We start from the raw sequence: 288,358 nt of genomic DNA on the forward strand, positions 1-288,358 counted from the left end.
AGTGTGGGCCAGCATTTCTTTTAGCACAGCAGTAGGTAAAAATGTTTATCTGTTAGTGGGATTACTTAGCTCTGTCAGGGTTAATATCTTTGTTTTTAAAGGCTTGTTTCTTGAGGTACACTGTAGATATATTTCATGGCTTCTCACACCATCTGATCTTTAAAGGTAGTGACTTTCAATTGAACTCTTTGCCAAAACTTCTGCAAGGGATTCTCTTTTATTATGAGGACAACCCTAAGATTCTCAAAAAACTGTAGCTTTGATTTTCTTACCGATCATATTCTGTCAGCCAGTCTCTGCTCTACCCTCTCAAAAAGGTACATTTTGTTCCTGCACATCCTCTTAAGCCTGGAAAAAGTAGCAAATCTGTATTTCAAATAGAAAGAGTTCTTTACTCTTCTTCATGTCGTGAGCAGTCTACAAAGACATGGCATAAGGTAAAAATGCAAACGCCTGTACTTGAAATCAAAGATTTGGGGAGTATCTGTGCTTCCTTTTCAAATACCAAAAATACTAAATACATAGTTAAAACTAGCCCTAGTAAAAGTGAAACCGTTATGCTAAAAGCTCAGTTCTAACTCGCTGCTGCCCAACTTGCAATCCGTTTAGATGGGTGGAATGATTGTGACTGACTTAATTAGGAAGCTTTAAAAGTGAGCCATTATTTAATCACACTATCCTAGAAGGAAAAAAGAGAATTAAAAGAAGAAGAAAAAATAGAATTACGGGAAGATGTAAAAATATTCTTTAAGGTGATGTGTGAGGAAGATTTAAATTTGTTCGCCTGTTAATTTATGTTGTTTATTTTTGAATTTCTAATCAACTTCAGTCTTCAAGAATTTCTTAGGTAAAAGTCCAGCCATAGATCTCCAAAAGAATTTCTTATTTACTGTTGTGTTCACACTGACTAGCTTCAAGCTTTATTGTGTATTATCCAAAATATAAATTTGGTTGAGGAGTGGAAAGAGCTATAAATCTTACTTTGCATAGCACATAAACCACCAGCTTCCTTTCCAGTGGATGGGAACACACCTGAGGATGGATAGTCACCAATATCAATAAACTATTTGCTGCAATAGGTGTGTGGAAAGCATTGGCACTTCTAAATAGTAATTTAACTTTCCTTTCGGTAATCCACACAAGACTAAAGAGTCCTTCTGTCTTACTCAGGTAGCTGATGAGGATGCAGGCTGTGAGTAGGATTGATGAAATTCCCTATGTGTCTTCTCTTCCAAGAGCTACTTCCTATTTGTTGTAGTGAGCTTGGATGTAAAGAAGCCATGTGGAGTGTACTGAGGGTGCTGATGAAAGATGGTCAGACAGTTTAGATGATCAATAATGTTTATGTTTGCAACAAAGATGTGCCTTTCCTAATTGGAGCCTAAACATTGCAGCATTTATGTGGAGATTATTCACCAAAAAAGAGATTCCTGTACAGCTCTGGAAGTTCAATTCTTAAATGTCATATTATCACCATACGTCCATTTCCTCAAATGCAGAATAAGGAGTATCTGAAACCAAAAACTGAGAAGCATCTAGAAGGGCTATAACTTGCTGTCAGTACTGGCATCTACCCAGAGGAAGCCATTGCAGATTCACTTTTCAATGACAGGTTTCAATTCATACTCACACTATTTAGGAAAAAAATAGTTAAAGATGCACAAACTGTGTATGTTTAAGTATATACACAAAAGGATGAAGATGATGTTATACATTTTAATTACATAAATTGCCCACAGTGTTGTCTGTTATCAGTTTTACTGATAGAAATAAATTGAAGTAAATGAAACCACGGTTGTCTAGAAGAGGCCATTTTTCATCTCAATAAGCATTTTCTACGTATGATACAAGAGGGAATTCAGTTTGATTCCCAGACAGAATAAAAAATCTTTAGGGATCAAGTTAGTAATCTCTTTACTGAAGAGTTGAGGATGTTGTGCCCTGTTGATAGAGGTTCAAAGAAAATCTCAGGAGTGGTGATTTGCATGCAATTTTGTTCTAAGTTTGCTACATATCCTTTTACTGTGTTTCTCCTCTCCTTTGAAGTCTCAGTCTTGTCTCTTACTTTCAATTTTGCAGCCTTTAGTAGAAAAAGTTCCCCAAATTTTCTGGATAAGCAATAGCAGCATTCAATGTAGATGTTAGCACTGGTTTTGATATTCTTTAGAAATAGCCCCACAAACCAATAGAAATCCTGGTAATTATCCTGATTTCTCTCTCCTCTTCCCTACCGCTCCCTGAACTATACTTTGTGAAATGTGGAAATTGTAGGAAAATGTGTTGATTTGAACTTTCCTGTGCTAGCTTAGTCAATCTAATTTAGATACATTACTCAGAAAGAAAGGTGTACACCCAGGTTTCACTCTTGCAGCTTTCAATTGTTGTCAAGTCACTCTGCTGGAATATCCAATGGACAAAACAAACTGGTCATTGCAGTAGGAACCTACAGAAGATAATGGGTCAATGTTCCCCAAGAAAAGTAAACCTGAATCTGCCCTTCTTGAAATCATTTGAATTTTTGCAATTATTTAACAAAAACATGGTTGAAGTTGTGTGTGAATTGCTTGGAATAGACTTTAAAATACTGGAACAGTACAGTATTGGTAACTGGTAATCCTTCCCCCCTCCTCACAGCATTCTGATTATTTCTGTATCTGGTTTTGATTTTTTGGTTCATTTTTAATGCAGTGAGAGCATTACATTTCAGTCAATTATATGAGTATGTATTTTGTTTCCTTCTAATGGTTTCTCATATCTTTCCAGTGCACAGTAGCTATATGATATCTCTTAATTGCTCGAGGTCAGAGGCATACAATACCAAGACAGACAGGCAGAACTTCACATAAAAAATCTGAATTACACACATCCACATGAAACAACCTAGAAAAGGCAGATCTGATTTCTAAGATGCATCATAGTTGTCCTCTACCCCTTCTTTGTTCTATTAAGACTTTTATGTGCTGATAATGCAGAGATGCTGAGAAAACAGGAAGAGATCAAATAATTTCATAGTCACAATTTACCATTTCTTTCAAACTTTCATATTCTACAGATGTGAAAATAGGTTTAACTCCTGTTTTACATATAAGGTCATGTTTAATCTTCAGTGAAATGAATAAGAGGCTTCATATTAGTTTCAACACACATTGGATCAGATTATCAGATATTTGACACATGACATTCAAAATGGACGCAATAAGATTGCGTGCTAAAATAAAATTATAAAAATTATCATACATTCTGCCAGAAACATCAGGAAAAAAATAAAAATGAAAGTAGCAGACATGCTTTTGTAATACACATACAGTCTTAAATGCTACAAATTATGACAACCTTGAAGGTTGTGCTTTTGGAGATAATTAATATATTCAGGGAAATGCTAAACTTCAAAAGCAGCATATTTTCAGGGTAAATAATTAGCATGTGTACATCACATATACCACAGTATTGTCTTAGACAACAAGAATATCTCAAAACATTAAATAAGTAACTTTTACAGGAGATTAAGCATTCTAATTATTGGAATTCTGAGTTACAGTCAGTGATGTTCTGTTTATTTTGCATATGTCTTATGGGAGCTCAAGGTCTTACAAGGAGAAGAAAATTTTGAATCATAAGTTATCACCACTAGAAAGATGTATTTATTCCTTTGGTTTTTAAAAACATCAAAGATTTCCTTTTGCAGTGACATACTATAATGATGTCAAGATCTTAAATAAAGACCAGGATATTAATGAGGCAGAAAGCTGGTTCAATGGATGAACTGTTGATAAAATGTCATTCTCACACAGCAAGTAATTTTTTTAAAGATATTAGGAGGCACTAATGCCTCAGGTGTTTGCTCATGTAGACATAACTCTAAAAAAAATCTGAAACACTACAAGTTTTTTATTGTTACCTGTGAAATATGAGAAGTGACCAGCTCATTAATTACTGTAATTCACTCACTGCACTCAAGAGTGATGACAGGGTTTTAGATTAAAAAAAATTTTGAATAAATGCAACTTGATATATTAAAAGCCTTTAAAATGAACAATCTTGTAAAAAAAAAAGATATTACAGACAGGCTGTTCACTTTGATGGACAGAGTACTGTATATAATGAGACTTTACAAATATCCAGCAATGTCTAAAGGGGCTCACTTTAAGAAGTAGCCCAGCGTTGAAGAAAGTTGGCAAATGAATGAAATCTGAAGTCACAATGATTTGTAGTTTGATCTCTACTAATATTTGCAAAGGCAAGGAGTCCTTTTAGAAATAGTTGAAGGAGGAAATGGAGATAATTGATTTAGAAGGTTTAGTCTGAGGTTGTCATATGTAGAAAGATTCAGTTGAGGGAGTTGAGAGGCCTGATAGGTGTTCTTTTGAAATCACCAGTATTTTCCTCATTTGCTGCCTACTGGGAATACCACAGGACAGGGGCTTTTCCTCCACAGGGAAGCTCTTCCATGCCCACCAGACCTTGATCAAACATCATCTCTGTAATTTCTGTGTTTTTCTCTTGCACTGAGCAAGGATTTCAGGGTTTCACACACTAGCACCATGCCCAGCACCACCCCACAGAGGAGATAAAAATGCAGGTGTCTGTGCAGTAGCTCTCAGCAAAGAAAGATCTCCAGCAGCTAAAAAGTACTTGGACTGACACTGTTTAAAAAAGTAAGCCTATCACTGTGTTTTGTTAGTTCTTGACCTAGTTTCAAGTCTAAAACAAATGCTTGTTTTAGGCTGGTGGGCAGAAAGAGGAAGTTATTCATATATTTTAAAACCTAAAAAGAATAACAAATCAAGCTCAATTAAAAAAAATCATCTGGGATGTGAAGAAAAAAGACTTCAACTTAATTTAAACTTTATTTGCCTTAGAAGGGATGAAAATCCCTGTTCCACTGCAGACAAGTAGGATGTTCTTCTCCTTTCTTATTTATCTTAAGTGCCAGAAAGAGTAGGATCACTGAGAGGTAAATAGGTCTATTGGAAGAAAAAGAATATAAAAGCTGAAAAATTCCTTGAAGAAACAGAGAATTTAGTCAAAAAGTAATATGCAAGTGCTGCTTCTGTAGAGTTACATTATGGAATAATTTCATCATTCATTTGCAAAGTATCACAAAATTTTCAGTGCTCATTTGGAATTTATTAATTACCCTAATTTTCTTATTTATGAATTATAATACTGAGTCCTTCAAAACTTTTACAGTACATTTCTAACTTGATCTGCTGCCCTAGGTTTTAGCTTTTATATTTTTCAGATTCTGTGCTGCTTTAGTGTGTAGTTCTAAGCTTCATATTAAGGGATTGTAAGATCTCTTCCCAGAGTAGGTAGACAGAACAATTCCTTCTATAGCTTGGGATCAAGGACAATCAATACAAATCTCAGGCCCAAGAGCGTAAACAATGGTGAACTGAAGAAAGGAAACAAGGATGGGACTTCATAATCTAAAGCTATATCTGGACAATTAACTCCTCTATGCAAATGGACCAGAACTTACAAAAGTGGGAGACACTGTGACCAGTTGTGCATTTTGTGACCATTTTGAGTTCAGGTTGGGTGTAGCCCTGGCTGGGCTCTTGTACTTCCCAAGGTGTCTCCATTAAGGCCTTCTAATAAATACCTACTTTATTCTTTAACTCTGTCCAGCCTCTGTTCTAGGTCAGCAAATCTGTTTGGAATTCTACAAAGCTTAGTTTTAATTATTAATTTGTGGGGTAGTCATACATGTTTAAGAACACTTGCAACACATCTTTAGTGTATTTTACTCCAAATCATGGACATCTATGTTTGTCCCACCTTTTACTTTAGCACAGTTTTGACTCCTTTTAACTGTATCAAGTCATCCTGCATTTTGCCTGGCTAGATTTTCTCTTCCTCCTGAACTGTATTGCATCCATAGGCATGCCCACCAAATGGGGGTAACTAGGATATACATGATCTATGCCTGGTAAGTCTTTTATTTCTGTGCAGGGTTGGGTTTTAACTCTGGGATGTTGCTGAGTTGCCAGCACAGTGTGAATTCAGTCCTACCTGAGACACACATAGGGAGCACAGTGTTCTCCTGATCTGTGAGGGTGTGGAGGCTGCCACCCAGTCTTTGCCAGAAGTGGAACTCAGCTTTGGTTTCAGTCCCACTGGGGAGAAATAAGAGATTACAATTGCTTTAGAAGAGACTGTTCTACACAGTAGGATTTGGAGTCAAATATTTATCCTTTAGAATACTGAATAAATAACTTTTTGTTACAGTGAATTAAAAGCATTGAAGGAAAAATTACCTTAACTGAAAAATTGTAATGCAGTATAGTTACAGCAGTTCTCTCTTTTAATTTTATCAGAGGCCTGAAGCTTCAATGTTACTAAGATTTGTCTGGAATTGAGTGTTAAGTATCTTCAATTAGAAAATTTTAATTCATTGCAATTTGTAAAAGATTTAGCAGATTTTGGATTCCTTCTGTATAAATTCATTTCCTGATGAGTCAGTGTGGTCATTTTGGGAAGGATACATTGTAATTTTCATGCTTATCAAAATATAGAGACAATTTTAACTGCAGCTCTGAAACAAGTTAGTTATAGAGCTATCTACAACCTTCCTGTACTCTGGAATGTGTTTAAAGAGATTATAAATTCTTCAGTTTCTGCTTACTGTTATTTTTTACTGGAAGTTTTATAACTTTCTAATATACCTGGTAAACAAGTAAGCATTTTATTATTTTCTGGGATTGACAAATTCTTGCCCCTAACTTCCAAAGATACGTATAGCCCTTCTATTCTCCTGTAAGTTTATGTGTATCCAGATAAAAACTGTTTTCCAGCTGTATATGCATTGTCCATATGGCTAAAAAGCTGTTAAATGTCTGGAAGATTATCCAGAGCAGCAGTGCAGTTAAGCTTTATGTTCAGTGAAGTGTCATTATTTTTCAGGATAGTAAAAATCAGGGAATATTAAATGGAAACAGATAAAAAGGTGTTATTACAACAGCCCCTTAATTTGCCAGTTTGATTTCCCTTTTGATCTTTTCAATTAGCTAATAAACTATCTTTTAAGTTATGTTATTGGGCAAGTACGTCATGGAAAATCATTTATTTGAAAGGATTTTAACAAACTCTCATCCATTTTTACAAATGTAAATGTTCTGTAACCCTTAGCCAACTGACTAAGTAGCCATCTGCTGTATAGCTGATCACTCTGATTATGTGCAAAAACAGCAGGTCTCTACTGTAGACTTTATTTTATTTATAAGGCAATGTACATTGGCTTCCATTCTAATTAGATTTTGCACAGCTATAGTAATGTAGGAGGTGCTTTAATAAATGCTCAACAGTATCTATGACTCTGCCAACTTGGCTTAATATAATGAGATGTCCTTTACAGAAGTGTTCCAGAAGGGATTGTAAAGGGATTGTAAAGGGATTGTTTACCACTTGGTCTTACAAGGAGTTAACCAGGATTTGCTAACAGCAGAGGCTTGTGGATGAAAATCACAGGCTGAATTTCAACCTACATTGCACTATAAAAGTCACATAAAACAAACCTGTGCTGATACATGACTTTACATATTAATCATCCCTGCACAGAACTTCTTTTCTCAGATAACACCATCTCAGATTAATTGCAATAGGACCCTAAAAAATATTTTTGAATGCTCAACTAACAGCTATAGGACTGTTTCAACCCTTTTGATGCTCTGGAGGTATGTGATTCAAATCTCCAGAAATCACAACTGCAAGACTGCAGTTGCAGGGAGAGCAGTTTTGATGAATATACACTGAAATTGCAATGATTGTTCTGTGTCAAAGTTAATAAGCTTAAACTTCTTGTTTCTGTTTAGCTGCCTTTCATGCTGGAAATTCTGATTCCTAATGAGAACAATTCATCCATTAACTGGAGTAATTATACAGTTTTGAGACCTCTGTCAAAGAGATTAGTTGTTAAAGAGACACTATCAATAGGCTGAGGACCTACATGCCAGTTTCATTAGATGGAAAATTTTCCAGAATGTTTGTTATTCCACTGCAAGCCATGCTTATAATTTTTGCTAAATGTCATTGAAAATTTCAGTGAGGAAAACATCGTGCTTCTGAGAGGGAAGAAGAAAATTCAGTTGCACATAAAAATGGGTAACTGACCTGACAGAGTGAAATGGCCAAAAGAAAAAGTGTGCTGCACTTTTTATGTCCTATTGGTTTTAGTAAGTAAAGATGAAATTTGCTAGTGTGCCAAAGAAAGGCAGCACCACTTCCACTTCCACAATGAGATTTTCTTGAGTGAATACTTTATAATAACTCACCACAAAGATATTACTGACAATAATAAAACCATTCATATAATTGAATGACTTGTTTTCCCTAAAATTACAGGGGGAAAAAAAGGTCAAAGGAAAATACGCACAAGCCTAGTAATGAGAGGTAGATAGTAAACACAATCAAATCTCCAGTCTGAATAATACTAGTCAAGTTGAACATGTCTAGGTATTAGGTAATAGCTCTAATTTGCATTAGAATAGGTTTAAAAACTGCATTACAAAACTACTGCATGATAATGTCATGTAGATTGTCAAACAGGGAATAAAAAGGTTTAGGAGGTTTACAACTTATTTATAACTAGCTAAATGGCAGCATATTTAGCTTGCCAAGAGGGAAGCAACACTACACACATGTGATACAGTATGATAGGGTGTAATCACAGCTGAGACAAAATGTAAGCCTCTTAAAGTAACAAATACCTGATTGGTTTAGCATTGCTGCCAAAAATAAAGATGGTATGGGCTGCTGGGTAATCTGGATGTGCAAGCAATGAAAAAAGAAATGAAAAAAAATGGTGCAACTGTTCAAAATGGTGCCTCACTGTTACATTTAAAAAAAAAACATTATATTGATTCAAATACTTTTTCCCCTTCACTTTTCATTGTCTTGCCTTTCAAAACTATAATTTTGCAATAATCTTTCCAATTAAATTACTTCTTTGTGTAATTATGCCTTCTCCACTGCCAGAGTTTGACAGTCTCTCTCTAGAGTGATGCATTATGTTGGAGATATATGAAGAGGGAGAGCCTGCTGAACTCTTCCATGTGGTAACAGGTTTGGCATAGCATGATGGCAGCGTGTAGGGTGCAGTCCATGGCCTTAGACTCTCACAGCCTGCTCAAAGGCAAGCCCTTCATTTTACTGCTGTATTAGTTTAATAGGCAGGTTGAGGCTGGGGAAGGAAAGAGCTGGGGAAGTAAGAGCTGTCCTTTATGCTCAAACAGCTTTCCAGGAGAGAAATATTTCCCTAGAGATACATTTTATTTTTTTAAGATTCTTTAGCTTAATTGTTTCTGTAAGACACCAACAGACAGTTTCAACTTGCACACAACACCTCTGTTATCTTTTGCTTTTTCCCCCCTAGGTCTGTATCCTCACTTTCTAACTCACATACCTCTTCAGCTAGAAATGCTACCACGCTACCATTCAATGAGGCAATTGAAAGTAACATCTGATATTTAACTGCTTTCTGGGAATAGGCAGAAAATTAATAGGGTGAGTAAGTATGTTTCAAAGAACAAAAGAGGGAAATAGCATTTTCCAAATCCCAGAAGCTGAGTGCAATTGCTTATATTATTTCAGCTGAATGGGGGTGGGGCGAGGTGGCGGGTGGTCTGTGTGTGTTTGTGTGTGTAATTGCAGCAGTACTATTAAGTGCTTATGATTCATTTTTTCTGTTTACTGATGTGTCTCTAAACCTAGCATAATTAGCTCCACTTCTGACATGAAACTCAAAAACTCCTTGGAAAGACAGACTCAAATGTGGGCAGCATGCTCTCATCTTTCAGAGACAGCAAATATTTCATCTGTGAATCTTTAGGGTGACAAAATCAGAGATTTTTTATGACCATTAGAAAACCCTGTGTGTTTTCCATAAGTAGCATGAACTATTGTGCTGGAGGCCTGTTTTTCAGAAGTGCTCAAAACAGGATTTTATTTGCGGTTGGTGGGAGTTGCAAGCATTTAGACCTTCTGAAGACTGGCCCCGGGGTTTTATTCTTGGGAAATAACAGGAAAACTGAAGGAAAAATAAAGTCCTCATATAACAGAAACACAGCATTTTCAGAATAGAATGTGTTAATAATTTCTGCAGTACCTTGTTATTATCAATGGAAACCTAACACATGAATCAAACATTCCATGTGTTCAGTTACTTTATAAAAACTCTTCACAATAGCTGTCTCCACAGTGAAGTTATCAATGCACAAATAGAGAGCTGGCTGAAAACCACTGAAGGTTTTGGCACTTGATTATCAAACTAGCTTTTGCAAATGACAGCCTGAGACATGAAGGACAGCCTTAAGAGGCTCTGAGGAATGGCAATAAAATTCCCCATTGAAATTATTTAATGAACTGCTGAAATGATGCAAATTCTAAAGGAGTGGAAAACTATGGACACTCTACAATAAAATACTTTCAGTGAGCACCCCAGTGACTTTTTCTTGCCCTCTTAAGGTATTTAGTGCTAGATTTTTACCCAAGGTCAATTGGTTTTTATTAAAAACTGGTGAAGACTCATGGGGCTACAACATTAGTACAATATAGAGTCAAAATATTTTTATATACTGGAAATTATGTGAGAAACAACTACTGTAAGCTTGAGGTTTTAAAGCACTATTCTTACTGACTCTTTTCCCTTAGTATAGAAAATGTCCCAATTGTCAGGTAGTGAGTTGATACATCTGAGCAGACCTTACAATTTCAGCTGAGTTTTAAATGTAAGAAATTTACCATTTCATGTTTTAGTTCTAAAACCACAGTGGAAAGTACATAAAAGAACACTCCATTTTCTAACATGACTGAGATGGGCATGAATACATAAACTGGTTGGGATTTTCTGTCCTCATGTTTTTGATTTCTCTGCTTGTCTTTCCTTTTAAAGAGAAAAAGAAAGAATATACTAGGATATGAATATTGCAGGACAGTTTTTAACCAAATTGAAATTCCTGATGTATAGCAATGTTGAAAGCAAGAAAATAGCCCTCTATCCATTTTGGTGAGTTCAAAGCCATTTTGCAGATTACTGATTATTTCTCTTGATTTATCACGTATGTGTTACTCAATTTTGATGTCTTTTATAGCATAAATTACCATATATAGCATAAAAATAAATATACATTAAAAAAACAACCCAACATTTTCCTCTTTTTAACTTTGTGTCAGTAATTGGTCAGGTAAGTCTGTGGGCAGATTTTTGTCTTACAACAAACTTTGTAAGACACTTAGAATCTAAACATTGTTTCTGAGGCTTCTTAGCTACCAAAGAATTCATTTCTTCTGAAGTGAATGTGCTGTCCTCATGTACGTGTAGTCCCTGGCAAACATCCTGGATAGATTCTGGGAAAATGTGATTGCACTTCACAAAGTCAAATATGAATATAAAGGGTATTAATAACGACACATTTGGGAACATTCTGAAAAAACTATTGGTTTAAGTGTATTCTCAGCTCTGAGATAATGTTAAAAATGTAACTTTGAACCCATTCATGGATTATATAAAGAAGAAAGCTAAACCATGATAATAGAAAATGTGATACTTCTCAGCTACAGGCTTTTATGAGTCACTACTGAGAAAACAGATAATGATCTCTGTCTCCAAGGTGCAGAGATTTGTCCACAAGAAAGGGAACTCATTTACATAGTTATCTGTAAAACAGAAAAATAGCAGTGTCTAACCACACAGCAGCGATCTGTGCACTTAAATGAAAGATTTGCACATTTAAATAACAAGAATTTTTAGTTTTGCTTCCTTATCTCAGTTTGACAGTAAGTGTATCTGAACTGTAACACCTCAATTATAATGATGACACCTCATGGTTTCCTTACTTTGACCTAGAATATCATTCAACAAAAGACTTGATAGGTCATTCTTCCAGCCATGCAGAACAGAGTTGATTCTCAGTAATTCACACTTACACTGATTAAGTAAAATGAATGTGAAAAAGTTGTCACAAAACCAATCTGTGATTGAATCTCTCAGCTCTGCATTTTCTCTTTAGTTTCATGTCCTTTTTTCCCTGTTACAAATAATTTTGCTTGTCAAACACGTCAATCATAAACATCTTACAGCAGCTTAATAATGGAATGGAAGCCTCACTTTCTGTAAAGGTAGACCAGGGAAAAGGAAACTAAAATTTGCAGAAATGGTAGGCTTGACCCCTCACCTTGGTCTCATTAACACAGAGTTTCATTTAGTGCATCAACACTCTCTCCTCTGTCCTTCCAGTGCTGGGGGAATTAAGTTCCCAAATCAGCAATTTCTTTTGGACAGCATTACCAGGCTTTTCTCATCTACGTAACATTTTATGTAGTCTCTTTAGGATCATCTATTAATGGAAAGTGGCTGGCACAGTGATGCATCAGAAGAAACAAGACTAATAGCTATTACTTCACATCTTGTGCTTTAAAGCCCTTTTACATTTTGGCACAGCAGACAGGTGATTTTCAAGTGAAGATGTGATGGATTGGTAGAAATTCTACCTGATGTAGCATATATAAACTTCATTTTTCTCTATAAACATGAATTAATATAAAAAAGCCGTAGGTTTTCATTTTCCTCTCCATATAAGTATTTCATTTTGGATAATGTATAGCCTTGCATTACCACTGTTACACAAATAAATGATAAGTCACAAGTAATAAGCTTCAATTATTTAAGCTTTTGTAAAACCCTTACCAAAGTATTTCCAGATGACTCATACTGTATGAAATTGTCTCAGTAGTTGCTCATCTGTTACTGATAAGGGAGGCACAAAATAAATCACAGCAATATGATTTGGGTAAAATTTTCTAATACACATAAAAGGTAGAAGATCTAATTTTAGGGGCTTGGAGCTATGCATCTATGCAGTCAGACATTGACTAGAATGTAAATGCAGATTCCAGTGGGATTTAGAACTTTATCTTCTTACAAGCATCTGAAAATTCTGGGATCCTTTCTCTGCAATTTTTAAACATTTAAATATTTTCAAAAGTCATGGACTGTAGAAGTCAAAGGGTAAAGAAAGTAAAGATCTGCACTATTGGAGAGTATACAGTTTGATCCAAGTAGAATTGAGGGACCGAGATTTATGGTTAAAATAACTGAGATATCTAAAACCCCCAAAATGTTATGGCTAGGATTTCCCTAAGTTCCTAATGTTCCAAATGCACAGATGATCTCAATCTTATACGAAGCAGTTAAGGTCTTATCTTTTTCTTAAGCAGTCTTATTTTTTATCTGCATGATATCAAGGAACCTAAAACATAAATCCATTCATTCCCTTGGGTTTTATTTCAGGCTGCATTTCCTCTGGTTGTTTACAGTCTCCTTTCATAGTAAAGCTATCACAGATCCTGATTACAAGAGTATGTTTTGTTTATTTATAAGCTTTCAAAAGCTGCTCATCGTTATTTTTCTCATCTCATTTTGGCATTAATGAGCGCTGCTTTAATACACTTTGGAAAGGGAGTAGAAAAATATTCTCCTGGTTCTGAAGATGAAATGAGGTACTAAGAGTTGAAGGATTTGTTCTAGTCACACAGCCAGGCACCACATCAACAGATTATGAGCCAGACGTTTCCATGGCCCTCACCAATGCGATACCTGAGCACCTGACCACCTTCAGTGCACTTAAAACAACCCTATGAGATGAGAAATTACTATAATTCTCACTGTCAAAATGAAGAACTGAATTACAGGAAAGCTAAGGGTGCAGTACTAAATGCACTTGGACATTTATTGAAATTTTCCAAAAACAATATAGGAAAGAAATAGCTGAAGCAGGGAATTAAACCTGTCTCCTAAGTCTTGAGCTAAAGCTGAAACTGCTGAATAACCATCCTCTTTCTCCCTGGAAAACTCCTGCTACTCCATATCCACAATCTGGGTCATATCCCAGCTAAGCTTGTTTCTTTTGTCTCCTGGCATGCTGCTCAGATACGTGTGCACAGACTGTTAGCTGATTTAAGGAAACTGATTTATTGGGATCATCTGCAAAGGTTAATTCTCACATAGGGAATGCCATTAACAGGTTGGCCATTGACTGTCTAGATGGTCATGGGGATTTCTATAACAGACATTTTGTGACACCTTCTTTGCATGTGTCATCTGAGACTCCCTGAAATGCTGGCCCATGAATTATTGTAATTCAGCTGACCACAGCCAGCATGGCCACTCTGTGGTCTACTGGCTACCTCAAGCCACATACCAAACTAACCTTATGGAAACATATTATGTTGTGAATACATAACAAGCATCTACAAAACTGCATCTCAGCATTAAACAGAACTGCAAATAGAGTTCTCCATCAGGGAGTTTCTGTCAGCCAGCTGATGCTGATGTCTGTGTGAGGCCAGGACAGCCTAGCTGGTGTCCTTTTTCTATTTATAACAAATCTGACCTGGGAAGAAATAGGCTGGGGAGCAATTGTTTCTGTCCTACCAAGGAGAGAGAATGAGTGTGCATGTGTATGTGTGTGTGTGTAGGTACAGCTCTTACACCCACCGGCATTATTGTCAAAAAGAAGTTATAGCAGTTAAATCCAGTATAGCAGTTAAATCCAGTGTGCACCAACATACGTATTTTTACCTTTTTTTGTCCTTTAAAAATATCCACATTCCTATCCCCGGTGTTGCAGGGGTTTATGTCAGCCATTTCTTTACTTGAGCAAAAGGACTGCTCAGAAGGTTCTTTCTGGGAAGCACTATCTCTGCAGAGCCCAGGTTTTCAGTGGCGCCCCTGAGAGCAGCAGCACCTGTTCTTTTGGCAAAAGGGATATATGGAGGGAATGATCAGAAAGAAAGCATTGTTTTCTACTTTCTTTCCCCTCATGTTATTGTTTCCAGATGAGTCAAATAAACAGAAAAGATTCTGGAATAACTGACTTGTATGTGGTTTTGCATATGCCTTAATGTATATTGCTGGAGAGAGGAATCAAGTTTTGTGCCAGGGTTTTGCAACACAATCTTTTGTTGTTCTTGTTTTTCTGTTCAGCATATTTTATTAGGAGGAAAAAAAAGTGCTAAATTGAGCTCATTACTCGTCAGACATCAGAAATTGTTCTGTTTTCCTGAACCAGAAACTGAGTAAGAACTTCAGAACTGGGCCTAATGGTTCTGTAATTATAATGTCATATTATCACTATGTTCTTTAAAATGTCAACATGAGGAGAAAAAAGGCTATAGGCTATTATTTTCTCCTTATTGCGGTGTTCCTTTGAATACTGTAAAAAACATCAAACACATATTTAGAAACAAAGGCAGACTGAGTAAATGAGATCATGCTGAGGCCTTTGTTGCTCTGGCTAGATTGTTTTTGATGTCTGAGCTAGCTCAGTAACTGGCTTTATCTTTATCTGGGACCACAATGCAGCCTGCAGCATCAACACACCCGGCCAGACAGCCAATAACCGTGGCTGAGGTTCTGACCTTTTCAGATTTCCTCACAACTAATAAGTAGCTATGTGAGAACCCTTTTTTGTCTTTTTCTCTCTGGAAGACACTTCTCATACAAAGCAAAACACTACAAGTGTTATGTTTATGCAAAATTCAACTACAGCTCCATTTGAATTTTCTTCTTCAGAAACTCCATTATGGGAATCACCTGTGTGTGTGAAGAAGCCCTACTTGTTCAGCTGCTTTTCCCAAACCTCAGGCATATTTGCCTCACTTCTCTGCATTACAGATTGGCCTTTGCAAACGAAATACAAAGCTTTTCAAAAGCATTTTAGTAATTTTTCAGTGTTCTTTCTTAGTGTAGAATATAGGTGTCCAGTAGTGTCATATTCACTGAGAATTATCTGAATTGGGTCACAAGGACCAATATATAGTATTTTCAAGGCAAACTGATTAACCTATTTACTCTGGTTGCTGCACTCCTGGTGAATAATTGTCACTTATTTGCTGTGGCTTTCAAGGGTATCATATGTCAGCAATTTGGTCTCTCTGATGGCTTTTAGGTTGGAGAACATCTGTCTTTGATTCGTTAGGATCCCACTTTGAGCCCTGCATCCTTAAACATTTGTAAATCTATTCCCAGTAATATTAGGCCTCCAGGGTTCTTGCTTTCCTAACTGATAAGGTCCACTTTAGAGTCTTGTAAAGTATGTCTTGTATATAGACAAAATAGTCTGGCCAGAGCTAAAATGATTCACTGGATGTTATATGATGCCTTGAGTGTTGTAGGCCTGGAGATAAAAAAAGTAAAACCTGGTATGCTTGATTTCAACATGAGAACTGAGAAAATGCATTCAAAACCTTTAACAAAGGAGACTTGTCCAATTGCATAAGGAAACATTTCTCACGTGTTTAATTCTCAGGTAACAACTTGCAAGTTTACAATGACTTCACATTTAAAACTGCCTATCAAATGCTTTATTTAAAATCTGAAATTTCATAACTAAAATACAAGTATTCTTTTCCAACATTATCAACAATAATCACCCCAGAAAATGGCAAAAAACCCTTAGTATTGTATTCCAGTGACTGCAGCTGGACCTGCATATGAGAATGATGCATAAGTAATAAGATATTTTCTTCAAAACTTTTTATAATCTGTGATTGTTTATGACTCAGGTGAGATTTCTTAGGCCTTTCTTTAATTGGATCAAATACTTCACTGAATAAAGCAAGAAACTGAAATGCATAAAGCAATTTTCTTCCAGCACCATGTATTTTTAAATACTTCCAGACTTTTTTTGAAAATGCTCATCTTTTACGAATTTAAAATTATTTTAATTTATTTCCAAGAATTATTCCTTGGAAATGGAATTTTTTTTTCTCTGCTTTTGTTGCTTGCTGATGAAGCTTAGATGTGCACAGTTCTGGATGTGCCTAAACATTGTTGTTCAATATGGAGAAACTCTTCCTTGAACAGAATTGAGTGACTTCAGCTGAAGGAGGAGAAGGGGAAATAGTGGAAGATGTTTTGCATCCAGCCCAGTGACTTTGGATGTCTGCAGAGACTGGGATGTAGTGCAAGTGGCTGGGACTTCACTGGAGTAGCAGTTAAGGTACAAAACTGAAAGAGTGACAAACTTGCCCTCCTTCTCTGTGTTTATCCTTTGCACACACTTCTTGTCTCTTGCTGCAAGGTAAACTTGCAGCAGCTACATCGAAGTAAATACTGTCAACTGAGGTCAGGAGTTCAGCAGCCATTAGTGATGCAGGAGCTCTACATCCTTCATTTTGACCAGGAAGACCAATCCCAGTTTTTCATCCAACTGCTTTTTTCCTTCCTAAAAACTATAATTAAGGGAAATAGAGAGGAAAGGGGGAGAAAAAGAGAGGGAAGGGCTTACTTCTGCATTCTTTTTGACAAATATTATCCCTTCTGACAGTGATTGACAGTGAGACAGAATTATAAATAAAACTTTCACAGAGAATGTGGGGGTTTTTTTTTCCCTTTCTGTCTCACTTTCTTGAGACCTTATCTTCTAACTTGAGAACCAGCTGTGGCAACTCTACAGGATCATTCTAATACCCCTGGCCACCTGTTGAACATGTGCCTAGCTCCTCCGAGTGATGATAATGGAAATGGAAATTTAGAGGGGGCAATATGGAACCTTTCCACCAAGTCTCAGAATAATTTTGCAGTTACAATGTTACTCTTGTTCACTCCAGGGATATTATTTGACTATATTTTTTTGCCTCTTAAATCAAGAGGCACTGGCTATGCACATTCCCACAGAGTTCCTTTGTGCAAAGAGATATTTGATGAAAATGATGTTTGCACACATGGGCAGTGCAGGGTGGTTTGCAGATGCACACAGAGTTTATCACAAATATCAGCATCTTTCTTTATGAAGTAAATATGATTGCAAGTTCAAGAACAGGTCTGGTAGAAGCAACTTGCCTATTCTGAATTTGTGGATTAAGAACGATGGGATGTTCAGCTCAGTTGTTTAGAGCATGGTGCTAATAATGCCAGGCTTTGGAGTTGGATCTCTGTGCACCATTCACTTAAGAGCTGGACTTGATTATCCTTGAGGGTCCCTTCCAACTCAGAATATCCTGGGATTCTATGGAATAGGCTGGGCTGGGATGAAGCATAGTGATTACAAAAAGCTAGCTATTATATAATATACACGTTCCTGAGTGTGTCTAGGTATGTAAATATTTTATATTAGGATTGAATGCATATTTTAATTAGACAGCAATGATACCCTTGGGGATACAAGTACTAACACTGCTTAGAGATGATCTCCTTTAACACTATCCAGCTGTGTTGTAGGAGTTTCCTGTACAACAATCGACAAGCTTTTGAATTAGCTGTAATTGCAAGTCATTTTATGGACAGAATATAACATCAAAACATGGTGTTCACATTGTTGTCATTAAATAAAGAGTAGAAATTATTTTGTTTATCTCTTTCAGAGGAATTATTTTCTGGGTTGGACAGTCAATACAAGGTGGAGCTGAGTATTCCAGACTGTGTTGCCATAAAGGCAGGCTGCTGTTTTCTGTAACTGCTTTCATGTCTATCACAGAATGATTAAAGGTTTGAGCCTCTGGTTTTGATTAGGCCTTTTCTTCTACCTAGGAAGGGTCCTTGCTGACTATTTGTTGAGTGAACCTCAGCAATGAGGCACCAGAATCAGCTGTACACTGACAACTTAACTGTGCTGTGAGCTAATTCCAGCTCTAGATATACTTTCAAACACCACATACCATTTATCCCCTCTATGGCTGGGTTAGATTTTTTCTGCAAGGGAGTAGTGTCAATGTTACTGCCTAGAGAAAATGATGCCAGAGACAAATATAGTGGTGGTTCTAAAATATAGATGTATTTCAAAGTCTGGCCAAATTCTGTGTTGTTATTGTGTCCATCCAGTAGATCATCTAATCTCTATTATGAGAAAAACTCATTTGCACTTCTTAGAGATCCATCCCCTGGTTTTTTGGGGTTTTTTTCTTTGAAAGAAGATGATTAAAGATTTATTGGGTTTTATGGTTTAATGCCAAGATAAGAAGACAGCTTTTTAACTTCCTTCTTCTCCCACAACTCTTCTCCCTCATCTGAGTGTCTGCAGTGTAAAATGCCAGTTGTTTTAACCTTGTGTAATAAGACACTTCCGATAACAGTGCTAAAGACACAGAAATGTTTCCCTTGGAAGTGTAATTTTCTTTTAGAACAAAAATTAACACTACAGAAGACATGTTTTCTGGCTGGCTGGCAGCAATTAGTCAGAAACTCCTGAATACTAATTCATTGGAATAATTTTGGAGTGTGTTATCTGATTTATTTCTCATTGAGTGATCAGACTTAATTTCTTTGCACAGATAAAGTTACTAATGCTTCCTGTTAATTTTCTTTAGTTTGAAGAATAGCATTTTTAGCATTGGTGGGTTTTCTTTTTGCATTTTGAGCTGGTTTTTTGTTGTGTTTTTTTTTTTCTCTATCAATTCTATCATTGAGGTTCATGGACTGCTGCAGCTAGGAAGGAGAAATAGTCTCTTTTCCTGCTTGCAGCATTCCAGACCAGGCAGCTTTGCCCCGAGTCTAATTCTGTTCCCCTGCCAATCCTCCCTAACATGAATGGGAGGAATCACTTTCTGCCTCCCTTGGCTCTGTCTTTATCAGCACCGATGCTTTGAGGGCAGTAATAAAGAAGCACTATCTTAATGACATCAGGAATGACCTTAATGGACAGGGAGATTGTTAGGAGGAACTGTTGGTGATTAGTTTTGGACTAAGAGTAGGGGATCTCATGTGCACAGCAGAGAATAAGCCAGGGAATTGGTAACTCTCTAGAGGAGGGAGCACAGGGAAGGGAGAGTGAAAGGATTCAATAGAGCCTTAGGGAAAACAGCTTACTTGAATCAATCAAAATGTGTTAATTCTCTTGAAACTTCAGGCTGTTTTGTAGGTACTACATGTGCAAGTTGGAGAATGAAGACAAATGTTACAGGAGATCTTGACTGATTTTGCTAGTCCCAATTGATTTTGTAAGTGCTATTTTGGTTTTTACAGTAGAAAAAGATTCTTTTTTTTTTTTCACCTGATAATTGCTTTACTCAGGTTCTCAAGATCCTTTATGGCATCTTTTACACAGTACACATACAGGAATTTTTAGTTCCCCTGACCAAACCTCTTCTAAACATCTAGATCCTGTGCTGATAATGAATTCTTTAAGTTATATGAATATGTGAAAAATAATATCCAGTCTAGCAATAGATCCAGCTCTCCAGGAGTTTATATTTCCACTTTTTCTTATAATAGAAGAGCTTTAGGTTGTCATTACCTCAATTATCCCCCAGCTTACAAACAGGTATAGGCCTAATAGGCCTAATTATTTTGCATCTGGTATATGATTATTAGAAATCCTGACTTGATGACAAGATTAAAAAAAATTAAAAATGGTAATGCCTAAGCCATCCACTTTATTCTTTTCCTATCTAAGCTTTAGTGATATTGTGCTCTCACAAAGTAGATAAAATATCAAGGAGAAGAAGAACAGCATTTCAGAACCTCTAGTTTCCCTTTTTAAAAAATAAATAATTACAGACAAAAAAAAAAAGCGTCCTTCAGTATAAAGTTGGGTGACTTAGGCATTTTAAAGTGTAGACATTAGTTTAGTTTTGCAAGTCTAGATCTGGCCCAGTGTGACGGCAACTGAAGATAAGCTTTGGGCTGGCCTGTATGAAACAAATTAGTGCTGTTAGCTTTGTCCTTATGGCTGAAATGCTTCTAATCAAGAGCCATGATTACAAGTGCTCTTGTTCATCAGAGCATTGAGAGGGCCACTGACAATTGCGAGTTGAGTGTGAACTATGTTCTTCCTCTTGGAAGAAACCTCTTGGCCACAACAGAGGAGACAAATGTGTGGGTCACTGTGAGGGGACAGCTGCATAAACTCTGTCTGTGGGTGAGGAAGGGACATAAATTTCCAAAGATCCAGTCTGGCACCTGGCCTAGCCATTCCATCCACTTGATATTAAGAACTATGTGTGGGTTTGGAAATAAGGTATCTTCTCTTTACCAGAGCTGCCACTCCAGTGAAAAGCATTGTACCCTGTCTGTATTGTTCACTGAAATAGTTATAGTGGGCTGAGGGAGGGAGTAGGAATATGCTTGATGATTAAACTTATTGCTAGGTCTGAAAAATCCTAGACATTTTCCCTGCTGACCTATTTGTCTGGGAATTTATATATATTTATTTTGGGTAGCAGTGTGTTTTAGAAGGATATTGTTTGGGAGAGCTATCACATGGTCTCTTTCAGTCTGTCATGGGGATACACAGTCTTACTCATTTGGATATATAGTCCTGTAACTGCTTTTTCCATAACCTTTGCATATCACCTTGAAATGTGGCCAACAGACTTGTGTGTAACCTAGAAAAGAGGTTACATCCTGAATTAATACTCAGCTAATGGTAGCTGTTACATCATCCCACACGCTGAGAAGGTTCCCGGCTGCACTGTGTGAGACCACGAACACTTGGACAATAGGTGACCAAGGAAAGCTGTCACAGTGCAGGAAGGGGCTTAGCATCACCAATTCTGACACTATAAATGGTCTACTATATTAAATCTTGCCTTCTTCCCTCTGAAAGCATGGATTGCACAGAGTCTGATTCCCATACTTGCCTGTATTTCTCCTTTTTTTAAAGCTGGGTTTTCAGAAGCGACAAGCGTAACCCCCAGTGCTGTAAGTAGGTCTAGAAAGTATTCCATCTCTCTGAAAACAAGATTTTACTTTTTAAGTAATAACCTTTTATCAGCAGGAAAAAAACTGATCTGAAAAACAAGGTGTTTTTTTTTTTTTTTTTGCTAGATCACCTCCTTACTGCACTGACTGTTTTGAAGCTAGCTTTTATTTCACATTGAATCTGGTTCAAACAGAAAGGCATTCATTATTATCTGGCAGCATTATAGTTGACATCTAAACCTGAAGAATCATAATTTGTCTTTGACATCAAATAATCCACAATTCAGAATTAAAGACCTTAATCAGGTGATCAGGTGTGGGGTTTTTTGTTTGGTTTTTGGTTTTGTTGTTGTTGTTGTTTTTCCTGTTTGTTTTTGGTTTTTTTGGTTTGGTGTTTTTTTGTTTTTATTGTTGTTGTTGTTGTTGTTGTTGTTGTTGTTGTTGAATTTTTTTCCCTATAACCTGTCATTTGCTTTTGAAACAAGAACAGTTACATCTGTAAGAAAATGGACATACATTTTGCACATATTTTGTATCTTTGGATTCACTGGATGAAATTGCAATCACAAAAAATTTTTGATGAGGTTAAGACTTCTCAATCCTTAATGAAAACCAAATTGATTTTGTTCTAAGCAACTATTTGAAGGCAGCACCTAGGTACAAAAGAAATTAAATTATGACCAAATTATTCAGCTCCTTCCTTACCTTGGCTGAGATTTATCAAACTTTAATGGTTCCCTAGAGCCCAAAACCTTGTACTTGTGTTAACAGTTTGCACTTTAGAGACTGAGATGCTCTCCCTCATGCTAAGCAGCTGTACACATTAGGCCTTTTTTCAGGATTACTCCATGGAGTAAAAGAACACAGCATGAACAAGAGGCTTTGAGGAGACTGGAACAAAACCACCTGGTTTTATTTTGTGGGTATTTTTTATTAAAAAATAAACTTAGTGTAGGTGCTTAAGCATGTATCAAATTTTTCTCCTGTTCTGAGATCCTTAATAGCCAGTGGGCTCATTGTTCTTCTCCCTGGCAGGGCATTGACCATCCACGGCCGCACAGCTGCCTATGATATTTAAACTTGTGCAACTTCATTTCTCCTTGAAACCTTTCATGTTTGGAAAGGTTAAGCTGAAATTGGTCTGTGAGTTAAAAACACACACATCCAAATGCAGACAAGTGTGGACATGCACACACACAACACACATGACCATGTCAGCCTGTTGAAGTCAGAAATGGGTAATGGAAGAAGACAGGAAGGGCAGAGAAAAGATTCTAGCTGAAAAGTTCTGGGCTAACTTCAGTCCTTATCTTTTTTTAGCTGTCAGACTGTAGAGAGTCTGAAAGTGTTTCAGTCACGCTGACTACGAAGTTACTCTGTTTTTACTCACTCTCTCTCTCTCCTGGACAGGACTGACCACCTACTGCAGTGATATCTCCCTTCTGATCCCCACTGTGATTGTGCCTCACTTGGCAGAGGCTTACATGGCTTTTCTTTTTCCAATGAAATTGCTCTCTGAACAGCATGTTCCCCAGCATGGGTACAGATTTCTGAATTTTGTCTTCAGTGCTCTCTTCTTACTGACATCATTGCTTTAATTTTCATTTTTTCATTTGGGAAAGTGCCACACAAGATGGTCTCAGGAACTGCCCTGAAAGTTAGTAGGAAAAACACTCCTCCTGGGTAACATTAAAGAGAACACACACATCCAGTTCTGTGTGGCTTAACATCAAAGACACTGGAAATCATCAAAAGCCTTTTCCACCTTCTTTAGCCTTAGGGACTCTTCCTGGGCTGCCTGTGAGCTTTGGCAGAAGTTGCTAGCATTACCCTGAATGGTCTTCCTCATACTTGCCAAATTATTTGGAGTTTAGTAATATAATATCACTGTTGGCCATATGCAAATTTTCTTGCTGTCATCTCAAGGCTAAAGTTACTGGAAACAGAGGCTATAGCACTCTTTAAACCAAATATCTCCTGCTGTTTTCAGGGTTGTTGTTTCTGAATGTTGTGAATTGCTGGGTTTTGGGGTTTTTTTTGCCTTAGATCTGTTTAGCTCTGGAAAAAAATGAAACAATTCAAATTTGATACACAAAAGCTGTAATTCTATATTTGCTTGCTATCCAATTTAGGATAGAGTTCTGTGGCAGGTACAGAAAGGGTTCCAGGGGTCAGACGTGATAACAGCTGTGACTGAAACCAATAAAAGTAGAATGAAGGATTTATTCACTGATAGGTCACTTTTCTTCAAAATAAGATTATCCAAAACCTTTATCTGTTGGAGCAAAGAATTGATTTCATAGATGAGATATTAATAAATGCTGTGTTGTAGCATGAACAGTTTTTTGTTACAAGTTTATTCAAATCTGCTTGAGGATCTCTACCCAAAATTCTAAGATTTGGTAAGTAAACAGATGGAAGTTACATTGCAACTTATCAGTGGTTCTGTGATTTTTATCTGCTTTTAACTGTTTCATTCTACTTAATTGATACCTAAAACAACATATATTGCTACTTCCATTCCTATGAAAGAACACATGAAGAGATTAAGCTTTATCTTTTGTCCAGAATTTTTCCCAACCTGATAACAAGATGGATGGACAAGGTTTTACAGAAATGTCAATTTAAATTATCTGTAGGCAATTCAATGTCGTTTTCTTTTTTCTTCATTATTACATTTATTATAGCCTTCCCCACTGCATTGTATTTTGTTTCATTACTGCAGTAGACATCCAACTGGTGACCCACTCTGTGCATGGAAGTACTGCACAAGCAAAGCAATTGTGAGCTGAGCTATGGGATCTGAGGAGTGGGAGACATGGAAAAGTGATAGAATTGAGCTAAAATATGGTACTTCAGGTAGGATATTCACTTATTTACAATTACTCCCCACTGCCTCCCTTTATTTTAGGGAGTTTTTTACTCCTTGCGTTCATCTGGGCACCAACCACACCTACTCAAATCACTCGTCTATGTATATGGACTGCTCTGAAGAGCAAGACTTCAATCCAGATCAGAAACAAGGTATATGCATGACTAAGCAGTATTTTCAGACTAGTTGAGCTCCACTGCAGTTCCCCACTGAACCTGTATTTATTGAGGTGTAGGAACCTGCTTGGCAGAAGTTTTGAAGTCATCCTAAAAGAAAGGAAAAAAAACAAAACATCAGGCAGCCTCCGATGAAAGAAGGAGGAGATGAAAGGAAGCAAGGAGAGTGAGCACATTTCTGCTTAAATGAGCAGTGCTAAAATGGGGTGAGGACAATGACATGACCTACAGCTCTGTAGTAATGAGAACATCCTTCATGTGCTCTGTGTGTTTTGCCTGTTCTGGGCTGAAGTCAAGCATTGCCTCAGTAGGCTTTTAGTGCCCTGGCTGTCGTACAGAACAGAGAGGGTGGGTAATGTGCAAAGTGTTCGATTTCTGAAGGGACTGCGCTTCAGGTAAGTGCACAGGAGGATGAAACATGGGATTGCCAAACAGAACTATTGATTTAAATAGCTATGGATTTAATTTTCATGTCCTGCCCAATTTTCATTGCTGATGTTTGGTGTACAACAAGTTTCCCATATAGGCCAGAAATCCCATGCAAGAAATTTGGGAGTGTCAAAACAAGACTTTTATATCAAAACAACTGGCAGATCACATCATGTTATGCCTGCTGGTGAGTTGTAATAGGAATGTTCTGTGGAGCATTAGGCACCTGTGCTGAAGCAGGGATGGAGAAGCCCAGTGCATTTTTAATTTCTGAGAAGGTTACTGATGCCCTGTTCAGCCATGTGACCTTGCAGTGGTAAAAAAAAAGCTCCTTGTACCCCTTCCCCTTGTTGCATCACTGTGAAGCAAAGGCATGGTTCATACAAAGTGTCCAGAATTTAGAAGACACAATGACAGACCTAGTGCATCATCCTGCTGCAGTGTCACCATGGTGATTTTGAGTCAAATAAATATTAGTCTGATTTTTTCATGGTTCATTCTTTTCTGCTTGCTTGCCTGTATGGAGATTTCATAGCTCCTCAAAAGAAGCCCCGGGGCTACACATTAATGTGAACATAATGTTCTTCAGAATGTTTTTAGTCATTGAAGGAAACTAGGCAGGGGAAGTAGTTCATGTCAAGTATCTTAGCCAGCAATACTGAGTGGCTTTATGCAGCCACTTGAATAAAGTGGCTCCCTGCTGCACTGCTGCAAAAGGCCCCTGGAACGAGTCTTCTCTAAGTCAGGGCTCAGGACCTCTCCAAAATTGCTAATTAAAGCTGGCTAAATCTATTTTGGGCTATATCATCTGCACTCTTCTACCAGTGGGTCACATGCCAGTACAATCCGGGATGTATGGAGGGAAAGCAGAGAAACAGCTGGACTAACTGACTGACTACCTGCCGGGTTTGCTCTATTTGTTTCTGCCTGTAAAACACCCATGTGTTTCTTGCCCTGGCTGTCATACGTGAACCTGAATGAACAAAACTGATTCTTAAATTTGGGACACCCAGACTTCATTCACAGCGACCAGATATAATTCAAACAGTACAGCTATGGACCTTTTAGCCGATTGGATTTATTTTTGAAGTTTGGGGTTTTTGCATAGTAATGTTGCCAGCTTGCTTCTTGCCAGTGTTTGTTACTGCTGCTGTTGCTGTTTTTATTCAGTGGTGCAGTTTCTACCTGATATTTGGGAGAAGCGACCTATTTGAGTATGAGTTTTAAAATGAAACCCAGCCTTTCCAATAGAAGAGAGGAGACAGACAAGAAGTAACAGGCCTCAAGGCCTAGGGTCCTTCAGGGCTATTTGCAGGATGTACAACTTGCTCCATAGCACTCACAAAACACAGCTATTAAAATAAATCATTCCTTGGGTTGTTCTTTTGCCCATTATACAGCATCCAGTCTTCCATTTTTTTCTCCTCTGTATTTAACTTAAGACCTCTGTGACTCATTAAAATTTTTCTCCATGTCTACAGACATTGCCAAATATATCTCCAGAGACACTGATTGCATTTTTAATTCATTTTAGTAATGCCACTTATCTTTGGAAACTCTTGTGCAGATACCACACACTGGCTTTTCTCTGAACAGAAGGCCTATTTGCTTTATACACTCATTATGTGGAGGAATATGACAGAGCCCATGATGGTTTTAGAGGTTAATAGTCAGAGATGTCTATAAATAAAAAGCCCTTGCAAGTAATATGGAAGCTCATTGCTTATCCTGCCAAGTAAAAGGCCACACTGTGATGAACACTATTTACAGAACAATAAGATCAGGAGGTAGTCGTGTATTAAAGCCTCAGCTAACAGCTTTTCAGGCTTTTATCAGACCCTTGATCTTTCTTGCTGACTTATGATGTAGGCTACTACAGGTTTCACATGGAAAGGATTTCTGACCTTTCCATGCATTAAATAGTGACCACAAAATGTTTTATTGTAGTTAAATTGAACTATTAATGCATGTCAATTCAAACAATGTAGTTCCCTGCTAACACTTTTATAAGCAGTTGCTTCCCCTGTGTCTACATCATATCTATAAAAAAATTGACTCTCCTACAAAAAGCAGCCCTAAGCCTGCTCAGCACTTCAGAGGCAGATTTCAGGTGTTGCTTTAAGCAAGGTACTTCTTTACCTGAATTTGTGTGCTGTGCAGATGTTTAACAAGTCTCTGGACACTAGAGCAGTGTTTCTGCATGTGTTCCTGACATATCAGTCAGATATGTCAGATTCCTTCAGATCAGTAAGATCTGAAGTTACTTGATTGCATTTATTCTGTTCCATTAGTACAAAAAGCTAATTACAGAAAAGTAACAGAAAGCATCAGTCTTCACTTCTGTCCTATGTGTGAGCTGTGAGTAAGGGTGCTGCTGCCTAGAAGAGAAGGGTTGATAGTAATTAATTAATTTTACAAATCTAGCTAGAGGTGGAACAAAAGCACTCATTTAGCTACCTGTCGAACCACTAACACAACACTTGCTAAAATGGCTCCAAAAATGCTTTCCAACAGGCACTGTTAGAGAGATATTCCAGCTCAAGTCCCTGAGCAGACACACAGATACATTTTGTGTGCTATTTCTAAAGAACCATTCTGTGAATGTTAACTTGGATGTGGTGCCATTCTTAGCATCTTGTAGAAGTGCAGTTATTAGAGATATCCAAACATAAAAACATGAAAGCTATGGGAAAGGACAATGCATGTTTTCAACATTGATTATAAAATTTAAAGATAAAAATTTAAATTTTAAATGGTTTGGTTGGACACAGCCCTTGTAATAAGTAAGGGCAAGTAACAGGGCTTACAGTGGTGGAAATGCTGTTATTGGTTCTACATCACTTTTTTTTCCCCTATTATATTCTAGCCTTTTTGAGATTATAATTCCAAACCCATTTCACAGGGAGTCATATATATTTAACTGCCAGTCGTAGAGGTCAAGAAAGGAGCAAAACAGAGGCAAGATCTGAAGTTACAAATCAGATAAAGAGCCCAGAAAACCTCTGGCTCTCTAGATTCACTCTTGGATTCTTCTGCATTGATCTTGGGTGTCTGTTGGTGAAAGCCAGCACAGTGTGCAGATATGATTTACAGTGTTCCCTTATGAAATTTTCTCTCTCTTGGGCCTCTTTTTTTTCCTCTGCGGCAGGCAGAAAAACATAGCAAAATTGGGATGTCTCCAGTACTGAGCTAGCAACTGGAGAGAGCTGAAATCGAATTTGTGGCAAGATCCTACCACTTCCTAATTCTATTTAGGCCAGAACTATTGATGCAATAGCCTGTCTTGAGGTCTTTATGAAATTCCATTTCCTGATGAAAAAAAAGTCAGAAAGTAAGATAACAAATTAAAGTAGCAATAAGAAAGAAGCCAAAATCCCAGAGTTCACCAAAGGATAGCAAGACTTCCATGTAATAGAGAGCAGGATAAAAACTGGAAGTTGAGCTGGAATTTTTCAACAGGGGCTTGAAACAGCCCTGGATTCACATATTGCGTAGATCAGTTTCTCAAGTGGAGTGAACAAGCACAATCCCTATGTCCTCAGTTGAGCTGTAGCAGTGTGTCACTCTGTTTTTACCTGTTTGATCCTCACAGTGCTGTTCCAGAGTTGTTTTCTCCAATTTATTGTGGTCTATAGTTAATGAACCTTGTGTGGGAACCAGTTCAACACATGAGTTTGGAGCAGCCCCCTAATTCACTACACTAAAAACCAGCTAAGTCATAAACACTTTTGAAAGAGCTTGTTAGGTGCTGGGGGGGTTTGGGTACTTTTTTTTTAAAATAAAAATTAAAATTTCACATTTTAGACATCTCAGGTACTAATTAAATTGTACTGCTTCTTGATGTGCTCAATACATTTGTACCATGAAAGTTCTTTTTATTATGTATCAAAAAATAACCCATTAATCTTTACAGTACAAATGTATTCATTAGTAAGGAAAAAAAAATCATCAGAAATCTGAGGAGCATTGACTCCTTTTCATCTTCAACTAAGTAGTTGTTGTCTAAAATTTCTGAAATAGTTTAACTGATTTGTCAGTTCCACCAGTGACTTTTGACAGGGCATATTGACCATTGTGGTTGAAGAGGAAATAGGTGAAAAGGGTGACATTTTTCTGCAGTCGGCCTTGTCAACAATTTCACAAAAAATAAAACGGTCAAATGAGGGATCCTTTGGTGACAACCAGTCAAGCAACAAGCAATAAACCCTCAAGAAAGTCATCATGAGGAACTGACTATCTATGAGGACTTTGTTCAGCCTCAAGGGTAAATCAATGTTAATACGAATTCTGGCACTGGAGAGTGGATAACATGACATCAGTTTTTAGAGATAGGCTCTCTAAGAGAGACTCATCAAATCATGGCAATCTGCCTGAAGTCAATAGTGAGATAATTCAGCATCTCTGTACTAGCTCACCTTCCCAATGGATCCAGGTCTCACTGGGAGAAGAAATTAAATAAGACTTTTTTTCCCCCTCTGTCCTAAAAGGACATAAATGTTTTGTATTTTATTGTATTTACTTACTGATTTAGGTTTTCTGAGTACATTTTATTTTCAGTAACCTAAAAATTCACAAACACAGATAATTTGCCAAGAAACTTGACAGACCTGGAAAAATATCTGCAAAACTCCTTCTTTTAATTATTTTATTTTTTATTTTTTAGGAAGTTGTTCATAGCAACTTTGGCATACTTCTGCCAAGAGCTTCAAGTATTAAAAGCATGCTGTTTTGGAGAATATCGTTGATATTCACTGATATATTTTGACATATCAAAGGGTACTGTAAACTTTGCTTCATGTCAAGAGCATATTTTCTTCTAACAGACTCCTTTTGAAATGCTGCGCTAGATATGCATGCAGGAGAGTTTTCCAACTGAAAACAAAAAATGCCTGAGAAGATTTGACCTAAAAAAGAAGCACCTGCCTTGCTGAGATCTGCCTGGCCTTCAGCCAGCAGTGCAGTGCACTGCTGAAGAAATGGGGCCTTTCCTAAGGGGAGGCAGGGGTGCCTGATGCCTGAAGAGCTGGGGATGGGGTTCATCACCCTCTCAGCGTCCACAGGGCTCTGGTGGGAGAAAACAAGGAGTGTGTGTGACACAGAGCTTCGACTGTACTGCTCACATCTCTTGCTACAGCATGTGGGAAACTGCTTGGTTGGGCAGGGGAATGGGAGAGGAGAAGATGAATGTGTCCTGACAAAGCAGTGTTGTTTTGGCAGTGTGCAGCCTGTAGGCTCCCAGATGCTCAGAAGTCACTTCCTGCACCCCTGCTGAAGGGCTCTGTTTCTCAGCTGCTCTGTAATGACTTATAGCTACGGAGTGCCATCTTCCCTTAGATCCCTAATTGTAGGAATGCTGCCTCTCAAATTTGAGCTCATACTAATTAACTTACCAATAGAAGTTTTTTAAAATGTGACTGTAAATCAGGCATGTGATCCTTTCTTCCATTTATTTTTGTTTCTTTTGTTATTGTTTCAAAAGCATCTGTGTGAGAATGCATGTTTAGCTGCTAATTAAATGCTCAGTGTCTGATATTGTTACAAACTGCTAAATAGCAGATGGAAATGGCAGTGGTGTAACAACATTCTGAAAATGGAGTATCAATGACCAGAAACAATATAGGAAATTTTTAGTGTACGAGGCACATGGAGTTGCTGTGAAAAGCACCTTAGTTTTCAGGCTGTCTCATGTTAATAAAGAGAGGACTAGAGAGAGTTAATCACCGTTTTTCTCTTCCCTTTGGTTGAGAGTGCACTGGCTCCAGTGGTGGCTGCACAGGCGCAGCATCAGAGTGGGTTCATTTAAAAATTCAAATTAAAACAAAATGTATACATTATTCACTTGGCCCTAGTTGTTACCCAGTTCTGCACAGGAGGAAGAGCCCTGAAAGGAGGTTTTGCCAGTTTTCTAAATCTTGGACTTTTCTCATGTTTATCTGTTTACTGAGTACACAAAAGGATGCTGTCATGCCACACAGGCACAGCCCAGCCCCAGCTCTACAATTAGGTGGAGGGGCTGTGGGCAGAGAACACTAAATCAAGGCTGTCTGGGACATGGACTGCAGAGACCAGGCTGGGTGTGACCCTTGTGAGGGCTGAGGGGGGCTTCCATCCACAGGGTTTTTGTGTCTGATTTCATTCTGCTCACCATTCCATTCTATGGCGTGAATCTGGATGTAGCATCATTTTAAAAGTTATTCTTTTGTCTTTCAAATATAAATATTGCACTGAGTGAAAGCAACAGATTCTCATCTCCACTCTTTAGTGGGCAGAGGTGATGAAATATTTGTGCACCATGCAGCATAGAGCTTTAAACAATTGTACTACATGTCATAACCTACATTTTGTTGCTTGCAGTGATGAAAAATATTTTTTCTCAACAATTTATCAAAAATATGCCTGATCATGAACTCTTAAATCTTCTGAGCCATTAACTACTGACTACCACCACAGAATGGTAGGAAAATACAGAACTTGAAGCTGGTTGCTAAGCTTTATTATTGAATTAAATTTACTTGAGTATCATTGAGACAATATTTAGAATTTCTGGTTGGCACAATAGGTAATTTTAGAGCAGACACATGCTTACTGATGTATTATACGAAGCTACACCACAACCTCAGGCTCCAGAATACCCCATACAATGTTCTGGGCATCCTTAATCCCTTCAGCCATGGGATCTTTCCTAGAAATCACAAACCATGGGATGAGTGATTAGCAAGAAACATTTATTTAATGTGCCGTGGTTAAAAACATAGTGAACCTTGCCAATAGGATGCAAGTCTGTGAACACATTTCCAAGTAACACCCATTTAATGATACAGAGATTTCAAGAAATGTTAAGGTTTGGGTTTTTTTCCTGTAGCTCACTGTGAAGTATCAACAAAAGAAGACATTAAATGTGTCACAGATTTCTGTAAACTGAAAATATAAATGTTTCATTTCATTTCATTATTTAATTTGCAATTAAATAATTGCAAATTATTTAATTTTAAACTCAAGCTTTTTCTTTCTCATTTCAGTCTCTCTAAAGAAGGTTCATGTCTAATTAATTATTCTTCCAGGTTTTCATCTTGAAAATGTAAAAACAGGCTGGTTTGCCTGTTTACAACTCCTTCCTCAGACAAACAGAAATTTAAAGTAATGAAATTTATCAAAAGAGCTGAGATCTGAACACTTCTTAGTTCCAAAAAGCTGACTTTTTTTCAGTGTAAAAAACTTTAAACAGCTTGTAACCAAGACACATAATGTTCCTTGCACTCTCCAAATTCTGTTGCTGTGAATTCTGTGTTATTGTCACTAAAATTAGATTCAAATTGGAGTGAAAGAATCCTATGTCTTTAGAACTGGTGCAGTTTATTATGTCAGGGCATTTGAAGGCCTATACTTATTCTAGCCATACCTGTTCAATGGAGCACAGCAGCAATACAAAATAAGTTCTGAAAAAGCTAGAATTTAGTAGGTAGAATCAGCAGTAAAAAAGAAAGCATTCCTTGGATTTGTTGTGTTGTGATGATGTTTTCCAGTGCCTAAATGATATTGACTGTTGTTCTTATTGAAGAGGAAATAAGTATGTGCTCTGAGCTACTCAGACAACTATTCATCATTCTCTCTGGCAACAGAAAGAATCCCCATGCCAGGATGCAAAATCCAGCAGCAGCTACAGCTGCAGAATATCAGAAGCCTGTATTAAAAAACTCACAGGCAAATCAGAACCCAATTTCCAGGCAGGATGCACTTCTTCAGAAGCATTGCTTTAGGACATAACTCAGTTCTCAGAACACCACAGTCTGCAACTTAATTCAAGTATTTAGGGGGAAATAAGGGTCTTTGAAATATAAATAATGCATAAAAAAGAACATATTTTGTTCTTTATTGCTTCCTAGTGAAGCCTTGCTGGAGTGCTGTAGTGAATAATGATAACATTTGTTCTTAAAATCTGATGCTGACTTAATAATAATAGCAAATTAGGATGTGGAGCCCTGCTGTGAGAGGTGATGAAAACATAATTTTTTATAAGATAATAGTGAATATTGTTGCTTGGTAAACCCACTGTTAATATCTGTAGGGGTAAATGACTCTTGCTTGGTTACTTTAATTTGTTGTGAATCATGTCAGTTCATAACCACTGACTTAAACCTGACTGCTGGTACAAAGCAATAGGTTAAAACCTTTGTCACCAAATTAGTTGCTTTATTTGGAGTCAGATGGAAAAATTGACAATAAGGAACAAAGGAAAGGTGCAGACTGGCAGATTGAGTCTCAAGGGTGTCCAGGCTGTCAAAGCTTGCACAGAAGCTCAGAGCATCTCAACAAGCTCTCAGGATGCAGAGAAGATAGAAAACATCCTAAACTACATTCTGGCCACACCTCGATTTATATCTACTTGGCAGCACATGGAATATGGCTCCTCTTGTCTTAAGTTAGCATATTTCTATTTACTCCCAAAAAGAGACAAACCAGCAAAGGTTAAATGAACACAAATCTTGGACAAGAGCCTTCTTCCTTGACCATTGAAAGTAGAGTAACTTAACTCTTAGTTAACTTATTAACTCTTATTATCTCTTAATAGGGCTAAGATTAGCACCAATGTTACAGAGTACAGTTTCTGTCATGGTGGCTCAACATCTCATTCATTTTTCATAGACTTCTATTATTTGAATTTTCTAATGGGAAACACTGTTTCTACAAGATAGTGCCAAAATGAAAACAATAAAAGAAAGTAACCATTAAACTATTTTATTCTTAACTGGATTTGAAAGCGCTGTAAAATACTTGTCATTGCTAGTTTTCATATATTATTAAAAGCTTCCTATTCTTATTGTAATGACTATAGAAAATGTACAACCTAATCTGAGTTCAATAGAACCCTGGAAAAACAAAAGCTTTATCAAGAAAAATGAAAGCACTGCTCGGAAACAAAAGCTAATTAAAAATATTCTTAAAATTGCCCTGGAGAGAGACAAATGTACAGATAATAGTCGCAGTCTGTTTAATACTGGCAAGTATGTCTAACATGGCAGCACATTCAAACCAGCCTTTGCCTGTACAATCTAGCATCTAGCACAGTTATAATGATTAAACTTCATAACATTTGTTAGAAATCTTAGGCCTATTAAATTATATATAAAACCATATCATCTTGAAGTATTATTGTTATTCATATTTATTGATCAATGTCTCACAAATGCATTCATTTGTTGGTTTAATGTGTTTAATCTCACATTAATTTGTGAGAGCATTTAAGAGATACAACATTTAGGCAGCATACTTCTGTAAAGAAACACAGGCCTTTATTGGTCCTTCTTGAAAAAGTACTTAAAAATAACTGGGTTAGTGTGAATGGTTAACATTGCTAAAGTTGAAAGAAAAATTATTTTTTATTCAAATTTTAGGGCTTCTCCAATAATATTATATAATAATATACAAAATCACTCTATGGATCTGTATGAAATATATTAGCATGGTAACTTATGGCTTACTATCTCCAGGATTTTATATCCAAATGTGGAATAATATTGTTAATATTTTTTTCCATCTCTATCCATCATTGTTGGGTTAGTAGATGTAATAGCATGCCATATTTTGTGTCTCTAACAAAACAGGTTTTCCTTTGCCAAAATACCACCTACAAGTTGTCTGCAGCCACCATGACAAAAATCAAATCTGTGCAGTTTTTCTCATTCCCCTTCTGCAGAAAAACAAGTCCTTTGTAGAAAAGGAGTGAACATATTCTGTAGTTTATGTATGGCCTCCCACACAGTAAAACAACACATCAAATCCCATTGTCTCCGGCTCGGTCTCACAGCAACACTGGCAAAAGCAGGGCTCTAAAGGCAAACAAACTTTCTGCCAAGTGACCAAACCAAACGTTCTACCCTGAGTGCGTTCATGAGCTTTAATTGCCGTGATCAGCCACACCTGTGCCACCCCACATTCACCTCCTCTGCCCCCAGCCTGAGCTCTACCTAAGCTTAACCTGAGGCTGGTGCCCCCTTGAGCTGGGGCTCATCCAGAGGAAAGGGTTTCTGTTTGACTGTGGACCTTATGAGCTGGGCTCTGAGTTGGACGTGGCCACTCTTCCCAGGGTATAGCCCCTGGCTGGAGCTGGCATGAAATTCCCTCTGGCAGGAATTCCCTCTGCTCCAGGCTCCCCCTGCTCAGGGAGCACTGCTGCCCTGGCTGCTCCCTGGCACACCAAACTGACCTCCTCTGACATGGAAGGGGGGGACAGGCGCTGGGCTTGAGCATGCTGGCAGGGACATGCAAGAGGTAATTTTATGTTCTTTTAATCTTCCTGTTGTCAAAGATGTATTAATAATTAGGTTGGCAATGGGTCCAAAGCAAAGCTGGGAAACACATTTCTTTACTTGTATGCCTTGAAAATACTTAACTCTAATTATTTTAGCTCTTTTTTATGTATTAGGAGAGAAAATTTTCTGCCCCTCGCCATGTATCCAATCTGAATCCCAGAATTGGTCTGTTCTGTTCTAAAGATTATTATTTTACTTTGGAGTACCTTTACCTACCTTCATAGAAGGAGAGGTAGATGCATTTCTACTTGAGTCCCTATTTCTGAATATCTTTGCATTTTTACATCTAACAAAACCTGCTCTTAAGTAACTGTACAGAATAAAGTTCTTTATTGTTAGTATTGTTTTATGTTGAAGACCTTGTAAGGAAATTGCATCTGACTTGGAAATTACAGGGTTTTTTTGAAGTTTAATGCTGATGAACACACATCATATACAACATACAATGCTACATTTATTTGGGACTTCTCTCTACTGCTAATTACTGAAACCCATAAAATTTATTATTGGCAATTTCTTGTGCCAGTCAATTGGTTTTCAAGCTTTCAATGAGCTTAAAGTGCTCCAAAAATACAACCTGGTTAGTGACAGAAGTTAAAAACAAACACTGAAGTTATTTCAGACCCTTAAAACTTCAGTGTATTTATACTCATGATATTGCATGCTGTCCAGTCTTGCTGGTTAGCAAAAGACTTCTCTGTCCAGACTATCAAAGTCTCCTCTGAGGGCAATTAATACAATTTTTATTCTTTTAATTTGCTGTTTGTCGAAGTATTAAAAAACAATAGAGCAAAATGAAAGGTTTTTACTTCAGAGCCAGATATATGCAGCAAAGAAGGAAAATGGTGAAACTGAAATTACTGTGATGAACTTAATTATCATCATGGGTTCTGGAGTCTTACTCATAGAAGAGGGTAAAGAAAAGGAAACTGGAAAAGAAAAAAAATTTACTTTTCAAGGTAAAAACTTGTTTTCAAATTCTCTGTTTAATCTGCTTCCTGTACTTGAGGAAACAGCTCAGCTATAAAAGTGTTGCTGTAGCGCAGCAGTGCTGCAGACAGCTGTCTGTGCACACTTCATGTCACCTAGCAATGACATGTGCAGACTGTGCCACTAGCCCAAGTGGGTTTTGTTTAGTTTTAACAGAAGTACAATACTATTATAACTTAGTGATTGGAAATAAATCCTCTGTGCTTTATCCAGTCCCTCTCCTTTCAATGAAGGAAAGTGAAATGCACTCCCAAACTTCACTTTTCCTTTTATGTCTGAATATTAAGCTTAGGCTTTTGCACTGAGAATTGTGGTTACACTGCTAGCAGCTGAAAGTGGTGCAGGGAACAGAAAGCTCTGATTCCAAGCTGTAGCCTTTCTTCCTTGTAGTTCTGAGGCAGGTGGAAAAAAAGGAGTGAGCAATAAGAGGTCACAAATTCAAATCAGATTTCACTAATCTGTGCGCTGTATTCTCAGTGCAACATTGTGACCTGTAAATAATAAAAAGAAAAGATTTCGATTCCTAAGTCAAATTAGTTTATTTCATGTTTTATCAAACATTTCAATAGGCTTCTTTGCCCCTTAAGAGAATACATTTAGCATCACAAAGGTTATATTCTCATCCTGGTAAGGAATTCCTTCACAATCTCAGACTGAGAGGCTGGGAACAGTCTTGATCCTTCAAGGCATGAAAGTAAAAGGAAAGTCACCACCAGTACAGTTCCAAACAGCTTATTCTGAGAATTAACTTTGCAGTCACATGCAAGTTGGATGCATGTTGTCCAAGATTTGGCCTTGTTTTTGCTGAGTACTTCCTTTCTGTGTCATGTAGGAATGTGGTTGTCAGTCATCTGTACCTTTGATTAACTTTACTATGGAATGTACTTCTGGTGGTTACAAATAATCTTTGACTAGGCAGGCTACTCCAGGTAGTACCTAAGGTCCAGCAAAACCATTCCAACTTTCAGTTCAACATGGAATGGTCAAGTCTGTAATAACCTTATGGATAACTCTTGACATATCATTGGTCTGTCACTTTGTGTTTCTTTGCACTTTCCTTTCCAAGATTGTCTGTCTAGAGTAAAGTTTGACAATAAAGTGCTATGTATCACAGGTGATTGCAGTTACCCTTTGAAGCTTTGACTAATACTGGGGGCCTAGGCAATATCTATTTATGTCCAGGTGTTATTAGTTTAATGAATAGCAGAAGCAAACAGGTGGATCCCTCCAAAATTCTGCATACTTTTTAAAAAAGAGATAAATATTTCAGAAATATGATCTTCCCTCCCTGCTTCTAGTCTTCTTTCTGTCACTAATAGTCATTAAAATGTCAGATTTCTTCTGCAGGTAGAATGATAATGTTCACAAAACAGGGAAAAATATATTTTGAAAGGCAATGGATAAATTTAAGTCCTGTCAAGAAGCTGGATGTTGTCAATATTTAAAATAACCTGCAATGACTTGGCAAGCTACCACTGCCATTTGTATTCACTACTTCAGCTCCTTGTAAAACCAAACAGCAACAAACCATTTCAGGCAAAATGAGCCTTAAACACAGGAACTGCTTGTGTTCCCCATCACTAGTAATTAGTAGAAGAAAGTGGAAAGTAAGCACTGATAATTATTAGAAGAGGAAAAAAACCCAAGCAAGAAACAAAAACCCAAGCAAGAAACCTTTTATTCTCCTTTCTCTTTGCTTGCTTGGGTCAATCTCATAGGTTTTTTAATAGGTGCAACCATGTTTCACTCATCTTAGATTTTTTAATTCCAAATATTGGACAGAAGAAGACACCTGAAGGGGAAGATGGAAGGTCCAGTAGCAACGCTGGCTATAAGCTTGACTCCTTTAAGCACTAATCAGCAAAGAGTTACTTTACTCCAGATTAAAAGAAAACCAAACTGAATTATGTTAACAGCCAAGGACACCTAATAATGTGTAGCCTTTGTTTTTCTTACTGAGGGTATTTTTGGTGACATACATGACAAGTAGTTTTATTTGAGTGTCTTCTGTTTGTGCCCTAGGAATGGCTCTGGTGAATAACAATGGTGTGGATGGCATGAATGCATTCTGAAAAACGAGGTAGGTGTTTACACTCTGCTTTTAAAGGATGTAAAATATTCTTTATGGAACATTACTGAATTGGTGCTTTTGGAAACTGAGTGTGATTCAATATGCCACGTGATGTATTTCATTTTAAGCTGCTTATAAACATAATAGTCCTCATGTTCAGTTATATTTATGCTTTAACTTCTCAAATAATTGGAGCTTTTACCTCCAGTCATCATTGACTTTTAACATTTATGTTAATCTTTCTAAGGTAAAAGTATTAAGCATTATTACTGATGTATTGAATTTTTAACATTTTTGAAGAGTAAGCTGTTCTTTTTGAGGGACTGCCCCTGATATTTTGAAATAGTTATATATATATGAAGCTTTTGCTAGCTTGTACACAGATGAGGTTTATAAGGCAAGCCACGCATTTGTAGAAAAATAAAAACTAAATTCCTTTATTTAGATATCTCTGTAGATACTTCACAGGAGAGGGGAAAAAAAGGACAAAAGATAAAAGCAGAGAGATTAATTCTGCAGATTGGTACTGAAAATACAACCCTGTATTTTCTACACAGATTTATAAACAGCAGTGGAAACCTGGGGTTTAGTGCTGCATTCCTCCATGTTCTTAACTGGCATTAGCTCTTTAAGTCAGGAAGCAGATACCAGAATGTGCAATTGCTTTATCAAGCCTTAGAGTTTCACAATAAGAATGTTTGATTATATTTCTGAAATAATTTACTCATCAAACAGTGCTATTAAATGCAGGATACCTTTACAACACTGTTTCTATTGTTGTTTTCACATTCTATTTTGCTGGCAATAAATCATTTTGAAGCAATTCATTTTTTACACATTGAGAGATAGACAGCAGATCCTGAACTCAGCAGATGACACATTAAATTCAGAAACATGTCAGTCACATTTAAAGCATGTGGCCGACTCCTACAGCAGATCATTCCAGTGGAAAAACCAGTTTCTCTGCAGTTCTCTATCCATGTCAAGCTGAAATAGAATTTTATTCTTGTTCACCTGGATAAAGAATTTTTAATGCATGTACCGTACTTTGTCACAGAGTAGTAATAAAAGAATAACCAGTATCCAGATCAAAAATACAGAGCTCATAGCCAAAAGACCAGAATTTTAACCAACACCACCAGGGTTATCCTGTGTTTCCCAATTAGATATATTTGACAAATAAAAATGAAGAACATTATTTCTTATTATGGTAAGGAAACATAATATTTCAGACATTGGCGTTCACCTTTGGCTATCAACTAGGATTTTGAGGATAAACTTCAGAAGCCTTCAGTCTGAGAAAATGCAGGCAAACAGGAGCTAGCCTGGAGCTCTGCTCTCCTGCAGACTGTAACACTCACTGCTGAACAGGACTGACACCTCCAGCACTGCTCCTCGGGGCCAGATTTGTTTGTAGGAATTTGCTTGTTTTGATAAAACATACATAACTAAGACTATTTAATGAAGTAGGAAAATCCCATCAAAGATAAGCTATCCTTGACAAACACTGATGTTTGTGTTTCTTGGCACATCAGAAAGTTTGCTGCATCTTCATTTTTACACGTTTAAGGATCTGTTTCTGTGCTATGGTGTTCAAGCCTGACTTACTGGTGATGTTCAGTATCTTTTTGTTGTTTTTCAGTGCAGCCAAATGCACTGAATTTTAGCTTTGGGCTGTCCCAAGCAGTCAATGTTAAGTGTTAATTTTGCACCTTGGCCTGTAAGGGCTGCTAAGCAATGTCTGCAGTAATTGTGTATGTTTCTGCTGTCTGTTATTTCGTGTTGAAGTTTGGATTGTCCAACTCTGAAAAATTTCTCTGGATTTTTTGCATCTACTATTTCAGCTAATAGTTTTAAAGAGAAACCTTATAGTATGACATGTTTAAGGGCATCACTTTGGGAGTTTTTATGGGTGTTAGGCAAAAATGCCACACATTGCTGAGAAGCAGTGTGTTGTGAAGCTCAAGTGCTGTTTGCTACGCATCAAAGATGTTCAGATTTTCATAGGTAATGTCCTCAGTATTTCTTTTGTTATAATTACTATTCTGGTGGGAGTGAGCTTTTTTTCTCTAATGCAGCCTCTCTCTGCTGGAAAATTTGTGATGAATGTATTTCCTTTCTTTGATGCTCATAGTTAAATATAACTGTAAATGGAGTGAAAATGGACACAAATGTGACAGATGTGACTTTCTAAATTGACATTTGTGCTAGAAGCTCTTTGCACGTTTTTTCTAACAACACCACCAGCATTTCCCTTAAGTAGCACTATGGCTCTTGTCAAACACTTTCCCAAAAGGTCACTTATTTAGGCCATAGCTCTTGCTCTCCCTGGCTGCTGCTGCACTGTTCTAATCACCAGGTGACATTACTGAGAAGACAGCACTAAAAAGCCCTTTAAGAGAGAGGGGATGGGACTTAAAGCAGGCTTTTTTGGCATATAAAGAAATTCCCAGGATGCTTTCCTTTATGCAGAAAGTGTGTCTGCCTCTCTCTAAAATCTCTGCAATGTGCAGCATGTATTCTTTAACCAGGTGTAATAATTGAGGTATTGTCATGTGCTGACAATTTGTATTTCTTGGGGTGTATTTCTAATGCTTTCAGTTAAAGGACATTAAAAAATAAACATAAATCAGAAAAAAAGCTTGTATCTATAATACTTTTAGAAGCTTTATTTTATTATGTGTTTTTTAAATGTTATACATACCAAACCTCTGCATAATTTCCATCTTCTGTTCCTCCATGAAGTAAAACTGTGCAGGACCTGGAGACAAGTGGGAAGGGAAAGCAAGAAAGTTTTGTTGTTAAGCTTTTTGCATATTATATTATAAGTGGGGGCTAAATGTCTCTGGTTTGAAAAGTACTTTACTTGTGGACCTGAAGAAAAGTGCTTGTAATTCTACTAGAGGGATGTGAGAGATTTTGCAGAGTAACAAAATTGTACAACCTTTTGTCAGATGTTCAGAGAGAAAGTAAAGCTAATGCAGTCAAGCAAGAGAATCAAGGACATTTCTTAAGCTCTGGAAGTAGAGTATGATACTTGGAGAGATTTCTAACTGCAGACTTGAGAACTACACATGGATGCATATATATCCAGTTTTTGTGATTTATGTTGACAGGTCATATGCTACCAATGCTGGGAATTATTTTTTCTTGACATAAAGGTCTCTCAATAATTGAAATTTGACCTGAATGTGAGGGATTGGTTGGGGTAGCTCAGTATTATCAAATTTTCCATAAATTTCTTGAATGGATTGACCTTTAGCATCTTTTTAAAACTCTAATGTTTCCCACTGCATCTCTGTGATGGCCTGAATTTATAACTCTCTCTCTCTAGCAGGAGATGGGGATTAAATGTGTGCTTATGCTTTTCCTCTCTTCCCCTCTACCCTCCTGCCAAGTTCTGGAAGCATTGGTCATAGGTGACAGTTTTCAGCTCCTTTAACAAAGGAATTGGTGAGGTGAGTTCCATCTAATGCACTGACATTTTATGATGAATAAATCTTCGTTTACTCTCTGAATCCTTAAATGATTGAGCTTTTTTTGGTGAGGATATTGATCTCTTCCCTTCCTTTTTTTCATTATTGTTGTTGTACTGAGGTGTTTTTGCTTTTAATTGTTACAAATCTGTTGCATGCATGCACAAAATTTCAGTACAGTGCATCTCCATTTTGGGACTTCATGATCGAAATAGTCAAAAGGGGTCAATATATGGATCAGGAATTTCTCCCACTGATTGCTGTTTTTCCATGAGCGTGTGCATCCCATATTTGCCCTCATAATTTTTTTTGTGAGCTTTTCTGTAGACCAGAAATCTGAGTTTACTTTTGTAGAATTGGTACTTTAGGTACTGAGTGTCTTCCCCTTCAATGTTGATCATTGCTGGCTGTTACTGCAAACCTTTAATTTCAGCTGTATTTTTAAAGAATGAAGAGTTTGTACCTTTGAAAGCATTTCAGCAGGCTCCTATTGGTTCAGACTCACAGGGATCTCTAGTCTGATTGTTTCTCTGGGGTTTCCCACTTCTTGAGGCGTGCCTGTGTGTAAGAGCCGAAATGAGAGATGTGGGACTTGAGGTGGCTCTCCAAAATGCAGTTTATTCCATCCAAGAGGTTACTGCAGTCCAGGGTCGTGGGCAACAGAGCCTGTGCCTACAGCTGTCAGCTGGAGACCCTTAGTTTAGGTTACAAATGCATTATGTACTTTTCTTTGCTGAGCATATTAATACAGTAGAACCAATCTAAGCCTTAACTATTATCTATAGCCTATCATAACTACTATAATTACCATATTCATGTTACTGTTCTCCAATCAGTAAAAGTTAGTACATTACAGTTTAAGCTAGAAGTTGTTTTTCAGTTTTCTTGCAGTGGAAAATTCTGAGACCTTTTTTCTACTTGCAACATCTATGGGCTTGTTTGCCTGTGCTATCTATCTGCTTGGTAAAAGCATCATCTTGTTTGATGTGGGTTTATCCTTTGCTCTAAGTCATAAAAACCCACTTCTAACTAACACACCCTGTGCCACCCTGGTTAGCCAGTAAGGCTGGCTCAGCAATTCTTCTATATCAAAACTTGCTTCCATCTCTATTCTTTCTTCAGATTCTATATTCAAAAATCTTTCTGCTAAGCATACATATCTGTGAGACTTCCTTGTCAAATTTTGATCCTTCCCAACACCTATGGACACCTGCTCTCTGTTAGTTACTTGCCACAAGTACATTCTGCCTTCAGTTATCCTTGCAGCCTCTGGCTCTGGTGATATCAGGGCTGTAGGAATGGTGTGTTGGACACCACTTGAAATGCAAATATATATATATATGTTTTATTTTTTTAAGCATAGCATGTTTGAGAAGGGTAGAAACAGCTATGAAACCAAGCATCTGGAGGAGAGAATTGAGTCAAAAAAATGAGAATGGTAACAGGGAACCCTTTAAGACAACTTGCTGTAGATAATGATGTGTGTTTTTTAAAGCCTTAACAAAAGAGTAATACATACATGTTCTTGTTTATTGTTTCTGGCAATGTTCAGTGCACTTCTGGCAGATTTATATATTTGTAATTTTGAGCAGTGAAATACAATTTTTTTTAATTGTATCTTCTTTAAGCAAATATACTACAATGCAATTTTGCCTAAACATATGTAAAAGTTGATTTTCTTATCTCTGAACATATCTGTTGAAGTGGTGGAATTCCTTGGTAAAAATATTTGTGAAACTTAATGACCATGTGTTGTATATTGTATATCTGGACTACTGGGGGCCTTTGGCATGGCAGAAGACATCCAGTGTAGCCATTTGTAACTGTATCAGGGGTTTGTCCAGAATGTTTTTCAGCAAACATTTTGGTGTAATTTTACCATGTAAATCTTTTAAATCTGGTATTATTTGCTTAATATGAACTGCAATACACAGTTATTATAAAACGCAGTTTTATTAACTGTAAATATTAGTTGAATGTGGGCCCCTCCTAGAGAAATAACTTTTTTGGCAACTATAGTCAGGACTTTTGGCTTGTGTTTTGGTTTTTTCTTTTTTTTTCTTTTTTTTTTTTTTTTTTTGGATCACCTTGATTTACTTGGTAAAACAAAATTATTTTTTGTATCGGTGATCAAAAGTGCATTAATGGAGATTTACAAACTTTTCATTTTATCTTTTCTCCAGAATTGACTTGGAGAAGAAATAAAAATAAGAAACTCTTGACAGTTCTCTCCCTGATGGTTTTTATGCAGGATAATGATCCAATCAGCATATTTCAGTTTTAGTTTGAAGTATTCTGTGTTTTTCTGGCAAATTATCGGAAATAATAGCAAAAGTTATTCAGATTACCCACCCCAAGGCCCCCTAGAGAATTTGGCAAGAATTATTTAACCACTTGCCTACAGACTGCTGTTCAGACAAGCCATTCATTTGCTGAAAACATTTTTTTTCAAACCAATACACAATTAATTTATTTTTGTTTCTTATGCATTTCTTTTGTCATTTTGTATTTCTGTAGATACAAACCCACTCATTTCAAAGCAGAAAAAAACTGTTAAGATTAATTTTTAACTGTAATCCACACCAGCTTTCTTTTCTTCAAAGACTTTTCCGGTACAGTGTGGTTGTTTTCACTGTTTGGTTTCTTGTACTTTTTTGCTTTTATAATCCTTTTATGTGGGGTGTTTGTATTTGCCTTGGAATTGTCTTTTTTCCTCTCTTATCTGCTCTTGTGAGGTATTGCCTTCATTTTTTCTGTACTGCACAATGCATTTTTTTCAGCTTGCATTATTCCCTCTTCCTTCTAGGTATCTTTTATCCTATTCAAAAGAAAAGAAAAAATACCTGTATTGCATTGTTATACTATGCTATAACTTCTTTGATATGGGAAGGACTCTAACTAAATCTACTCTCCCTAGCCCAATAAATCTCTCTAATATACACAAAAAGCCAGCTAGGCTTCTAGGCTCAAGTCAGAGCAAGACTTCTTGCCAAAATGGAAATAAACTTCATAATGGAAATACCATTTCATCAAAGGGTTTAATGTAGGAGTTTGTCTATATCCTGTAGATCTGAAAAACTACTGTTTCCTCCATTGTGGAAAATATTACTAGTTGTTTACTGATTTTTTTTTTTGGAGGGGAAAGAAAAGGCAAAAAGAAAAGCAGATACTATCATCAATACGATCATGACCAAACATATGGCTTTGCCAGTGCAGTATATCCCATGATGGACTTGGTCATAAATAAAATATTTGTATGTGCAAGTCTCTTAAATGTGTTGAACTGGGAAGAGCAGAGGGCAGTGACAGCCTGTGTCACTCTTTCCTGTGTCTCAGAACAACCCAAAAATCTCATTCAGAGTACCCAGTTTTCTGTTTAATCCCCTTTAACATCTGTGGCCCACCACGTCAACACAGGGTTTGATGGAAAGCATTCCAACAGTAATGAATGAGAAAAGATCTTTGAATTTATGTTCTTCTGAAGAACTGGTAGTAAGTTAAAAGCAGATAGCTCAACCAATTCCTTCCATAATTTAAATAATGTAACATCTCCACTTTCATAGACTTGTTGAGTGCTTAGTTCTATATTTCAAAGTTTATTGAATTTTTTGAGATATATTGAAAAATATGAATAATTGATATTTGAAATTATTACTATTTCTCAGGAAAAGTTGTTTCTACTAGGAATTTCTATAATCTGAAATGAAATACATTATATTTTTTATATAACCCTTCCAAAACAGATTTTGCTATGCAAAATGCTTTTTAGAAGATTAAGCCAGAATGTCACCTATCTAGTCTTGTGACCCTCTGACATGTGTTAATTTAGATTTATTCCTATGATCTCATGATTTTACTAGTCTATAAATGCAAGTTATTATCATTGTACAAATTCAGAATAGTAGCACTTAGTCTTATGTAATGATCTATCATTTATTTTTTTCCACATTCCACACGCTGCTTCACAAGGTTTCAGTGCAGAAGAACAGTGCTATTAAAACCCAATTTATAGGTAGGTAAACTGGGGCATGGATTTTCAGGGTTTTGCCAGCCAGCTGACAGCCAGTCAGCTTTAATGAGGGATAGATTGGCTCAGAGTGTCTGGATTTTTAGTTGGCTGACATATATTATCCCATCAGTTGAATGTAGTTCACACGAATTTGAAGGCACACAGCTAAATGAAACTCTCCTGTGCTGCTCTGTGTATGTGAAAAATTGGTGTATTCTCAAAATTGATGTTTTTTTCCACTACAGTGAAGGAAGTCATGGCTTAGCTGTGCAAGGCACTCCACTGAAAAATTAGGAACTTTTACTTTCATAGATGTTAGATGTAACACATTATATAGTACTCTTCAGTCTTGATGGTAATGATTTTTCTCCCTTCTTTATTAAGGTAAATTATCTTCCACTAATCTCAGTCGTGCTCCATTTAAAGCATTGTTGGTATATTGGTAAAATGTCTTGGTTTGGTTTTTATAAAGGTCTCCCTGTCATCTGCACACTGCCCAATTTTCTAGGTCACTGAAATTTTCTTGTGAAAAAATTCCCTAACTTTTGTATGCATAAGATTTCAGAGCAACAGAAGTGTTTACAAACCTATGGAAGTCTTGATGACAAGTTGTTTTTTATAAAGGAAATTATAGAATTGCTGGATAAGGTTGAAGTTTTAGCTGAAGTCTTCCACAAAGCAGAACAGCTTTTAGAACAGGGACAAACCCATACTGCATTATTTTCCTCTGAGAATAATAAATAAGGAGTAGCACTTTTGGCCACTAAATAGAAATGCTTCTGAGTTGGTTGTACTATACTTCTCTACCATAAAATATCTGAATGTTTGTTCTTGAACAATTTTTGATTTGAAACTCTTCACAAAATATTGTCCAGGTTTCTTTGGTGTACTGTCCACAAGTTAAAAGAAAAAGGACATGCCTTATTAGTTTTAGTAGCTTTTTTCAATAGGCTATTTTATGATCACATTCGTACTACCTGTGATTTGCCTCATCAACCAAAAATCTTGTTCTTGCTGCCCTAGTTATTATGGAAGTGAAACAGATAATATTTTCATTCCTTGGGTCAATAAATGCCATCTCAGGTCTGCCTCACTTGGAGCTGGTACTGCTATCAGAACTGGGCTCGTCAGAAATTCTCTTTTCATCTGCCTGAAACTTATTTTTTATAGATGTATTATGAATGTTAATGGTTCAAAGCTACTTAAGGAAATATTTCTCGAAAAAGAGCTTAGGAAGTTGGCTCTCCATCTTTGCTTGGAGATACTCTCCTTATTCATTTGGCCATATCATCCCAGGATGCTTTTTCTAACACCTCTGATTTGAGAAAAATATATTTATAATAGCTCCCTTGTGACTTGCACCTTTCTACCAGCAAACTCAATGCTTGTAAAAGACGTTATTTATGGCATTTTACTCTTGCCTTTGGAGAGTATTGTCTTTGCTGCTTATATTTTTGATTTTGGTTGTTTGGTTTGTTGTTGTTGTGGATTTTTTTGTTTATGTCTTTATTTGTTGTTTTGTTGGCTTTTGGTATGTTGAAGCTTTTGGTGTGGTTTTCTGCAGAAGTCTTATACTTATTTCTTGTGTCAGTTATAGCCTCTCTTTTTCTTAGCTCAGTCAATACCCATGTTTTCTGAACTAACCTTCACTCAGAATCAGAGTTGCATGGCTGATAACGTCATAACCTCTGAAAATGTTATTCAGTTCTTGTTGTGTTCCTCTTTTTTTTCTGATAGCAAAATCAAAACATGAGGTTGTTCAGTAGTATCTCTTATCCAGGATTTTTATTGCCTCTGAACCCCACCATGGTTATGCATTTCTCTAGTGCATTACTTGTTATTTTGAATGCTCACTGAGTTTTAGAAGTGTTTCACAGAATCGGACAAATATTGCATCTCTCCCCTTCTCATTGTTTGAATTAATGACTGTCCTGCAGCTATCCATATTTATCTTCAGTATTCTGACTCCAGTGAAGCATTCCCTTTTGTTTTTGTTTTGTTTATTTGTCCATGTTGGGGTTTTGTCAGGACATTTTCTTTTCATCCCAGTGAGAACTGTTCAAGGGCATGACCATTCAAATTTCTGACAGAAGAATAACTGTTAGAATGGACCTCAAATGTGGTTGAATCCTAGAGACAATTAAAGGTTTTGGGTGGACAGTTTTGTATCCTGAATATATGTGGGGAAAACTGAAGCCAGTAAGGAACTTAGTGTGGCAGTTCTGCATGAGTCAAATCTATTCAGTGATTTGTAGGGACTCTTGGTGATGAGCAAAGCCCATGGAAAATGTAGATCCATATTGCCCAGCATCAGCTGGAATAGGCCAGTTGTATGAATGCATTAGCTACTTAGCTAGTAGCTGGTTTTTTTTCTGTAGATAGGAACTAACTTGTAATTTTCTTATAATGTATTCTCCATTCGTGTCTTTTCTCTTTGCCACTTAATTAGTCTGCATGCTCCAGGCATGTTAAGAAGAGTGAATGTTTTAAGCCATCCTGTAAACCTAAATTCAGAGAGATAAGGTCCTTCTGCTCTTGGATTCATAGCTCATATAGTTAAATTCCTGTAGTTAATTCACTTACCTGTTGGTGTGTCATCAGAGCCGAGAGAGCAGGCTGTGAGCCTTCCTCCACAGGTGCATTCTCCATCTTTTTTTGGTGATAGAGGAGAGAAACAAAGAAAGACTGGGAATTAAAAACATGACTGTGCAAGTCTGAACAAAGTTTTATATGCCCTCCATGCCCTTAAATTAGTAGACAGCAATAACTGCAAAGGAGGTTGCTGAAGTTCTAATTGGTATTCCTACTACTGTCCATTAAGGTAAACAAAGTACATTATTTTCCTGCTGCTGACACAAAAAGGTCATTTGCAAGAGCCACTGACTTCAAAAGCATGTCACCACTAATGGAAAGAAAAAAAGATGATACTCGGGTATATTTTAATAGCTTTCCTCAAATTCTGTAGGCAGCTGAAATTACATTACTTATTCTAAACTTCTGAATCTCCAATAATGTTTGTAGAGGCAATTAAGGATTTTCAAAAGCAGAGCTTGAGGCAGGATGGACACAGTTTCAGATTTCTCTGACAAAGTGCCATTTGAACTCTTCAGGCATGTTTCAGTATTTGGTAGTAGTAAGATCCTGTAAAGAAGAAAACACTGCCTAATGAAATCTGTGTTTTATTTCTGTCTTTATAAGGCACCCCATGGATCTAAACATTTTGATATATTATTAAACATATAAAACTGAAAGTAGAATTCAAGCTCAGTAATTATAAAACACTCCCTTATCTCTACACAGCTCTAAGTCTGTAGTAGGATAAACATTTAAGAGAATCTTTCATCTTCAGCACAACAGACAATTTAATTTCAGTCTTGTATGATATATTTTCCTACCCATGGAGTGCTAAAGTGCTTTACAAGACAATCAAGTAAGTACAAAAGTGAATATATGGACAAACAGCAATTTGTATCATGTTCAGCAAAGCTAAATCATAGTTTCACTGCAAAAAGTGGATAAAGTTATTTGTACTCAGTGCAAATAGAAGTCATGGACTACAATTCTCTTTGGTTGACTTTGAGCTATTCTTTCTTGCTATGACACAGAAGAGTCTCGGTTTTTTGCAGAGTTTGAAACAAAGATGCAAGAAGCAGAAATCAAAAGGCTGATAGCTTGATAGCTGTCTATTTTGCAATGCAGTACTAGGCTTATTCACAGCATCTACAAATTTTAAATGTACAACAAGTTAAACAATTATAACTTTTACCACATTTTCCACTGGAAAACAAGAACAGCAGTTATGAGGCTTATGGTCCACCATTATTGGCTCTCAATTCTTTCTTCAGAGACTGTAAGATTGCTTTGTAATTTTGAATCCCTTTAAAACATAAATGGATATTCACTTTCCATCTATTCAGCTGCAAAGAGAAAGGAAAAAGGAAGTGCGGTACTGGAAACAATAGGACTGTTGAGTGAGATACTGGTATGTTCATGAATCTTTGTGCTTAGAGAAGAGAGTGGTAGCAATTAAATCCTCTGAAAGGGAAGGGAGACCAACCTCAAATGTATTCATTATGCTGTAGGTACTCTTGCAGTTGCAGAAGAAGTCATAATCTTCTAAAGTCTGTAGTCCAAACTCCAGATTTGCTAGACATGAATGTAACTTCAGAAGAACTGCTTGTTGCCTTTATATAGGATTGTGCAATAAACTGCACCAGTAGGGAAAAGCCTGTTTCTAACAGATTGTTCTGTTTGACGTGGAGAACTGTAGGCTTGCAAATGCAACTCTGCAAGTCAACCACTTGAGATGGTTGGGACAATTCAGTCTGTGCATTTTCTTGCTGTGCTGCAGTTGCTGCTACAAAACAGCAAAATGCACAAGACTATCCTCAAAACCAAGACTTTTTAAATGAGTTGTCATGAAAAGCCTTGATCTAAAAGAATAATGTTCTCAGTGTGTCGTTCTCAGGGAAAAATATTCTGTTGGGTGAATAAACAGAACAATCAAACCAGACACATTTACCACACAAACACTTTTTACCACAATTTTGCAAAGCTCTTTGGTCTGAAAGGACTTGGATCTATTGAGATCCTAGTTCATGGTGACTATCAGGTTCAGGTAGCACCCACAACACAGGGCTTGATTATTACTGAACTGTTCTACCTATGTAACTGATGAAATGGAGTTTTTCATACCTTGGTTAGCCAAACCTTAAAGTTATTGAATTTCATGTTGGCTTTTTTTTCTTTGAAACCACAAAATCATTATATTGTTTTATTTGGTTGTTATATTGTTTATTTGGTTTATATGAAATCCTAACTGTCTCTTCTGTTGGCTATGCATGTGCAGCGCACCATAGGAGAAAAGAAAAAGTAAAGGGAGTATATTGCTGATTTTTATCTGTATTGCAGATATAGATTACCACTCTCCTTTTGAAATACAGCCCACATGTGAAATAAGAAACACTGCTAACATGATATTGCTTTATTTTGGCACTGACCTTGTTGTAAGACCCCCCCTATACTCTGTCTATTGTCTGATGGGCAATTGTAGAGCAGCCCTAAAACTGTGATGGAAAAATGATCTAAGCTTCATATAAAATTTCACGTGGTGCCACTTTTCTGAGGCTGTCTGATTTTTGGTCCATGTGTATTTTTTGTCTAGAAACCTCTGGGAACATTTTTACAAAGGTTTACGGGATGTGAATAAATAAAATTTGACCTGAGGGTTTTAAAGATTAAAACTAATGGAAAATTATTAATAAAGTCATTTTATGGAGGAGATTTTTACCCACTCAGCACTATTTGAAAGACATTTTCATATAATGAGCAAACTGCATGTACTTTTGAAAATAGATAACAGGAAAAGGTTGGATCCTTTACAAAGGAAACCTAGTATCTCACCTGGCAACTCAGAAATGTGCCTTGTCATTCTTCTAAATATGTTAGGTAGAATCACTTACTCTGCTTGTCACTTTTTAAAATACTTTGAAAGCTACTGCTGTTCAGAGAGAGGATAAGGATATGAAAATAGAGTTAATTATGAACCACGATCTGATCAATGCTGCAACAAGGAAAAGTGCCCTGCTTCTAGGGCAGGTGGTGTAAATTTAAATAGCTTGGCTTCAAATTTCAAAATATCAGTTAGTGATTTTTAGATACTCAGCTATAGTATCCAGAGGTGGATGCTGAAGTGTCTCATGTCTTTCACAATACACTCTGGTCTTCAGTGAAATCACTGCTCATTTTGACATCTTAAACCCTACTGAGTCAATAATCACTGTCCAGTGCTATAAATATAACAACTTTTGCTCTTCTGGAAATGTTTCGCTCCTATACAGAATTTTTAAGTGTTCCAGCCTGATTTATATTCTTTTATGATTTCTGCAAATGCTTAGTGGGCTAAACTGCAGTCACAATACCTGTTTCTATTTCATGCTATATCATATGTGAAAACAAGTTGTTCTTTAAGGCAAAACAGGAATTTATTTATGTGTTTTAGTAACTAAACATGAATTATTTCTTTGAACACTGTTTGCTGTCAATGTTGATAGCTTTCTAACAAATTCTCAGTGTCCACAGGTTGACTTTTCCTAATGGGCATCAATTAGACAGCATGGCACAGTACAAGAAGCAAAACAGCAATTCCAAGTTGTAGGAATAAAATATGAAGTAACATGCAGTTGGCCTGCCATATACTAAATGATGGTGCTGACAGAATGTGCCATTTCTGAACCACTCTTGGGGGAGAAAAAGCTGCTTTTTTTCTCCTTTGCACTACCTACTGTGTTCATGGTAATATGAACTTCTCTGCAGGATAAATTACTATAAACCCAGTTTCACTACATTAATTTTTAAAATGTTTATTGTTCATATTTGAAATGAAATATAAGTCCTAGGCTACATCTCAGCCTTTGTGTACTGGCATTCAGATATAGCATATAGCTTTTATAGCACTACTGTTGTATCTATTAATTAATGATGTATTTTTAAAAGCATTTAATACATTAATTCTTTATTTTCCATCAAAACCTCCTTCAGTAATTTCCTGGAGAAGTAATTGTGTAAGCACCTCAGCAATTACAGTTACACTACACAGTAATTAATACTGCATAAGAGGTCAGATTAGCTGCTATTATTTTTTCTTGCTTCTGAGTTTTCTAAATATTTCCTGATTTTCAGCTTTGCAGTGTTTTAATTAATCTGTCTGCAATACTCTATATTGCATCCTTTGTGAAACTGTACTTTTCTTCCAAGAAGTTCAGTGAATATTAAGTAGGTAGCAAATGTTTTTGTCTCTTAAATTAAGGTGCAGAGAAAAGTTTGTCCCATTTTTGTGTTTTGTTTAAAATCCTGAAAATATAATAAATCAGCTTTTTTAAAATATATGGCTTTAGGATGAAAAGTCCTGAATTATTGAAGGTGACCCTTCCTGACATCTCTAGAATTATAAATCGAGCTATCTTACCCTTGGCTTTTTATGGAGTCTGTGTTTTCTAATAGCAGCAAGTATAGAAGTAGGAAGGGAACTTTCTGTTGTCTTATCAGAGGAACAAAGCTGCTGGTAGACAAAAATCTGTGCAAATGCAAGCCCTCCCCTTCAATAATTAAATAGTAGGAATAACTTGAAAACAGCTCCACAAGAAATAGGATCCCTGTGGAGTTTCTACCTGTTCCGACTTTAAATTTTTGTTTAGGAAAGTTGTTTCCGGTATGATGTGAAACTGACTTCTCAGCACAAGCAGTACTGTAATTTGGAGTGAAACAATCACTAAAATGTAGAAGAAGACATCCATCCATACATATTTAAAACTTCCAGCCAGTGTGAGGGGAAGTATATGTCAATAGAAATGGAAAATGAATGCTTACAAGCAAACATAGCCATAAAACATATGCTACAAAAGCCATAGTTTGGGGTGGTTTTTTTTTAATACAGAAAGAAATCACATCAGTTCAAAATCAATACTTATTGCTGCTGGATTCAAGTGTAGTGAACTGTACATTCTTAATCATGAGTCTAAATCCTCACTGCCAAAAGTATGCATGTGATGGGTGCTGTGCAGCTTGACAGGAGTTGCCTTTTAACATTTGCAAATGACCATGCACTTAAGAGAAAAGTTGCAATTATTCTTCTTAATTACAAAAGCACTGTCTGCCAGGTAGAGAAGAGAATCTTGTTTCTATGTGCTGCCATGTTATTTTCATAAACTATTCATTGCTTGCCATTATATTGACATGGATTTATGATTCAGTGGAGTCAAAGCAAAGTGCCACTTTAATCTGATGTTTTTTTGGTCTTGTCAGCTAGGTATATTCTTTTTTTGAAATCCATGTTAGTGTATACACAAGTATGATAGTCTCAAAATATTGCATGACGTTCTCATTAATTCTCTAGTGTATGTATCTCATGACATCACTGGGGAATACATTTTGTTGAGATTTTATCTCAACTATTTTAAAAGTATTGGTTTGATTGGTTGGAGCTCTTTAACTCAATTCTTTTCTTCTCAAATATATATTATATATTTACCCATATATATGTGCATGCCAACTGCATGCCAACAACTATCATTACTGCAAGGGTCCAATATTTCTTGTTTAATAAATAAAACATAAATCAGAAGTTTATCATTTTATGGTTTTGGATGATACTATTTGCAGCAGGTCATCCTGAGGAATTTCAGTCCACCAACCTCCAGTTTGAATGGTTTGGTTTCTTTTCAACCTGGCATTTTTGCCAATGTGAGTGCTTTGAAGTGTGTTCTAAAATACTTGTTTGTTCATGATTGCAAATGAGATTCTAGAAGAGAAAGGGAATGTGAAAGGCAAAAGTTAAAATAAAAAATCATGACCAGCAGAAATCTTGACTCTGTTGTTGGCAGCCTGAAAACACTTTTGTTGAATGCAATTATTCTATTAAAAAACTACTTTGCTGTAGTTCACAGGTCATGGGATGATTAATGAGAAAACTTGGCCCAAAAAAAAGGGCAGTTGGATATTTTTTATTTTTACAATTGGTTTGTGAATTGTGCTTATGCTTTCAGGTGCTTTACACCTAAAAGAGCTGAAAGGTCATTGTGTTAAAACGTCGCATGGTGAATTTGCAAGAGCAATGCAACAACGGCAAAATGTTGTGTGTGATATGCTAAGGCAATGCCTCATATCCTCAACCAGTGGGGTAAAATGCCAGGCTCTCTACATTAACCTGTTTAGTCTTTGACACTTTGCTCTAGTGGGGACCTCAGAATTGAGCAACAGTGTAATCCTTGTGACAGAGTCTCCAAGAAAGTGATATAATTTCATCTTCTCTCCTTTCTGTGTACTTCTACTGTAGCCTTTATTTCTGTTTCTCAAACCTTTCTGCTGGAGTATTTTTTTAGAAAGTAAATAGTACTTTTCTCTCCTAGGCTAATGGCTATGGATAGAATAGTCAAAATTATTCTCTGATCCATCATTATGCAATCCAAATACGTAGACCATTAAAGACCTGCTGCTAATGAAAGTCTTGTTACTCTTTCCATGAGATCTAGGGGTCAGCTCACCCAGGGGACTCCATCTGCTGCACATGCAGGAGCCCAGGTTTCTACATCCTCTAGCACAGTCCTCTAAATAGTGGTGTCTATTAGCATTTGGTCTGACCCTCCAGGTTCCCTACTGCTATTTTCTTCTGCATTTCTCCAGATACTATGAAATCCTGTGCCTTCACACCCCCTGCTGTTGTGTGCCTCTGCACACCAGCACAGCCTTTAGTCATGTCTTCAGCAATTCACGGTATCTTTTGTCCTTCAGCTTTCATTTTGTTGCCCCAAGACCTGTGCTTTGATCTTTTATGGATTTTTTTTCCACATTTGTCACCCTGGGAACCTGTCTGTCAAATTGTGTTCTCCTGGTTTCCCTCCCCTTCACTTCTGCCCTATGTCTGCAGGCAGATGTGCACGCCCTGCCTCTAACTCAGGTGTCCAAAAGTACTGTTCCCACTGGGGCTGTGACAGTCTGGGCACATGTGAGGGGAGCACACAGCTGAGGCAAATTCATGCTGAGGGACAGCAAGTTGCTCTGAATGCCTCTGCTGTAGTAACCACCCCAGGGCAGGTTTCTGCACTTTGTAGCCTCTGCTCCTTCCTCCTGTCATGGACCCAACAGGTGACCTTGGCTAAATCTCTTAATCTCCATGCACATTCTTTTCCCTCTCTGTGAAATCTGGGTAATGCTATCAAATTGCTTGGAAAGCTCTCTTAAGATCTAGTCAGAGGTAGACAGTATAAGAGTTAGATTTTCCTAATTCATCATTGCTTTCCTGTCACTCACTACATGTGTCTTTGGGGTTCGCTTTCTCTGTTTCTCTGAAGCTGATTACTTTACTGGTATCTTGCATTTCTGTAGCTCTATCTTTAGATCTTAGTGCATGCTCAGTCTCTAAATGTAAACACAGGCCTACTGCCATTACTTTTTAGAATAATCTTCAAGTATTTGTTGTCTGTCTAATGACTTCTATAACCTCTGTGGTTCCTAAAGATGCCAATTTTCAATATAAAACTGGGCACAGAAATATTATGTTGAATGTCTGCATAAATTTTAGAGCATGTCTTCATTTTGTTTTTTTAAGAGCTTGCCCTACAAGATGGTGAACAATCTTATCCTGATGGTTTCAAATTAACTGTTCATGTATTTAAGTGTTAATGAGATAAATATGTGCTTTGTTGCATTGGCTTCTACTGGACAAAACCCATTAAAATTTAAGTCTTTTGCCACACTGAGATAAAATTCCTTTCATCCTGAAGATAATGACTGAAGTCACTGGGGGCAGAATTTAAACATTTGCAAAATGATACATTTCACTTGTATCTATCTAACCTTTTGAAACATAGGAGATATTGTGTCACAGTATTTTTTTTTTGGGGGGGGGGGGAATTATTTGCTTGGGGCTTTTTGAAAGATTATCATCTGCAATTACCAGAGAATGTGCTTAGGATTTTTTTTTCTTTTCTATGAACAGTCACCCACCTTACATGTATTATTTTAGCCTAACACTAATTTTTACTTCTCATGGAAAAATAGAGGTTTGTAGCACAACTGCTGACATCCTTAACTATAGTATGCTACTAGGGTGCTGCCATAATACAGTACATATTTCTTTGTGAAAGAAATGAAAGCTGCAATAATAAAGCTTAACTTTATGGTATTGAAATTTGCTGTGTTTGTACCTCCAGGGAGAAAAACAATTAGAGAAAGACAATCTACCTAAATAGGCTGGGAAACTGAATTGCTCTGTCTATGCTTCATTACCCTCCCTCTTTCTCATCTCACACTTTCCACAAACAGCATGATTATGTTTACCTGACATCTTCATGCTTCCCTGCTGAGCAGGCTGAGGAAGCCTTGCAGCTGAGATCAGCAGTGCTTTCTATGGGGAATGACTGAGATTTTTTTTGTTTAAAGGATACAAGTCTTGAGCTATTTCAGCAAAGAACTTGAGTGTCTCTGGATTCTGGTAGGGAGCAGAATAAATGAAGTGCCAGTGGGCATTTTTTTTTTAAATGGTTTTTAGAAGTACTATCTTAGCTGATGTTAATGCATCCTTAGTTGCCTGATAAAGGCATGGCCTGAGATGCTGAACATCATCTTGGTGACCTTCATAACTGATAGAAAGCCTGACAAATTTTTCATGAAGATTCCTTTGAGCACCAAAACAACAGTCAGCCCTAAGAGTGGCACTGAAATAAAATGCCCTTTTACAGATAAAAGCCTTAATAGAGAGAGAAAAGATCTAGGATGAGGCATGCTGAGAATGTTACCAAAGGGCTTTTCATTGACTCCCTTGAAGAACTGAATCATAAATCTAGGAAAAGACTTGGGAAGTATACAGGTTGTCTTTATAAGGAACAGGTATTTTATTTTTCGGGCTTCCCAGGTAACAGCGAATTCAGCACTTTCCTGTTCTGAGTTGCCAAGTTATAAATTTAAATAAATAAACTGCAGATAAATGGACACAATTCCTCAAATTAGAAACCAATATTATGTGTAATAATGACATTTCATTATGCATTACCACCTACACTAATAAACTATGACTGTATTAGTCTTAGCAGCAGCAGCAGCATACAAACCATTTTTTCTTGTAGCCTTTGGAATCTTGTTCTAAATCTATTTTTAATCTAATGCTGCATGAGCTGCAGAATAACTGAATTTGAATTCATTTGCATTTTAGTTTGAAGCACTCAACCTCTCAGTCTAAACAATATTGTGAGACAGCTAGATACCTATGTATCTATGTATAAACTCTGAGACTATATTATATAGGCTTAATATCAGTAGCCTAAAACCCTGCTACTCCATTTGAGTTCAAAATGCTTGGAAAGATGTTGACTAGAGCAAGGTTTTTTTTGTCTTTCTGGTTTTCTGTCTGAGTCTTACAGTGCACATGACCTGAACTTGCTCTTCAGGTGCCAAAAGCTGCTTCTGATCTCCGAGTCCTGAATGACTAGAATTAAAGCTTTTTTCTACACTTTACAAAATGTCATCAAACTGAAAGTGTGGAATTAATAAGCACCCTGGCTTTTCTGCCCTTTCACTTGTACTTTCCCTTGCTTGTTACAGTTAAATGACTAGGCAGCTGTCCTGAACTATCCTTAAAACGTGGACTATGTTAAATTGAAATCTGCAGGTTTGTGAGTGTAGGGTTTGGGGGAATGTTTCTGTTGAGAGTGTGTTTGTTTTGATGAGCAGCAATATAATGGATCCCACCCTCACATTAGGGAAAAATCTAAGCCATGATAGTTCAGATCAGGATTATTAACCTGGATGAAGGCAGGATTCCCTTTCTGACTGCCTCCAAATTCATGCTCCATCCTCTCAAAGCTAAAACCTCCTGCAAACTTACAATATGTTGCTGATATTATTGGCCAACAATCCTGGATCTGTTAGCAGTCCTGCATTAATCATTTTGGGTGTCACATTGTTATGAAAGGTGTGCACAGACAGGCAGATACCTTACGGTTCATATATCAAAGGATCCTGGAACTGATTTATTTTAGGATAAACTCTGCAGGACCTATGCAACAATCACGGTCTTTTTGGACCTCAGGCAGCAGTAGTGACAGTGCGGTTCCCACCTCCAGAAACTCATAAGGAATTATGTCTCAGCATACCTGGAAATATCAGCAAGATAGTTACAATTCATTTCATGTGCAATGACCAAAATCAGGCCATTGACCCCCTATGTGTGTTACAGCAAGGGAGCAAAGGGCAGCTATGGCAATTTAATAAACTAATGTCACACAATGTGCTCTCATTCAGTGACAATACCTGGAGCTCTATGCATTTTATATCACACTGGTCTAGGGTCAGATCCTTCAATTACTAATTCAAGTAAAGAATGTAACACAGAGCAGTATTATTGCAGTTTAAATTTTAAAACACTCGTGTAACTGTGTAGCTTATACAAGTAGTCTTTGATATATTTCTATAAACAACACAGAACAATTCAAGGGCCCAGACTATCAGCTGTGATTTGTATGTCTGTGGCTTCTCTATTCTTAGAGCTGCTATAAACAATAATAATCGGTTTCAGTTTCAAGGGGTTTTCATGCCAACACTACCTGGAACAGAGTGACTCTTTGGACTTATGCCCTGTCTCCTGTCTACTCTTTTTGCTTCCTAGTGCCAAGAAAGTATTGATAGGAGCCAGAATTGCCTTTCACAGATCACTATAGGCCTTGGGAACAAACCACTTAAACAATTTTGTTACCCTTTCCCCTGGTTTGTTTCCTGTGCAGTGCAGTTTTGCCTGTGGGAAGTGTGGACTTAAATTTTTTGTTCTCTGGTGCAGCTAAAGTTATCATATTCCTATCGTGGGGTTTGACAGCATTTAACTTACTCTACCTTCTTATTATCCTATAAAAAAATAGAGGTTTTTTGTAAATGGAGTTAACTTGTGAGTGGGACTTAATGTTCAACTGTGCACAGAATAATCAGCTGAGGATCTAGACCTTAAGGTGGGAGGGTGAGTACTGTGCAGAGGCATGACCTAGCTCTGACACAACGACCTCTAGAGCTACAAACCACATGGCTGCCTTCAGGGGTGCTTTGCTGACCCAGTTAGTCTTGGCAGAAGGCAACACTGATGTAATTTCACTGCTTTTAGAAACCAACCTGACGCTTCTCTGTAGTGAAGTGCTCTGCCAAGTGGCACTACCAGGTCATTCAGAGGTAGATTGAAGAGCTCTGTGTTGCAGCACATTTTACAGTGAGGGGTTTACCTGGGGAGTCCTTCTCAAACAGTGTGTACTGTGAGTTAAAGTAGGGATTGGTTAGATGCATTGGATGCTTAAGGTTTTTAATAGTATTAAAGAGAAATGAGAGGGTAAAAATAAAAAAGGGAGAGAGGGAAGAAGTACAACTTGCCAACCCTGTTTTTTGAGATATAGTAACAAAGAAGTCCATTATTAATAACTCGGTAAAAAACTGTTCTGCACTATATATATTGAGTCAGCTTTGTGATGCATGTCCATTTGCCTAGTTCCACTGATTAAAGGAAAAGTGCAGTGATTTACACCTGTGTTGATTCAGCACACTTACCCTTGTAAGTAGCCTGTGACAAAATAGGTAAATAAATAATATAAAAGCACAAATCCTGTACTCTACAGACATTACCTAAATAGTTCATTATAGCTGCAGGGATAGAAGTAAATACAAAGAAAACTGCTTGCCTTTTGAAATACTAGCTAGAGCAAAATCTTTTATTTTTTTCCTGTTTGGGGTAGCTCATATTTTCTTCCTATATACTCTTCAAGAACTTATAAAAGTACAAACCTCTTTAGGTTCTCATTCATTTATGCAGTAAAACTGACATAATGTCATAGATCCAAACACTGTCCACATCTCCTAGTACTGAAACCAAGTGTGGCTGTGCAGCTCATTAAACTGCAGTTCATTTATTAAGCCAGAGAATAGCTCTGTGCTCTTAAACCCTTGTCCAGCTTCTCAGTGATGACTCTCTGTTGTCAGGTTGCTCTGATTGCTTTAGTGCTGTGATGGAGCCGTATCACAAATGTGGTCCTTGCACCACCTGGGTTGTGCTGTGTGGCTCTTAAGGGCAATGCAGACTTCATGTTAAATGGTTACTGTCTATTGAGTAGTGAAATAGAGAGGAACAGGAAAAGGGTAAGAAAATGACCAGGCTGTGTTTATGTGCACCCCATTTTCAGAAACAAATTTTCAGCTAAATAGAAACCTGTCATCTGCATGGTGCTGCTAGGTGGGTGAACCACCCATTGCCAAAATGAAGTATTAATTTTTGTCCTTGTAAAAACAGTGGAAAATATTTTAAAGGTTTAAATATGTCCAGAATAGTAGTGTCTAAGAAGTCTAAATTGGTATAATTTATGTATGAAAACATAAAGAAGGTGTGAAATTCCATAGTTCAATAGCTGCCATACTGGTTTAGAGCAGCAATCTCTGGTCTAAAATGCCTGTACTCTGCCTGGTGTCCAAGGTGAGCAGAAGCCAAGCACCCAGGATACTGAGCTGAGCTTAGCTGAGGATAGCAGAGCTGTTGAGCCTTAACACCCTGCTCCCATCATCACCCAGCCCTTGAGGTTGGGCTGAGCTGTACTGAGAGGGTGGGATGTGGGCAGAGCTGCTCTCTCCTTGTAGCTGCCTGCAGCAACTTTTGTTGCTGTAGGCTGAGATTATCTGCAATCAGACAAGCTGTGCCAACAAAATGCTGGGGCATTTTCCAATGTGAAAGTAGTTTCAGTGCAGTGAAGTATAAGTCCTTAAACTCAGAAAACTATTAGGCCCCTGAATCAAGGCTGTTGAGTCTGATAGGAAAGTATTCCAAGCACTGGCTTTTTTGTCTCCCCCTGTTTCTCCCTTTACTGTTGTAACGGCAGTACACCTAAATAACAGATGTGAAATCTCAACCACATTCAAGTAAAAGAAAAAGTATTTACTGACTTGACTTTGGCTGGGATTTACCTGAGGATATTTATTACTTTTTTCCATATTTCCACTTATAAGATCTGCTGTAAAAGAACAGCACTGTGCTGCCCATGGTCACAGTAGCTGTAAGTAGTATCTTTTTCCAACCCCTAATACATGCTACCTGTAAATAATTACTGAAGAAGATTTGCTTCTTGTTCTAGGATATCTGCCCTTTCCTCCTCTGGTAGTGTTGCTGCCAGCATCTTTCTTCATTTTTGTTTCTCTGACTTGCTGTCTAATAGGATTGCAAAAAGCAGCTGGGAAAGTGGCCCCACTTATCTGTCCCAGTAGCCACTGGAGGAATGAAGATTTAGATGTAGGAAGCCTATAGTCTTCATTGTAAACATGGTTTCATTTTAAAATGGTGCAGTATCCACAACATGGAAGATGTTTTCTTCCTGCCAGGTGGCAATGATATTTCCATGTGCATAACACGCAGTGGAACCTTTCCAGTCCTCAGAAAAGGAAGGCAAAGGCATGGCAAGGCAGCAAAGATGGACAGATGGCTCAAGGATAAATGCTGTGAGGAAAGTCTGAGGAGTTCTGACCATTAGGAAGCATTCATGGAACAGGAGTTCCTTGGGACTGATGGACTCCACTGGAATAGCTGGGCCAGTATCTTTCTGGGGGTGAGCTAGGCATGGCTGGTAAATATACTTAAACAAGCAGAGGTAGCAAAATAAACATATAACAAAGGACAAAAGATACTGGTGAGTAGAGGGATGATCTGGAAAAAGCTGTAGTTCTTGTGTGTCATGATGAGATAGATGCAGTGAAGGAGAATTAAGAGCTGTTCCTTTACTGGGTTTCAAAACCAACTGAAATGTTTTTGTAATGATGCAAGACAAATGGGCAAAAAGGTGGAAGAAAGAGATTTGCTGGTGGAAAATGTGAAATTGAGAGTCACAGGATAGCAGAAATATGGATTCACAGTACATGTAGTGTAGGGTACCTTATATAAAGGAAAGAGAAAAATAAAGATGGAGATCCTGTTGTGTGTTAATGCAAGAACAGATTGTCAGCAATACCACCCATCTGGGTCAAAATCACTTGCAGCAAGGAGAAGATGAGAGCATTACAGGAGTTTGACTCTAAAAATTATAGAGACGCAAATTATGTAGGTGACAAAGACAAATCAACTAAATTTAGCATGACTTTGAGAAGAGTTGATATTTCCTGGAGCCTGTAAAGTCTGTTGCAAACAAAGAGGCTCTAGTCTTCACGACAGCATAGAGAGATATTAAATGAAAACAGAAAGCTTACAAAAAGCATATAATGGGAAATAAATCTATGGTTTTTTGAAGAGCACACATCTAATGAGATCTGCTCTAGGTCTAACTTATGGAGGAAATTAAAACAGGCAGTGAAAGACACCTGTGTGGAAAAGAAGGGGTAATGACTAGAGGTAAGAGTTTGATATGACTCCAAAACTAAGTGAACCAGTTGCCTAGGAAATCTGTGAGCATGATTGATGAGAATGTTGTAGCACATGGATTAGGAAATTAGCACTACTAAATCAAAAGTGAAACTGCAGAAGTTGACACCATCCAGTTCATGAGAAACCTACACAATCTTCATTCTAGAACTGGGACACAAAAACATGTAAAATCATCCAAAAAAAATGCATTTCTCCCAGCCTTCCTCTTTGGATTTGGTTCTGTGTAGTACCTTGCTACATGGGCTTTCAATGGAGTTTACTTTCACCAGCTGATCTATTTTCCTTTAACTCAAAAGGAGCAAAGCCTGTGGGTTATGTAAAATGCCTTTTATTTAACATCTCCTGGATTATACTTCAAGAACAGCAATATGAAAAATAACCAACCTTCCTTGAAACCAATATCTGATTTCAAAGCATTATCTAACAGTGGAGTTCATAGACTTTGAGAGCTTTTGAACACGATGCCTGTTTCAACATAATTTTGTCTTTAGAGATGTAGTTTCAGCCTAGATTCAGTTATGCAGCTTTAATATATCCCTTCTCATTCTCAGACATATCTTGATCAATCTAAGCAAGCCTGACTTAAATCTCTGCTCTTTCCTTCTCTGGGTATTATGATACATTGTACTTCACTGTTCTTGAACTACCAGAGTCATACCCATGGCAAAACATTTCCTAACCAAGAGTATCTCCTTTGTCAGAGTTAACATGACCACCCCCAGGCCAGCAGAGTGGCAGAAGTTCTATTTTGTAAGTGTCTCTCATTTGGACTGAAATTTACTCTTTCCTAAAAGGCAAGTTCAAGCCTTTTAGGCTTGTGTAACCAATTTGAAGTGTGTTGGGTTTGGGCTGACCCTCTGGAATATTTCCCTCTCTGTCTTTCAAGCAGTGACTATACATGTTTTTTCTTGCATATGCACTGTATGTCTCACACACATTTCCTGGTACTGGTTACTGTTACTGGAATATGAAATGTCATAATATCCCTGTTCCATGCAGGACAGGGTTAATTTCTGCAGTATCCAGAAGGGGCATGGCTAGGACACATAGGTTATTCTGTACTATCTATCCTCATTGCCAGCAGGTAGTGGGGGAAGGGGTCCCTTCCAGTCACATAACAGGGTAGTGCCAGTTCCAGGACGAGCAACTGTGTGTGAATTGCTTGCCTCTCTCACACCCTTTGTTATTGATACTGCAGCTACTACTGTTCATTTTATTGTTCTGTTGCTGTTTCCAGTAAATCGTTCTTAACCCGTGATCTTTACCTTTTGTGCAGGGGAGGGGAGTGGGGGAGTCAGGGGGTGGCATGAGATTTGGAGTTTTTTGGCAGGAATACTAAATTGAGGAATGCCATTCCTAAGTCACAACACAATGATGCAGCACTTTATGCATAGGGGGTCTTCTCAGTCATTGAAGGTGGGACAACACTTGACATTTCTGATGGAAGAATGGGTTTTGACACCAAAAATACCTCTGAGACCGTAAAGATATGGGTCTCCAAAACAAATGTATTGACTTTATCTATGCTGATAAGGTCATGGCATAGGTCATGGAGTGAGCTAGGTTGGTGTCCCTCATGGCCACACTGTGTATTCCAGGATTTACTTAAGAAAACATTTACTTGCACTCTATCAACTTCCTCGTGTTCAACTGCATTCTTGTAAATATTTGTCAAAACCTTTTTATTTTGTGGTTGAAGCATTTGAAGTTACACAGCAATTTTTACAATTTAGGGTGCCATTTTCATAGAGAGCTGCATAAAAGTTCATTAGCAGTTTAAGTCACTTAACTGGGGATAAACCAGTGTGTGGTACTTAAAAAAAAAAACAGTAAGGTATGTTTGGCTAAAACATTGTCAGGCTCTTCTGCTGCCTCTACCTCTTCTCAGACAATGGCACATAAGCATGTGCCCACATGCCTGGATATGAGAGGCAGAAAGATAAAGGTACTTCCTTTGTATTTTGGCTGAAATCCAATGTTTTATCCCCAGGAAGTGTAGACCGGGGGAAAAAAAGAGCAGAGGTTTTTTCAACAGCAAAAAGGCAAAATACAAAATGTTATTTTCAATTTTTACATCTGAAAATAAGTCTCCTTCTGGACCCTACAGACTGTGTGCGCGTTTCCACATTTATCCCCATCTCTCAGATCTTTTTTCAGAACTGTTTTGTAGAAATGATGTGGAAATGCCCGAAAGCTCTGCTGGGTCAGGAGCTGCCACAGCTATGGAGGGAGGGAATCAAGCAGGCAAATTTATGACAGTTTGACATTTCAGATAATAGAGGTCAGCCCTTCAAGTCGCAGTCCCCCTGAGATGAGTGGGTTTCTGCCGGTGAATGTGGGAAGAGCTGGTACCGTTAAATTGTCCCTTTGCTGCAAGTGAAGCGTGTGGTGATAGGCTGGAAGAAAAGAATTCCTTTCATTATTTCCAGGCAAATTCTGCTCACTTTCTGATGTGGGTGAATGATCCCATTCATTGTAGTTGTTGTACCTGCTGCTGGAAAAGGAACAGGATTTGAATTCCTGGAATAAGGCGTAATGTTGTGAATGAGCTGGAATGGGATGTATTCATGCATCAATATGCGAGGCTTCCCCTCCTTGCACTCTCCCAGCTAAGATCTTGATGGACTCCTTACTATGAATACTGTTTGGGGCATCTGAGACCAAATAAATTTAGTCCACTTATTAACTGGTTTTATTTTTCAAATGAAGATTTGATACTGCTTAGAGTTTAGAAGTACTGATGAGCCCTGTCCCCGCTAAGTTGTTGCATCTCTCTGCCTCAGGCATTTTTGCTGGCAATTGCAGGAGCTAATAGGATGCAGTGTGATAACAGCATTGGTGTGAGGTTTATAGTGTAATATTTGCTAAGTGTTTTGAAACTGGGACTTGGGAGTTGCTCTGGAAGAGCAAATAAATTAGTGTTTGTGTAGTCATTTTCATTAAATGTTATGAGAGGCTTTTTATAATTGTATGATAATATCAAATTTAATAAACTATGCTGGCCTTTTTTTCAGAACTGGGGATAAAGGCCCCAAATAAACAAACTAATGACAGTTCTCAAATTAGAAATATGGCTTTATTCGTTTGGGTTTAGTTAATTAAAAGTAGATATGTTTTTTTCATTTCAGTTTCTTCTTGGAACTTCTTCCCCTAAAAGTATTCTAATTAAAATGTCAACAGCTACTCAACTTACTGCTGTTTAAGTGTGAACTGCCATATTTCTTAAATATCTATTTTTGAATCAACAGTGGAGAAAATAGAAGCCTAATATCTGTAGAAAAAGAGGTGAAAATTAAGTCTATATTCCCTTGACCTTCTTGATATCTGGACTGAAATCTTTGTTCCACAGGGAGCTAAGAAACAACATAAAAGCTTGCCTGTGATGTAACACAGTTGTAACTTGCTATAAAGAAGCAAGAAGAGAAAGGGGGGGGGGAAATGTGATTTACATGAAGCTGAACTGTAGCATCAGCTACAATAGCTCCTCCTGCAAAAATATGGAATGATTGATTGCCCTGGTCTTTGAATTTCTATAGATGGTAATCGTTAAATTTAAACACGTCAGGATTGAATCTAGAGGAAATTGCCAACCTCTTTTCCAACTGAAGACAAAACATTTCATAAATCTTGTAAGCTTTTCTTTCTAAAAATGAAACTTCCATGTACAAACCTCTGTTTAATGTGCCACTTCCTTTGTGATTCCTTATGAGAAGCAGTCTTCTGCTTAGTTAGATTCTATGCCTGGGAGCCAAGAATGTGCCTGCAGTAGCTAAAATATGTGCCTGCAAGATAAAAGTGAGAGACTCTTGCCTAATTTCTTCTGGAAAATATGGGAAAATAAAAAGTGTGTATGTGAGATAAATAGACAATAGTTACATTGTGTACATGTTTACATACTGTGTGTAGCTGTGTGACACCTCCTTCCATGTATCATGAAAGATACATGGAAGTCTCTGAACATGCTTGCAAACATGGTGACTCAGGGAAAAGAATACTGAATTTTCTTTCTTACTGGACTGTGAATCCTCAAGGTCAAATAGCCCCACCACAATTCTGCGGATATCTAAGTCTTTAGACTTCCTGTGTTAGTCTGGGCAAAATTGACTCTTACCATAAATATGGACTTCTCTTCAACCTGGGAGGAAAAGTATGGAGTTGTTCTCCAAACTCCCAATTCACACATGTACTTTTATATTGTAGAAGGTTTGTTTGCTACATTGTACCCTACTTGTACACACACTTTTAACTTGTGTCATCACTCTAAAAATTATTTTCTCTCTCCTCTTGGTCTTGGGGAAAAAAAAGAGAAGAAATATGATGTTCAGGTGATGAAATGGAAGAGCTATGGAAAGAAAAACATTTCAGGGAGCTCCCTTCTTTCCCTACCACCCTCTAGTGTGAGTGTCCCAGGTGTGAGTCCTTGCACAGCAGCCATGTCATCCAGCCCTCACAGCCTCCTGAAGAACACAGCTCCTGGGAACAATGAACACCATGAACAATACCCAGTGTTTCATTCATTATTTTGTTGGATCATCATTGTTTTCAGGGCAAATTAAAATTGTCAGGAGTTCTCGGCATTTTCTAGAAAGGGGTGGTAAGGGTGGAAGGAATAAAGCCAGGAATTAGGGAATCTGGAGATCTTGTATTTTGTAAACATCTTCAGATGACATCCCAATACTGTCTTAATGGCTACATGTCAGGAATTTCCTATGGGAGACTTAAGTAAAATTATAGACTCTTCAAAACTCAGCCTTGAAAAAATACAAAATTAGCATGAGAAAGGGAAAAGCTTAGAAGAACTTGATGTTTCTTATGAAGGGCTATGTGATTCCAAAGCAAAGCCACAAAAATCTCTTTAGATTAGCTGCTATCTATGGGTTACTAATGTCTGTCAGTCTGTGTAACATTCTTTTCCTTTTATCCACTTCAGTGTAGGGTTAAGGTTTGTTTTTCTTATAATACCCTCATAACAATTATTTGTTGAACATGTTCTTTACTATAAATATTGTTCCTGTAGCTCTACTGCTTTTAAAGGCAAGGGTTTGTGATGGACAATCAGAATCTCAGTGATGGACTCTTTCTTTTGCAGTTCTTGAGAAATTTTTTCCTTGTTATATGTCTCTGCCTGATCATCTCTGTAATTAATGTCTGTACTTATTAAAAGTTTATTACCAGAACACTCGTATATTACAGCCACAGTTCTGCCTTGTTGCCTTGGTAGTCCTTCCATTACATTTTCTTTTTTGAAATGGGGCATGCATGATATCCTATGTGTGCTTACGCTGAAAAAAGATTTCAAAGAGAAGAGAGAAAAAACATTATGTATTTGCTTTCAGTTGTTAAAGTGGAACTACAAATAAAAGTGAAAAATTGTAATTTTGTATAAGAATATTGTTAAATCTCACAAAAACACTGATACATCATTTGTGTGTTTGTACAAAAGGGAATTAAATTAGTCTGACATACATTTCTTTTGCTCAAAAAATCCAGCAATATTGGGATCAAAAGTTTAAAATTCAGGCCTTATCCACAGCTCAGATGAGTTTTCTTATTGGCCATAGTACTGGCTGGATGAGGCTTAGTCAGGCTCTTTTTCAATTGTAATTGATTTCTACCTCTTCCAGCCAAAAAGAGGGAACTTAATTGTTTTTGTAAATAAATATTACCTTGTTGATTTGAGTCTGTAAACTCTCTGCAGGAAAAAGATATTTTAGAAATCAGTTTAATTAATCTGGGGAACTGGAGATGGAGAGCTACGCTGTAGTTCCAAGCTCCAGACTCTGATGCCATATTATACAGTATCAAAGGCTGGTGACCAACATCTTCTGTGCTGTGATAATACTGATTACACAAGCAAATTCATTTATTCCTTAAATATTTTTATTTATTTTCTTTAACCCAAGCCCAAATTTTCACTTCGTCATATAACGTTCATATTTGTTGCAGCCAGATTTTTCTGGAAAATGGTGTATCTCTTTGCTGTCCTGGCTTTGTGTTGCAGTACTGCTATCACTTTGTTTGGTATTTGGGTGTAGTATACACAAACCATATTTATTTTTTCAAATATTTATGTAAATATGTAAATATTTAGATATATTTATGGTATCAATTACCAAAGGCTTTCTACTCAAGCAGAATTATTTACATTAACTGAAAATCTGCTTGTTAATTTCAAAATATTATGCTGTACATAATATTTATTGTGGTTTCCTGCTTTGGAAGCCATCACAAAAGGAAGATCCCTTATTCAGAGTTGTGTTTTGGTATGGATTGCACTGTTCACTTCAGCAAAGTAGTAATTCATCAAACTGACTGGAAACAAGAGGTTTCACAGCACCTTAAAGTGTGGATGATGACAGGCTGTATCTTAGGTATGTTGTTCTGACTTCAGGGCGTATGAGAAATCCTGAGATTCCCATGTGAAGTTCATGAAAAAAAATCTTCAGTGAAATTTGGCTGTTAGAGTATGCAAAAAGATACAATTATGTTAAAAATATAATAGCAGCTGTTTAATTTAGCCACCTGAAATCTTGAGAATAACCCATTTTCTATCCTCTGGCCAGGGTACTAAATGAGGCATGCTCAGTAATTACTGAATTATCCCTTTCAGCAGGGGAAAAGCAACATGGGTGCTGGTCCTTTGTTATTTTACATTCACCCCCATTAGTGTTACTTGCTGTACCTAATAGGCTGATAAATGGGATATTGCAACTGTCAGTGGCTAAATGGCACTTAATATTCCATTTTGAAGTTCAGGAAATCAGAAGTAGGAGGAGAGGCTTTTGATGGCCATTTGCTCAGTGACACAGACTTATAATCAAGTAAATTGATGTTGAAGGTTCAATTACGTGGATCTTACCACAAAATGGAGCTGTAAATTTGTACAGTTGACGCAACGGGCTTTGACAATATAACCCCTCACCTTGTTAAGATTGCTCCCAAAAACACTACTAAAAATTAGAAGTAGACCTCAGTCTCTCATTCCTGCAGCATTGCTTCAGTGTAGGTAATGAAAAGAAGAGGGTTTTGAGCCGAGTGCTGCACTTTATTGCAAAATATAGCAGGCCACTGAAGAGATTCTAAGGTGACAGTTCCTACTGTGAGGTGCTCAAAAGGCTGTTAGCAGGCACCTTTGCTCAGGAAAGGGCAAGGATAACATCTTGAAATATTCACGCCCATGGCTTCTGTGGACTGCTCTTAGACAAATAATCTGCAGTTGTTAAAGCCCATACACATTCAATAAATCAATTATAACTTAGCAGTTGTTATCCCTAGGTATAGTTTTCTCTATGTAGTAGCCTAGATAACACACTGGACACAAGAAACAACAAGTCCAAGAAATTTTGCTGTTTGGTCAGAAGAAAAAGCCACTCTGAAGAAAAGAAATTCAGATCCAGGCAAGGAGAGCTTGCACAGCTGGATCTGGATGAGAGTCTGGGTTTTAAACAATTTTCAGACTTGTTTCTATTTGGACAGCTGTTTCTGACCTTTTCTTATCCTCCCACATAGGAACATACTGTCCATTGATTCATGAGCAAAAGGTGCTGTCGCAAGCAGCTTAACAGTAGGCAGAGAGTGACCACTGTAATGTACAGGCTGAGATTTTAAAGTCTGAGAGAAGCAGCTTGGCCTCTGCTGAGTCACTGAAGTTCTCCTCTTGGGCTGTGACCTCTTTTCTGGTCCAAACATAATCACAGGTTTAGGTGGGTTCCATGTCTCTGTGCCCACCTTACCACTGATGCTCTCTCTAGGTCCGAATTTCTCAAGTGTTTTGAGAGCCACCTTCTCTGCAGCCTCTACCATCTGGAATAGCTTCACTGTGGCTCTCTGCCTCATTGACTCTTTTCTTCATTTCAAATCTCAGTTGACCATTTATCTTTTCCACCTTGCCACCTTGCCAGTTTCTTTTAATTTCCCTGTCCATCTGCTTCATCTATTTAACTCGGTGAAAGCTTTTAGATTACATTTTTTATAGTAGATGCATGGGGAAATGCTAGTGTATTATATATGAACAACTGCCTCAGCTTGAGCAAGCATGCTGGTAGCATCCACTGCAAAATCCTACATCTCCCCAATGTGCTCAGTGTTACACTTCAAAAAAGTTAGAGGGGGATGTTGAGCTTGTGCTGACAGCCAAAAGAAAAAAAAAAAACTGCTTTCCTAGGGCTGCAGCAAGTAGAGCAGATGGTATTTTCCCCCACTTCACATCACTCTCTGTCCTTTCCTTCCTCATGCCCCATTGTTCATTTTCCACACTTCTCTGTCGCTTTGGTTTGGATTCAACACCCACTGAAGTCAATGGAGAGTCTCCCACTGACTTTATTTGGCTTTGCCTCGTGCTCCCTGCCATCTCCCCTCCCTTCAGGTATGCCTGGACTCAAATTCCGGCACCGACCTCTCAACAGTCCAGATCCTGTCTGTGCATCATCTCTCCTCTCACTTCTGCACTTTGCCAAGAGCCTTAGCAGGGCAGGTCTGGGGAAAGCTGTGTGGAAGGGTACCGCTTGGGTCAGTAGCTCAAAAGAAAACCTGTCAGAAATTTTTGGTTTGGATTACTCTGAAACAACATTTTCTCTAGTTTTTCCCTCACTTAGCCAGAAAATAAAACAGGAACATAATCTTGCATTAAATATTATGGGAATGAAAGTGAAATGTTTTGTTTTACTTGGGTTTTAGTTTTTAATTAAAATGAAAAATCATGTCAAAACAGAAGTTAAGCCTCCCTCTTTTGGAACTATCATAGTGAAATATTTCATCTTCCAGGAAATAAGATAGGCAGTTTTCTAGAAATCTTTTTCCCAGATCATTAGTTATGTTAATAACCCCAAAACGTATTTTTCTATTGTGGTGAATTAATTACTCAGTTATTTGATGCTATTTCCTCTCATGCTTTTTCTCTGTATTCCAAAACACTAGCTACCCCCTTTCTCACTGAGATCCTTCCCAATCATCCATTTCTTTTGTAGATGTGGAAACAAAAAAGAAAAGACAGGGTTGCTGCTGCTCTACCATTGAATTTTGGGGTATTTTTGGACAGGATGTTTATTCCCTTGATATTTCAGTCTAATACTGGAAAATTGTTATAGCCTTCTCCAAATAATGCTTCTGCACCCCATTGCCCTTGAGACCACCATCATGTGACCTCCTGCAGAGCATCTCATGTCAGTAATGAATTTCACCAAACTTTCTGTGATATTCTCCCATAACAAGAAACCAAGTTCTGTGCTCTTTTTCTGAATGTTCTCTTTCTAAGGACACAACAATTACCCCAATGAAGTCAAATGAAAATTTCCATCAACTTCATGTAGTCACAATGGCTCCTTGTACATCAAACAATCTCTGTGACTTTGCTCTTAAATCACTCCAAGAACAAAAAAAAATTAAAGAAATATTATGATTATCATAAGTACCTCAAAAGCAACTCTCTGTACTTTTCTAGACCTGGGAAATGGTGTGAGTTTTAATTGACATTCCTAGGAGTTGTGAGAATTCTCAGCAACTTGCAGGGTTTAGCCCTAATAGTATTTACAGTAATTAAGCACACTAATTAAATAACAAAACAACTAATGACAAATTGATTCAATGCCAAATCAAGGATTCAAATAAATGCTTCATTAAAGATGCTAATAAAATCCCCTTCAGCCTTTACAGTCCACTCCCCAGGGCTAAAGATGACTTTGTACCTCAGAAATCTTTATAGCCCTTTACAACACCAGTCTCTAGGGTTACTGCCTTTTTTAACCTCTGGATTAAATGCTTGTTAGCTAAGCACTGTATAAACCCATTTAAAAACTATCAAAATGATTAAGTTGGATCCAGAACACTCTGTGTCTTCCAGATACGCTACACCATGACATTCCCATCTGCATGGATGTTCCCTTTCACTAGAGGATGCAAGGTTGTGTCTAACTGAGCACCTGGGCAGCAGGACAAATGCCTGACCATCAGAGTCCTTAAGGCAACGGCACAAACCACTGCTTAAATTGAGACTGACTACCTTGTAGAGCCAAAGTCAAAATGAGAAAGAGCACAACTATAATGCAGCTCAGTTTAGGCAGAGTGAGACAGCTGTTTTCTAATTCATTATTGATCCTGTTAAACTCTGTTATTTATCACCAAAGTAAAGCCTGGTAATAAAAATATATTTTAAAAAATAAATATGTTGGAGAATAGAGCTGCTGTAAAAAAATGGCTATTAAGCAGCACTCAGAGAGAAGAGAGTTCTTTAAGTTAGTATTCAATATTTCTTTCATGTGCCAGGAATCTCTGTCACCCTGGCAGATAGCCACATTAGATACTTCCCTCCTTATCTGACCTCACAGCTTTTTACTTTTTGTGTCAATAATGATTAAACAAATGCTTATGGAAGTAGAAAATGATGAGCCATTTCCCAGCCTTTGTAGAAGGTTTGCAGAAGAACTTATGAGCAGACAGATCACTTGGTAGCCAATGTATAGTGCACAGCAGCCCTTTCCACTTTCATCTGCCATGCTGTTTTGTGATGGGATTGCTGTTTTTGGCATTGCTAGCAGTTAGTCAGTCTCAAAGTTCTCCTTTCTCCCTCTGATGTTGCACCATTTCACCTGATCTCATGTAACAAGCTGGTGTGATTTCAGATAACACTGTATGTGTTTAACTTCAGAAGAAGCTCTGAGCCCAGCTTGGGTATCTCTTATCACCTTTGGTACTACCCAGCTCTGAATCTGGGGCAGATGGAAGTAAACGGGATGTTAGTGAGATGGAAGGAATTCCTCATGCTTGTGTAAACTGCCTTTATCTCTGTGCTATTTGCTTATAAAAGAAAGCAGGTTGTGCAGCCTATGAGGAAATTATTACACTGATCTGAGTCATATAATTTGGATTCTCTTGGAAATATATGCCACGTTTAATTGTGGGGGAGGGTGAAGACTGGAAATTGAGAAAGAGCTCATTGACATGCAGGTGCTGCTTGCAGTGTGCTAAATTACCTGTTGGATACCTGAGTACTTGCAAATAACTTGCATTTATCCCTCTGGAAACCCAAGAGAAAGTGCTTACATAGCTGGCAAGTTAAGAAGTATGAAAACAAATGAACATAAGAGGCTTAAGAAAGAAGTGGCAAAACAAGACACAAAACCCTGAAGTGTTAAAAGAATAGAAATAGAATTAAGAGCCTTAACTGAAACAGACTTGCTCTAGCCACTGATCTTTCTACACTGCACCACTCTACATCTTCCAATTATGTCCACATGCTGCTTTCCATCAAGAAGAAAGAAAAAATCCAATCTTCCAGGCAACAGTGTTTGAAAAGATTCATCACATCCTGTAATAGTGTACTACAGTGTCAGATTGGTGTTATGCTAAGTCACGTTCTGACCCATCAAAGTCACTTTTATTTCCTCAGCCTTGTTTGCTTCTGACCTCTAAAATATCTGCTCTTTCTTTGTTTATATCTTCAGTAACTTTAGTTGGCTGCTCATTTGTGTCATACTGAGATTTGTATTTCCCACTGTCATCCTTCAGCACTTACTACAGGATCAGGGTTTGGATTGGTTTTTTTAGGCATTATGTTGGGTATTTTAGTCACTTTATGTCTATTTTTCAGACTTTATGAAGGGCCCAAAATCTTCTCCAGTAATTTTCAAACTCTTAGCAACTCTTCAGAGAAAATATGCTACTTATGCCTAGAGTCTTTTATTGTTTATAGCCTTAGACCATTGTGACTACAGCAGCAGGACTGCAGAGCATTTTAAAACCCACTTATTATTGTTAAAGACACCATGAAAGACGGAGAACAAAAACATAGCTCTGAGTCATGGTTTGTATCTGCTAAAACATATAATTAACTTCATTTCTCTCAAAGTTTGTAAAGTAAAAGAACAACAGCAGCAGATCTTTGCCAGAAATGTGTTTTGCCAGAACAGAAACATGGGGATCATTGAAAAGCTCAAATGCAAGGGATTCTTCTGGAGTGCTGTGTCTCTGTCTGTAGGAGTTTTGTCCTTGGTTGTTTGAGATACAGTTCTGCAGAGTGAAATGGGGAGTTCAAAGCCAAACAGAGACAAAGCTGATGGAAACAGAGCATTTGCTAATATTTGTCTGTGTGTGTCTCTCTCTGTCCTTTGTTATTGCTGCTGATGACAATAGTGATGTCTGTTGAGCTACAAGCAGCTTCATTCACATCCCTGGAGTGAAAGGGCCTTCATTCCTTTACACAGCCTTGGGAGAAGCTGAAATACAATTCCAAATCCTAAGTCTTTGAGCAATTATCTGAATTGTTCTCAATATCATGCAGTATTTCCATGGCTAGCTTGACGACCTGTTCTGTTATCACTCCAGGAAGTAGACTAGAAGGGAAATGCTGCTCTGTAATACACAAGATGCTGTCTGGCATAGCTGTACTGAGATGAAAAAGGGGAAAAAAATCACCGTACAGTTCAACAGTGCTTTAAAGAAGCAAAATGATTTCAATCTGAACAAAATGTCATGGTTGTTCCCAGAAGTGTCACAACACAGGAGCATGGGAGTACAAGATAAAGCTCTGCTGAAAATTGTTATGTCTTTTGATAGCTTTAGTCAGCTGTGGCAGGGAAAACAAAGGCATTTCTTGCTGTGCTGCAAAAATGTATAGTGGGCAGTAATAAAGGAATAAATCTAAGAAGTCACACTCACATAACAATGCAATGCAAATTTCATTGGTTTCAGTAAAAGCATAACGAATTCTTTGTATCCTATAATAATTTCAGTTATTCTTTTAATGGCAATAAGTCAAGATTCTTCTGTTGAAGAATAAGTTGCAACAGTTTGAAAGGTGGAAAATTTATCATCACTGCATAAGAATATGAAGTTTGTCAATAAAAGAAAAAAACTCCTTTAGTTTCAAAAACATTGGAATTAATGGCATAGAATAGCTAAATATTTTACTGGAAAAAGAAGTAAGAGGTTGAGAAGGACATTTTCAACAAATGCAGGTCTGCAGCCATTATTTTCATAACAGATGTCATTTTGATTTTCAAAATTCAGAATATTTGGAAAACATTACTTTAAAAAGAGGAGATACAGATTAGTACTAAAAATCTAAATTGAATACATCCACAAAGAAAATGGTTAAAATGCCCTGAACAGGGACGGGGAAGTTTGCCAGGAGACTTTACCTAGTCTGATTTCTCAAGGATGTATCATGGAGTTTTACTGTTTAATGCTGGTGTGTAAGTTGATATAACATTTGTTAGAACTAATGCTAGGGCTTTGCAGGGTCTGGTAGTGTGAAAGTCTGGTAGTTGCTGGTGTCACAGTCCAAAAGATATCAGTAGAGGGAAGAAAGTGGGTATTTTTCAGGAATAACCAGGTGACCTAGGTGATAATCATAAAAGCAAAGGTTAGAAACTCAGTAATGTATAAGCAGAATTTATCCTTCATCGTGGGCACTCACTCCTTGGTCAGGAATTGAGGAGAAGGATGTGCACCTAGCAGTTGCTCACAGAGAAATTAGGAGCTGTTCCTACCATTAAAAGGATGCCATTAAAAAGGCGAAAGCAATTCTAAAATACTTTAGACAAGCCATTTTCATGAGAGCTAGTAATGCCAGGGAATGGTTCATCTGAGACACTGTGTGTGTCATTCTGTGTATCTGCATACTGGAAAAAAAAGAATTTAATCTTAATTAAAGAAGGAGATCAGAATAGCGAATAACAATAATGTAATATTTTTATGTGAATTAATTGAGAAACCAAGTACTAAAGCACATTTAAAGTTAGAAAAAAAAAAAAGAGGTCACAAGAAAAATGTCATTGAATAATAAAAATATGAAGTTTAAAAATCCTAACATTTGAGTTCCAGATTGTCCCCCAATCAAAAGATAAAAAAACAATTCGTATTGTTAAGGTGAAGCTCTAATCAGCTCTAATCAGTTTATTAATGGGTTGGAGTCAGCAGCAGATGCTTGGCCTAGATGGAAATTGTGGGTGCATCTATTGTACCATTTTAGTTGGAACCAGAAATGCACTGTTTTGAAGTAGGCTCTGCAGCATCCCCGTGGCTGTGCTTTGTCTCAGTAGAGCAGTCTCACTCTGCACTGTTTCCTTTCAGCTGGGGTTGAACTGGAAGCTGCAGTCTGGAGCTGCATTTGGTGCTGCATCTGCTGATGGCTTCTCAGTTGACAGAAGCAGGCTAGAGCTGCTAGGAAGTAAAATCCTGGGAAGTGCATATGCTATGGATGTCAGGCTCTTAGAACAGCTGTCACTGTCTCTGTCTGCTACTGCTCCTGTAACTTGACTGAAAAGGAAAATGCTGAGTTTGATTCAGTTTCTGTTGGATTTCTTACTCATAATTCAGGAAGCCCAAAAAAAAAAAATCTATCTTAATGCAAAAAAATTATTAATTATTTTGGCATTTATATATATGATGTTAGTGGTTTATTGGTGTTTGAAGAGTAGGACCAAAGTCCTTAATGCTTTCTAGGAAGAATTGTCTTTATATATAATTATACACACGCAGTGCATACAGATATATACACATTTACATGCACGGAATCTTGCAAAGCAAAGTTCTTTGTCACACTATGACGTCATGAAAGAACAGACCATTCATGTAGTCTTATTATTAACTTTTTCTTTTGCTTACAGTGCTTACTGCCTGCCAGTGTACTACATTAATTACAGGGACTTAGCCCTCATTTGCTACATTAAGAGAAAACAACCTATATAGTCTTGGACCCCAACTAGCTTATTGACTTCCAGAATAAAATACCCTGCTTAATTATTTTTAGTTTAGTTAATTATTCAATAGTTTGAAAGGTGGAAAATTTATCAAGGCATAAGAATATGAAGATTAAGTTTTGTCAATAAGGAAGAAAAAAGAAGTTCTTTAGTTTCAAAAATATTTTGATTAATGGCATGGAATAGCTATTTTTTTTTCTGGAAAAAGGAGAAATAAGAGGTTGAGAAAGACCTATTCAATAAATGCATAATTAAAGCAAAATTTGGCTTGCTATGGACACATGGTCCGCAGAGATAAAGAAAATCACCTTACACACATGTATAGCATGAATGATTGGTGTTTATGGGGTGCCTGGTCACATGATCTGCACTTAAACATCTCACTGTCCTAATGTTCCAAGGTACACTCAGTAATTGTTAAAATAGTGATTGATTTAGCTAGATAAGATGCAAGGTTGCTAATGTTCAGTAAGTATTTTACTGCTGATGCAAGAGAATGCTGGGAGGCTGTGAAATGTGAGAAGTCTGTGAGAGGCAGGTGTATACATCCAGTAAAATTTCACTCTTTGAAAATTTAAGAGCCATGTGATGCCTTTTCTAGATGAGGAGCACTGTGCAAGCATTCCCACTCCTAGGTCAGTGCTGTTAATAGTGGGATGGTACAACAAGCTCTAAACAGGGGCACCCAGGGCAGGGGGAGACCAGCTGCAGGGTTCTACTTGGCATCAACCCACTGCAGAGCTTCTGTTCCTCCAACTCTCTTGCTGGGCCTGCTTTCTGCAAACTCCTCAGGCTGACTGGCTCCCTGAATCCATCATGGGTGGGAGGATGGGATCCCACCCATCAGCATCTTTGTTACCACTGAACAAACAGCTTCTGCAAAGTGAAGCCTTGCAGGACCGTGTAGCTGAATACACAAGTGCTCTTGGTGGCACAAAATCTTTCTTATGGGGTTTTATTCAATAGAGGCAGACAAGTAAATTGAAGTACTTGGGCAGCTAGACAATTTATCCCCTACAATGTCTATAATTACTTCTAAGAGGAGCCTTGTGTTTCTGTCAACAATTGATTTTAAGCATTATTTCTGTCTTGAAGATTATCAGACTTCACGCTTCTTCTGGGAAGAAGTCAGTAACACAGGCAACCACAGATGACTTTTATTTTTAGTAAAACTTTCCTGGCTCATTCAGATACTGTTCAGTTTTGTTAGGGTTGTTGTTGTTTTGTCTTTTTTCAAAGAATCAAGAGCCTGTCACATTTAATTCCCTTGCTTTCAACTCTGATGTGTTAAAAGTGCTCTGGGTTTGATGGCATATGGTCAGTGCTGTGTTGTGCTATTTTTAATTCTTCTGTTTCTACTTGGGCTATTTCATACTTTTGTGATGGGCAAATAATTTGCTGAGGATTGCTGAATATTGCAGTGGTAAACTGCATTCAGTCTCCCAAATATTTCCAGTATTAATTGCAATGCAAGGTCATTGCAATTGCTCTGAAAGCTGTCAGAGCTCCCAGAGCTCACATCAAGCTCTGACAGACTTGGGGACTGTGGCTTGCACTGCAGCACCAAGGCATGCGCTGTGTTACTGACCAGGGTTGCTGGAGAAGGTCATTAACAGACTTCATAAAATCACCAGTGTTTCCTTTCTTTTCCCACCTTCAGGCAAGATGGTAATTGGCTTTTCTCTGCTATTTGCAGGTGAGAGAGCCCCTGTGATAAGGAGACATTTTGTTGTATAGGGGACCATTTAGAGTGGGCAGTCTGATACCACCACATGACAGGGTCAAGAGTGACTTTATTTTAGAGCTTCAATTCAGAGACAGGTTATGCTCACAAGGGAAGGGGGATAAATGAGTCATTTTGAATCCTGGTCTAGCAAGACACTGACTGAACATAGACTTCATTCATACATCCTCTGTAACTCAGTCACAGAGTTACAGAGGATGGCAGGGCTTGGAAATTTGAGGGTTTAATAAATGCTTCTAGTATTTAAGGAATTATTTTCCTCTTTGTCAAATTAGCATCCTACACTCATACACTACATTTTGGTGCTTTAGCAGCATTTTGGAGGCTTGTAAGTGCTTTGAATTGTTGATTTGATAAGAAATATGTGTTAACTCCTCAGAATTACTCCTCAGTGTGGTAAACACTTATAAGAACAAAATGAGAAAAGATACTGTTTGTGGCTGAAGACAATTTTCATGACTGTAGCACGCTGTCCAAATTTATCCCTTAGCTAGCTTTGACTCAGCCAAAGAATGACAGATGTGTCCTGCCAGGATTCCGCTCTGTGGTTCTTAACTCCAGGCTCTAATGTTTATCTTACCTGCATTCATAGTTGCTGAAGTATGTAGATAGATGTAGAGAAGGGTTGAAGATCTTAGGTTATGCTCTGTTTTCATCCTCAACCAGGTGAAGCCTCTTTTTCACAGCTTGTCCTTGAACGAAGAATTATCTGTCATAAAATCAGTACTGGGGGGAATATTGCTGTTCCTTACCTCCTAGCAGTAGGAACATCTCCTCCTAGAGTCCATCTTCTCCTTGTCTGTTTCAAAACCAGTATGAACCAGTAAACCACCTCTGAGACTAGTCTTCAGCAACTTTAGAAGTTCCATGTAACTTTATTGTTCTTCGACAAATTCCACTGAATCAGTTCAAATGCACAATCACTTCAGATATTCTAAAACTACACCTAGAAAGTGATAGGTACCAACTTATGATTGTGCAGACAATTTCTGAGAATAATTAAAACCAAACACATTTCAAATGCTCCCCAGCACATTTTGTAACTGCTTAGATTTACTGAAATAGCAAGAAATAAAACTTTTCATCCATTTCCAACACACTCTTCCAAAAATGTGCATACAACATAAAATAAAAATCTATCAATATAATGTCCATGTTGAGACAGGCTAGAATTGTTATATATATTGTTCCTTGATAGCCTTCCCTTGAGCCTTTTCCCTGCACAGACTTGCACAAAAGTACCCCTGACATGGTAAGCTTCAAGTGTAAATGGGAAAAATGCTGGTTTCAGACTTGTGTGTGCACCAGGCCGGTTATGGAGAGACACCTTAACCCCAACTTGTGCATGCAGAAAGGGGATATGTAATCTCTCCAGGTGTAAAGAGAACTTTAATGGAGCAGCCAAGGGGAGAAAGGAAGATAAAGCCTGGAAACAGGCAAAGCTAATTTGTTTACTTACCTCCTTATTTATAGGGATATAAGTTTGCATAAAACAGCCAAGTGCTGGGAGGAGCCAAAACTGAACTTGAATCACCGCTGAAGAAGCATTTCCAATCTTGAAACTTTCAATGAGTCTCTAACTGCATGGCATGGGTGTACAGGATTTTTCATCCAATAAACAAAGCAACTGATGGTGTCAATAAAAACACTTTGGTCCATCTCTGTGAAGATTCTCCACATCATACTGGGTTCTGGTTTACTGCTTACTGTTCTTTCATCTGTTATATAAACAAGTAGTCAAAGACATAGCAAACTGTGATATCCTCCCTTACAAAGATAAATAAAGATCAATCTTTTCTGACATTTTGCCTAATAAAAAAAAGCTACAAACAAAGCAGAGAAAGAAAGCAAACAAAAATGTTTTCAAAAGGGAGAATAGGAAATAGGGATCAACTGTCTGGAAAGATATATGTTCTTCATGAAAAAAAACCCAACAAACAAACAAAAAAGGCTGAAACTGACAGCTCTATTTGAAAGACATTGAAAATATTTATTTTCTTGTGACTTTCAACATATAATGTCCCAATTTTCATCCCCTCTGTTTAGCTGTCTGCTTTAAAACCAAAAATCATATCAGTACCAGCATTCTGCATTAAAGCAGATGAATTCACAGATGACTTTTTTTAAATAGGAAAATAAATTTCAAAAAGTTAGCATTTCTTTCTCAAGTGATTAATAGTCAGCTTTTCACTTCCTACAGTTTGGTATATATCTTGATAAATGTATGTTGAAATAGGATTAAAAATAACTTGTGAATATTAATTGATGAATTAAATTCCCAATTGAAAAACTTTTAAAATTTGGGAGAAAATGTTTGTGTGATTTAAAACTACCCTAGGTACTTTTCTGAATGCCCAACAAGAATTCATTTCATAAATCAGTTTGACCTTGTGAGAATTAAAATAATGTTGGTAATAATCTTTTATAAAGGGATTGCTCAGTAAATGCTGAAATTAATCTGTCTGCATAGTACTCCTGTTTTTATCTGTTAATATTCTCTTTCTTTTTGGTTGTGAATTCCTCATTTTCCACATACTCTTAGGTCATGTCCCAGCGATGAACTCATTTTCAAAAAGCTAAGTAGTACCACACTACATTATTAAAATGATCATCCTTTTGAGGTAATCACCAAATGTATTTAATCAGTAAAGGTAGTGCATTGCATAATGGGAATTATGCAAACTAATATTTCATGTGGCAAACGCTGGAGCACACACGTAGTTTTTTCTCACATAAGTAAATCCACACACATGCTTAGGGGTTTGCAAAAGCTGACGTTGTGTTGATGCCTTGTGAAGGTTGACCTAGAACAGAGGCTAGATGGAGTTAAAGAATAAAGTAGGCATTTATTAAAAGGCCTCAATGGAGACACCTTGGGCAGCACAAGAGCCCAGCCAGGGCTACACCCCGGTGAACCCAAAATGGACGACCGGCCATGAGGTCTCTCACTTTCATAAGTTCTGGTCCATTAGCATATTGGAGTTAATTGTTCAATTACAGCTTCAGATTATGAAGTCCTATCCTTCTTGTTTTCTCTCCTCAGTCCACCATTGTTTATGTTCTTGGGCCTGCAACTTGGCTCATTTGTCCTTGGTCCCCAGCTAGAGAAGGAATTGTTTTGTCTGCCTGCTCTGTGAGAAGAGGCTACCATCCCCTAATATGAAGCTCAGAACTACACACTAAAGCAGCACAGAATCTGAAAAATATAAAAGCTAAAACCTGAGGCATCAATGTCACGGACCTTATCTTGGATTGAATTCCCGTAGATCTTAGACAAGGAGAGCAGAGGAATCAACAGGCAGGGTCAGTGGCTATTCCTTTTGGAACATTGTGAAAGCATTGCTAAAATGACTGAGCCTTGGGAGAAGGGTGTTGATATCCAACCCATGGAAAAGCAGGAATTCAAATATCTTCTATCGTATCTAATTGCCAAAGTTCCCATCAGAATGATTTCGTATCAGTGACATTTAATTGTTTAACGGATCTTCTAAAGCAATGGGATTTTCTGGCTTTTTTTTTTTAATTAAAATTTTAATAAATAAATTAGAAAGAGATGAATTCTGAAGAACTTTTCCTATCTTTTTTCATCCGTTTTTGTTATACCGAGATACTGCTTTTTTATAGAAAAATAATTTCAGCATCATCAAATTCCAAACTGAAAAGATATTTATGTCAATTTCCACTTTTAAAGTGAGAAAAGTATCTTTTTAGATGTCCATGAAAATAAAACCCCATCATATCATGAAAGATACTGGCTTTATCTGTTACTTACCTAATTCTCAAAATGGCATAGAATGCCATGAAACTTGGAGATAAAAAGTAAAATAATGATAAAAGTGCTATTGACTACATAAACCTGCTGGCTCCTTTGAACCAGAATTTAATGCAAATTTGTCTTGATCTCCAAGTTACACAACAAATAAATTTGCCAAGTATGCTTTCTTTTCTTCAATGTTTCAATTAACAGGTTTATATTTCAGCTAGATTTTTCTATAGAATAAGTATTCTGTCATAGAATGGGAGGAAATAAACTTCAGTTATTGAAAAATATAAAATCATAAGATTGTACAAGGCCCTTTTTCTAGCATTTGTGAGAATATTTTTGTATATATTCCCCACATAATTGTAGCTTTTCTAAACTAACTCTTTAATTACATTACAGATGAAACATCCTGGATGAAATCCTGATTCCAATAAAAGCATTTATTTTCTTGATTACAAAATCACCCAACCAATTTCTATGAGACCTGAAAGCCTGAAGCTATAAATTAGTCTTAAATAACACTGTGAGATGGAGAAGGAAAAATGTGAAAGAATTTGAGCTTCAAATTGGAGACTAACTTTAATGTTCTTTGGGGACAGCATCCAAAATTCTGTTCTCATGGTATGTTTTTCAGTAACTGCTTGGCACAGTATTTCTAGCATAAAATGCTGTTAGGGATGACTTTCGTAGGCTTTAGAAAATTGCATCTGCAGGAGAATTGTGCTGGTTTTCCTAGTCAAAACTAGGATGTAAAAACTCTAATTTACAGTTTGTGAGCTGCCTCTTTTTTTTACTTATTTTAGAAAATTGCTTTTAACATTTTGTGCAAAATCCTTAAGCTTCCATGAAATGCATCAAGCAACAATGTCTACCTCAGACCCTTGCTTTAAAGGAAGATGGTATTGTAATTGGTATTGATAGATGCTATTTCCATTCTTTTGCATTAAGCAAACGTAAATCCATACCATCAAAAAGAAGGCAATTAATAAGTTGCTTAGATCAGACTAAAACAAGCAATGGAAGAAGAAAATGTAATTTTCCAGCTTGTGTTTTCATTATTCTTCTGGCGTTTGTTGTTAATAAAACATGGCAATACAGAACAAGGTAACACAACTCATAGAGTGCTTTATTATCAAGTATCCTCTAGGCACTTGAAAATAACATCAAAAAGGAGACCAAAAGACAATAGCTCATCTGTATGAGAGGCTTAAAGCTTTTGTTTAAAATGTAATGAGTTGGGGTCCCATCAACTTCAAAAGAACTTTGTTTAGGGCTATGCCTCCCTCTTTCTTTTATTGGTTTGTGTTTGTTTTGCTTCCTGTACTTCACAGGAGGAATAGTTGCAGAAGCAGCAGGGGGGAAATAGCTCTTGTACCCATGATCTGCTGGGCAGTGTTTGCAGAGTCCTGGAAAGAGGAGTTTAGAGGGAGTTCCATGACAGTCCATTGCTGTCTGCATGCAGGAAGGAGGCCCAGGTTGTCACTTAGTACGCATTGTTTGTGGGTACTTCATTCCAGAGCTGCCCTAGATGGTGTACATAATTTCATAAGAGGACACAGTTTCAGGGAGCCACCAAACCCAGCAATTCTGATAGATGGAAGGCAGCTGCAGGTTAGTGCTGCAGGTCCAAGCACTGGTGAGACTGAGCATGAAATCCCAACAGGTACACTGCAGACAGGTGTCAAATGCAAATACACATCAGGCCACACAGATGAACTATGCAGTATTCACATAGAAATGAGCTGTCCCAGCAGTCTCCTCCTGATCCCCATTCTGCTGATCAGAATTAAGAGCTGTTCCTTTAGCACCCCACACACAGGGACCTCAGTCCAGCTGCTGACACTTAGACTTCCATGTATATGCATGTACATAGATTAGGGATTTTCCTCATCCAGGAAAAGAGAGTTTAAGACAGAACTGACTGTGCAGATCAGGTGCAGGGTATAGCCAAACAAATGTGCTGACATGCTTGTAAATAACATGCTTATAAATAACTTCCCCTTTTTTCCTCTTATCCTCATTTTCTGCACTTGTTCTGTAATAAATGCCATCCCCAAATGGTCTTGCCTGCATCCCATAATGTGCTCCAAACCTCTCAGATCCTGAGGTGCTCCAGGCAGCCTCTCCCACAGACCTGTGGTGCTGGGCTTCCCAGCTGGACTGCTGGCTGTCCTGGGACAGCCCTGGGGCTGCGTGGGCAGGGGCTCTCCTGCAGAAGTTCCTCCCCCTGCCAGGTTCCTTGTTGTATGGGCTGATGCTCCCCTGTGATGGCCCTGGGTGGTGCCAGAGCAGGTTTATTTACAGGTTCCACACCTCCAGTTGTACCTCTGCTCCTTGCTGCTGCTGCAGATGGGTTATTTTTCACACAGCCTAAAGCCAAGGAGCTTGTATTTTAGAGATTTATTGGTGCTGAATAGGAACACAAATAAGGAGGCAGGGGAGCAGGCCCAAGGTGCCACCCAAATTCATACATCTGTATTAGCTGTACACAGTACAAAACTGCAGTCCAAGCTGTTCTGCATGTTAGAGCTCCAGGATTAATGATGATGCTGCAACTGCTGTCACCACTGCAGCTCAGTTAAAATATACATAAGCTGTACTTAAATTAGCTGCAGTCTCACAAAAGTTGCCCACAATGATGGTTAAACTCATAACTACTTAACTAATGCTGCTGATGACCTTGAGTACTGATGCCACACCGACGTAGTAAGGCTGCTAAAATTTTCACTGAAGCCCATGCTGTAATGTGACATCTCCACCATGTCAACTGGGGATAACTGCACTGGCTAATGCATTCATTTAGCCACAAATGACATGAAGTGATTTGTGGGTTACCAAGGGCTTAGACCTCGTTTTCCATCACTCAGGGAAGCTAATATAGAGGCTTTGGCAAACTAATATCACAGAAAGGAAACATCACTGGAATAATTTTAAACATATTTTCATGGAACAGAAAGTGTGGATAGATTTTCAAGAGACTCAGGTCCAGATTGCCAGTGTAATAAATTCTTAACAGTTAGCCAAATCACAATGGAGGATATAAACCACATTTTACTAGGCACAGGCACATTTAGTCAAAATATTGTTGACATGGGGACAGTAGTGTTTCAATAAATGAGACCAAAAGACAAAACACTTTCTATTTAACTAATGCCTCAGAAGAAGACAGAAGATTTTGCACCCCTTATGTCTTTTTCACACCCCTTAATTACTCTTAGTCAAGTTTATCCAGAATTTTAAGCTGGGCTCTGCATTAGATGTCTAAGAGAAATCTAATGCTAAGTATGGAGGCTGACACTGTCATATGGTTTGGACAAGGGTAAAATGCCTAGCTGCTCTCTTTTAGCCAAAATTTCAAGTGCCAATGAGATCAACTTGAGGGTACACAGCATAAATGAACATAAAATGTACCAATGAATTAGTCAGAATGCACAGACCAGAGAATTTTGCTAGTGCCTTTAGCTAAGAGCCTGTCAGAATTTTTTTATTCCAAATTTCTGTTCCAGGGCCTTATTATATAAAAGAAACTCTCTTGGGTAATTTATAAAATTTGATATAATTTTTTTTGACAATATACTTTCCATGAGTACAAAAAGAAGAGAGAAAATTTGAGGTCACTTTGGTGCATGTGCAAACTTAGTTTACTTCATTATGTTTTCCATGACCAGCAGAAAACAGTGTGGATGAGACATGTCTAAAACTTAATGGAAAAGCTGCTTTGATTTGCTCTGGGACATAAGGGATCGAGCACATTTTGTCAGGTGAAGCCAAGGGATGAAAGTCAATATGACTCAGTTTTAGAGGAGTCACGGCTTTTCTGTCCTTCAATTTATCCACCTATAAAATGGAAATAATGGGGAATGGTAAAAATAGTAGTTTGTGGAGATTTAAAGAGTGTTTAGATAACGGTGTATAAAGTTTGTTGGATTGCAAATGGTAAGGATTTCCATTATGGCAGAAGTACTGCCTGTGGTGATGCTAGGCAAGGACTTTTTTGGCATTTACCAGCACTGTGTTCCCATAGGAGGCCGGAAGGAAAGGAATCTTTTTCAAAGTCAACCATAAACCAGCTCAGAGCATGCTACTTAGTCCTGAGTTTATCTACTCGCTTACTGGTGCCATCTTATCATTGACAAATTTCAAACACATTTGTTAAAAAGGGGTGGAGCCCATTAAAAAATATCTCAGAAGCTTTGATACTTAATGATGGGTGTCTCATCAGATGTGACTAATGCTTCCTTCATTACAAAACTTGTGATGTCCTTCTGTATAAAGGTCCTATGTCACTGGTCTCAGGCATTCAGCTTCCAAGGTTTTCTTTGGATTAGTATATTCAGACAGACCTCTTGTAAGCTGATAATGAAGCTGAATTAGTAGAAGAAAGTAACAAGCTTTTGGTGCACTTTTGTAAAGTGTTACTTGGGAAATAACTTTGCATTTATCTAGATTATGTAAGGCTGAAACAGGCCAGCCTCATGAATTGAAACAAAACATTTTGATAAGGTAACATTATGAATCAGCTGTCACCTTTTCATGAGATGGATAGGCAGTAGAGAAAGCAGAAAATGAGTCATATTTATGAGGCATGTTGCAGGGCCATTTCGTCAAATTATGGAGGACTTGAGACATGTAGTCAGAGCCAACTTAAAAATAAGAGAAAAAATTCGGTTCTGAGCATTGCAGGTAATATTCCCAAACAATAATTAAATCTTTGTTCTCCCCTATCAGAATTTTTCATAATGTCCCACTAAATGAGTCTCTTTGTAAGCCTTATTTTCCAACTTTCTTTGCTAATTAAGGCATTTTCCAACAAAGCCTGCTTTTATTTTGGCCAAGCTGAATGCAGGTTTTCTGGAGCCTGCAGGCTAGAAGGCACTGCTCTGAGATGAGAAGGAAGCCAAAGTCTTGCACTGGCATTATCAGATTCAGGTACAAAGCCATTATCTCAGTTGAGCAAAGGGTAGTGGTTACTCTCCAAAACAACAACAACAAAAAATCTTGGAAGGGACCAACTTAAGAACAGATGCTGTCTAATGACATTGAGGATTCTAGATAAACTTCAGTGAAATTTATGTTACTTAAAAATGTGTTGACTTGTGAGAATGAGAGTGACTAATACATGGTGCTTAATGATGAGATTGTTCAATATTTACACCTAAATCTGACATTTCCCAAACCATGCTAGAAAGACGATCTATATGAACATTTCTGTGCTCTCAGGAGGAGAGCACGGAGCCTGTGGCCTTCTTTTTTAAACTTTGTACTTCAAAAGGAGAGTTTCCTGTTGAGGAAGAAACAGAGCTTCTCAAAATGGTTGTGCTTTCTTTCTGTATTCCTCGGTTAGCTACACTTAACTCTGTAGCTAGATTGGTGGGGGATTAGTGAATATTTTAGAATCCTTAAATAATTAATTTGCACCCTAACCTTGCTCAGGTTAGGTTCCTATGTATCAGTCCCAGATTTTCAAACTTTATCAGTCCCCTGAAGGGCAAGAAATTCTCCCTGTCAGCTTTTTTCATGAATCCAGCCAGACCCTTCTCCTCCCACACCTTTCTGCTCTGTTCAGGTGGCGTTCTCCTCTGAAGTGTTTATTTTTGCACCGCATTTTCAATTCTTTCAGGCCCTAAGGTTTGTGTATTAGATCAGGCCAAACTAAAACTTTTACTTTATCGCTTCCCTGTAGGAGTGTTTTATATCTCACTGTGCCACAAGAAAAAATTTAAACCCTACCTCAGCTTTAACTTTGCAGCATTATCGACATTCTACCATAGATGAAGTTACTCAAATCCCCAAAGCACACTGTGAACTAAATTAATGATTTGAAGTTCTCCCATTTAATGTTAAGTATCTTTACAATTTTGAAGGTACCAGTTGAATGCACTCCATAATAGCTTTTTGAGCCCAGTTCTTAATTTCTGCATATTATGAAATTTTCACCACATTTTTATCAATTGCTCCTTTTCTTTAGCTCAGCCACATAATAGAGTAGTTGAAATAGTTCACTAGCATGTAACCACTTTGCATTAAATGATACTAATGATAACACTTCACACTTATTAAGGAACCTTTTCTTTCCCTTCAAAGTCACAGGGCTCTACATATTAGATTCAAAGTCTGCTCCAAGTGGGCAATTGTTTTACATCGGGTCCTTAAGTTGCAGAGCTTAATATGAATAACTTTACATACAATTTCTCAATATAATTCCATTTAAATGATTGTGTAATTCAGTGTAACTACATAAAGATGACCATATAGCTGCTTCCCAATTACATAATAGTTACAGAGTAGTCAGTGTTATAGTTTAAAGTGTAATTGATTCTTAATTATTCCACTTTGGAAGAAAGGACACTGATTATAATTTCATTAGAGAGAAAGAAATGACTCTGCAAAAGGAAAGAATCAGCCACATATATTACATGCTTATTTTCTCTTTGCAAAGTACTGTTGATACTTCTGTTTTTCCAGACCAGGGTTGTAGAATACTACTGCATTTTGAAGTTTCAGCACTATCCATATCAGAAAAGGAGTTTCAGGGCTATTGCCTCATGTTTCATTTTTGTTTTTTTTTTAATTTGATATGCTCTGATTTTCTATCCCAGATGCAAACTGAGGATAAAGCAGTATTGTTAGGCAAGTTATTTCAGGACAAGTAACAATGTGCAGTTACAACAAATAAGCAGCCAGAGTTAATTCTTATTGTTATCAACTCACTCAACCAGCAGAATTGGGCTATCCATACTGCAATTAATCAACTAATTGTGCAACCTTCTTGTCCTCCTCTCCCATGGACCCTGCTCCCTTTGCCCTGAGGTTAAAGCACACAGAGTATCTGAGGGCACAGCTACAGCAGAGTGTTGAAGATGGCTGGGCCACTGTGTGAGTCAGGGCTCTTGAATTATTTGGCTTTTGATACAAGTGAAGAGTCAAGCACTGCCCATCTGCCCTGCCTGATAGTAGCTTCCTGCAGAAGGGCAGTTTTCTTGTAATCTTCACCACCATTGTGGGAGTTTTTCATTCCATAGGCTTGATAAATGCAGCCTTTTGCCTATGGGATACAATTATTCTCCATGGTGGAAGCTAGGTCAGTTCTGAAGATACCTTCTACAATGCTTAGAATAGCATAAAAATATTTTGAGTTATTAGTCTGCATTTATAGTGAAAATGTGCCATAGTAACTGTCATCAATAGGATTATTCAGCTATGGACACTGTTCAGATTACAGGACATTTATTCAAATGAAAAATTTCATTCTTCTGTGCAGTCAGGTTTCTATCTTTCTCTTACTTCCACAACAGAAAATAATTTTAAAGGCCACCAGCACAAGGTTAACAAAAGAGAGTTGTCAGGTGAAACACTCCTCCATGGAAATGAAATACATTTAAACAATAAGTGAACATCCTCAAGGAGAAGTGGCCTTCATGGATGGTTGCCTAGTGATGAGATCATCTCGTGCAGGGCTGACTGACTGGCAGCTCAGATCTGGAAGGCAGTAAAAAGTCAGGGTTTTTTTCTAATTTGGGACAGGGATCTATATAGGAAATGTTTTCATTAGCTCAAAGTGAAGGAACCTTCTGGGTGGTATGGGAATCCATTCCATCTACATACAGAACCTCCTGTAAGAGCTCCCTGAAGCTGGCTGGGGCAGTAGTGGAGGGGACCACTATGCCTAGAACTCTTTGTCTTCATTTTTCTAGCTTTACCATTTACATAAGTTTGGAGATTCATTGCAAAATTTGTTTCAGGCCATAGTTAACCCTTCACTGAAGCTTATGTAGAAATCATGGTTCTTCTGCTTAAACACATGATTTACAATCATTTCTTCACACAAAAACACATGTGCATGAGAAAGACAGCACGGTTAAGTAGGAGGAAGGGGTCTGAAGTGATATTTAGTATGGTGGGGAAGGGCAATTTTTGGACTTGGAGGGCTTGTTGTAGATGAAAATGGCTCTGTAATTAAGGTCCCATTGTGTTTGCATATACATCGTGACCCAAATAGGAAAAACATAAACCCCCAAATAACCAGGTGAGTTGTGTTCAGAGAAATGTGTGTGTTTTTCAGAGGATGGGTATTTTGGTTATTGTCCCAGCTCATAAAATAACCTGGAAGGTCTTCTGCATCCACTGACCCTGGTGGTCGCTGCTCTGTTTATATTACCAGGAGTGAAAATCCCTCTAGTCTCATTTGAAGGAGTGTCAAAGTCAAACACAAAGAAGTTAAATGACCTGTGAAATATTACATGATATTTTATTTTGTGTTGAACCAAATATTTTAGATTGAACACAGATCAAATTTCTACTCCTTTTCTTTTGACAAAAAACCCCATATCCAAACATTTTACCCCCAATCTAAGCATATCTAAGCGTACTTTCCACAGTAGGGTCTACATCTATATTTTGATGTTCTAGAATTACATTTATGGTGATGTATTCAGCTTTATAGAATCACAGAATGATTTGGCTTGGAAGGGACTGTCATAGATCTTTTAGTTCCACCCCCTTTGCCATGGGCTGTCTTCATAGGAGAGGTGTTCTGCTCCCTGATCATTGTCATAATCCTCTTCTGAGCCCACTCTTAACAAGTCCATGTCCTTCTTATGCTCCTGAGCCCCAGAGCTCAGTATATCACTCCAGGTGATGTACTGAGAATCTTTGGTGAAATACTTTAAGAACAAAGGTGCATCAACCCTGTTTTGGAATTATAGGTATTATGTGTTCCTGTGGCAGACCGGTCTGTAAAAACTGGCAATGACCCTCAATTCCAGTTAGAGAAATGCAGGCTGTTCAACCAATTTCACTGATGCCTTTTTAGCTCTCATCTATTTTCTTTTGTTTATTTGATACCTTAGCACCTTAAAAGGTATTACTGCAGGTAGTAGACCAAAAAGCTTTCACCCATTCAAAGCAAATCTCTACTCTTTTTGCATCTAAAAAAATCACGGAATGAAGCAAAACCAACTTGCATAATGTCTGTCAAATTGTTTTGGTTGTACAAAAACTTGTGAATTGTACTGGCAGATTAAAAAAAAAAGCCAACCAAAACCAAGCAACAAAATGAAAACCAAAGATGGGGGAAAATGGCTCTACTTACATAATTGAGACATAGAAATCTGATGCCTTGACACATGAGATATGACTTTGTTTGCCCATGTGAAAGCTGGTGGAGTTGTCACCTCTGATTATCCAATGAAATTTCTGCTCGGTTCCTTACAGAACCCGCTTACAGTGCTAACCTTGCTCTCACCCACAGTGACTTAGCTTGCCCTCTTCCCTGTCCAGTTCAGTCTGCAGATGACTGCTGTTGCCCTCTCATCATGTCAGCTTGTCTCCTGCATCTTTTATCATGTTTTGGTTCCTGATGATGCTTTCTTCAAGATACCCTGACCATTCCCAGACCTGATCTGGTCTGTCAGATAGTGGTGATGGTATTAAGTAGAGTGCCTGATGTGTGGTTGCTGATAACACACACTTATTGCTGTTAGTTCACCAGCATGTGTGAGGCTGGCAGTTTTCCATGGAGCAGGCAAATCAGGCTGTCTCACCATAGCAAGTTGGTGGTCACTCACCAGTGATGAATCCTGCCAATAAGCAGCTCCCAAAAGAGGAGTGGCCCTCTAGAGAGAAATAAGCCAAGGGCGTCGTGTGACACAGAACATCCATGGATACAACAAGACTGTCATGATTCTCCTTTATCATTCCTGTTGCACTGGAATCAGATCTGGAAAAAAGGCTCTGGCTATCCTGAGCTATAAAGTGCTGTACTTTGAAGGCCAGTACGTTTCCAAGTTGTTGTCTAAACATAGAATACAAGAGAAATAGTTTTCTGTAATTTCAAATTTCTTGTTTAATTTTTCTGGCAGTATAGCTAAGGCAGCTATTGGGCAGCAGTGTTCTGAGTAGGCTTTTTGCCACCTACTGCCTGATATCCCCAAGTGACAGAGAGTACCACATAAGGCAGGGCTTAGAGCAAGTCAGAGATGGGACTATCCCTGGACAAGTATCAAACCCACCATTACTGCAATTAGAACTAACTGTGGCTGCTTTTGTTGGCAAAATCAGCAGTGGATAAGAACTATGGTGGTGGGTCTCCTGCTTGTGTTACTGGTGTCACCCCAAGGGCAGTGCTCCCATGTCATACCTGTGCTGTGAGGACAGGCAGAGAAGAGGCTCTGCTTCAGGTTCTGTCATGTTAACGTGTAAGCTGTCAGTTGTCAGACAAATTGAAGGAATGAATGTCCTTTCATCCCAGAAACCTTGAAAAGGGATAAACAGTATAAAATCTTTTCTTGTATCAGAAGAGTCATTCTTTTTCAAGCACATGTTCCAGAGCAGTCCTTTCATTTGGGAGTGATGTGTTCATTTTTGGGTAGGTGCCCAGACTACTTAAAATAATTTCATCCTTTATTTGCATCTTTATGCAATTTATTGTTTATCAAAACATTTTTTCATTCAGATAAAAACAGAGGATAACAATCTGAACCTTAAATGAAGGAAGTCATACTTCGTAACTGTAATTTTATTTTCTGGTTTAAGCATTTATGAATCACACATATTAATTTATCCAGGACGTAATCAGTACAGTGCAGATATCTGCCACAACCTTTGAGATTCAACAGTTTTTTACAGCTACTTTGCTCTCGTGGTCACATATGCCAGTGCTTGTCTACTCCATACACTGTACCAAATGAGCACATAGGCAAACAAATCCATATTTCAATATAAAAATGCAGAAGGGATTTTACTTGGAAACTTTTCATATATTTCAGGCTTGTGGGTTTTTTTGAAAAAGCAACCCTGCTCAAATACCTTGTGTAGTGGGGAACTTGTGTACACTAAAGGAGTAATGAACTTGCTCACTTTGCTGCTGCAGAACCCCTGTTCCCACCTGCTGGCAGCTCAAAGCCCCCTGCAAAAGTCCTTGTATGCAAGGTACACATGGTGCTATATTACCTGTGTGTCAGCTGCAACATAAGGTGCAGGGCAGCCAGCAAGTGGTTTTAAGCATTTTTCCATCCAGCCCTTCAGCAGGTGAGACTGGAAGGGTTTTGTGAGCTCTCAGGACAGGCAGAGATGGGTCTCGCTGCAAGGCAGATCTCCCGAGCATGGAGAGAGGAAGCCACGGGGGATCAGCCAGCAGTCTGAGAGCCCAGTTCATAGCTCATCGTGCTGCTGGGGAAAGGGTGAACACAAAAGGAGCACTGTGCAATGGAAACAGTTTAAAATTTTAGGATTATATTTGTTTCCTAAGTCATTGTGTTTAACTCCAGCTGGCAACTAAGTGCCACTTACCATCTGCTTGCTCAATTTCCCCTCACTGCTAGGGAGAAGAATTGGGAAGGAATGGAGACAGTAAGGACAGTTCAGAACAAAATCTTGGAGTTGTACTGCTTTTTGCTCTGTTCTGTTGTGGATGCTTTTGCTTTTGCTTTTTCTTTTCCTCTTTCAAACAGATTTTAGCAGGAGAAATTCAAGCATGGCAGAATGTCTGCAAGAGCAAGTAGCATAGCGGTGGCTGTAACTTCTGATGGTATTTGTGTAAGTTTAAAAAATTCAGCTGTAGCATACTGTCCATATCAGTAAGATATGAAGGGACTTTACTTCACCATCACAAGCTGCCAATTCTGCCTGTCATGTAATTTGCAGTTTTTATGTGCTTTATCTCAATTAAGTTCCATCTCTAGAGCACATTGCTCTGCTGCACATTACTGCTCTCTAATGAAGCGATAGCTACATGGCATTTCCTTCTGATTCCAGCAAATACACAATAAGCAGAAGTCAAACATTCCCTTGAAAAATTGTGTGAGCATGGCTCTCATTTCTATACAGGAAAGAAGCTGTTAAGCTAAGAGGAGAGAATGTCTAAGTTACTGCATATCTCAGCTCTGAGACTGTTGGTCTTGTCTGCTTTGCTGGTGAATGATTCCAAATTCCAAAGGAATTGAGGAGCTCTTCTAGAACCCATAAAATACCAGGAGGTATAGAGATGGCACCTGACAGAACAGGTCATCCCAGGCCCTATGAAGAACCAGAAAGTGGCTCCTGCAGATAGTGCAGCCATTGTCCAGGGCAAGAGGGTGAGGAGAATGGTGATCTGCTGGTAGTGCACACTCTGGCACTGGACATGGAGCTCAGGTTTGGTTGGAAGAAAGGTGACAGCATTAGAAACAAAATTTCTAATAAACTTTTTCTTTTGCTGTTCTCTGCTGCCAGCTCCTGATTCAAGCATATATTGTTTTCTTTCACTTTCCAATGACGCTGAATGCTGATGAGCTAATACTTGGCTTAACACCAGCAAGTAATTTCCTGGTAATTAATTTGTTTTCTCTATACCTGACCTGCATTTCTTTCAGGTAATTTGCAGGTTGGGTAACCCATCAGAATCAAACAATTTTAGGGGGTAGCCAGGAGTACAATGAGTAATGGTTATTTTGAGTTTGTCTTCCCTCAGACTCTTTCTCACTCTCTCTCAGCATTAGGGTTTCATTGCTATTATAGCACTTTGCATATAATTACCAACAGCTTTAGGTTATAATTATATTGTCATTTAGTACATTTGCAATGGGGAAAGAGTGAACAAAGCAGTGAATTAAATATGCAATGACTGTTGATGTTTTGTGCTTTTGCTTTCTTAACAGCTTCATTAATATTTTGCAATGTTTATGAGGAGCTACCTGGAAAAACAGCCAATGCATGTGTTTAAATGTGTCACAACTCTAGGAACTGAAAGGAAAAAATAAGCAGGATGAGCAGATACCCTTTAGAATTTAGAGTTTTTAATATGGACTTTAAAAATTACTGCAATCATTTGCATATTTATTGCACATGACATTTTCAAAAGCCAGCAGCAGTGGGCTAATGCTGCAGTAAGTGTTAGAACTCCTGTTGACCTGAGTAAGAGCAGATGTAAATAGGTACCATTCACTCAAGAAAATGTCATGAGGTGGTCACTGTTTGTAAAACAGTGCAAAAGTTAAAGCCCATAGAGTCTCTGCCATTGTCCTTGAGATAAAAGCCAAACACACTCTCTGTTCAGTATTTTCTCTGCAGGTGACCAACATGAAATATAGTTGAACAAGTACATTTTGCCACCATGTACATGGAACAATCTTATGGTCGTCTCTAAGAAATCTATAAAGGCTCCAGTTTACAAACAAACATGAGGCCAAACATCATACATGCTTGATAATATTGCATAATTGTGCATGTCTGTAGACCTAAAAGTGCACTCAGTTGTATGTGGCTTTGCTTTTTTAATTAATCATGCCACAGTGCCAGGCTTAGCTGTCTCCCTCTCTCCGTACTCTAGCTAAAGAATACTGGCAGCAAGATATTATTGAATATATGAGATAGGATTGTAAAACATAAAATATACCAGAGCCATTGAAATCATCTGCTATAAACTCTCAGTGCCAAATAAGCTTGGTTAAAACACACTTTTCCTGACTAAATTAATTGAGCTTGTAGTTATCAATAAAGATGATAAGTATTTAGTAAAATAGCTGGTGCTTGTGACATATTTCAAGTCAGTATGAGAGATTAGAATTTGACAGTGTGGATGAAGATGTTTCTAAAGATTGATCTTTCTAGTGATTTAATTTCTAGATAGCATCTCTGTGTAGTACAAACAGGGATTTTGCAAGTGAAATACACACGTTGATTTGTGAGCAAAAGACAATTCACAGAGAAGTAGAATTTATTTCGTTTAGTTTAGAATTTGTTCAGTTTAGAAATAAGTAAATCAAGTAAGATTAATTAGTGATAGAAGAAATCTACAATTTTTTAGTACCTACACATATTTGGGAATAAATGTTTTACAATGTAATCTTCATATCTTTGCCTAGTGCAGGTGAAGGTTTGAAGGTAGCAGCAGCCAAATAAATAGAAACACTGGTTGATGTTTCTTAAATATTATAATAATGACTTTTTTCTCAAATGTTTCACATGAATGCAAGAGTATTAAAAGGAAAATGCATCACATCTTCTGTCTTTTCCTGGCAGGAACTAGGAGTTGAGATCACTATGGGTAAGTAGGAATCATAGTATTTTGTTCTATATAGAAGTCATAACACTCCCTTCGCAAAAAGAATATTTCCTTCCAAAAGATGGAATAAGACCATCTTTGAATTGGAAAGCCAAGCTGTCCACCATCAGAAAATGCCACAATTAAGTTTGTAAGCATGTACTTCAAAATTATTCCACCAAGTCATTTACTGCCTAGGCTTTCTCAGTGCAAAAAGGCACAAGGATATTTTTTTAAAAGGAGAAAGCATTTGCTGCCATTTCTGAGAACTGCTGAAACAGTAAAAGCCAAGGAAGTATCCTGCAAAATTATAGGTCGGGTCAGTGAATTGAAATGTGTCAAAATTCTATGTGCAAATGAAATATTGTAGTAAGAGAATCTCCCTCATTTTTTCATGCTTAACTGTCTTAAAGGATCTGGCCCAGGGACTTAAGCCTAAATGGCAACTTAAATTTCTAACATTATATCACCATCAGAAAGATTTGTCCCTGAGGTGGCAAACATCCTGCACAAGCTCTGGCAAATGCCAGCCTGCTAAGTGCTGGACCTGATGCCATAACCCTAGCAGGATCTCCAGTGCTGAGGTTGCTTTGTGAATCTTTTCTGGGAAACTTTAGGAAGTAAGATTTTCTGATTGGGTGGAGTCCCTGTGAAAATAATGATAACAAGCCACCAAGTAATGTATTGCTTAGAATAATATGAGAGTGTGGTGGTCTGCAATTCAAAACTTACTACCTAAATTTGAAAGCTGGCTCTAGGTGTGAGTCTGAATACAAAATAAGCATCCAGAGCAAGGCTGAAAAATGCTTCTCTTGACAATCTAGTTATAAAATTGTTCACACTTTTTCCTCTTTCTGGATCAATGAATACATAGTACTTTAATGTGATATAAATTATTCTACGTTTCAAGATCACTGTTATTAATTAATCAAAGCTTTGTTGGCTTGGATTTTTTTTAACAGAAAGGGGAATGAACCGAAAGTTTTTGAGCAATGTTCTTCTCATGAACAGAGATTAGGCAAGTCATTATCTTATGACCACTCTTTACCAGCTAAAAGGCAAATGATATGAGTTTTCATATTTCAAATTTTATGTATAAGCCACAAAATTCATTGAGAGCAGCAATATTCTGCCAGCATGGTCCCTTAGAAAACAAGCTTTCAGAAAAACTGTGATAGATAAAGTATCTGATAGATAAATGAATGCCATGAAAGCTAATGCTCTGCTTAATGGATGCACAACTTCACCAGCATCCATTAATTTGTGTATGAATAACCTGTAAGTGTAGGTGGTGCTTGAGACAATTACACTTCAGCTAAGCATGACATGAAGAGCACACAATGAAACAGCCTCCTTGAGGCTGCCATAATGGTGAACAACAGGACAGATAATCATGAAGGATTATCTTACTGGCTCATAAATCTAGACCAATTCTGACAAGGTTCAGCTCTGGAGATGACAAACCTCCTCTTTCTCCCGTCATGTTGACTCTCAGATGCCAGGCTAATGATCGTACTCCATTAAGGTTTTTCTAGTGCCATCATTTGATGGAGTCTTGTTTGAATGTTTATGTTCATCTTCTTTCAACTTACAAGATGACTTTTCAGGCCTTGGTACATCTGACAAAAGTAGTTCTGCAAACTCTTTTCCCAGTGAGAAATCTGAATTTATAGACTTACTATTGTTTCTAGAATATTCTACCTAGTCAATAAACAGTCATTCCATTCTCTTCAGAGGCAAAAGTTGTGTGTTTAGTTAGGAATAATTAAAATACAATAACAAATCAAAATGGAGCCCCACTCCCAAGTGTTATTGACATTCCAGAAAGATGTTTAATATTATTTTAAATTTATCTAACTGATTACTTTTTATATTAATAGGACTCAGAGTAAGACTTCTAAGAGTTGTTTTTCTTATGCTTTCTTCTTGATAGATTTTTAACAGAAGTTTTGTCTAATGATCAGATTACTATAAAAAGTTTCAGAAGGGATTTTCAATTTCTCATGTATAAAATCTATGTATCTGAATATTCCATATCCTCTTATCCATGCATATTGCATCTATTTAAAGAGAGAATGTTATCAAACATAATATTAAAGGTAGAGGAACCCTGCCATGTCACTTGTTAGTAATGATTTTACAGATCATTCCTACCTTAATAATGTGGCTAGATAGTCTGCATTTTATCATTTGTTCTGTGCTGCCCTTCATTTTTTCACCAGTGAATTTCATTTCTCCTTGCACTGCCAAACTGCCTGCCTTTGATAGGCCTTTCAGCAGTACCTTCCTGCCATCCCTCTTTTGCCTAATCAAAGTAACTTGAATATGTATATATTGTCGTTTATAATAGATACTAATCTGCTGATCAACAAGTTACCAGCAGTAAGGTTTTCTGTAGTCCTTTTTCTTCTAAACTGGCTTGAGGTTTGGAGCTTGTATGTAGATAAATAATGTCTAACCAGTGTTAGGCAGATGCTGTATTACTGCCTCCTATAAGTCAGTGGATATTTGTGACTGATCCAGTGGGTAAAAGCTTTGCTAATGTAGCTAAGTGCCTACTTTCTAGAAACAAATCAATATGGCATTGCAAACCTATTTTTTTCCCCTCAGTTTTACCTGCCTCCTTTCTTTACCTTGTCTGCTTCTATTATTTCTATATAAATACAAGATATCAGGAGCAAAACTGAGTTATAAATGAGTCCTAATGCCCTGTGTTAAAAAAAAAATCATATGAATCACAGAATTATGTGAATGTTTGGTCAAGAATTAATCCTTGCATTATTGTGCAGGTTTGGTTAGGGTATGTTGATTTTTCTTCATAGTAGCTAATATGGGCTATGTATTGGATTTGTGCTGTAAACAGTGCTGGGTACAGAGATGTTTTTGTTATTGTTGAGTGAAGCCTTTTTTGCTCCTCAGTCCACCTCACCCCACTGCTGAGCAGGCTGGGGGTGCACAAGTTGGGAGGGGACACAGCAAGGACAGCTGGCCCCAAGTGACCAGAGGGAAATCCCAGACCATATGGCTTCATGCTTGGCATATAAAAAATGGGGGAAGAGGAAGGAAGGGAGCAAAGTTCAGGGTGATGTTGTTTGTCTTCCCAAGTCATCCTTAGGGGTGATGGAATGCTGCTTTCTTGTGGACAGCTGAACACCTGCCTGCCCATGGAAAGTGTTGAATGAATTCCCTGTTTTGCTTTACTTGCACATGCAGCTTGTGCTTTACCTGTAAAACTGTCCATCTTAAGTCAAAAGTTTTTCAGTTTTTACTTTTCTGATCCTCTCCCCCATTCCAGCATGAGGGGACTGAGTGAGTGCCTGTGGGGGGCTTAGTTGCTGGCAGAGGTTAAACCATGACAATGATCTTACTGGAATCTGTGTACTTTCATTTTATTTATTTACACACTATTAAAAATAATGCTGAAAAGAATATTAGAAAAGAGACATTTTTCTGTTGTCATTATAAAATGTAACAGGACAGGCTATAAATTTTTAAATATTTATTAATTATGCAAACAGTAGCTTCTTCAATGTGAGAACTGGTTGAAACTCGTCAGTGAATTAGTAAAGTGAGGATTTGACCCTGTATTTCTATTTCTGCTAAGGCTCTACAGTGTAAAGAAGCATATGCAAGTTGATTTCAGTAAAACTTTTTTTGTCTACACAAGTGAAAATTTTGATAAAAAAACCCTTGCTTACTCATTCCACTAACTATATTATTTCAGCTTTCCTTTTTTCTGTACATCAATTTTCTGGAAAGGGGAACAGCCTACACACTGCCAAATCAAGACTATTTGTGAAAATTTTTGGACAAGTGTGGCTTGAAAACCTTGCTAAAGGTTCCTGTTCTGGGAACAGAAAATCCTGAACAAAATCCTGTCCTGAGATTTTGACAAACTGACAGCTAAACAAGGGCACATTGCTTCCCCTGCCCATTCATCACTTAGTTTTGCCTACAGGAAGATGAAATGAGATAAAGAGGAGTCTAGAAATCTTAGCATTACCGCACAACTCCTTTTCCTTTGCATTTGCATGCAAATTGATCTAGAAATCCATCAGCTGATTCTGTTAATGAGGTCAAGAAAAACATGCAGAGTTAATCAAACCCAGATATAGTTTTTTCTGGTTACCCGTCTCCAGGGATGGAAACTCAGGGCCACAATTTTTCCTTCTGTGCTTTGCAGAAACACCTTGCCATAAGTGCTACTGGAATTTAATTCCATTGAAGAGCTGCCTTTCTTTTCCCTTTTGCACAAAAGTTAGCCATGCATGTCAGTCTTGTCAGTTTAATTGAACTTATAGGCATGAGTGGCATGTGGTGGAATTTAATCTGTCAGTATAACAATAATAAATTATTGCAGTAGGTTTGATAAAGAAACCTGGGACTTTGCAGAGAATAGTAAGGAATTGGGGGTTGGAAGGAAGTTTCATAGAGCTTTGCCTGACAGTCAGCTTCCCTGTTTTATCCATTTCTTGTCATTTTTCTGTATGTTGTAGCCTAATTATTTCCGACACTATGCCCATCATATTCTGCATTACAGCTATTAGTCAAATAGTTCAATCTTTTCCAGTCTGCCTTTCAGACAGGATAATGTTTCTAGTTACTTTTACAGCTCCTCTTATATTTCAACCATATTTCTTGTACTTTGAAGTGAATTGTAGAAATAAGATTTATCTTGATGAATTCATGAAGCATATTAGGGAGGAACCTAATTTTAGTTTTGAATGTGAAAGATTAAATGACATTGGTAGTTGTGACCATGTGGCCTGAATAAAAAATATCATGGGAAATTCTTGGGTTCATAAGTATTCTAAATAATTTCTTGCTGTAGTGCATGGATTTGTGAGAAGGGTGTCTGTAGAGGCCTCCCAGCTTTGAGTCACAGCCAGAGGAAAACAGTAGGGTGCTCATTTAAGCCCTTGTGTAACTGAAATCAGCACCAAGAGTTTATGGGAGGTGTGATGGAATTACACAATGAAAGGCCATGCCTGATATTTGGAGAAGAAAGAGTTGGAGTACCTGGAAAAATTACACTGTTTAACAACTGCTGGCTACTGATGTAGCTTTATATTTTAAGGGCTGAGAACCCTGTCTTGGCCCCAAATTGTGATTATAGGGCATGGTAACTATTTTTTTCAAAAGTGTATCTACCTCCTCTGAAAATTGAGTGTCAAAATAATGTAAAAATTACTAGTTCTTAATAACAAAAATTGAAATGCATGTGGATTTAATTAGCAACCATCAGAATATTTAGAGGCCTAAACAGAGGTTTCCACACATATGTAGAAATACCCAAAGCTCTTAAATACCTCCTTGCTTCATGCCAGGTGTGAAGTGAAACAGCACCAAATAGCAAAGACATCTGAGAAATCTGGCTTTATCTGCTCTGTGTGTCCAGGGAAAATCTATTCCACAGTAAGAAATCCCTGAGAAAATCCCAGCATCCCCACTCATTGCCTATTTCCAGTGGATGGAATGATGATCCTGGATTCTACCTCAACAGTTTGTGCATTTTCTGTTGTATAAACAGAGGTATGAAATGGACTCAGCCTCAGCAGAGACCAGACCAACAGCTTGTCCCTCCCCAAGGTGAATATTCTCATTACTTGACTGCTGTGGCATGCTTCTTGATTGCTGTCATGAATTCTCAGCAGTATTATTTAGATATTTAAGAGAATAAATGACTTCACAAGGGACTTCTCAAACGGTAGAGGTATCACCAAAAATGCACAGGGACACCAGTTTGAATAAGTGAGCTGCTGAGATTACCCTGAGTTAATAAGCAAGTGAAGGTCTTGGGGAGACAAGCAAAATATGAAGAATGAGAGATTGGTGGGATTATGTAGATTAAAGTAACAATCAAAATAGACATTGGTCAGGGAGGGCTGCTTCTCTGCTGAGGAGAGCAGTAGTGCACTAGCCAAGACACAAATTCTCAGTTCTCAGGAAATAATTTTCTCTGCATGCATGTGTAAGAAAGGCACAACCATAGCAGTATTTGCTCTGCCAGAATGTGCAAACTTTGTATTTTCAGATTTAGGAAAAGGTTCAACCAAAATGACACTTCGTACAAGTGTGACAGTAATGGCCATCACACTGGTTTTTACTCTGATGGAAGGAATAAATGTAAATCTTGAAAGGCAGAACAGTATTTCTGTTTTAGCCATACTGAGCCCAAGCTAACAGCTGCACCACTGCCAGAAATGTCAAAGAGACTGACTTTGATTTTAGTTTAGATGAAGAGAGGAAATTCTGGAATAGCAAAATAGATCCATGAATTGTCAGAAAATAGAAGGTACTTAAATATGTGCTTCACAAAAAGAAATTGTTGTTTTTAAGACCTGTGCCTGTCATATTCATTGAAAAGATTTTGATAAAGCTGTATTGTAAACCTAGATTAGGTAATGAAATATTATTTAAGGTCTCTGTAGATATTAGGAAAAGAATAGGAAAGGCTGTGTTTTCCTCTCACATATTGAAGAGCAAAAATAGTTCCTCTTTTTATCACTAACCTTGGTACCCATTTGTTTTAAGTACAAAACAATCAGCCTCTTAGAATCCTAACAGGTATATATTTGAGTGCTGCACATGCAAAGGTAAGGGTTTTGTTTCATATTTCATAATAGAAACTAAAGCCTTTGATAATGAGATAAGTGGTCCAAATGGGGGTTGCAAGTAATCATGTCTAACTAATTATCTACTGTAAAATCAAAAAACACAAGGGGAACAGACACCTGCATAATGCAAGTCTTTGGAACAGATGTGCCCTTATTAATAGACATGACTTGCCTATTAAAACTCTGTGGTGACAAAGAATGTTTTTCCACTTTATGAAGGATACCCTGCCTAACCTTTGGTTTCTATGCAATTATAAACACAAAAAAGCCCTGCAGAAGTAGTGTGGCTTTCCTTCTTCCCCATTATGCTGCAACATGATCTCTTAGTCCTCCCCCAAGGTTTTAAAGGTGCTGTACTTCCTACCCAGTTGTCTTTGGTTGATTTTGAGGAATATGTGTTGTCTGAGGACATGAAAAGTCAGAGCATTCAATGGGAATGCTTTGGCAGTAAAGAAATTCAGAAATTCAAAGTCCATTGCAAACATCTGACAAATGTGTTGTGTGGATGATTATGGATGGAACAGACAATGTAGTGTGTGAGGGTTTTCCTAAAGATACCAAATAACACTTGCAGGACTGTATGATAATAATAATATTAAAAATGTGATTTACTTAGAAATATACTACAGGCAGCAGAAAACTAATAAATTTATTCATTAGGAAAATATTTTAGATGTTAATAAGTGTCTCCTGGCCCTAACAGATTTCACTGGAGAAGAATTTGAATTTCATTCTCTGTCGGTGCAGGTATACATATAACCTGATACATGTGGTTTGTCCTATAGATGTCAGTGATATTATTTACATGCTTAAGATTTATTGCATGAAAATGCATTTACAAAATAGAGGATTTAATTATTAGAGATATTACCCATTAAATACCCAGATACATGCAGCTAAAATTAACCAGAACTAAAAATTAATTAATTCCTTGATGATAGTGGTCATGAGCTAATCTGATTTGAATTATTATTTAAGGAATTAATTAAAATCTCAAAGATTAAAATAAATTTTTTGAAGAGTGTGCAAAATGGGGGACATGAACGCAAGAATGTGATATCAATAGTCACTTGTTTTTGTTGGGTTTTTTGTTTGTTTTGTTTGGGGTTTCTTTTTGCATTTGATTTTTTTTTGTGGTACTGATTAACAACAAAACTAAAATTATGTGCAAAAGCATGAAAACATTGCCATTCAGGCTGCCTAATTCTTCACCCTTTGACTTTTTTCTTTTTAATATTTTCTAGAAATATATACTTTGAGGGAGAGGATACTTTAGATATTCTCCTAGTTTCTGAATTTCGGACTGAAAAACACTGGTGCCAGAGAGCAGTTATCTGAAATGCAAGTTATCCTTTTCCACAGGTGAGAGAAAAATCCTTAAAGCAAATGTAGTAGCGGGGTATTTGCATCTGTGCTCTCTCTTTTGGATTCAGCTCTACTGAGCTGAAGAATTAAATGAAGGTGAAGAATTTCAATGTCCTTTTTTTTTACAACCCACTTCAGGGAACTGATTAACTCCTACAAACCACACACAGTGTTCAGTGTACCTGCACTGGAAATGTGGATGGTGATTTTGGGTGCATCTCAGCAGAGGATGGACTATGCTGCTTCCCAACCCTCTGTTAGCTTACAGCCTCATAGGTTTCACCTATCCTTTCCCTGCTCTTAAACACCATGTGAAACTTCTAACTTTCAGTAATGCAAACCCCTTGCAAAGTGTCCTATTTAAAAAATGTATTGCTTTTTCCTCTCTAAATTGTAGAGCAAGCTGATTTCAGTTGCAAGATACAATGATCAGTTTAGAATGCATAAATGGAATATGTTGGGCACAGATGTATCCATTCAGGGTAACAGAAACCTTCCCTTTGGAATGATGTGTTATGGCTTTCTAAATTATGTTTGACAGCATCAGGGCACTGCAGTGAAGCCAAAAGACAGCTGAGGTTTAGATAGTTTCCATGTCTAAAGCATCTTTTCTTGACGAGTAAAGATTAGCTTTAAAGGTCAAACTGAATGTTCTATCATGTACTGTAGTAAGTGTAGAAGGACATTAAAAATATATTCATAGAGAAAAAGAGCATGTGTTTATTCATTCAGTGAGAACAAATATATTCAAATATATACAGGAAATCTACTCCATCCATCTAAGCCTCAGACCTAAAGTACTCACTATTAAAAAGTCAGCAGTTGCTAGTGTTTATCACACAGTGGGAATGAAATTAGCTCAGCTTTTCTTTCCATTTAGGATAAAAGATATTCTATAATAACTGTATTTTTTTTAATGAACCCATGGACTTAGCAACTCTCACAAATGGCTGTGGCTACTTTCACTTTGGGATTTGAAAGGCTGGTAGTGCTGAGTTTTGTCTGTGAAGCTAATGCATTAGCCATTGCTTAGGGATGAGAGATTCCTCTCCTTCTTACTGTTCATCCTGATAGTAGCTCTGCTGCTTACCTGCTTCACATTTGACATTTTTAGGCCTGGATTCATTGTTCCACATAAGGCACCTAATGATTTCTAAGATTCCCCTAGTGTATCAGTAACAATCAGGTGGAACTGACAGATAAAGAAATAGGACCTGCAAGAGCCCTGTGTTTTCTGAAGTGGCAGCCAGCACCCAAGTGAAGTATCTTACAGCAACACCAGTGGCACTGTGTCAAAGTGGCACTTCAGTGTCTACTTGTATGAGTGTCAACTGAGTCCCTAGAGACAGGTTTTTGTGTGTAGTGAGGGGAAGCAAAGTCTCTACCTGCTTTCTTTGCCTCCTTTCTCTCTGCTTTTGTAGACAGAAATAGCCTGCTTATGTTCAGGTCAGCATAATCCATATCACAAGAGGATCTCCAGCTGGGTATATTTGTGTGTGGCTTACCAGCAGCACTCTTTATTCAAGAATATGCATTTATATATTTTCCTTTCTATGGCCTTTCCACTCTGTTCATTGCTGCTGCCCCCAGGGAAACGTTTGCTTGCAAAGATTTGTCATCTGTCATCCAGAATTCATCATAATTTTGTTGCACATTAGATTTGACACAACTATGATGAATACTCAGGGTGTTGCTTTGCCATTCTGTGAGTGCCCCTTAAATTCTTGCAGTCTGTGTTATCCTTGTGACTCATTTCACTTTGATACCATTTTTAATCGAGAAGGCTGAACAGCATGTCCTGACTTTGGTTTCTTGCCAGCTGAAGTGAGCTTTGCTTTCCTGCATCACACAAGATCCTTGCCAATGAGCAAATACATGCAGCTAAAGGACTGAGCTGATCAAAGCAGCCCTGTCCTTCCCCACAGAGGTGGGACTAAGCCATGGAACACTGGAGAAGAAAAGCACTTCACTAATTCATGTAGGCCTTTCCTCTTCAGCCTTCTGGAAGAATTTCTTTCATCCAAATATTTTCAGCAGTATTTTGTTTAAATCAATATGTCAGGGGCATAGTAATTTCTTTCTTAGGTCCTATCTTTCCTAATTCTGCTCCTGGCTCCCCAAGAGTAACTTCAGAGAGTTAATTCACTTCCCTGTGATTGTGTTTCCTTGTTTGTAAATGGGAACAACCTCCACTGTAAGGCATATCAAGGCCTTCAGATGAAACAAGGGCAAACTTAAGATACTGTGCTGAGGTCTGACTTAGCATGTATTCTCCATATAGTTACATGAACAAAAAAGATTTGTATGCCACCAGAACCAGTTATTTATCTTCAGAGCATGTGTCAAAATGATTTCTGAATTAGAGATGCCATGCGCCAAGGTGCCAACAATCTCTGAATAGATATACTAGGTAACCACAATTGCCCATCTAATGCACAAAACAGGAGGTGACATCTACATTATGCCATCTACAGAAAGGTCTCATGAGTGGCTGGGTGCTCCCACAAGCCTGAGGAATGTACATTGACACTGCTGACTGACAAGTCACCCACACTCATAGCTAAAACTGAGGGTAGTCTTCTCTTTAAATAATGTGCAAATCAGGGAGCCAGTCTGTCAGCCTGAGGAGAGTGGGAAGGCCACAGCCCAAAGCAAGCCTCCTAGACTAGAAGGGGAATATCCTACTTTCTGCAAAGATGATTAAGAAGTTTTTATTTGGGCTATTTTTCTTTTGCTCTCCTTCTCATTCATTACACAGGCAGGAAAGAGAAGCGGGGCCAAGTGTGGGTTCAAGGTTAATTTATATCCCACTCATGCAGAGCAGTCTTGTGTGCATTTACTGCAGTCACCCACACAGAAAAAGCCTTCATTCATTCCTTCTGGGACACTGAGCACTTCATCACAGCCCAGTTTGCCCAGAAATCACAGCCTGCTTACACAAACACATGAAAGCAGCTTCAAACCTATGAGCTCGCACTATCATTTTTGTTACTGTTCATATAGAATAACATAATGAAAAGCCTAAGGAATTTGGAGAGCAGGACTGCATGTATGTGTTCACATCATGAAGATTCATGACAGTCTTACTTGATCCCAGTGACTCAAAATGCTCAGAGGTTTGCTGTTTTCTATAACAAAATAGCATCAGAAGTGGTCTAGCTACAGACATACAGAAGCACTCCAGGCTGAGGCTTTTGTTCCTTAATAAGTGTAGACTGAAATGCTATGCAAAAGACAAACAGCACATAACAAAAGCTTTATAAGACAGTAGAGCACATATCAAAATTGAAAAATCAAGTTACACACGTGAGGAATTTAAGATGACCTTTGAGAGCCAGGAATGACCCTGTGTTTAAAAGATGCAAAATTTGGTAGAAAAGGATGTTGGAACAGGCTGATATGGCAGAGGAAATTGAATGTATGCATCAAATACACATTCAGTGCTCTGACTCATGACATGTATGCAAGTAAAATAAATTAACCAGCCTAATGGACGAGCATGCATCCAGTGCACCAAGTTTACATTACTATGAATGCCTGTAGCAGTTTCCCCTTCAGCAGGTAATAATAGCTAAGTGTTGCATGTTTCTGAAATCAAGAATAGAACTATGCTTGACATTTGTTGAGCCCATTTATTAATTTGTTTTTAATTGTTGTAATATAAACAGATATTTCATTCTTACAGTGTGTTTTTCTAAATAGAGAGTGCAGTACAAAATTGCTGTTGCCTGTGCCTGGTGTAAGGAAGGAGTTATTGATTGCAAATCTTCCTCCATTTGTAAAGATGATTTGTATTACCTACATGTAAAAATACGAGATTAAGCTTTTCCATAGTTGATTACACTGAAGGCATTGGTCAAAATCAAAGCAACAGAGTGAAAAGGCTGCTTTCTGCTTGAGGGCACCATAGTTTGTACTGAATATATAGCTCTAGTGTCTTACCCTTGGGGTCAAAGCAATTAAGGCAATTCTCCCTGGGACTAATGCTTTTCTGTGCTTTGTACAAGGTGTTAAAAGCTCTGCCATGTCATGATCTGCATACACAGAAAACATTTCTTTTCCTGAAGGTTTAGAATTAATTAATTGTGTAGGCATTTTTTATTATATTGGTAATGTTAACATTCTGACATGTATTTTTTGACTTTCAGACTCATAATCAGGTACATCTTATAGTCTCTTATCTTTATAGAAAGGTAGAACAAAATCAAACCTGCTCCTAAATTCTGTGTTTTATAGCAATATTATGCTGGTTGTATTCATAATAGTCATTCAAGCCAAATGGAAGGATAATGTCTACTGACATGTCATCATAATGAATTAATGTGAATTCTACTTAATTAGATATCTCTATCCAGATTACATTTCAAAATGAAAGCCGTCCTATATTTTGTATGGCTTGGGTTCTGTAACAGCACTGTATAAATCATTCTCTGTTGAATAACGGGTGTGTGATTAAATATCATTCAAAAAGGAATTTTTCAAATAATGAGCCTGATCCTTTACTCACATCTGACAAAAATTCAGTTGGCTTGGTGGGCAGTTGGTTTGCAGGCATTTTGTAGTAATTTATAATTTTCAGTGATAGAGGATAGACATTTCACTTACAGAAGAAAATCACTCAGGGAAATGATGAATGTTGCAGCAGAACCTGTAAATTTGGGGAAATAAATAGCTGTGGTTTCCCTTGTCAATATTCTGTCCCCATTAAAATAGTCTGGGAGTATAATAGAAGAAATAAAAAATAGGTCTTTGTAAATCAATGTAGTACCATTAACTCACTGGGAGCTGGAGATGGGACAGAAACTGTGCCTTAGTATTTCCCTTGAGTCCTGATTTCCTTTCTCAGTAACAGAACAACAGGTACTGCTCTATTTTGGTTTTGAAGCCAGCTCTTCTCAGCAGTGAGTATAAGCACAGGCACATATTTGGCATTGGGAAAGTGACACTTGCTTTATGAATGACTAATCAACTCATTGACCCCCCCGTAAAGGGCCAGGTTGTCAATGCCCTGCACTCTGCAGCCAGGCCTGCTGAGCCCTGAAGGTGTGATGTGGGGCAAAGGAGGATGACTTCTCTCCAGCCCCCAGCACAACACTGGCAGCTGGAGGCTGTGGCCTCTCCTCCATCCTGGGGGCAGCAATAACTCCTGCTGCTTAAGAGACCCTGACTCAGTGTCAGAACTCTCTGCTACTTTAGAAGTGGAGCAAGTCCTGTAGGACTCAAGACCCCAAACCCAGGGCTGGTGGAGCAGCCATTGAGAATAGCCATGGAGCCAATAGGCATCCCTTGAGAAAACATGCCCTGCCACCTCTTTCCACAGGGCCTTAAATCCAGCCCCCCATGCTATGCATGCGTGTAATCAGACCTGCTGTGCCTCACTGTGCACTTGTGTGCAACTGTGTCTGTGAACACATAAACACGTGAGAAATAATATGAAAGAGTGCTGTTAAAGACAGAGTTTAGGAACATCATCACTAGCTACAGGAATTACCAGGGACTGGATTTTAATTCTACCATTAACTACCTAGAAGGCTAAGTGGTCAGGACTCCTTAGCACTGAAACAATTCAACAGCCAGCCACTTAGTTAAGACATGCTTTCCTGGTGGCCAAGGTAGAAGAGAATCCAGCCCCACCTTCAACTCTGTGGCCAGCAGAATGAAATACAGAGTGTGGGGGTTTTATTTTTATTATTGAGGAATATGGGTCAGGGAAGGCATAGACTTGATTAGCAAAAGGCTTATTGAGTAATAAAGGGCATTCTTAGTGAATAAGTTTTAAAATTGTAATCCAAACTAATTTTAAGTTAGGGTTTCAGATGCAGAAGTGCCCATCTAAGCTGTGTTGTAACATTGCATGTTGGATGCAAAACAGACAAAAGGAGGAGATGGACATGAGGGCCACATGGGAAGTCACTGCCGTTGCACCTTGGACTGAGGAGGCTCTGAAAAGCCTATCTGCTCCCCTACCTAAATCCTGGAAAAGGCAGGTAACAGGGTTACTTCCTCTTAGTAAGCAAGAATCCCATAATAAACTAGGCTTATCAAGATGTAGTAATCAGTGCTTTTATTATAATGAAAGATTGAATCTCCTTCTGCAATAAGTTCATTCAGACAATTCAGTCTTTCCAGCAATATTAAATCTCCATTCTCTCTCATACACTGCTGCTTTCTTGGATCTTTTTGTCAGAGTAAAATGCTTTGGTTCATTGTGGAGATTGTGTTGTGGCATATCACATGCACAGGTTCCATTCAAGAAAACTTCTTTAAACTAGTAAATGGTGAATCACATTTCTGCCTAGATACTGGAGTGTGTGCAGCAATCTTATAGACAAACTCAGTTCTTCTATTAGTGATTTGTCAGCAAAATCAGTGGTGCTGCAGTTTGCTCTGTTTTTAAGCATTTCACACTTTCAAAAGACCCAGAGCCTTCCTACTCTCCCTTAGTCAGCATTAGCATAATCTTGCCTCCTGAGCAAAAATATTTCCTTTTCCTGGTTGCAAAAGTTGTAGAATTTAATGCATAGTGTTTAAACATATGTTTTTAGCTGGTGTAGAGCAGCAACACTGCTCTGCTTGCAGTGGAACAGTGGCAACTTACATCTGACACTAAACTTCTTTGGTAAAGGAGGGCAGGTCTTTCAGGGAAGAATTGTACACAGGCATGAATTGTTGTGGAGAAGTTATGTTGTTCTGCATTTCAGCATTTGATTTTTAAGCAAAAATATATAATTAAATTATAGTTTAAATAATAAAAATGCTTAGCGTATCCATAGTTGCAGTAAGTTACAGTTCTTGGTTAAAAAAAGATATGCCTCCTAAAATTTGCTCTAACTTTAAATATATATTTCCATTTCTAAACCTAAATACAAGTTCTAGCAGGGACCACTTTCCTGTGCCAAAGACCATTAACAATCAATACTTTACTATTGCTTGTAAAAAAACAGCTAAATTTTTTGCTTGTCCTGTCATTCTTCCGCATTTTTCCTCTTCTTTCTCACCTTGTATCCCCCAGACCCTTTTCTGTCAGCCAAGGGGCAACCATGTGTATGTTTATTGTTATCCACAAGTCAGCCTACACATGTAGCTATAAATTCAGAATGCCTGGGTCACCCATTTCAGGGTGCCAGGTATTCAAGGCATTTATTGCTGTGGCTTTTAGTTAGTAAACAGTATCCAGTTTGGTTTTTCTTCATCTTTATTTTTCATATGGAATATATGAAAAATATGGGGAGAGGATAAATGCCATATAAACAGGCCAATATCAAGGGATGTTCTACAGCAAGATACCTTACTGGATGATTTGTACTGCCAGAGAAGAGTAAAAATCTCATTGAAAGAGAAAAGGAGCTAGGTAGATTTCTTTTTACATTATATTTCTATATGGCCTTGTGTCACACCATGGCCTAGCAAGCACCTAACACCACATTGTTCCCATTGTACACAGCTTGCCATGGGGTTTTCACTTAATGTAGTCGAACTACATTGGATACCAACCAAATCATGGGCTTACACATGGTTTCAGAAGGCACGTGGCATGCTCAGGCTACCAAAAGAGTGAATATCCCAAAGTTTTACTAATGAAGCAGTATAAGCAGGTGTCCCATATCCAATATAGTGTCTGTTGCACTAGAATTTTGCATTACAGCTGATGCCTGAAATTCTCTAGCAAAACTAACACTTTGCATATTTTCTCTTCTCGTATTCATTTTGGTGTGACATCTCCTTTTGCAATTAGTTGGATTTGTAGCAAAACTGAAATCTGTGTATGTGTAACTTCCATGAAATACAAACTTGGTAATGTGAGCTATGAGCTTTAAGATGCTGCTAGGCTGAAACTATCTTACCTCCAAAGTATGACATTATTGGAATGTTTCTAAACCTGGCAGCATGCCACCTATTGCTTGAAGTTTTTGGATTTATATTCCTAGTGTTTCTGAATATCTTAACAGTGCAGCTCTAGTGAGAATGTACTAAAATATAATTTGTCTGTAAATCTCCCCTGTCATATGCAAACACTAGAAGATCTTCAAGGGAATTGCTTTTTTTAAAAAAAACCTACAAAAAGATACATTTTGCCTAGGTTATCAGTGTAAAGCTCTGTGTGTAAAATACAAAGGAGAGAAAGCATGCCCCAGAATAATTGAAATAACTTTGTCTATCAGCAGTGTAAGAATCATAATGTAAGAATTAATACAGAAGGCACAGGGACAGGGTCTGTCATCAGTGGCTTCACTGACATCAGGGTTGCAAGCAAGTAGAGCCAGCTAATTGTCACCATAAGTGAGGGTCTGAGAAAACCTGGATAGCAGTATAGTATATAGTGTATAGTGTTTATTTTAGAACAATTTGATTGCAATGGAAAGGAGATATGTAGCCATTTTGGGTATTATCTATAGTGATACAGCAATATAAAGCATAAAAAAGGCACTTAAGAAAATGGATAAGGGAAAGAAAGAAAGAGAAAGAAAGGATAAGAGTAGAAAGATGCAACCACCTGTGGATCCAGAAACAAGACTTGATTGTTGCAATTTTGTTGTCAAATGGTCACAGTCTTGATCTCTGGTGGTGGGGGAAGCCCACATGGAGTTGGACAGGTTAATATAGGTTCAGGTTTATGTGGGAACACCCAGGTACTGTCCCTGGGGAGGAGTTTTACCCTGTCTGAGGAAACACTGTGAATCTTTTGCGATATTATAGATCATGCTCGGTCCCCTGGTAGAAGGCCCTGGAAATCAGTCTGTGGTCACTTTGGGCATCTTTGATGGGTTATGAAAATTGTGACATCTTGTAAGACACGACAGCTGCCTCTCGTGCAGTGTAGTTGAGCCAATAATATCCCATCAAAAAGGACGAACAGCTTCAGGACTACATTGACCCAATATCTCCTGTGATGGGGAGGGGGGACTTTTACAACTGAGCCAGTTGTGAAAGGGAGGACATTGGAATGATAAAAAGCTCAGCAGGGTCTGCTTTTTACCAGCCTTCTGGCTCATCTGGGTCAAAATCCAGCTTGTAGTCCTTGATGGTGGGTGCTCACCCCCTTTGCACAGGCATGGTTCCCTTGCACGTTGTCAGCAAAGTGTTCACTGCTTTTACAAATGGTCAATTGTTTGAGTTATTAACTATTAACATCTCAGACTCTCACATCTGAAGAGATGCTCCTAACCCTCTGAAGGAGGGTAAGTTATGCACCAGTTTTTTGTTAGCATTCAGTTTCAGTAATGTAACTCTATTAGCTGCACTAAATATCTTGATTTTTAAATGTGACTGAATATTTTAATGAAACTGAACTTGAATGTTTTCTGAACAACACATTTGGGAAGGAAAAGTGTAGATATATTCTTGTTAAGAACTTGTTATTCACTGTATTAACATGTGGTGAGTCAGATTCATAGGCTCAGGCATCCTCTGTCAGTGTTTTTGTATGCATGTGGATGTGTTTAAACCTGAAAGAATATGAATAATTGAGAACAGTAGTTCTCAAGGAGAAAAACACATGGAGCAACTGCTGTTGGCTCTCTTAAGAGTCTACTGGGGAACAGGTTATTCCATTTACAACTCCAGGGGAAAAGCACTTGTAAGATCTATTGATGGCACATCTAATAAAGCTGGGGAACCATTGACTACTAGGGACACATAGCCTGAACCTCAGGGTCTTGCATAAGCCCTGCTGAAGTGGTATGAGCTGATAATGCCTTAGACAGAAGGAGCTGTTTAGCATTTAGGTATCACAGTGCACTGAAGTGAGCCAGATGAGTGCCTACATTCAGTTCTGACAGAGGTTCTTCCTTAGTGTATCTCTGGTAATGTGCAGAAAACCAAACCTGTGAGGCACGATGCAGAGAGAACTGGTTGCCCTGGTCACTGGCTTCCCCTGCACATTGTACTTCTCTGGAAGAGATTGATCCCTGTTACAAGGTTTGTTGTTCACCTCTGACCAGCTCTGTGTTGTTGACTAGACTTGAGCAAGGAAATATTCCAGCTTGCAGTCAGGAAAAATGATCATGCGGCTCCGCCCTCTTCCAGTTACCTTCCATTTCTCTGCTGCCTGAGCTTTCACACCAGACCAGCCAGGTCACATCTATGCTCTTGCACTAAAGGTCTCAAGCAGAGGAGCATAGTTTGGTCAGTGATATTTTTGTCCATTTGAGAGATCACCTCTGTCCTTGGGGATAATGTCCCAGGTGGTCACCTCCATTTCCTGGCTTGGGAGGAAGGAAACTGACCCACAGCTTGTCAGTGACAGCTGCAGCATTTCCAAAAGAACAACAGCTCTGTGTGTCAGAGTTGATGATTTTGGGAATCATTGCATGATTCAGGTATTTTCCCAGTTTTCACCTGAGACTTGAAGGGATTGGGATTTGGCTGAGCAGACATGACAGATATCATGGTGTTAACCAAGTCTTTCAAGAAGTACATGCAGAGATAGATTTAAATTTAGATGTTGCAATCATGTTGGTACACTTTGTATTTACGTTTTTTCTATGATCTGTAGTCATAGTTTAAGGAAGACTTACTGAAATCCAAATGAGTCAAACAAGAGAATAGGCATGACAGATCTCATCACAGAAATAAGAAAAGCCAATATATGGCCAAGGACACCCTATGTGAAAAACCAAGTGGGCTCCAGCCGCTCCTTTTAAGGTCACAGGCCAGCACAGGGAGAAGAAACTGAGAACTTGCTGGGTGGTACCACACTGTTCATCCTTCCAGACATCAGAAACTGAGTGTGATATGGTGTGACCCAGCTGGGCTCAGTGGAACTGGACTGCCGTATACAAATGAGTGTAATGCCTGGCTCCACATATGTGTTTGCTACTAGAGCACTCTTCTGCAGATCATAAATAATAGCTACATGGCTGTTGACAAATTTCTGCATGTTTTCTTCACCATCCATCCAAACTACTTAACCTTGACATGTGAATCTAATGGGGAATATACCTTGTAGCTCCTTCATTTTAAAGAATCCGCTTTGGTGGCGAATCGAGGCTGAGTTATAAATTTCTTAACCTTATAAACTACATCAGTTCCAAGGAAACAACAAACAAAAACTTGCCCACAGTAGGAAGGTCAGTATTGTAAAATCTTCAGATTATAGATATTTTCTTAAGGTGATCTAAAAAGGAACCTATATTTTGGGAGGACCAAGGCTTATAAAAGCCACTCTTTTTGACACAAACTTACTTTGACAACTGATTTATAATCCTGGCTCACATTTACATCCAGTTGCACTGGCTGTGTGTGTTAGTTGATTAACACAGATCTTAAAAGCCGGCTATGGAACAATTTGAATATACCTTATAATGGTCAAAATATGAAGGGACATCTACAGTGCTAGAATAGCAGAGAATGTAATGGCGAGTGGGGGAAGAATAGCTAAAAATCTTTGTCTAGATGCAAAATAAAAGTATTTACACGTGTGTGTTTGCAACAAATTAATGAAGAGTAAAAACTGGGATACAGAAAAGGGAAAACTAGGAAGTTTGGAAACTAAATGTCCATAATAAATTGTGAGGGGGGGGGTATTTTTTTTTCATTCTAAACTTGAAGTCATACTGTATGCATAGAGAAAAAAAGGAGCAATTGGAGCCAGGATGTTAATAAGGTTTGATCTTTAAAAAAAAGAACGAGCGAGCAAGAGAGGGAGAAATATAATAATGTTTTGAATTTGAATAACATGTTAGCTAACAGCAATGGAAAGAAACATCAATTCAGAGGGAAGGAAAGTGGCCAAAATTGCATTATGGAATATGAATCATAGAGTAGCTAGAAAGCTAAATATGTAAGGAAGAAGCAACAACAACAAAAAGATGGACACCTTATTAGGATTCTGCTGTTCAACAAATTATCTATTCCTACAATTTTTCTACCAACAAAATATAAACTCAGATCATCCAGAAGAGAATAGATAACTATATCGAAACTGACATTAAAGAAACAAATTATTTTAAAAAACTACTTTGTCATCAACCTTGGTTGCATACACTGTTAACTTGTACTGTGCTACCCTTTCTTAGATATCAAGAAAGGGTAATGTCAAAAAAGGTGTCAGAGGAGTATGAGACTCTCTTTAGTAAATATTATATGTATGTCCTTTTTAGCTTTTTTCTCTTAAGTTGTTCTCCAGCTTTGCAAAATTTTGAGAAGCTAGCTGGCCAATCTGGTGATTATTTCTTTTCCTAAATAATGGCTCTTCCTTTGTTATCTAAGCAAGGTTATCTAAGTAATGCCTGTTTTGGCTGAGCTTCCCAATTCAGAGTCAGCTGGGTTCCCTCTAGTAAAGCATGTCACAGTCATTCTAGAAAACTGAGGTGAGATGTTTAAGTTTGGGTTTTTTTAATTCATGGCTGCATTATCCTTAATGTCTATCCTATATCTCATTACATAAGAAAACACTCTTCCTCTCTGATTTTTATCATGTGCCTGAAGGACATTTTAGGGGTACTTTTAATCTACTTGACTGCTCTAGTTCAGCTAGTGAGAATTTTTCTAATTCTCATTACATTCTTCAGCATTTTGTCCCTAAATACACATAGCTTGTTTTTGTCAATCAGTTTGTTGTTTTGGTTTTTTTCCTCATTCTCATTTTTAGATTCTCTGTTGACTTCCAGTGTCTTATTTCATGTAATTATTCATCCAGTTATGTGTGGAGCTTTTCCCTGCAAGTTCTTTTCTTCCTTTTAGCAACAGTCTAGGCAGTTTCATACCTTTCACGCTGTTTGTTTTCATGGTAAAATCACAAATTAGTTCTCCCAAACCAACAGCCATGGAAGAATTAAGGTTTAATATTATCACATTATTTCCTAAGTCCATTGGCAAAAGTAATTGAAAGTTTTTGCTAGAACTTTCAAAATGTAAATCAGACCGCTGTTAACAAACATAGGATTTTAGTAATTTTTTAAGTCCTGGGACTTACCATTTTTTCCAGGCTTTTTATTCATGAGGTTCTTAACCTGAATACAAATTATTGTTCATATAGCAACCTGAATACAAATTATTGTTCATATAGCAAGCTAATAAACATTTAAGCCCAAAAATATCTCTCAAAGACCATCTGCCAGTGGTTACACCAGAGACTCAGGCAATCTTCTTTGAAAGTCACGTTATGCCAAGTGGTTGCTAAAGGCATCTCTCCTGTTATGTGTCCCTGTGCACAGGCCAGAGGTTCAGAGCTATCTACTTAGTTCTGTCTGTCTACAGGAATGAATTAGGCAGGGCCAGGTAATGTTCTCAGGTGCTGGACCTGCATTATCTGGGCTATTATGTTATTAGAGCCACCTTCAGAATGAATTTGGACTGCATTCAACAGGCATATAATGTTAGTAATTAAATAGTAATGGGTAATGACAATAATGTAGTAATAATAACAATAACAACAACAGTAATTATGATGATAATGTTAGTAGTTTTTGTCCACACAGAGCGTCTTCCACAGGTCTCCCCCAGCTCCCTTTATAATCCTCAGAGAATTTTGTCAAACAGTATTTAAGTTCACAGCATCTAAAATGATACAAGTGTTGTGCTGTATTCCACCAGCCGTGCCTTTCTGTTATTGCACCAGGTGCAGAATTGCACCTGCATTTGCCTCAAAGGTGACTAGCTAGTCAGCTCATTTCAAAAGAGTTGGGAAGAAAACTAACATGGATGTAGCATGGCCAGGCAGGAAGGAGGAGCAAACTGGGGAGCCAAATCACTTGCCAATCAGCTGTAGATCCATACTTCTCTTGCCCACATGGTGATGTTGAACTTTGCTAGCCTAAGAACATTAATGAATAGTGAAGAAAGCCAGTCTTAGGAAATGGACCATTTATTGACAAGAAACCAAGGCAAACCCATAGCTTTCAGTTTTTGCTTTCCCTTTGGTTTGTTTAGAAAGTTCCAGATTTGGAAGTAAATGCAACAGCTGTGAGTGTGAAAAAGCTGGAGGAGCAAGGCAGAGCTGAGATGTGTGCTGTGCTTGCGCCCTGATGTGCTCTCCTTAGAGGGTGACCGGGAGCTATTTTCATCAACTCCCTCATGGGAAGTTCAATAATGTGGTAAGTTTTCAATGCTAAAAGTCTCTAGGAGTGCTCTGAAGCTCCAGCAGCATGCATAATGCCTGTGGAAACAATCCAGGGGCTTGCACAAGTGTCTAGCCTTAGATGCATGAGCAATCTTGTTGACTTGAAGAGCACTTCTCATGCATTTACAAACAGGCACATTCTTGTGCCTGTGGGTGAAGGCAGCCAGAGGCCTTCTTCTGCAGTCACACCATATTACTCCTGTCTTTGATGCCTACTGTGATTTCCAGAGGAGGGGTTTGCAAACACTGAGCCAATATCAAATATGTTTACTTAGGCTGAGTATCATTACCTCACTCCATTGGCATTTCCTTTCACTTTGGTGGGGCCATTTGCAAAGCCTTGCTGCTCTATTAGTAAAAGCACCAGCCTGGTTAGTGGTGTCTGTATGACAGCACAAAGCTTATCCCAGCCTTCTTTTCTGGTGGTGCTAAAACACACTTAGGATCAATCTCCCTGTCAGTAAGTGCAGGGCATATTAACACTCATATGTGTTATGCAATGCAATATTACTTTTCAGCTTCACACCATTACAAGTAATTAAGGGATAATATTAACCACTTGTTGGTTTATGGTTTAATCTTGTCCTCAAAGGGACATGCCACAAAACCAAAAGGAACCAGGTTATTGACAGGAAAACCAGGGGTGGCATTGTTCTAGACATTTCTTCTTACATGAAGAAATACTCATCTTGGGTGTTTCTGAGAGCTGTTCTGTTGGTTTTAAGATAAGAAAGCCACCTATTAGGTAGAAAAAATGTCCATTTTTCTGCTGACTTGCTTTTATCCTGCCTTGCTTTCAGGGCTGAATTAATAATTTGTTTACCCATGAAGTCTGCAATCCTATTTATGAAGGGCTTTATTTCATAAAAAAATGTGTAATTGTCTCTGAGATAGTGAAGTGTCAGTTTCAGAAACTGGAGCTACTGGAACAAAATCAACAACAGAATGGCTTTTCTTCACGCTGATATAGGCATGGCTTTTACAACCCACAGACTTCATCCTCAGTTTTCAAATTGCTTGTAGTTACTTTGTCATAGATAATAACATAATGTGGAAAGTAATGGTTTATAGGTAGTTAAGAGGGAATATACCAGAGTGCTTTGATGTTGTTACTACTCACCACTAAGTGCTGTCTATTCAGATGAGACTGGTAGCAATCCAAAACTCAGAGGATTATTTAAAACAGAAATTAAAAATCAAGTGAAAGAGGCCTTAAACAGAAGCTAAGTAAAAATGAAGGGCTTTCTTCCCAAAACCTATCTCACTGAAATGAGAAAAGTTAAGATAATGTACAGTGATAGAAATCAGAACCATTCAATAAAAAAGACCAAGAAACATATTCTCTTCCAGATGGGCAAGTGAAAGTGAAAATGAAGGTCACAAACTCAACTGTACATACTAATTAGGTCAAATTCACTAACTACAATATTCTTTCCTAATGGAACAACCTATAATCTTAGGCTGACAATTGCAGGCATACATGAAAAAACAAAAACCCTGGAACAAAATTCCATTAAGAGCTTTGGCCTAAACAGGCATAGAGAGGTATTAAAAGCAATCCCTATTTCTGTAGTCAAATGAGTTTGCCGGAGGTCCTGCTCCACATTTCCAGCTGTGTGCTCAATAGATTTAGGCATTTCTTTTTCTTATATTTGCGTGTTGAAATACCATCTTGGGCATGTGAACACTTGTTTGCATCAGTGACCCCTGAGAAATAAAGGGAGTGAAACAAAATGACACCCATAGCAGCTGCATGAGTAGGGGTCTAGAACTTGTGAGGTACATGTTGTGATTATCAACAGCATTTTGAACTATGATTTGTAAAGCAGGGAAGAGTGTGCAAATGCAGGAGAGCTTCTTGTGAGATAGAGACAGGGTGGCCAAAGTGGCTCTGTATGCTGTATTTGCCCCAAGCTTACATACACTGCTGCTAGAAGGAAAAAATGAGGTTTTGATTGGGTGGAAGAGGCATTAGGGGTAAAGCAGACAGAGTTTTTTTCCCCTTTTGGCCTTCTGAGGTATTCAAACTTGGAGTTTGGGTTCTTACCAGATAAAATTAAATGTCTGAAGTGGAAAAACCTCAGTTCACATGGTAAGAACAAACTTTGGGAGAAGCAGTGTAAAAGCCCTGTCATAGCTCTCAGATAACTTCCTTACAATAAATTACTAAATTTTAAAGTTCTATTACCTTCAGTCAGTACTGTTCAAAGCCTGATTACCCTGATAGAAAAGTAGTCTGCCTACAAAATGGTTGGGCCAGTGGGCTTCTGTGAGATGTAATGGCTCAGACTACTTCACCAACATCATCCCAGTAGCCCCAGAAGAACTGCAGAATTTGGGTTAAGCAGAAAAGTGCTTGGTGGCTCCATCCTACTTCCCACAGACAACAAATGTTTCCTATCTTTTTATATCACGCTAATCCATCTGTAAAATTCTGGCTATGTGCAGAGAACAGGGTTGGGCCCCAAATGTGCAACTGTGGGCACTATTTTCTGGGAGGATTTGTGAAAGCAGCTGGGATTTGACTGCTTGTGCACTTTAATTGTGAGGTCTAACTATTGAAGGTCTTCATACTGCTCATATTCTAGTTGTTGTCTTCTGAATATTTGTGACATTAGGAGAGTTGGCCATAGAAAATGCAGCTTCATGTGATCTACCTCCTTATTATTTTGTGCTATAGTAAATATTCAGGCAGAGTCAATTATAGAAGAAGGGAAGAATTAAAACCTAATGGAAGTTAATCAAAGAGAAGAACTTCCTTCAGGCTGGCCATGCATGTCTGTAGTTTGTCTGTCATTTATAATGCTGCAGCCTCTGGTTCATAGTCAAGCTGTAATTCTGCCAGTTAATGTATCCAATTAACCCCACTAATGAGCTAATCAACAGTGTAAAATCTGTGTAAAATCACTGAGGGTGTATGATGAATGGGAAATGCACTGAACTCTCACGGTATAAAAAGTGCTTTATTGCACTTGTTAAAGTGGCACAGTCTTCTCCCTCTCTAAAGGGTAATTTATCACTGGGGTCTGTAGAAGTGCCATGCCCTGATAAGGGAGAGGTGGCAATAAACCCATCATAAAATGATTACTCAGGAATGCTGAGCAATTAAAGTGTCTCTGCATATCAGAGTCACAGGCTGGAGAGAAAAACTGGTGGTTTTTGGTGTAGGGTGCTAACAATAGGTAGGCAGCTGCTTGAAGGTGATCCACATTTTGGGAACCAAATACATATTTAATACAAATATTTTAATTTAGGGGTGAAGAATCCACCGAGCCACTTGCATTGTCACATATGAAAATAATTCAAGATTCTGACATAATTTTCAGTATGAAAAATGTTTGCTGCAGTGATAATCCTGCAAATTTCAATGACATCATGTGACTAGGAAAGTAATCCTCCACCCAAACAAGCATAACAGAATCTGACTGGAAGAAAAGAATCAGATGAAACTCTATTTGTTTTCCTACATGTCATGACTAATGCAAAATATTGATAACAGTAATTAATTTCAACTTTTTTTTGTTGTTTTATTCAATATCCTTTCAGCATCTCGTTTTTGAGATACAGTTTGGAGAAAAGTAACATATTGTAAGAGAAGATTGGAAGGAAAGAAAATCAAAATACTGGCATCAAAAAAACCTCTTGTTAAGTAAAGGATAATAAAAAGAGAATAAAAAGGAGTTTTCTTAATCTTTGAAGAAGAAAACAAACAAGAAAAGAAAATTTTGCTAGGTACAGGGATGAATCAAATTATCTCAGATGTCTGAGAAACTATTTCAATGGAAAAAACAAAGTTAGGCAACTCTTACAGATAATTAATTTTATGTTTACCTTGTGCAATTTGATTATGTATAAGAGTAGGGTGAAATGGTTTGCATGACCGGCTAGAGACACAAATTGCTCGGTGACTAAATTTGATTATTGAATCTATTTTCCATACAACAAGAATACCTTTTTTTTTTTTTTAATATGCAAGAAGAAAAAATTATTTTAGTAGAGACAAAATTAAAGTTAAGGGTTTTCTGAGATATTGAGGGATACATACTACTTTAGCTCTACAGTTTATACTGTAGAAAATAAACTAGATTGCAATAGGTACTACTTAAATATAGCCTTTGCAGTTCCTGTGTATTTACTTTTTTTAAATGCAAAGGCAAGCTGAGTAATTTTCCAAAGAATTATATTAATTATATGTTAGACAAGTTTTATGAAAGGCAGTGTTTGTCAAAACATTCTGCAAAGAGACAAACTGCAGGACATTTTTCTTGTGGTCTTTGTGCTGGGTTTTCCCAACAGAGTTAGTGTTTTACCTATTTTTGATCTTCCCTGCCACTCTTGCACTGATAAAAAGTAGGAGGTTTGAAATATTTTGTCCAAAGCTTAAGGATTCTTTGTTGGCATTATTATGTTACAGGATGCGAGTCCCTGCCCCAGGCTGAGCTCTGCCAGGGACTTAGGTCCCCCACCCACTTTCTCTCTGCTCTTTTCCACCTTGCACTCGTACCTGGAGGAGGGAAAGGCACTAAGTGTGCAGAAAGGGTCAGTGAATTCACCCAGGCAGCCCTGGGCACTCTGCACCATCACCTTGGAGCAGCTGAGGGCACAATGGAGTGCTGTGGGAGAGGAGCTCAGGAGATCTATAGACACAAGGGTTTGAGAAAATTGTAGGGGGAAAACCCCAATTCCCTTTGGTTACTAAAAAGTAGAACAATAAAAGGGGACAAACTAAAGACAAGATGCATGTTATGGGGATGGGAGCTCACAGACAGCCTGTGAGGAAAGGAAGTTTCTATGTGGTGCACCAGCTGCAGGAGGTGTGGAGGTGTATGGAGAACAGGAGAAGGAAGTTAGCTTTGTAGGGACATTTACACAGAACAGGTGTGATCATAAGAAATGTTTAGAGGGTGAGAGAAAGCATTTAAATGGAGGGGAATCTTATTTTCCAAGAAAAATCTTAAGACCTTTTACTAAATTTACGGAAAAATGGTCATCTCTACTTTCCCTCTACCTTCTCTGTGCTCCGAAACTTGCTAGCAGAATTATCTGATTTTCTTTCTTTCTTGTAAGTTGGGTTAGTAATGCTACTGCTATGTTGTGAATCAGAAGGAAAATCAAGACTGTGGTTATATTGTGTGGATTGTCCATGTGTTCAGACACCCTACTACCATGCAGAACTGAGATAAATTTGCAAGTTATTTCTGAAACAGGCCTTATAAGCTATTATCAATAATAATGACAATAATAATATTAGTATTGTGTTGTTTGGTTGCAGTCAGCTCATCACTATGGTGACAAGAAACAGCTTGCACTTCTTTGTTGTTTTCTGGTTTGCTGGCTTGAAAAGATTGTTACATGCTTTGAATTACGCAGTTCCCCTTTGGAAGATTTCAGGGCTGTCACAAGGGATGGAAATAGAAAGTGGCACATGCCTTTTGCTGACACTAGGACAAGTGTCACACACTTTGGGTCACTAGACACCAGCACTGTCACTGAACCTGGGGCTGGTCTTGCTCCATGCTTCCCTGTGTTGGACAAACACTCCTGAGCCTTTGTTGTGAATTAAACTGAGGAGCTGCTCTGGGTTAGGACTGTTTTTCATCATTTCCTGAGTTAGTTTTAACCCAAGCCAGTTGTTCCCTTTGGCTCTTGGGGTGGAACAAGAAACAGGGAGGCAGAGGAGTAGCTGGTCCAGGGAAGGTGGGAGGAGGATGCTGCCTTTGAGCACCAATGCCAGCTCATGCTAATGCAGAGCAGCCTGCATGCATGCCTGAAACAAGCTACTATAAAAACATAATGCTGACAATTCCTATTTGCCACTGGTCCCATAAGGATGGGTGTGCAGATACTGCAGTGTGGTATTTAATATCTAGATTAAAAAATATCACACAACTGCATTGCACCTACTCACTTTCCTGGGAAAATACTTGCTTTTTGAAAGGAAGCCCTGAGGCAGGGGTTTTGTATCAGACCAATAAAATAATCCAGATTTTTTTTTTTCCCCAATGAACTTAGTAGATGAAAGGTGCAGGAAAATTGTGTGTACCAAAATCATGTATCTAGAGTCTGGTAAAACTGATTAATGACCCCGTTTGAATTTATGTCTAGTGTAAATGAATCATGTTTTTCTGAAGTTGTCTCAGGCATCACACAAACATAAACTTAAAAATATTCTCTTCAAGTTCTTTTTTTGCCTAAAGTTACAGTCAAAACTGTATTTACATGCCTGAGAATAGGAAATGTCATGTTGGTGGATGAGTTATAAGCTTCCCTCTCCTGGATTGGGCATTGGGGGCCCAATTCTGCTCTCTATTCAACTCTGCTGAATGGAATGGCAGTGAATTGATGTAAATGAGAGCAGAAAGGCAGCTTGGGTGTGCCTTTCACAATCAATAGAAATAACTTCATACAAAGATGAATTTTTTAAGTGTATCAGAATCAATTAAAGTTCTACTGCTACTTGAAGTACATGTGCCCACATGCAGAGTCCATATATCATATGCATATCCATATATCATTCTTCTTTCCATGAAATTTGACTTTTGGCCAGAACATTAATACAAATTGTGTTCTACTCAGTGGAAATTTAACTCCTATTCACATTTTATGAAATAGGTGATATTCTGTATTTCCTATGAGTCTTGAGTGTATTTTCCTCTGTATTAAACTCCTTTTCTTTATCACCATAGATTTAGATAATACTTTCCTCTGAACATTGCCATCAACAACATAGCAAAATACCTGCAGGATCAAACAACAGTCATTGTTAGTGCTCATCTATATGGCATGCTCAGTAGAGAAATACTCTGATTACTATAAAAGTTATCTACTATACTTTTCCTGTATTTTTGTGTCCATGTGCTTTGCATCTGAACTGTAAAGTGCAGTCAGTGCTATCCAAAAGGTCAGGATCCTGTCCCATGCCAGGGAAAAGCTACCTAACTGATAAATTGTTGGGCAGCAGTGCCAGCACTAGAGGGAAAAAAAAAAAAAAAAAAAACCAACCTGCTGTTCTAGCATTTCTAAGTTTTGAGGATCAAAACTGGGATCCAAACTAATTTTTTTTAACACTCAGATTTTTTAAGTCAAGCATTTGGCGGAATTAATCCAATATGAAACAGGTTTTAGGCAGGAAAGATATTCTGAAGCTCTTCTTACAGCTGTGGGTTATGCTGCACGCCACATAAGGCATATTCCAAAACTGAGTGTACTTCACTGGCAGTTCTGACTGGGAATGTATATTTGGCATTCAGATGTAGTCCAGCTCCTCCTTTTATACCATTTATAATTTGGAGATAATATAGTTTAGAGGTATGGTTTTCCAAAGCAATCCTTAGGGCCTTTAACTAGGAAGTGTATTAAAATAAAAACCAATCAAAATTGGACTACTGTACAACTTTATTCCTCTGTAACCATATCCCCAGATTTAGCTCAAAGTGCATGGATGCCTGAGGCTCTTGAGTGATGCAGCCTGCTACAGGTCTGTGTTATGTTCCATGCAAACCATTCCAGACCCTGTTATATTCTAGATGCACCTGCATGGTTCAAGTAAAAACTTACCTTATACCTTTTGATATTAAAGTTTATTTTTCAGTGTAGGGATCTAATTAGAATATATTCAGTCTGTAAACAAGCCACTGTATAGTTGAAGGAAATTTATTTTTCCTTTCAACAGCATAAGGATTTTAGTTAGCAGCTGATATGCAGATCAGCCAACCTTGTAGAAAAGGTAAGCAGTGTGAAATTATATATGAGTTATTAATAATTCCTAATAGGAGGAAAAGACCTGACAGAAAGGGTGAATTAAATGACTGTAATAATCACAGAGATGCATTACTTGGGATTCATTTCAGCACATTTGTGATAGTCTGTAATGGGAGAGTCAACTTGTAACTCAGCAAGAAAGCATGTTCTTCCTCATTAACAATATTTCCTCTTGAATTTAAATTCTTCTGTTTCATATTCATACACTGATGCCAGTACTACACTTGTAGGATAGCTTTTTATTACAAAAATGCTTGTCTAAATACATCCATTGAACTACAGCTCCCAAAGTGTGGAAGAGCTTGTTTATGTCTATTATCAGACCTTTATCTATTCATCTCCTTCTCCACTGAATTCTAACAGCAGTAAAGAATTATTTGTTAAATACTGTATAATGGCAAAAGGGTTGCTGCAAGAAAAACAAAAAAGAAAATAATATGCTATCTGCAGAAAAATAGGGTGGGAAACTATTCAGTGATCATGTTATGTTAACCTTATCTCTCTGTTAGAAATTTTAATCCTGCTTTGATTCAGTTGCCTTTCTTACAACTGATTTTCAGATTATGGTATCTCTTTCTATGTGCACATACTTTCAGCACAGGGCTGCCTATATTCTGTTAGACAAAGCAAGATCATCTGGATAAGACTGACAGCAAAATGAAATATTTTAAAGAAAATGCTTTTCTTGTGTGCCCCTGACCTTTCTTCAAGACCCTGCATGTTTTTCTAGAAGGGCTGGGTCAGTCAGACAAGCACGTGTGCATGTGCACACCACCATGCACCAACTCCCAAAATAAAGGAAAGCCTATGGTGTAGCATGGAGGATACATAAGTGTCAACAAGAGAGGTAAATAATAGTCATTAATTTGAGTAAACACAAGAGCTGAGTGGAAAATTAAATTAATGGCTATGGAAGACGCCTTGAAAAAAAGTGAGGAGAAACAATTGAAACAGGCTGAACATGATTATGGAGAGCCAGTGACAGAAACTACATGAAAGAGAAAGTATGCAAGGTATCTGTGCTATTATGTATCAAATTTCATTATAATCCAGCACAGGGCTAAGTATAGGTGTGAAGTTCCATACTAGGTTACAGAGAAACTGGGATGAAGCTGAGCAAACAGGATTCTTTGAGAATGACTTCTGTTCTGTGACTTATACAGAAGATGAGTAGGATGTTCATTGCAAATGTACATACCATGTTAAACAAGTCCTTAAAGCTCAAAATTACTAAGTGAAAATTACTGTTTCTGATTAAATTATAACACCTGTTTACAATGAATTGAAAAATACCAACATGTGTGTGGGAATTTGGAGGTGGAGGGGAAAGGAGTTAGCTATTTACTGCTTTCTTTGGTGGGTGAGTTTTCTTATATTTGTTCTTTTTAATACTTAAAAAATTAGCATTATAATTTATCTGTCTAAATCAAATATGAGCAAATTAATCTTAGATGATTTCCATGTCTTTATATTCCTTAGCTGGTCAGTATCTCCTATTGAATTGGCAGCATGCTTCCCTAATTTGGTTTCACTTATCTGCTGAGAATTGTTTTTACAAGTTTTGATGCAAACACAAACACCACAAGAATATTTTGCATCCAGTGATCCCTTTTGCTGAGTTTTTAGATCTTCTGAAGCTGAGAATAAAGTTACCACTTATATGCATTTGAGAATAGATGGATGTACAGAATGGTTTCTCATCTGCCATGACCAGCAGATGCTGGTAAGAAACAAATAATTTGCATTCTCATCCATATCAGTGGAATGTGTCATGTCTTTAAGAGCTTTTGCTGACTTTAGAAAACAAAATAGCCCAATTATTGTTGTGTTTTTTCTTTTGAAAAAATTGTATTTTAATAATTGCTTACATGGTCTGCTTGGTAAAGTCAAAGAGCAGTGATGTGCTCCTATTTTGGAAGTTCTTGCTATTTTTCTCAGTAATCTTTTAATAATAAAGGGTTTTTTCTAGGCCAAACACCATTGGGATTATTGCGCACCATTCATTTTTGTTAGGTAGGCAAACAGAAAACCTCTCCAGAGAAAATCTTTAGAGCTGGTGTTCTGCTTTAAAGCTATTTTCCTCAGTGCACACAGGGAGGCAGAAAATGCACATGCTCTCTTCCTCATCATTTGAGATCAAGCACGTACTTCAAAAATTACATATTTGTAAAGGAAACAGGTCTCATGTTACTCCTTGAGTGGCAACAGACCATGCACTCTGCAGATGTTCCTTGGTTCAGTAATCTGAGTTATTTCAGGGGATTACTAACATTACAGGTTGTACCATTAAACTACAGATTTGCTGTACAGTGAAGTCAAGGCTGTTGAAATGAACAGAAAAGAGAATATTTTATAAATTGTGCCTTATCTTGCAAGGTATCACGTGGGGATTTTTACTTAAGGGTCTCCAACATTGTACACTATATGATAACATTCTCAAGTGCTTTTCAACTTTAATTTATTCAAATGGAGATTAACATTTTCTATGTTGGTCATGTTTTTCTTGGAATATCTTGGGGATGGTATCCAATGAGCCAAACACTTCTATTTTGGAAGCTTCAGTGATGTGGTCTTAATAAAGAGTTGTGTCAGTACAACTTAGGGCATAGAGGACTATGGTACAAGACAAGTTTCCCAAGGTTATAAGCTTTGGAAAGCTTGCACATCAGAAAATCTGTTCTAGCTTCAGTGTGTAGGTCTGTCTATGAAAAAAGTAACAAAAAAGATGGTACAAAAAGGAATCAGTTATTGGATTCAAGTAAAAGGAAGGTAGGAAGAGAAACTAGAATAGACCAGGACTGGCTTTTTTTGGAGTGTGTGTGTTTTTGTAGGACACACAAAATTTAATCAAATTGGGAATTAGCTGAATGGGGAAAACACACATGAGAATATAGATATGAAAAGATGAACAGGAATCATAGCGGGCCCAAAGGAGATGCTGGGACTGGGCAAACAGGAAGATGAAATAGTGTACATAAAGAAAAGAAGTTTGGACAAATAAATAAAAAGAAAGCCAGAATCCAGTGGTAAATGGGCATGGCAATGTCTGTGTGACTGGTTGTTGTCTGGCTGTAGAGAAAGAGTATACTAAGGGCCAGGAAGCAGCAAAGTGAAAGAGAAGAGATGAGAAAATGAAGCTGAATGCAAGGATCTGAAGGACTGTGAAAGGTTGGGTACAGACTAAATTTTTAAAGGATAAATTGTGTAAACGTAAGAGAGATCAAAGTCTGGGGAAATGAGCAGGAGTGTCTGTGTTCACTGGAACCCTTGTACTGAGCAGCAGTAGAAGAACAAATTCCTGTTTCTCTCAATTTTTCTCTAATTTTCACTATCATGAAATATGGTTCTCATCTCCTAAGACAAGATTACAACTGTTATGCAGTTGTCAGTTGTGCCATTGGAGATATTTGAAGACTGGCTGGATGTGGTCCTGGGCAGCTATCCCTAGGTGAGCCTCCTTCAGCAGAAGGATTGGATCAGATGATCTCCAGAGGTCCCTTTCAACCTTAAACAGTCTGTAATCCTGTGAGGTCACAGCTCGGTGTCAGGCAGTGTGAAGGAGGAGCAGATCCAGGGAAAGGACTTGGTTGTTCCATGTCCTGTGAAATGCCACACACCCCTCTCTTTCTCTGTCCAGCCCATGCACAGGACTTTCACAAAATTAGGGTTAAAACTTTCTTCTGGGGCATTTTTTCCATTCCCGTAGGTTAAAGGCTGGACTCAGTGATTTTAGAGATCTTTTCCAACCTTAACGATTCTATAATATTTTCAGTTTCATAATTCCATGCTATTTGTTGACTGTTCCCTAAGAACCTGGAAAGCATAACTGGTTTAACAGAGCCTGATGGCCATAATGCAGGAAAACTATATGTAAAGATAAAAATACCTGCCACAATTTTCTTTGAAATTTCTCTACCAATTCATTTCCCACATTATGAATACCTTGAGTTTCACTAATTTTCAAACAAACTTAGAATCCTGAAAATCATACAATGTCTGTATTATCTATTTAGAAGCATAGTAGCTACCCTGATTTAACATCTTTCCTGAGAATTGTTATTTTTGCAGTTTAGAGAGAGCCGTTAACATTTCTCTCAGCAGTCAGCAATAAGGACCATATGAAGCAGATGCTAAAAGCACTGCATCTTTGGTAATACAATAAATATGAAAATGAATCTCCACAATTTGATCATGTACCTATTGAGAATTTATGGAGACAAGTGACCTCAATCTCTAGAAGAGCTATAAATATTTGCATATTTAAGGGAGTGCTAACAACACGATGAGGGTTGTATTGACGTATAGACAGGATTTGCTTTTGCCTGCTCATTTTTATCCAGAAGCCACCAGGCCTTTGGCTGTAGCTTGTTCTGGTTTTGGCACAGCTTCTGCTTCCTCTGTGTTCCTTTTTCCCCCAATCCTGAAGCTGTGTCACGCATGCCCACAGGAAGAGAAATACTGGCCACCACTGTTAATTTTCAGAGACCTTTCAGTAACTGTTTGTAAGAACAATTCAGTGAAGCAAGGCAACTTCTTACAAGCAATTTAATTCTTAATCACTAGAGCTTTAAGTAGGAAAAAGCTAAGTGCTATCATGGGAAAATGCCAAAGTAATATGGGCTAGTTCTAGGGAGATGTAGGGGCTCTGAAGATGTAGATTTTCTGTCATCTATGGTGATTTTCACACACAGCACAACAGCCTTGAGTGGGGACATACAGCAGTAAATAATAAGTTTCAGCAAAGCTGTAGGGTAATACAGCTGCTTGCAGATCTTACCTCCATGAAATGAGGGGGGAGAAAAGGTATGATTCTTATTCATACAGACCAACAGCAAGCAAAGCAAAATTTTAGTTCGTTTCTGCATTAGAGCTGTTTTTTCCTCTGCCATGCTCTACTTTCCTACTCCCCTTTCAGCCTGAAGGAACAACTTTTCTCACAAATACTGAGTCTGCATGCCTTCAGTCTGGTTGCATAAGTGTCCCATGGGCTTGCAAAATATGTGGCGCTACTGTGTACTTTCAACTTTGAGTCCTGAGTGTACAAACAACACTCAATGTGAACTGCCAAGTCCAGTTTCTAGGACCATTGCACTTTTAAGTGTCTAATGGTGTTCAGAAGCTCAGAATAATTTCAGGTATGCTTATTTATATTCCTAAATGCATATAGATGGGGTGTGTGTGTGTATAATTCTCAAGAGGCATGAACTATGCACTTGGAATGTTTTTTAAAAATTGCTTTTTGAGAAAATATGCAGTAACTGATGGTGCTATTGACATAATTCATAAAGGGAATAGTTGATTACCTGTTTTGTAACCGAGTCAATGAATATTCATAGTTCCCTTGGTATGGAGCTGGCATATTTCAGCTAATTAAGTCTTCTGCTTAGTTAGTGCATATGCACACTTTTTATACGATACCAAAGTATGTTTAATTGGGGTTTGGTAGATAATACCAAGGCGAGTTTGCAAACAAACAAACAAAGTAGACTCCACTGCTATTTCCATAAATTGAATGATATCACTTTATGGACACCTGTATAAAAATGTCACCTCATTTCAAAAGGGCCTAAAATTCACACTATTAGGGCAGCTTTCACTTAGAAAATGGCAGGAGAATTACTTATTTTTAGATAAAATACTTATTTCAGATGTGCATACAAATTTCTACACAGAGTCTTTATAAATGTTGTTGATAATTACATTATCCCCTTTCCTGAACATATTTGAGAATACTATACCGTCTTCGAATCAAAATTTTAGGATTTCATTTTTCCTTTGAGAATCTTGGATGCAAGCCAAGGTAAACTAAAGATCAGAAGTTGAGCTGCTGCCTCAGTTTCTTCCTTAACTTCCTACTGTCTTTTGCTGGGAACACGCGTGGTGGCCGGCAAGGAGCACAGCCTGCCACAGGCTGCTCATCACCACCTTGTTGAAAACAAGCTGCCTAATAAGATGAGCTGAGGCTGGTTTGGGGGGCTGTATCCAGGTATCCTTTCAATGGCCTCACCAACAGGACATTCAGGTCCACGCCTGGCTCTTGATTGAATGCAGAGCCCACACACAGCTGAGGTGTGACCCAAGCCAGGATCACAGAGCTTTTGTGCTCTGAGGGCCTAGAGGTACCCCAATATGCAATCACAAGAAGATTATACAAGTGATGTGCTCTGCTACGCTGCTTCCATGAAACCCTTACCTGATGTCCCAGTTATCTTTGTTCCTGCCACAGCAGAAGAATTAAAACTTCAGTTCAGTGCCACAATGTTCTCATGTTAATGGGTACATCAATCCAGGCACTCACCCTGAGTTGTTCTCTTCTACCTATGAGAATGACATCTTATTCATTTTTAGTCTTAAATTCCATTTCCCTCTTTAGCTAGTCTTCATCCTATAATGTTTTCCACCCTAATGGCCTTTTCCCATGCCTTTCCTTGGTATCTACTATTGAACTAAAGACTTAGGTGAGTCCATCATCCACAACAGCATCTTTATGTCTAATTGACTCATTAGTTTTGGATCCCATCTTTCTCTCTGAACTGTGCTAACACCTACTATAATCAAAAGATCTAATTCAGAAGCATAGATGATTTAAAAGTTGGTTATGAAACAGAGCTATTTAATCAAAGTCATTACTTCAGACCATTCCTGGATACACAGGGCTGGAGTCTATCTGGTGTAATCATATTGTTACAGGTTTAAGGGAATAAACTATCTTTGCTCTCTAGCTGGTGGGTAAATGTATCCAAGTATACAAGCTCTAAGGCATCCACAGCAATATTTATATCAGATTAGATGTGTTGCTGAAAAAAAGAAATCAAATCAAGCTGCTCAGAAAAATTCCCCACGCTCTGCACTAGGTTATTATAGTGGCACTGGAGTTAGACATCACGTTAGGGGGTATGTGGCTCTTGATTCAGGTAAAACTGTTTTCTGCCAAACTCAAATTTACTTAAGCAGTTATCAGAATGTCACCTAGACCTGTCCCCTAAGGAAGGTGTGGCTTTAATTCTAACCTAAAGTGTGAAGTTCTGACATGTATTGAATTCCACTTATGGTCTCAGCCATTAAAATTTTATTCAACTCAACGAAAATCAATCCTACTCTTCATTTTTTGAAATGACATAATTTCTGTATATGCTCTCTAATCTGCTCAGAAACGCCCTAGCACTTTCCTGTATACGAAGCTGTACATACACAGATTATGTCGTATGTACATTATCTGTATATAGATTATGTATAATTACTTATAATCACGGCCAATATGACTTTTATGTTCTTGATACAATGTAGCAAAGAAGGAATAGAAGATAGAACATGATCTCTGTAAAAAGAAAGGTCTTAACTACACCTTGAATGTTTCTTTCATAAAACTACAAACAGGCTGGTTCATGTTCTGCTTCAGTAACTTCTCATACATTTAAAAACTGATGAATCTTTTTTCCTTTTCATATTTGTTTTTTCTGACTGTGAAGCTTTAAAAAATGAAATCTGTAATGAAATTTTCTCTGTAAAGCTAAGAATTTGAAGCTAATTTTATCTTACCTACACGATGATTTCATCATTAGTATCTAGCTATTATGTTGTAATGGCCAGTCACATTTAGTACATAACTCTTAATCCATGATAACCTTTAGTAGACTGTGAAATAGCAGTTATGTCAAAAGAATTTATAAAGTAGCTATTTTTACAAATGTTAAAGCTATATCAGAGTTGGTTTTTTTATTGTTAACCATGCTGCAGGGAGTAAAAGTAATTTTGCATTCCAAAGAAGGCACAGCATTGGGTTTAAGTATGAAATGTTTTATTGCCTCCTGGTAGCAATAGGGGACTGCAGCACCTGGGAGAACCTCATAATGGCTTCTTAACACTTGTGTTAGCATTTTTCTCCCCTTTCACCTCAGTGCTTGTGAAAAAAAGAAAATTAGGAGAAAAAAAAAATCTCAGTTTCTGGGGGTAAATCAAGTCACACCGTGCCTAAAAGTGCTTAAAGTAGGGATTCAAGATTCAAACTGGTCACAGGAAAGTCAGTTGATTTGAAGTGGTCTGCAGGATTTCCCTGGTGTCTACCATGGCAGGGACTACACAAACCAAGGTGACTTCTCAAGACTGTCCTTTCCCTGGAAAAGTAAACACCAAATGTTTAGTTGCTGACAAGGTCCCTGGTGTCGAGATGACCCCGATGTGTTAGAAAGTCTCTTTTTCCCATCCCCAAGACCAAAGAAGGAGATGCCGAGATACGTCGGTTTTGCTCTTCAAGGTTGTTTATTATTTCTTATCTATAAAATTCTTTCTCCAACTCGCCGAGGTCTGTCTGGCAGGTCAGCTTGAGGCACAAGCTGACTGCCCTTGGGGCAGTGTTATCTTTTTATACTAAAAACTACGTGTACTTTATTTACAATAATTTTCCAATACCTATCACCTATGATAGACAGTTTGTCTCTACTCTAAACCAATTCAAAAGTGCCACCATCACAGCAGAAGATGGAGGACAAGAATAAGAAGGAGAAAGACAGAACACTTCCAGATTCCTCCATTTTGCCTCCTGAACCCCCATTCTAAAAACCTCAAAATTCTACTTTTCCACCCTGTGGTAAACTCACTATCATTCTCTTAAACCCTTGTGGCTTGTAACTCTTGGCACAAAGCTGGCAATTGTTTCCATGGGTTAAAATCAAAGGCACAGGCGTCTTTGACTCCGTGCCAAGGTCTCTGAGCCCCCTGCCAGGGTCTCAAGTCCTCCAGGAGAGCCAGAGGAATATCCTGGGTTCTGACAAGTTGCCAGTACTTCTGTATTTCTCTGGGACACCATCTTCTACAAATATGTTTATACTTACCCCTAACAAGGGCCTGCAGCAAGGGCAGCCCCATTCAGGGGACATGACGGGGGCATGCAGCCAAGGGAGTGTAATTCCTCTCCCCAAAAGTGCCTTTGAACCTCACAAGATGGGTTTCTTCTTTTATAGTGTCATCATTTTAATTAGCATAAGCACCGAAATTATCTGATAGCAGTATTGTAATGACCTCAGCTAATGCACTGGTTTTAGCACTGTGTTTTAAATGAGCTAATGAATCTAGATGTGGCATGAAAATATTCCACCAGGCGTTTTATGGTATTTCTGTAGAGATGAAACTACAGTTACAGTAATTAAAATGTTCTTGTAAGCCAGTTGCGTTCCAGTCCTCCTACCCCTTACAAGACTACTTGGACTAGTGTTAGCTTTTACCACTGTGATTCTCAAGCATGTATTTTTATCCAGACCAGAGCATGATCCGCTTTTTGTCTAGTTTAATCAGTCTCACAGGAGACCCCCTGACCTGCTTGCCCAGAAAAGTGAGAAAATAGAAATTCACTTGATAGTCTTGTGACCTGGAGTCAGAAATCAAACTGCAGTATCTCTCAGGAGCACTAAAATTCACTTTCAAGTAGCCATGTATTTAGAGGCAGCAGCCTAAGTTCCTATTAGAAGGTGAGACCTGAGACAAGTAACTCGTAAATAAAACAAACAAGGCTACTTGTATGCTGCCACTCCAAATTAATTGACTTCAACTGTTGAAGGTATTTAATGGAGTTGCTTAGATTTTGGGTTTGGAATTGTGCAGGCTGCTTTTTGTGCACTGTGCATTCAGTTTGCATTATGGATGATCTGTGAACAGCATGGCCACTTGCAGGTAATTTGCAATATCCTCCTTTGATTTTCACCTCTCCCATTTAGTGGAAAAGACATATGACTTTTTAGCTTGATAATAAAATATTGCTTTTAAGGTAAGCGACACACATCCAAAGATACTGCTTTACTGACAGTGTATCCACTTATGGAATCAGTTATGTATCTAAAGAGGCATCTGCTAACCAAAGAAAGAATTAGAAATATTTTGTCTAGTTCTCTGTGGGACAGCCAAAATCAATCAATAGATCTGATACAGAATAAACTGCAGTGATTTTTTTCCTGCAGAATTTAAAAGTAAAATTCCCATCCTCTTGATTTTATGGGGGTAAAGACATAGTACTGTCGAAACTAGATAAAGTATTTATGGAGTAAGGCAATAATGTGTATAGGAGTGTCAGAATCTAACCATTTAACACTAAATAATTAAAAGTGAGATCATAATGAAATTCCTTTCTGCCTACAGATGGCTATTTTTTCCGTAACCTTTTTGTTAAATGCTAGGAATAAGATGTAAATAAAACAGGCAAAGGCATTAAGTTGCATTACAACTGCTTTTAACTTTAATGGCATTCCCTGAATCTGAAATAACCACTGTTACTTACAACTTGACCTCTTTGATCTGGCAATAACTTAGCCCCTTAAGCTAGAAGGTAACACAGTCAATTATACCTCAGCACTGTTTTCACAGGAGACTTGTCCTTCCTAATGTAGATTCAGTAAAATTGGTAATGCTTGCCTTATTTTTTCTTTTGCATAAGTAGAGTGGCAAGTGATTCCATTTATGCTTTTTAAATCAAAAATGAAATAAGAATGTTCTTCCTGATCCATTGCCTATACTTCTAGGACTTAGTTTCAACTATTCTTCTCTTGCTCGAGTTTTACTCTTTGCTCTCCCATATGTGCAAAATACACATTAAAAAGCTACATAATTAATTCAAATATTGGTTAAAGCAATCCAGGGGTGTGTTGAAAATGTGGGACAGTGGTGCATTTATATTACAGTTGGTACAGATAAGTGCTTGTGATTTCAGTATTACAGCAGATCCTTGCAGCCTGGTATGCTTATGTGCACTATGACAAGAAACCTTTCAGAAATTCAATTTTTCAATCACTTTTTCTACCTATCTGGGGCTTTCCTTCTTCTTTCATTTCTTACCAAATTAACCATGGGACATTATTTCTCTAAGTTGCTACCTGTAAAAGAACCCAGAGATCTCCTTCTACCTTCCATGCTGAAGCTCAGCTTCAGAGAAGTTTCTCTCTCAAGGCTGTGTGAGCTTCCAGCTATTTTTTGGTTTTCTCTTTGTTGAAAAGCTGATAAATAGGGCCAGCAAGCACTTTCTTTCTCCATACCCTGTTAAATGTCCATGTCTCTTGATGAAGAGCACCATATAAGGTAGAAGATGCCCAGTTTGCATCTACCTTATACTGGGATAAAATGTAGGAGTGGATGAAGATCCTCAAAACCAGCAATGGGAGCTGGGGGACCTTAGCAACCTTACCCTTACCGAGTATGATCAGATAGTTGCTAAGATATCAAATATGGCTGGATGTGGTGCTTTGCCTCCAGGCAACTTGGTTCTGCAGATGGGGACAGGGATGCTTCCCTCTGCCAGTCCTCTGTGAAACACAGATGGAGCCCAGGGAACAGGAAGGGAACCCTCCAGTCATCCCGATCGTCTCCAAGGAGGCAAGATGTGTGTGGGAAGCATGAAGGACTCATTGGAGACAGCAAGGTGGTTCACCACTGAGAGCAGGAGGCAACTGGTGGCAGAAGAGAGCGTTTTTGTGAAGAAAGGGAGAAAACCTCACTGTGGGAGGAATATACGTGGGAGTCCAGGCATGTTTGCTTTTTTGCAGATTCTTATTTTAAGTTTGTGGAAGATATTAGGCTTCAAATAGAGATTAAATGAGGGGAAGACCCAAAAGGGTCTGTATATCAAGGGGTAAGCAAACCATTTTCAGAAAGCTGCTTCCTTTTGAAAGAGGAAGCAACAGTCAGTCTTCAAATATTGAGACTTTCTGCCTCTAAGGACAGTAATTTTCAGTGCTGTTAAGCACTGGCCAGATCCCAGGACTTCAAAATTTAATATGGGGTTTGACACTTTTGAAAGTTGGTTTGTTTACAAAAGGAACCTGTATTTTGTCTCTTACTCTCGAAAAGGATAGAAAGGCTTCAATGAACTATTGTGACCAGCCACACTTTAGAAAAAAATACACAGTTCACTTCAGTGTTGACCGTTTCTCCAAGGCTGTCTTTGGAGTTATTTCTGCTGTGATTAAGATTTCCAATTATATTACAGTTGGAAAGATAAAACACATCAATGAAAGCAGAATAAAACTGCAGGGCAACCTGAGGACAAGAAAGTAGCCAAGCCACAGAGAATGAGAAAGAAATTCACTAATAAAAATCTAAACTGTTATGAAATGCCTTTTAGTCCAGCCAGAGCAAAATGCACATTTCTATTGCTTTTAATCTGGAAGGAACTGAGGCACAAGGGACTGAAATGACAAAGTGAAAGGGCAAATGTGGAGAAATGTCCTGTAAACATGGAACACAAAGAGATGTCATTTACCATGGAAAACTGTCAAAAGCCTGTTGGAAGGCAATTTTCAGTGGTCAAGTTGTATTTCTTATTTGCTTTCATTTTTGACAGGAAAAAATCTATGCTTTTCTGTATTTCTCTAGGAAGTACAATTCTGGAAGGAAGAACAATAAATTTGGGCTGAATTGGAAATATTTAGCATTTAGTTTGATTTCTGCTTCAGAATGTAGTATAGAAATAGGCTAAATAAAAATGTCATTAAAAAATGAAATTCTTAATTGAGAGAATACTTCAATATGACATTTTGACATTATAATTCCTCCACTTTTTATTTTTGTCTTCAATAGTATTCACCAAAATTCACACAGTTTAGTAAAGTATTTCTAGTTTTGTCTGCAGAACTGCATTTTCTGATGGGAAATCGTTCCTTTAAAAATTTTTGTCTTTTTCAATTTCAGTCGTGTATCTACACTATCCTTCTGCTTATGCAGAATTGCCCCCTGAAGTATATTTTACCAATGCTTTGTCCAGTCTTGCTATAAATGACTCAGACAATGAGACTCCCACTGAAAGATTACTTCACTGTCTAATAGATCTGTCAGAAAGATTTTCCTGAAACTCGGACTATATTTTCCTTGTCTTAATTTGGGATGTCGTGGAGCAGCTCATGAAATGCAAGCATAGTAAATCACTTGAACCAGATGGTATTCATCGGGGGGTTCTGAAAGAAATAAAGTGCAAGAGAGGGAAGATACTGGCAATAAATCATTAAAAATAGCAGCTGTTCCTTTTAAAAGGGAAAATCCAGCCTGTACTTAGAATAAAAATTATTATTCTTTTTTAACTGAATAAAAGATCAGTTTCAAGAATGGCAGCCTGATGAGCTTAATCTCAGCTTCAAGGAAATTTACTAACAATCTAACTACAGTCCAAGTATTAGATAATTATAATTTTAGACCAAACCGTGGCATCTCCTACAGGGGTAAATAATGACTCTCTGGCATGAGAGAAATCTTTGGAAGAAAAACAGCCATAATTGTGTAGGAAATTTCATTCTAGAAAAAGATTCATAACTGAATGGCTCTAACATTCTTAGATTTTTTAAAGAAGTTTCTGGAAAGGAGTGTCTAGAAGAGGGATTCATTGGAGGGGGAGTTTGCTGTTACTGAGCCGGATGATGTAAATGAAGGCTCCCTGTGTTAACATCTTGGGAGGCAGCAGGGAAGGAGTTTATCACACCAGGTGTCCAAACCTGCAGTAGTAATGTCTGTCATGATAAGATATTTATTTCACTTTAAAATGCAGTGTGCTTGCATTACAATAGGCAGGGTGAAGGAAATACACCAAGCAAATGGAGCATGAGGAAGTTAAGATTTGTGATGGTCCCTAGGTCTGATGGCAGCCCTTTTTTCTCCTCAGCTTCCAAAAGAATGCTTTATCTTAGGCAGTAACCACAGGAAATTCAGTGCATCCTGCTCTACTTTGGATAAATTTTCCATCAGTGGAATTTAATAACAAATAAACCTCTCCTTGTGAAGTTTATGTCAATTATCTCATAGGTAACTCAAAATGTGGCACAAGAAGGGCATATTTCTGTTTTCTTAAGAAGCATGTATTTGTATTAAAAAGCAGGAGCAAGACAAATTGGTATTTCCATACTGAGATGGGGAATTACATTTAGCATTATTCAGATCTTATCTCCAATTATGTTAGAAATTTAGCAGGTATTCCTGGGGCTTGAACCACCTGTTGAGAAAATCTCCCTGATTAGTGTTGCCTGAGTAGTGAATGAGTTATAGGAACAGAATTGTGAACAGAGATAGCAGACGTGGTCAAAGAAAGAGAAGCACAGAGAGCAAAAACCTCTTGGGAATCATGTAAAAAGCCAAAGAGGACTGACAGTTTTGAAAGAATTATTCATTCATCTGAATGCTTTGGGCAAGGAAAAGTAAATTATTTCTTTTCTGCTGTGTCATTGTGGTGCCTACTTGGTTGGTTTAGATTTTTCTCTCAGTAGGTCTCAATCATGGTGGCTCCATAGTTCTGTCTTGCTAGATCCATGTCAGCAGGACCAGGCATCAAAGGAATCTGCAAAACTTCCTTCCTAAAATTCAATTTTTCTGCTGTAGGCGTCACATTTCAGCCCTGACTCTGACTGCTCACATGTCCTATCTGCATTTGCACTAGATCAAGTCTAAATCCCCATAGAAAGTACGCTGGAATCCCCATGTGGAAAGACTGATCTACAGTCTACATAACCCAGGAGAATATATCTGAAGGCCTGCTTTATTCCTGCAGAAAGGGCCTGGGGGAAAGGGATTCTTGCAAATGCTGACTCCACCAAAGGTTTTCCTCAAGAAAACCTGGAAGGCTGCCTCAGAGTCAGTACCAGTACTGTTCCTGTAGCACAAATTTTAATTGTGGTTATTTTGACTTCAAAATTTTGTCAGCGGAAAGAGTGGAGAATTCCATCTAAGCATGTGAGGATTGCTACTGAAGCCTTTGGAAAAAATTTTACATTGGCTTAACTAGAAATGTATCCAAAGGTTTTTCTCACTAGAAACTCCTGTATTGTACAGTAGTACCTTTTGATATTCAAAATAATAACTAAAAGACAGATTCTTACGATTTTACAAGTGCTTTGGCGAAGCACTGCAGTATTTTAAACCTTCCTGCTCTTCCCCAAAGTGACTGAGCTGCAGTCTCTAGGCAAAGTGTAGTTGAGATCTTGTCCCTGTATTACCTTGGCTAAGGATTCCTCCACAAAGTAGCAATTTTAGGCAGCTTGCTGAGACACTCTTCCCTTCCCACCACTAGCTGATGCCCAAATGCAAATCTCTGTAAGAAACCCAAATTCTGCACCATTTTCCTCATAAATCTGAGAGTATTCTGCTTGGATTTAGTATTATTAGCACTGAAATCCATGTGCAAGGGAACTGGACATGATAAAGAAGAGAATGCTCCATTTTTGTGACTTCTCAACAAGATGGCTTAATCTTAAGGACAAACAAAACAACAAAAAAGGAGAAAAGTTCCTAAGCAATGACAGTTTCTTTTGCCAAGTGTAAGAATTCATGTGAGTCACCTGAGACAGATGTGCTCTGTGGTCTTCCTGCAGCCCTAGTGCTGTGATTATCCCAAGTGAGAAATTATGAAAGCTACTTTTGGAAGACTATGAAACCATTCACTCAAAACCTTTGAGATTTTTTCAAAATATATTTGTTTTGCTTTCATTCACCTCTTTTTGAGGTTTGCATTTTTACAGGGTAATCACTAAACTGTGAGTGCTGCAGAAACCTTCCCTTTGCATTGTTCTAGGAGCTTAGGTTGTAAGAACTGTTTGAGATATTCAGAATTTACCATAAAACAGCTTTTGTTCCCTCTAATAATTTTTGGCATTAATTATGCTCTGCTTCTCAGAGATGTTATCTGGAATGTCTACCAACCTATCATAGTGGCAGACATATAACACAATTGGTAATTAGTGTTTTTGGGCATAAAATGGGTTCTTCCTAGATCCATGGTAGGCCATTGAAGATGATAGACCATTATGCTGTTGATTTTCATTTAGAGCTAAGTTGTTCATATTAGGTTGTGTCGCTGCCTTAGTGATTAGCATAATTTTAATCTACTACTTTGCCAACATATTACTACTGTGATACAAAACCTTATTGGTTCATGTCTCTTTGAAGATTGCTCCCAGACTTGTCACATTTTTTCCTTCCAGGAAAGGAAGCGTTGCCTTGCTCTGGTTGTCTTGGAGTATTGTGGTAGTAAGGTCCCACCTGGGTATGGTTCTTCTCCACTTAAAGCAGGTTTTCAGACCCAGAATTTTCCGGAGTTAAACATACAATACACAAATGTGGTGAAGACCTCACCACTTTCAAAGACACAGAAAAAATCTTTGCTTGGGAAAAAAAAAATAGGCTTCCAATATAGGGATTATATCATGTGAAAGGAAAACATTGTGCTTTTTGCCCTTTTTGTAGATAAAACATTAATGGATAAAATAGGGGATCATATTCCTCTTTTGAAAAACTTACGACTTAGAGATTTGAAGAAAAATCAATGTGACATTTGAATACACTTTGAAGTTCTTTCACAGCTTGAAACTTCACAACTTTTGTCTCTCCCTTTTTTTATCAACTGTATTCATTACATTTCCATATAAAGCAGCCTCCTTGTTAAACACCATCCCTCTCCCTCTTGCTCTTTTCCTCTTGCTCACTCTCTCTTTTCCCATTTTCCCCCCTCCTGGCACTTTGCTCTCCAGGAGTACTGAACACTTTCTCTCAAAGGTAGCAACCCATCATTCAATTAAATCTCCAGCCTTTGTAAGGACAGATAATAACTTTGATCGCTGCATTTGTATAATTAAGGGACAGGCCTCTGGTTTAAAGGGGCTCCTCTCCCTCCTTTGAAACAGCGAGAGCGTGATGAGTTTTCCGCGGCACCAGCGCGGTAGGAAAGTGCCGGTCTCCTTTGGTGTGACATCTATCTACATCCCCCAGCCTGCTCGTCCCTGTCCCAGGGCCGGCGATTAGGCAGCGCCCCGCTGGCTGCAGATGGAGTGAAGCGGAGCGATAAGGGAAGCTGCCTTTCTGCCCTGCCTCAGATCGGCGCAGGGAGAGCTCCTCTTCACAGGCAGCCCCAGTGTAAGCCGTTTAAACAAGCGTGCAGGAAATATTGGGGTAATTACCAAGCGCAGGGAGGGGGTCGCCGGCTGTCAGTGGCATTGAGAATGGGTTCGAAAGCTCGCTCAGCAGATTAATTGATCCTTTTTCTGCAGCTCATCTTTTGAATAATTCTCGCAGCAGCAGCACGTAGCCAAAAGTTGGGAGAGAGTAGCGTGCCAAGGAGAGGCATCCTCATCCACAGACGTGCCTATTTACTGGTGTCTGCATCAGGCTTTCTTCTCTGCCAGAGCATTAGGAATTTTAGCGATAATTCATGCTTGGTAAATTTGTTTTCTGTAATAAGATCAAGCCCACAAAGAGGGATTGAAAAGCAGCACCGCCTGCGCTTCCTTATCAGCAGTGATGCCAGCTAAGTGCTGGGATCGCAGGAAGCTGCTCCGAGGTGCTCTCGCCTGCTACTTAATTCAGTTCACTTAGAAAAGAGTTCACCGCAGTTTTTAATTTTCGGTTTCGCACCAGCGAAGCGGCCGTCAGTTCAGTGGAGCAGTGGTGGCCAGCAGGCCCCCACGGAGAGCAGCCAGGCTCTCTCCATCCCGGCAGGCCACTCAAGTGGAACATCGGCCAAGTGGCAGGTTTGTTGCTGGGGAGACGAGTACCAGCCTCTCGGTTCCGTCTGCCCCTGCCCTCACTCTTCCCAGCTGGTAGAGGAGGGAAGCTGGCAGCGAAAATCTTGATTCTGTACTCACTTCTCACATTTGCCTGGCAGAGGATGTGCCAACAGGAGGGAAATGGTGCATGGCGCATTTGTAGAGGTGCACGTGTGTCTCCTCTGTAGCTGCATTAGCTCATGAGCAGGTATCCTGTGCCTAAAGCTGAGAAGGATGGTGCAGCAAGGAGAGCTTGCAAGTGGTGCTCTCCAGGGTGGCTAATATTGATTGCTCATATACAGAAAATAGAATAATGTTCTGTGATTTAGATGCTGTGCTGCAGAGAGAATTTCAAAACTTCTTATTAGCACTATCCTAGCAAGTGTCAAAAATGTCCTGATCTAATTCTGAATACCTATATTTGCACAGAATTATCTTGTACCTTGGCAGCTTCTGTCAGGGCACTGTTCTATTCAGACTGCATTTAGTTGGCACACAAATTGATATCATGCTAAAATACAGTGAAGAGAGCAATTAAAATCCATTTCTATGATGGTTGTCAGCTTCTTCATACAGGACTTTTCTAGTATTGTAGAAGCTCTCTTTAAAGCCCAAAACGGAAATATTGTTGTGTGTTTTCTGTCTCCATTTTTTCCTGCCTTCACCAATGGTACATCTGAGAGTGTCATATCCCTCACTCACAAAATACCATGGGCCAGACTTTTGCAATTAAATTGCAAACATTTGTGCAAGGGAAATTGTGAGCTGAAATTATGTGGGTTTAAGAGACCAAAGAGCCACGACTTGTGGACAGGCAGATGTCTGATCTGCCACCAACACTTGCACTTCTCTTTTGCAGGCACAGGCATCCACTTGGAAAATCTGTAAGTGCTGGCATACTCAGGGTCACACTACAAGGCCCTGTGTTCTACATAATGCCCTCAGCAAGCCTCATTTCTTGTTTCATGTTAAGAAGTTTTCAAATGGAAAATTCCCCACATTGTAGGCAGATGGAATTAAGAAAATTGCTGGGACTACTGTGATTACGTGCTTGTACACCTCCATCCTTCTGTCCTATAAAATGGTGAGAAACATGTCTGGCTGATTTCACAGTCTCCCTCAAGTATTCTTATATGTTTTGATCCACAGGTCTTATGTTTCTTCAGCCTTAGATCTCTTGATAAAATAGAAAGAATCACAAATGTCATTTGACACTACGAATTTCTCCTGTGGTTTGCACTACAGTACAAAACAAGGGTCCAGCTTCCTCCCATTCAACTGCACTCCCATTTACATCCAGGTTTACCCTTATACCACCTCAGGGACTGGAGTACCTACAGAGATAGAAATGACAGGTTATGTCCTTTCCTACCTGTTTTTGGCCATGGTTTCGTGGTTGTTGAGTAGTAAAAGAGGGTATCTGCTCAGGCAGAAGGCCAAGGACCTGTCAGCCACTCCAGCTAGCTCCAAGGGTTGTGACAGTCACAGGATTTCACTTTCCAAGGCTGTCACAGACCAGGAAAACACAAAGTACTCTTAAATACACTTAACCACTAGTCATATAAAGAGATTTTCAACAGGCCAGTGGAGAAAATTCCTTTAGCTGGGCTTTTTTAAAAATCCACTTGTATCATGACCGTTTGCAAGTAAACCCATTCCTAGACCCCAGAAAAGGGGCTGTGGTGTTTCTCTGCTGAGGGTCTGGATGCACCTGTACTGACAATGTCATGGGAGCCAATTTTGTTTTGAAAAGAATGGAGTATCTGCAGCTTGCATTCTGTCATAACATATGTGAAAATAATATCCTACTGCAAGTGTATACAGCATGAAGGAAACCTTTGGTACCTTCTTGAAATTAATCTGCAGCTCCTGAAACATGCCCATTCTGAGGAGAAGAAACAAGGCTTGAAAGCACTCCAAAGAACTGTGTTGACATCACAGCTGCTGTTTTTAATACCCCACTGTGCAGTGTAGCATCCTGAAAGAGACTAAAAGCCTCTGTCCATCTACTCATGCCAGATCCAAAGCAGGTGGCTGTTAGAGCTGTCTTTTTCCAGTTGCCAGGCTTTCTTTTGAGGATCCATCTTAGAGCCAAGAGCAGCCTCCAGTGGAGCTTGCACCAATTATTTACTCTACTTATATGTAGCTAATTAAGTGATAATCCTAAAGAATCACGATACATGTGAAATTATAATTATTACTCACAAAGCACAAGCTGAGCAAATTATTTGTTTGTTTCTTTTGTTTATGCCCATATGTGTTGAAACTGATGATTGATCATCTCACTTCACCTTGGGATGTAATTATGCTGTAAAAAGTAGAGTTAAAGATAGAATAAGTTTGGTTTATTGAGGGAAAACCCAGAGTTCTGGTTTCAGGGAAACTGTAGAGCAAAAAATCTGTTGGTTGGATCTAGCTGTAACATCAGAAATATTTTGAGCGCCCTGTCAATGTTAAATGCTGGAAGGACCACCCCTGCTCACAGGAGAGGTTCAGAGATCAGTGGTACAGCACAGTTTTAATGGCTCAGCATCTCTGCAGATGTGTGATGGTCTCCTGGTGCTGCTGCTTCTGAGCCCGTTTTAGGAACTAAACCGGGAAGATGTGCCCTGCCACAGAGTTTTCTCCAAACTATTCTGTGGTGAGAAAGGAGTACTGAACTGCGCTCCTGCACGCAAACATGTTTTGTTATGATGGTGTCTGCATGCATGGGGTTGGTCTTTGTGTTTGAGCCATTATATTGTCAGACCAGGTTAAATGAAATGAGGTTCCTAGTACTCCTTGAGTAAGCAAAACAAGTAAAAAGTGTGCAAGGATACACCTAACTTAGATTCTCAAAGTTTTTTGTATAATCAGCAAGACTGTAAAAGTGCTGCTTTCAAATTTTTAGCAACCCTCTGATGCCTCTGTAGTCTCAGGTTCATTCCCAGGGTTAACTAAAGCCTAGTTCAAGATTCTCAACACTGTCAGTAGTGGGATCACCAGCTGGAAGTGGTGCCAAAGGGCACTTTCAAAGGTGATCATTTGCAACTGCTTTGCGTGGAAATAACTTTCCCTTTTTTACTTCCTCCTCTCTTGTATGCTGTCTTCACTGTCTAGGAAGAAGTATGACTGTGGAAAGATGTCTCATGGCTTTATTGACTCATGTGGGATCCTGTCCTAGATAAACCTTTGGGGATTCTCACGAGATAAACTCTGTCTTCGATCTAACATAGTTGTTGTTGTGTTGAGCCTTTTTGTTTGAATCATTTTCTTGTGTTTTGCTTTAGAATAACCTATGAGTGAAGCTGGGAAATTTTGGTTGTATGAGAGTATTCTTGCAGGAAGACTACCTCCTGCTGTGATACAAATGTGGTGAGCTTTAGTTTTAAATTATGAATTATTGCAATTCCTTTGATTTATATTGAACATTTTAATGTACAAAAATAAGAGGAAATGCTTTATTTCTGTTTGACCTCATGTGATGAATTCTAATGACAGGAGTTTGAGTTTTTAAAATAGAAGAACTAAGACTATTTAATTGCATTGTTTTCTATATTTATTTTCCCTTTTATTTCTAAATAATTTATTAGTTGGACTTACTCTGTGTGAGAACAGAAGGCACCCTTTCTGGAGCCAATGGGAACAACCACCTATGGTTGTTATTGATTTAGATCAAGTGCTTTAGAAAATAACCAGTCCTGTGTGCATGGCAACTCTTTTACAGACATCTCAATAAAAAGTATATAGGAGGATAGAAAAGATGGATGGGTGAACTGAGCAGAACCAAGCCTTTCAGTCTTTTTACATGGGATGTTCAGCTCACTGATGGTTGGAGATATACTGTGCAAATGAGTTTGCAGGATTGAGACCTTAGCTAACAAGCTGTGCAGAAAGTAGGAAAAAAGATCAGTCTTCGTTTTGATATAATCAGATGAAAGAAAAGTATGAAACTGAGATTTTTTTCAAAATAAAAAGGGAAAAGAAGAAAAGGGTAGGGAAAAATATAGCTGAAGAAAAAACAAAGCAGGAGAAATTAATTTAGCAATCAGGAAAAAACCCCATAATTTAGCAAGGAGATGCTTTTTATTTTAACATTAGTTTAAAAAGATTGATGCATATCTTTTGAACCTGAAGCTGGTTCTTTCTTCTGTTATTGTAGTCTCTGTCTCTTGAGTCATGCAATGCAAGTCTGTTACTTGAGATTCAATGGCTTGTTTAAAAGGATGCTCTCAGTGCTGTGGTGTCTTTGCCGTGGCTCATACAGAACCATTGAGTTTTTGACAGATCCCTGGAACAGAAGGTCTGTTTCTTCAGTGTAAAGGATAGGCCTTTTGCCCTGATTTGTGTTTGAATTCTGCTGCCCATCCGGTTCCTCTCTGCCCTCACCCCTGTCTCTCCTTGGATCATCTCCAGTTTCAATTTCAAATCTCTGTGACAGCTATTTCAGGTAAGCACTGCCTTCCAGTGTACTGCTGGCTCAGTGCAGAAAAAAACACAGGAGAAAGGAAAAGAGGAGGAAAAGGACAAGGCTGTTTGAAAATAGTTTTACCATTATTTTTACTTACAGTTGCCTTAAGGGTTATTTGTAACACTAATACATATAACATTTTTAGGACATGTTAAGTCATCAGCAGTGTCTTTAAATTTTATCACACAACTTAATGTGGAAACCTTGTGCATATGTTTTGCATGCTTGTAAGCTGCAAACCATCTTGCTGCAAAACAGAGGGATATGGGTAGACAACCATCACATAAAAATCTGGCATTCTGCCTCTAGTGAAGTCCCAAGTCCTTGCTGGGTACCATTTTACCCTCAGAGGAGTCTCACTGAGTTGTTTCGCAAGGGTGGAATCAGAGACATGACAGAACATCCCATTTCTTCAGCATTTAAATTTAATCAGTCCTTTTGTCTCTGCTGAAGACCTCTTAATTGAAATACTTGAAGATTTGAAATCTGAAGATTTTCAGAAGCTGATTTGTTTGGGGTTTTTTGCCTGTCTCACAGGCACTGAGTTCATTTCTGCTTGGTTTAAATAGCTAAAATAAGTGAATGCTGTTTATGGATGGGGGAAAGCAATGGGGTCAACCACAGAAAGATCTCCAAGTAATTCTCAAATCTGGCCTTGTATTTGATCTCAGTGAGGTTGGACATTTCAGTTTGCATCATTGTGCCATATCTCACTCAAAATGATCCAAAACAAGTCAAAACAAATCAACTTCCTTTTATCTGCAGCACTAAACCCTAAAGATGCATCATCCCAGATATGTCAGGTAACATCCCTCTGCTGTATAAAGTCTACCTCCCAGCAAAGGCTGTGATGAGGGGGCTCTACAGTCCCCACACCTCTGCTTTTCTATTTAGGAGAACCAGCCATCCCACACTGTCTGCAGTGGGCCAAAAATTGGAGGGATCAAGCTTGAAAAGTGTGCAGTTATGGCCTAGAAATTATCTGGGTGAACACTAGCAATCTATCTCCTCACGTGAAAGTAAGATAATGATAATTAGACTGAGCAGTGCATCCTTTCCACTCCACCAGCACCACCAAGTACTTAAATCAGCTGGGATCCTGATGTGCTGCTAAAGAGCTTAGTCTGCCCAGTTTATGCTTTTTATTCATAACTTGCACCTTTATGCAGAGGTGATAATTTCCTAATAAATAGCAAATTCAAGCACATTATACCTGTCAGACAGTTGCAAATACCTAGAGACGCTATTACACAAAAATGATTGTGTATTCTCTATTTTGGGAAAAAACAGTGTGTGTCAGATTAATGAGGTTATGAGCAAGTGAGCAGAATAAACCAGTAAAATGTAATTAAGCCATTTAGCACTCCATAAAAACAGGAACACATAAAATAGTAATGCGAACCACAGGGTGCAGTTACTTACCAGCCCCAGTATGTCAGTAGGACTTAAAGAAGCTCTCTCTTTTTATTTTTTTTCCACTTCCAAGGCAAAAAAAAAAAAAAGTTCTGATCACTTTGAGCTTTTAAAGCTGTCTATCCATGTGCCATCCACATTGTATGTTATGCCCTTTGTCCCTACCTGTTTTCCCACCTTAATGTCTTCAGCAGGAGGATTTTTTTTTTTTAAGAAATCACTTGGTATCTTTTTCCTTTCCAGCTGCAGACACTCCAACTTCTTTAGGATTTGTTACCATGTTCTCCCTTATGTAGCAGAAGGTGTAAACTCATCAGGATGCAAACACACCAACCAAAATTGCTAGTGTGTGACATATTTTGTTTTTTTGCTTCTGTATGTCACTTCATTAGGGATGCCTGGACAACCAAGCCCTAGGAAGCACAGGACTGCATCTAGGGAGACAGTGAGAAGGAGTTAATTTTAGGACTGAAATAGACTCTCAGAGATAACCCTCAGCAGCTGCAGTTCAATGAAGATATTTCATTGCAGAGAACAGACATTTCAAATAGTTGTTGTCTATCAAAGGTGGTAAAAGTAGATTTTCATTATGCATAAAGCCATTCTAAATGCCACTATGCAAGAGGAAAAGGATCAAAGGGAGAGAGCTAACATGCTTGCAGGGCGTGTTAGATTCACTCTAGTGGCTGGTCTTCCAGAATTTAATAAATTACTATTGCCAGGAGCTAACACAAATATAGTCCCTCATCTAGCTGGAGTAGTAGATGTTCAGATCATGCTGATGATATCTGTGGGGAATTACAGTAAGGCATAGGAAGACACGAGGCAGGAGGGGGAGGAACCGGTGTGTTAGCCAAGAACTGCATCCAGAAAGGGAACTTCTGGAAGAGACACAGGATATGATATGCCAGCAGTGGCTTGATGTGACAGATCAGTGGCACATGTCCTACAGAAGCCTGGATGTAGTGATGGCCTGAGGATTTACATGCTTTGTGATAACAGCGAGCTAAAGAAGTGACCTTCAGTAAACCCAGAGAAATTCTTTGGCAGGTTCTCACAGGGAGGAGTACAAACACGAAGAGAGTTGCAAGTTTCTAGGGGACAAAACACAAAAAGCTGACCAGAAAACAATCCATCCCAATGTGAATAAAATAGAGTGGTTGTAATAAAACACTAGAATGCAACCCAAGAGCTATTAAATGACATGAAAATCAAAGAGAAAACATAAGCAGAAACAAGGTGCTGGAGGCTGTAAAATAATACATGGCCGCATATGCAAATGATCAGAAAGACTAAGGAAGAAATGGAATTACAACTAGTGATGGACATAAGAAACAACATAATATTTCTACAAATATAGTTCCTTTATGGGAGACAGGGGGAAATACAATCTCTTGCCTAATGCAGGCAGGAGTGGAAACATTTAGCTTGTTTCCTTTTTTTAATGTTAAAAAACAATGAGCTTGTAATTGCACCTCTGATACAATTAACAGCAGTTAATGAGAGGACAAGAACTCTGGCCAGATATTCATAGATCAGGTCAAATAACACAGAGTTAGTGTGCTGCAGTCCTTAGGCTGGCTGAAATGTACCCTTGGAGTATATAAGAGATTAGGATGAGCTGTTGCTGGGTAGTGATTAACACTCTGTAGGGAAGGATGAATTCCAGAGGAATGCAAGAGGATGGACATAATTCTTACTTTTTTTAAAAAAGGAGGGAGGCATAAAAGAGAAGGGGAATTAAAGACTAACAAGCTGATTTTCTATACCTTAAGAGAGTGTAAAGATCTTTCCTGCACTGAGAGGCTGCAGTGATAAGACACCCCAATCATGAATTTATCAGGAATAAATCATATTGGAACAAGGCCTTGATGAGCAGCATTGCACCACCAGTACCAGTGGGTACTGTGAGGAGGCAAAGGATGTGACACCCAGGCTTTGGGCCCATTCCCCTGTGTCATGGCCCAAATAAAACTACAGCCAGGGTGATGCAAAACTGAAACCAATAACACAGTGTCCCAAAAAGCCCAGTGCCAAGTGCTGTCTCTGTTGAGGACTGAGAACCCTGTGCACAAATGGGAGCTGGAAACAAGCTGCTCAGGTTCATGGCAGAGGTGTGACTTGGAGCTCTCATTCTGCATTCCAAGGAATAGCTCTGAGTGTGAATCCCCAAGGCAATAGTGGCAGCTTCACATGGAGCTTGTGCCTTCTGTGGGGCTGGCTCTTTTTAAAGTCTTCTTGCTCAATTTTAAAGAAATGTGCAGGTCAGTGGGAGTTGCAAGTATGTTGTGAAGAGAAAAAAGATAGCAAGGAGCACGGTTGTCCTCTAAAGTTTTAAGTTAAGGGGCAGAAAGTTTCTAAATTCTAGGTGATGCTGACCTTTTGAATGTGTGGCTTCAACTTTTTACTCATAACTTCTTTTTAGACTGTGAAAATTGAAAAGACCATTTTTATTAAAATAGCCTGACCTCATACTTAGACCTTTCCTGAGTTAATTCCTGTCTTAGTTAACTAAAGAAACTCTTCTAGAGTAACCCTCAAGTTACTGATAGCATTTACAAATTTAGGAGTCTAGCACAGATATTTCTTAAATTGTTTCAGTGATTAGTAAAAATGTCAGCTTAAATTCTACTCTGTTTCTGACTTTTAATTCTGGATATTGTTATATAATTTTATTATAAAAGTTTTCTTTCCTATGACATAAAGACACAGATCAAGTTACCCTTTAACCTTTTTGATGAACAGACTATGTGGCTGTCCTGGAGTGTACAGGTTTCCTTTCCAGTCCTCTAATGATTCTCACTGATTTTCTCTGAAGCCTCTCCAATTTTTCAACATCCTTGGTGAATCATGGACATCATATTTCATTCATCATATAAACTCCCAAACATGAAGCTCTAGTGCCAAATCCAGACTTAATATAATTCCCTTCTGCTTGCCTGCAAAAATTTTCCTGTTTATTCTTCCAGGAACAGTATTGACTCTTTTGGATGCAGCATCACACTGGCACTCATGTACTGCTATTTGACCACTATCATTCCTAAATGCTTTCTGGGCATCCTGAAGGGAATTCTCGCTATCCTGTAAGTGTGTCCTATACTTTTTATTCCTGGATATATTCCTTTACATGTAGCTATGTTACAGCAGTAAGGATTTGCTCTTTTTTGTCTAACTTAGCAGATGCTCTTCTTTTTTATCAGCCATTTTTGTGGCTTAAATTGTGATTTTCTCTGATCCTCCAGAGCATTGATAAAACTGCTGAACATATAAGGGCTAAAATCTGATCACTGTACAGCTCTGATAAAAACTCCATCTATCATTGATGATTCTCTGATTTGAATCCATTAAAAATGTGCTGTGCTTGTTTTCCATTGCTCTAAACTCTTGGTCAAAGTCCCAGACCAGCCATCAGGTCATCTTGACTAGATGCTTTATACCATTTGTGACTTACTGAGAGGGGAGATGCCAGTCTTCAAATGATTCTGCTCTGTGACTGAATGAAGTCGTGCTAAACACTTGGGAATCAAAAGCAAAGCTCACACCATACATGAGAAATGCTGTGTGTTGGGGGAGGGATCAATAATTACATTTTAGTGTTTCAGTGCAGTGGTACGTAGTTCATCTTTGACTAGTTTCTGTGAAGATCAATATGAGATTTGAGTGAATTAGTGTGGCTAAGTGTTTGTAACTCAATAGCTGTGAAATTATGATAGATACCTTAATATTACTGTATTGGCTTTCTAGAACATCCCACAGAGGTTTTGGTTGTTTTCTCTTTCTTAAAATCACTTTACTTACATTCACAATCCAGTTCTGAGTCAGGGTATGAATTTTCCTGACATATTTCTTGTGTCTTTTTATCTGCTAGACCTTCAGGCATTATCCTTAGTAGGAAATTTATTTAAAGAATGTCATCAAAATCTCACTAATATTTATTTAGTTTTCTGAAGAAATATTGCATTGTCTTCCTTGATCTATTTTTAGGACCTGAAAATTAAAATATTTAGTTGCACTGGATCAATTTACATGGCCTGATTTTTTTTTAATTATATGTATAAAATATCACCATGCACTGATCTAAGTGAACTCAGAAAAGGAAGGAATTGCTGATATTCTCACTTTGCAGACTGACCCATTTTTTACTGATATTTGAGGAGCTAAGGGCCACCAGGTGAACATACATTTTCTACTTTGAGTGTCAAAATGCAGACAATTAGGTTTATGTTTGACTTTGGCATTCAGTCCTGGGGTTTCAGAAAAGTGCTGAGCCTTCTCAGTGCTGGCAAGTGCCGGCAGAAGTGCACGCTGTCATCTGATAAGGACAATAAGGAGAGCATCAGCAGCATTCCTTTTTTTATTCCATCATATATAACATGCTTGTCAAACAAACTACAGCACGGTGAGGTAATGACAGCCCTGCGTGAGCAAGTTTCCGAGCAGGAGGCAAAACCCCTGGAGCAGTTCTGCTGTTCCAGGAGCGGAGCCAGCAGCTCTCCGTGGCTCTGCCTGTGCCGTGCTGTGAGCGGCCGGCGTGGGGCTCTGAACCATCCCTGCTCTGCACCGTGCAGGCACGGCCTGGCGACAGCGTTTGCGGCTTTTCCACGGGCTCCCCGAGCGTTGTGTGGGCTCTCAGCTAAACCGAGGTCCCTCGAGGCCCTGGGCAGGAGGAGGGGACCTCTGTCAGGTGCCATCCTGATAAAGGATGGTTTGGTACCCCCTGCCTGGCGGAGGTCTGCATGTTCCTCCGGCCAGGCGCAGGCACATAATGGCACAGCTCGAGCTCCGGATGGAGGCGAGGAAAGAGCGTGCTGAGAAAAATAATTGAAAACGAAGCTGCATTTAAAAGTAATCAAGTTACTCCTTGGGATTAAATTTTTAGAGCCAAATTTTAGCCCCCGTTCTATGGCAGTGCGTTGGCAGGACTGTGTAGCTTGGCCCAGCTCCATGCCTGGGGAGAGGTTACTACTTTTCTGAGTAAATAGAACATATGAAGCCAGATTCTTAGTGCTTTTATGCCGAAGTAAATGCACCCCTTTTTCAATTGAGCCTTCCTGATTTATACATATGTCTATAAAAGAAAACAGAAAGAAAATGGCTCCACAGCTGCTAAACCCTTGCTAATTCTGCTTCCAGAGTGCTCAGGGAAAGCACTGGTCATGAAAGATAAGAGGCTGTGATTACTTGGGGTCTGATTACTTCTTCAGAGATCTGGACCTGCTCTTTCAGCAACAAAGGGACCATTAGGATGAGGAGTGTAATTCCACTGTGGCATCTAAGAACTGTAAAATTCCATTGTTCAAGGACTCCGCCCTTAAGAGTGCCTGGGGATTTATCCTAAACTCTTTGCCTGACTGCCTTTGGACATTTTGGCAATGAGAGCAGTTACTGCTACACAAGAGTAGGAGGACGCTTTGTAGCTTCTGTAAGGGAGAAGAAAAAAGATGTTCAGAGGACAGATGTTATATCTCTGGTCTTCCAAACCGCTGCAATTCCCAAGAGCCTAGTCATGGAGCTGCCAGGTTTTGGTGTTCAGAAAAATTGAATCTGTCACTGAGTTGCACTGCCTGCGAGAAGATTTCAAAAGGAACAAAACACTGCAGGTATCAACCATGAAGATGATTTTTTTGTGGCTTATATCTTCGACAGGCACCTCTGTGACCCTGGATATATATATGTATATACTGTATACACACACACGTATTTGTATGAATGTTTAAGCTGAGCTCAAGTTAATAGTTAAGCAAAGAGGGGTTAAACTGTTGGGGACAGTATATCTGTAGATGTAGAGAAATATATATATCTCTATATACATATATAGATGTATATACATACATGTGTATATATATACACACACACATATATATATAAATAGACTACAACTAGCAGTGACAAATACAGAACCTGAGCTCTGTTGCACTGAGGTGTTGCATTATAACATATGTATCTGTCTTGCCCAGCTCTTATGCTGAGCCCCTCCACATGCTGTTTTAAGATTTTTGTGTCATATATCCTACACTGTGCTCTGACAGTATCTAGGCACTACAGAGTGAGTTAAGAATGGACTGACACTTTGAAGACTGTCCCTTGCTGTTAGGTTAGCACTGTTTCATGTGAAAAATATCTTCAGAATGGCTGTTTCTTTCTCAGATAACAGACCTGCCTACCCTTGCGAGTGACAGCTCCATCCCTTTCACTTCAGAAAACAGAGGGCATCATTAAAATTTTGACATCCATATAGCAATACCACAAAAAGGAAACTGTAAATGTAAATACCAGGGTCTGGTATATGTCAAGATTTTAATGGAACCCACAGTGTCAAAGATCTCGAAACCAACCAATTGCACAAAAAAAATGTCCTTACTTCTTACTACGATTCTGGTTCTTGAAAATTGGTAGACAGGTCTTAGAAGAATTAAATTTGCAGTGCCTCAAGGTCAGAGTCACCACATCTGTGGTCTCATTAGAGGACTTCTCTTCCTCCACAAATGCATCCATCAAAAGTGATAGGAAAGAATTCATTTAACGAAATTGGATGTGCTGGCTTCTCTGGAAACTTGGTTCAATATTCACTGAAATTAGAGGAATTATTTAATCAGGACCTTGGGCTCATTTCTGGTTTTGCAACATGTGTTTATAATTGACAGGGGTAAAGTTTTTTGCAAGTTGATTCCAGAACACAAAAGAACTTTGAAGTAATAGCTTTGGGATTGCTCTAAATCCATGGGTGAATTATGACTAAATGTAACCATTTAAGGGTATAAGAATATCAAAATTGTTCAATCAGATCAGACCCTTTCCAGCTCCAAAAATGGCCACATGCTTGACAAGCCATTATAAGGAATTGTGTACTAGAAGAGTGCAGCAGTAATTTTTCTCCCCGGCCTTCTGTCAGATAGAAAGAGCTCTTTACTTGAAGTATTACCTTCTAGGTTTTGTTGCTCTTCTGATATAACCATGAAAGGTCTTAATGTCCACAAATGAATAAAGTACCTGATGCCCAATTCTGGCCTTTTCCAAAAACCGGGTACAAAGCAGATACAGGGCTCAGCCTCTGTCTCATTAGTCTGATGGCAAAATTCCCGTTATGTCTCCTGTCATTGGAAGAATCTTTTCTGTTGAGACTTAATTCACAAACTACATCACAAAGTCAATGAAAAAATTTGTATAGTTTCTAAAATTTTATCAGATTAAAATTGGGAAAACTCACAAAAGTATGGAAAATTTAAAAAAAACCCAAACTTTTTTTTCAAAATTGTCTCACTGCATATTCATCAATTTACTTTCTATAGTGTTAAAAATCATAAAAAAGAATCTACTTCATTCTTAATTAACTGAAGTATGCTCACTAGACAACAATTCTTTAACAATTTTTTTTCTTCCTTACATATTTTTGGTCAATCCGAATTTTCCTTTATACCGGCTTCTTGTTTTGGCCAATAAAGGGGACATATCAGTCATTAAAGCATGCCTTTCATCTGTAGCTGTAAAGGACTGAGATTAAGACTGCAATATCCAAAATGCCAAAAATCCTTTCTATCACTGATTACTAATTAAGTAGTCCCTTATCAAAGGACATCCATTCATAGACGAAAGGAAATCTCATCATTGAAAGGGCCAGTAGTCATGAAATATAAATGAGAAGATAACAGTAATGCTATGTTCTCTTAGCATGCATCATATCCCACGGTGGTTTTTTACTTATAAAACATTGAACTGATTGCATACTGTTTTGCTATGTATCACTCACAAGGACTGCTCTTGGGTAATGAAGTGTAATTAAGAGGAATCGTATCTATCTCTTCATTCGAAGACAATGATTTCCTTTCCCATTAGTTACACGCTGGAAATACAATGCTTTACAGACATAATCTTTACCATTGATTTAATTGACTCAGCTGCCTTCAGATGTTAGAGCTGTTTACCAATGGCTGTATCATTGATATGCTTTCCTTAGTTCAGCAGTTAAATATAAACTATATTCCTCACCAGTCTTTAGGACAGATTATTAGATGCAGTGCTAAGCAGCCATCCCTGCCTTTGAAGAACACATGATATGTGCTTTTTTCTTTTTTTTTCCTATGGGAAATTTATTTGTGTTTGCATTTGAATTTTCCAAATCAGGTAATTCTCATTGCACTTTCTTTCTTGAATTTAACTATGTTTTAGAAGCTAATGAAATATTAGAAAGACTCAGGGATATGTAATACCTGAGTGCTTGGTTTATGACTACTGAGAATCTGCAGTACGGGTCTGTGATGTTGAGATGAAGAGCACAGAAACCAAAAGAAGGTTTGTGCTTAAATACATGTGCTATTCCCTGTGAGTCATAGGGTAAGGGTAATAGTGGCAGCCTTTATATCTCACTGGAAATTTGCAGTAATTTACTGAGAAATTCTGAAGCCCAGTAATGATATGCAGGTGAAACTCAGTGTAGACATGCTAACATAGAGAATAGTCTAGCATTTTTAAAACATGAGCTTATGAAATTGGACACGCTGTGATTTCACAGAATCATAAAACACCTTGGGTTTGAAGGGACCTTAAAGATCATCTAGTTCCAAAGTGCTTGCCATGGTCAGGGACAGCTTTCACTAGATCAGGTCTACTTCTTCTGTTTTTATTTGACAATCTTTTATCTTGGTCTTCTCTTATTGGAAATACATTTGAGTGAAAGGGTTCATCACCTACTCTCTAAAACACATATAGACAAAATACAGACTACAGGCTGAACAGTGTTTGGCCAGTGACAATCCTAGGATAAATCCGCCTTTTAGTGCTATTTGCTTGCCAAAACCACTGCAAACATCAGGCCTGTAGTTTTTCTGCCAGTCAGCACCATCACCACCATGTTAATGGTCATCAAATGTCAAGAACTGCTTTCACCTTGGAAAATACTTGGAACAAGAGGATAATGACTAAATAAAGCCTGAATCTTAGGGATAAATATGTAATTTACGGTGCAGCACAGAAGGAAAATTACCTGTAGAGCCCTTCCTGGGTAGGTGTGTGCACACACAGAGACGAGAGTCTGTTTTCCCTCAGTCACAGTGCATATTTGTAAATGTAAAAGGCAGGGAACAGATGACTATTTAACATGGCAAAGAACTATAAAAGCATTACTGCCTCTCCTTTAGTTTTCAGTCATTTAAAAAGTTTTTTTAATGAAGTATTGCAAACTGGCTTTTGAGGAATCATATGGTGTTTTAAATGCCTACCAAGGAAATAGAGTACTTTTAAATATGGTATTTTAAAGCTCACAGGAGACCTCAGACAGTTTGTTATTCATTTCAACCCAATGCAAGCAATAACAAGCTTACTGGATAAGGTGCCTACTTTCTGAAATAGTTTGACTTTCTAATGCCCATTATCAATTGTTTTAATGTATATAATTCACTGCAATTTATTGTATGTGTCTGAATATTCTTTAGGAAATCAAGATAATAGGGTTTCTGGACATTATAAATGCCCTGCACAAGGTATTTTATTACTTCTCAACTATCTTCTGTTTTGAAAATATAAATTCAAGGAACTCTTACAAAGGAGGGATCATTAAGAGGGCAAAAATATCAGGGTGGCAAAACAATAACATCCTTCAGCTGTTAATAGTCTCTGAACTGCTAGAAATGCTTCCTGCCATCTTCATTTTAGAAACCAAGGTAAGGCTAATGATGTTTTGTATCCTCAGGATCCTCAGTGGTGTCATTAGTGCAAACTCATCTCAGAAAAAGTTCTCTGGGTAGCCGAAGGAGCAGTCTGGGACCTGGCTACTGCCATATCCTGTTATAGTTACATATTTATATGCCCTGCTCCTGCCTGTGGAGTGGGGACACTGCCTTTGTGTGTCTTGTTGTGCCCTGTTTTTCCATGCAGTGTCACATCCTGAAGCTGCACCAAGGCCTTGCTGGGTTCAGGAAGAGGTTCTTATCATTAGAGCTGGTTGGAAAACAGTGTTACACATGGCAAGGTCTCTTGAACGTAGGAAACTTTTTACCTACAAAATTTCCTCCTATTTATGGCGAGTCAGAACAGCACTTGGATTTGTTAACCATTGGGCTTTCTTGTGTCCAGGAGCTCTGGTTTTTCCTTATGTCCAAACACAAATTAGCACAGCACAATGATGGCTTAGCACCTGAGCTCTCGTAAGCTACAGTGACAGAAGCAAAAATAAATTATAATTACAGCAGTACCACATCTCCCAAACTATTGATGCTTGCTGATTTTGGAAACCACAATAAAAATGATTTGTCACATTTCAAGCACAAGAAAATGTTGGGTTTATAAAACTTAGGGAGATGTAAAAGCCCTTGTTGACCTCTGTCCTTTTGGCACTGCTGAATTTAGTAAGCCTAATCTTGAGGCACCTGACTGGCTTAACCCTCCCCTGTTTTGTTCTTCAAACACCACATTTACATGGTAGCTTGCCTTAGGGCGGTCAGGCTTTGATATTTGACCCCAATGGGAGTGTTGATTAATAAAGCCTGAGAGGAAAAGGTACAACAGCAGAAAATGAGAGCAAGTGAGAGTCCTTTGTAAATGGGAGTCCAGGGATCTGCAATGATTTGGAATTACGTTTCTCTGTGTGTGTGTAGTCAGTGCTTTGGCGTGTCAATAGCTTTTAGTGCACTTTAGAAAAGATACTCTGAGCATTAATAATCTGTCAAGCTAAGCTATCTTGGCTCAGGTAATTGTATAAAAATAGTACAATCACTGTGTTAGAAATGAAAAGAGGAAAAAAAAAAAAAGCCTGCATAGAAGCAGGAGAACAAAGCAAACAAAAATTATAGATATTACAGTCAAGAGCTAAATATTTTCTTCCTGAAGGCACAATAGCAAAAAATTAGTTTCTTTACAAGGCAGGATCCAAATCTGGGGCATCTGGAAATTTGAGAAGTAAGCTGTAGGCTTGGCACTGGGGCCAGGCACCCAACATCATTGCTGTGGGCTGTTCAAGAGCAAACAGAACTTTCTGCATTTTCTGTATTCCATTTCTGAAAGGGTCACTGTGTGCTCCAATAGCCCTGGCTACACAAAGCATCTGACACTTTTTCATCCGACCCCACATGACCTTCCTTAATGTGGAAAAGACTATGAATCTACCAATTACTACTGAAAAGTAATAATCAGTTGAGTTACATGCATGTAATAAGACCTCTACTAAAATTTATTGATCAATGTTTGTAACATATGCTGTCAACATTTCAATAATGTCTTTGGTAACTGAAATTGTGATATGCTCAAATTTTGTTGGTGACCTTCACTGAACTGACTGTAATTTGGAAATACTGTGAAATCTATAAAGGGTACACTTTGCAAACCAGCCAAATCTTGAATGGGGGTTATAATTTCCGCAGCCTGTGAATAGCTTAATATTTTTATTTTATTTTACCTCTGAGTAGTTGTACATGGAATATTAAAGCTGGCTTTTTACAATCAGTATAGCTAGGGGTATTTAAATCAGAAGATAGATCTCTCCTCTAAGTACAAATCAGAAGGACAGACACTTAATAGTTTTGAAACATATGGTTAATAGGCCTTTATTTTTTATTTATAACTCCATGATTATATTTTATTTTTCAGTTTGTAGATATTGGGAAAGGAATCTTCAGATGGTCCTTAATTATTTTGAATTTAGCTAGTGAGACATGTTGCCACAGTTTCCTTCTTTTACCTTTTGTTTATTAGGAGCCTAGAGTTCTAGGCTCATAGTAAACAAAAGCTAAAAGAAGGAAATAAACCTATTCTTGGTTTATCACTACATGTTATTAAGAATTTTTTTTCTTAGTTTTCCAACCACTGAGAGGGTTAGTTGATTTTTTGATTTTTTTTTTTAATGATTGTTGTTCATCTCCTCATTTCATTGCTGCTCTCTGTGCTGGGTTTTTGAGAGACCTCAGCTCTCATTTCCACCAGAGCAATTGGTATGGTTTGGGGACAAAAAAAGGTGAAATAGCTTGGTGTAGGAAGAAAAGGCTGAGCAGAAGGGATCAGCTGCCAAAGGCAGTGGGGGCCAAGGCCTCAGGCAGCCCCTCTGACCAGCTGGGCAGCATCGGTGTCCTGCTTGCCCTCACTATCCTGCAAGGCAGGGAAACTTCAAGCTTTTGGTAACTGTCTCAATTACTGCAGCAGCTGCCTTTTACAGGAGTCGTCACATTCCCTCTGGGTTGCAATTGTGGGTAGCTCTCATCCAGTCAGGTAATGTGAAAATTCCTTCTGCTGGGGCTATTCAAGGATTTTGAATTAAACTGTTTCCTTTCAATCTCCTAAATAATAGAAAAGAACGTTAATATATTGTTATGGATAAATTATCTTAGCTATATATTTTGACTTCAACTTCAACAAGCTCTGCTAATAACATAGGAATGAGGAGAATGGGGCTTGACATGAATTCCAGCAAGTTATTTATAGAACTGTAAGAACAGGTTTTACAATAATTAAAACAGAGTATAGGTTATGTTAAAGTAATTTAAGTCAATTTAGTCCATCATCATTTTTACAGTGTTGCAAATTAACATATCAATGACAACTATAGTTGTCACTGACTTGAACAGCAGCAGTTAATCATTGCAGTTAATCATTATTAACACGTAATTCACAATGATCAATCATGCTTGACTCTAGGATCGTAGTGAGCTTGTATTAAATACTATATAAATATATAAGGACATTAGTAACTGTCCAAAACCTAGGAAAATCAGGTCCCCATTTTCCATTTGGATGTGGTAGTATGAGCTGTTTCTGTCATGTCTCTGAGTTTGTTAGGACTTTAGTATGAATTCGTATTGAGAGGTAGGATGGCTGCATGTGTATGGAAATGGCACAAATGCCCCGTATTTGTCTGAGGCTGTTGTTCACCTCACGGGCCTGCTGGGTCAGGCAAAACTCTTTGCTCAGAATTGAACTGGTGCTTTGGCCTGGCGATTCTCCTCCTACTCTCTCCCCATGGCATTATAGGACTTCATGGAAAGTAACCTGTGGTTTTTGAGGTTGCTCTTTGCCAGACTATACCCTTTTCTGACCCACAGATGGGGCAACTGAGAGGCGTTTTAAAAACTTTTAATTCCATTTTCAGTCCCATGAGAACGATGACACAATGCAGATGTTATAATTTACACAGATGTTATAATTATCACAATCAGAAGCCACCTATTTCTTAATTGGCTCTTACAATTTCTTAATTTTCTTATGAAACACTATAAGCATTTCTTAGCTTATGGGCTTTTTATCACACCATACTGTAAATAACTTAGAACCAATCATGTAAAATTACCCCTCATGGGTCCTAGAACAATACATCTTTCATAGTTCTATTTCTCCAAAGTATCTAGTCTTATTTGCAAGGCCATCCTTTAAAACATTTTTCTAGCTCCATTTCTCTCTCAAAAACATCTGTCCTATTCTATAGCATTTCTAAGTCAGCGTTTCTTATCTCAAAGTTGCATACACATACACACTGTATGGGTCTTCTGTCAGGCCCTGAGAACTCTACAAATCCATTTCCCACAGTTCTCAGTTCCTACTCAGCTGCTAAAAGTTGCTTGAATAAGTGCTGGTTCCAAGGTGGACACCATGCTGTGGTTTATAACTATTGCAACACCAATGTTCAGGAGCACCAGAACCTCTGAACAGCAGTTTTGCAGGCTGCCTGTATGGCTTTGCAGGCTGAAGATTATCTGTATTCTAAAAGGCCATGCTCTAGACCATGTTTTGGTTTAGATTTTTTTAAGAATTTCACTATTTATATGCTCACTTACCTTTCAGTAAAGCAGAAGAACAGTGACATAAATTAAGTGCATTTCCAGAAAGCTTTGGAGCATTACTTTTCAAGTTAAATGTGCCTGGACATTTTAGTCTTCTTTACGTGAAAGTTGATGGGAGTGACGGTGTTTGTCTTTCCAAGTAGCCTTTTCATGTGATGAAGCCTTGCTTTCCTGGCATGGCTGAGCACCTGCTTGCCCATGAGATGTGCTGAGGGAATTCTTTGTTCTGCCTTGCTTGTGTGTGTGGCCTTTGCTTTACCTGCTAAGCTGTCTTTGTCCCAACCCATGAGTCTTCTCAAGATAACTTTTCTGATTCCCTCCCCAGTCCCACTGTGGAGGGAGGGAGTCAACTCAGTTGCCAACTGGGGTTATCATAGAATATCCTGAGCTGGATCATCCATGAGAATCATTGAGTCCAACTCCTGGCCTTGCACAGGACACCCCAAGAACCACCTCATGCCTGAGAGCATTGTCCAAATTCTTCTTGAACTCTGCCAGGCTTGGTGCTGTGACCACTGCCTTGGAGAGCCTGTGCCAGTGCCCAAACACCTCATGAGTGAAAAATCTTTTCCTAATATCCACCCTAAACCTACCCTGACACAGCTTCATGCCATTCCCTCAAGTTAAAATGTGACACCATGGTTTAGACACATATTTCAACCCAAAACAAATTAATTTGTTTTCTTTTCCCTTGAAGAATGAAAAGGAAAATAAAAAATATTTTGATTGGAATTAATTTAAAATATTTTAGTTTGCTCTAAGGAAAATGGGAGACAACACTGTGTGCATGTCCATAATAAACTTCAGCAATGCTTAGTTCAATATATGTTATTACAGCATACAACAGTGCTCAGAGAGGCCAAAAATTCAACACAAAATAAAAGCATTGAAGTTTGATAGCTGTATTATTTCTAGACAGAGGGTAAAGACCCACTAGAGGAGTTGCTAAGTGCCCTGGTACTGCAATGGATGTGTGAAAGTGCTTTTTTCTTAACCAAACAAAATATTTCAAAAAGAGCAAACCCCTTTTAAATTCCTCCATGAAATGAAAGTCTCTTCAAGGGTAGCTTGGCAGAATTAAACCATTAATTCGTAAGATTTCAGCAGCGTCTGATCTTTGAACAGTATGCAGACTGTTTTCTGCCTGAAGGACAAGCAAAGCCATGTGACTCCTGTGAGAGGATAGAGCTTAGAGCAGCAGGTAAAATTGTGCTGTATTCGCCTCAAAACAGGCCAGGTAACAGGGCTCCATCCATTGTCATGCAATGAATTCAAAATTAGTCCTCTTTTACCACAGGTGTATTTTCAATCTTTTTTTCAATCTTTTTTCATTCTGCCAATAATTTTTTTCCTGAGTTTGAGAATCCCTCATGAAACTGTTATTTTTGTGATGCTGCAGTACTTGTCCTCTGGGAAATCACACCTTGCTCTGCCAAGAGCACAAGTTCACTTTTCAGCTTCAGTCTAGACTTTGGCCAAGTGTCTCTCCTGTCCTGTCAATGGCACTGCTACTTCTGTGACTGCTGTGCTCAGAGAAGGTGCTACCAGTGCAAATTATTTCTGTGTGCTGCAACAAATTCTGAAATATGAGATATGGAAAGACTGGGAATAAGATTCTGATGTGCACCTTTTTTCTGTGGTGCCTTTATCCCTCTGTACATTTTTACTGTTTAACTGTGCTAAAATGATTGATTACCTGAATTAAATTAAGAATGGATCCATGGATCCCATCTTTGTCCTTCCATTTTTTGGAATGGCACTTAGAACTGGAGGCAAGTGAGCAGAAAATACTTGAAAACTAATGTTGCTATTAAAAAAATATTTTAAGTGTCTTTCTTCCTAAAAACTAATAATTCCGAAAGTTTTCAGCAAAAAAGTAGGCTTGAAATTACCTGAGATAAAAGAAGGTCATATTAAAATAAGATATTAATAAAATATTCTATTAGGAGCTTGGGAATTGCATCCGTTGTGGGGTTCTGTTTTAAGGACTAAAAGGAAAAAGGCTCCTCAACTTCATCATTTAATGCCGAGTGCCTCAGCTTCCTGAACAAGGTGTGGGAAGGGCAGAGGAACTTAGAGTTGAACCAAAAGCAGCTGAACTGCCAACAGGGAGATCTGCTATGGAGGGGAGGAGGGAAGACCTTGTCAGTGACAGGTGAGTACTCGGTTTGGAGCTTCACCCAGCATTGTAAAAAGGCCTCTTTGTCCAGCTTGCATCCAGAGCCTAAAGAATATATATATATATCACCAGAATATATATATATTTTTACATGCTTTGGTAATGAAGGACTGAGCAGGGTTCAGTGCTGTGTTTGAGGAGAGCAGCAGCAGCAGCAGATGTACCTGTAGAAGTATGAGCCTTGGTGCTTAGGGGATTCTCAGTTATGGGGAGAACAGGTCCCTTCAGGGTGAAGAAGTAGCTGGTGTCTGCTTTTGAATTGCAGTTTCAGACTGAGAGGCTGGTGCTCCTCGTAGCCCAGCTTTGCAGTGCTAAATCTTTTATTGTGTCCAGCTCTCCATCACTCAGCTCTCACAGATTCAAGATGAAGAGGGCAGAGTCTCTTTTTAGGGTCATTTGTTTTCTGTCTTGATTTATTTATATTGGTCACTCTTCTGTTGATGAACTGTTACTACCAAGATACAAAGAGCAGAGTGAAGGACTCATCAAGATTGATGCTTTCAGGAATACTGGATTATAAATAATAATGTATGTGTGTGTTTGCCTTGCCTGATGTGTTTGGTTAGAAAATCAGTTGGTTTCTGAAATGTAGTGAATCTGTACATTTTTCAGGATGCTCCTGTGAGGAAAATTTGAGTGGATGTTTAAAAAGGCAGCCAAATTACTTTCTCCTAAAGAAAGTCTTTTTTCTTGGTATGGTCCGGAATATAATAATCAATTTATTTTCCTTCTGTTGTATTTTCCTTTGTGACCCTGTGAGTCTCAGAGTCTCATAAGTAGAACAATGATGATTATTTTAGGGGCAGATGGTAAATGCAGTATTTTTTTATTTTTTTTTTTTACAATTGAAATAATCAAGCTTTGTAATATATGGTAGGTGAATATCCTAAACAAATACAAAGTTTAAAATTTTAACTGTATATGCATTTTCATTTCTAAAAAGTCTTAGGAATTAACTTAGGAATACGTGAACCAATTAGTGAGTATGTGAATGAGTGACATTGTCACATTGACACATAGGCAATGAGGAATGTGTTATGCTCTATTATTCTATTCCTCACACCATTTAGGAGTGCACACAAATTACTTTAAATCCCAACAATTGTAATTCTATGAATATTATCTGCCTAAGAAGCTACAGGCATCTGTTCAGTAAAATGTGTATGTCTGCACACACAGCAGAATAGTTATTTTTCAGTTTTTGTTAAAGTTTTGGTAAAAAACTTAGCTATTCAAAACTGAGAGGTCTTGATAGCCAAAGTTATGAATGAGAACTGTAAAAATATGTATATTCCCTGTGTATCCCTCTGTTTGGGTTACCAGAAGATGATTTTTCCCAGATGCCAGCTTGCTGTGGGCTTTTTCATAGCTTAGACCTCAAAGGCATCCTATGTAATCTCAACATTTCACTGCTCTTACAAGGATTGAATGATCTTAAAATGTAGTCCAGGGGCTGGTCTTCAAAAATTCAGGTGCTTCTTATCTAGAGCCACTGATCAGCCAATACTGAGAAATGCTTGCTTGATAAGGTGGAGTTGCTTGGAGGGAAAACTGTGTGAAGAGTATGTGGGTAGCAGAAAGGGGAAAACTTGTGTTCCATTATTCGTGTTGGATGCAGGTTGCCCCTGTCCTGAGGACCTCTCTCCCTTCTCTTCCCTCCAATTATAATTCAGTTACAACTCTCATGATAAATGCTCTCACACATGTCATATCTCAACCATAGTTTTGGGTTCTTGGTTGTTTGGTTTTTACAGAGATATGATGGTTGCTAGCGGCCTTCCTTTGCACTCCCTTTGTCATCTTAGCCACAACTCCAGACCCCTGGCAGTTTTTGAGTGAGAGGAAACCTGCAATATGTAAATAAAATCTGCATTACAGCTTGACCTAGATTTTATTGTTATTATCATTTATGCAAACAGCCTTCCTCACTGCTGAGTCCCTGTTTTGACAATGTGAGCTGAAAAACGTCCATGGATGTAAAGCAGGAATCCTAAATTCCTCATTTATTGCAATAATGGGGAGGGGTGAAGCAAGCATAGATAGCATTTTTATTATTGAAGCAAGGTGAAGTAGTTGTGATGTGCTGCTGTGTTCCTGTCAAGAACCAGCTGCTGGGGTGTCCCGGTGTCAGTTTGGGTCTGCAGCCTCCTGAGAAATGCTGTCACCTGGTGAGGCCAGTGTGGCTCAATGGGGACACTGAGGAAAAGAGTGGCAGAACTCAAAAGCTTCCCTACAAAGTCCTGCAACCCCATCTGGTTTGCAGCTTGGAAACTGCTGCTTAGGCTTGGGATTCAGAGGTATGAACACACTCATTTGTTCCGTACTTCTAACCACAAAGAGACCACCATTGCTCTGCCTGGAGCTCTTTCCACACCCCAGCCCCATTTAAATTGCCAATTATTAGATTATTTGAAGAGCAAGACACTATCACTATCACCTTACACGTAATTACACCTTGGACACAGTTAGAGATAACCTCAGTTATCAGTCACCTGGGTTGATAAGGGTCAGCAACGAGTGATGAATTCTAAATACTCCTTTATTCAAGTGGGCTGGCTGGTTTTTGTTTATAAACCAACAGCAGTAGTGAAGAGTAGTGAAGGGATTTTGACATCCAACATTGCTGCAGCATACACTTCCACAAACTTCTTGCTACACATGTTGTGAAAGCAACTTGTTATGGTAAAATGTATTTCCTCCATGCAAATACAATTTAGGGGACTCTTTAATTTAATCGAATTCTTCTCAAGTCATCTTTCCATTTAACACTTGTGGTGTAATAATCTAAAAACAAAAAACCTCAAAAAACCCTTCTGTTCTTGTTACAGCTGAGAACAGGTTTAAAAACTGAAAGATCAGGTTCACATAATATCCATGAATTGATGCAATGAAGTTTTGAGTAGATATCAGGGTTTAGGGTTTTTTTATTCTATTTACCTAAATTTGCGCACATTTGTAGTTATATTTCCTCACATAATTTATCATTGTCCATTATTATCATATTTTGCTTTTAGCCTAATTTTCTATCCCTACTTTTAACACTGAGTGTCACTTTGTATTTAAAGTGGTCTCATCCAAACCTTCCCAGACACCTTTTTCCTTGTGGGTCTCATTCTACCTAGAGAGTAGGGTTAAATGAATTGGTTCAGGAAAGCTTTAACAGACCAAAGCAGTTAAAAAAAACCTGCTCAATTTCTGGTTGAATAGGTTTTTAATTTTTAAAGAATTTTGGAGCTGGCAGAGCCTACTATAGTGACAGAGTTTGAGGCTGCCGTCATCTACACAAGCAAAGGCACACAAGGCAGCAGAGCAAAGTTTGGCTGATGGTTTGTGAGCTCCTATTTCACCTGAATGTGTCATGCAATCCCATTAAAAACTATAATTATGGGCCAGAATCTGGACTTTTTCTTTACATTATTATGAGTCTCATTCCTAAGTGATCCTCTTTACTCTAATAATCTTCTCTACTTCCAAAATATAGAAAGTGCTATCCAGCACAGGAAAGAGTGGCACAGCTTATTTGCCTTATGCAAACAACTAGATTACTTAAATGTATTTATTACCAGAAGATTCAGACAGAAACCATGGACACCCAAGGACCTTGGCACTCATGCTGCTACTGAGTCCAGATATATCCAAAAAACCTGCCCTAAGGCAGACCCATCTTTAGCCTTGTTGAATTTCATGAGCACCCATGTGCATGCTGTATTTTTTTCCTTAGGATAATCTGAGGATGCTGGCATAGATCTTCAGCTCCCTTTCCTTTTCTAGAAAAGTTCCCTTTGATAGTGAAATAAATCACAAAGAAAATGATACTGCAAATTCTCTCTTCTTCATCCTAAACATGTTTATCTTTGTATTTTCTCCTACATGACAATATCTTCCAGAGTAATTATACCTAAAGAAATAAAAACAAAGTATATTATAGTATATATATATATTCAAGTATATGAATATTCTTCATACTATAGTGAGTATGGAAATCGGAAATTTTTGCTATAAGTATCCTTATTCCAAACTTACTTTCTTCTAACCTCTTGTATATGCTGGTGTACTATAGAAACATTGAAGTAAATTTAGATAAGAAATTAATATGATCCATTTATGGGTCAAATTATAAGTTTGGATGTTCTTTTTAAGCTTTTAATTGTTTTTTCCAAATCACATTATGAAAAGACAATGAATACTTGTAACAGGTAGTTCAGTAAGACAGATTAAAAGCTTTCACATAATTAAGATACATTTTACTTGGCAAAAAAATATACATCACAGGTCAATATTTTTTTAATTGGCTTTTTGGAACTCAATCCCATACATGTGCCATAGTCAGAATTAAATGTTAACTGAAATTAATATGAAGGATAGACCTTATTTTTAGGTCCAAAGCAACAAAATCCTGATAGACATCATTTCACTTTGAGTGCCATTGTAAGACTCTCCGGTCTCACAGGTAATAAATAACAACTTGAAAGGTTCCACTTCATGCTATAGACATTGAATCATGAAAATCAAGCTCTTAAATTTGATCTTTAATTTTCTTTCCCCTTTTTTGGTAACAGAATTTTGTTGATTTTGTGTCTAAACTCTGATTCTGGGGTTCATTTGGCATTTGAAAGTTTGGAAGTTCTTAGGCTTTATTTGTTTCTATAAAGATTGATATAGGAAGAGAAAATGCTACTCTCTCCTATACCTTATACATGTTAACTGATTATATAGTTGAACTCTATGACCTATTTATCTTCCTGAAAGAAACAGAAATGACTTTGTCACAAGCTACAGAATATATGGAGGACTACACAGTGCTCAGTCCCTACTGCATTCTGAACAGTGATGTATTTTAGCATCTAATATTTATGTTCATTTCAACTTGTATTCTCATTTTTCATCTGCACTGCCCTTGGTGATGGTAGAAATTAGTTTTATTATGGCTTCCTCGAAAGGACATCCATGCTTGGAGGAAAGAAAAGGGAGGGAAAAGTCATCCAGAGGCATGGGCTCCAAATTGATATGTCAGGGAGGTATATCCATGAATTTCCTCTTGAAGTATAGTGATCCATAATCCTCTTTTGTATTATAGACTTACAAATTACCTTATTTTATGGTATGTCATGTAACTATACATGTCTTGGTATCAGAACTCTGGTTTCAAGCCTAGGCTGGAACCATCATGCTGTGGAGGTCACCCTGGAAAAACAAAATAGAAAAATAGATAGCAGTCTTGATAAGACTCCCCTTCCATCAGGCTCAGGCATGGCTGTGGCTGCCACGAGCCCCTGGGAAGTCTCATGGCAATATTTGTTCCTGTTCCTTGGGGCAAGGCTGACACTGCCATCTGTCACTCACTGCCTCGCTCAGAATACACGTTGGTGCCTACTCTCACTTTTTCCCTCATCGTAGCCTTCCTTCAGGCTGCTGCAGCCTAAATCTTGGCAGCAAGCTGCTCTTTCTCCTGTGCCTAGTCTGTGAGCCTGCATCTTTATAAAACCTCCAGCATGCCCTTTTCTTCTCCCTACTTCCACAAGAGAGACATTTTGAGTAAGTCAAGGTTCAGTCAGTGCCAAGAAACAGATGAAATAATAAAGCATCCTTCTAATGCCATATCAAGTTGTAGTAAAGGTGCAATAAAGGAAAGGGGAATGAAAGGCAAAAAAAAATTACCTACATTGCCCAATCCTCCACATTCAAATTGTCTAAAAAGCACCTAAGTTCTTGGACAGCTGCAACACTTTTGTGTCACTGGTCCTCTTAATCTGATGTCTGGTCAAATTAGCAAAATCCATTAAATATATATGAAACTGTCTTGTAATATACTGAAAAAACACTTGCCCTTTAGACCTCTTGTTGCAGTGAGAATGATTTGGAGCTAAGTATTCCTAAATATTTATACCTGAAATAAATATCCTAAATATTTATTGCTTGCTAAATATCTCATACACATTTCAAACTTCTGAAAGTAGTTTTCCTTCCGATAAGGAGCTAGTGATTTGCAGTACGGTCTCTAAATCTTTACAGGGAAGGAAAACAGGTAGACACACTGCAAAATCAAAAGCTACTTAAAGAGAAGGCAAAAGAGAAATTAAAAGAAATTCCAGGCCTTCCCAAAAAATTGACAAAAATGCAAAATTGCAGTCAGTGTGGCATTTACAGCACCATGAGAGAGAATGAGAAGAGTGCCCATTTTCCATGGGGAGAAAATGTCATTCACCCAGCTTCTCAGGGTCAGATCAAAGCCAAAATTTGGGGCTCAAAAGGCAGAAAAGAGTCCAACCTGCTGGTAGCTTTGGTTTGGGAGAAATCCTGCAAAGTTTTCAAATTTTTAGGTTGGCACCCCACTGTTGGCTGGAGTGAGTGACTGCAAACGGAGGCCATTTTCCATGGGAAAAAGAGCTCATTTCTGTAGGGTATGAGTATCAGCTCAGAGGTGGCATTTGGGGCTTGAAGGGCAGGCAGGGTCCTAGTTGCTTGAAGCTTTGTTTTGGGAGAAATCCTGCAAAGTTTTCAAATTTTTAGGTCAGAACCCCACTTTGGTCTAGTGCAAGTGGCTGCAAATGGAAGCTTTTTTCCATGGGAAAAGGAACTCCTTTCCCCAGGGTCTGGGTGTCAGCTCAGATGTAGTTTTTGTGGTCCCATGTGCAGCCAAGGTTCTAGTATATTGCACCTTTTTTTGAAAGAATTTCTTCCAAATTTTCTCATTTAGGCTATTGCACCCCACTTTTGCCACATGCAAGTGTCGGCAAACAGTGGCCCCTTTTCCATGGGAAGAAGTGCTCATTCCCCCAGTGTCTTGTGTCATTTCACAGGTAGCCTTTGGGGCTCTATGGTCATCCAGAAACCTGTTACTTGGCTACTTTTATTTTGGAGAAATCCATCATAGTTTGAATATTTAGGAAGTGTCACCCCACTCTTGGCTACATGTGAGATGTTACCCACTGTGGCTGTTTTCCTCGGGGCAAGAACTCATTCCTGCAGTGTGAAGAAATTTATGACATTGTGGAATTCCAAATCTAAAACCTGCACCATTTTTTCCTGTGGTGTTTAATGCCTTGCCTCCTTTCTTCTTTTTCAATCTGTGCATATTTGAAAACTAGTTCCTGTTTACTGAAGTTTTGCTACTCTCAAGTCATTTTCAAAAGCCTTTCATCACAGCATGCAAGTCTCAACAACAATCTTTAATCTACAGAATCCATAAATAATAACAAAGCATTTTCTAAAATAATTGTGATTCGTAACCCCCCCTAAAAGTAATTTGTAGTAGATGAACAATGACAATAATAAAATGTTTGCATCAGATTTTTGTTGCTTTCTCTACTCTACCACTTTCCCCATCCCAAGGGGTTTTTCAACTTGGATTATTTCAGTCCATGTCCTTAAAAGTTGCTTTAATTCTATATGGAGGAGGCAGTCTAGGTGAGGTATAGAAGCAGGACCAAGCTGCAAAGGTGATAAAACCCAGGATATTTTAAGTCAGGTTTACTGCTAAAGGACACTTCACATTGGAAGCTGCACACTAAATCTCCAGAGCCTTTGTTCCATCTATGTTGCAGGTTATTTCCTCTCCTTTTCCCTCAGCTATGCTGGATACATAAGGCTCACTTTGGAAGACAAAATTATTGGTATGTTTAATGTCTCTGCTTTATTAGGGGAAAACTGGCACAAAACTCTTGCATTTCAGTATATCAAAGGTAAGTTGTTTGCCCCTTTCAGTGATGATTATTAGGAAAGTCCAGGATTGTATGGTTTATCACTGGGTCCTTCAGCTCTGTCTAGGCTTTCTAAATCACAATACTCAGAGAGCTCATGCAGGGTCCCTTAATGGTGTTTCTTACAAACTGACTTCTTGCAAAACTACAATAGAATTCCAAAGAGCAAGCAGTAGGCAAGAAACAAAAATGATATTTTTAACAATTCCCGATGAAGAACTCGGGAGGAGTTGCACTGAGGAGGAACCCACACAGCCAAGTGCTTGATGCAGTGCTTGAGTAGGCAGCATTTTCTTTATTGTAGGGAAAAGTTCAGACTTATGCTGTCAGGCTGTCTGGCAGAAGCTGTGTAAGGGCAAGGGGGTTCTTTGTTGGAGCAGCATGGGCTTGGGGTGCTGGTGAATTCTTGAGCTACAGAGATAAATCAGAAATACTGCTGGGAGGGCAGTGAATGTTCCAGGCAGTTGCTTTCAGTACAGGCAGGACACGACTGACTGCAGGCTTGTCTTTCCAACTTCACAGTACAACACTTTGTGCATACCTCAGCTGTACCTGTTTCTGAAAGTCCCAGGCAGGAAGGAGGATTGCAGTTCTTTGTGACTGCCAGAGCTGCCTCTGTTGCTACCCAGCTGCTGCAGGGAGGAGAAAAAGCTCTTGGGTGCTGCCCTGCCCTGCAGGCAGAGACTCTGAGAAGGATGAGTTCAGCCAGGTGCCAGCACACAGGTCAGGCCTCAAAACATCTGCACGTACATCCTATCAGCAGCAGACCCTTCTTGTGCACCGCAGATGGTTCAGCTGCCAGTAACGACTCCCAAGGCCACTGGGAAGACTGGAGGGAAAGATACTGTCTTCTGTAAAGGTGTGCTGGAGTGAGGCTGCAAGCCAGGTTTAAAAACACGAACTGTAGTGGTTTAGGGCATGGTCTTCAGCAAAATTAAAATGAGATGTTCAGGAGAGAGCTGTGATACCATGTATTGCATCTCGGATGGAAGAAAATGATGGTCCAGGGTACACCCTAATATTCATCTTTATGTAATTCTTTGATTTTTCAGATTGTATTTTTGCATAATAGGGCTAACTAATTGTATTCTCTAAATTCAACCAGAAAAATTCTCGCTCAGTAGGAAATTGTGTTGATGGGGGAGTTAAAGTTATGGTTATTATACTTGTGTTTAGGGACTGTATTCTGAAATAAGCAGTCCAAATGAAATATAGAAAGGCCTTGTATAAGGAAGGACACAAAGAGAGAAAGGAGTAGAATGAACATTGGGAATAGAAATGAAAAGGAAGACGAACAAATAAAGCAGTCACTAGAAGGCAGTAAGTGTCACAGAATTTTGGAGAGACATGTAGCAAGACAGGAGCAGAAAAAAAAAAGTGGGTAGAATAAAGAACAGGGAAGTTATGGGAAAACAAATATTGTCCATATAGCATGAGAAAAAGTAATCCATAAGTCTAACATAAAAAAGGCCTAGAAGAAAGCCTGATATCTAAGTGCATCAAAGTCATAACAATCACAAGAGAAATGGAATATTGAAAAGAGATGTAGAAAGCAAGAGAATAAGCAAACTGTAGAAACACTATATGGATTAGATTTTTTTTAATCTCTTCTTTCTTATTAAGCCTCATCATTAACAGGAATACTGTTTAATCTTATTTATAGCATCAATATACTGCTGCTGTAAAATCTTCCCCAATATTGTATCAGCAGCAGCAGCTGCAAGTAAATTTGAAAGCTTCAGCAGAGTACTGCAAGATAAAGCCACAATCAGCCATTCCTTTCCCTGATTTCCAGTGATGGTGATCCTTTGGACTTCAGCAGATCAGTTCTTCTCTGCTGAGGGGCTTTTTAGACTCTTCAGCACCTTCCTTGGAAAAATGTGCAGAGCAGGCTTTCAGAGTAACAAGAAGCCTATTGTGGTAATGACTGATTAGGAGGAGAAGAGGAAAGCAGGCTGAAATGTGAAAACATTTAAAAAACAATCTTGAAAGAGGGCTATGGCTAATAACAAAAAAGGAATGGGGGAGGGTAGGTGGGAACACTTCAAATAATGGCAATAAAGTATGGATGCAGAGAATAGATACCACATGTAAATGAACCTTTTGGAGTGAGATAAATACTGGCATACACTAATGTCAGTTTTGACAGTAATAGTGATTAGTGTGAGTTGATAATTGACAGCAAGTAACTATAGCCAGAGCAGAAACTCTGTATGAAAATCCTGTGACACTATTACTTAAGTCAATTAGCTCAAATGACTGAGGTGTAGCTGAATAAGCAATATTATGAACTGTGACTCACATAAGCATTTCACTCTGGGAAGGTAATTCAGAATCTACTAACTAGAAGCTAATAGCCAGCAGGAGCACATGCACAATTTATGACTTTCATTTAAACAGGACTGCTTAACACAAAATAGCTACTTTAAAAATGAGAGTGCTTAAGTCTGTTTTAACACCTTTCTCAGGACTAGAGAAAAATCTATGTTAAATCAAAACCACCTTTACAACCTATAAAACTCTCATGTTTTGCTACTAATGTTGGCAAAAATACATGCAGCTTCATCAACATGGATACATCCTTATGTCAGAAAGGTGCCACTAGCTTTACTTCAAACATCAGCTAAACTGTAGTTCGAAAGAGGTGCTAAAAATATTTCTGAGCACACCTCATTTTATATAACATCTGACATTGGCTACCTGGTTCAGCTTTCCTACCACATTGATTCAGGTGGTGTTTCTGCTGGCTCTCACATCTATTACCTCAAGCAGAGTCAGGTCAATTGAATCTAAAGGTGAAAATATTAATGTAGCAGTGAGAGCTTTCTCTGAAAAGCTCTTCAAAACTTTCCCTGGGAGGAAAAAAATCCCTCAGTATTTATAATTGCCACCTCATGTTCACCAGCTATACAAAGCACATTTCTTTGCAGGATAAATTTTTCTCATCGCCACATCAACTGTCACATATATCCAATCTGAGAAAGTCATTGTTTCTGTGGTCATCAAGGAATATGAGACCTCTTTATCTTCTCTTCATATTCTCACCCCCACTTTGCCAGGACTTGGGGGAACTAGGGTAGGAGCAGGCAGACTGTTGCTGATTTGTGAGGCTTTTCTGCTTTCACCTCTCTTCTCATGGGTTATTTCCTAAGCTTGCTCTCACTGTGTTTTGTGCCTGCTACGTGTGAGAAGATATTTTTGGGTTTAATGATGGTATGAACTGAGCCTTGACCTTTCACAAACAGATGTGTAGAGCCATACACAATGCTGAGAGAGAATCAGATTGTCCTCAAAACATCTGCCAGATGTGGCATGGCCCAGGGCACACCATGCCATTGATCCTATTAATTGACACCACAGCCTGCTTTGTACTTCAGTAAGTCCAAGTAGTTGGCATTAGAGCACATAGTATTTCTTGCAACCCACTTTCTCTTTGGTTTCCACTCATTCTTGTGCTTAAAAATGCAACCCCTGCTTTGAATACACACCTGAAATGCTGACAGCATAATCTCCTTGTTTTCAAGTATGAAAGACAAATATTGTTAAAAACAAATAAACAACCCCCAAAAATTCTCTTATGTCAAAGGTGTGCTTCTTCTCATCTAGTAACTTCTCCACAAAGTCTCTCTCTTATAACAATTGCAGCTGATGTGGCATTATCTTATTTTGAAGGACTTGCTCAGAAATTATTTTCATGTATTTTCTTTCTGCTACACTAATAGCTTAGCAACAAAAACCAAACAAAACAAACCCACAAAACCAAAAACCAACCAAACAAACAAACTGAAAAACCAGGTTAAAACTACCTGGAAGTTTGTAGTGGAATGTAACACAACATGAAGATCAAATCTAGGCTGAGAAAAATTTCCAGGGCTGGGGATCTAAACATGTAATGATTCAGGCCTAAACTACTGATCATTTCCATTGCTAAAAATCACAAAAATGGATTTTGAGACCTATGTCTTAATGTCTCTCCTTAGGTCTCTTTACTCAGCCAGTATCTGGAACATTTGGGCATCTGAGGAGAGACTCGGTTTTGTACTTTGAAGTCCCTCAGGTGCCTGAATTTGCCTCTCAGCATTGTCTCAGCAATCCTGACCAGACTCTGACTCACCGCATCAAGGGTGCATGCAAACAAGTCAGAGCTCAGACACTGGGCATTGCCTTAGTCCCTGTGGAGCTCATTCTAGCAGGAATGGCCCAAGTGTGCCAGCTGCCTTGATTGACTTGGGCTTCTGAAATGAGACTGGAATCAGGGATTGCCAAACCAGGGAGATGGAGATCCTAGTCCAATATATCCACTGCACAAGGATTTTAAACACCCATGTGTCACTTTCCAGGGTACCGACCTTGATGTTAAAATGTTCTAAAATAGTGTCAGTAAGATTGCTGGAAAATCTATGCTGTTGTGCAAAGGGTGCAGAAAGGAGGCAGAGTCTCTGCAGGGAAAGAGTTTGCTCCCAGCCTGGTTTTGCTAACCTGGAAGGAAGAGAACTGGAATATATGCTGCTGTGAGCTACTGCTCCAGTGGCTCAAAAAGCTCATGCATTTTTCAGTGTTGACTACCCTTGTTTTGCAGGTGATGAATTACAGACCCTTTAGCAGCTATGACACTCTCTCTAATTGTGTTTCCTCAAATTAGCTCAGAGCTCTGAGAAACTGGCATGAAGTGAGACAGCCCAGTGGGAGTATGGGATTTTCCTGCCCTTGCACAGTGCATAAATAAAGGCTCTTTTCTACAATCCTTATGAACAGATAGCCAGCTCCTTGCCTGAAGCTGGTCAGAATAGACCCAGTGACTTCAGTGAGACTGTGCATGTTCACATCAGCTGAGAATCTGGCCTGAAGTATTATTAAATTAGGTATTTCAGTGCTATAAATAGCCCTGCCCTGCTGAGATGATGTGCCTGATTCATGGGGCCTGTTTTGCTGCATAGGGCAGTTGATAGGCAAGATAACCAGCAGTCAGATCATTAGAACACAATTAGACAGAAGGAAGCCAGAAATTCAGCCGTGATCCTCCCTCTCCCTTTTGTGGCCCAGCATAGGCTGGCAATTCCTGCGGACAGCTGGAGGCACACGAGGATGTTACCTCCTAGCTGCCCTGCCATACCTTCTCCAAGGAGAGCAGCAGCTGAAAAGCAGATTGCCTTCCTGAAAATGGGACATCCTGTCAGCAGGGAAAAGCAAACTGAACAAAAGGTCTGTGTGAAAATTATGCAGCCATTCTCCAGCCCAAGTTATATTCAGACTGATTCTTCATTAGTTCTTTTAGATGGCAGGTCCCAATAAAAGCAAGCAATATGTGAAGCAGCAGGATATATGTGGTTATTTATGGATTTCTGCTCATTCCTAAACCAAGGCTTTTCTTGTAGGTAATGATAGTTTCTACTGTTTACAGTAGAAATTTTAGAGTTTCTATATGAGAAGAAGTTAGAACATAGCAGAATCTTTTCCCCAGGTGATATTTCCCAGAACTATGTAATGGCAACATCTCTTTCCTAGACGGTAAACTGTCTTTGTTAAGCCTATTTTTGTATAGATGAAATTAAACTTGTTTTCTTTAGAATATGGTACTAACTTTATATAAATTTAATGTCTCCACTCCTTTTATCTCCAGTCAGTGCTTAGAGGTCTTCCTGCACCTTTACAAATCTGCTTTCCTTTTTACTAACTTGGGCAAGCAAGTACCGGCAGTTGCCTTTGTAACCTCAGTGTTTGTGCTGTTTTCCAAATCACCTATGAGTAGTTATCTAGCATAACTTGCTTTTCTTCAGTAAAATTGTGCTAAAAAATGATCTATTGGCTGAGTGCCTTTTGCTCTGCTGTCAGTAGAGTTTTCGTGTTGGCTTTAATGGGGCTAGGGCTGGACACACTGGGATTAGGTTTTTCCAGCACTTCCTTTATTTGATTTCTAAAAAGACAGAACTTAATAAATTTTAGTTCTTCTCTTCCTTTTTTGTTTTTCTTATATCTATAATGCCTTAAACAAGAATGAATCAGTTTTAAGAGAATGAAACACAGGGCCTTCATCATGGTTAATATTTTCTTGCACTGTTCTGCCTTGTAACATGGATAGTCTGCAAAATTTTGTCATCTTGCCTTTAAGATAGCTGAGGTTTCAATTTTTGGAATTAGATGGAGGCAAGCACTGGTAAAAGTACTGGAGAATTATTTATCAGAAATATGAAGTCATTTGTACTATGTAAACTGAATATACCAAGGTCTGAAAATTCCTCTTTGTAGTAATGCTTAGCACTTATTCAGTGTCTCACATCTTCAACAAAGAATGCAAACATCCATTAATTATTCTTCACACCTTATAGGTAACCTGGAGCTGCTATTCTTATTTTACATGTGAGATGCTAATTTAATATCCCATCTCATGTCAGCTACAGGATCTTTGCATTTCTCTGAGGAAAAAGCTGAAGATTCCAGACTTTTTTTTTTTTTATTATTCACACTACCTGCTTTCAAAATTGTCAAAGCCTCTGTCACTTCTTCTCACCTCATCACAAGCTGTAAATATAGTCTTTACATGTTTAGCCATTTTTGGAAACCTGCTATTCCTGTTTTACAAAACAGGAAGTATGAAATTGCATATGTAACTTAAAGTGTAAGAGCTTCAGCTAGAAGATATGTAACAGTCTGTGAAAAATGTTACTTTTAACTTTTAATTTAGAAAATGCGTAATGACCCACTTTTAAATGCAGCTACATGTAGTTAGTTAGTTGATCGCTTGATCCTCCCTTAATGCCTTTTTTGGCAACAACCAGAATTTCCCAAATATTTCCAGAATATTCCTTTCCTTTGTAATATTAAAAATTTTAATTAAAATGCATTCAAAGCTATTCTAGAAAAAGTTTCCCAATCTTACTACCAGTTAATCTAATCTTAACTGGTTTTATATAACTAGCTAACTGGTTTTATATAACTTTTCTGTATATTTATGATTTAAAGTTCCCAAAGTCTACAAGTAGCTCTTCGGTACACCAGGAGCCCTCTTAATATCAATGAACATTCCATATTGTTTTAAGCCTGCAATTTCAGTGCTTCTTTAGACATTTCTAGGTTAATGTTTTGTGGCAATAAGATGGCATGTATTAGTGTGATGAAGAGGAAGGCGGAGTAAGAATAATTAATAATTATTGCCAATGGACTCTAAATCTGAGGAGAAGGGTGTAGCAGGAGTAGTCACCTCAAATGTGAGCTCTTTCTTTTCCAAATGGACCAGAGCAGTGTTTTAAGCTGTGTCCCAGACACCAAGTCAGGGTAATCTAACTCACAGAATGTGCACATGGGCTCAGCTTTTCAGAAGTGATTTCTCTGTTAGGGAGACTGCTCAGAGAGTGCATAACCTTAGTCTTCAGGACCAATTAGTGGACTCTGTTGATGAAGGCTGCTTTCATTAGCATACACTGCTTCAGACACCTCATGTGTGAAGGACAGGGATAGTTATCCAAATACCTCACTGTCCCATCTGTCCTGTCTGTTCTGCATCCTACACAAGAACCTGCTTTCAATTTCTTTACAAAGCTACAGCATGTTCTTGTCAAAGTCATTGTTTTCCTGTAGTCCAAAATGTATCATGGTTTAGGATTTGATACTTAATTTTGTCCATACTCCTATATAAAGCTGTTTTTTCCTCTGTTTCATTTCTTAGCATCCATCAGACTATGGTGGTTACAGATAGCTGTGTATTCCTCATGGTGCTGCTACTGGTGCTAGAGGTGACCTGACACGCAGCTCTCCATCCTTGTCATCCCAACTGAGTTTGTCTCCCATTCAGTGGCTGCAATTTGCCTCATGGTGTTTGGCATTCACCTTGCAATCTCCAAAGGAGCCAGTGAGGTCTTTGGTGCCCAGCAACTTCAGAGAAAACAAGCATGTTTTTGGCAGGTGGTGATGGCAGGTAAAATCACTGTCTTTGTCCTTCATTGCGCTTCATTGACCCAAATGACAGCCCCTCCATACACCCTTCTGGGTTGTGGCTGTTGAATGATGCAGGAGTTGTCAGGAGGAATGCTGGGCAGAAATGAGGCAGACATTTCTAATAAGTCCAACAGTTTGAAAATTTCATATTTGTTTTATAATTCAGTTTGTGTTGCCATGGTCGCGCAAACACTCTTGATGTATTTAATGTTACCTTCATTTTAAACTGGTCCTTGCCAAAGGCAGCACAGAAATGCATATGGTTCAAATTCTGCATGGTTGGTTATCTTTGCATCCTAAATATTTATAAACATTTCAAAGGAATGTTTGAAGTTCAAAGTTTGAACTTAATAAGGGCTGCCCACAACATTTTTCCATTCAGATTTATATTTTTGGCTGTTGTAGTTCTGACTGTTGTGAAAGCACAATGTCACTCAAGATTATGCAATTTTTTAGAAACTGTCGAAGTTCCAGACAGACCAAGTCACTGTTCACTGCTGCTGGACTGCTGCAGGTTGAGGGGTCTTTAAAACCCAGGTCAAATGAGCAGCTTAATTAAAGGAAAGTGGCTTTGCTTGTGGTTAGAGAGACCCAATACCAGCTTACTAGCAGGAGGCTGGGCTGTGATCTGAGACTGCTAATGCAGTTCCATTGAGAAGACACTTGAGAGGCAAATGAAATGATACTCAGATATGTAAATGAAATTGAGATTAGTTGTAAATGAGACTTTACATATCATGGGAGATCAGAAGCTAAATATGTGGCCTGGGTGATGGACTCAGGTATTTGGATACCTTCTTTCTAAGAAACAATCCTGGTGCATGCACTCTGTACACAACATCCAATTATTTATGCCTAAATATATGAAATTTGATTGTCCTTGAGTACCTGATTCGTGCCTAGCATAAAGTCAGGACTGTCAGGGCACATGGAAAGGGAAAACATTGCAATGGGAAGGGAAAGTTGGTGGAGATGTTAAGCCATTAGGCTCCTGGCTTCTTACAGTCTTCCTGAGAGCTTTTTAGAATTTGTGAGTTACAAAGAAGGAGTCAATTTAAGGTCTTTATAAAGTTCCTGAAAGTGCAATAAATCCTTTCGTAGTACAGCTATTCTATCTTTAGGGCCAGTGATATTCTTCTTCCCACTCTTCTTTGCAGATGTATGAAACACTGAGGTAAACAGCATATTTTGTAAAAGGCTGTCTATCCTACATCTTTCAAATACCTTGACTGGATTCTTGGTTGAGCCTGTGTGGAGTATTTTTTTTTAATTACTGCTCAAAAACATGTACAACCTGATAGAAAATGTGTGGAAAAGGGAAAAAAGTATCCCTATTTTGATTCTTTTTTCTGTCCACAGACCCCTGTTAAAAATATTAAATTAATGCAGTACAGACTTTTTACTGCCTGAAAAGAAGTCAGCTGTGAATTCACATCAGTAAAGTTTTAATGATAAATTGTACTTTTGGAAAGACAAATATTTAAAGTCAGAAAGCTGTGCACGCATTATTTAAATGTGAAAACTACTTACTTTGATGTGCAAGTTACTAGCACCTGGAATTTTAGCACCATTTTTAAAAAATAAGATATACTAATAAAATTGCTAAATATCTTTAAAATCTAATCATGTGCTTAGAAATTGAATGTGCATGTAGAATTTTCTGCTAATAATTTAGGGTTGTTAATGCATAATACAGAGTTGTTGTTGTTCAGAGAAGAGTTTTTAATGTGTCTTGCTTGCATGAAGAGAGAAGCACTTTTCCCACCTAGCCTTCTGAAATTAATTTCACATTTCTAAAACAAACTGATGTGCTTTTTCTTCCTGGAGCATAAACAGACACTAAAAATTCAGCAATGTCTTTTCTAGCAAGGCAGGAGAATATTACTCAGAACAAGAGTTTAAAACCTTCGACCCATAGCTTTCAACCTGCAACTTAACAGCTCTCTTTTGGTGCAAGACCAGGGTATTTGATTCCCTCCCAGTGACCCTAGGAGTAGAAAGGTTGGCCCTGCTTCCTTTGTATGATTTCAGATCTGTGTCAGACTTCAAATCAAGCTTCACAGCCAGAGCAGCCAAAAAGGCTTTTCATCACAACACTGGGGGGAAAAAGAGTGCTCCAATGAGATCAAAACTTTAAAAGGCCTCCCTGTGTGGTCTGGGTGCAGTAGCCAAGCAATCTTGGCCAGATCTCCAGCATCACAGTCCATTATTCTCAGCAAATTATTTCCTGCTGACAAGATGCCCCTTTGCTTCTCTGTGTGTTGTAAACAATTGCTAGTTAATATAGAGATTAATTACTACCTCTTTATTTTGGGCACCCATGGGCATAAAAGACCAACGGCATATTTGCAGAAGATACTCTCATTAGTGTCACCTTAGTATTATTGATCATTCTGACATCAGTCTTCTGTAACCTTTGGTCTCACATGCCTGGGGTATATCAGGTTGATAAACCTAAATTGAAAGCACCACCAGCACACAGTCTTGTTTTTCCAGATTATATTTTTAAAAACTTGTAAGTGAAAAATTCTGCATCCTCCCTAGCTTTCTGCAATATTGTGTCCCAAGAGTCTTGCTTGACTTCCACAAATGCAACAGATTCACCTATTCATACATAACCTGAGCACTCCTAATGATGACTAAGTACTGGAAATAATTAAAAATTTCTCATGCAGTACTGGAATCATTACCTTTTATTTCCATGGAAACTTTTTGATGAATAGTAATCAAGATTGGCTGGCTGACAGAGACAGCAAGCAGTCTGTTACTGCAATACAGCAGTAACTCAGCAGTCTTACTCATGACACTTCCATGCATTATTTAAGTATTTACAGTAGAATTACTTTGCAAAACTGTAATCTGAGGCTGATGAGTATAGCAAGTTTGGGTGGCTGCAGACCACAACTTTTTTCCAAGGTTAACTCTGCTAAGCTTATAATGCACCTGGTTACTGTTTGGTTATTCAACATGAACTTAGTTTAAAAAAGAAGAAATAACAAAACCAAGTAGTCCAGTGGCCAGTCACTGTTTCTTTGCAGAAAGATAGAATGATCTGCAAGGAAAAAGATATTGTCACATCATAAAAATGGCAGGTCCATTACATGAATCACACATGTTCCCTGGTTTATATATTCTGTGAAATCTCAACAGCTGGCATTGGCACTATGGCTACAGAGGGACTCTAAGATTCATTTCTCTGCAAAATTTTAAATCCAAAACTTGGACATGTGTCCTATAATTTACATTAGACTTTTCTATTATGTTTATTGTAGGGATGTGATCCTCCCCCTCTACTCAGTCCTGATGAGGTGCATCTGGAATGCTGCGTCTGGTTCTGGGCTCCTCAGGACAAGAGAGACATGGAGCTCCTGGAGCAGGTACAGTGAAGGGTGACAAAGATGATCAAGGGGCTGGAGCATTTTTCTTATGAGTACTGGCTGAGGGAGCTGTTCAGCCTGAAGAAGAGGTGACTCAGAGGGGACCTTATTGATGCCTATGAAAAATGTAATGTAAAAATGTAAATGTGTATTGCTGATAATGCCTAAGTTTTATGATCTTGTAAACAGTAAGTAAAAAGACAATCTACCTATTGGACAGTCCTTTCTTTTGATTGATAAACATTTTAGCATGTAGAAAAAGTTCTTCTCCTGAGACTTCGCAAGGACTGGATTTAGGATTACTTTTCCCTGGACATGTGCTGTTGCACCTGGAGAATGTCAACATCCCATCCTCAGGCTGTGTAAGACTCTCAGCAGGAGCAGAGCTCTGCTGTAGGGATTGCTCCTTTCTTCATCAGCATCTGACTTAATGAACAGCAGGCAGGGATTTATGAAATACATCATTTGTAAGGAAAAAGCATTTGAACATACATCTAAATCACAGGCTGGGTCATTTTTATTCTGGTTTTCTCAAAACATTGAATCTCTGGATGACCCCATTGTGCTTTTGATCTGCTCCTCTGCCTCCCCAGTGTGATGTCTCTGCTTCCTCAGAAGCAGATCCCTGGCTGTACACAACTACACAAAATGTGACAACATGAACCAGCTGGAGAATTCCCCAGCAGTGAAATCTGCCTCAAACACCTCCTTCCTCCTGCATAGCTTTAGGAGACTCATGATGCCCTAGGGTAGCTATGCAAGCATACAGAAGGGTTCTAGTTATGGAACTAATTAACAATTATATATATGTGTGTGTTTCCTTTTTACAGGCACTGCCATTTGGATGACTGCCTGTTTGTGTATTGTATCTTTGCAGTAAGGAGGAAAAATAAATAAGGAAGGGAAAGAAGAAATGAGGGGCTCGAGAGTCCTTTGTACTGAATATTGCACTACTAGTAAAGTAACATCACTAAGCAGTGGGTTCTCTAGCAGTCTCTCAATATCCACTGCAGTAGAGACTGCGCTGTTTGTAAGTTCTTAATTAATTTCTTAGTGTTTTTTAACTTGTAAATTCTTATTGCTGATTTTGAATTCAAAGTATACCTATAGTCAGAATACTGGATATTGTGCTATTATTTAATCCTTTTTTCTACATAGAGTTTATCTGCTTGAAACATGTTCTTATATTTTTCTAGATGCAAAATCAATATAAGTATGGTAAATCAATATAATATGTCAAATGCCTTTGTCTTGGGCATAACAGAGCTGACTGAAGGACTACAGTCCCCTTTCAAAGCAGTCTTTGAGATTTTAAAATGAGTTTTCCTTTTTTTCCCTCCATTTTTAAACTAAAATTACTTCTGAAGTTTTAGAGGAAAAAAAAAATTACTTTAAAGGTCAGTTTGTATGCTTTCCTAATAGTAATGAAAAAACAAAACAAAACAGAAAATAAATCTGCTGCCAGTTGATCTCCTTTTGCAATACGTAACCAGTTGTAAGCACCTCCTCTCAGTTCATAGGCTGCAATTCATCCAATATATTGTACAACTCAAAGGTCTGTAAGGACCCAAATAGATTTCACTTATAAATCTAGTCTACAACCTGTTATATTATTCCTCCAATTTATTTTCTCATTAAATAATTAAGGGAGACTCTTATGATTTTCAGTGTTGATACATGATTGAGTAAAACTGCACACTGTTTTCAAAAGATGCAAGTTTAAAAAAAAATAAAAAAGAAACAGCCTGACTGGGAGGCATATTGTGCTATCATTTGATTAAGAAAATATTTTAACCTTTTCCTTTCACTCTTTTCACTTCCATTTGATGGTTTTTTGTGGGTTTTTTTTTTTTTTTTTTTTGCTTTGAATTATTTTATTTTCAAATATGGCAAGTGGTCCTCTGGATGACCAAAGTATTCTTTTTAAAAATCTTTTTACATATCTTCAAATAGATTTTGAATGAGGGAGAAAATTGTACCTGTATCCTATCACCTCTCACCTGAGCCATTCTGTCCCTCAGCAACTGTGATTTTCTTAATGAATTTTTAAGTGACTTATTTGCAGTGGCTGCACAGTGACAGCAATACTGAACGGAAGAAAAGAGCCTCCATTGAGCTTCTCCTTGCCTTCTCACCTCTGCAAAGCAGAGACACTTCACAAGTAAAATCCATCAGCATATTTTATGGCAGGAAGTGACGGACACAAGCCTTGTATGTTTAATGTTAGAGAAGAAAAGAGGCTCTCTCATTTCTACCTCAGTCTTTATATGTGAGCCATTAAGTGCTGTACATTTTTTAATCCCCTGAGCATTCATCAGTCTGATGCTGTGTAGAATGCAGAAAGGAAATCTGGATTGCTTTTTAAAGATTATGTTCTTAATGCTTAACTGGAAGAGCAAAGTATAGAGAAACATATTAAACACTTTATAGAACCACAAAATCATAGAATCAATTGGGTTGGCAGGAATTTTAAAGACTGTCTGGTTTCAACCCCCTTGCCATAGGCAGGGACACCTTTCACTAGACTAGGTCGCTTAAAGCCCCTCCAAGCCCAACCTGGCCTTGAAGACTTCCAGGGATGGGAAATCCACAATGACTCTGGAGAACTTCTTCCAGGGTCTCACCACACTAACAGTCAAGAATTTCTTCCAAATAGCTGACCTAAATCTACCCTCTTTCAGTTTGAAGCCATCACTTGTTGTAGGATGTTTTGTCTGTTCTGAATGGGAAAGTATGGGCAGCGCAGTGTCTACAGGAAGGCTTAAGGGCATTTTTAAAAAATACTTTGTGTGGGATATATGTATGTAATGTTATTATATATTGATTTTAGATCAAGATCAAAGTATAATGACTCACAATTTTACAGCTTGCCATAAGCAGAAGAAAAGCTTGATGTGCTTGAAATAGTTGTGTTGCTAAGGATATATTGTATGGATCTAATCCAGCTGAGTGATGATCAAGGAAGTAAAACCTGTTATTATCCATCAAATAGGACTTCCTTGATAGCCAGAGGCAGAAATCATAATTCACAAAATTTGCCATGTGACAATTTAGTTTCTGGAATCTAAAGAGGCACAAATCAAATTAATAAGTTGTTGATGTCTATGAATAGCCACCTTGAATCCTAATTCTCTGAACATTTTCCAATGTCCAGCAATAAGATCTGTTGTACTTATTTCTAAACCAGTTAAACCTGCTCCTGAGTCTGATACTTCATGACTGTATCTTTTGTAGTCCCTTTCTGTGACTGTTGGCTGTGAACACCAAACTTCCTGTTTATTAGGTGGGCCTAAGGAACTTTTAAATAAGAAGCACCATTTCTTTTAGACTTTGCTCAAGTACAGGTTTTCCCCTTCTCTTGAACTTTACCTTCTGTTGACCAAGACTAAGAAAAGACATACAGTTTTTGGTTGCAAGCCTATACCTCACTGGCTCTAAAGCTGTACCAAGCACTCAGAGTGTCTGCTGTGTTCTGCATATATAATTTCTGTGACTTTCCTGAATCTAAAGTGTATGTGGCTTTGAAAAGCAGCTGCTTCTTTTTCTAGTAATTTTCTCTCAAAGTGCAAACAGATTGTGGAGTTATATTCTCCAGGTCATCCCAAATACTGTTTTGTTTCTCCTTGCCACTGTGGCTGAGCAGACGATGATAACTTTTAAAAGAGTTATCGAAGATCTTGATTTCAAGCTATGGGATTTTTCTGTTCTCCTGAATGAACTTGCCAAAGATGGATAGGCCCCTTTTACCTGAGTGTGCCTATGGCACAAATGCTTTGAAGTAAGCAGACTTCCATCAAGGATGAGTTCAGTCCTGCTGAACGCTTTCCTTCCCTGTGTGGATGTGCCTGTGTGAGAGAATATTTATTTATAATTATGCTTGTACGTGTAATAAAAACACTTGTTTAAATGAGAGGAAGGGGAATGAGTGACAGTAGGTGCTCAGCCCATGGGGTGGGCGAGCAGACAAAGGCGAGCAGCTCAGCAGCCCCGCTGAGCCAACGCGTGCTGCCAGGCAGCGCTGCCTGCGGCTGCTCGCTGGGAGCCACTGATCCATTGGATGAACAAGGCTCGAATCAAAGACCAGGAGACAAGCCATGCCCTTTCCCTTTCCACTCCTTTGCTATCCATTAACCCCCACACACTTTCCTCTAACAAAAATGCAGACATGCACACAACACAACCATCTGTCCTTCTCACTGGGTTTCATTTTCAAGATGACTGATGAGGGAAAAAAACCTCTTCCAAGATCTTCACTGATAATATATCAGATAAAACACAAAAATAATCTCACTGTATGTATTTCAGGATTTACTTTTCCTGAAATAGGTGTTCTTTCCTGTCATAAAACACACTAACAAAGAAATAGGCAGGAACCTCTTTAGCTGCAATTCTGACTGCAAGTGACTTTTAGTGCAAGAACATTATGGAACTTGAAGTAGAAAATGCTGCTTCAAAGGAAGATAATGCTGATGGATTATGGCATAACAGAGCTATGTAACACTTTGAACACAGGTCTAAGTGAGCTTAGGCCTATATATTGGCCTCTATTTGCTCAATGATAAAGAACATGTACTGCTCATATTTAATGTACTTTTCAGCCATGCATCTGAAAGTATTAAAAAAAGAAAACCATTGTTTAAATTATTCTAATGGTATCTCTCTTTAGATTTTGAACTGCATGGCACTGCTGGTGAGGAATATTAACTTTGTGTTGTGCACAAGAATTAATGTCTAAATCCAATGCAGTTCCCTGTTACCTCAAATTTTTGGGGGTGTTTGAACCTGGAAGTGCCTTTTAAAATCAATTTTAAATGTTAATGGATTTTTTTCTGATCAATATTATCAGAACTATAACAAATACATCACTAACATTAAACACAGGAGTGAGGATAAAGAATTTGATTTTGCAATAGTCATGTCAATTGGAGTGGACTGTGCTACAGGGGTGGTATTTATACCTGTTTCAAAAAACCACAATGAAGTGGATTTTTGAAAATTTTACTCATAGGACAGAAGTTTTGCATGTAAGGGCAGGATAATGTTGCACTGCTTACATTGCAATGTTGTGAAGGAAAGCAATGAAAATTAGTAGAAATGAGCTGTTGTTTAACAAGCACTCATAATTATGCTATGCTGGTTTTTGTTCCTTGGATTTCACATGACAAAAATCTGATGAAGGTCAGGTTTCAGGATCAGAGGCCAAAAACTTTTCTCCAGAGAGTTTTGTCACATTCAGACTGTGACTCAAAGCCAGACTGCTCTTTACACAGACCTGAGGTAGAAATCCCAGGCTGAAACTGTGAGCATGTGAAAGGGACTTGCATCTGTGCTTCTGCTCTGCAGTGATCAACCTTTCCTGGAGAAAAAGGGGGAAGAAACCTTAAGTTATCAGCAGAAATGCAAGTGCTGTGTAACATATGGTTCTGTGGGAGCCAGTCCCTTAGTAACAATCCACATTTCAAAATTGATATTTGCTTCTGGCAAAAAGTTCAAAAACTGCACCTGGTGTCTCTAGGTTACTGTAACACTGGCTTTGGCCACGATTTTCAGGGGTTTTGAAGGACTTTTTAAGCTGTATCAGGATCCCAAAAAAGGGGAAAGATAGTTCATAACCTTCAAACTTGCCAATTCTTTACATTCCGAGATTTTCTTCAGCTGGAAGAGTGTGGTCATAGGGAAGGTGCTATCTTGAGGTTTCTCAGGGATTTCCTGACTAGAAAGAGGGATCTTTGCCTACATGTTGAAGTGCTTTGAAGTAGTTGAATGACAATAACAGGAAATTACTGTTTTGGCAAACATCTACAATTTTTAGAAAATATGAATCAGTGACTGAATTGACAGCAGGATATATCTTAAGAGAAATGGAAGTTATATTTCACTTGCTTAATTATACTGCTTATCTTCCTTGAAACATTTCACAGCAATGTATAATATGCAATGCCCAGTAGAAAGGAAACTTGATCCAGGGACTAATAATTATATCCATTTTAATCAAATGTTAAATATACTGTAATATGCCACATTCAGGAGACGCTTGCTCAGTGTGCCAAATCCCGGCACAGACTACTCCTAATTTTCTGGCACAACCTTGGAAATACTGCAAACGATCTGTCTTCTCATATTCCCTGCATCACTAAGAACAGAAAGGCAATTGTACCTTGCTCTAGCAGCAGTGCTGGGGAGGAACAAGTCACTTCATGCTGATTTCTGAAGTTGTACTGGAGTAGCAGGATGTATTTTCATTTTCAAAATACTCTTATTTAAGCATTATTTGGATAGCGAATTGACTTAACGCAATGGCCGTTAATGAGTTCCAGCGCACGTAAGTCATACTTGCATGGAAAAAAAGAACATGAAACCCAATAGTTCTCTAGCTGTGAGAGCTGAAAAGGGATTGATTTCTTTGTCCAGTGGCCTTTTGGCCTCTTATTTTTTTTCTTCCTGGAGAACACATGTTGACTGGGGCAGCTCTGATGGAGAAGCCTGTGTGCAATAGCCTGGGAGGGAAGGAGCACCCTCCTCTCTGAGGTTCAGCCTGTGGTTAGTTGATGAGCCTGAACAAGTCACCTTACCTACTGCAGCCCCACAACTTCACCGTACAAATTAGAGGCAATAATGCTTTTCTACTGACTGGGAAAAAACAAATCCATATTTCATTACCAAAGAGAGCTTAAGGGCTTACTTCATGCAGTTAGGGAGGCAGATCTGTATAAAGTGGAGGGTATTCTCCTGTCTGTATCCATCCATGGCTGCTTCTCTGCCTCTCTTTTCCCCCAGAACTGGGCAGACTATTCTACAATGGTTTAGACTGAGAAAAATTTTGTAACAACTTTATGGTTCAGTGCAAGGTGCATCCTTGTACCTGTCTCAGAGAAGAGAGGCAGTCCTTTATGTCACTAATGTCTTTTTTAATATACCTACAAATTATGCTATAGGTTTTACAGTTTTGCTTCATCCTTGTACTTCAGAAGTGAGTTTTAAGTGTTTTTCTCCTTTGAGAAAAATGTAAGCTCATTTCACTAGATGGCCATGTATATTACTGACAGGTGTCAAAACTGCAATTCACCTGCCAAATGGTCTCCTGTGTATCTCTAGTGAAGAATTTTTATGTTGTCTAGCTTGCATCCTTTTGTCCACTGCACTGGGACAAAGATAACCATAGATTTAGTGTGTAAAGCCTTGATTTTCCACCTCTGGGATAATGGCTCACATCCAACTTGACCCTCTTAAGTGCAGCCACTGAAACAGATGGAGATGAGGCTTGGGTTGGCATAAATCTGACCAGTTATGAGGATAGTTTGTAGCAATTTGGACTCACTAGACAGAGAAGGCGAAATATACTTGAGTAATGGGAATCACATTGAGCACGTCCTTCTGAGGAACACCAGTACGTGCACAGGGAAGAAAAAGGAATACAAAAGGTTTTCAGAAAACTACTAATTGGGCTGACATGTTTTCAGAGGAACATGGAGCAGTGAGCAAGTAACATTGCCTCCTGTTCTGCACTGCAGTATCTGAAGTCAAAGGGGATTGTGCTCAGCCTACATAATCTTCTCTGTATGATGCTTCTGATCTTCACAGGGTGGACTTCTGATTATTTTATCTTAAAGGTGCTTAAAAAAGAGAAAAAGGAATTCAGAACTCAGATGTAGGGAGCAAAAAGGAGATCTTTGATATACTTGGAGCTCTGGAGACAGCTGTTGGGCTTCACCTTGAAAATTTGTAGCGAGTGTTCAAAACTTGAACACTAATGGGTTCAGTAACAGGGTTCTCCTTGGATATGTAGAATTATTTCTATTTACACCACAACTCATCTACAAGTTCCTTATGACATTTCATGGGCTTTAGGCAAAAGTAAAGTTGTCCAATCTGAGTGGTTCAGGGTTTTTTTTCCCTAGGATTTTTGTATAGGCCCAGTAGAAACGCTTCTGCAAGATTTTAAAACTGCAAACTCATGTTCTGTGATCTTTAAGAAGTGCAGCTGAGCTTATAACGAGAGGGGGTATTTTTTTAATTTAAATACCTTCAAATTCTTACTCCCTGCCTCAGGTACCATTTTTAGCTTTTGTTTGGGGGCAGGGGGGAGGTCTGCTTGTTTGTTTGTTGGGTTTTTTTTTGCCACAGATAGTTTTTATTTTCCTGAATTACTGCAACTAGCACACTTGAGTTTCAGCTCTGTAGCCTTTAATTGGTGGTGTTAGCAATTCTCTTTTTTTTTTTTTTTTTGATCCCACATCTGCACTTTTCTCTTAATCTTTAAATGGTGTTTTGTATGCTGGCGTAATTAGACCAGCAGCTACCAGGTGAGGAAAGTTGAAACAGCCATTTAATCAAGCTGAAAAAACCTGGTTTGGGGGTGTTATGGGGTATGCTGTATTTTCCTTTTCCTTTTTTTTTTTCAGGTATTTTTCAGAGGCACCCTAAGGATACTATTTTTTATTTTTCTCATTATTTGTGTACAGACATGTTTCTTGTCTTGTTGTTTTATATAACAACATCTATAGGCCCACTTTGAGAAATTTATAAGCACTATCCCAAAGAGCACTAGTTGGATCATTAAAATTAATAATCTACAATTTGAAGTCTTTTAAGATAGGTTTGGTTTGCCCTTGTATGGGCAAGGAAGCAAAGTTTTCTGAAAGTCATTCTTAGTTAAGAGTAAACAAACAAACAAATGAACACACTGTGGGCAATCTGGTGCAATTAATGTGAGAGCTGTCAGGGGGGTATATTATAATAAGATGAACTGACAATGCTATTCAAAGGCTGAAACAAAACTTTCTACTCCAAGGAGAGAATTATATTTATGATGATTATGACTTGTTCTTCAAAGACAGGCTTCTTTTATGAGATATAAATTTATTTTGGTTTTTTTTGGCTAGTTGAGGAAAAAAAGCTGTTCCTTTCCTTGAAGGAACTGGCTTGGAACTTTAAATTACAGTGGCTGAAACATTAGGGAAAAATAGAAAGCTCACAACAAACACCCAACAGCTGCTTCTGCTGTATATTTAATATGTACAGCTCTATTAGATTGCTTTATTAATCCATCTGCAGGTATCCTGCAACAGGGGCCAGATGGCTCAGGAGATGAATAACAGCATAAAAAGGTTTGCAAGTAGCGATCTACTGCAGGTCAGAAATAGCCACATGATGTTGCCTTCAGGTGTCTGTTCAGGAAGCAGCAGGGATGACTCCAGGGGGATGCTCTCGCTCCTGTGCCTTGTCCTGTACCACCAGAACTGCTCCAAGAATTCTCCCAAATGAAAAGAAAAACGAATCGCTAGAAATGGTGACAGGCAGTCAGGCAAGTGCTGCCTACATGTCAGTGATGATGCTCCCTGGTAGGATGCTGCAGGATGTTTTATTTTGGGACAAAGCCCAGCAGGTCACTCCATAGGTGACAGTGGATCCGTGCTCACAGCTGTCTCCTGGGCTCCGAAACGTGCACACAGCAGGCTTCCAAAAAGTGGCATCGAGGTCTGTGCTGGAAAACTGCCAAGGGATTGCATATTTTGTAGACACTGTAATACACAGATTTGTGCACACAGTAATATAATAGACTCCATTTTTAAACTTACATGATCGAGTCTGGTCTTGAATTGTAAATCGAAGTGCATTCTTTTAGTGGGGCTTTCTGAAAACCTAGGCAACAAAATATTAGGGAAAAAATAAGTGCCAAGCTTTGTACTTGCTTCTCTGCATTTAACTTCTAAAAGTTTAGAAGTGGTTTGTTGTTCTGAATTTATGATTATGGAAACTGGTATTATTAGGTAACAGCAGGCAAAAAAAACCAAAAGACATGCTACCATGGTATTAATAAAGCTGGTATAAAATGAGTTATACAGATGCAATATAAACATGATCCTGCTTTCTCTATTTGATGGGACCATAAAGAATCATGGTAAGATTCACCATATGACCAAACCTGCAAAAGCTCAGTTTCATAGTCAGAGCATGCTGCAGGTGTATTTCTCCTGACACCCTTCCTATGTGTGGATATTACCACGGCACTCGGAGTAGTATGACATAGTCATAATACAATATATGAATTGTATCAGATCCCTTGTGTCAGTTCTCATTTCAGACATCAAAAGTAAAATGAATTGGTCCTGCCTCTTGGGTCCCAGGAAGGCAATGCTTCGCCTTTAATCCTTGGAACTGCTTTTGGAATTAAAGGAGAGGTACTACCTGAATTGTAGGCTTGCACTTGGAGGCCTGTTCTGATGTTAGCAAGGCCAGATGTACCACATAGCTCAGAGGACAAATGATGCATGTGTGAGTAAAGAGGATTTATCTACAGCATGAAAACAGACTGTAAATGACTTTGCACCCAGATGGAGCAGGATGCTGCCTGACACTGCCCCATTTTAAGTCTGGGTGTATGCTTAGAAGAGCTGTTGAGGATGGTCTAGGGAGGTATCTGTGACACCAAGATAAGTGGTTCTCTCATAGCTCTGTCTCTTGTTCTATTCTAAGGTTATTTGTACCTTGCAGGTCAATTCGTAGTAATTCACTCTGCTGACTGTTAAGAACTGATGCCTTGTGAAGGCTGACTTAGAACAGAGGCAAGACAGAGTTAAAGAATAAAGTAGGTATTTATTAGAAGGCCTCAATGGATACACCTTGGGCATACAAGAGCCCAGCCAGGGCTACACCCAAGATGGACCCAAAATTATCACAAAATGGACGACTGATCACAAGGTCTCACACTTTTATAAGTTTTTGTCTATTTGCATATTGGAGTAAATTGTCCAATTACAGCTTTAGCCTATGAAGTCCCATCCTTCTTGTTTTTCTCTTTTCAGTCCACTGTTGTTTATGCTCTTGGGCCTGAAATTTGGATTATTTGTCCTTGGTCCCCAGCTAGAGATGGAATTGTTCTGTCTACCTACTCTGGGAAGAGAGCTTAATATCCTCTAAATGAAGCTCATAAGTACACACTAAAGCAGCACAGAACCTGAAAAATATAAAAGCTAAAACTTAAGGCATGAGTACAACCATGTCCTGTCGCTGTAATTCAAGTAATCCCTTGGTTTCCTTGAGTTTCAAGGCATCTGTTGAAACTTAAATTCTTCATCCCCAAATGCTAACAGATATGGCTGCCAAAATAAACACAGAATGCCTTAAAAATAATTGTTATTTTGGGATTCATGTAATGCTGGTTCTTTGTGTGGTTTTTTTAAATTTACTATTTGTTTGCTAGGCTCTTTGTCAAGCTTTGTTGTTGCTAGTGTGGTAGATTATACCAAAGATAGAAAATCCTGAGACTTCAAATAGAAGGAGGGGAAGGGCTGGATTCAGAGCCACAGCTACGTGTGTGTAATCCTTGAATATGATTCTGTAGAAGCTCATCAGCCTTGTGCTTGTTTGTGCGTGTGTGTCTGTGCATTTCTCAGCTCATGTACATTAGTGAAGTCAGTGATGTTAAAATGCAGAAATAAAGGCCAGATATTTAAGTGGTTTAAATAGATTCAACTTCATAGCTTCCCTGGACCCAAAGCAGTTTGCCTTTGCTGAGGATTTGACTCAGTACAATAGGTCCAAATATCTATAAAAATAAAACCTGTAGAAAGAATAAAATATTAAGATCCATGTTACATAATTAATTTGGAATCTTAATTCTTCAATTAAATAAGATAATTTGACATGAAAATACAACTTTAATACTGTAGATGAAAAGAATGGCTATAAATATTATTGTTAATATGACCAGACAGTAAGAACTATTCAGTGAAACATGAGCTGAAGGACTGGGGATGTAAAAGCAGTTAGTTTAAGTCCAAAATTACATCCTATATGGATTCAGGTGGAAGAATCAGATTTGAAGTGTTAAATCTGAGCCCAACAAGAATTTATTTCTACTATCTAGTGACTTCTAAGTTGATCTTCTCTAGCAGATAAGTAATTACCATATTTAAAACCAACTCCCCCTATTTTATTTACTTAGAATGTTTTCAGGCTGTCATCTACCTTAGATAAAATAAGAGAAAGGAGAGCAAGAAGGTTCTTGGCTAAAATTGAGTATATTTGCCTTCGCAAGGCGAGAATCTAATGAAATACTTTACCAGCATCTTCATAAATACAATATCATAAATCAACAATTAATTCATTTTAAAATTGCTGCATCTATCCTTCATTCATCCTGGGTGTCCTGCCTAAAGGGAGCTCTGAAGCTGCATGTTAGTGTTCCCTGGATGGCTGCAGATGGTCACTATTTTATCATCTTTTAGCTCCTTTAGTTTCCATTGAGTGGTTTTTGTTGTTTGGGGTTTTTTTTGTTTTGTTTTGTTTTTTTTTTATGGAGAGTCTATCACGTCCTTTAACTTCCCCCCTCTGCTCTCTCTTGGCACTACTTATCTTCATCACACATCTCTTTCAATCTGTCCCAAAATTCACCCTCTCTTTTTGCTCTGTATCTCCTCACTGCTCACACATGGGTAATGCTTCATTCCTCCAGTCATGTGTTACTCAGTCACTTTTCATGCATGGGAATAAAAAAGGCTTTTCACAGTGGCTGCTGTCAAGTGCATTTAAGGGACTGTACTCATGGCAGAGAGTAAAAACTATGGCTGGGGGCAATTAAATGCACTAGTGAAGCAAAGGAGTTTCCTGACTGCAGGGTCCACATGAGCATAATCCATCCAAGAGCTGAGAAAGTCTTATCCTTCACTGAGCCCATGGGGAGCTGAAAGCCTCTGAACACTTTGCAGGAGCAAGTAATGAAATTTATGGAGAAGCCAAAGAATATCTCATAAGGATGACTTAATGAAACATTACTCTTGCCTTGTAGGGGCCCACAGGTTTTATGATGCTGTCTTGGTCGAGGCAATACAATTGTCAACATGGTAAGAGCCTTGGCAGCACATCAGTTCTGAGATAAAACTGGAAAATGCTCTAGCAAGACCTAGATTTTCGTGGTTTCTCAGATGCCTTGCTGCAGCAGCAGCACTGCTCTGTTCTTCAGTGACAATAAAAGCAAACACCACATAACCATCATAGTAGGAGTATGGTGGTTTGCAGGGATCCCAGGACAAGGAAAGAGTTGGAATGTTGACTCCATGTTTCAGAAGGCTGATTTATTATTTTATTATATATATATAGTATATTAAAACTATACTAAAAGAATAGAAGAAAGGATTTCATCAGAAGGCTTGAAAGGAAAGGAAAAGAATGGAATGATAACAAAATCTTGTGACTGACCAGACAGTCCGAGACAGCTGGACCGTGATTGGCCATTAATTAGAAACAATCAACATGGACCATTAAAGATGCACCTGTTGCATTCCACAGCAGCAGATAATCATTGTTTACACTTGGTTTCTGAGGCCTCTCAGCTTCTCAGGAGCAAAAATCCTAACAAAAAGATTTTTCATAAAATGTGTCTGCGACATAGGAGAGTTATAAATGTACAAAGCTGTGCTAATAATCCTGCCCCTTTTTTGATACGCAGGTTGAGGTGGTTAGTTGTGCAAATAGCTGGAATAGCATCTCAGAGTAAGGTTCTCTAGTCTGAATTTGTTAATAAGCTAATTGGTGTGCATATTAAAAAAGATTCTTAAGGTATTTATACGTGTACAATAGAAGATTTTCAGTCTTTTATCTACTTGGCTGCAATAAAGAAAATCAGTTAAATAAAATAAAATACCATCTACTAAGGATTAGTGTTTGCAGACATTTCATTGCAGTAATGATTTTTCAAGAGGAACAGCTTAACCTGGTAGATTTTTGGGATTTGGGGTTTTTGGTCGGTGGTTTTTTTTTGTTTGTTTGTTTGCCTTTTTTCTTTTAAACCTTACCTGTTTTACTTTCAGATGTGTTTTAGTTAATTTAAGTATTCCACTTGTGCATTCCTCTCCCCATCTACTTCTGTGCTCACCAAACAAAAAATTCATGTGCTAACACAGAAGAGTATTGTAATCCTTTAAATTACATTAAAACCTTGAAAATGTAGAGAAGCAAATATAAGAGAGGTTTCGAGGATATGCAGCATGCTTCTAGTAAGTGTGGATCAAGAGCAATTGCACTGTTTCAAAATTAACTAGCTCCAAAACAGCAAAATCCTGCTCTATCTTCCCTTAAAAAAACTGGCTTGGATTATTTCATGTGAATTAAATTAAATAAATGAAATAAACCAGCTTCATCCAAAAATTATTCTGTTGTTTCTTTATCCATCTCTCTCAATTTTCCTTGCTGACCAGCACTGGGCAGACTTAGTGTCCAGTGTATTCCTGCCCTCAAAATGTTAAATCTCATTATACACTCAGTATCCAAAGGTGCTGTGCCACTGTGTTTCTTCTAGTGGTCAGAACAACATTTTCTGGCATAATTTATTCCTCAATTCCCACTCATCTGGCTATCCACACCAATGAGAAAGGCATTCTCATATTGGTATCCTCTGCATACAGGGAGAATTCTCACCTGTTGTGCACAGACACAGATTTGTCAGTTGCCTCTGACTTAAGCACTGAGTGATTTTGATCTCTAACTGCAAATAATTCTTTTAACAAGATGGTCTTCAAAAAACAATTTATATGATTCTTCAGAAGGATAAATATGCTGCTGATTGAAAACATGGCTGCAAAAGTTTTGCCAAGTGGAAAGGTAGCTGATACTCATATGGAAAGTTTTGCTAACTGAATTTGCTGCTGAATGTTCCCAGATGACCTTACATATTGGTTTAACTCCCCAGTCCAGCCTGACTGAAATTTGTGTCAGTGTTTCTGTTGCCTATCACTAAGTGCGTGCGTGTGCGTGTGTGCGTGCATGCGTGTGTGTATGTTTGGATCTGAATGGCCACACTCAGTAAAGGTGATTTTTTTCTTTAGTGAAATGGGTCAGGACTTGAAGGAACATCTTCAAAATGAGGTTGGAGTAGCCATCCCAAAAAGCTGCATTTCTAAGAGCTGATTCCATGCCTGATAGATTCCTATCCAGTGAGGTTTATGTATATAATATTCAGATCAGAATTATACTAGGGGAAATAATAGCGAAACATCATTATTGGGGTGAGGTGGAACAATTATAATACAACTAACTACACTGCTTAAATATTAATTTTTATGAAAGACGTTCATTATGTTCTTCATCTGGTAAGTTGCTCTCACTTAAGACTCATTCCAGTGTTTAATCTCTGGTAGAACATTGGAAAAAATCATAAAATATTAAATGCTCTCATTATGTTTTGGGCAGCTTGTATTGGCAGTGAATCCCACACATCATTTACAACCAAGCTTACAATTTTTGCCTCTTAGGCATAGTGCAGCTCCTCTGAGTCTTTGCTACTAAGAGTTAAAATGACAACTGCTGTGAGAGAACAAACTGAAAACTGAAAGGCCTTTGACTAGCCTACCATTTTTAAGACCAGCACTGAACCCTTATCTTAATTTATTGGGCATTTAACAACAGCTAGACACACTGCATGGCATGCAGCATTACATACAACACCATCCAGCTCAGTATGTAAAAAATAAATAAAGATTAAAATGGCATGAAATGGGTTCCTTGTATATTACTGCATTTTAATCTCTTGTCTAGTACTTTGTTCTGTCTTGTTCAGTGCAACTTCTGCTAGTTCATAGTAAAAAACCAACAGGTTCATCTGTAATTTCATGCAATTATTAAACCACCTATTGTTGAATGTGTGCCTGTCTTAAGAATGAATTGTAGTGTTTTTGCTATGTAGCTGTCTTAGATGTCCACCTCTCTAGCAAAATCAGCTTTCATTTGGCAGGGAGAATCTCAGAGACACCTTGATAATTTCTGCCTTCGTGCTGAAATCTTCTCTGTAGGAACAACACATTCCTTGAAGATAAACTGAAAAAAATCCTTGTATATCGTTGGACAGGCTAGCCACAGCAGCTCTGAGGCTGCCCTTCATAAAGGCTTTTCAAAACTACTGTTCCTTTCTGAATATTTTGAGGAAGGCTTTTTTCTAGCTACATCTGCCCCTGAATTCTCTGTAAAGTCTTCCAGGAATATTCTAAATGCCAAGGACAACCATGATTGCCAGCCACCTTACAGATGCATCCTTGGGCCCTGCCTAATACTTAAAGCACAGGTGGTGGGTTTCAACACTTTTCCTGTGAATTTATAATGAGAAAAAAAGTTTGAAATTAGTATAACTTGTATAATGACTTTGACTTCAGCCTTCTCTGCCTGCACTCATCCTGGAATATAGGTTTTTCAAGGTGAGACATTGTATTTTCACCAATATTTGCCTAATATTCAGGCCAACAGTGTCTTATTGACCTGAAGGTCTAGATACGGCTGTAATGTAGAAATTAATAAAAATTTAAGGCTCTGAGAAGGTAAGAAGTTGTTTTCCCCTTCCTAAGGTAAGAAGAGCAAGGAATGGTCACAGCTGCTTTAGCTGCATGAACCAGTTATGTACAGTCAGATAAATGGAGATGAAGGAGCCACTCAGATTTTAGTGGTCATGGGGAATTTAGTGACAGAAAATACTTAATTGATTGTGGCTTTCTATTCAGAATTTCTCAGTGATGATTGAGGACCCATCTTAATATATGTGAACTTAAAATCCTCTCTGTCATGAATGAAATGACAGTAAGGGAAAGGATACTTATTCTGTAATGATGGAAATGCTCAGGTAAATTTTGGGGAGTACCAAATGCAATATGGTGTCAGACCTTTTCTGGACCTTCAAAGAACTATGGCAATACAAATAACAGGAATACTCTGCTGGGATCTTCACTGTGAGGTGATATTGACAGAGTATTTCCCAGAAAAAGCTATTGCAGATAACCTTGCATCGTGGAAGATAAGCAGAGTAAAATAAGATGAGACTATCTGAAATACCTACAGCAGGATGAGTGAACAGATTAGGACCAGGTGCTGGAGGGATGCCTTCATTTTGGAGTCATGCTGAAACTGAAACGTGGCAGGATTCTCTGGAAGGAGGGAAGGATCAGCACAGAGGTGATGGAACATTAGGTTATTGGACAGTTGCACTGGAGTGTGATGAACAAACCTAACTCATTATCTTGTCCTGAAAACTGAAGGTTGCTTTTTTCCTTTCACAGATGTATTGTCAAGTGCTGTTAAAAGCTGCCCTTATGAATTTTTTCTCCTCCACTAAGGTTTTTCTCTTTCTTTATTCTCATTATTTATAAATAGGAGTGCATTGCTTATTAAGAGTACCTTACATGGCAATTAGTTAACCCCCAAATTCTAGAGTGATGAACCTGGTATCATTTTAACAGGAAATCTTAGTTGTTTCTACCCACCCCTTGTAGCAGTAACTGTGGATAACCAAATGGTAATAATAATAAAGCATTCCCTGCTTGGTGCTTTTGCAACATTGACTTATTCAGTAGCAATCAGGAAGGATTATTCAAAGCACAGACCAGTGGGCAGCATCAAGAGCAATGCCTTCACAAATGCTGGGTAATCAATGATGTCTATTTTCTGAACAAGAATATTTTCAGTTGTGCAGCAGACTGAATTCCCTCTGGTTGAATAAGCTGCTGAAGTAGAAAATTTTATTTAACAGCATTTGGTAAGAGTCTTGCAAGTCTCCAGTGAGTCATTAGGAGTGTTACAAAGAGTCCACTTTAGCTGAGAGTTGATTTTTGAGTCCTTCCTGGGTGAATATTGTTATGAGAGGTTGCAGTAGCCCTGCTGTTTTCTGTAACACCCTTCCTGCCCATCCACACAGAGCAGCAATGTGAGTCTCGGTCAAGGACTCCTGGGTAAAATTGTCAAGCTTTCTAAAATTCACCAGCTGTGTCTAAAAACTAAAACACCAGGATATTTAAATAGACAGAATTTGAGTTTATTCTGTTAAATCAATGTTTACCAGAAGCCCCTAGATTTCACCATTTATCTGCAAGACCAAATGTTTTAGCCAGATCAAACATGGTTTGTTAAGGGGCATGCTGACCAGTGATCCAGAGGGCTGATGTCAGTTTTACCCGGGTTTCTTCATTTACCTCTCCAGCACCATGAGCATTACATGTGTACTTCAAGAGCAAAAGGTTGCTGTGTGATGTCCTGTCATGCTTCCTATGGCTTCACTGAGGTATGTCCAAACACATCAGGTATCATCAGAAAATGTCAACTGATCCAGCTTGGCCTTACCCAGCCCAACTATATACACAGGACAAGGATTTCCTTAGGAAATGGGAAACAATTTTTCAAGTTTTCCTACCACTCAATAGAGCATAATCTTTCCAGGCTAGAGTCCTGTGAAGGAAACACGTCTTTCCTTTTGGGGACCTCCCACCCTGTATAAAGTAGCTGTGCTTTGTCTGCCTTGGTGCAAACTTTTGCTGATCCAAACCCCTGGTTGAACTTACAGAAGTTCTAGGCAGTCTGTCCTTCTCTTTGATTCTCCTTTCACTCATATTTGAGGGGCAGAGGGAGAAAAAGAAGATATTACTGTGAATATTTTGACTGTATCTTGACATTGGAGGTGAGAAAATATATAATAAAGTATAGGTGGGAAGGGAAAACAGTCTGAGAAACTGTATTTCCAGCACAAATTTCCCTTGGTTGTCTGAGTGAATTAATTTATACACTTTCTGGTCAAATTAGAAATCTATGGCTAATCTGTTGCTAACACTTTTATAACATTTGTGGAGATACCACATCACTGAAAAGATGAGCAAAGGCATCCTACAGCTTTTACATCAACTCAACTTGATGGCCCCTCTCTGGGTCCAGCTGTAGCCTGGCACAGAAAGAGAGAGCAGCAAGAAAACTCTGTCCTTTCTTCCCTTCCCTCAATGTCAGGCTCTGCATTAGCTGAGCTCCCCTGAGCCAACACTGCACTTGCACCAGCCCCCAGGGCCAGGAGACAAATGAGTCACCTGAGAAGGAACCTGACTGAGTAATAGCAGAGTCAGCTGGAAAGGTTAAAGGCCACACACCATTTGCACTGCAGTAGGTCTCCTGTACAGCACAGCCAACAAGAAAAAGCAAAACTTGTGACTTTTAGCCTATTATTTTGAGTTGCCAGAATGTTTTAACTGAAGCAGAGCAGGCAAAGTCAATTCAAAGTGTTATGAACTGTTTGTCTGCATGGGAGACATCCGGACAGCATGCTCTCCTCTCCTGAAGGGATACCTGAGCTAGCTCTCAGAGCTACTTCAGCTACTGGGAGTAATAGAACCAGACTAGCATGGCACTCTGCCCAGACTCATTTATCTGTCTTTCTGAAGGCAGCAAGTCTGACAGGTCTGCTTTATTCAGTGCCTTAGTTGTCACTAATGAGCGCTGTGTAACCAGAGCCTCTGAACAGCACAGTAATCAATTTAAAACTGCTCTCTCAAGAACTCCTTCAAGTTGAATTCTTAGCCCTGTTAATGATGCAGGATGAGAGTCCACCTATGTAGCCTGGCTGTCTAGAGCAAGCTTGAGGGAAAACTACAGAAGCACAACATGAGGTAGAAGCCAGGTCTCTGTGGCTGGAAGCACACACACCAGCTTCAGGTCTGAAACACCAGGGTTGGCCCACCCAGTGCACCTACTGAAAACCAAAGCTAAAACATCAAGGACTTGATAGAGTGCTCAACTTGTGCTTGAAATATCCCACCGACTGTCTGTAATGAACCTGTTTCAGCTATTACTGCATTTTAAATTCCTCAGCGTGCTGTTAAGCCAAGCCATCAATGAGAGGGCAGCAGAGATGTTAAGCCTCATGGTCTGGCCCTGGCACTTTGCTTTGACATTTTTATCAGTTTTTCACTTCTTTTGTCTGTTTAATCTATTTCACTTTCCAAAGCCATCATTTGTTTTCCAAATTTATTTTCTTTCCAAGTGTTATTATTTTTTTTTTATCCAAGGTGTTATTGACAAGGTATGATGCAGGCAAACTGATATATAATGCAATAATAAATCAGCTACAGCTGAATCCCAGTTTCCTGATGTAATCATATTGGAAGAAGGTATTGTGTTGTACACATGAGACCCTAATGAAGTCAACCAGACTCCTCATGTGTAAAACCAGCAGAATTTGATCCACTGACTTCAGCTGGATCTGGCAGCTCTCCAGGTTTTCTGAGCAGAAATATTCTAGTTTTAGACTTCATAGTTGCCAGTAGGAGCCAGTAACATTCAACATCAGAGTAGAACTTCCCTGAGATAGTCCTCTCTAGAGGCAATTAAAATAACATGACCTCCAGACATTTAATATCAACAACTGTATTTACAGTCATTGCTGGAGGGGATATTACTGCGCATTACATTGTAACATTCAAAATAATATTTATCATAGCCTGAACCAATTTTTTGCTCAGAGCCATCTGTAAAAGTCAATGAAAGCATGAATTAATCTCTCAGAAACCTCTATCTCCTTTCTTGACTTCTTTCCTCTGAACTACAATTTTAGTTTGCGCACCTCACCCCACTTTTTTTCATTTTCATATAAAAATCAGAAAGAATAAATTGAATTATCAAATATTCCTCTTCAAGCTCTGCTATGCCCTTTCCAGAAGATGGTGACTCATAACACCATCCTCTCTTTCATATTCTTTTCCAATCTGGCATCTCCAGGCATGGCATCCAGGCTATATCTGCTTCAGAGAGGGGTTTGAGATTTTTTTGTCCTTAAATCATAAAAGCAACTCCAAGACAAGAGGGGTTTTTCCTTCTCTCAATGCCTAATTAGCTCATCTACTCTGATCACTTCACATCTCAAGTGCTACAACATCCTTTTCAATGGTTTTGAAAAATTGTATCTTAAATAAGCAGCATCTTCCTGAAAATGACATTTACTTTACTAATGGCTACTTCATTAATTTCTTTCACATCTATTCTCAGATGTGAAAATAGGCACCTAATTTTCTATGATGCCACAAAATTGTTCAGTCTGTTCAAGTGAGATGATTTTTGTAATTATTTTGGGCATGCATTCTTTGGGCATGCATTCTTTCCTGTTCATATTATTTGCATGTTGTATATTGAAATTTATTTTGACTCAGTTCAATAGGATAGAGTGGTAGATCCATGCAGTCCATAGCCTGAAGCTTTTCTAATAACAAGGATTTACAAGCACAGCACAAGTATAAATTACAAGGTCAACAGTATCTTTAATTTATGTAGAAGGAATAGCAAGTATCATTTCAGTGGCTTTTTGACTGCAAACTCTCATGCTTATCCCTGCTAAAATAAGTATCGAGAATGTGGAGTAGCTCACATTATTCAGTATGTCTAAATAATGTGAGATACTGGAAAAGCAGAAAATTATTTCAAAACAAGCAAACAAAACCAAATCAAAGAATAATCAATATACTTAGACATAAGCAGAAGCAATGAGAAATAAACTACTAGTGATGTTAGATGCTTCCACTATTTTCTTCCACATTTTCATACTACTTGAATGGATGAAGAAAATTCCCCTCAGATTAGATATTCTGTCCTCTAACACACCAGGGAATGTGGGAAAGTAGTTTTGTCCAAGGTATGCATTGAGTCTTGATGATACAATAAATCCAAAACTAAGATGTATAAGATGGGGAGGAGCATGAGCACTGCTTCTACTTGCTGAAACTCACGTGGGCTCAGTACTCCAAAATGTGTTAGCCACCATCTCTGAAGGACATGCCACCAGACATGCTTTTGGAACTAATACCCTGGCCTTAGAGAAGAATGTACTAACACATATTCTATTTTGTAGGTCTTTCTCAGAATCCTTTTCCTGCCAATATGTAAATAAGATGCTAATCAAGAGGTGTGCAGGGAAAACGTATGCTGACACATTGGTGCACGGTGTTTTCAAGCAATACACAGCACATTTATCATGATGTTAATGTGAGATCCCAGAGGCAGAGCTGCCTTTAAGGCATACTTGAGCATGCCAAAGTTTTCCCTTTTGTAGGAGGGAGGAAAAATAGAAGATAGATTTTTCATTCATGAGAATGTGAAGATTCCTTGAGTTATACACAGCCGCCCGAAACTCTAAAATAAAATAATATTTTGTGCAGAGATTATTTTTTCCTTTTCTTAACACCAGCAGTTTACCATCCACATTACTTTCCCCCTTTTAGAGATGGCACAACTGAGGCAGACTTTAATGCACCATTTTTTCAATAATGCTGGCCAGCATTTTGGCTGCTATTGGTGTTAAACACAAATAGTTTCCTTGCCTTTTCCTTTGGTAACTTACACCTGAAAAGAAGATTATCTAGATAAAGCAAATAACACAAAATCAGAGAGAACCCCTAGTGTTTGCTCAAGCCACTTGCTCAAGGTCACACAGCAAGTCAGTGCAAGGGCTGGGAAAATATTTATGACTCCTATTTCTCAGCTCATTCCAAGCCTCAGGTCAGATAATACTCCAAAAGCTTAAAAGATATTCCAAATGTCATATGAATTTTCTTTGAGAAGGGATGCAAATCTGAAGGATGGGGCTTATGGTAAGGAACAGCTCTTTCCTGTGTGCTATAGGTGGTGAGGTTTAGCTATATTCCTGTATCAGTAAATGTCCTCAAACTTTCAGGTATCGCAATTTTAATTTGAAAATGTATTTGATAACATGTTAGCCTTTATCTCCTTATGCTTTTCCTTCTACTTCTTCACAAGAAGTAAGGCAGAGAAATAACAATATAAATATATAAATTTATGGTAAAGGAAACCATTTCAACATAGAAACTCAGTGATTTTGAGGTTGAACCTATGTCCCTTCTGTCAAAATTAAGTATACACAGCATGCATGAATGCACCAAGAATCATGTTAATACCAGTTACATGTCTTAGCTTTCTTCTCTCCTTACTAGAAGCTGCTCCAGAAAAAAGGGTGTCACTCATAAAACCTAGATCTCACATATCTGCAAATTATTAGCTATCATCAAAGCACTCAGCAAAAGACAAACAAATCCCATCCAACAAAGAGTAAGCACTTTGTTCCTTCACTTCCAGTGAGAAATTGCACATGACAGGTTCAGATGACATACTGGAGAAAGGTGTGTGTTCTGTTTCTAACCAAAGACTCTGAACCTCTTCAAGATGCAGTTTGCTAATGTTATGAGTTATTGCTCTGCCTTCTCTCATGTTGTTTAGTGATAGTGGGCTCAAGTACCAGAAATATGCCCTGGATTGTCATGGATAGTTACTTCTCCATCTGGATCAACCTATACATTTATGTCATTTTGCTGAGAAAAAAAGTAGTGGCAAAGACATGGTCATTCAGGGTTTCAGATGTTCTAAAAGATAATTAAATTCAAAGCCAATAAAAACATAAAAACTATAAGAAAAGTCACATCATTTTCATTCTTGATTCCTTTAATACCTTAACCTCTATGTGAATGTTTTAGGTAGGCTTAATCCTGGATCATTTCTATGTACCTGGTTCAGTTAGGCAGTTTTCTTCATAGTACAATAAAACTGCACCAAACCAAAATGCCTCTGGTCAGCAGTGCTAAAATTTGTAAATGCTGCTTGTTTCTATATGATCATGATAACTTTTTGCTTTATCCTACATTACTTTACTTTGTTTTAATCTTATATGTGCATTAAGGTAGAGACCAATGGCTTAGAATGGCAAATTTGTCACAGTTAACAAAACAAGCAAAATCTGCATCTGAGGAATGCAAGATTCACCAATGGCTTTGGCTTGGCTTTCTCTTAGTTGCCAGGAACCTTCAATAAAATGGGATGCATTTATGATAGTGAGGAAAAGTTAAATTGACATTCAACTAAAATCAAACAGAAAAGGGCACTATACTTTAAGAGCTTTATGAGGAATAAAGTAAAGCTTTTGAGCAGTGGGACACCTTAAAACAGTACAAACACAGGAGTATCTATTAAAAAAGGAAAAGGAAAGCTTTTTCCTTTTTTTAATAGATACTCCTGTGTTTGTACTGCACGAGATAACTTTTTCCAATTTAACAAAGGAATTGAAAGCAGAAAATAAATGAAGAATTGTTAGTTGGATAGAAAGCTCACTAACAAAACAACACAGTAACTGAATCACCTTCATTAGTTGTGTTCTTTAATAAAAGGAGGTAATTTGTATCAGCACTGCTGCCCCAGAGCAAGTTTTGATTCTTCACATACTCTTGGCATTAATGGGCTCAAGCTGAAAACCCATAGTCTGTATTCCAGGTGCTTCAAAGTATAACTTCAGTTTATTTACCTTCATGGCAATCAGGTGAAACAACCAATTATTTTCCCATTTTCCATAATCCTCTTATTTGCCAGCCCTTGAGCCAGTAAACTTTTATAAAATTAATTAAAAACAATATAAAATCTAACTATAATTTGATGAAACACAGTAAGGTTCTCAAGAAGGCAAAACACTCGTTCTCCTAGAAAGCACTTTCTTTGGAAGCCCTGCGGCAGGCATTGTACAGGACTGAATGAGACTCTGCCATGCACATCTGGAAACAGAGAAGGCTGAATATCTGCTGCTGGCTCTGACAGTGCTCAAGTTGCTGTTGTAACAGCAGAGAAACCTTGCCATATTGTCCCTAGACCTTGCCACAGCACTCAAACTGTCCTTGAGTAGAGCCCAGAGTACACATCATCCTTCACAAACATTTAGTTGAAGTTCCTTGGAACACTTGCTTCCCAAGTTGTGTGACTAAAGAGCAGATGCTTTTCCTGAATTAAGGAACAATAAGCCTCACCCTAGCTACCCACACAAGTAAGTGTGTGCCCAGCTCAACCCGCACCAGCTGGACGGTATCACCTGCCCAGCCCAAAGGAGCAAACAATGGAGCTTCAGGCATCAGTGAAAAATTCACACTTCTTTCTTCTTTCTTGCATTGAATTGTAGATTTCACCCTATTTACGGATGCATAACTAAATCTAAATAATTCAGAAAATGAAAGTTGAGCTCAGAAAAAGGTGTCATGAGTCCATGTTGCAATACCAGCTGCAGGCCCTGACAAGAAAGGAGGAGGGTGAGGTAGGACAGCACAGAGAGCACAGTCACTGGCACAGCAACATGAGCGTGCCCATGAGCAAATCACTGAGCAAATCATGAGCAAATCACTAAATGGGCAAGGGATACATGGGGGAAAGGGGAGGCCAGCACAGGGAGCAGAGCTGAAGGGTTACAACAGAGCCAGGATCCCAAGCCCTGACTGCCACGATGCTCAGGCTGGGGCACACCACTGCCAAAGTCCTTGGCACAAGCAGCCTTAGGGCTGGCAGTGGTGTCTCTCTCACCCACTGTGATGCTTTGTCTCAGGGCATGGGGGTTAATTGCTGGGAATGTCAAATGAGGAGGGTTAATGATGAGCTGGAAGAAATTTCAGTATTGCTACTGAACCCTCTGATTACTTGGGTAACACTGCGGGAGTGAAAACTCTAATGCCACCATCATTTTCTTCCAGGCAGTTAATTCTTTTATATATATTTATATATTTTTCTGTATGAATACATGCACATAGATACATTTTCTCATTCCAGCAATGCTGAGACATGAAATAAGAATAGCACTTTTTTTCAGTGCTAGCCTGCTAAGATGCCATATCAGCAGCACTAGGAGAAGTGAAGAGCTCCTTGAATGTGTTTTACCTCTTTATTATGGCTACCTCATTATTCAATCTCCCATCCTATTGTCCAAAACTTATACAACATGGCTGATACTTCTGGGTCATGTGTGTCTAGAAGTTTTCTGAATTTTCAGCATTTTTAAGGATTATTTTGTGACACATTCTTATTAATAATAATTTTTTTCTTGCAGCTCCAGTGCCTCCTCTTCATCTGGAATACTTACTTGAGAGCTAGTGAGATAACTGAGTGTATCACCTATTCCTAAAGACATTGTTATGCAAGTACTGCTTCACTCTTTCAACATCAGTGCTTTAAATATAGCTAAAGAAACAAAACATTTTTCAAGGAAACTTCTAGAACTGTGAATAGTATCACAAATGTGTCTTTCAGTGTCCACCACAAATAGCCAAGTGAAGATACCCATAATCTAATTCAAAATCCATGTGTTTTTATCTCATAATGAATGCCATAAATTGTTTGCTACAGAGTGCAAAAATCCCCTTTTGCTTTAGCTGTTCTGCTGCAATTTGAAAACTATTTTTTTTCATTTTAACATTACTGCATTTCTCATATTTAACTTATTGCTATGTAATTGCCCAACATTTAAAAACAATGGCATTCAATCCCAGAACATATCACAGAGGAGTGTTAGCCAGCAGGAGATATCTATTTAATCACTACTTCACATTGTTACAGCAACAGCAGGAGAACTATAGAAAGAATTGCCTTAAAAATTAAACCATGGAGGATGCTAGGACTGCCAAAGAATGGATTTCTTAAGAAAAAAAAGAGAATTCTGACACTCACAAACAAATCTGTTCTGTTTTTTTTGTGATGATAATGGTTTCCCATAATCATACAAATAACACTTAGGTTATTTCATTAAAATCAGGATACTTCAATCATGAAGACTCAGAAATTTTCTAGCTCCTTAAGACAGATGTTCAACTTACCTTTGCAGTTCTCAGGATGCAGCCTAGTGCTGCGATGCCCTGGGCGCACCCTGCCCTCACAGTCACCATCCACCTCACCTGGCCACTAATGGGGCATTCCTAGTCCAGCAGCAGTTCTAAATGCATGGCCAGAGAGCTGGATAAAAAAACAGGTTAAAAACACCTGTCTTTTAGAGCAGAACTGATATTATTCATTAGCCTGCGGTGGCTACCCTCTGTCTTAAGTAACACACATTCCTAAAGCTGCTCAGGTGCTCTAAGCATCTACTCAAAAGGGCCCCAATGACTCTGAAAAGGCTGCAAACAATGTACTTGCTGCCAGACTTTATTTTTAAGTGAACTCTACAAAGATTTTGTATCTTAAAGACTTCAGGTCCTTAGGTAGAACAAAGACTCTTTTTCTTCTGTGTTATACTGATATTAGGACTGTTGGCATCTTTATCAGAAAAAGAGACCTTCTGAAAGCCTAAGTAAGCTTGTCAGGATTTACCAGGAATGCTTTGTATTTTCTCAAAGATCCAGCAGAGCACACAGGATAAAACTTATTTTCCTGGGAAAAGTAGAAAATACCTCCCTGCTTTGCACTTCATGCTAGTTTTGTTGGTTTTTCTCACTTAAAGTAGCATTACTTTTGTTACTAGAAAGACATCAAGTGGCATATTTAAAATTTACACTGTTTGTTAGCAGATGAGGGTTATCCCTGGGTGAAGCTATGTGTGGCTGTAATACTCCAAAACTCCATGATCTAGGATCAAGTACAGCAGGCAGCACACCTATCGACACAAACCAGAATCCCTCAATGCTTGCACATTACCAGTACCAGAACTGATATTCCCAATAACAAAATTTAAAATCCATGAGCCATGATGTGATGGGACATTTGTTTAGAAGAGGACTACACCAACTCTTACCAACCAGGGAATTCTACTTTTGTCTTCATGATTTCCTTCCCAGCACAGGGAAGGAAAACCATGCTGAAACAAAGACCCATGGTGAGGCTGCCCCACTGCAGTAAGTACTAAATATTGGTTAAAATGGACAAGTAAGTTAATTCATAATATAAATTAAGTATTATTAATAATCCTAAAATCATTAAGGTTGGAAAAGATCTCCAAGAACATCAAGTCGAATCTTCAATTGAACACCACCATGTTAACTAGGCCATGGCACTATGGGCCACATCCAGATTTTTCTTGAACAGTTCCAGGGATCGTGACTCCATCACTTCCCTGAGCAACCTGTCCCAACATTGACAGTCCTTTCAGTGAATAAATTCTTCCTGATATCCAACCTGAATGTCCCCTGCTGAAGGTAGCTTGAGGCAATTTCCTCTCATCCTGTCACTACTTGCTTGGGAAAAGAGATCGACCCACACCTTACTAGAACATCTGTTCAGGGAGTTGTTTACAGGGATAAGGACTCCTGACTAAATATCCCCAACTCTCTCAGCCATTCCTCGTAGGAGTTTCCCTCTAGACCCTACCTCAGCTTCATTGTCCTTCTCTGGACACACTCCAGCACCTCAATGTCCTTCTTGCAGTGAGGGGCCCAGAACTGGACACAGCTCTTGAGGTGGGGCCTCACCAGTGCCCAGTACAGGGGGACAGTCACTGCTCCTGCTGGCCACACCACTGCTGGCACAGGCCAGGATGCCCTTGGCCTTCTTGGCCCCCTGGGCACACCCTGGCCCATGTTCAGCCGCTGTCACCAGCACCCCCAGGTCCTTTTCCACTGGGCAGCTTCCCAGCCACTCTGTCCCTGCCTGTGGCACTGCCTGGGGCTGCTGTGACCCAAGGGCAGGACTTAGCACTTGTTCTTGTTGAACCTCATTCTGCTGGTCTCAGCCCATTGATCCAGCCAGTCCAGATCCCCTGCAGAGATTTCCTGCCCTCCAGCAGATCAACATTCCTACCCCACTTAGTGTCATCTGTGAACTTACTGAGGCTGCACTCGATCCCCTCACCCAGATTAAAAGAGACATCAAGCAGGACTGGCCCCAGTACCGAGCCTTGGGGAACCTTATTGGTGATGAGCCACCCACTGCATGCCATGCCATTCACCACCAGTAATAAAATCCGTGGTATCTCTGCCTGACATTACATTGCATTGACTAGCCAATAATGCACAGCATCCCTATAACTGCACCTCCTACTCTGCCTAAAGTTGGGGGTCTGGTCCTGTTCTAGCATTTAGTTGTCTTCTGAAAATCATGCTTTTATTTTTCACATTTGAAAACTATATGGTTTTTTATTTCATCCTAGAGCTGGTATTGCATTTCCTTACCACACACCCACCCCATCCCCTTCATCTAAGAGAAAATTTGCAAATAAAAAGGTATTGTGCTTTATAGTTAATGATCTTTTGCTCTGACAGCATTATTTAAACAAAAGTTTTGTTGCTTTAGCTGTAATTCCACTGGCTAATTGAAGGACTTGCCCTTTTTTTTAAATTTAAGCATTCACCTACTCCTTTGCAGTGGCTGAAAACTTTTAGTTGAAACAATTGCTGTGTGAGAAATGTCACTGAACTAAAACCACTTTCCTAAATATATAACAACCTTTTTTTTACAGCATTGTTTTATGGCAAAAAAAAAGTATTTTCAATACTTCCAGACATTCATTTGTTCAGCTCCTTTGGAGTATGGATTTTAAACAATTAGGAGTAGTGCTCCATTATGTAAATTGTAAGGACAGAGTGGAGGAAAAAGGTTTACTAGAAATTTTAGCACTGTCAGTAAATGGACTGTGGCTGTGACACATTATTTCAGATGTTCTTGCCTTTATGAGAAAATAATAAATCCATGTGCTCCCTTTGTTTTTAGGAAATGGAATTTATGGATGTCTTATAATAGAGGTGAAAAAGTACCCAATGATGCACAGAATTAATTCCTATCTACTCATATTAAGGAGAGTTTTCTGCAGCATGTGTTGCTTCTTAAAAATCTCCTGTAGCATATCCATGTATTCAAGTCACCAAAGGCTTGGATCTTGGTTTCACTCTAAAATCCCCATTTTACACCACCACTTTCATGACTTTGAGGCTGTTCCTGCAAAACAGCCGGACAGTCTTAAGGAGGTTTAGATTTAATACTGGACTATATGCCCCAGTGGACTTGGGAATGACAAATGCTGAGCACAGGTAGTCCCATGGAGCGTTCTGTTGGCAATTACTCTGAAGCTCCACACTCCAAGCTTTCTCTTATCTCCCACCCTATGGCCAGTAAGGTACTTGAGAAAGGGAACTTTTGGCTTTGAAAAAAACTTGGAAATATCATTTTATCTCCTCTGACACCTTCTGGGAAAAAAAGGATAAGTCTTTCCTAAATTTGACACAAAGCCAAAGCTTTAGCCTTCTTGATGCTGTCAGTGAGTGGAAAGGCAGGGAAAAAGCTCTTATTGATTACAGGAGGTTGAACCTAAAGGGACTGTGAAATTTAAGGTTTTCACACAGCTTTAAGAAAAACTATTTGTGCTTCAGAGATGCTAAAATGTTGGTTTGAAGTTGTAAGCTGTGTCTAATGGCTTTAGGAACACTGCTATGTAAATTTGGAGCTGCAGAAGTGACTCAACGTGTACCATCTAGATGTACACAGGAATGTATATTCTGTGTGTATGAAGTGTGCCCTATCCTATTCATAAGACTCTTTTTTTTAGTTGTTTAGATACAAGAGATTAAAAAAAAATCCTCTTACAAAAACCTGGACAGCCTTCCTTGTGGAAACAAAGTGGTTTGATATATTGTGCTTGTTTACACACACACCCCTTTTATCTATGAAATGGTTGCAGTACATATTTTGCCACTCAAAGTTTGTGTGCACAACTTTTTATCTCGCAGTGTCTGCAAAAGCTACATTAAAAATACTACATGCTTCTGAAGTTCTTTTCAATGTTTTCCAGGAGCACGTGTAAAAAATGTTCTTGTCTGATACTGGAAGTGATCCCTATCAGTTCTACTTCATAAAATTCCTAGGGCTTTCATTTTCATCCACTTTCACATTCTTCACAACCACTGGTATTGATATGCCATATAACAACCTCTCTCCAGGATGACTGCTGCAAATAAGTACTACTAAAAACATCACAAAGATTGATCCTTTTTCTCCTGCCCAGTTATCAATGTTCAAATGATTAGATAGTCCCCCTGGGCATAAACATGAATAACAAAATGAAGTCTCTGAGCAGCAGCATAGAACACTCTGGACAGGCACCAAATTTTGCAGAGAGTTGGACAAACCTTAACCAAAATTTATATGTATTAAATCACTCTCTTTTATCTGAAAAAAGTACAAGATCATAACATCTATGGTCCTCTAGTCTACCCAGGGTTTTCCCTGGCCAGTTTGTGTTGAAATTGGCTTATTGCTACGTGAGTAAACAAGAGGTAGATTCTGACACAGACCCCAGTGGCACCACTCTGAATGTGTTTGCTTCAAGGCTGCACAGTTTCATTACACTTTAGATGAGCTGGTCTAACCTGTAAAAACAGATCAATAGCTCTATGTGTATTAGCCTCGACGTGGCAGTTTTTGTGATCTGGTGTACCTGCACACACACTCTTCTCACTGCACATGCTGCAAATAATTCCTAGAAGCATCCAGAATTTTTTTACTTGCAGTTTAAAAGCCTCCAGTGCCCAGAAAGCCAGGAATTCCCTCTGCAGCAATACCATTACTCCTGCTGAGTATAGTCTGCTGTGTGGGGAAAAAAAGAGAAACATTCAGTCTTTGTGTATACATTTCAAGTGACTGCAAGAACATGTGACAGCTCTTACCAGACATGTATGTTTACACTGTCACAGAATCACAGAATGGTGTGGATTGGAAGGGAATGAAAGGTCATTTAATTCCAATTCCCTGCTGCCATGGGCAGGGACACCTTCCAGTGGACCAGGCTGTTCAGGGACACATCCAATCTGACCTTGAACACTTCTAGAGCTGGAGTATGTAAAACTTTTCTGGGCAGCATTTTCCAGAATCTCATCTCCTGCACATTAAGGAATTTCTTCCTAATAGCCAATCTAATACTGCCCTCTTTTTTGTTTAAAGCCATTAATTCCCCCTTGTTCTATCACTGCATAATCTCATAAGAAGTCCCTCTCCTGATTTCTTGTAACCCTCCTTTAGGTACTGAAAAGCTGTGAAAAAGTCACCCCAGATTTGTTTTCTCCAGTCTGAACAATGTCAACTCTCTCAGGCTTTCCTCATAGGAAAGGTGTTTCATCCTTATCATCTTCTTCTACACATACATTAATAAACAGCAGCAGGAACAGAAAAAAAATAGAATACATGCAGCCATGCTTCCTGGTGTGATGACTTTTATAAGCTTGGGACTGAACTAAGATGATTATGAGCATTTCTACTTCATACTCTTGACTGGGCTTTTCAGATGTGCAGAGAAGCCAACCAAACTACTCCATGTCTAAAAAGCAGCAGAAGAGAAGAGAAGAGAAATACCCTGGACAGCAGCTCAGAGGTGAGTTTACTTCCAACAATCCTTTGGTAACGTTGAATACCAATTTGTTTCTAAAGCAGCTTTACTCAACCACATGCACCAACAACAGATTCCACCTCCTCAAAACACCTCACTGGGTACCTGACTTCCACCCTCCAAGAAAAAGACTTGCTCTTTCCTTTCAATCAAATGCCCCATGTCCAAGGCAGCCTAATGCCTATTTTTCTTCTTCTGTAGCAGAAGCAACAGACATCTTGCCAGGCCCGTCTACAAGAAAGGAAGGAATTTCCTCAAGACTCTTGAGTTGTAGTCACACTGGATCTGGAGGATCTTCAGGTCTAGAGGATCAGGGTGCAGAGGCTGGGGAACAGAGTGGGGAGAAACTTCCCAGGGAGAAATGTAGGGATTCTGGCTTTTTTTCTTCTGAAGAGGGGGAATACAGCAGCAATGCTTTGAGGAGAGCAAAGGATATAGGATTCGTGGATTTAGAGTAAAACAATAGAAGTAAAACTGTGGAGATGCATTTTTGCTTGAAATACTAGCAGGACCTTGTTTTGGCTTACACTTCCTTTATTAAGTATTGTCTTCCAAAAAGGAGATGCAGAAGTTTGGTAAATTTGCTTTAGTGATAGGTCATATAGCACCCATAAAAAAGGTGGTGGGGGAGGAAGGCCATTCCTTCCAAATTCCTAATAGCTAATGAAAACTGTGACAGAGTCATTACTGCCATAGGGGTTCTGATTACCTCTGTGGATACAAGATTTTTCTTGGCCCACAGTCAAATGCCATCTCTGCAAACAGCTCACAGCAATTCTGCCCCTGGGGGGTTATTTTGGAACCACTGACTTAGGTGGCACTGTTGGGTTTACTGTTTTCTTGTGAATGTTCCCAGACATTTTGGTGCCTGCCTAAGTACAGGACTCACCAAGAGCAGCCAATACAGGTCACAAAACACTGTAAAAAGAGAATTTCCATTTCAGCTGTGCCTCTGTCCTGAATTCAGGACGGCTGCCTCTGAAGCACTACACTTAAGGGTGCTTATGATGCACAAGAAGTTTCCAGCCCACACAGTAGTTGCAGCTTTTATCTCTTTGGCTTTGATCTCCTCTGTATTCTCTTAAATATAATTAAACCTGTCACATCATTTTCCATCTTACAGCTTTCTCTCTGAAACAAAACATTTATGCAAAAATTAGGAATTTTAAACAGAGACAGTTCCAAAGAGTAATAAAATATATTTGGGACATTTCAGCTCCACCTCATATATCATTTACTGACAAATGTGGTGCATTCCATTCTGACTAACTCCTGAACCAGAACATTTTATTTCATTCTTTTCTAGCACAGTGTATTTTACTGCAACTTTCATTAATATTTGCCACTGCTAACTTGGAATCTTCTTGTGACATGAATTTGACAACTCTGGCATAAAACAAAGCACAAGTCTCTCTGACAAACTGCATTAACCCCATCTTGTGGTTTTGACACATTGATTTAACTAATGAAAAATATCTTTAAGGAAACAAATTCTTTGAAACTTTTGACAAATCTGTGCATTGTTCACAGTTTTACCACAGGCCAAATCTGCATTTGCCCCCTTAAACAACTGCACAAAAGCTCAGTGTCGAAAGAGCTGTGAAGTGCACATTATTGCTATGAACCATTCATTTTATTCCTTACTGTGTATGCAGTTTTCCACAGCAGAAAGAAACAAAAACCAAACCATTTTTCAAAGCTGTTTTGCATTGTCCTGTTCAAATCTGAACTCAGTCCTCTAAATTGTTGTATCTTTAGGAAGAATTCTCCACTTTTTATCAGTAAGATCTTTCCTAGTATCTCTAATTGCAATATCCCTTTACATTCCAAGTAGTTACAGGTTTATCCTCACAATGCTCCCTCCCATCCCATAGCAGCAAAATTATTACTGTTTTACAGATAAGATGGTAAGGATTACATGATTACCCACTGGAGCAACAGAATTTTGAAGCACAGCAAATTGTTATCCCATGTTGAAGGAATGCTTTAACACTGACACTGCAGAATCCTCTGCAAATAAGAAGAAAAATTAAAAATAGCTTGTTAAGAGCAACACCTGGTATGATTAACTCAACTGACCATAATGGATTACATGAAAGACTGATGAGCTACATGAAAAACTACAGAAACTACTAAATGCACTGTGCTGAATTTCATTAAAATTGTACTTGAGTTACAGGACAGGACGTGATGGCTCCCTCAGAAGGGCGGGAGCTTGTGGTTAACACCTGTAAGAGATGAATCACAAAAGGCCCTGTACTTTACCTTGCTAGATCATGTGAAGAGTTCCTCTAAACTCTAAACAGGGTGTTGCCAAGTCAGAAGCCCTGTCCAAGTGACCTGAGCCAGGTGAGGGCAGCCAGAATGAGGTAGAGTTGCTGTGCCTATGCACTTTGGGTGTGATTGCATCAGTTCTTGTGTTTCCCGGGACCACTGGGGCAAATGCACACATGCAAGAGCTTTCAATGATTCTGAAGGCAGCTATTGCTTAATACCAGCCAAGTGACAAGTCTAGAAACTACAGATCCTGGATTTAGCTAGTTTATCCATAAGAAGATTAAAAAAGGATCTATTTGGTTTTAAGAACATTTAGAGGGGGGAAAAAATGAACACCAGGTATTTCCTCAAGCTAACAAAAGATGACACTGCAAGGTGTTGTCAGTGCATGAGAACAGAAGCTAAGCTACATAAATTTCAGGTGATTTAACTGATGAGATTTTTTTCACCTTTAATGCAAGTCTCATGATATCGAGATTTTTCATAAAGCCTCCAACTGCTGCAATTACTTCATTTCTAACATCAGTGCTTCCACTAAAAAAAACCAAAATATTTCTATCCCTCAGTGGCTTCAGACAAAATACTTTTCAACTATGAAGACTGAAGACTAAATTACAGAACAAGAATGAAAAAAAAATTCCACAACTTTTTAATGTATTATGTTGGTAATGGGGATATTAAGCTAGGAATCAAATGCACAACAGTTTTAAGTGAATATAAGAGGTACTTACCAGCAGATTGTACAGATGTGTTGCCCCATTACATGGAGTCCTTAATTTGCATGAATATCTGGAATGAAAGAAAGTTTATTCAGTCTCTTGAATATGAAAATATTAAAGGTATTTTGGCTTATATTGTGCAAAAAATGGAATTAGATGCCTGTCTGGTTCTTCCCCAACTTTAAAAAAATGCCCACAGAATATGATTCCCAGTCCTGTTTGCAATGCATCCTGGAGAGATGCTCTGTCAGCCTCATGCTGCAAATACCCTGCAAGAGCTGTCTGGTACCTTCTCAGAGGGTTTGTTTTCTTTCAGTCACAGATCTTTTGTACTGCTACTTAATAAAAGCTTCAAAGAAAAAAGAATAAAAAGAAAGGAAAACATGAGTAGATGCTCAGAATGAAAGGATGAATAAACAAAACAGAAGCCCAGTACCTTGAGAATGTGTGACTACTCTTGAGTCTGTGTTTTACAGGTGAATGAAAGCTAGACAAGTCAGCACACAGTGGTCTTGAAGACAGAACATTCTCTTTTAGGGGGAAAAACAAAAAGAAAAAGAAAAAAAGAGAAAGATAAAAAAACAAAAAGAGAAAAGGTACATAATCCAGTTCTTTTACCATATGTTTTATAAGGGGTTTTTTTCAGTCATAGCAGACACAATCTGATGTAACAAGTTTTGTCAACAGCTTGATGTGCCAGCACAATCTGACTCAAGAGAACCTCAAAGGAACTGATTGTTTCAGGTGTGCTTTGTTTAGAAACACAATCTTTTCCCACATTCCAGTCTTCAAAATAGTGCCAGGCTGGAGCAGACTCATATTGGTGGAAGACACAGATACTTTTGCTGAGCTGACAAGAGGATACCCCTTCTAGATGTGGGGCTGTCACATGTGTCTCATTAAATGAACTGAAATGCTGAGCTAGCAGCATAGGTTTTTATTTATATTTATTTTATTTATCTCTTTCAGATATGTACAGAAGATAGTGCCTAATATGTAGGATTATCCATACTTCTCAGTTTGAGCACTGAGCATATTCATTTTGGAAAGGTAATCTAAAAAGTGAAGTATAATGAATGGAGAAAAAAAGGTGAACCAGTTGTGAACACCACCTTAAGCCTCGACTTTGAGAGCACTGTCTAATTATTATATCAATAAATTGTCTCATTTATCCCATCTAAATGGAAATTTTGTTTCACTGTTTTCTTGTACTGCACTTGGTCCACTGCTGACATCTCACACTTTGCAAGCAAAACCAACTCAGTAATTTCCAAGGACTCATTTGAAGAGCAGAAGCGTGAGCCTCATAGCTCCTCATTCTCACAGAAAAGCCTTTGGGACATGCTGCAGAAATAGAGGAAAAAGTTAAAAGGATACAGAGAAATATTATCAATCATTGTTTGTAATTTATTTGGCTAAAAGATAATACCAGTTCTTCAGTTGTCCAATGTGAGCCACTGTATTTCTAACTATTGTAGAAAAAGGGGAGAGGTATCACATAGGAGGTAGGTGGGAGAGTATGATTTTCAACTTGCCATGATATAGTTGTGGAACATTTAAGGTTATTTATTGGGGCAGGAAGAATTAAAATAATTGACATTTATCCCTTAAAACAAATAAGACATCTAAACATAGATCTTCAGCATAGTCAGCATGACTTAAGGAAAGCAAAAGCCCTCTGCGGTGGCCGAGGTATGATGCAGACCTGCCCATTGACAGAAGTACCAAAGAAGCTTCACAACCTACTTCAGATCACACAAAAAAAGGAGGTGAAATGCTGTCTTCAGATAAACAGGTTCAAAATTATATCACTTGACCATTTTCTAGTTGACTTAGAGCTACAAAACACTTTCAAAAGATTGTGAGCAACAGAGTGACAAATAAACAGTGAGAGACATAAAGGAAAGAAAAAATGGAACAAAACTTGCAAAATTGGAAACATAAATTGAATAATCATGGTAGTCAATAACATTTACAAGTGTGGCATTCCCTGAGATCTGTGAGGACTTAAGGGGCATAAATGGAAAAAAAGAAAAAATCCCTACAATTAGGAGAATCAAATTTTGTTTGAAAACTTCTCCCAGTCTCTCTCTGCCACCTCTAGGTCTAGCTGGAGAAATCTGGTACTTTTGTAGCTGGCCAAAAGTTGGTAGGAAAGCTTCAATTCAATTCACTTGATTATTTTTAACTTTACAACCTTTGGAGGAGTTTTCTGGAATTCACTTCTAATGAATCAGGGAAGTCAGTGTGTTCCAGAGAATTTCAAAAAAAAACCAGTATAAAAATGGTTGTGACAAAAAGGGTCTTGGAGAGCCACTGAGACACATATAGTGTGAGTTTTCAAAAATAGATAAGCAAGAAGATCAGTGGCCTAAACCAGTACAAACACTGCACACTTCAGCTGATGCCTCAGGTTTCATATCTTTCAGATTCTATTCTGCTTTAGTGTGCAAGTCTAGGCTTCATATTAGGGGATAGTAAGCTCTCCTCACAGAGCAGGTAGACAAAATTCCTTTTCTAGCTGGGGACCAAGGACAGCCGATCCAGATCTCATGCCCAGGAGCATAAACAATGGTAGGTGGACTGAAGGGGGAAAAACAAGAAGGGTGGGACTTCATGGGCTAAAGCTATAAGTGAACAATTAACTCCAATATGCAAATGGACCAGAACTTATAAAAGAATGAGACCCCATGATGAGTCATCCATTTTGGGTTGTGCTGCCCAAGGTGGATCTATTGAGGCCTCTTAATAAAATACCTACTTTATTCTTTTACTCCATCTAGTCTCTGTTCTAGGTCAGCCTTCACAAGGTGTCACAGTCAGATCTGCTATCTTTGCATACTTGTCTCTTGACTGGATCCAGGTATGCCACATTCTATGCTCTTATTTCTAAATAAAGGAATGTCTAAGTCAAACAACCCTTCTGTTTCCTGTTGCCCTCCATACCTGAGCAGTGGAGATGAGAAGCCTTTCAAGAACCACTCTGTGTGCTGACATTATTTGTGTTGATAATACAGAGAAAATATTCTTTGTGCAGCCAGCACCATCTCAAACACAGTGTAAAGGCAGCTGTGCCTAATTACAATAGGTGGCTTTTTGTCAAAGGCTTTGAGAACAAACTGTGTGTCTTATTTGTCAGGAGAGCTGCTCCAATTGTTAGCAAGGCACACCCATAATTCTTTGTGGGCTTGGCGTGTTGTTTCTGCTTTCACTGATTAATGAGATAGTGCCCCTTATGGCAGGTCACAAATTGGATTCTGTAAAAGAGGACATTAGAGGTTTACAGCTTTTTTTTGGGAAAAGAAAGAAAAAGCAAGAGCAAGCAAGAGCATGACACAATGGGCATTGACCAGCTCTATTGGAATTTTGTCATTATGGCACCAGGGAACAAATGATCATTTCTTGAAGACTACTGATATTCTGATCTGCAGTGCAGACACATTCAGCACATTTTCATCCTTGAGACTTTATTCTCACTGAATCTTGTGTGTAAACCTAGTAAGGTCTTGGTATGTGTCCCACTCTCCCTAATGTCCTTGGGAAACATGAAGAGCTCCTCAGCAGCAGGCTGACTTTAGGTGCCCCTCCATCACTTCTGAGAAAGGACCACTTCAGAGTATTGGTAGCGGTATAACAAGATTGAGAACCTCTTGAAGCCACCTGCATTACACAGTACATCACAGCAACTGACAAGGCACATTACCTAGGTGATATCCATCTGATCTTTCACTGCAGTGATGGCACTTTGGTGAGCTGTTAAGGCAGGAATTGCTCTTTTCATCTGCCATAGTCCAGCAGTTCTACAGAAATATTTGGTCTTAACTAAATGATATGATGGTCAAATATGCTTTATTTTTAATCACCGTTTGGATGATTTATTTTGTGTATATTCAGTCTAATGGGCAAGTACTTCCAAGAGTAAACATATTAAGCAGCTCTGGAAAAACCTACAGAAAACAAGATTCTAAATCTGCTTGCAGTGCATTAATCAAATGGCAGAGTAAGCAAATATTGATATGTAATTTAATCTTACAAACTGTCCACAAATAAAAGCATACAAATCCATACAGAGGGTTTTCATATATCTGTCCCTTGGTTCATAAACAAGCATAAGCCCCACTGTGTTATAAGGCAGGGAACATGAGTTTAGGAATGTGCTTCCTAATCATCTGAACTAGAGAGTGCAAAAATCTATCAATAACAGCTTTTAATTAAAAGCAAAACAGGCACTAATGCCAAAAGCAGCCTCACAATGGACTTGTGCATGATCGCTGGGCACATTTTTAGACAGGTTGGTAAGGTTTGCACTGGGCTTTAGGGCACGACTGTTAATGGCAGGATGTTGCCAATCTGCAAACAGAGCTCAGCAGCGTCAGCAAAATTAACTGCAACAAGTACCTGCAAGGAGGGCTGTACTGTAGGCAAACTCAACCTCTACTGAGGCAGGGATAAAAAGCTTAAAGATGTCCTACTCCTGCCTAAAGTGAGCCGTTGCTTTAATGATACACCCTGGCTCTGAGTGACCCTGGAATAGAGCTATCCCTTCCACATCTGAGCTCCCACAGCTCTGCCATGCCAAATCCTGCTCAGGTACAAGGATTCCTTCTGTGTGGCTGGTGTAAAATGCTGTCTGAAGGTGCAGCTCCTGACAACAGACACCTCTGAAGCAGAGACTACCTGCAATCACTGTAGAGAGCACACTGGAGAGGATATCCATGCTCCTGACCCATGCTGGAGCAGGGGAATATTTCCTTAGAAGAAAAAGCCCATGGTGGAACAGGTCCTGGAGGACCCACACCAGGGCAGGGGAACAGTGTGAGAGAGAAGGAGAAGCAAAAAGGAGATATCAGGAGATCACAGCTGCCCATTGTCCATCCCCGTGTGCTGTTGGGTAGGGGAAGGTAGAACAGTGGTATCAGAGAGCAAAACTAAGCCTAAAGGAAGCCATGATTTGTGGAGAATCCTAATTTTGGGTGTGCTTAAACTCATGCCTTGGACTGGAACACATAGGATAGGCATGCTCCTTTCCCACCTGGGAAGGGCATTAGTCTGATGCTCACATAGGTGAATCACTTATACATACAATTTACAACCCTCTGAACTCCTGCCTTTTCGGGTTCATAATCAATAAATGGCTTCTGTTGCTTACTTAAAATAATTTGATTTAAATACCCATTAAACTATTGCAAAGGTCAAGACCAAGATTCATAAATCTAGGGACAAAGACTGCATCTGCAGAACACCAGGAAGAAATTGAGCTATAGGAAATAAATTCACAATGCAATAATGAGAGATTAAACAGATGATACAAGTATGATTGATGAGCTTTATCATAGAAAAATTGCAAAAGCTCTCTGATTTCTTCTAGAAAAGGATTATGGGTATCAAAACCTCAGAATTTATTATTCTGATACATATCACATATGAATTACTTCAAGCATCTTTTAGCACAGTGACAAGAGCCTTCCTATCAGGAAAACATACATTTCAAAGACACAATAAGCATCTAGTTTCCTTCATTAGAAGGAAACTCTATATACACAACAATAAAATATTGAAATAGCAGTACTGGATATCAGTTCAAATAAAGCACACTCTTCCTTTCCATAAGCCACATCCAGATGAGGACAAGAACCTTTCACTTAAACTGGTTTTGATATTTCTATACTATGAAGTCCCAAATCTAATAGTGTTTTTTCATAGAACCACTGGTTTCTGCAGGAAATAGTATATGTGGCTGTCTTGCCAGACAAAGCATTTTCTTTCAAGTGTATCCACCAGGCCATAAGAGAATTGTCTCTGTAAACCATGCCAAAGAAAGTTTTTCCCTACCAAAAGAATTCTTTTCTCTATCAGACTCCACTGTAAACTAAAAACTTCCTGTGTCTAACTTCTGAGCTGCTGCATTCACTCGTTGCAGTGATTTTTGCTGGCACATGCTCTGTCTGGCCCATGGAGCTGCTCACCAGTGCTGCTTGGGCAATTCTGTGCAGGTGTGAGGCCAAAGAGTGACCTTCCACATGCAAAGATTTAAATCATTTCTGGAACTGTTGGCTCCTGAGTATGTGGAAGGGACACAGGAAGGCAAAGCTGGCTGCACAGACCCTTGAATAAATGAGAAGAGCCTTAGGGCACCTAGAGGCAGTTCAAGCAGAAGGAACTACACACATTTTGCCTTTTGCACTCGATGCCCTGTAAAATTTAGACCTTGGAATGCTGTACTCATTGGAAAGAAAAGTCCTAAAATATCACTGCTGACAACATGAGACACATTTAAAACTCTCCTCTGATTGCAACACTTCTGTCTCCTTCCTCCCTTCCTTGTTCATCACAGGGAAGCAGTGATGTCCTGAGAAGAAGCGTGCACCAGGCTCAGTTCTGCGGCATGAGTGTCATACACACTGTACAGAGCATGTGTTTGCTCTAATGCAACATGAACCTGATATGGGAAACATGTATGTTTATGAAAATTTGGAATTTTAGAAGCATTAGAAGCATATACTTAGGCAGATGGAGGAAAACAGAAATACACACACACACACACACACACACACACACACGCACACGCACACGCACGCACACATATATATATATAGCTAATTTATCAAGCTTGCAAAAGTACAGAACACGGTTTGTAACAGGAATGTAACTTGCTAGGTAGAGACAATTTGTCTCTATGCAATTCAGACAGAACACATAGGAATTTAGTTGCTAGGTAAAGGCCATAAATATAAGAAAACTCAGTAAAGCAAGACTCAGGTATGGTTGAAACCCATAAAGCAGAACTTTTTGCTTAAGGAGCCAGCAAGAACCAGGCTCCTGGTTTTGGCCAGGGCAAACTGAGCTGGGAGAAAGCCAAACCCGAACACCAAGGAAGATGATGTAACTTCATCAAAGACCCCTGCCCAGGAGGCTTGGCGCCACCAAAGACTAATTATAATATGAAGCACAAGGAGGCAGAGAGTGGGCAGAGATGTGGGGGCTTGTGGGATCAATGTTTATTTAAACCTGGAACCTGTGTCACCAGGTATGCATGTAAGGTGGAAATATCCCCCATGCATCCCAGCTGAAATAAAATATACCTGCTTTAGAATTTTAATTGTGAAGTCCCTTTTCACCAACCAAGCCAAGGTTCTGTGCTTAAAAATGGTAATTCATTTCCCTGAAAAATGTAAACATGGGCTCTAACAAACTAAGCCACAGATTAAGGCTTCCTGTAGCCCATCAGAAAAAACATAATGCCTTGTTCCAAAGATAATGGAAGATACGGCTCTGGCAGAAACAAGGAGAACAAAAGGGAAATCAGGTTCCTGAGAATGTCAAAGCATCTTTTCAGGAGTTCTAAATTTATGTATTTTTTCAATGTTGCAATTCACAGAGAATAGCTGAATTTCCTGATTCTCCATGGTGTGAGGCATTTTTGTAAGGATTTCTAATCACAATTTGCCCTGTTGGTTTCATTTGAAGTTAGTAAGGTATGTGGTGTGGGAACTGTACCTATCCAATCTGGCATAATTCTTTAGGCTGCAAGATAAACACACTGAATTATTGCCCACTGAAAGGGATCACCATGCAGTGACAGAGGAAATGGCAAGGCAGCAGAAATCAAGAAAGGATTTCAAATGGGTAGATCTGGAGGGAGAAAGGTTGCACCTGGCCTCTAGTATTTCCAGGCTGCTGTTTTAAAATGTGTGTAGCTTGTTCATAATTGGAAGTTTAGGTATCAATTTTGATTCTTGTTTTGATTGCCAGCTATACAGAACATGTTTTTTAGATGGAAAACGAAAAAGAATGATCATTAGTGTCTCATGCTCTGGCACTGGATGCCAGTGTTTTCCAGTCTGCAGAGCTGCAGCATTGACATCTCTGTCATTCTAAGTACAGTAAGAGAATCTCAGTAACTTATGGAGTGCATCATACATAATGAGTTTGTAGCAAAGAATTTTCTAGATTTGCTCCACTGATAACATGCACCTTAGGTGATACAACTGCATCATTAACTGGCAGTACCTTCCAAACACATCAAGTCTTCTTTTATAGGTCTTTTGTGATGAAGAGTTGTAAGTTCAAATGAAATAAAAATTGAGGTACATTTTTTTCCAGATCTGAATTAATATTCGTCTTGTTTTTTAAAGGAAGAGCTTAACAAATTTTCTAGATTTTTCCTCTGAATTACATATCATTCAAGGATGATATAATAGTATATTCATAATTTAGGCCCCTATTCTTCATGCATTTCTGTCTAAAGTGGATTTAACCTGATTCCTAATGAACTTTGTTATTTTTACCGCATTAAGAAATGAAATGTCAATTTCTAAAAGAAACTGATGGGTTTTAGCTCCTACAAGCTACAGATGTTAATTAGGATCCAGGCTATATTAGGTTTTTTGATTGGCTTTTTTTTTTTTTTTTTTTTTTTGTGTCTCAACATCTAGGACTTAAAGGTAAGGTTGTTAACTGCCTTTAATTAGAAAATTGACTTTACATTCTCTGACATTTGCTCCGCATTTTTTCCACACTTGACTCAGTGGAAATTAATTTGGAAATGACACAAGGCAAGGTGTCACTTTCCAGTTGCATTTGGTTGTGACTATTCTCTTTTTAAAGAAGGAGATATTAACTGCCTGTCTCTGTAGATGCCTCTCTTATTTTGACACGATTCTCCGATCCACTCTTGCCTTCCTGGTGCCCTCCATAGCTGCATGGTCACCTCCCCACACAGTTTCACAGGAAGGGAGCACCCCCTGTCCTGTGCAGGGAACCCCACAGCAACACTCCCCAGCTGACAAACAGCACAAGCATTAATTGCTGCCTGCATCCATTTGTGTGCCAAATCTAGCTGCTTTCTGTCTCTGAAGAAAACTGCATACAAAATCAATAAGCTCAGGGAAAATGGCTATAAAAATGCAATTCTTTAAGTGGAAGGAAAGTAAATTGCCTATACTGCTCAGGTAGCTTTGGATTTGTTGCCTGTTTCCATATGAGAGATTTCCTTCACAATAACTTAAGTCTCAGAAATTATTGTTAGTCAGTGTAGGCTTAAAAGTCTGATGCATTAATCTTTATATATGTTCCTTTCTATTGCCTCTTGCTTTATTTATGGAAATCATTTTGCTGGAGTAATACCATAAGCTATACAACTTGTTTTCATGAAGAACTGAAGTTGTAAAAAATAACTCAAAATAAAACTAGACATGAAATATCATTTGAAAAGCACCACATAACAATTACAAATATTTATTACTTGTAGTAAATATTGTGCCAGTTTCTATGTAGGTGAGGCTTTTTAATACTGCTACAAGCCACTATTTATACCTCTTCTTTATCATCCAGGAGTTTAAAACCTCTCAAATGCCTCCTCCTTACTTTGAGGATTCACAGGCCACCTAGTATCTTTTAACACACAGCCCATCTAAACAATAGATTTACAACTCTGAAAATAAACTCAGACTACGTGCAAGAGCTTTGCCCACAACAGAGACAGCGGTAGGGTTTTTTTGGATACAAAATAAAAACTCGCTTTTTGCAAAAGTAAAGTAACTAAATCTCACCTGAATGGCAGTAAAATATAATATGAAAGAATTTTATTTACCTCCAGTATCTCATCAGCCGTTCTCAAATTGGTTTGATTCTTTTAGACTCTCAGTGAGCTCCAAGCTTTTATACCAGCAAGCCAGACACTCATCTTGGAAGAAACCAGCAGAGAAGTACTGTAGATGCCATAGTGTTTACAGCACTTGGTCCATGAACTAAAGGAGAATAATGAAATAAGTAAGGTAATTGAACGTGTGCAAATAAACTGAGCTTGATTTGCATCTGTATCTCTGGAGCTGGGTATGCAAATACCAGTCTTTATGCACTAATGTTGCACCTGCAGGTATAATCAGAAACAGTGTTTCCAGTGTGAAATGCTTTGCCTGGGTATGAATGTGAAATTTTAATTTTAAAAAAACCCAAAAAACAAATAAACAACAAAACAAATCCATCTCTAAAACCTGTGAAGATCTTGATTCTGGGATACTGAGGAGAAAGGGAGGGAGTTAAGAAACTGTGATTTAGTTGGTATCTGTAAACCTCCATCTAAACTTTTCTCATTATCTGTCATCCTGGGAAGTATCTCCAAGCCTTTTATTCTGTTCCTACCTATGTTAGTGCAATCACAAAAGGTAACAATTACTGCAACCCTGTGGCCCCATGTGCGTCCCACAGTGGGGCTGCATGCATGGGGTGTATGATGTCAAAAATGTATCAGGGTATTTTGCAGGCATAGCAGGATTTAAATACTCAGTAAGAGAATAATCTGATTCATTAAATTTACAGATGACAAAGAATTTGTACACCTGCTTGATTTAAGCATACTGACATCACCATCAGCTATCTTTTGTGCTCACAGTAAGGACTGTATGTGAGCTCTGTGGTGTATACAATGTTCCCTCATCCCTGCCTAGCCACACTAAAAGGGCAGATGCTATTCCCAGAATCTCTTCACTACACTGCTAATTAAACTACCATTTGCACGAATGAAACTCTGCAAAATTCGTATTTTCTGACTTTGTTTTGAAAATAAGGCAAAAAAGTGCAAAATAAAAGAAACATAAATTGCTGTGTAAGTGATTCAAATCTAATCTATTCCCAGGATTCATGAAGAGGATTATGAACAGCTTCATTTTGTGTTATTCACAAACAAGTTTAAGCTTTGTTGTGATTGACCAGAACAATGTTTCACAGGCCCAAATCCCTACCTAAACATGCTTCTTTCTAGTGGTAGATAGCAATATCAACATTCAAATTAATTATTCTACAAAACACCACATAAACAGCTCAGAACACTTCTAAACATCTTTTCAAATTGGTTTATAATTTCAGTACTGACAAAATAATTGTGCTTTTACTTTTCAATAACCTTGTTGAATATTTTCGTAGAATCAGAGAAAGGAAAGTGAGTTGGAAAGGACTCACAAGGATCACCAAAGTCCAGCTCCTGCCCCTGTAGAGGACACCACAAGAATCATACCCTGTGCCTGAGGGTGTTATGCACACGCTTTTTGAACTCTGTCAGGCTTGGGACTGTGATCACTTCCCTGAAGAGCCTGTTACAGTACCTGGTGGTTCGTTTAGTGTTCAGGTAAAAGCTGAGCCTTTACACAAGCCTGTTAGCCTCAGTTTATGTCCTGAAATGGTAACTAAATACCTGACAGGTCCCCTAGAGAAATGTGGAAGGTCCATTTTTTTTTTGTAATATTTTAAGAGCAGGTTAAACAAAGATGAAGTTATGATGGCCAACACGTTGCCTTTGCAGGATTTGAACAGTTGGTATTGCTCCCTTAGCCTACAGACTGATAATGGTCTGTGATTCCTAGAGACCGTTTATAAAATAATCAGAATAACAAAAAAAAACCACCAAAAAATTGAATATTCCTACTTCCACAGGAAACAGATACTTTATATCAAGGAAAATGCAAGCAAGAAATGCATGCTCCCAGGCCAGTTATCTTTCCAAATGATTCTTTAGGAAATCTCCAGATGAAAGTGCGGCTATTCTGAGGTTAAAACAGCAGTTCCTATACTCCCACTTGAGAACCATAAGCTGGTATGAAGAAGCATCTTTCAAAGATTAATCCTTAAACATACACATGAGCTGTAGGCCAGGAGTTTGCATTTTAGTTAAGGCACAAAAGGAAACAGTTCTAAGTATTTCCCAATGCATGTGGCTGCCCACAGATCCTCACCTTGCCACAGGCACCTGACAAAACTCAGAGGGAGCACTTGGGCTGGACAAATGAATATTTTTTAATGCAGCTTACTGAAATGTAAAACGGCCATCAAGGAGCACAATCCTGCAGCTGGGTGAAGCCTCTCCTGTACCTGGTTCACTAGGAACCATGTCACACTCTGTCTCCAGCCCCACCACCTCTGCTCCCTTTCTCTGTGCCCAGCACTCTGCAGAGCCTGCCTACAACTGTGATGTCAGTGAAGAAAGCCAGCCTGCTTCCTCCAAGTGCTTTCTTTGTGCCCAGGCCCAGGAATACAATACACAACAGCTTGCAAACTACCTGGCAGCCACTGAGTGCCTGCACAGCTCCATGTGATTCTGCACAGGCAGCATTTTAACACAGTCCCATAAACATAGGAATAGAGGATTTAAAATTCTCTGCAGAATGTTTTCTTTGTTCATTTTTCAGTATTGCCTGCTATCAAACTCCTAACAATTTTGGTTTAGTTTGTACAGCTTCTTGCATGATAGGGCTCTGTTGCCTTATGAGGATCAATGCCTACATGTTCTGTTCATGTAAATGGCAATTAATGATTTGAAGAGTTTGTGCTCATCTTTGCAGTGCATTTGGGCTACACAAACATTTTTACAAATGCTTGCAGCTGGCAAAATACTGGTAAATAATGAGTAATATAGCTTAGTTAATAACAGAAAACCAAACACATCGATTTCATTACAATGTTGGTACTTGCAGAGAGCAGTATCTTTCTCCATACTGCTAATTACTTCAAAACATCAAAAGCTTTGAGCACTCTAAATTTCATAGCTTAATTACTCAAATAGAGAGAGATTTGCATTTCAGGTAGACAGACCCATTGGAATTAGACTGCTATTATCACTTTATTTTGACACCTAATTACAAATAAGTACTTTAGGCCAGATGACTGATTGCATCCAAGATCTGCTGACACAGCAGAAGGGCAGTTAAATACGGAAAAAGTCAGCTTAAAGTCATTTTTAAGAGCTCCCACATCTTGGCATAATTTAAAATTTTAGATATGCCTGCAATAGCCTTCAGAAAACAATTATTCTAAGCAAAGACCTTGGCATTGCAGCAGCACTTAAGCCACTCCATCTTCTTATTTATCTACTTTTACACTCTGAATTAGGGCTTTATACTCATTTTGTGTGGCAACCCAAAACTTCTGATAGTGAGGGAGAGCATCTCTGAGAAACTGCCAGAATCTTCTGCGTGTCTGACAGAGCCAGTGCTGGCTGATTCCAAGATGGATCTGCCTCTGGCCAAGACCATCGCCAGCAGTGGCACTGCCTCTGGGATAATGTAGTTAAAAGGGAAAAGAAAAAATTTATTGCTGAGAAACAAGTTGCAGCCAGGGAAGAGAAGAGTGAGACAATGGGATGGGAACAACTATATAGACATCAAGGTCAGTGCAAAAGAAGGGGAACGAGGTGCTCCAGGTGCTGGAGCTGAGATTCCCCTACAGCCTGGAGCACTCTAACCAGAGCAGGTGGATGCCTGAAGGAAGGACCACGTGTGAAGCCCACACTGGAGTAGGCAGGACCTGTGGACTCACAGAGAGAGAAGCCCATGGTGGAACAGGTTTGCTGGCAGGACTTGTGACCCCAAGGGGAACCCACACTGGGGCACCCTGTGCCTGAAAGGTTGCATGCCATGGAAAAGGACCTACCTTGGAGCAGTTCATGAGCTGTAGCTCATGGGAAGAGGTCACATTGGAGAACTGTGTGGAGAGCTGTCTTGTATGAGAGGGAGCTCTTGTTAGAGCAGGGGGAGTACTCCTCTACCTCAGGAGGGAGCAGAAACAACATGTGGTGAGCTGATAATCATAATGTGCATTCCCCATCCCCCTGCACCACTAGGGGAGAAGAGGTAGAGAATTGGGACTAAAAGTTGGCCCTGGATGGAGGACAGAAGATGTTTTTAAGATTTGGGTTTAGTTCTCATTATCCTACTCTGATTTGATTGACAAAATACTAATTTCATTTTTGCCAGGTCAAGTTTGTTTTGCCCTTACTGGTAAGTGATCTCTCTCTGTCCTTAGCTCAAGCCAAGTTCCACCCACCACAGGCTTGTCCCAGTCCCAGGCCTGTCCTATGCCAGAATGCCCTGCCCAGTGCAGGCACATACAAGATGTGCTAAGAAGGAAGCAGGTATGGAGCAAGAAATGTTTATTTTTTGGCAGTTATATCAGGTAACCACAGTACAAGTGTTAAAACATATATCCCACCTTATGTTTTTTGTTTTTAACATGGGGAGTTGGTATAATGTCCTATGGAGCCAAACTGCATTTGAAAATTGAGCCCACCCATCGTGTTTAGAGGCGCTGTCTTTAAAGGAATCGCTACAATTTCATTTGCATGCTGAAAATTTACAGCCACATCCACAGCATGCAAAGTTGCTTCATCTCTCTCTTTAGATGGCAATAACTAGAGCCAGTGGTTAAGCAATGGAAGTTCATTCAAAAGTAACATCTGTTTGTACTTCAGATTTCAAATCACATTGTTGCGTTTGCTTTTCATCAACACTTCAGCTAAGACGAGCAGTGGCATTTTGCATAATATTCAAGAATTTGCTTATGCAAAACACAGAATAATTACTTGTAAGATTTTGGAAAAAAAATCTCATAAGAGCTCACATTTTCTACATTCTCATCTAGATGTAAAATGTATAAATGTAATATTCTTCCACTCCTTGTCCCTGTCTGAGCTTTTGTTAGATGACATGTGCTGCTTTGCACATGAAAAGCATTCTTTCTGCAGAACTAGCCTTCTCCAGCTCTTTAGGTTTGTGCTGCTCTGTGGTACACTGGTTTCATTGACTGGCACCATTGATCAAATGATCTGTGCTCATGTGATAATTAGATCCTACAGACTGCTGACTGAAAAACAGCTTTTGAGAGTGTTACTGGATAACTTACTCACAAGTCCTTATGGTCCAAACAACACAGACTGATAAAATGGCAAAGAGTTTAAAGGAGTCGTGAAAATTATATCAGCTGGGGGTCAGGATATCAATTTCTCATATTCACCAAAATGCTGAGATTAGAGCAGTGGAGATGCTAAAGCACAGTGCAGCTGAAGGTGGTTCAGAGGAAATTTATACCTGTAACTTGCCATGGTGACCTGCATGCTCCCCCATGCATCTTTGTTCACGTGCTTTGAAGTCCTTCTTAAGGAAAATGCTAACACAAGGAAGGACAAATCTATAAAGGGAGAAAATAAATTTTAAATTATAACAATTTTTTTAGTTCTTCAGGCTTCGACCAAGATTTCCAAAGGTGACCAGTGAATTTATGTTTCTCATCAGCAACACAGCAAAAAGCCATGATCTTCAGAAAAGTGCTGAACCACCTAGAATATTTAATATACTACTGAACAGCCTTGGAAAGCCGGGATACTCTTTGCACAAAGGTGAAAAATTTAAAATATTACTTTCATTTGAGCTGTGCACTCTTCTTTTCTCATTGAGATGTTTTGTTTGTTTGTTTCATGAAACAATGACAGCTGCAGAGTAGGCAGGTGGCGTGGAGCTTTCTTTGTTCACAAAGCCTGTAGGACTATGGCATGGTGCATACTGGGACTATATGTTTTTTCTTACCCATAGCAGTCCTTGTAGAAAGCTGCAATGTGCTCTGGCTGAGTGCTGGAGGAGGGTGGGGACAGGAGCTTGTCCCGATGTGGTCATGTCCCTGTCCAGATCTGAGGATGTCAAAACCAGGGAAACAAGAACTTGTAGCAGACACCTTACACCCTGAGGAGCCCCTTCCTGCCTGCACAGGACTCTCCTCAGATCAAGGCTGTTCATCCCACATCTCCCTGACAGCTAGGTGACATCTGTCCTGGGTCCCTTATGTCACCAGTTCCCAGTGACAGAGACACAGCATGCCCAGAAGCTGGGAGCAGCTCTCTCTAATGCCACTGTGCCATCTCAAGGGCTGTCGGTGCCACATCGGTGTGACACAGCTGTTTATCTTTTTCCACCTGAGTGAGAAGAAGGCAATTTAAAAAAAAAAATTAAATAAAGAAGATGTTTTAAAAAGTAAAAAGGGGAGAATAGCACCCAATAACCAGCAATTTAAGGAACACCAGCTCAGCAATGGTTAAAAGGGAATTACGAGAAATGGGTCCTACTCACTGCCCAGTATTAAAGATTTGCATGGCAATTGCTCTTGAGATTTGTGGACTTGGAGGTTTAATTCAGGGAGAAAAATGCATTTTGAGTGGACTGAATATAATATTTCACATCTTTGGAATGTGAAATCTATCCAGTGCCAAACTGCAGCTGCAAGTGGCTGACAGTGCTGAGGATGTTTGAGCTGGACTCGTGTCTGCTTTTCTCATAACTGAAAATAATGATATTTCCAGGAATGACCTTGTGCTACAGGCTTCTGTTTGTGACTGAAACAAAATGATAAATTAATTTTCTTCTTAGTTCACTGTGGAATATTAAACCCTCTTGAATTGATAGAACAAGGGGCAATGGGCACAAACTGAAGGACAGGATGTTCCAGGGATGGAGCATCTCACTCCTTTCAGAGGTTCTCTCTGAACAGCAGGTAACTCACTTTCAGGATGACTTGACACAGGTTGCCCAGGGAGGCTGTGGAAACTCCACTTTTGGAGGAATTCAAAGTCTGCAGAGAAATAGCCCAATAAAAAGTGTATATTTTGCTCTGCTCTGCAGACCCATGCTTACTGTGACCTACCGAGGGCAGATATTCTCTAATTTTTTTTTTCTCATATTGAACTGTGGCTTTGAGCTATTAGGAGTTTTTAAGTTTTCTTGACAAGAGGACATCATCAAAAACTGGCTAATGAGAACTAAAACATCTCTTCCCTCAGAAAATTATGCAAGGTTCAAGAAATTACCCTTTGGTTTTGAAAATTTTGGGTCAAATCTTGCTCAGATCAGAAGAATTTGGGGCAAGAACTGACTAGATAAACTCCTGTGCCTCTTTTTCTCATTCTATATATAAAAAGGAAGAAGTATATTTAGTAAAAAAATAACTAAAAGTCAAAATTACATTCATACTCACTGTAATTAAAAAAAATAAAACCCAAAGCATGCTTATGTTGTTGAGTGATGACCTGTTAGGAAAGCAAACAAAACCCAGAGTCTCTGGGTATAAAATAATTTTCAAATAAGCTGCTTATTTTGTCCCCTTTTCTTCTGCCTGTCCCACATTGCCTTTCCAGAGGAAGAGCTCAGCACAGAAACTGGTGCTTAATTAGGTTTAATTTTTGCTTTGCTCTTTCAGTTCCCCTTTAAAAGCTGGGAGCTGTGGCTTTTCATCAGGTGAGCCAGGAGGTGCTGGAGCAGGGCTGTGAGCAGCCTGTGGCATTTCCTTCCCCACAGTCAGCCATGGCACAGCTCTCCCTGTGCTCCCACACCCCTGGGGATCCCTCAAGGACGGGCGGTCTGGTTTGCTCTTTACACTGCCCATATCCATCCTAATTAGCTGGAACCGGGCTGTAAGGATTAACAAGATCCCCTCAGTAAGAGGCTTTGCAGAAAGGGTGACCTCCCACCCTCCCAAGCTCTGTGTGTGTGTGTGTGAGCTCAGCTGCAGATATTTGGAGCACTGTGAGTGATAGACCTGCATTCAGAAATGGCACAGGAAACTCCTGTTTTCCCTTTGAGCTCTAGAAACCAGACAGAGAAATTTTTCCTTACACGATTTTATGCCAGTATAAATGCCACCAAAGTTGACAAAAAAAATTTCATTATCTATTTGCCTGACAGGAGATAACAGGCCCCTGAATGTACCCTCTCTGGACTTCAAGGATTTGGTGTGCTGCTTCTAATTCTCAAATTATTTGGCCTCCTCATTTCCCTATCTAGGCTACCATATTTCACAGGGTGCTATTAATCATATCAACACTATTGACTTTTTTCTGTTGTAATCATCGATTTCAGCCTATCTTCTGGAACTTTTGACTGCTTTTATAAAGTGGTTATGTTTCTATGACAGAACATAGATTTGTTTTAATGGGATAACAAAATATGAATGCAGAGAATTTGGAAGCTGTAGGTCTGCAAATATTTCCAGTGACAACGCTATGGAAAAATTGATAAAACCACAAGTGAAGCAGTGTTGCTGGAATCTGATAAGGACTAAATGTGAAGACAAAATAGAAAGCACAAAGTGGATTTGTTAAACAGAACATAGGCACAGTTCACAAAAAAGGTGAGGTTATAGAGGACATCAAAACCAGGGCCCTGAAGTGAGTTCAGACTTTTGTGTCCCACCATGATTTCTCCTTAGTGCTAAGATCAGTGGGATTTTGCCTTGGATCTTTTAGAAATTTCCCATAACAAAACTGCTGAGTTCTCACTATGCAGCTGATATCCTGATTATTGTGCAGAACAAATCTCCTCAGGACAGATTTTGCTTTCCATTACCAGTCTGGATAAGTCCAGGCTTCAGCAAAATGGACCTGGATGGACATCAGGGCTAATCAGACCACAGTATCCTGCCTGAAAGGAGCAGCCTTCAGGAAAAGTTCTTTTATTTGTAACCATTTCTATTTTGAATTTCTATTCTGTTTTGCCAATTATTAAAATAAACAAAAATTATCTTTCTTATTCCTCTTATTGTTCTTGAAGCTTCTACTCCTAATTCTGTCACCATTATTAAACAAGTCCTCCTTATGCCCTTTAGTAAAGGTACTTATGTTACAGCTATATTATTCCTGCCTACTTTTGATTAAGTAATTCTCAGCTCAAAGACTTCTGAAGACAGAAAATCTCCCTCTGACAAAATGTATAAAAGTTTAATTACCACAAAATACTGCATATATTGAGCAAGTTTGCACTGCCTTTCCAGTGCTCTTTTATCACCCCCACCACTGTGGCTTGTAACCACATTTGTCTCTAACACCAGGCATAATTGCATGTTAGTTTATCTGCATTTCAGCTGTCCTCTCCTGAACCTCATCTAATCTTTTCATTTCAGTTCTGTGATGAGAAGTCCTAAACTGCACACATTTGTGATTGCATTCTTACCAAGACTGCCAGAAAGTTGTTACTCCTAAAGAAGCAGGAGTGATTTATTTCACTCACTCATTCTTACCCTTAGCAGGTCAGGCTAAGCTGCACGAGGGACATTTACTTCTGTGGAAGGCTTAGCTAAATGGGGAAACTCATATACCATATTATATCTGTACCACAGATATTAGTCCCCAGCACACTAAGGATGGCAGAGCTAGAGAAATGTTATTTCGTTATAAGACAACTCATTCTTTTTTTATATGTGTCCTTGTGTTATTTTTGCACTATAGCTGTGGAGTCTTTTAACCCTTTCACTCAGTGTACCTCCCACTAAATACACCACACTGCTGTCACCCAGTAGCATTTATTCTAAACCAACAAACCTGAAGTAATGAGAGACACAGATTGCTTAGTTCTTAAATATTAGTTATCTTAAACCAGTCTAAACCAGTCAGTCATGCCTGGTCACTTCTAAAAGGTTACACCAATCTGATGCTCTACTCCATTCTTGAAACCTCTCTCCTGGCTGCTGTCACACCATCATGCCAGCTTAAAAGTGATCAAGATTTTTTTTTCCTATTTTACAGAGACAGCTTTAAGAAACACCCTTTTTTTCTTTGTTCAGAAATAACATCCATTTCAGAAGAATCAAAAAATAAAAGCCTTCTCAAAATGATGCTTAACTCACAGAATGCCATAGGAACCATGTCTGATGGGTTAAAGGGAAGGTATTAAGGAATATATGCTCTTGCTTTCTTCTTATTCAGACAATATTAAAACACAAAAAAATATGGTTACTATACACTGAACAACAACAACAGCAACAACCAAGCAAATGATCATTTCATTAGGAAAGTAATTGTAAATCCCTCCTTTGAGCTGTGTCTCGCACTTGACCCAAACTGCCCCATAGCTGTTGCAGCCAGCCTGGGGGTAGCCAGCAAAAACCCCACTGAGGGCCCTGGCAGAAGGGCAGGACAGCAGGAGAATTCTGCTACTTAAAAATGCAGCATTATGTCCTTGCAGCCTCTTACATATTGTATGAAAATTCTACATGTTGTAGCTCAGGTGTTGCAACAAAATGCAGGAGGTTTGCAGTCACCTCTGATCTGATACCTCTGCTTGTCACCTTCGAGACAAGATAACAATGAAACACTGCTGCAGGAAGGTCATCAAAATTCCGGTGAAAATGGGTCATCCTGGCCCTAAGGAAAAGCCACCCCCAAGTTAATAACCCAGGATTTTACTTTCAGCCAAAAGAAAAAAAAATCATAACTCTACCTTTCATTCCAATTGCTTGATTTTATATTTTGTTTTATATGCACGGCTATAATTTGTAGTTTAACTGTAAGCTGCCATATTGTGTATATACTTACTTGCGCTGCAATGTAATAGAGCTGTGGTGTGACACAGCTGATTGAAATTGAATACAACATAAATTTAAAAATTCTGCATTTACTGTGACAGTCAAGATGTCAGAATTATGCAGAAGAAATAACAGAAATCATAAACTGCATTTTAAATGCCATGATAGTCTTAAACACAGAAAGTTTCTGATCCATAAATGAATAAAACTCCACGATTTAAACATGAATTCCAAATGATTTCATTTCTTAAAAATCTAGCACTGCTTTCAGTGAATTCAAATGTCTAATGGCTTTTATATCTATGATTAAAGACCTCCTTGGGTATTTCCAAATGTAAAAAATATGAACACAAGCTCTGCCAAGGCTGAAAACCAGAGAGTCCTCACACTTATTTTCTACTCTATGCCATGTCCACATAATTTTTTCCATTATTATGAAAAAGTTTTCAAATATGCATCCAGCAATTTGGAGATACATAGATTTTACAATGCAAATTGTATTCCTTCCTATGTCAGACTTTATGCTAAATTAAAATCAGGGAATAAAAGCCAACAAAAAATGAAAGAAAAAAAAAGAAAAAAAAATCAAAACCACAAGGAAGCTTAGTAGTCCTGATATGTAGTATAACATTCTGTGTTAAAAGATTTCCTGAGGTGATGCTGGACACATAAGACTTCTTAACCACCACAAATCTAACTATAAAATAGTGTTAATTTCAATCCATGGACCATCAAAGGGAAAAGACAAGACAACACCTCTGTAAACAACAATCTTCTCCAAATAATGTAAAATCCAGCAAATATTTCTATTCCTGAAGCTATGGAGTTGTTCAAACTAATCCTGACCTTTCAACTTGCTGGATAACTCTACCAAGACCTAAGAAAACATGCACACCTCCTCTAACACCAGGCTTTGCTGCAAGTTCAAGGGTCTTCCTAACCCAGTTTGACTTTGTGCTCTTGAACCTTTGTTTTCCTCTACATAAGACATCCCTAGATCTGACACTGAAGACCTAGGAAAATCCCAAATATCCAATTTCTGCAGTGCTTATGCCTATCAGTGCTGGTCATAAGTACATTCTTGATCTGAATTTGAGACCAGGTCCCTTATATGTGAGAAATCACATGGGGGATCTTTTTCTTACAGTTCAATGAAATAAATATAAAATTTTGAAACTATTGTGTATTTCCCATCTGAAAGCCTACCCCTCCTTCACCCATAAAACTGCAGAATAACCAAAAAACCATTCCAAACTCTGGTGAGAGCAGCTCTCATCCCAGTAGAAGTCTTCTTTCTGTAATATGTCCAGAAATCAACCTTAACAACACCAGGCATTTTCAGCTGAGTGACATATTCAGTTAAAGGAATTAAGACTAGAAGCCAACCACAGGTCAAATTCTTCATGCAGGCTTGTAAGAAGTAGTGGAAAGTGAAGCCACAAGAAGAAGCATCTATTATTTTTTAATTAGGTGAAAACAAAAGACATAAAACAACCTGCTGTATTTCCAGATCTTTGGGGCTTTGATTGGAAAGCCACCTACTCCTGCTCTAATTGCTCAAAAAGGAGTTTCCTCCTCATTCATTTGCATCTCTTTCTTGTCCCATTTTCTTTTTTTTTTTTCAGAGAGATGATTTAGCACCGGTGTCCACTGAATTAAAAAAGGCCTGATTAATGTGCAGCAGTTGACATTATAGCATATGCATTCACGTTAGTGATGGAAGAGCCTCATGTAATTGGATCAGAAATTGGATAAAATAATGAAAAATTTAACACAGCCTTTGTCTTTATACGTTACAGTGGGATGGTTGTAAGGTCAGGAGATGGGAAGCAACAAGGGGAGTTTTAAATGCTTTTCTGGTAAAAATTTGTTTAATGCATGCCCATGATTAAAACGAATGTGGTACCCCACTGCGACACAGAGGTACAAGAGAGGGAAAAATAAATTGGTGACATTGACAAAGTGTCATTTGTTATCTGCTTTAAAATGTCAGGTCATGTCATTGCACTGAAATATTTTCTCTCTTGATGTATGTCTTACAAAGCAAGTTCAATGTTTGGCACTTTTCGATTTCAATAAAAGAAAACATCTTTTAATCTGGAAAGCATAGTAACCATCAGGAAAATAAAGTCAATTCAAGGCTCCTATTTGAACACTTTTTCAGAAGCCTCTTGAAAAAGCCTACTCTAAGTGGCTTGGTTCATCATGAAGCCCTATTCTTACTCACAGAGACCTGGCTGGCTTTCTGCCCATTTTTTCCTCCTAAAGAAAAAAATTAAGTATGTTTCTGGGATTTCAGTACCAAAAAGTGAAAAAGAGAGAAATTTTAATTTCATTAGAACTCGAGTCTTGCGATAAATAGATCAACTTTTTGATCACAGAAACTATTAAGGGAATATTTCCCAGGCTGACATTAACTACGTGCTGGAAATACAGATGGGAAATTTAAATAAGTTATGACATTATATTCATGACAAAATCCATGAAATAAACCAGACATCTTATAGGAGATCATTTATTATGTTTGTATTTTTTGCATTACTAGAGAATAAACCTTTTTTCCCATAAATCTATCAGAAACATGGGAAATGAAAAAGTGGGAGAATGGTCTGATAGTGATAGAACAAAACTCAACTTCAAATTAAGTCAAAATTTAACTCACAGGATGCATTTGCTCTGGCAAAGGGCTATGGAAAAAACCTTTCTTCTACAAAGTGTTCACAGTTCACAATTCCTAATGAACCTGACCATTAGTTACTTCTTGAACCTATTCTCCAAGGAGTAGCTTATGTTATCCTTTGGGAAACATGCCTAAAATAAAAGCAATGTGGCAGTGATGAGAGGCAGCAGCAGCAACGTAAAACCTAAATAATTTGATGTTTTTCTGGGTAGGTGTAGACCAAAGCACCTGGAATCCTGACTTGCCTATTCCTTGGGACACAAAAAGGAGGAGAGTAGAGGAGCTGAAGGAGAGAATGCAGCTTATGTACTTAGGGGCAGATTTGGGAAGTAGGTGACTCTGTTTTGCTGTTTTGCTCAAAGTGTTGGAGTTTCAGGGCAGCACTCACTGAGAAAGCATCTAGAAAGTACTGTTGCATTTGATTTTAGTGCAAGTCTGCACTTAAAATGCTTTTCTTGCCTCCATTTGTTTGCAGCCCCTCAGATTCAGAGCAGCATCCTTGCACAAAGCTCTACCTGCCTTCATGGACTCAGCAACAAGTTTGCACTGGTAAAGAGTGTGCAAAAGGGACAGACTATGAAGCTCTTGGCAGGATAGGCATGGAAAAAAGTGAAAAAAAACAAAGGTGAAAACGTTTTTATAGCTCATTCTCAAACCAATTTTCACTGGATCCTGCCTCTGTAAGCTATTTTTGTTTTGGTTTTTTTTTTTTTTTCTCCTTCTCTGTGATATGTTCAGCTCATCAGTGCTCAGGAGAATCCTAAAAACAGTTTCTTCCAAATTACATTACTTAATATTTCTGGCCCACTTTATCTTCATCAGTTATATCCAGAGGAAAATTTGGAAATACACCAAAATTTGGAAATACACCATTGCCATAGCAATGAAGATCCTAACATTGTGACTAGGCTTCATTCTGTTCCCTCTGTACATCAGTAGCAGCACAGAATAGCTGCACTGAAATCAGCAGCTGCTCTTTTTCTCCTGTCATTCTAATGAAGATCAGATCCTGGTCCACTAAGCCTCTCTTTCTCCAGCTCAATGGAGCATCATCAATATTCAAATTATCTCTCCATACCACAATTCCTCTGGATATATTCCCCAGAATTTCAGGAGGTAAACATAGTGGTGGAAGAGATGAGGAGGAGCAGGGTGCAATTGCACACAGAAAAAATCTGTACCAGGTGTGTATTAAAAAATAATATAAAACAATTTGGCCCTGTTTCTTGGGCCCTCATTGCTTTCAGCATTAATGTCTATTCTGTACAACATAATACCAAGATTTAATTTCTGCTCAGCACCTTACTCAGCATACAGCAAGTTCCCTGACATTTTTCACATGTCTCTACTCCAGCTAGGAAGTTTGACATCACCTTGAGCTGAATGCCTTGCAGACACTGGAGCAGGCAAGCCCCCTCAGTGATGAGGCAATGTTTCACTCCAGCTATTATGGCACAATTGTTTAGACTAGTGGAGTAATAAATGGCCCAATTGTCCACAGGGGACCAGGGATTGTCAGGCAGGGAGGATTATTGCTGTTGTCTGTGGTTTATTAGCTAGCATTTTGATTCAATGCCTGATGGAGATTCATAATTAAAATTTAATTTGTGTGTGAGCTTGTAAGAGACAGACAGGGAAAATATTCATGCATTGTACAGGTGATAGGGAGAGATATTTTCTCTGCCTACAGATTGAGTCCAGTGAGAGATTCAGGAAGTTTCTAGGGGTTAGCATAGCAGAGAAACTCAAAAGTGAAAAACACTCTGATCTCTAGGGTTAAGAACCTACTACAGTGCATGAAAAATCAGCAAAAATATGTGCATGGTTACCTAGAACTAGCTACTAGAAAATACTAAACATATGGGTGCTTGAGAAATCCCTGAGCCTAGGCACCTGCCCTAATGATGTCTGAGAAATGCCTTCATTCCCTCTAGGATACCAATCTGGTAATCCATTCCTGAAAGTATTAATATACTCTTGGAACAATTGTCCTGAAGGAAAAGGAGTTGCTTCTATCCCTCAGTTACTATTGTAATAATCTAGAAATTGAAAGTACATAATTTTTTTGCTTGATTCTGGTTTTGTTTTTTTTTAATGCATCATCATATTAAAAAAGACCTCTGTCATTTAAGTGGTGGGATTCTAACATAAAGTTTTGCCACCAGATATATCCCAACAGTCCTATCCCACTTATTGGAGTAAATGTAAGTTTTACTATGAGCAGTGTTAGCAAGATCTTACCACTCCTAAGCACAGCACACCAGGAAACATCTTTTACAATTCCAAAAGCAACATTAGAATAGTTCATTTTATATTTCAGCCTGGGCATATTTGGCATTATTATTGAAACAATGAATGTCACATCATTATGACCTGATCTCGTTTTAGCAGCAGGAAATAAGTATTTGGCTTTCACTGCCTGAGAGGAAGCCATGGCAGAGGGAGCTGCATCCATAGATGTTCCACATGCACCACAACTTCCAAACTACCCAGACATATGCTCAGGCTGTCACTGCTGATAACTCCTTTGACATTAGAGGCTGTGAGATACAGCTCCTCCACTGCTGTAATCATCTGTAGCATGCCTATAAACTCCCTGCTTAATAAGAGTCCCCTTATAAATTCCGGATCATTCAGACTTTCCCGGAGCGTTTTCTGACAGCCAAATCATAAAAACGAAAGCAATTACAATTTACTGATGTGTGGCTAGAGCAGTGGACGTTATTATCACCATCCTTGGGATTTATTAGGAGACAAATAACAGGAATGCTGGACTGCAGACTGAACTGTGCAGGTTGCACAGCATACATGTCCTATCTGCTTCCTCATCACTGACCAGGTCATGCCCCAGGGCATGTTCTCAGTGATTCTTCAGCTTCTCCAGAAGATACACGATTGATGTCATAAATGGGCTTGGCTTTGGTTTCAAAGATAATGGTGATGTACAAAACTTTTCCCCCTCTAAATGATTTCAGCGGAATATCATCATTGTGTAACATCTAAAACACTTTCCTTTGATTTTGGTTTTTGGTTTTGGTTTTTTTTAAATTTTTTTTTTCATTCTAACAAGCTTTCTAGGACTGGAAATTAACCAGCGGTCTCTGCGTCTAGTGGATGCTAATTACTGTTTCCTATAAATATTTTTTTTAAAATAATTGATAAGAATGAAAGCAAATATCTATGAAAATTGGCAATAAGGAATAAAAGCCATTTTGAAAGAGAATTGTTGAACAATGGCTGAAATTGAGAATGACAGATTTTTTTGTTTTGTTTTTAAAAAGAAACATTTTTTGGTTTTATAGAATTCAATTAAATACTTTGTGGAGTCCAAACTCAAGTATTCAAATTCATATTTGGGCTCTTAACACTATTGGAGTTTCATATCAGTAACTAGAAAGTGATTTTAAAACATCTTAGACATTTCATTGAAATTATGAACTTTGTGTTTTCCTAAATTTGTGTTTTCTGAAGAAGTAATTTCCAAATCAAGGTGGAATCCCCCTCCAAATTCTAACCTCCTGGAATCCTAAAACTAAACATATAAAACTGTGGCTGACTGGTTGAAAAAGTCTTTTTCAGCTTTTCTTTATTTATAACTATAAGGTATTTAAATATAGAAAATATTTAAATATTGAAAAACTATGAGAAAAACACGGATTTGAAAACAAATACATATAATTGTATGTTCTTACTAGCATAGTCCCTAAAAGCAGCAGAAAAACAATAGTCTTTGAAAACATGTGAGATATCTTTTCTGAAATTCGTACCTTCAAAATTCTAAAAAAAATGTCTCCTTAATATTAGAAACTGGCTATAAAACAAAAACAGGTCGAAGTAAACAAAGAATTTTTTACCGTTTCTCATTTAGTCTGGATTTCACAGGCAGCAGTCTATATTCGTCATTAAAACACAAATCCTTTTACTAGAAGACACCAAAGTTTTTTAAATTGTAATCATATACAAAACATTCTAGTTGTTACAAGAAGTTGTGTTGAGAGGCACAGACCCTCAAGAGAACAGTACATTCAACCTGAATTCATGGAGAAGGTTTCCAAAATTGATTGATAGAAGTGGGATTACAGGTGTGTACTTTGAATGGAAGTGTGTGGTGTCACAGGGTGGAAAACTTAAGAGTTTAAGGTTTTAGAATATAGCAATATCTATGGAGCAAGATGGAGGTTCCTGGGTGGTGGCTGGTTCTTCTTCCTTCTTCTTCATAGGTTTGGGTGTTATTTTGTAATTGGACAGAAAAGTCCACATCGCGGACTTCAAGGGAATAGTTATTGAGTTAAAAGTGAAAATAATTTAGGTGTCATTTTTTAATTGGATAGTTTTTCCTTAAAAGACCTTGTAGAGATAGATTTGGTGCCATTTTTGTAGCTTGTTAGTGAAATGCTGTAGAACTCATGACTTGTAAGACTGTAATATAGATAAGAAATAATAAACATCTGAGTCTGAATACGAAATATCATCTTGAGCACTTCAATCCCGACCTTGACAGAGGCAGAAAAGAAGCCAAGAACCAGCAAAGATGACCCCTCCTAACTGAATTTTGAATTACCACGTGATAGTAACATGGGAACTTTCCAGGGAGCATTCACAGGCAAAGGGAGGCAGCCCTCAGTGAGCAAAACTCAATATATTGGGAACATGATGTCCCAATAAAGAACAAAGAGCATGCCAGGATGAAATGCTATGAAAAGACGTCCAAAATAGTCTCCTCTTATTGGAGCCAAAGCAAGTACCCCGATGATAAAAAAAAATAAAAATATGCTGATAAACTTTCACACCCAGCTCAGTGTGCTGGTTTTGTCCAGGATGGTTAATTATCTTCACAGGATCTGGTATGGGGCTGTGTTTGGGATTTGTGCTGGAAACAGTGTTGATAACTGAGGGATGTTTTCCCTATTGCTGAGCAGGGCTTGCACAGATCTTTTCTGGTCCTCATCCCACCCCACCAGCAAGGAGGGCGGGCTGGGGGGAGACAGCCAAGACAGCTGACAACATATAAATCTGGGGGAAGAAGAAGAAGAAAGGGGGGAATGTTCCCTTTGTCTTCCCAAGTCACCGTTTTGAGTGGCACGTTTTGAGTGACAGAACCCTGCTGTCCCTGCTGGGGTGGCATGGGAGGCAGTGAATGAAGTCCCTGTTTTGCTTGGCTTGCGTGCATAGGTTTTCCTCTTCCTTTAAACTGCCTTTATCTCAACACAGGAGTTTTCTCTCTGTTACTCTGCTGGTTCTCTCCCCCATCACAACAAGGGAGAAGAGACCATGCAGCTGAGTAGGGATTAGTTTCTGCTGGGGCCAAACAAAAACACCCAGCAAGATCCAAATGCATCCCAGTGAAACTTCAGGTAGATTATTTTGTATTTTTCCTTATCCTCTTGAGATACTTATAAATCAAGACCAAAGCCAGCTATTTTTTGTAATTTCATTTTTCAAAACTGAAGCCCAGTCTTTAGCAACTTTGGTGTTTTCTGAGAATAAAATTCACTTCTGTTAATCACTGTTAGGCAAAATTGTCATTTCGGAATAACATCACAAGCAGCTCTTGAGCTGTACAGCATAGGAAAACTCTTCTTAGTTATACATTAATTTTTAATTTTTTTTTAATTACACTTGCTGTTAAAATAAACTTTGTCTTTTTTTATTCTTATGCCATGAAAAATAAAAGACCTACCTCCAACCAGGGCAGAATTTCACCAACTGCAAGATCACAGCCTAAATTAAAAAGAAAAAAATCATATTTTTGGAACAGCTCCAGAAGCAAAGTGAATTCTTCTGACTCTCATTAGAGCCTGACTGAAGGGCACAGATTATACCCAACCATAAATTCCTGAAACTTTTTATAAGAATCCAAAGGACTAATTTTGATCTCATATTAAAGTAAATAATAACAAATTATAGTAGTGAATCAAGTGAAGAATAACTTATTCCAAATGACACTCTTGGAAATCCAGAACCGCTCTATTAATTTCAGTAACATTTTTGCAGTTTAACATTAACATCAAAAAGGTGAGAATAGGGACCACTGGAGCATATCTGCTTAAAAGGTGTCTCACAAGTGATTAAAGTTCCACAAACACTGGTTCTCCTCCAGAATAATTCCACAGGGTGACATTAAATAGTCTTATTTTGTACCAGTCTTTGTATTAAAGTCTGATGGCAGCCAGCAGATCTCAGCAGGGGTTTGGTAATTTATAGGGAAATGCAGAGGACTGGCAGCAGAAGTGGTTGCACTTCAGTGGATCTCCAAGCAGCCATTGCTGCTGCATAAACAGCACAAAAAGGCAAGACAGAGTGAATTGCTAACAAGGAACAAGTACACAACAGACTCCAAAATCCTCAGAACAAAATGGTAGTGAGGACTTCTTCCCTACATGGTCACGTGTAACCAAACATGATGTGCTCCAGCAGAACCCTTGGCCCACAAGCTCAACAAGCACTGTCCCACTGGAAAAAGCCACAAAAACCCACTTGTGCTGACTGGGTAGCAAATATGAGCATCTGTTCAGCAAGGTCGATGAGATGGAAGCCTGTGCACCCAGAACTGGGGCAGGCTGCAAAGTGCCCACGGAAGAACTGAAGCAGCAAACAGCCATCCCAGAGAGCCCAACACAGGGCATGAAAACCATTCCAGGTAGGACTAAAAGGCTTTAGAACAATATCCAAGGGGGATAATAATTAATTAATTTTTAGAGGTAGAGACTGAAAGATAACTGAAAGATAACTGAATTAATTCTCCCTACTACCCCAACATCATGAATGAAAACTGGTAGTGTGATGCCTAAAGAAAATTTACTGCTCAATGATGGAAAATCTGAAGTACAGCTGCTCAAGTCCCAAAATGGATAATAAGGTCTAACTATATCAAACCCACTCCCAGGAAGCACTGGGAGAACTCTTCATGCTGCTGAACTGCTGGTACACTGTGAAAGACCACTGTTCATTTTGGTTAGGAATATCCTTACTCCTCACCCTTTAAAGACATAAATAAAAATACACATAAAGTACTGCAGAGTCAAACAACCTTACAATCCAGCCCTCTACATGAAAGCTAACAAACATCCAGGGGCAAATTTGCATTTCTGGTGAGAAAGAATGCAGATGCGTGGTACTTCAGAGGTTCACAACTCCTCCAGGCATCATTCCAAGACACGCCAGTGGTCACATACCAACAGCTCAGATCCAAGAGTAAGAGGAAAGCAACTGGACTGACTTTTGTGCAAAGGGACAGCCCAAGAGAGATGCAACACCCCCATGTCCTACTGCCTGAGCACCTGTGCTACTCTGACATAGGCAGGCACAATGTGAGCTGCTATCTCGAACACATTTACATGGACACCACATAATTTTGTTATCCAGATATTTGTAATATGAGAGATCCAGAAATTGATTTGCACGTACAACATATGGCAGATGGCACTTATATGTTTTTGCTGAGCAACACGGCATGAAAAATTACAAGCCAAAAAACCTCAGGAAATGCTATCAATCAGATCACAGTAGCCAGAATTTTAAAATGACATTTCAAATTTTTCCCTGATATGAATGCAAGAAGTGGCTTGTTTTTCCCTGTAAAAATACTTATAAAATTCGAGTCAGTTGGCAAGCAGAGTGCCTACTTATTCAAGAGAGTTGTTTTCTTACATGGACAACATGAAGACTATTCACAATTTTGCAAGCTTATCTTGTTAGACCTCATGTTTCTGTTTACAAATCAACCCTAAACTCTCTGGGATTAGAAATAAAATTGTGACAGGAAGAGGATCTCTGTGAATGATCCTTATTAGGGAAGTGTGCCCTAAAAATATGAGAAATCATTCATCTGCAATGTCAATCCTATATTTTCAGTTTCCCTCACAAAGGTACTAAGCAAGGCAAGATATAGCAGCTACAGCAGTATCTTCCTATTTTCTGACAACCATCTGTATATGTCTTTCCATTCCAGTACTATAATATTTTGATTTTAGATATCTGTACATAAAATCTATTACTGACTATGTGGAATATCACTTTCAAATGGTTTGGGCAACGCTAGCTTTCCCCAAGACAGTTTCTGATTTTTTTATTTCTTTTTCATCCCATATTGGAATGAAAACTAAACCTTTACAGTATTCAGAAATCAGAACCACAACTTCCCTTCTCTGTTTCTATTGAATGTTGGAGTCCTTTGGTTCAAGGTTTCTCTCTCCCACATTTTGTCATTTATATAAGTGCCCAGAAGTCAGCAAAAAGAAAACTAAAGTACACAGAAGCTAAAAGAATCTCCAGTTATTACTGGGAAAGCCAAGTGTGCATCCAGGTGAAAGAAGGGATTTCTTAACTAACATTAACATCACATTAGTCACTAAACAGTGATGTTCATCCCAAGACCCATGCAAAGCAAAAAAACATGACAACGAAGTCTAGCTGAGATATTGTCCCAATTTCCATGACAAAGCACTAAATAATGCCTACAAAGTGCACAGCCAAACAAATTACAACTGTTTTCATGCAGGGATATGCACTGCTTGATTTATCCTTACCTAACATCTGTTTCTGAGAAAAAAAAATTAGACTTCATGAACTGTTTACTTTCATAAGTAACTGAAAGCAAAACAAATTGGGAAGGCAATGTTAGTAACAGCACAGTCTTAACTATCAGAACAAACTAAAGGGTACTAAAGGGAGCAAATGACAATGAAGCTTTCATGTAATTTTACCAATTGATAAGAAAAACAATAGCAATTCCTACCTAAATGGGTTTTTTTGGAAGAAAAATTGTGCAAGCCAAGCCTAGCTGTTTTGCCAATGTATCCTTAACTTCAACATCTGCCAAAGAAAATGCAGTTTTATTTCGGCTGCAGCCTAGTTTTTCCAGTCTGTTTATGCTTTTCGCTATTGAAAATGTTATTTAGAAAAATATTTAGCATTTACAGGCTGTGACTATATATCAAATCCAGAACTCCAAAGTGTCCTACATGGAGCATTCTGGTATACACCAGCATTTCTTTGTTATGCCAGAATTTTTTTGTCATTTTGTCCAAAATCCATCAAATCAGAGAGAAGCTGTAGTGCCTGCATATAGTAAAATTTGTCAGCTTGAGATTTACTTTATTTCAATGGAAGAGGAGGGGCAGGGAAAATGTATTTGAAACTGGAATTCAGAGGGAAAATTGCAAATTAGCTCCTGGCTGTCAAAATGCTGCATTCTTTAAAGATGAAATAAGTAAACAGTTTCAGAGGAAAAAAAAGATCATAAGAAAATCTGCCATTTTACTTCCTTATTTTTTCCCTTGTTCAGTCATTCATATACAGCTCTGCTTATAATCTTTCTTTTCAGCAAGGACAGATTGTCCTTTTAAAAATGATCCTTCCTCCTACACTACCACCAGGAAGATAGTATTGTGTGGACTCATCCTGAACAGGAGGAGGGTGTTTTTAGGAGCTCAAAATAAACCAAAGAGCTGAAAAAGAAGAAATTAGGTTTCATTCAGCTTTTCTTTGCTTTTTCTTTTTAAATTAATCTTCTCATTTTCTTTTAATCATTTATTTTTATTTTTCACTGCAAGCAGAAATTCAGAGATAAAAGAAAACCAAGCAGACTTCTCTAACATCAAGCAAGGGTCAAATAAAGGACATTGTACACCTTGTCAAAGGCACCTGTGCTCAGCAGCCTGAGCACAAAATGAGCCAGTATCACTTGGCAAATGGTTTCTTTACTGGATTTAGCAAAAATCCCCTGGCTTTTGCTGCTGCCATGGCTGTTGTGAATCAGCAACAATGCTGTGCTTCTTTTTTCTGCAGGTTTTGGTTGGTTTTATTTTCTTCCTTCATGAGGAGATTTTGAAACAAAAGATACAATCTCTCTCTGCTGCAGCAACATGGAAAAGCTTAACCAATTCTAAGTAAAGTGGTTACCCTTTCAAAGGGTTTTTCTAACAGAAACAGATTTTAATTTTTTTTAAACCTGAAAAAACCTAGGGAAAAAATAAGGGGATAAAAGACCCCCACGTTTAAACAGGGAAAACCCTACAAGCAGGAATTTGCCATCAACGTCTCAATCTCATAGTCATCTGAACCAAATCAAAGGATACTGAATGAGATTTATTTTCCTTGGATAAACTCACCTATGCACTTCTAAAAACACTTAAAATAGCAGAAAACAACTGTTCCTTTATGTCCTCATGTTCACTGATGACTCTGCACACTTAGACACACCAGCATATCCTACAAATCCCTCCCTTTTTTCTCCATCACACAAACAAATGAAATTGAAGCAGGGTCACCAACAAAATTCAGGCCAGCACAGGAGCTGGCTACACTCACACAACTGTTTTAATTTTTGGCTGGACTGGCTTTTTTCTTCCTCATTCCTTTTTGCATCTCGAATTTCCCTGCTTGTTTCAGAAGTCTCTGGTGCTTATACTTGACCTTCACTCAAGTTGTTTTGTAGGGCACCATCAAAATGTACCTCCAGAATGGCTGAATCCTATGGCTTTTTATAATATATTCAACGATGATTTCTTGCCCTTCAGAGAATGTTAACTTGTCTAACCTACAATTTCTTATATTGGTTCTGCAAAATAGGAAATAACTGTAAAACCAAATAAAAATAGAAGTATTTCCTTTATCAAGAAAACCAGAAATCTGCCACCATAAGTACTACCATTTTTCCGCAAGGTACTTTTCTCAGGGTACTTTATCACATCTTTTAAAGGTGCTTGGGAAGTTACTGAAACTAAAAAAGAGCACTTCAGAGCAGCTCCCAACTCTGCTCCAGCATCCCAAGGTGCTCTCAGCTCCCATCTGGCAAAGATGATACAAAGAGAGAACACTTCTGTAGAGGCAGGAGTCTTTGTCCAAGGTCCTAATGCCTGTTAAGAAGATTTAATTTGGGAGAGAAACTGGCAGAATCCATGAAGTTCCCTCCATTCATGCTCATACCACAGTAATTCTCACTTCATCAGCATAAACACACCAGCACTGCTACTGAGTTCTTATACAAGAAGCAGTAAGTGAGGTCTCCAGATATAAGAAAACAATCAAATTCCTTTTCAGCTGGCAGGTGATTACTGAAAAAGGGATTTTTTTTTTCAAGCAGCTGCAAAAGCCTAAGCAGGATTTACCTGGTAATACCAGTATATCAGGCCTTGTTCAGAAAACCAGAGGTAAGTACTGTCTGCTAAGAATATTATCACCTCCACAATGTGCTAGCACTCCTTGCTATTCACAGACCAACAGTTTCTTTCCTCTTTTTTCTTCTCAGTACTCACTCTTTAAATCCCATAACAAATTTAACACACACATTTTTTTCATCCAAGTATGAGGATGAAGTATACTAATAGCTACACACTAAGCTCTTGAATTAGGACATGCTTCTCAGGGGGAAGAACAACTGAATATTATTTCTTCATCATTTGTCACAGGTGGTGCTATACTGGGTAATTTCAAGATAGAATATGAAATCCTATCTTGACTTTTGGATCTGTAGATTGATCAATAAGATTTTTAGATTAATGCCACTGTTGCCTTCAGTAAGAGCTGAATTTCCCTCCCTCACAATTATATACAAGAGCATCCCACATATGCTCACAGAATGGCTGGGGTTGGAAGGCACCTCTGGAGATCCTCTAGTCCAGCCCTGCTGCTGGAGCAGGCTCAGCCCCAGCAGGTAGCTCGGGATTGTGCCCAGGTGGGCTTGGAATATTTCCAGAGAAGGACACTCTCCAACCTCTCTGAGCAGCCTGTTCCAGTGCTCTGCCACCCTTGAAGTAAACAAGGTTTTCCTCATATTCAGATGGAACCTCTTGAGTTTCCATTTGTGCTGATTGTCCCTTGTCGTGGGCACCACTAGGAAGAGCCTGGCCCCATCCCTTTGACATTCATCCTTGTATGCATTGCTAAGATCCCCTCTGTCATCTCTTCTTGAGGCTGAACAGGCCCAGCTCCCTCAGCTTTTCCTTGTGATCCTCTCATCACCCTTGTGGTCTCTGCTGGACCTGCTCCAGGAGCTCCACGTCCCTCTTGTGCTGAGGAGCCCAGAACTGGACTCAGCACTCCAGATGCTGTCCCATCAAGCAGAGTAGAGGGGAAGGATCACCTCAGCCTGCTGGCCTTCACTAAATTCCTCAGCTACCAGAGAAGTTACATTTTCTTCTTCCTCTTTCTTTTTTTTTAATTTTTCATTAGCCTACTTTATCACAAAACAGAAGCCATTGACACACCAAAGATCATCCACAGCAGAGTTATTTCAACCAGGCCTGTAAGACTGGCAAAAGACACCCAGTGATCAAAAACTGCTGCATGACCTCAAAGCAGCAAGGTCACTGTTCTGAGCTCTCCTCTCAACATAGAAACCTTCAATTCCCAGCTTCCCAGCTAGATGCCTGCTTTTCTCCTCTGGTTAGGCTTCTATTATAAAATTCAACTGAACTGAGTCAGCTTCCATCATTCTCAGGCATAATTCAGACAGCCTCCTCCAGTTTTGACACTGAGACCTCATTGATCTTCATTTCCAGTGCGCAGGTTTTTCTGACTGGGAACCCCAGAAACAAAGTTTTCTGAGAGGTCAAAATATTTTTATTACTCTGGGCTGTGTCATAATTGCTTGAAAGAAAACTTATGACATAGTCTATGACTTCATATTTACCACTACATTTTTTTACAGTCAAAATTATTAAATTCTGCACTGAAATACATAAAAGTTTCTTCACAGATATTCCCCAGACAAACATAATTTCATGAGGAAAATACCATTGCTCACTTTTCCATCTCTGTAGAAGATTTTGAAGGAACAAGTCACCAAATATTTTCAGTAATATTTTTTCATTTTGAGTGAGACACATAGCAATACAGGGGAAAGTCAGAAAAATAGAGCACCAATATTTGAATTCAATGTTTTCTGCTCCAACTGAACAAATAATTTGGTGTTGTCTCTGATACTTTGTGCAGAATCCAAATTAGACAACTCTGTTTATTGACCACTTGACTATTTGAATGGAGCCAGAGAACAATCTGCCTGCTATAACACTCATCTTCCTGCATGTGTGGTTTAATCAGCACTGAAATATCCTAATTACTTTAGCATTATGTTTGCTTACTGAATTTATCTACTGAAAATATCATTTTCGTCCATGATATGTCTCATTCATTGTAAATTGAGAATACCCCTGTGTTTTATCCTGATGTTATTTCAATTTACACCAGTAAAACAACAGCAAAATTTAGCTAACTAATGGCTGAACAGGCCTACTGCAGCATTTGGTGTTCTGCAGGCTTGATAGTGAAGTGTTGACCTAAAGAGAATCATATGAGCTATGCTTTGCACATTTCCCATAGGAATGCTGACACTTCCCCAGGTCTGCTTCCAGTGTGAATTTTCTGCTCTCTGTGGCTGTTGTACAACCACAGGTCATTGGCATGGGCCATTAACTGGGCACAGTTTTACTCAGCATACCAGAGAGCTGGAAGGGCCTTCAAATATGCCCTGTGTGATAATTTCATTAGCTTTGTGCATAAAGCCTTAACAATTTTATTACTGATCTGGAAAAATGTAAACACAAATTGTAAAATTCAGGGGGTTTACACATCCAAGCAGGTAGAGCAAGCTGCTAGTTTAACTAACCATGCACTAATGTTGCTTCATTTCTAGAAACATTTTGTTTCTTGTTTCTCAGAACTTTCCCTATTCCTTGTACTGAGTGGGCAGCTACTCACTGCTGTTATCTACTAATTAAGACAATGTCTGATATTATAAGGGTTCAACTGAAACAAGTTGAAATAAGTCTCTGAGCTGCCAGCCCCTCTTGAGACTAAAAATTAGTGAGATGCTCATCGCATGAAGCTCTCCACTAGGGCAGCTTTTAAGTAAATAAAAGCAAATACACTGTGGAAGAAATAATAGTAAATGATACAAAGTGGATTTCTCTTAAAGAGACATCTATTTTCCTGCTGACATAAAGCCCATCCCAATATTCTCCTCAGGACACCTTCAGAATGTTTTTAAAGATTCTGCTTTTTAAAAGGTCACCTAATGAATGATAAATACATAGGCACACACCCCCACACACATAAAAGTATTTAAATACACAGTTTTAGATTACTTGTATCTGTTAAACCTGCTTTGTGTGAAACTATCTTGGATTGTTTATACAGTGTAGAATGCAACTGCCCAGTTTACTAATGGGAATAAAAAACCAGCCAAAAAACTACGATCTATTTCCTTCTCCTTTCCAGCAAACTGGAGATAGTAAGTAATTCTTTACATTCGGATACTTTCAGTCAGATTTTTCTTCTTTAATTTAAGAGAAAGCAAGTTTATAAGCACCCCCTGCAAACTTAGAGCACCCAGGTTTACTCATGATCCTTCTTGGTGTGCATTACAAAGAAGTGGCACAATTTTTAACCAACCCATCCATTCTGTAGGACTCACCACCTACCACCTGTAATCTCCATAACAGAGTATGTATGTCATTTGAGATGTGCATTGCTCCTCCTCACATTCATTCCCAGCGTGTCACAGTTCACCTGTTTGGAAATAGCAATTCATCACCCTCTGACAAACAGCACAATAAAACTGCTCCCTGTGCCTTCTGATGGGAGCCAAACCAAACCAAAAGAAAAAGTCATGCTCTCACACTTTGGACTAGACACAGCCCATGTAATACTGTTACATGGTATTGCCACGATTTCAATTACTTTGCACTGTGATTATTAATGACAGAACAATGTAATGAGTCTGAATGAAGATAAAATTCCTGTGGTTAAGTGAGGCCTTGATGCTGAAATTTCTTTACCAAATTAAAGCACTTCTTCCCCAGGCATTTGTGAGTCTCATTAAAAGCCAATTTAAGCCAATGAGAATCTTCCCATTGACAGACATAAATTTGAATTAGGTCCTCACTGTATTAAAATTGAAACACATAGGGGTCAATTTTTAGGAAAAACAATTTCTTAGTACTGGCTTGGTGTTGTTCCATATCTGCTCATGCATCCAGTGCAGATTTATGAGTTCATATCAGATAACTATACACAAATGCATATAGAGAAATCTCACAACACATATACATGTAATAATCCCATCTGAAGATACAAATAGTGACAGTAGATACTTTTAAAAATACCTCAGAGTTGTTTCAAAGCTTCTTAGCTCATAGACATACTATAAAGCATATTCCTTATCCCTTCTTCAGTTTTATTATTAAGAATCACGTGAATTTTGGACTCAAATTCCCCACACAGAGCCACATAAATTTATCCAGTCTACAGCTACATAAAGGGCACAGTTACCTAAATACAACCCCAGTCCTACTGTGATGGCCCAATAAGAAAACTGCTTTTCAAATTCCACTGTCAAATATCATCTAGACCTGTATAAGCCTAGGCACCTTTAATTTTTATGTTGAAACTACAGGTGCCAGAGCACTTGTGGCTTCCCCAATGACTATTTCTCATTTCCTAGGAGGCTAGAAAGGATGCAGGCACCTCCTCTTTGTGCAACTACTAAACTATTCTTTAAAAACATATATATGTGTGTATGTGGGCATATATACATATATATATATAAAAAATAAAATTTAACTTTAAGACAGTGTGCAAGACTGCACAGAAGTATTTAACCTAAATTATACATTAATTTGGAGGCTCCTTGATTAGTGACCCTCTCCTCTAAGTGTTGATACATATAAAAAATAAAAATCACTCCGATATTAGATTGGGAATAGAACTATTTTTTCACATGCTTTAATGGTTACAGACCAGGATTATCCAATAGGTTGTAGACATTGTCCTTCTTTGTCTTATTTACACTGAATTGAAGGGAGTAGATTAAAACCAAAATTGGCATCTTTTCCATGCCTACCCCCATCCCAATATGCCACTGGAAATTATGCAAAGGCTTTTAATGAGAGAAGATCAAGCAATGCAGCAAATTACCAGAGGAAGTGATGACAAAATGACAAATTCAGATCAAGATCCAATATCTTTCTGTAAGAAAATCTTAAGCAAAAACCCCAATATATTTTAGACAGACTCAAGTTAGCTGTATGAAAAACATAACTGGCTACCTGGGAGAAGCAAAACTGACCCACACAGCCCCAGGTGTACCTTTTGCTCTGAAACTGTATGACCTTTAGCAGGTGGAATGTGTGTTTGCCAGATTCAGGCAAATCCGTGCTAAGATCACTTTCTATCTTTATTGCAAAACTCTTTCAAAAATCCGAATAACTGGATGAGTTTTTCTGGACTGCATCATGAAGGTAATCAAACCAGATGATCTCATAGGTCTCCTTTGGATTAAAATTTCATGCACTGGCTCTTACTTTTATCTGCCAGAGACATTTTTTATGCTCTGAGGATTTTTCTAAAGATAGATGAAAGCTGAAAATTTGTAATCTAGCTGCTCCCTTACAAATGGCACGGCCAGCTTCCTGCTTCCATGCGTGACATTACAAATGGAAATATCAACTGATCAGAGAAAGGCATCTGAAAAAAGTGCCACACTTTCAATATTCTGAGATTATTTTCAGAAGTTCATTTAAACTGGACATGCTTCTGGTTTAGCTACATATTTCCTCCTAAGAGCAAGCAAACAGCCAAAACCTCTTCCCTCGAGCTGACAATATGCTCTTGCTTCCCCAGATATAGGATAACTATTTGACTGAGGCCAGTAGACTGTAGTCTGATATTGAATTTACAGTTAAAGACAGATTGATACTAGCTTTGCCTCATAAAAGAGATTTTTACAGCTCCCTTGGGGCCAAGTCCATTATGCAAATTTCCCATTTGCACTGAAATTCATAGCCCTTGGAAGAGTTTGGATGCCAGTGTTGTCCTAAGCACTTGGATCTGACATGGAATAGTTGAAAAAGGATATGCTGGCACTTTGGTCATGCAAATAAAAATTCAAGAGTAAAAGAGCCTTCTCCTCTTTTTCCTTTCTTTCTTACACTATTCTATAACTTTACAGTACAATGCACATCTTGAATACTGTCTCATACTATAACTGAAAAAACTTGAGAAATGTTAGTAAATTCTATTCAAGGTATGCATAAATCTTCAGAAAAATTAGAACAAAAATTCACAGCAGTAACTACTTCATTTTGTTTGCCAATTACAGAAAGCAGTGAATAAGGAGGGGCCTGATATAAACTTCAGTCTGCTAAATTCTACTTGCTGGGTTACTTGAAAATAATGTAGTGCTCCCAATACAAAGATTCTGATATACCAATATTAAGATGAGAAAAACAACAAAAAGTAAAACAAGGAAAAGTTAAAAAAAAATTTCTAATTTCAACCAAGAGACTAAGGTGATCAAAATTCTGTTACCCAAGGTTGGTATCAGTTTGCCTGATAGAAGCATATCTACATTCTGAACATATTTTCATACTTCATCTTTTTATTCAGTCCACTTGCATTGTGATTAAAAATCAAATGTAATCTGATAAGTCATTAAAAAATCAAACTTAATCTGACAAATAATGAGTTAAAATCTTGCCCTAAACTAGATCCAGCTGGATCAGAAATTTTTCTGCAGATACCATGTGGGTTGAACAATATTCCTTTTCCAGTGTTCTGTCAGTATTTGTGCATAAGCAGATGCACAACTTCATTGTTTGGGTTACAGCTACAGAAACTCATAAATCCAGAACCTTTTGAATCTAAATGCTACAGTTTAAAGCATAGCTTTGGAAGTCACAGCTGTAATATTTCACCTCAGGGGTTGTTGCCACATTAGCTTTCTTTATCTGAACAGAAACAGAAAAGCTTCAGAGTTATAAAAATATTCCAGTCTTTTCTGTGAAGATTTCTAACCCAATTTTGTAGCTCTAACATATTATAAGATTATACTCAACTCTGTATGGCAGACAAGAGGAAACCTGTAGTCCCTTCAAGACCTTGAGTGACTGGGGAGAAGAGGGGTGTCCTGATAACACTAAAGTGCTTATTTTCTGGGTCCTAGAGGTATTTGAAAGAGAAAGAATAGGCTCCTAGACCTAGCTAAATATTAGATAATTTTCCAAAACTTAAATTATAATTTAAAAATCAAACTGGCATAATAAATGTTACAAGCCATCTGTTTTCTTCTTGTGAAGGACTAAGGCACTTATTCAGCCTAGACTAATATAACAATTTAAGAATGAGAAAGTTGAACTCCACACTATAAGGCTGTGTTGCCTTAATTTTGACTTTTCAATTAAACCAGTTCTAAAGCAGCATACACTCCATACATAGAAAACTGCTGCTCGCACTATGTAATGTGCACATATACCAAAAAAATGTAGGAAGTATAATGGTACAAGAAAAATGACAGTGCTAGCAGGAAAATAGGAGTGTCAGAAGTGTGAGATGTACTTTACTGACACTGATGAGATAGAAGAGAACAGAAGCTGAGTGACCAGAACCAAACCCAACCCAGGGCCATCAGAGATGGGGGAGCTGTTTGTACTTCTGCTGACGGCATGACCTGTCTGCCAGGTACCTCTCCTGTCCCACAGCTTCCTGATTCCGTGGAATCCTTCTCCTCTGGGACATCCCATACAAAAACACTCTGAGTAGTATGATAGAACATCCTGAACATCTCTCTCTCTCTCAGTATTTGTGTCTGTTGGGACTCTCACAGTAAATTTAGAGGTTCGGTTTCTAAATATCTTCTGAATGAAGAAATGCAGCCTGTTTTTAACCACACAAGTCAACTAGAAAAAAGTACACACAGTGCTATAAAAATGTGTACCTTTTGAAATTATTCCTTATTTAATAATTAATAAATATTTTAATATTTAATTGCACTTTAAAAAAAATTTAACAGGAAAGTTACAGAAATTATAATAGTCTACCTAGCAGCAAGAATGTGTTAATTTTCTTAGCAGGTATATCCCACTAATGGAATATTTTCACAGCATTACCATATCAGCATGTTAATACCATTTGCAGAATTCAATAAGAGTTAATGAGAACAATAATTATTTGAGAGTGAATGTTGCTTTGGGCTTTATTATTCCTTTCTTGTAACGTGGAGTTCTTTGTTTTGAATTCAGTATAATGCTAAACTGACTGTCTCACCAAGTAATTGAATTTCTCTTATTACACACACACACACACACACAATCCCCACAAAGAGCATGTGATACAATGCTTTTCTCCTCCTTGCTAAATTGTTCTAACTCTTTGTGGGAATAAGTCAGATCCTACATTCAAGAACTCTGCTGAAACTCAGTGCAATGTCCACAAACACTGGTAGATATTTTTCATTTTCAAGGGGGTTCTGTAGTCAAGATTATTTGCCCCATTGACCATATATTCAAGCAAACTAAAGTCTTATAGAATTAATTAGAAAAAATAATCCCATTAAGTCTTGAACTTAATAAAAAACTGGCACAGCATTAACATTTTGGTCATTAAACTTATTTAATTAAATTTAATTCAGCTCTTGCATTATTATGGCTACAGTAAACTAACTACCCATATTGCCTTGTCCCTCCTTCCATCTCCTACCAGGAGAAAAGACGAGAAAGGGGTAAAAGAAAATAATAATAATAAAAAAAAAATTAAAAAAAAAAGAGAGAGGAAAAAGTCAGATTTTATCAGAGGCAGACTGATTCAAAAAGTGCTTCACAAGACCCTCATATTGGAGCTGGGCTTCATGAAATCAGAGAATGGAATCTTTACAAGCAAAGAGGGAAATATCTTAGGAAAATTTCCCTACCCTCTTATATGACCTGTGAGTTCTAAATCCTAATTTCTGTTATATGTTGTTTTGTCATAACTAGCATGGAATTATTTGTGTTTAGGGCATTTCACACTCCTTGTGGCAAACAAATAATTTAACATTAAATCAGTGAAGAAACTAGTAAAAAAATACTGCTTGGAAATGTATATAAAATATGACCCAGCTGCTTTTTCAAGGCTTTCCTTGCTGTGTGTTTGAAATGGGCCTAATTTTACCTTTGAAAAATTCTCAACACACCAAGTTATAAATTATAGTTGAAGTGCAAAAGTCTGTCCATTCTGAAACAAAAATTTGTTATAAAGTATCATTAAGTCAATATTCAGTTTTGCTAAAAGTGTGCAGATTCCCTAATGGAACTACATCTAAAGGCAGAGAACTTACGTATTATAATGCTGAGTTATGACTTTCAATTTTAGTGGCATTTCCACTGAACTAAGCAGACAAGGAATACTCTGTATGTTCGCAGTTTCACCTCTACACCGCCAGGAAGAAAACATAGCTTAATTTCCTTCCTGGGTTATTTACATAAATAAAAGATTATTTACTAACACTAGTTATGCAGTCTGAGCCCTCCCCTCTCCAACCTGGAGCTTGGCGGGGATGTTGCCAGCAGCAGCACCTTTAGACTTTTCCACAAAAACAAGCTGCCTCATAGGAAAATGTCAGTTCAACTAAATTCAAGTGTCTGCTTTACACATTCTCCATCAAAAAATAACTAGGAAACAATTTTTATTTTTTTTATTTAGACATGTCACTGCAATGCTTCACAGCACTTACAGACAAATTGCCCCATGCCTTCAGTCTTCTAAGGAAAGACAATGATTTCTTCTGGAACATGTAAATTGGGGGCATACATGATACAGATAAATTGAGTCATTAGGCACTAAAATAAGAATCCTCTGAGATACCATGACATCAATACCAAATACAAATACTAAAGATTAATACCAAAATACTGAGATTTGATTTTTCACCAGAAGTTCAGTCATTTCCAAGGAGAAGCCCTGGCTTTCAAACACTTCAAATCATCAAGATTTATAACATTTAGAATGGATCCCAGCAGATCTCAGTGCAACACTCCACTAGAATTTTTACCTTGCCCAAATGTCTTAAGGATCACTAGAGATGTCTCTCCAAGGCTTTGTAGTAAAATGTTCATTCAACCCTCAGGTTTTTTTGTTGTGATTCATTTGAAGTCCATAAATACCACAACTTCTGCTACCTCAAACTTCAGTGAACCACTTTGATGCTTCTAAAGTTTAATATTTAGTCTAAAAGTGTTCCAATAGTAAATTCTTAATAGAAAATAAAGATGTGTCTGCAATTTCTAGCAGAAGCTTAATATTTTTTTCTCAATTTCAGGATATTTTGAAATACCAGACCCTAAATAGAAAGGTGTATTCAGTGATTAAGAAAGATATAAATTGGAAGAATTAAAGATTGACTCTTCCTTTTAGATTGAAAAAGTTATAATAACATATTTTTGGCTGCTAGGTATCAGAGGCTGTCACCCTAATGAAAATAACTTGACTGAGTGACTGAAAGCCTTGTCATTCTAGTGAAAAGGCAAAGAAAAGCTATAATTTTTTGCAACCAGTAAATCAAATTCATAAATCAAGGGGATAGAGACTTTTGTTGTTAATATTCTTTACCCCTTGAAAAACCCAGAACCATTAACAGTCAACAAGTAACTCAAACATTTCAATTACCTGTAGAAAACTGCACCATCACAAAACTATCTGGGATCTCTATATACATGTCACCAGATTTAATGAAGCTCACTAATTCCTCTCATAACAGAAGCAGAAAACTTGCATTACAAGTAAAAAGTCTTGGTTTCAAATTTATGAACACTCTATTTTACTACAGAATAGAGTGTAAGTCTTTTCCTAACTGAAATCAGCTTTTATATTAGATATTTATGTGAATGACTTATTTCTACTTTTCCTTTCTCTTTAGGGTAGCAGTGTGACTAAGATGGGGAAAAAACAGAAAATCACCAAAGTGCTACTTGAAATCAACATCTAGAGTGAACCAAAATGTCACACTTATAAATATTTATAAGATAGAATTTCCTATTATATGTTCAGCATTGAATGCTGCATGTTATTCTTATTAACGTTTCATAAACATTTGTACAGAAAACAATATGCTTTATTTTTCTTCTAAGAATTAAGTAGAATTATAGCAGCATCTGCTTTCAACAGTTGAGTGCACAAGCTATTCATGCCCTGTCGTAAATTCCATGATGCATTAAGATGCCATTAAATGTACCTTCTGTGGTTGTCTGCTCATTTACATACCTTGTAAATCATCATGTAAAAATCAAGTGAACTAGGGAGCAGTCACCTGCACTCTTCCCTTCTGCCACAGAATCCAGTGCCATCCACATCTTCCTCCATCAGGATCATCACCATTAAACATAAAGTCAATTATGCCAATGATAAGGAGTTTAATTGCTAAAGGCAATTTGAGCTATATTTTTTTTTTAATAAGTCCATTTTCTATTAAAAAAATTGAAAGCCAAGCAGTTCAGGCAAGCCAGAAGAGATAAACATAGCTGGTGAGCCCTTTTTCCTCAAGGATCCTCAATTGGAGTGTTACATAAAATAAATAAACAATCCCTTGAGGAATGAAAATAAATTAAAACAAAAGCCTGTCTCTTTGTGGTCTTTCCTCTTCACACACAGTTTTTAACAAGCTTCCTATACAGCCTCTGTTCTTGAGCAGAACAGTGAAGAAGAATATCACAGCTTTTGCAGAACTAAAACATACTGGAGAAGAAAATCTCCTCTTTTATTATCATTTTTATTTCATTAGCGTTCTAAGTACTGTTTTTTTCACTGTATGTACTGATTTAGTTTCTCCAAGCCAGTTTTTAAGAAAATACCTGGAAAAGGTTTACTTTTATGAGAACCAAGCAGTTTCCTGCATTGGCTGGCAGGAGAGTTTTGTTGGTGTTGCAGCTGTAGCTCCAATGACTGCAGACTCTGCCTCTCTCACCACTCTGGTGATTCAGCCTTTAATGGCCAGGAGCTTGGAAACAGGCACCTGCACCTGGGTACCAGAGCTGGCAAAGCAAAGTGCTCCTGGCACAATACCCACTGCATTTCATTGTTTCCTCTGCAACATTTCAAGATTTCAGTCCCTGTAAATTAGTCTGGTCAGCTTTCTCTGAGTTTAAGAATTACTTCCATGCACTTCCTATGAGCCTTCCTCTTTCTAAGAAGCCAGACAAAAATGTTTACCCTACAGGAACTTTGCCCAATGTCTTTATTGTGTCAGAGTGTCCTTGGAAGGGAATAAAACTAGTGAACTGCAAGGCCTGAAGTCAGCAACAAAGGAAGGCTGGAGAGGAGCTCAGGAGGGAGGGACAAAAGGCAAGGGGAGAGAATGTTAAACACTACTGAGTGCACATATGCATCCAAGGTGAACTGCAGGACTGCCAGAGGTAACTAATTTATTTCGAGTCCATCAACTTCCACTGGAAAAATACTTTTTAGACTTAAGAAAATGAAATAATCCTTGATTTTAGTGTCAGGCTTTCACCTAGCACACACAACTCCCTTGCTATGAGTATGTGGCCCATGGGACTTAGCATCCTTTTCAAAGCAACAGCTTCTGAAAACAATCAGATCACAGGGGTTTTTTCCCTCAGAAGGAGAATACAAAAAGGGGAGGAGGGAAGCTAATAAATAATATGAAGTTTCTTGCATTTAGTGACAAACGTTATGAAAAAAAGCGCAGTCCTTTGTAAGTGATGCTTTCTCCTTGCCTGTCATCTGTGTTTATACCATATCTATCAGTCTTTGCAACCCTCAGTCCTTGAACTCCTTCTGCAAGCAATAAAGAGAAGCATCTACCATGTGCTGCATTACCAAACACCAAGATTCTTCTCTTTCTTTAGCTTTTCAAGAAATAGTGGGGGAGGGGGAATTGTCTTCAGACAAGTAGAGAAAACATATGTTGAATTTGGGGTGATAGGTCTGCTATAAACTCATGGGTACAGAGAGGACAGAGAAGACCTCACAGATGAAACAGGAGCAGTTCTGCAAGTTGAACACACCAATGGCAAACAATTATTGGTGGAGAGCTCCTTTCAAGCCAGCTCTTCACACAGGAGGAAGTCAGGTTTGAGTGGGTCAGGCACCCTAAAAAGCCCAGGTAGACAACAGAAACCACACTTTTTTATCTCTTAGCATATCAGTCATTCATAGATGGCAATTTTTCAGTTCTATTAGTAGAACATTATTGAGGAAAACTTTGTCAGCCTGGCACTAAAGCAAAGGGCAGTGACAAGCCAACAGCTTTGAGTGCCACCACAGTCACAACAGGAACTAATAATCCCTCTGAGCTGACACATGGCTCTGGGAGGACAAGCTGGATGGAGAAGCTTGTTCTCCCACAGATGATTCTGGTTCACTGTCTCTGTGAGGGAAAACCCTGTACTGGCCAGCTGGCAGCCTCTGAGCTGCTCCTCACCCTCATTGCCCACACACTTATCATCCAGAAACAGAGGCCATCCTCATGCTACTGAGAATGGAGCTTGGGAAAAGCTGTTATAAATACTTAAACCCTTTTCACATCTTCTCATTCCATTTCTACCAACCTCTCCAAACAGTTCACAGATCAGTGAGCACTGCCAAAGCTTTCCCGCTATTTTTTCAGCAATTGCTGCTACTGACCTTTATTTTCTCATTTAGGAAAATATTGAGGAGCCTGTTGACAGCCTTACTTTTTAATTCTGGAACTGGTGTTTGCAGTCAAAGAAACTCTTTGTGATGCTGAGTGAAAGCAGAGCTCTAAAGGCACTGGAAAATCAGAGCATACATTTGTTATTTAGAGACTGTGGTCAATCCAGCCTCTCCTGTCATGACATTGTCCCTGTGCACTTGACATGGCAGGCTCTTATGCAGTCACACAGCTCAGAATGTTTAAAAATAAGTGTGCATCCTAATTTAAATTCCAAAAACTAGCCTGTTTCCATTGAGAAAGCCTGCAGTTTTATGCTTCTATGAAGTAATTCTCCCTTTCTATTGCTGTAAGCATCTCCAAACATTCATTCATAAGAAGATTAACAATAATCTCAGTATTAGTCAGACTAGATGTTTTTAGTCCTAGCTGAAAAGCTACATCCTTGCCAGTGCTTATACCTGCTGAGTTCAGTCCTTTTCATTCAAAGGCTACAAAGGCACAGCAATCTGCCTGTGTGGCTTCATTTCCAGCAAACTGATCCCAGAAATTATCACATTACATTTCCAGCTCCCTAAGAAAAACCTGCCAATGTGCATAAATAATTTTAAACTCTAAGAACAATGTTCGAGTCATCTTTTTTTCCTACCCATAATTCATCCAGCACAGTCTGACCATGGTCCATGACTCATGCTCCAACAAACTACCACTGTATAAATAAGTGATGATTCCTCTAATCAGCTGGAAAATGTAACTGAAAGAAGGAGCACAGCCTAATATTTAACATCTAAAAATTCACTACTTCATGAATGCAAATTTATGTTCATATCTACATATATAAACTGTGTCTCTTGGTCTTTCTAAATTCAGAGAGTCTTTCTGCTACTGAATGGGTAGTATTGCCTGCATGGGTAATTAGGATGTAATTGTTCCTTACTTCTATTTTTTTTTTCTCCAAGAACACTAATACATGTCTTGCAATGGATGTACTATATAACTCAGAAAAATTTTTCATCACCTTTTCTTTTCCTACATTCTTTTCCTAGCCCAAAAAAAAAATACTCAAAGGAGGACGGAAACAAACTACTTCAAATTTGAAACCAAACCAAAACTTTTTAACTAAACCAAAACTTAATTTCATGCATATTCTTCCCAGGTGTATTTTGAGTAAACAAAAAAATTCCATTGCTTTTGTATTTTTAAAGTTTTTTCCTACTCCCAGGCAGCTTGATTCTTATAAGAGGAAAGGGAAAAAACTCCCAGAAACAAGAGAGATTCTTTGTGTTTGTAAAGTTATAGTCTTGAGGGAAATGGAACTTTCTCATGAACATTTTCATCTCTTCAAAAGGAATAATGTTTTGTTAAGAAAAAAAAGAGGCAGATAAGTGTTATAAAAGGTACTTTAAGCATATCTCAGTCATATTTATGACTCTGAAATGTGTGCTATTTCAAGACTTCCTGCTCTGTTACATTATTCAGCTGCCAACTGTCCTGTATTTCATATCCTTTACAGACATTTAACACAAAGAACACTTCATTCTGGCATTGAATATTCCTTTTTTACTTCATACTCACATATCATCTCTATTTCTTCCCAATGCAAGGAACTACAATGTTTAAGAGAGGAGCTTTATGTAGCTACTAATTTATTTTGCTCATAACTGGATCCACTCAGTTTTGTTACACATTTCCCATGGGAAGTCTAGTCCCACTAGACATCATGTAAAAAGCAGTAGATATTACATATAATGCTTCTCTTCAATTATCTCATGGTTTTTTTTTTTTTTAATTTGGTTTCCTTTCTTTCCTTCTATTCCTTTCAAGCATATTTCTACCATTTCCAGCTCTCTCCTTCATGGCATTTACAGTCCTCATGCCAACATGGCTTGACAAGACTGACATATGAACCCTGGGAGCTGCTGTCTACTTCTACAGGTAGCCAGAGCCAAGTACAATGAGTTGGAAATGAATAAATAAATAAATAATGATATCTGTCTCAGCATCCTAGAGTGGCTTTTTGTTCCTCAGTCCTTTCCTTTTATGCCACCAGTCTGTAACCAAAATAAGAAAATATCCTTGTTACAGGAAATGCAGCAATGCTCTGACCAAAAGTTAAGTACAGAGAATCAGTCTTAGGTTTGACTAGACAAATACTGTTTTTCATATCAGACTTGCTTTTTTTAATAGAATAAATACAGAGGGTCGAATCTGTCATTTTAATATGGAAAACTACTGTGCACAACACAGACACACAAACACTTATGGTATAAAATAAATGTTGTAGCTATATACAGCTTTACTCTCAAAGCAAACACATCTCTCAAGAGATTATAGTCTCAAGTAGTGCACTGTTGTGATCTGAAATAAAACATCTATTATATATCCTGTATAATAGAAGCATAGTAGTATTCACTTCAGAAGTAACTAATTGTAGAATAATAATAATAAAAATAACAATTTGCAAAGAGATGGCTGCCATTCAAAACTCTCCTGAAACAACTCAAACTGCTTGTTTCTTCCCTCTGCTTCCCTCTGTCAAAAATAAAAAACAGAAAAACACATTTCTACCTGATGTCATTCTGATATAGCCATTTGAATTTTACCAATTCCAGAGACTATTTCAGAAAAATCTAAATGTTCTATGAAAGAAATACTATTTGTTGTGTTACGGCTTATGCTAAACTCTTCCCCTACTGGAACCTGAGCTAAACACTAATGCCACATTTTTACTGTGGTCTGGAAAGTAATATTTATTTATTTATGAGTAATATTTATTGTTTCTCCAGAAATTTAAAGTGGATAAAATCTTGTTTTGAATTATGCTTTTCATTGATTTCAAATATAATTCCTGAAACCTCAGAAAGTGTGAGCTGCCTTTCTGTACCTGCCTCAAAAATATTTAAGGAAAATTCTTTTGTTAAGTCCTATATTACTGCCATGTTAGGGAAATGTAATGAAAATAAACCTTGAAAAGTGCAGGAGAGATAACTTGGAAACAGTAAATGGACAGAGAGAAAGTTCATTATCATTCAATTAAAGTACAAACCTTGGGTTGGTGGCTACTGAGATAGCAAGCAACCACAGCATAGTCTGGAATCTACCAGGAAAATGCCTTTCACTATACCTACTTCTAAATTCTGTAGGCAGAAAAAAAGCACAGGAGAGATGAAAACCAGCCACAAAGCCCACTGGGAATGAGTCCATCTGCTTCTTTGAAATACATGTGTTTCTATTTTCCAAATTATATCTTTAACACAGAGCTGGCTTCTGCCTCCTGTCAGCAAATGTTTTCTTTATTTTAAATTGAGAGGCAGTCAGTGTCAGAGAGAATGACATTTTACTGGAGCATCAAGTTTCTATAGCTCTAATTAAATTTAGATCCTCTCTGTTATTTTCAGTCATAGCTGGCCAGATAGCCCTAAGAGAAAGTTGTCAGAATGTTAATGTCTTGGTCACTGAGTTCACCATGGCTTCATGCACTCACATAGAAAAAACAAAGCTTCAATACATTGCAAAATTCTATGTTAAATCAAATGTTTTCAAAAAGCCCATTTAGGATAATTCACCTGGATTTTGATCCTGCTTTTTAATCAATGGATTTTCAATTTACATCTACATGCAATTATTTACTGGAGTACTGATGTATGCAATATTAACAGGTACAGCATTGCCAGTTTGATCCACTCAGCCCAAATATTCCTGGAAGTACTCACAACTAGAAATGTGATCCACTGTTGGTTTTCTCAACTTTTGCAGAGATGGGGCAACTGAGAGGTGTTTTAAAAGATTTTATTCTATTGTCAGTCTCGATGAATAGTGAGACACAAGAGATGTAAATCTCAACACCATTCTATCAGAAGCTAACTTATTTCCTGGTTGCAATACTTTATAACTATTTTTCAGCTTATTAGCTTTTGTCACACAGTGTTGCTATTACTTCTAACACCAATCACCTATATTTTTTCTCCACATGGTTCTACTACAATGCATCTTTCACAGTTCTAAATTCCCCAAAATACGCGGTCGTTTTGCAAAGTCATATTGTGAAACTTGTTAAAACTTGTTTCTATTTCAATCTCTCTCTCAACAATGTCATCTCTATTCCATGGCCTTCCTAAGTCAGGACACCTTATCTCAGTGTTTACATACAGATGTACACGACTGTGTGAGCCTTCTGGCAGGTTTTGAGAATTCTTTACAAATCCATTTCCCACAATCCACCAAGGCCTCCTCAGCTGCCACCTGCTGTGAGTGACTCTTGAGTCCATGAGATGCCCCCACCAATCTTGCTCCTCTCTGTGCTCCTTCAAGAGATTCAAAGAAGTTTAAAAATGGACTTAAAACCTTGTGGTCTTTTCTTCACAAACTTTTTAAGAATTATCTTTCATCTGGCTCTAGCAACAACAGGAATAGTCCACGGGTAAGGGAACAAAATGTTGATGACCTAGAGTTATGTTTGTTTTGTGTGTAGATGTTCAGGGTTTTCCCAATTAAATGTTGGTTTTAATTATGGCATCCATCCTCAGTTGGCAGGCACTAGTAATTTATCAAGATATCTCAATAGATGATGGATTCTGCAGGATATCACAGTCACATGTTCAACAGGTGCAATTTGAAGACAATGATTTCAAAAATAATTTTATGCACATTTAATATTAAAAAACCCTTTGCTGAAATTCTACCAAAAGGCCACATGGTTTAGAAGGAACAAAGCAAAACACCCCAGTCACAATAAGAGTTTGTGAGTAATTATACAGGTTATTCCCTAATGCCAACAGAACAAAAAAGTACTTCCTTAACTGTGTATTCGGACAGAGCAATTCCAAACAAAACAGAAATAATGCATTTTTTTAACAGATTCTCACACTCCAAAATCCTGACTTTCCATTATTCACATTCTGGTTGAAATCTATAACAGCTCTGGAGATGGATTTCATTAATGTGATCTTCATTACTTCACTTCTCCCTCTAAGTCCTCCCTGCTCATTAGCTCTGAGAGCCAGGGCTTGTTAATGGCCCAGCAGTTGTGTGGTAGATCAATAACATTATAAGGGCAAAACTCTAAGTGCCGGGGAGAGTAGAGAAAGAAGGAGAAAAACATTTCAAAATTTACATTTGTTCCTCCCCTGGTAACAGATGTGAATCAAATTCCAGCAATGTGAACAGGGAGTTCTGGATCGAGTCCTAAAGCCTACACAAAAATCCAGTTGGATTAGATGATTATTTCAGTTCTAAATCCTGGTGTTCATTCTGATCCTTCTCAGCAGCTGGCAGCAATGCTGGTGGTTTCTAAGGTTGGATAAATATAAGCTCCCATAAAAATCTGGTTTAAGGCCATGATCAATTATGAAGTGTTGCATACTACACGACCCTTGTTTATTACCAACTCTTTCCACACAGAATCCTTTCTTCTGATGAACTTGGATGAAAGGTCTTTTTTTTATTATTTCAGTGGGAATTAGATGTGCAAATGATCTGACAGCCTGCATCACAGTGTCTGCTAAGCTGCATGATAATACTCAGATATGATGATAATGGTCCACAACAGTGTACATTAGCATATTTTTCTGATCTGATAGGCATCCAACAAGCAGTTATCAGTCAGGAATATGCTGCAGGGTTAAATCCTTAAATATCTCCTAGGTCAAGAATTTCTGTCTTTCCTACAATACAGAATACTTTGATTGCATGCAAGCAGTCTCACAAAGATGAATGCAACTGTAGCACATTCATGGTATTTTTCACCTCCCTGGGTTAGACAATATTAGTGTGATTTGGGCACATTTGTTATATTTGTTGTCCTTTTCAGCCACAAAAATCAGAAGCCATATCAGAAGAAACCCCATGAGACTCTAGGTAAATGCTGGGAACTCTCCTGCAGCAGCCAGCTTTAATGAGGTATTGCATCACCAGCCTGTGTATTTCAAAAGCGAAAAATCCAGCAGCTTTCTGAAAAACAACACCCTCATCCCATTCTCAGCAGCGCTACAGCCTGACATGTATCATCTGGCTTTTAAGTTTTTCTGGAAGGATCCTGTTTGACCTAACCCACTGGAGGTAAATCATTATGTGATTTAATAGGCACAAGTGCTTGTTAAAAGCTCTGCCCGAGCAGCCAGTTTTACGCCCACAGCAAACACATCCTGCGCTATTCTAAATACTCATTTTTCCACGTATTGCTTACTGTAAGTTCCCTGTTGTTTTGGACTTAATTACCTTTCTGTGAGCATCATGCTGCTTTAAAAAGAAAAAAAGACATTAGACTTAGATCACCCCCCTGGTGTGGGATTTTTTTCCTCATCATATGGTTTGCTACAGCTTTGCTGTATTCTGCACCCAGGGTGGTGGGTTTCTCATTGGCCCCTGTGCACAGAGGCTGCTCCTGTCAAAGGGAACTTTTCTTCCTTAATCCACATCATTCTACCCTCTTCAGCTTCCTCTTCTGAACTTCTCTCTGAACACTTACAGATTCACCTAAGGGCAGTAGCACATGCTCTGCTTAAGTGATTTTTTTTTTCTTCCAACAGATCTAGATTTTCTTGGGATGGTTAAAGTCAGCTTGGTTTTAATCAGGAAAAATAACCTTCAAATAGTATTTTCTAAAATATGCATTTACTGACTCTTTTAAGCCATGCATAGCTAGAAATATTTCTGCTTTCAATAGCATATTTTTATTACTCTCTTATTTCTGTAGCAAGTGTGCATTAATTAATAATTTTAAAATAAAATCAGGATTTCTCTGCTATAAAGAACTGCAAAGAACTCTTGAGTTCTTGTTTAGGAAAGATGTTTTTAGCATTGATATTTTATTAATTTTCCTGGCTTGGTGGCAGTTGGATGCATGCCGACGATAAAAATGCATTGTTTTTAATATCCACATAATTTTGCACTTTATTTTGAATTTATTATTCATTAATGAACCCAAGTATATAGAGTAAATAAAGCATTCCATAAAAGAAGACAAAACCTAATTGCACAGAAATAGAAGTGGTAACGTAATACAATAAGAAATCATTCAAATTAAACTAATTCTACCAATGATTTTAAGAATTAATACCCCAGGGCTGTTCTACACTGTGTTTCCATTCAAAGAAATTACATGCCACAGAACAGAGTAAAATTGCAATGAATGAGCACCTCTGTGTTTTGGGACAAAGAAACTGACTTCATGCTTAGTTTTGAAGTGCCTTCAGAAATCTCCTTGTTAAAATTCATATCCTCTGTATTCCCATTGAGAATGGTTAATCTTCCATATCAAGTTCAGGAATGCAAAAAAAAATACACAAAAGAATAACTTAATTTACTTTGCTTTATTCCTCTAACTTCAAATCAGTACTGAATATTTGCACATTATGTGGATCAAACAATTTAAAAGTAGTATTGGGGGTTTTGTTGGATTGATAGGGAGTTTTCCAGGACTCGCATTCCACCAAGCACTTAACATCTCTCCTCCACAAAACTGGAATATTAAAAAATTGAAATAAATACTGAAATCTGGAATGAGCAAAGACTGTAAATTGGCAAGCTGGATTGCTATATGAAACAGAAGGTAATTTATCATCTCTCTGCCACAGATGACCCATCTGCACAGTAAGGACATCAAACTACCTCAGCACAGCTCCGCGAGGCTTTCCATTTATAAGCCCTTCCAAGGTCCCTAAGTGTATGCTGATAAGGAAAACTTCACTTCTAAGTCTTCAAGAGGCCAACCTCTAAATATACCAAGCAATAACAGAGCAATTGTGAATACTGCCATGTTTCTTAATAAAGAAAGAAAGCTTTCTTCAAAGTGTGACTGTTTATGATTTATCACTCATCTTTAGAAATTGCTTGTGTGTCCAGAAATTCAATTTAAGAAGCAATACTTTAAAAGGCAGCCATGGGAGCAGCAAGGGGGCTTTAAACTGACAAAACATCTATTTTCTTGGAAGTCATTAGAGTTAGATGTTTATCTGCCTTTCACATGTCTATCTGACAATTCCTTTTGTTATTTTCCATCAAGCAATGTTCAGTTACAATGTTTTTTAAAAACCTGGATTATAAAAGCAATTGAGGAATTGAAGAATGGGGTCTGTCCTGTTGGCTCAGGAGCAAAGTGCCATGGGTTGGCTGGCATAGTCTAGCACTGAAGAAAGTAGTGGTTGAAGTAAAAGGGAATAAGATCAGCTTGTGCAAGACTCCTCTGTTGCTGTGTTGCTCTTGGGAAAGGGGGCCATTAAAAAAGCTGGAGAATTCACAGCAGTGACACAGGTGGCAAAAAAAAAAAAAAATTTTCCAAAATTTCATGCAGAAATAAGGAGCTATTAGTGCTTGCCTTAAGTCACCTTTTGCCCTTTAAATCTGACCCTTTGCTCAAGTTAAGCACATTTAAATTGCCACCTTCCCAAACTGCTCCTCAAATAACTCTCAGAATAACTTCTGAGAGTGCACACCGCAGTAGAGATTGTACAAGTCACCAGTGACCTACAGAAGAAGCCAGGGCAGAAGAATTAAAACAAGAATTAGGTTTGCATTCTCTTCTCTCATCTTGCTCTTACCAAATGAGAACTTGAAGGAAAGGGTTTCATCCTCATCTACTACAAAAACCTTTATCCCTCCAGAGAGGGCATCTGAAAACTCTTTAATGACAGAATTGTGTTTTCCAAAATTGCTCTTTCTTTACGAACAAAACACCTAAACAGCAGTTGTTTGTGGGTTTTGTTTACTACATTCTTCTTAGTGTAAAAAAGTCCCAAAAGAAGACATCCAAACAGGCAAAAACAAACAAGTAACTAAAACTCAAACCAAGTACTCCACTAAATACATATCATTTGCTTAACTGGAGAGACAAAGGTGATGGAAATAGATAAGGAAATAAGAAGGGAACGAAAAATAAGAGAGATGAGTTAACTTTCAGAAACCAAGATGATTAAAACCCTGGACAAAACACTGTATTTAGAATTTGCTATGTTTGCCCTTATTCAGGGGCAGCAGAGTTAGGCCTGCACTTCAAGAAGCTTCAGAAGATCATTTTGTTTAATAAGCTCAAAGATTCGAGAAAAACATTTGCTGGGAAAAATACCAGAGGAGCTTGGCTTTCAAAGTGATTCAAACACAGCTTTTTACTACAAAGTGTCTTTTCAATTAGGATGCTAGGATTCAGAGGAGGATAAGATGTAAGGTAATGAGGGCAGGCATGACACGGCAGCCTTAGGGCTCCATGGGATTTTCCTTCAAGATTGGATCGAGCCCCTTGGAGAAACCTGCAGTGAATCTGAGAGCTTCCTTCTCTTTCCCCATGCCTCAGCTTTCAGGTCTTGCATGCTCTGTCGTATCTTTGCATCTATTGTGCACACACCAGCACAATTATAAAGCTTTTGTTTCCAGGAGTTCCCCATTTTATTATTTAACAAAATAAAATAACTTTAATAACATGAAGCCAGGCCTGTTTTCCAGTCACTAGGAGATTAAATGAGGAAGGGAGAGATCATCTGAAAGTCTGTGTGTTGGAAACATCAAGTAATGACCTTTATTACTAATGACCTAGGCCCTCCAGCAATGAACCTAGACAACACTGATTAAGAGAGAAGCCTGCTGCTTTTTACAAGCATATAAAATAAAAGGAGCCTTTGTGCTAATAGAAAGGAGTATGACACAGAAGGAAATGTAAAAAATGAATGAGCTATAAAAAGAAGATATTTTTCCTCCTTTGTGGAAGACAATAAGAAATTAATCTAGAGATATAAAAGCTTGAATCATAGTTTCATACACCATTGCAGAAGCAGATCTTTACAAGCTAATGTTAACTAAATCCTTTGATGCAGAGTTGCAAAGAATAGATGGTAACTTTTTTACAGGTGTGGTATAGAATAGCAACTTATTCTTAGAAACAATATCAACTGCCTCCATTAGAGTAAATAACATCCTAAGGGCATTTCTGTATCATATACCCACTAATTAAAAAAATAAAAAAAAAAAAAGAAAAAAGTAATGGAAATAGTGTATATTTCTACTTACAATGTAGCCAAACCTTCCAAAATCCAAAATGTCTATCTTGCTTCCTTTTTTTTTTGTGAATACCAAGTCCTTAGACAGGAAGAAAGCTGTGAATAGTGACAGGACATGACTGATTGTTGCAAGACAACTGTTCTGGGAATATATCTTCAATGGAAAATGCTCCTATCTAAACTATGCCATTCCCAGCTCCACACTACAGGAGCACTAATAACACAGAAATCTTTTTACTATTAAACAGTTACAGCTCAATGCCATCATTAAGAGACTGAGCATTCATGTTCACCTTTATGACAGAGACTAGATGCAGCAAGGGAAACTGGAAGAAAATGTTACTCAAAAAAAAAAACAAACCAAAAACCTGTGGAAAAAGATGACAGAAGAAAATAAAACTGCAAACAACAGGGAAACTCCAGAAAGATAAAGTGGATAACAAGCGACAGCTAACATCAGAAGGGCAAGAGTACTTACTTGTCCAAGACAATTCGGGTTTACCAGCTAATAAGGAAGAACACCAACACCCCAGCAGCATCACCTGGCTACTTCTAATGCTATGGCTATATAAAACTTGGCAGAGCCCAGGTGATGGTAAATTATGAAAGCCTTCTTCCTTGTTTTATTTACAATGAAATCAAAATATTTGGTGTTCTTGTTAGGCAAAGAGGGGAGCCCCACTCTTACCACAATCAAGCCTGGGAGTTCAGCTTAAATTATTGCAAACCAGCTTGGTTCTACAGCTACTCTGACAGCTTTCATGAATAACTATTTTTCACTCTAAAACCGTCACTCATGAAAACTGAATGAGTTCATGAGTGTGGGATGACTTGCATTATATACTACGCTTGGCTTAAAACATTCTCTTTTTTTTCTATTCAACACAAATTTTTACTTGGATACTTAAGCTATCTATAGTCTATAAAAAGTTGATAACTCAAAAATTCACTACAATTTCAAAATAATAATTTTAGATACATCTTTCCAGAATAATTTATGCAGACTGCTACTCCACAACTTTCAGACTTGCTAGCTTTCCTATCCATTATGCCACAGCCTTCAGAATAGCATGTAGAGCAGCCAAGTGTCAGCCTGAGTGCAGAGCTCTGATAAAAGGGGGCAAGAAATCTCAAGGCACTCACAGCTGCAGTGGCAGAAAACACAAAATGCCAAAGGGAGAAATGAATTCAAGTACAAAGTCGCTGCAAGTTTGAACTCTCGTGAGAGAATATAAAGTAATCAGAGCAGAGCAAGTTGCCTGCTGGAATGCTCAGCCTTTCCTTGTCAGACTGCTATTCTGAACAAGCACCACCCAGGTTAGAAACAGTGTTATCATTCAGCTCTTACTGCCACCCCAAGCACAGCTGTGCCTCTGAATTTCCTGTGTGGGATCATCTTTTTCCAAATACACCGATGCTACTTGACAGATGGGCAGCGTATCTGCCTTCTGGCCAAGGTAAACCAGTAGTTTACAGACTCCTGCAAGTTTTGTTTCCATTAGAGAGTCAATCCAGTTTCTCACACAGCTGTAAATATCTTACTCCTGTCAAGGACCTCTTGATGATGTACAAACACCTGAGCTCAGGTGACTCAACCCAATGGTGACCCAAACTCAGGCTGGGTCTGCAGGACAGGGCTTGGGGTACTCATTCCCTCAGGTGATGCCCTACTCATTTTCAAAAGTATTCACAGAGGGATTCCAGTGGATTCTACTGAATATCCGGGGCAGACAACTTCTCCAAAATATAGTTTCTTGCAAAAGTTAAATCAAAAAAGAAGCACCCAACTAACCGGACCAATGCTGCGTGAGGAGGTGTCCCAGCACACGTCACAGTTGAGACAGCCACAATACACAGAGTGTCCCCATACAATGCCAGAAAGCTTCAACCCATAAACAGCAACACCATGCCACTTCAGAAGGCTGTAAGCATCTGCCCTGTCTTGTTCTTCAGCCCAGCCTTTTATACCCCTCATGTCCATGCATTGCACCCGTGTGCCCTCTGCTCCCTTTGGTGATGGGTCAGTGCCCCTGGGCACTCCATGGCTCATTGCTGTCAATGCTGCTCACCTGCTGCTCACAGCTGCAGCCCACTGGGGATGAGGCTGGACACAGCCCCACCCCAATCACCACAAACTGTGTGTACCTACAAGAAGTGATACTCCACACTGACTGGACAACTTCCTGTCAATCTAATTTTTGTGGTCAGGCTGCTTTGTTTTTTCACCCGGGATAATTCTAACAAATTGGAAAATAAACCAAAAAAATTAGACATCTTAAACATTTTGTTTTCAATGAAAACAATTATTTGAACTGACAGCCAATTGAAATCAATGCTATTTGCTGATAATCACTAGTACTTAGAGTTGTAAAAGTCTAATTACACAGTTATTTTAAAGGATTGTTTTTCAAACTATTAAGACAGATTGATGTACATGAGCCACATATTTGACTGTAAAAGCCTTTCTTTTAAGCAATGCCATGCAACTCTCCATTAAAAAGAAGAAATTCCTGGAGCAATAAAATATTACAACAATTTAAATAAGTTTTCTACTCAGCTTTTAGCTGTGCCCACAAAATGCTGGGACAGCACAGATTTTCTTTATTTTGCAGCTGCAAGTTCAATGTATGCCTGAGTTGTGTTAAGATCTCTCCAAAAGCATTAGGACTGGGAACAAGTCTATTTTTTGTACACATTAAGAAACTAGAAGTATGCATGGCTGGTTACACAGATGTATTCATAACTGAAAAGTGGAGAAAAACATAAACATATGGCAGGAATCAAAGAGATGAAACTCCTAAAAATCTGGTCTTCCTTAGATGGTTTTACTGTGCTAAAAAAGTATTCTTGGACATGACAATTTCTAACAGAAATGGAAGAGTTACAGTACAGGGCAGCACGTTGGCTGGACTAATAACTTCAGGTTAGGAACACCTAATCTAATAGCATTAGATTAGAAACTCCTACATCTTCCTCACAAACCAGCCTCAAAAACAGAGGATGTGATTCAGTCTCCCCACACTTTTGTGCCATTTCGAAGGTGTGTCTCTTTTAAGACATTTTGCTCATTAAGAAAAAAAAAATTCCTTTTTCTCTGACAAAGAATTTTAAAAGCACTATTGAAAAAGTAATACCATCTAGAACTTACTTCTGTTGTTGTATCCTAATGAATATTTCTTATAAAACCAAAAGGGCCCTGTTGACGTCCTCTGGGATAAATCATTAGATGTCTGCCCACTCTTCCTCAAAATTCACCAATTTTTTCCTAAGCTTACTGACTGCAGAAGTGTTATTATGTGCAGCTCCCATAAATCATCTGAAACTTGTTGGTGTGCGATGTATGTGACTTAGGAAGAACTACCATGTATTCTTCTGTAGATGTGTGCATTCTACTGTAAGATTATTACTGACTAGCAGCCTAACTAGAAAACATCTGTTGAGTTTAATTAAAAGTAATTTTAGCCTAGTTTTTACTACAGATAAGAGGGAAGCATGATGCACAAAGACTGTTGCTTTACAACTGTCGTAGCTAAACAGTGGCAACACTACTCAAATTATAGGTTATAACCAAAAGACTATAACACAGTACCAGGACCCCTGTAAGATAGGTCACAGGCAGACAGAAATTATGGTGCTTGTCCCAAGAGGTTTACAACCCAGCTGTTAGAAATTCATCCCACAGAGAGTGAGACAGCATGGGGAAACAGCTCATGGCAATGGAGAGCACAGCACAACGCCTACCGAGTCTCAGTTTAACTAAATTGAAATTCAGCCAGCAAAGCTTTTCAAATGCTACTGCTAGAAAAAATTAAATCCTGTCCTAGGGAAAGCCTTCACAAGGAATGTTCTGTTGATTCTCAGCATTGCAGTATCTAAGCAGATTATTCATTTTGCTTTGTTTCTTGGAAATGGTGGCAATTTTGCACAACTTATCATAGCTGCATGTATATCAGTATATAAGTACATGGTAAGAAGGAAAAGTCCTTTTATAACTGAGAAAGCTATTTTCTCTTTGTTGTCTTTGTTACATTTCATAATCACTAACAAACCCCCAAATCAGTGGTATGCAGCTGATCTAGGTCCTGGCAGGATTTTTTTTTTCCCCCAATCAAATGAAAGGGTCATGTTTCCTCTTTATAAAACTTTATAAATAGTAAAGGGTTCAGCAATGGTTAGATAAGCAATCATAATTTCATTCCTTTTATAATAATCTCAGTAATCTCTCACTGACACCTAACATTTTCCCCTGCCTATTGCCTTTTTAAAACAGTTTGGAAAATGCATTAAAATTGAGGTCAACTCACAAACTAAGCTTCTGCAAACCTGCTGAAAGCACAGGCATTTGGTCACACATCAGCTTCCCAGCTGTGTTGCCAGTTTTCCAGGAAGGCTTCTAATTTCCTCAACTGGTAACACATTCCACAACCCTTTCTCATCTGCATCTAGGCACCTGTATGGCTTTGGGAAGGAAGATGTTTTTTCATTGTGGGGTCAGTGATGATAACCATGGCAAATCTTCTGCTTGTGCTGGAGCAGCAGGCAGGAGACCCTGGCAGTTCCATAATTAGTGTGAAAGCACTAACAGGCTTCCAGGAGAGAAGTCCAGAGAAGGCTGGCAGCATTGAGAAAAGGTCATTTTGCAGTAGAAAAAGCTTCCTAGTTGAAAAATTCCCTGTTCCTGCACACCAAAACCCTATGCAAGGTGGGCAGATTTCAAATCACACTAATCAAACCTGCTGTTTCTCTCCTGAGTACAGATTACCAAGACTCTGCTCTGACATATTATTCATTTATTTGGGAGCTGTAACCATGCCTAGGAAACAAGAACTACTTGGGTTTTTTTCTATAGACTTTACTGTGTGCTGTATACAACACTGCATAAATCCGCCAAGGAAAACAGTAACATAATTCATAAATTGATTTTTTTTTCTCAGAAAAACCACATTAACAAAAAAGAATATACAGAAAGAAGCAAAATCTGAAAGTCTTGTAAGAATCAGAGCATGCAGGTAATGGGTTGTCCATTCCTGCAGTGCAAACAATTCCAGGTTCAGACCTACTGAAATTTAAATAAATACCACATTCTTTTCAGTCAAGATCTTCAAGGATGGAAATAATTTTTATTAAAAATTATGGCTTTACATGTCAGAATAGATCAATTTAGAACAAATTCTTTCTTCTGCTAGTAGAAATTCCTATCACCTTCACCAATTCAGAGGCTACACCTTAGGTTACACCCCTCCTTACGGGTATGGAAACTTGGCGCTCTGCCCTGCCTCAGTCATGTCAGATTCTCAGTCAAGTCAGCAAGTGCAGATTGAAGCAAAAGTATTCTCTTGGGCAGAAGATTCAAAACTATTTGGGTTCTCTTTTTTAGTTGAAAACTTTCTGGTCTCGCTCTCATATCCCCCTCAAGCATCTCACCAGACATTAACTTCCTGCAGACAATTTACCACTCATCAGAGCTGTGTAACTGGATGGGAATTGTAAGGAAAAGCAGCATGTGCTGTTGTATTATTAACACCTCTTACTCAAATCCCAGTGGAAACCACAAGTATAACATCAACTACAAGAAGTTTGAGTCTGTTTTCAGTGTAGATTCAGGGACAGCCTGTCCTTACGACTTCCAAATTTCTTTCAAGTGCTTCACACATTGTTATCCAAATGTCTTGTTTGAACTGCTTGTTAATTTTCCTCTGAAACATTTATATTTTCATGAGATTGATAAGCCAAATGCTATCAGTAAAAGTCTGCTTTGCTTTTTTATTTTGCTCACTATAAAAATGAAAGGCAACATTTCAGTTTTTTTAGACTTTTTTCACTTTTTATGCAAAGAAGTTGGCTTTCCATTACCAAAAATGCAAATATAACTTGACTTTCTCTTTTCTGATGCTCTGCCACAAGTATCTCAGAAAAATAAACAATGTCATTACTTTCTAGTACAGTTCACTCTTGTTCTTCAGAAAGAGCTGATCTATTTCTGTAGTCAATTTTGAATAACTGGCAGAGATGTTTCATCAGCCCACTTTTGATATCAAGATTTTCAGGGAGAACAGACCTGACACAACTATAGACTCAGTACAATTTTACTAATAATATTGCCTCATAGACTTCATTTTTATTAAACAGAAATGCTGCTGCAGAGACTGCTTCCAATTCTATTCTGTCAAACAAATGAGGAAACAATGAATATTCATGTTTCTTTCAGCTAACGAACAATCCAAAATGGACCACATCTCTGTGCCAAGCTGAAACACAGGGAATCACTGTGTGGTTGAAGTGTAATAAGGAACTGGGATGGGAGAAGCATTTATTTCATGCTCTGGATTTAAGAGCATCTATATCATAGTACAGACCATTAATAACAACATTACTGGTTTAGATTCAGATTTTGCAGATTCCATGTTACAGATATTATGTTCATATCATCTCACCTCCAAGCACCAAATAACATTTTACAGAGATGCAACAAGACAGCCCCAAACTTGCAAACGAGAAGTGGCCAAGAGTTTTAAAATGTTTTAAATTATTTAAAGAAAGAAGCAGAATAATTACATCTTAGAGGGATGAGTAAGAAAAGATGAAAATTAGCAAAAAATTAATGCAGCTAAAAACAATTGAGCAACTTCCTGTTAAGAGACTTTCAAGTGAGAGAAGCTGAAAAACTCCTTAAAAAACGACCACACAATGATGCACCCAGAACATGCCTTCACGCTGGAAGATGTCTTGGCAGAACAAACTAAAGCTCAAAGGTGGCTAACATTTATAATGAACAGTGAATTTGAAGGTGCTAAAAAGCCACAGCTAAGGTGTTCTCAGGAACATGGAACAAGGATGCTGAACAATCTCCACTCTTCAGAAGTGATGAAAAGCTGATTATAGGAGACTATTGCTTCCATAAATGTCTCTCCCTGAGTTCTCCACACCTTTATTCTTTCCCATTGCCCCACCTGCAAAAATTTTTTCTTCTGCCCTATAGCTCTTTGACAGGTTAATTTTATAACATCTTGGCTATGAAAAAATTGCAGATAATTGCCCAGCCTTCATCATCACCTTCCTATGTTTCCTTTTCTCCCCTCACCATATACATCTTCTTCTCCCAGCACGAGGATCTGAAATGGGGCTGATTCAGTATTTCTAATCTCTCACATATGTTTTGCCTTTTTTTTTTTCCTTTTTACTGCAGAACTGATATCTGAACTGATTGTACCCTGTAAGTGACTTTACCCAGTGTCATGTAAACAGGGGAAACAGATTGAAGCATTCTAACTCTCTATTAGTACTTCTGTACTCTCTATTGTCTTTTCACAGGTGGAATTTTGGCATCACAAGTGCTTAAACTGCTCTGCTGGATGATTATGTAAAATATAGTCAAAGCCAGCAAAGTGCAGCAAGGTTGAATTATCTTAAATAGGAAAAAAACTCCCACAATTCTACCTTGCACCCTGCAATCTGAAACAAAAATATCAATGAAGATTTAGAGCTAGGAAATTATAATTTACACTTTGAAGATGCGCAAAACACTTCTGTCTGTAAATCCCCTAAACACTAAGACAGCAGACTCAATCCTTCAATTGGAAAAAAAACAAGAGAAAAAGAAATATTCTAGAGCTCAATGACCAAGGATATCACTTTATTCTACTATAGCTTTATTCTATTCTACACCTACCATATTAGAGCATGCTTCAAATAAAAAGGCAGCCATAAAGAGTGCTGTTTTTCTATGGAAGCATTTTAGCATTAGCAATAAATACAGTACACACACACTTTAAATGTAGAAATACTGCCAATGTGTAAAGAAATTGTCTCTATTATAAACGCAGCCACCTGTTTACTGTCTCTAATTCTAACCCATGAATCAGAAAAGAGGAATTAATTGGTAAAAACTTTCTGAGAAGTCAAGTATTTGGCTTGCATGAAGCCAGTGCTACCCAAGCTGGAGAGAATCCCCTCTCTCCTCCTGTTCCACTGGAAATAGGTGCCACAGAAGTCACACACATTTACACTCTTGGCACAGTGGGTCATTATAACATTTCTGGTACAAGAAAATAGCCCATAAGATGCAGTAACTTGCTGGGAAGAAGATATTTTTTAGAATCATAGAATGGTTTGTATTGGGAGAGATCTTAAAGATAATCTGGTTCCAACTCCCCCTGCCATGGGCAGGGACATCTTTCACAACACCACGCTCCTCATTTAGCCTGGCCTTGAACACTTTCAGGCATGGGACATCCACAGAACAATCTGTTCCAGTGTCTCACCACCCTCATGAAACCAAAAAAAGTAAAATAAAAAGGAAGTGGAGGTTCAGCACTAAGAGACTCCAGAGCTCTCAGATCTGGAGCCAGCCTCACTGTCACCTTGCAGGCCCTGATTCAGAAAAAGCCCATTCATGAGCCTAATTCTACCTGCTAGGATTAGATTTGCTGATTTCTCTAGGACAAGTCACAGCATAGGAAATTAAATACTCATAATTATGTTTCATAATAAAAAAATAATAATAAATAATATAAAAATAATTCATAACAGTAAATACAGGTTTCATAGCTATCAGTAACACTGGATGGTTCATAATAATTACCTTGCAGTGTTCCATTAAAGACATATTTGTAATTTACAGATGCTAATAGGCGTATCTGCCTGTAGAGTGACAGATCAGTTATGTTGATATTAGTCCCATCTTTTCCCTTATATTAGGTCATTTTCAAACCATTAGAGAATCAGTCTTGGCTGTAAAATTATTTTCCAGCACTCAGATTCAAAAGTCATACAGATTTGAAACACAAAAATATTAGTTCTGAAAATTTTCTCAAAACCCAATTGAAAGAAACAGATATTTTTGTCATTCCCTTAATTTAATGTCTCTTTCTACTCCTGCTTACGTTGTACAACTGCACTGCACTGGTGCCAAATTAAAGTACTTCCAAAATTTCTCATCTTTGAGAAATATGACTCCAATCACTTGCTTAACAAGTCAGGATGGTCCTGCAAGAGAGGGGACATTGAAGCAATGTCGTCCTTTGCAGGTTGCAGTTACTGAAAATACAGGCAAAGTACAGTGATGGTGTATCTGACAGGCAATATGCAATTACCATAGGCACTAATTAGCACTCCATTGACTTTGTTTTCCAAATAAAGCAAGAGGGCTTTATACACATCACACTTTCCTGTCCTCCTCTTTCCTCTCTGACCAATCCCAATTTACACATCTCACTTTCTTGTCCTCCCCTTTCCTCTCTGACCAATCTCAATTCACTCTGTGTGTAGCTATAGACAGAGAATCAAAATCAGGCTAAAGATGGTGCTTTGCCTGCTGCCTATCTAGGAGGTTTTTAATTACATTTTACTGTGACCAGTGAGTTTGTTATTCCCATTGTAGGGAAGGGAAAGATGGAAAGGGAAAAGAGAAAAGCAAAAAGGGAAAAAAAGAGAAAAAAGGGGAAAAGGGAAAAAATGGAAAAAAAAAAGGGGGGAAAAGGGGGGTAAAAAGGGGGGAGGGGAAGAGAAAAAAGGAAAAAAAAGGGAAAAAAGGGAAAAAAAGGAAAATACACTGTAGGCTAGTGACTTTCCAGCCTCTCTGCCACCAAATATTTGTCACACCAAAATGTCACTCTGGGCAATGGTATTTGAACTGAGCATAGAGAGATTTGGACTGGTTTGAAAACAAACATTTTCTCTGGGAGAACACCCATGTACAGGTTCCCAGACAGGCTGTGCTCTGCTCGCAAGTTTTCAGAACCCAGGAGAATAAACCTGTTATCAACCTGGACTAAGTCCACAGCTGACCCTGAGGTTACACTGGAGATCTTCTGAGGCCCTTTCCAATCTAGGTTATCCTCTAAGCCCTGTGCTCAGAGGACAGTCATAGAAGTCTACTGGGTGAAGATGAAGATTAAAGAATCTTTGAGACAGTTATCTTACATTTTCCAATGCTGGAAAAGCTGTTTTGCTATGTACAAATCTTCTCTTTCTGCTGGTGGTTGCTACTGGGGGTAGTTTTTGCACATTTTTATGTGTGAATTACTGTTAGTTTGTGAGGCAGCAGTCCTGAGAATCATACTTAAGAAACAATACTTACTCTGCAGAAAGAGTGATGACGAATTCAAAACCAAAACAACCAACAAACCCCAAAAAAACTACTCAAAAGTATCCATAAAAAACTAAAAGACAGTTCTTCACTCTGTTTAAGATTATTAGCATGCTCCACAGAGAAAAGGACAAAAGAATAGTATACCATCTCCTTAAAATCACTGAATAACACCTCTATTTGTCCTGTCTCTTTTCTTAATGTATTCAACAGTCATATTTTCTACCTACTCTTAAAAAGTATTCTGTATGAAATAACAGATAATAAAGATATTTTCAAATAATAGAAGTTTCTTTTTGTGGTAATTCTGAGAAATACAATGAAATGTGCCATTAAGGGAAAACTACCAAAGACTAGAGATGCAATTAAATTTCCTCTCTCTGCTGAAACTTGTAGGACACTAAAAAGAAAGAATTTTCATGTTTACACTTCCCTTTAAAAATAAAGTATTATTCTTCTTTAGAATTCCAGCATGAGAGTTACCATCTGTACCACTGCTTTTATTCCTAGCATTGCATGATCAATTCAGAGTTTCAGGAAGACAATATCTCAGCTTGATATACCAGGGCCAAAACCCCCAGTGAGGGCATTCTCTTCAAATAATCTCCATCTCTCTATAAACAGTGTGCCTGCAAGAGGAGAGTGCAGGGGGGTTCATTTCCTTCCATTCACCATGTGTCAACCTTGTCCCTAAACTAAGCTGTTTAGATCAAAGACTTTCTCACACTATTCAGTAACACAAGGCACAGCACACTAGGACTTGAATCTTCTTTGGGACATACACCTGCCACATCTAGACAAAAAAAAAAAAAATTTCAGCTATAGAGGAAAATATAGGCAGGTGAAACAGAAGCTTAGAAGCTTTCTCACCATAGAGATGATTTTGCAATGGTAAACAAAGAAATTCTTATCAAACCATGGGCCATTTCCCCCTTGTTTCGCTAGACTGAATAAAAAGAGGATTTCCCGCACTTTGTC

General features: G+C 38.4%; 1 long non-coding RNA gene across 2 annotated transcripts; it reads left to right on the forward strand.

Annotated features, from left to right (window-relative positions):
* Positions 1 to 38,441: 38,441 nt before the first annotated feature.
* Positions 38,442 to 217,087, forward strand: LOC139592154 (uncharacterized). 2 transcript variants are annotated; one of them, XR_011679918.1, is made up of 3 exons: positions 153,273 to 153,360; positions 185,118 to 185,222; positions 217,018 to 217,087. It is a non-coding gene; the product is annotated as an uncharacterized lncRNA (long non-coding RNA). The 2 variants fall into 2 exon arrangements; XR_011679919.1 differs by lacking the exons at positions 153,273 to 153,360; positions 217,018 to 217,087 and adding an exon at positions 38,442 to 38,494 and having other exon boundaries at positions 185,118 to 185,227.
* The last annotated feature ends 71,271 nt before the right edge of the window (positions 217,088 to 288,358 follow it).

This window comes from Agelaius tricolor, unplaced genomic scaffold (genome assembly GCF_023055355.1).
Source record: "Agelaius tricolor isolate 1412-34295 unplaced genomic scaffold, bAgeTri1.0.p SCAF_8, whole genome shotgun sequence".
Lineage (NCBI taxonomy): Eukaryota > Metazoa > Chordata > Aves > Passeriformes > Icteridae > Agelaius > Agelaius tricolor.